Source organism: Euleptes europaea, chromosome 10, assembly GCF_029931775.1.
Source record: "Euleptes europaea isolate rEulEur1 chromosome 10, rEulEur1.hap1, whole genome shotgun sequence".
Taxonomy (NCBI): Eukaryota; Metazoa; Chordata; class Lepidosauria; order Squamata; family Sphaerodactylidae; genus Euleptes; species Euleptes europaea.
In genome coordinates, this window is record NC_079321.1 from 54243755 (window position 1) to 54532112 (window position 288358).

At 41.9% G+C, this 288358-nt stretch overlaps 3 protein-coding genes and 1 non-coding gene across 4 annotated transcripts in view; 3 read left to right on the plus strand and 1 right to left on the minus strand.

Moving 5' to 3' along the window:
• The window catches only part of CASP8AP2 (caspase 8 associated protein 2), a 14173-nt gene extending 6812 nt beyond the window's left edge, over positions 1-7361 (plus strand). The window contains exons 6-9 of the mRNA XM_056856692.1: positions 1-1166; positions 2097-5328; positions 6124-6223; positions 7299-7361. The exon at positions 1-1166 is cut by the window's left edge and continues 975 nt beyond it. Of these exons, the coding sequence (XP_056712670.1) occupies positions 1-1166; positions 2097-5328; positions 6124-6223; positions 7299-7355 (4555 nt within the window). The 3' untranslated portion in view covers positions 7356-7361. The remainder of the gene's footprint in view (positions 1167-2096; positions 5329-6123; positions 6224-7298) is intronic.
• A 9100-nt stretch (positions 7362-16461) lies between these two features.
• On the plus strand, positions 16462-22561 carry GJA10 (gap junction protein alpha 10). Its single transcript, XM_056856144.1, has 2 exons — positions 16462-18038; positions 22436-22561. The coding sequence occupies exons 1-2, from the start codon at positions 16462-16464 to the stop codon at positions 22446-22448; spliced, it is 1590 nt and encodes a 529-aa protein (XP_056712122.1). The 3' UTR covers positions 22449-22561.
• Positions 22562-32483: 9922 nt separating this feature from the next.
• On the minus strand, positions 32484-160568 carry BACH2 (BTB domain and CNC homolog 2). The gene is made up of 6 exons (XM_056856143.1): positions 160508-160568; positions 116409-116563; positions 80960-81214; positions 47303-48850; positions 36173-36379; positions 32484-33481 (listed from the first exon to the last, which is right to left on the minus strand). Exons 3-6 carry the CDS (start codon positions 81200-81202, stop codon positions 32999-33001), a joined length of 2481 nt encoding a protein of 826 aa, XP_056712121.1. The 5' UTR covers positions 81203-81214; positions 116409-116563; positions 160508-160568; the 3' UTR covers positions 32484-32998.
• On the plus strand, positions 45250-45321 carry TRNAV-GAC (transfer RNA valine (anticodon GAC)). Its single transcript has one exon. It is a non-coding gene; the product is annotated as a tRNA-Val (tRNA).
• Positions 160569-288358: the final 127790 nt, after the last annotated feature.

Consider the following 288358-nt stretch of genomic DNA (forward strand, 5'->3'; position numbering starts at 1 on the left):
AGAAAAAAGGAAAAACAAGAGAGTGACCATTGGAGACAGCAAGAATTCTCAGGCTGAAAGAACAGATTCAAAGGAAGTGTCGCAAAGAACAGCAAAAGTTGTAAATATCATAGAGGACTGCACTGCAAGGGAACAAAGCAAACCCTTTCCATCATGTGAGACTACCAAGATAGCAGATGGCCTGGAGGATCAAAAGCCCATAAAAGCTAGAAGAGATGAAGACCAGAAAAAAAGCAAACACCTAAAACTGAGTTTTATGCAGAAATTAAATTTAACACTTTCTCCTGCAAAAAAACAAACAGGTGAACTCAAACAAGTAGTACAGCCTACCAGTGGATGTGACGGAGAGATTCCTGGTAAACTTCTTAGTACTAGTGCTGCTAAGCAAAAGAACCTACCATCAGTACCAATCCCTGACAATCCTGTTCCAGCCAATTCAGAACGAGTAGTTTTTATTTCAGAGGCCAAAGTGGATGTGGTAACTGAGAGCCTGCCAAAAATACAGAGCACAGAGTCATCTAAGAAAATATCAGAACCACAAAATACAGTGAAGGGTGAGCTGGTTGATAACCTGCCTGAAGCCAGCGTAGAGACTGGAGAAGCTGAGGAAACACTTAGGCTTCCTAGCCTGGGAATCCCCTTGAATGAAGACACTCTGCCAGACAATAGTTTCAATGACTTCGAGACTATAAGTTCTGTGGATTTCGATTCCTATAGTGTGATAGATGAAATCAGTGGAACAGATTCAGACTCACTGGTGGAGGTGGAAGACGCTGGTAATTGTGAAGGTGAAAGAGTTGTGGAGCATCCTGGTAAAGAAAACAACCTTCCCAAAATTGTGCCACAGGATGCCAAAGAAGAAAGTAAAGTATTGAGTAGGGATGTGTCAGTAACTGACCAAAAGTCACATAACTCAAAACTGAGCTGTCTTGACCAAGGAAGCCATTTAGAAAAGCTATGTAAGAAAGGGGTAAACTCTGCCCCTCTAGCGAGAGATGCCAACCCCGTTTCTGTTGATGATGATAATTCTGTACTGAGCATTGATCTCAATCACATGAGATGTATTCCAAAAGCAATCAGTCCACTTAATAGTCCAATGCGACCCTTGGCTAAAGCACTCAGAGAGGAAATCACTTACACAGGACCTGTGAACAGTTATAATATAGGTATGTTTATTATCTTACTTTGGTTTATAGGTTTGTGTTTGCTAAAGGGGAGAAACACTGCAAATAGAAGCCTTTTCAATCATCATTTTACCACACATATGGGGAGAATGCAATCCTCCAATACATGTAGTGATGTAAAGTTTCTATAAATTTAAAGGTACAGGGAAAATGGGTTTTCATCTCTTTTTTGAGGGACAGAGAATTTTGGGGAAATTGAAATATATGCAATATTTTCCTATCAAATCTAAACTACTTTTACTTATTTAAAAACATCAAATGGTATAACATAGTTAATAGGTTAATTAATGGAAATTAAAAGTATAAATGTCTTTGTTTTATATTGGAGAAATTGTAACTATACCCAGTACTTGAGAAAGGTACTTTCCAAGTGCCCAAATTTCATATTCATTAAGGCACAGAATGTAGCCCAAACTGGTTAAAATCCTTGGCCACTAACTACATCAGAGTGACCTCATTGAATATAGTGGGACTGTTTCGAAAGGACATTGCTTGAGGATTACTATTACGTTCTTTGCATGAACATTGTTATTATGCTGAATGCTTGTTTTATTTCATTTTATCCTTTATGCAAGCATCTCAGGCTACATACATTGCTACCATTTCAGCTGTATCCTTGCGACAACCTCTGAGGTAGTTTAGGCTGGGGAGTGGGGGAATGAGCTTCATGACTGACTAAGGATTCAAATCTGGATATTCTAGTCCAGTTCTCTTATATGCTATACAATATTAGTTTTTAATGCTTCTTGTACTCTACTAAGTAAAGTTCACAGGCCTCAATGGTTCTGAACAGTTAAGTGCACTGTTTTAAACCAAATCCACTATTTGACTGATATTGTCAGTGAAATTTGTTCTGAGTCTTGTTGCTGTTGGATGCTGTGAATACTTAACAAACTATCCTGTTTCTTCTAGATTTAATGCCTGAAAGCACAGCTGTCTGTCCTGCAAGAAACCTGTCTAGTGAACCCAACAAAGAAAATCAAAAGCCAGTTTGCACAGATCCCCAAGTATTAGAGATAGAATCCCAGCTGAGCATGTCGTCAGATGAACTAGAAGAAGGTGAAATTGTTAGTGATGATGATAATCTTAACAGTGAAAGAAAATCTGAATACAGTAAAAAATCAAGAGGAAAAGCATCTTCTGAAAGATCTACTTTGATGAATAGTCCACAAAGCCAGAAGTCAAAGACTATACCTTACAATGAAGACAAAGAACAATTGGCTTCTGGAAAAAACAGTAAAGGAAAACCCAGAATTGGAACCATGAGGTCTTCTAAAGAAACAAAGAAAAACAAATCTGTGAAAACTGTCTGTCTTGAAAAAATAGTTCAGATTACTGCTGAGCCTTCTACTTTGCATGAGTTTATGCAAATGCTAAAGGCTATAAGAAAGCAAGTACGTAAAAACTACATGAAGTTTAAAGTACAGTTTCCAATACAGAATTTTCATAGGATTATAGATTCGGCAATTTCGAATTTTACATCTCTGGTAAAATATCTTAACTTCTCGAAAATGTCTAAATCAAGTGAGACTTTAAAGTTGAATCTCTGTGAAGTTATAGAATCCAGGCTTAAGCGAATTAAAAGGAATGGTACAATAGATCATCTCTTTGAACAACAACAATCAGATATGAAGAAAAAGTTGTGGAAACTTGTGGATGAGCATCTTGATAACCTATTTGACAAAATAAAGAAAATTCTCCTGAAACTGTGCAACTTAATAAATACTGTAAATGAGAATGGTGATGGTAAACCTAATAAAAGAATTAAAGAGAGCCCTAAATGCCTTATAAGCCATAAAACTGATGGAAAAAAACCAAAGAAGCCATCTTTAAATGTTAGAACTCGAAAGGCTGAAGAATGTATCCTTCCAAAGCCTGTAGTGGGCAACCAGCTATCCAAGAGAGGTCACCATGGCACAAGTAAAACGGACGCACACAAAAAATTGGTTACAAAATGTACAAGTTCCTATACAGATAATGCAAAACGATGTCAGGCTAGTATTGAGCTTGTCAAACAGAAGTCTATACAGGATACTGAATCGGCTTTGAAAACTGGAAAATATGAAAAAGTAGAGCCACAACTGGTTGAAAATTCTCACAAGTCTGATATTAGCTGTGGACCTCTCACAGAACAGCAGATGTCTGGCCTAACATTTAACCTGGTGAATGATGCTCAAATGGGTGAGATGTTCAAAAGTTTGTTACAAGGTGCTGGTTTTTCAGAAAAAAACAATGAGTTCATGGATGAAAATCAGTGGGAATTCAGGACACCAGAAAAACACCTACTCAGTGGACAGAACTGTGGAAATGATACTGTGTATGAGGCAGAAGAATCATTTCCAAAAGAGACCCAAATAGAGTCAAGGATACTAGATGGCATTAAATGGCCTGTAGTTTCACCTGAAAGAGACTCAACTTTTTTAACTAGACTTCCAATGCCTGTCGATCCAGATATTCTAGATGAAAACTGTATGTTTGACATTCCTTCTAGTCCAGCTTTGAAGAAAAGCGAGGCATGCATTTTGGAAAAACCAAAATCACTTGTGTCTTCTATTCTTCTGGAAGACCTAGCAGTATCCTTGACTATTCCCTCTCCTTTGAAGTCGGATGCTCATCTTAGTTTCTTGAAGCCTGACATGTTTGGATTGGTTCCTGAAGATGTTGTGAGTGCACACTTCAGTGAAGATGCCCATCTTGAAGAGGAGGATGCCTCTGAACAAGATATCCATTTGGCTTTGGAATCTGATAACTCAAGCAGTAAATCCAGCTGCTCTTCCTCATGGCCAACCATGCCAACTGCTCCAGGATTTCAGTATTGCACAAGCCTGCCAATGCAGGCAGTAATAATGGAGAAATCAAATGATCACTTCATTGTTAAGATAAGGCGTGCCGTACCATGTACCTCACCACGCCTTGATCAGGCATCTCTAGCAAATGACTCACTGACCTCTTTTATTGAGAGAGGGAATGATGAAAGTGTGTCTGAAGAAAAATTAGCTACTCCAAATTCCAAAGCCCTATCACTGGAAGAAATGGCAGTATCTAAGGAACAGAACAATATTACTGACTCTGAGGATAAGATGCATGACGATGTTGAAAAAGAGCATCTTCCTGGTCCATTTGAGACTGTGAAGGAACCATCTGTCTGTTATGAAAACAATCAGGTTCTTGATCTGTCTGAATCCCAGCCAGAATCTAATCCTACCGCTCCTGACAACATGCTTGAATCTGTAGAGGATCTGCTTAGTAATGCCAGACAAGAGCAAGATTGTGACATGCCTGACCCCCTTCATGAGCTATCTAGCAATACAAGTCAGCACCAAGGCTTGATTGAAGTCCATCAAGTATTCCATAAGAGTGTTGGCCCAGAAGAAGCCTCTGATTTACCTGTTCCACCTGAAGAAATGGAGAAATCCTCTGGCTCTTTAGTGGAACCATCAAAGAAAACTTGCCACAGTGAAGACATACCAGATGTCTTTAAGCTACCTCAGACACATTCGTTGAAGGTGCTCCAACAAAAGGATGTACCCTATGCTATAGCAAAGCAACTTCCAATTAGCTCTGCAGTAGTTCCACTTGTAGATGTATTTTCCTCTGAGAGCCGCTGTGATATAGGTATAGACTTGACAAGTGAGCCTCCCATGGAAAATGAAGTGGATTCATGGAACCTTACAGCAGAATCTGTTTTAAACTCTGGAATTGGACGTGTATGTAAAGAGGAACATGAGCCAGCAGGCCACTGTGTAGCAGATGATCTGTTGAGGTGTGATGCTGATGCAGTTACAGACGTGACAGTAGAGTTACCTGACAAGCCTACTGCAGATGAGAATTTTGCAAGAAAAGCTGCTTTAAAGATTGGTGGTCCAATCCCTGGCAAAGAAAGCAAAAAAAGAAAAAGAGACCTTGAAGAAACATCCAGCATAAAAAGGCAAAGAAAGGAGAGCAGTGAACTGTCTTGTAAAAAGGACAGCAAAAATAGCAAAAAATCTGAAGAGAGTATGCCAGTAGCGAAGAGTTCATCCAGTAAAAAGGCTGCATCAATTAGGGACAAAGGTCCTTTACCACAGCCATCTTCTGTTTCAACATGTGTATATGCCAAAAATATCATTAAAAAGAAAGGAGAAGTCGTAATTTCCTGGACAAGGTAAGAGTATCAGAAGTGAACTGGGGTTAGAAGTATGGATGAGGTGGACATTCACTTATGTATTCTTGCTCCCTGTGGCATTTAACACATTAAATCTTTTCACTGTGCTCAGCCCCTCAAGCTTTGATCCAATGAACTAGAGCAGATATGTAGTTTGTACTTACCTCAAAAACTGAGTTTTGTGATTGCAGACTTTTCAGTTTATTGTTTGAGAGGGGTGATTACAGAAATGGAAGAGAAGGAAAGGCTCATGATGAGGCTGGGGTGGGTCAGAAAATATGTTTGTGTGATAAGGAGGTGGTGGTTTTGATGGGAAGGGTAAAATGTAAGTATGGGGTTGGCCAGGCTGGGTATTGTGGGTGGGGGGAGCTTTGTAGTTTTGCTAGGGTATGCTTGGATGTGATAAGTTTGGCATTTTATATGTTACAATAGGTACGTTGTCTAATAGTGGACCCAGCATTTCATTTAGGTGCACTCACAGGGGGCCATCTTACATTTTTCCTTGACAAGCCAGTCAAACCAGTAATCTGATCTCTGTAATGGCTATAACTGTGACATATAACAATGAGCCCTTTTTGCCCCATGAAGGATATCTGCTTCCTAGTCCTGACGATGGTTCATTGGTTTTGTGTGGTTTGTGACTGGGGCATCACAGGCCACAATGGGGTACCTAAAATTTCTGATACGGCCTCAAGGTGTAGGTGTGAGCCTGATCTTTTAGTTCTTTTCACTTACTGGGCATCATTTCAAAATAACTAGGAAGTATAAGTTGATTCTGTAAGTTTTCTTTTATAGAAATGATGACAGGGAGATACTATTGGAATGTCAGAAAAAGGGACCTTCAGAAAAAACTTTTTCTTCTGTTGCTGCCAGGCTAAATAAAAGCTCAAATCAGGTATGTATTTGGGAAAACAACTGCATCAGCCTGCCTCACAACATACATATGCATGTGGTCGAGCAGTATATATCCACAGTAGAACAACCATATGATTATACATTGCGCTGTGAGCGGGCCTAGACTTCAGTTTAGCTTTCCTTCCTGCTGCAGTCAAACTTCAGCTGCAGCAGGGATGCTAAACTAAATTCTGGGTTGGAAAGGAAGCTAAAGTCTGGGCTCACTCGCAGCATGCCCAGACTTCAGTTTGGCTTCCCTCTCCGCCACCGTCAAACCGGCTGCGGCAGGGCCGCTGAACTGAAGTCTGGGTGCATTGACTTCAGTTTAGCGACCCTGCTGCAGCCGGAGTTCAACCGCGGCAGGGAGAGAAGCTAAATTGAAGTCTATGCTCGTTCACGGCACACCCAGGCTTCAGTTTAGCTTCCCTCCCCGCTGCAGTCGAACTCCACGTGGAGTTTGACTGCGGCGGGGAAGCTGAAGTGAGATCCCCGCCCAGGGAGCTGCCTGTATGTCAGCTCCAAAGGTCCGGATTTTGGATGTCCGGATAGGGGATACTCAACCTGTATATCAACATTTCTATTAGAGCGTTATTTCTTTGCGATGTTTCTGAACTTTTCACGTGTGCTTTTATACTATAGGTGAGAGTGTGTGGCCAGTGGCCATCAGCAACATTTTTCCCAGCTGGTTACAAAATGGGAGTTGCTATATTTGTTGTTATTCTGTTCCCATGGGTGTTTGTCCCCATTTGTATGCATTTGCATTTATTGATTTTTGTCCCAAGCTGGGACTCAAAGTGGCTTAGAACATTATTCTCCCTTCCTCCGTTTTCTCACCGTGACACCCCTCTGAGATAGGGCAGGCTGATAGTTTGTGATGGGCCCAAGGTTACCCAGCAAGTTTCCATGGTAGAAGTAGGGATTCAAACCTGGGATCCTGATCCAACACTCTGTCCACTGTGCCACACTGGCATAGAACATGTTGTGTGACATGGCCTTTAACTGTCAGAAAAGACTGAAATGTGTTTAGTGGGGAATTTTGTTTTCCAAGCATTAAAATGCTCTGTTTCTCTCCACAGGTTGAAGAAAGATTCAAACAGTTAGTAAAGCTGTTCAATATGTCAAATTGCAGTTAGCGACTGTGTTGTTAACGATGATGGACTTCCGTGAGTGTTTATGCACTCTGTGTGTATGAGAGAGAGAGATTCAGGTCAGAATAGCTGTCTGTTGCTTATCTTGTCACATGTTCAATGCTGAGTTTTATATCATACATCACCTTAGAAGATGTCGGGAATATCTGAGAACTCATAATGTTTAGCTACCCTTCCGGGAATAGTCCTATAAGAATATATAAGAGACAGTTAAGCAACAGACTCAGTCTGTTCAGAATGTATGAACACAGACTGAAGTTTTGCAGTATATTCTGTATTGTTCAGTATGGTATAGATATATTGGAAGTTTTGAAGAGTATATTTTGGTCGCATATCAGCCTTTCCAAGATGTTGCTGCCGAAGACAACAAATGCGTTTTATACTCTGCATGCAGAGATGGTTTTCAAAGGCTGACTTTGCTACTCAATGCTAACTTAAAATAGTGTCTTTTTAAAGTGCACCTACAATGTGCTTCAACATATTATGCTGTCAATGTGCAGTGTGAATATGTGCCTTAGGTAAATGAACCAAGAGTTTCACAATCCAGTACTCATGAGTATAATCCAGAGAATATGAAGTGAGTTTATCCAAAACAAGACTCAATCTGCAGTCTCTTCTGGGCAGAAATATCCAATGTGTGAGATTTCTCTTTCTGATCCAGCTGCCTGGAATTCTTGCACGGAGCCATCTGCATGAGCAGTAATTGGTCCTTTCAGCTGCAGTTGGTGGATAAGGATGAATTTTATTCCCCTTCCAAATACTTCCTTGGTATGGCTACTGTTTTTGACACGGTTCTAGCTACTCACACACTTATGTGTTCAGGGCCTCTATATATTCATTGTCTCAAGCATAATAATTTGAAAGCAACAGCAGCAAAAAATTCTAATTTCATCTATAGTCTTACTTCAGAATGGACTGGGTCCTATATGAATATAAAGGGCTCAACATCTTTCTTAAAGTGACTCACTGCTATTCTGATCTGGATTTTTTTGGGAGGGGGCAGGGGTTGTAAATTGTAAAGTTTTAAATGTTTACAGTTTTGTAAATATGTGTACAGATGCTACAGTGTGTAAAATACGTTGTTTATATAGTTTGTTTACCTGCAAATTTTGACTACATGAACGAAGTTTTATTTTGTATAAACCAAATTCTGCATACTGAAATACAAGTCTGAAACTTTGTATAATGAATGGACTTAATGTTAATTAAAAGTTGACTTGGAGTGTTTTTATACCATTTTTCTAAGTAATTTTTCAGTAAGCACAATTTAATTTGCGTAATAGGCTGTGTGTAAATCTATAGTCTTGTCCTCTGGTGCTCGAACCAGCACTTGAAGTATGTTCATTAAAATCACAGAGACCTGTCAGCTGAAAGCACTGAGCATCTGTTCGGTCACTGTACATGCGGTCGAGGTATAAAAAGGGATTCTGTGCGCACAGCCCCGTGTGCTGGTCACGGGTTCTTTCCTGTCTCTTACGAAGATACTTGTATGTGAAGTCCAACAGATGGGGTTGTATGTGCAGATGATTCTTACTATATTATCAGAGCTGGAAACACTGACCAGCAAAACCATGTTGATGGATGGGCAACTGGACCTTAGGTGGACCCCACCTGGTGCCTTCGCCACCTGTGGCTTTTCTGACACAACCCTCTTCCCTTTTTGTCACCTGTGGAACCTTGAGATTGATTCAGCAGCTGCAATTGCTGCTGCTCTTTTACCTGCCTATTAGCAATTTCAACTCTGCTTGCTGGCAAGGAGCATTGTGCAGGCAATTGGACTAGATGACCGTGGTGGTACCTTCCAATTCTATGAGTCTATGGCAATGGATGACCTGTTCTAAGACGGATAGGGGCTAAGGTAGGAAAATGATTCCTGCCTTACAGAAGAAGCTGCCCATAGGATCCTCCCTAAAAACACTAGCTAGTCATATATTTACTTACTTCGTTAATACCCCGCCTTTCTTCACAATAGAGATCCAAAGTAGCTAGCATCATTAATCTATCCTTACAACAACCGTATAAGGTAGGCTGGGCTAAGTGTGTGACTGGCCCAAGATCACTCGCCACAGTGGGAACTTGAACCTTGGCTTCCCAGATTGTAGTCTGACACTAGCCACTACACCAGTGAAAGGTTTTCTGATGCCCATTTTAGGATTCACTTCCTCTCATTTTTCCTCATCTGCCCATCCTTGCTGGTATGGCTACAAATTGTTTTCTATGGTGGTCAGTGTCAAGTTCATTTCTGATGAATGCAAAATTCCCATTTTCCTGGCGCAGAAAGCAAATTGGAGGGGGGAGTTATAGTGGAATCCAATGTTTTAAAAAACTCAACCTCATGTGCCTTGGGAATCCATAGTCAAGGGCCTCTGGTAGAGGAGTGAGGTAGGAGCTGAAGAGTGCTGTCTCATTTCAGTGAAAATCCTCAGCCTGCACTGGCATTTGCCATGCAAGTGAAATGTAGACACTGGGACACAGAGAAAAGACATCCATGTAGCACGTGGGCCCTGGGTTCAAAGTGCTCTTTCTCTGCAGTTCTCATTACCAAAGGACCCCCACCTCATGTGTTCTGAAGTGTGCATGAGACAAGGCCAGAGAGATACAGCACCATGCTTTGTGATCTGAGTGCGAGTCATGGCTGAGTTTCACATAGTGCTTTGGGGAACTGATTTGTTGTAGATGTAGTAGTCTAGGTTGCACAGGGAGGGGCTGTGGCTCAGTAGTAGAGCATCTGCTTAGCATGCAGAAGGTCCCAGGTTTAATCCCCGGCATCTCCAGTTAAAGGGACTAGGCAAGTAGGTGAAAGACCTCTGCCTGAGACCCTGGAGAGCTGAGTAGACAATACTGACTTTGATGGACCAAGGGTCTGGTTCAGTATAAGGCCGTGTTGGCGAACCTATGGCACGGGTGCCACTTCCGGCACGCGTAGCCCTTTCTGCCGGCACGCACGGTTCCTCCAAGCCGCTGGCCTTTCCGGCTCTGCCCCGCCCCAGATGGGGGAGGCTGTAGCCCAGGGGTGGGGAACCTCCGACATCATTGGCGGTGGCCCCCGGACTCTCCCACAGAAGCTGCCGCCATTGCCGCCGCTGGAGCGTGCGCGGCCGGCCAGGCGGGTGGGAGAGCGGGGAACAGAAGCCGAGCGCTCACACTCGGCATGGCCGGCGGCTTCTCCGGCGCCCTCTGGGCCTGTGCGGGCGGAGGGGCATGGCTGGTCGGTGGGTGCGAAGGAGGCGCCCTCTGCCCCACCCTGCTCGCCTCTCACAAGCCTGCCACCGCGCCTCACCGAGTGGCAAATCCAAGGCAAAACCTCCCATGCATAAATGGCCTCTTTCTTTTTCTGTCTCCCTCTGTCCTTTTCTTTCTCTCCCTTGCTCCATTTCTTTCTCCCTTTCTCTCTCTTTTTCTTTCTTTCTTTCTCTCCCTCCCTTCCTTCCCTTTCCCCCTCCCTTCCCTTCTTTCCTTCCTTCCTTCCTTCCTTCCTTCTTTCCCTCCAGCGGCTTCTCCGGCACCCTCTGGGTCTGTGCGGGCAGAGGGGAGTGCAGTCCTATTCCACCTTTGAAGTGCCCACAAGCTATCCTCCAAACACCTTTCCATTTGTCTTGATATGTAGAGAGAAAACACTAAGGAACTAGTTGCCAATCTCCAGGTACTAGCTGGAGATCTGCTATTACAGGTGATCTCCAACCAATAGAGATCAGTTCCCCTGGAAAAAATTGCCACTTTGGCAATTGGACTCTATGGCACTGAAGTCCTTCCCCAAACCCCGCCCTCCTCAGGCGCCACCCCAAAACCTCCCACTCATGGTGAAGAGGAACTTGGCAACCCTAGCCTCTCCCTCTGGGCCCCCTCTGGGGGTGGCATTCAGGTTAAATTGCCGCATTGGCACTCGGCGATAAATAAGTGGGTTTTTGGTTGCAGTTTGGGCACTCGGTCTCTAAAAGGTTCGCCATCACTGGTATAAGGCATCTTCATGTGTTCAAGACTTGGGGAAGTGGTGGGAGACTGGGAGTAGAGAACTTGCATTTCTACTCTGTGTAGTGTTTGGGACTTTTAAAAATAAATGCCAGAGCTGTTACCAGTGAATCTGAATTGAATTTACTGTCGTAACAAGCATAAACTATAAATTCCATCCAGTCACTATTTAGAATATGCCCAATACTCAACATAGCTTAAAACTTAGGCTACAGTTTAAATTAAAAAAACCTTAAGTAGAGGATATGAACTTCTTCCTAATTTTAATTGACAAAAACATAAAAGTAGCCATTTGAAAAGTAAAATAAGGGAGTGCATCCGCCAGTAAAAATGTAATGGACTCTTCATCAGAACCTGAAAAATTAATAAATAATTGGTGCAGCAGTTTATTTCTAATAATTCCATAAGGAGGGTAATAGAAAACATAATGCTTAATATCGTCAACTTGAGCATAACCTCAAGTCTGCTGCAAAGATAGGCAGAGGGTGATACCAGTGTAATGTTGCCTGGCTGCTGGAGATGAGATACGTGCTGGGGAGGTATAGGATGCTAACTTAGCCCCAGTCTTCCCATGATAAACCCCTGATACTCTTCATTTCTAGGGTGGTTCTAAGGTAATAGGGGCTCGGTGACAGCATATCCCCAGAGATACACCAGTTTGCCATCCACTTCTACCCGCACAGGCTGAGTCACCATTCACAGATAAGGCTGATAATGGGGTCTCCAGTGCGGGAACAGCACATTTAATTCTCTTCATTTCTTTCCGAATGGGTACTGTGGGTGATTTCCCCACTGTAGTTAAAATAGCTAAGATGTTAGTATTGCTTCTGTTGTAAATTTAAGCACTGCATAGAATTTTTTTTCTTAGGCATTTCATGGCTTCTTTGCTTTTGTATGTACCGTATATACTCGGGTATAAGCCGACCTGAGTATAAGCCGACCCCCCCCAAATTTGAGGCCAGAAAAGGGAATTCTTATTGACCCGCGTATAAGCCGAGGGTCAATAAGAAATTCCCTTTACTGGTAATGCTGCGTTCTAAAATGGCGGCTGCCATTTTAGAGCACAGGGATGATCTCGCCCCTGCCCCAGGTCGCCCTCCCGCCGGCCTCCCGGGCCCTCCCGACCCACCCCGACCCCAGTGCCATCCAAGGGGGGAAGGGGGAAGAGCCCCTGAACCCCCTATTCACCGGGAGAGGCGGCGAATTGGTGGCGGCAGCGGCAGCATGGCCTTCCTGCGCCTGCAGGAGGCCCCCCCAGGCCGCTGCCAGCCGGGGAAAGGTGCGTGGGCCCGGCAGCGGCGGCGGCACGGCCTTCCTGCGCCTGCAGGAGGCCCCCCCAGGCTGCTGCCGGCGGGGGAAAGGTGTGCGGGCAGCAGTGACAGCAGTAAGTTCCCCCCTCCCTCCTCCCTCCCTCCTCTACCGTATTGACCCACGTATAAGCCGAGTTTGGCGTTTTCAGCCCTTTTTTTGGGCTGAAAAGCTCGGCTTATACGCGAGTATATACGGTAATTTTTCTTTGTCAGCTGCGGGAAAGCTGGCCTATATGTTTTCTAAATAAATCACTTTCACTCCACCTTTTTTCCATTTGTATCCATGGGTTTGAGTATGTGTGTATATGACATAATAGTTCATGAAACGGAAGTCCTCAAAAATCTGTTGGTCGATAAGATTATGCAAGGTACTCTTATTGATGTTTTCAAAGTTGATTTTGCTGACAATTGTAGTTCTGCTTACTCTCTAGAGTAAACCTACAGAAGTCAATTGACTACTACTTCAAAGACCAATAAATGCACACTATATGTAACAATCTTACAGCATTTCAAATAAAATAGGATATAAAAACTGATCAAAATTAAAATCAGATTACCGCATAGTAATTTGACAATTATCTCTTTCCTATAACCAAAACAGCCATCAGGTTTCTTCACTTTTGAAATCCAGTAGTTTAAACACAACTTTATCTGCATCCTTGCTTTTTAATTATTTACTACGTACTTTAATCTCTGCAACGCAAAATTTGGCAACCTGTCTTGTGGTCGAAATAAAATAAAAATTCAATCACTCAATCAACTGCTACTTCATATGCAAGCATTCATATAATTATGGCTCTGTAACCTTTCAGTGTTCTCTCTTTCCTAATGCCCATTGACTTTCAATCAACTGTGGAGCAGATCTTCAAAGTATTGCACTGCTGCAAGCCCTACTGAAGTGAACAACGGATTAACTGGAATCCTATGACCGTCACAGCCTGAGGTTACCACGTACTTAAGGCTGCACTTATACAAATAACATGCATTCTCTCTCTGTGCCAAACAGCAGCAATAAATTAGTACAGTTGACTTCATAACGCTATTTTCTCCCCTGTTAGCATCTGTGCAAATAGAACAGAAAAGGGTGGTCTTGATTCAGGCCCAGGGAGGGGAGCCTCAAATAAATCTTTATTACTGTTTTCCTTTGTTTATGTGGCCTCTGTATACCACATTGTGGGATAGGAAGAAGTTCTGTTTAAATAATAGAGCAATACTGACCAAACTGAAAAGCAAATCTAAGGAAGTGGATTTCTTATTTTGAATCCAGTTTCATCCTGATCACTCGCCTCCTCCCCTGAGCATCTAACCAGTCTGTCCATCCCACTAAGCAATAGACTATGAAATCGGACATGACCGATTGATCACTAAGCATTGATTCACGTGAAAACTAATGGAACGTAAAAAAAAAGAAGAATCCTGAGCTCTAGGAAAAGGCTGTTTACTCATTTTGCAAAAATAAAACTCATTTACCAATTGGTTCAGCAAGAAAGTCTAACACATTTGGATCCAAATGAAATTAGTGCTGGCATTACAAAGCAATGAATTATGCGAGGAGCCTTAGGGAATGGCTTGGTAGGAAACCACTGATGGAAATTATTGCCCGATAATTCTGGCTAGAGGCTCTGTCCTGTTACCAGCCAGTCAATCAACCTCAGCCTGCGTACTTTGGACTCGTTGATTCTCGCACTCACAGAACTATGAAGTATATTCACCATGTCGATGGAATAATATCTTGGAGTTGGCTGTACAAAAATTAAAAGAGAAGCTAACAGTTAAGGATGGGCTACATATTATTAATTTGCCAAGCTTGATCTGTTTATAATGTTCCAGCGAGAGAATTACCATTAAGGTAAGCAGCAGAACTACATCTGACTTCATTTCTAAGTGAAATCTATGCTAGTGATAATGTTTTATTACAAATCTAGTTTAAAAAAAATAGCTGCTGCAATGTTGGTATAACTTCCCCTTGTTTGAAAACATTTGCAATCTTATTTTCTTAATCTTCCCTTTTCTTGATGTTTTATTTGGGATATAATACTTATTTTAGGTCTTACAATCTACCGTAAAGATGTTTTGTTGAGTCCCATTTATTTCAATTAATCTTATTTCCACATAATTTTGTCCCAGTTAGCTGCCTTATCTAGAAACAAGCGATGTAGAAATGCATGCATTGCTTGGCAGTTGTGTGATTGAAAAATGCTGGCCTGCTTGATAGGTATACAGAACCTCCATGAACATGAGCAGTATACCTTTGAGTATCCAAGGCTGGAAACAGATAGCAGGTGATGGCTGTCATTTTATTCTTGTGGTGTTGAACTTTGGTTTAGTTAACTACTTTATTGTGGTGTTGAACTTTGGTTTAGTTCACCTATATTTCACTTTTGCTTTTATATATAAGCTGTGTAATTTCCCCCACTAAACTCATATAAATTTCCTTGAAATTATATACTAAGATAGCTAAAGGTAAAAACTTGCCGTACATTGTTGTAAATCCTGTGATGACAGAACTACAGGAAATCCATTACTATTCTATTTCTGAAAATTTCCAGAAATTATGAATGCTGAGATTTCCCACCTCTATATTATTTTCCCATGTTGGGATTCTGCACAGCTCAAACATAGGAAGTGTCTCAACATCAGCAGCAGAAACACTTTCAGCTGCAGGGTTGTTTAAAATCCTGGTAGTCTACCCAGCATGAATGGCAGAATGGCTCCGTAATCTTAATTCTGCGGGGTGCTTCAAAGGAAATAGGGAGCACGATTTTGTGCTTATCTTTGCATTTGCCAGAGGATAAGAAGTGTTTGAGTCCCTAGAACCCAAGTTAGTCTGAATACGGCCCCAATATCCATTGATCCACATTTCAGATTTTGTTGTTTTACATTGCAATGGAGGTTTAAAAGCAGTGTGAGAGCACACCCTCGGGGCTTTCTTCTGTGAATCTCAACATGATATTCAATACTCTGGTATTGAATACCAGTACACAGCCTGAAACAAAAAAACAATTAAAAACCTAGTAAAATTTCCAAACAAATCATACTGCTGCAGGATCATCAATCACCCGAAAATGTAACAGTTTCAGTGAACAGAGGCCTCATTTGCAAGACCTGGCAGAATAAAAATTATTTTTTTCTCTGATAGGTAGGGTTGCCAACCGCCAGGTACTAGCTGGAGATCTCCTGCTATTACCACTGATCTCCAGCCAACAGAAATCAGTTCCCCTGGAGAAAATGTTCACTTTGGCAATTGGACTCCATGGCATTGAAGTCCCTCTCCTCCCCAAACCCTGCCCTCCTTAGGCTCCACCCCAAAAACCTCCCACCGGTGGTGAAGAGGGACCTGGCAACCCTACTGATAGGTCACGTGTCATGACCTATGGAAAAAGGCATTCCACAATAGTGGGATAACCACTGAGATGGCAGGGCATTCTAACCTCTGGTTACTGGTTACTACATGAAGCTTCCTCTTTGGTATATCTTTAGAACAGCACAGAGACCTGGATTTGGGGGAACCTCTTTAAACAGGCTTAACACACTTTTGAATTCCCAGGCACAGCTGGATTGTTTCTTCCAGCTACATTTAGGAAAAAAATGTCTGGAAGATTCCTTCAGATTATGCTGCCCCTGTTGTAAACTCCTGTAATGATGGGCTTTCTTTCTTTTAATCAGTAGAAGATATGCCACAGAGAAATGTAAATATTTTTTTGTACACAAAGCAGCTGTCACACTTGAATTCCCATAAAACTGTGTCACACAGTGATCATTCATCCCTTAACATTATGTTGCAATTTTATTTCAGAGATGAACCCATGACTATGGGGGACTGGAATTTGCTGGGCAGCATCCTAGAAGAAGTACACATCCATTCCACCATAGTGGGCAAAATTTGGCTCACGATCCTTTTCATATTCCGGATGTTGGTCCTGGGTGTAGCAGCTGAAGATGTCTGGGACGATGAGCAGGCAGAGTTTATTTGCAACACGGAGCAACCTGGCTGCAGCAACATCTGTTACGACAAAGCTTTCCCCATCTCTCTTATCCGATATTGGGTGCTACAGGTCATCTTTGTCTCTTCCCCTTCTCTAGTTTACATGGGTCATGCACTTTACAGACTCCGGGCTCTGGAGAAAGAGCGGCAACGGAAGAAAGTCCAGCTCAGAGCCCAGTTAGAGGAACTGGAGCCTATTTTAGAAGAACACAGGAGAATAGAGAAAGAGCTGAGGAAGTTAGAAGAACAAAAGAAAGTGAACAAGGCACCCCTGCAAGGGGCTTTGCTACGGACCTATATCCTGCATATCCTGACCCGGTCAGTATTAGAAGTAGGCTTTATAATAGGTCAATATGTTTTATATGGGTTTAAAATGTATCCACTTTATAAATGCACTCGCCCACCCTGCCCCAACACTGTGGATTGTTTTGTATCCAGACCAACGGAGAAGACAGTCTTCATGGTTTTCATGAACAGTATTGCGGCAGTTTCTTTGTTCCTGAATGTCCTGGAGATTGTCCATTTGGGGGTTAAGAAGATAAAAAATACTCTTTGTGGGAAACCTAAGAAGGAGCTTGTTGCTGCTGACGAGGAGGCCAACCTTTCCAATTCCAAGAAAAATTCAGTGGCGCAGCAGGTTTGCATTATGGCTAATTCATCCCCCCATGGCAGCTTTAAATTTATGCCCGAGCAGCAGGTTGGTCTGCCACTGTACATGCCTATGGAAGAAGGATACACGCTCACTGAACAGAACCAGAACCCAGTGAATATGGACATGGAGGAACACTGGTGCAGCAACCAGAGGAGCAGGTCAAATCAGAACCAGGGCCAGCTGCATCACCTCTATAGACATCTGGAACACCCGAACGAGTGGGATCAGCACCAGAGACAGTCCCACAGGCACCTCCCAAACGTCATGGGCCCGCGACATGATGATTATCAGCATCAGAATGCTTCTTCCAGCAGCGAGGACGCTCAGAAGCCATCACTACAGGGCACTAACAGCTACCGAAAGAATGAACAATATGCTCTGGAGCAGTCCAAGAACCCTCAGCAGTCTACCAAGGTTTCCATTAGCTCCAGTCATGTGGAGAGCCCTCAAGCTATTCTTCGGAAACCCAGTCGAGTGGTCAGCTGTAAGGACTTGGGAGAGGATCGTTGCGACTCTCCGGACAGTGGGCTTTATCAGAACAACCGCAAATCTAGCTTTCTGTCCAGGGTGTTATCAGAGAGCCAGCTGGACACCGACTCAGAGACGTCGGACTCGAAGAACGGCTCTGGCTCAGAAGCGAAACGAAGAGATGACAGCAGCCCTTCCATCACCCCACCGCCTCCTTCTGTAATGGGACGCAGAATGTCAATGGCAAGTAGAGCAAAGCGGCATTCCTTCTATAACCTGCTAGTGTGAGTTATTGCTCCTTAGCATAAACCTTAGCTCAGACCACTATTGGGTTTTACAGCGTAGCCTGGAATTATACTGAGATCTAGTAGATATAGTCTTTGCAGGTTTTGCTGCTATGTTGGCAGCCATAAGTCTGAAGAGATAAGACCGAGAAAAATATTTTAGATTTAAACAAAGACCATTTAGGATACTTTCATGGCAGGAGGAATCTTTGAGAAATATAATTGTTTCAGCTAAAGGAGTCATTTTTAAACAAAGCCAAACACATTTAGGCACCATGGATTTCATGGATATGTTATTTTACAGGGAAAAATAGGAAGAGGGGAAAAAGCTGATCTCCTCTCTTCCAATTCTCACCTTTTATCACTGCAATTGCATTTTCTGGGCTCACATGAATGGCAGAGATGAGCTGGTCACAGAGACAAGATGGAGGGGAAAGAGAAAAGCCAGCTATATGTACAGAATTTGAAGAAAAGGTGTGCGACTATAATGTTGGTCTTATAAGGAGGAAAAGGGTTACTATAATTAGCTCTATATGTGGTTAGAGCTACATAAGTATGTAGGGTTGCCAGATGGTGGGAGGACTGGGAGAGGGGCACAACATCTCAGGAAAATTAATAAAATAAACACAGCTTCATGTACTCACCAGAAGTTGATACAGGAATTGACAAAGATGTATACTTGTCACTTCCAATTTCAATTTCCAGTGAGTATATGAGGCTGTGTCCTTTCCCCACCATTACTGCTTGGAGCGGCAGTGGGCAACAGGACCTGGGGTGGGGTGCTTGGCAGCCCTAGAAGTATGGGAAGTTTAAAGTAGTGAGCATGTGGTAAATTATGTGATTTCATCCGCAGCAAGTATTTTTACCAGAAGGCTACTCTGAGGAGAGGTTTGTGATTGGTGGGCTGTCCCTAGGGTTGCCAGGTCCCTCTTTGCAACTGACGGGATTTTTTTTGGGCAGAGCCTAAGGAGGGAGGGCTTTGGAGAGGCAGACTTCAATGCAATTGAGTCCAATTGCTAAAGCAGCCATTTTCTCCAGGTGAACTGATCGCCATTGGCTGGAGATCAGTTGTAATAGCAGGAGATCTCCAGCTAATACCTGGTGGTTGGAAACCTTAGCTGTCCCATGCCAACTGGACTGCTTGCTAGTCCCATCCAAATTCTTTCTGAGGTGTTTGATCAGTACTGCCAGTTGTACGTCCCAACCCTAAGTGAAGAAATAATTTTAAAACTCTAGATATCTAGACAGAGTTGGCTGCATTTAAAAAATGCCATTAAGGTCATTTTGGATAATGACAACCACACATACACACTTTCTCCAAAACCAGCAAAAATGACATTGCTGAACCAATGAAGAAAAGTTTGATTTCTAATTATAATGTTGGTTAATCAAACTAGCACTATCAATGTAAATAATGCTTACAAAGTGCAAGAGGACAGGAGCTTGCCCCAAGAAGCTTATAAACCAAAATCTGACATAAGGAAAACAACTTGGAAAGGAAGGGAGGTGCAGATCGGGGACGAACAGGGGAAAATATTATGTTTCCGCTTCGTTTTAGTAGGTTATGGTATATGGCCAAAAGCCTCAAGGGAAAAGGGATTTAAAGGTAATGAGTGAGGTATCTTCTGTCTTGCTGTTTGCTTGACATCTTCCTTTTGTAAAACTGTATGTTATGAATACGGACCTTGGGGTCACAGTTGTGGTGTGTGATGGAAACAAGTAGGTTCCACTTTGGCCCACTGAAATCATATACACATTCAACAACCTTGCAAGTACATATGGGTATAGATAATAACACTCCTGACTTAAGCAACTTCTTATAAATTATTTATAACTTGTAATTCATTATGCCATGCTTGAGCTGTGGTGGACCTACATTTTTGGGGCCCTGAAGCTTGAACTGTTATGGGGCCCTCTTTGAAACCAGCAACAATAGGACAACATCCAGCAAGGTCCAAAGGGCCTTGCTGCCCAAATGAGGCCCAAATGGAGGAGAACAGGGTGGTGGGGTGGAGTCCTTGAAAATGGGCCATACACTGATGAAATAAAACTAGAGAACTATTAAGCCGTGCACCAACAAAGGATTCGAGGATCCAGCTGCCAAAATGCAGGCTGTGAATAGAGCCTGGTGAGCTCAGTGAACTCTTACAGCTGGGGGTTCGAGCGCTGCAAGCCCTCGAGAAATTTTTTGAAATTTGACCAGTTACAAGGACATTTTCAGGCCATATGAAATGGGTATTAGAGCATATTCTAAAGTCAACATTAAGTACTTCAACCCATTGACTTATGATTCTATCGCTAAAATACTCCATTGATTTTGTTGAGAAATTCACTTATTAAAAAACGTTGCTTCAGGGGGCCCCTCCGGGATTAGGGGCCCTGAAGCTTAAGTTTCATTAGCTTCACAGTAGATCCACCTCTGTGCTTGAGTTAACCATTAGAAGCTGTGCAAACTGTAAGTCTAAATGATGCGTTTAAATTCAGAAATAGGTTGGAAATGGTACACATAGTTTGGTTGTCTACCCTTTCAAATAGTAGTGTTTCTAGAAGACTTCCAATAAGATTAATATGCAGCAGCTTTAAAACAATAACACTTGACTAAAGCTAAACAATTTTATGTCCTATTGATTTTTCTGTGACAGACTTTAATGAACTCTTCCATTGACATAAATGGGGTTTAACTGTGGCTATATCGGGTCTATATAGTCACAAGATGCACAGCTCTCTGAATAATATTTACCAACAAATAAGCAAATATGATTAAGGAGTTCACAAAAGAGCTGACACCATCTTGGAAAACAGGGAAGCCCTATGGTTTAGGTTAACCATAGTACAGTTAGTGCCAAGGAGTAGAATAATCTGTTCTCATAAACCGCATACAGGGATGGATGTACTGTGGGTCTCATATAATATTGGCCCTTATTAGACTCTTAAATCTGTGGGAAACAATGGTTTGATTCATTTTCAGGCAAGAAGGAAATACATATTTGTACCACTTACAGTTTTGTTTTTAGCTGCACTGAAGAGCATTGCTTTTCATGTAAGAAATATCCAAGAATGGCTATGCAACAGGTCTCCCCTTTTATTTGAATTGCAGAGACTTGCAATTTAGCAGCCTAGTTTGCTGTATTTCCTTACACAGCAGCACTAGCGCTGCTGCAACGGAAGAAGGACTGTTGCATGGAGAAAGTGGCAGAGCTAGGCTGGCTCGGCCCTGCTACTTAGGAATTCCTTCATTCTCTTCATAACTACCGTATTTTTTGCTCTATAAGACACACCTGACCATAAGACGCACCTAGTTTTTAAAGGAGGAAAAAGAAGAAAAAATTTTTTTTTAAAGACCCGCTGGGTCTTTAAGAAAATATATTTCTCTTCTTTTTCCTCCTTTTTCCTTCTCTTTTCCCACCACCCCCCTTCCCGGGACTCCTGGGAAGGGGGGCGGTGGTGGTTTAAACTGCTCGGCAGCGCAGAGCAGTTTAACCTCTGCACACACACACCCCGTGCTTCCCGACCAACAGCTGAGAGGTTATTATGGCCAGGGCTGGGTGGAGGGATTACTGCTCTCCACTTCCAGTTTCCTAGTCCTGCTCTGTGGAGCGTGCGCACAGCAGGGCTAGGAGGAAGGCTCCAGCCTCCCTTTCCAAGCTGCAAGCCCGATTGGGACCAGTCAGGCTTGCAGCCTGGAAAGGGAGGCTGAAGCCTTCAAAGCCCCACTGTGTGCACGCGCTGAGAGATCAGAGTGTGTGCACAGCGGGGCTTGGGGGAAGGCTCCAGCCTCCCTTTCCAGGCTGCAAGCCCGATTGGGACCAGTCAGGCAAGCCCGATCAGGAGGGGCGGTGGGTCTTTAAACTGCTCCTCCGCACCCCCCCTTCCCGGTCCCGAGGCTCAGCTGAGCCTTGGACCAGGAAGCAGGGGGAGGTTAAACTGCTCTGCACTGCCTGGGCAGGCAGCACAGAGCAGTTTAAAGACCCACCGCCCGCCCCCGCCCCGCGCTTCCTGTTCCGTGGACCCGCCCAACAGCTGAGCCTCGGGACCGGGAAGCGGGGGGCGGGAGAGGTTAAACTGCTCTGCCCTGCACTGGGTGGCTGGGAGGGACCTCCCGGCCCCAGCTGGCGGCATCCCAGCTGGCACCCGGGGCGGCCGGCGCTGCATTCGCTCCATAAGACGCACTGACATTTCCCCTCACTTTTGAGGAGGAAAAAAGTGTGTCTTATAGAGCGAAAAATACGGTACCTCTCATGGCTAACAAATGGACCTACACATTATAAAGGAAGTACTGACTTTAGAGTACAAACAGAATAACTAGAAACATAGTCTCCGATTCCACTGAGACTGAAAATACATTATTAGTTTCTTCTCTAAGCCAACTTAGCTTCGCTCTCTCCCTTCTCTCTTAGAATGTGCTACTAGAACTATCATCTATCATGAAAAAATAACGCCGGTTTGGCAGCAATGTCAAAACAAAGCAAAGATCCCTCCTTCACCACTACCACAGTACAATCTTCAACACGAAGAGCACTTCTCTCCCCTTCCTGCTAAACCTTAACAGGTATACAACTCAAGGTGGACCATTATGTATCCAGGATTTGCAGCAATGTCTCTTGATTCAAAAAGTCTGGCTTCCGAGTGCAACATGTGTTAACTAGGGGGAGCTAGTGTGCATGCGCAGCCGCCACAAAAACACTTCCTGTAACCGAGAGATGACTGTGGGGAGTTTATTTTGATTTGTAGGTCTGCCATGTTGCTATCCTGTAAAGGGCTGATACACCCTTTCGAGAATATGTTACGATACATCTGTAATGATGGGTTTGTCAAACAAGACTGCTTTCTGAAAGGCTCTCTTCCTGGCCCACCTCCGCACATCCTGGGAGTCAATGAATAAAAGATGCAAAATGCATGCAGGGGCTTTATGATTCAATTATGTATGTTTGACAAATAATAATAATAATAAAAATTCACCTCCGGAATATGCAGCTGCCCTACCCAATCCTTGTCACACTGAATCCTGGGTTGTTTCCAAATCGGTGATTTTCTGAGCTAGTCTGGTTGCTGATGTGATTCGGTGTGAAATTGCCCTTGCAGAGGAGATTCCATACAGCCCAGCTCTCCATTTTTAGAGGTGGTTTTCCTTTTACATAACCATAAAAAACCCTCCATGTTATAGCAGACACTTCCAATTATCCCATCCATACAAGGCAGGCTGAGCTGTGTGTGATTCTCTTTGGGGTTTTTTTTTATGAGAGTAATGTTGGGTAGGAATAACACAGTACCTTTTAAAAAATCCTTGTATTTGCAAAGCCTCTAATGATTCATAGAATAATAGAGTTGGAAGGGACCATCAGGATCACCTAGTCCAACCCCCTGCAAAATGCAGGAAATTCACAACTACCCCCACACACACATCCAGTGACCTCCTACTACTCCATACCCAGAAGATGGCCAAGATGCCCTCCCTCCCATGAACTGCCCAAGGTCATAGAATCAGCATTGCTGACAGATGGCCATCTAGCCTCTGCTTAAAAGCCTCCAGGGAAGGAGCACTTACCACCTCTTGAGGAAGTCTGCTCCACTGAAGAACCGCTCTCACTGTTAGAAAGTTCTTCCTAATGTCTAGATGGAAACTCTTTTGATTTAATTTCAACCCATTGGTTCTGGTCTGACTTTCTGGGGCAACAGAAAACAACTCGGCCCCATCCTCCATATGACAGCCCTTCAAGTACTTGAAGATGGTTATACGGCCTTGAGTTCTACCACGTTGGTCTGCCCGAGAAGCACCACATCACATCATGTCCTACCGATTCACACTTGGCTGATGTGGGTGCCCCAGCGTGACAAGGAGGCATCTGTAGTGAATTTAACTTCTAGAAGAGGGGGATGCAACTGAATCCCAACTAGGCAGTTTGCACCTACAGTCCACTAGTGGCGTGAATGTACCACCTGTCTTGTGATGCTTAACCCCTTTGTCTGATGGTGACAAAGGGGCTGAAATTTCTGACAAACCATAATTGCAGGAGACAATTTTTACATTAGTATGTTGGACTGAAAGTGTAATTTGCATGGAAATATGCCTATAGCAGATCTAGCTTTACAAACCTTACGCCTGAATGTAACAGAGAAAGAACGTCGGGGACCAATAACACGCTGCACTTTTTTTTATTAATGGAAACTTGTTCAGGCCTCTCAGGTCAAGGATAGGCCTCACTCTCCCCACTTCTTTTTGATCATAAAGTATCTGGAGTGTTTCCCGTTGCATCATGATATTATTGTGGGATGCGGTCTGTGGTTTTGAACTTCTCGGCCACTGCTCTCCACTTGTTTTATTTATTGTAATTATTAATTTTAGAATGGCTATTTATTGACGTTTTGTTAGCTCCGTATGTATGGTTTTATTACCTGATAAAATTATTATATTTTATTGTTATTAGCCGCCCTGAGCCCGGCTTTAACCGGGGATTGAGAACGGGGTAGAAAGTAGTTAAGTAATTAAATAAACACAGGATTCGGAAAGCCCCCGGGCCGGATGCTATCCCCCCTGAAGTAACACAGAATTCTGATCTTTGGCCGACCCTGCCACAATTGCTTTTCTTCCCCTGAAGAGCTTGGTGACCTATTCAAGGAGTTCCAGGGGAGGGAAAGGTTGGAAGACAGGGGTGAGTAGGTTGGAAGAGAGGCAAACCCTATGGCATATCCATTTGTCATGATGCTGAGCACCCGCTGATCTTGGGAGACGTCCTGCTAAGTGAGTTGGCGGTGGCTCTGTTCCTCTGTTGTTTGATGAACTGCAGCTGTCAAAAAGCCTGCCTTGCAGATTGGAGTCATTTGAGTGGCTGGGGTCTAGCTTTGCCTCTCAGAGTAGGGAACCATCTCCTCCGTTGGAAAGTGAGTTTGACTGGCAGGGAAGCCTGTTGGAATAGGAGGGGTGAGGCAACCGGTGACCTCTTCCTCTGAATGCAGAGTTGTATGGTCTGTAATAGGGGCTATGCTTAGGAGCAGAAGAGGATCCCGCCTCAAGTCTTAGCAGTGAACTTGCCCTTTCTTATTTTGTTGAGCACCTCATTGGTGTTGGCACTGAAGAGCTTCATGCCTTCAAAGGATAGGCCTTTGTTCTTCACTGAGGCATAAAAAGAATTTATTGTGGTTGTGTGTGTGTGTCATTTTTGACCCACAGGATCCACATTTTTTGAAGAGCACTTGTTTGCATAATTTTTCTAGGCGCTATGCTTTCTGGAGATAGAGGGCTGAGGCAATTTTTGGGGGGCAGTTTGTGCTGGTCGAAGAAGAGATGGAACTTCTAACAAGAAACCTCTCTCAGCAGCGGCTAGGAAAGAATGGGGTGCCCTCAGGTGATTTTTAGCTTAAAAAATCTGTCCGCAGCAGGCCTACGTGTGTGCAGTTCCCTTGTGTGACTGCGGAGGTACCACAACAATGAATCGACGGGAATCTAGCAGGATCCACAATGGATTCAATGCAGCAAAGCATTTCACTTGGATTTCAGCTTCCACTTAAAGGTGCTGTTAGACCACAGCCAAATGGGGATGGGGCCGTTTAGGGCTAAAAGCTTACTTGGCATGTTATCCAGGCACTCCTTCCTAGTAGGCTTAATTACTCTCCTCTTTCATTATCACAAACTGCCCAGTCCTTAGGAGAAATGTTTCTTTATGTGCAGCTACCCAGGAAGAGGCCATTTATGTCTAAGGAAGCCACTTGCTGCCTAAAGACTCTGTGCCTGAATAGCTACCACAACAGGAGTTGCTTTTCCCAGCCACAGAAATAGTTTCACCCACTGAATTTGAAAGTCATGCGGCTAAGAAAAGGCAGAAGCGGTAAATACCTTCCACAAATGGTCAAGATTTGAAAACTGGCTATATCTTTCGTATTCCTAGTAGACAAACAAAAAGCAGCTGTGGAAATACACAAACGGTATCAATTAATGACTGCACTTCTTCCAGCTTTACAAAAAAAAAAAAAGGGAAAAAATCAAGCACAACTAACAAGGGAAAAACTAAATCACCACGTATTTCAACTCGGTGAATGTTAAGAAGTGGTGAACTGCATGTGCGAATACACACACCACAGGCCAAAGAACAAAACCGTCATACGTTTCCCAGGTTACCTCAGTTGCAGGGCCTTGCAACCGAAGCAGCCCCACTTATTTGACTACAGTGAGTGATGGATATGAACGTGTCAGCCCATAAAAATGTAGCGAAGCAATTCAGGTGGTACTGCGCCTTGTTCTGCGCATTTTTCATCTCTTGTGCAAGTGAAAGTGTGGATAAGGACAACACATGCATTGGGGCACTGACATTAAAATTTCCAGACTATTCACAGTGTTGTAGTTAGGTACAGCGCAACTACATCTAATACAAGATCTGTTACCTCAGCCAGATTTCAAGGTATTATACAGCAACATTAACTTCAGAAGCAGAAGATCTACAATACATAATGATATGTCTTTATTTCATCAACAGAAATGGTGTCTAGACAAAATTCAGTTAACACTATCAATTCAAATGAATGGAAAGGGTTTTTTTTTTTGCACGATACTGTATTTACAATGAGTAAATGAAGTCTTAAATTTATTAGTTCATAGCAATGCTGTTTTTCCAAAAAGGTAAAAATTCTTAGTAACAAGGAATAAGCATCAACAGCCATTTCATTTGTACAATAAAAATCACAAGAAACCACAGTCACCTAGAAAAAAAATAGACAAGCTGAATAACTAGTACAATAAAATGATGCATTGAATTAAGTTACATTAATCGCATAGAATCTGTGTAAAAAGTATATAGAAAAACACCTGATGCAACTTGTTACAGTCATTGACCAGTTATGAGAGGTACAGAGGATTATACAGGTAGATATGTGTGAAAACTGTCCATACTGTTTGACCTGTGGAGGAAGAGAAGAGGGGCTGAATCCCCTTGCATACACTGATAAAAACCCTGTTTTGAATATGGCCTCTGAAGTTTGTAAGGCATATAGTAGAGGTGCTCTTGTATCCCACTGGTTCTGGAACAAACTCTTGGGGTGTGTGTGGTCTCCACCCTTGAAATCAAAAGTTGACCCTCAAATTGAATAGCAAAAGTCAAGCATCCAACAGTCTTCAAAATGTTTAGTATAGTTTCTACTGATTGATGGGATCCAGATACTCCAGTCCTATTGCAAGTAGTAAATACCAGTTTCTGAATCATGCACAATTATTTTTGGACACTGTAAATACAGAAGCACTCATTTTCAATGCAACAGAATGGGTGGAAGAAACCCAGATTTTCAGGTTGACACCCACATCATGTGAACTAACCTGTTAAGACAAAAGCACTCTGAGAAATCTTAGGCTGAGTTTCTGATTCCCAAGGCTTTCAAGACATAAAAGGGATCACTAACTATAGAAGCATTTTCAAATTCTGAGCAGTGACAGCAGTCAATTTCTGACCTAAACAATTTACAGTTTCTTCAGTTTCTAAGGCTGCAGTCCCATCCACACTTAAATAAACCCCAAATTCAGTGGGATTTACTTTTGAGTAAACTCCAATAGGATTAGATTGTATATATTTCTTATCAATTGCTACACTGCATAGGTGACTAAACTTGTATGTAAACTGGACCTCTGCAAAAGGGTTGATGTTGCAGTAAAGTTAATAAGGCATGGGATAATAATGGTATTTGTCTACTTTTAAATTTGAGAGGAAATGTGAACAATTAATCCCCACCAGAAAAGTGGTTTTCATCACAAAGATGTAGAACCATATGAGCGCTATAATTTAAAACAAACACATATCACTAGTTTGAATTTGATAAACATAATATTGGTGGAGTGTAGGAAACTACTGTAGTTCTTTTACACTGCAAGTAATGATACTTTAACTTACAGAGAAAATTATAATAATTTATTAGTAGCAGTCTACAATCCACCAGCCTACAGATTTTTAATATACATAAAGTTGTTTGAATGGACTGAATATATGGACATGTACAACTCTATTCTGCAGCATCACTTGATGCCTGAGTCATAGAATAATTCAAATATTATAAATATACACAGTATAAACAAGCAAAATTATGCACACTGATTTTTGTTCTGTAGATAGAAATTAGCTTCCACATTTTAGCAAGGTTTCCCTTAGGCTATATCTAGAACCCCACCCATCTCTTCTAAATGTAACTTTAAAAGGTGCACTTTTTAAAGATGTCATTTAAATAAAGGACAAAAACATCAAATATGATTAGTTTGGTAAAAACTGACTGTTGGGACTCATTCGTTTGAGCTGAATTGACTGGAACTTAAAGTTTCATAGGCTTATGGGGTCTGTCTGAGCTTAAGGTATGCTCTACCTTCTAAACGTACATGTATGACTTTTAAAAAGCACACATACATTTGGGTTAGAGGGTATCAGTGAAAAAATGCTTCTGGAATGAGATTACCGTACATGTCTCTTAACGCCTCAACAATTCTCCTATTCTGATTCTAGCATATTCATTTTTTTAAATTCCAACACGGAAGTTGTCAGAATGGTTCTCTATATTCCATCTAGCACAAAACTTCTTTTTTCTTTATGAAATTTTAGAAAAACAGGTTTCACGAGGGCAGCTTTTTTCATCAAAGCGATGAACTGATGGAGTGACTACACTCGTCAGTCACCACACTGTTCTGAAAGTAATGGATGCCCTATTAGGGGATGTGATGCAATGCAGTGTGGCCACAGCTGCCAATCAGGGAACAGAATTTTCCTCCTCCCACTTCTTGCTCCCAGAGGTAAGTGGACCCTTGGGAACAGCATCTCACATGACCAGAATACCAGTTGTGCAAGCAGATCAAGGCATAGGATCCAACTTTGCAACTATAAAAGGTTCAGATTTTTAAAACTAACTGCCTATGTAAATAGGCTTCCCAAGTTTCAGCGGAAGCTTTTGAAATTACAAAACTGGCAATGAGTTAAATGTAATTTGTTAGCCCCTGACATTCTAAGCAGAATGGGTTTCTCTAAGTTTGTCTAGCTCCCATTCTCCCTTTTAAAAAGATAGCAGATGGAATACTAATCACAGTGGTTTGTTTTTCCAATTATATCTTTTTTTTAAGCTTCCTTGGGAACAAAAATACATGGATTAGATTTAAAAAATTAGTGCATTTTTAAAAGCAGCATATATCCTTAGAAAGACATTGAATAATTTAATTGTACAATATATAAAATAATAATTTTATCCTGCAGCATCAAATGCTGACGCCTGAGTCATCATACGTTAGGTCTGGGATATAAATATTGACTTGGTAACTTCATTGATTCTTTAATTTTTTAACTAGCTATTTGTTCCAGAATCAGGTTGCAATGAACTTCGGTTGTATTCAAGGCACCCCCAAGATAACACAGAGAAACAAATATATTACATAGTGTAGTATTCACCTGACAAGAGCAGAAGAAGCCTAAATGAAATGAGGTTTCTTGGTAATACAAAATATAGCAAAGGCAAATAATAAAAAAGGAGTAGTAGTTGCAGATGGGACAGGGCTAAATGCAAACTTATCCTATATTCTGTCTGTGTCAGTGCAAAAGCAGCTCCTGTCCAGCAAAAATTCCAAAACAAGTCAAAACCATCAATTCCTTCATGAATTATGACCCACAATCCATGAAAGAAAGTAATATCTTCCCCTCTTGCATTGCTAAACAATGCAGACGTCGTTTTTAGTTGAGAATAGAGTTTTGGTCAGTTATTTTATTCCCTCTCTAGCCCAATGTAATTCAAATATACCAGTTTTATGTCCAGATCTGAAACTAATTCTCCTAAATGTCTCCCTGGAAGTTAACTCAAGAGCCACATGTGGTTTCAAAGAACCATACACAGTCCGAGGAAGAAGATATACAAGTCAGCCACTTCTAAATGGTGAACAACCAAACTCAAAACATCCTAAACGGTTTCAAACAATAGACTTATTTGAGCAGTGGTTTTAAAAAAATTAAAATAGTTTCCATTAAAACAAAACAAAACACAAACAGAAAGAAACAGTAGAGAGAGGCCCAGCACCATTGATAGAGCCAGGTCAGTACAATAGCTGTAGAACAATATGTTCTGTTGATTACATTTGAACCATTGTAATGAGGTCAAAAGTACCAGTTGCACATGAGTTGGTTATGATGGTAAATCTTCATGTCAGAAAGCTAGTTCAGACTTGGTTGAATACCCATAAAAACCACAACTAGCTATCAGAGGTCACTTAAAATAAAAAAGGCAACAGAAAAAATACATCTGAAAAAAATACTGTCAGCTGAATAACAACAAAAAAATCCAAAATGACAAATCCTGGCTATGAATCTATAATGCAATTCACGTGTAGCTTTAAAATTCTAGCTTCCATCACTGTCTCTCACAGAAGTAGGATCTCTTTGCAAATCACAGAAGTGCTCTGCAACGTCAACTGATTACAAAACAACCCTCCCCCCATATCCTCACCCCTGTCCCCACAAAAGAGCTTCTGTTTCCTGCATGAAATGGTTGCAGGCTTCCAATATAATTAAATAGCTATGCTTTCAAAGGAAGTCAAGGACTTCTTATCCTGGTGCCAAACATTATCCTATAACTTGTACTAGCATCCATATGACATATATAAATATACAAATAGTTAAGAGATAGGTTTTTGTTTTTATTTTTTACAGAAATGGTTAATACTTAAATAATATATATATAATATATATTTTTAAATATAGCATCTTCAACCTACAGACAACCCCCCTCCCACCTAGTAAGTAAACGTGGCACATGCACTGTATACACCCCTCCTGGTCTGCAGGAAGGCGGCCGGACTAGCAAACTGTCTCCATAAACTGAAAGTTAAAGAAAACACAACAAAGAGAAGGAGCTCGATTCCTTCGCTAGAAAAACATGATGCAGGCTGACTGAGCGCCACATCGTTTAGTGTAAACATTAGCACGAAGGTACACATTACCTTAGTTAAGAGGAACAGCTTGGTTTGAGCTACCATTAGATCTGCAGTGAAGGTGAATAGTACCAATTTGTAAACCATGGGTGACATCAAAAAATATTCCTCAAAGTACCCAGGCACGATTAAGACAGGGAAGTCAAAAATCACTTAAAAATTTACAATCCACCAGGATGTCCACCTGCACAAGTCTTTTCCGAAATAAATAGGAGTTGCGCAAAAGCATTTCTCTTGTGCAATTCTTATTCATTTCAGTACGTGCAGGGAAAAGTCCTGATGCATTGTGCCTGCCCCTAGAAGATTTTTTTGCTCACGTTATGTCTGAATAAAGGATGTCTTCCGCAGTCATTAAGAGAGTCAGTTTTGTGAACTTTCTTAAATAAAAATTCAATATGCTTGAAATTACTTCTCCAATGATCTATGAGACAGAAGCTGGTCTGTACCAAAGACAATAACTGTGAACTGAGGCAACCTTGCAGCATGACTCATGGAATTCTCTCTCCCTGTTGAAATACATTGTTTAAACGCTTACAAATCTTTATGATCGTCCTAATCCTGGAAGGTACACCATTTCTTATACTTAAAGGGCCTGAATAAGATGGAGTTGATGCCAGTCTAAATGGGAAGCAAAGTGAGTAAAATGCTGCAAGGAATACCTATGTAAAATAGTATTAACTGGATTTATAGACTGAGGCCAGTGGAGCTGTTCACATGGATTTACAGTGCTAGTACTACCTGAATAAGTAAGAACTGCATAAGGAAGCCTAACTGAAACTTTCACTAGGGACTATGGAATTGCATTCATCGATGTAAATGCACTTAGCCTTGAGCTATAGTTCTCAACATCAATGACATACACTGGCCACCCAATAATTTTTATGGTATCTTATTGAATATTGAAACGTGCTCAACAAATATCAATCCCTCTTTTTTATTTTTTTTTATTTTTTAAAAAGCAGCTATTTTTAATTTGGTTTGGGAAACTAAAAAACAAAATTAAAAAAAGAATACAGAAAATACCCAATCAACACTATTGGGTGAATTCCATATTTGGCAAGATTTTCCCTACATAGCCGTCTCCTGAGTGTTGTTTTTCTCCTTATTTTACATAAGAGGATAGTATATGAGTTATACTGAAGTCACAACTTCATTTATGAAAAGAGGTTCGATCCAAAACTCAGTGCAAGTGGCAGAGTTGACCATCGTTGTACAGTATCTGTGAGAAAATTTGAATTAAATCCATGTTGCTCAACTGGCACACACACACAAAAAGACAGCTGAGCCCCAAATGCCATCTATATTAAAAAATCTCGAATAAGCTTCCAACATTAAAACTATATAAATAAGTACAAACTGAATGATATTGCTGAACTGGGAACTGACAGCAGTGAGGGGGAAATATTTAAAACCATTACAAACCATTTCGATCATCAAGAACCAAAAAAAAAAAAAGAAAAGAAAAGAAAAAGAAGAAGGAATGTTGGAACTTGTTTGTACAATAAAAAAAAAAGGTTCCAGTTGTTTTTTTAATGAGAAAAACTGAGGCATGCAGGGATTTTTTTTTGCATATGGATATATATATTTTAATATACTATATATAGTATGTACAGTTTAGCTATAAAACTTTGATGTGTAAAGAAGCTGTCTTCAATGAAAAATTGAACATTCAGAGGAAATTCCTGAGTTAGGGTTTTGTGACATGGGCCACTGAGAAAAAAAGCTGCGTTTGGGTCCTCAGAGGTGTTCTGTCCATCCCTGTTGAATATTGAAATTAAAATACAATAACAACAACAACTATAGTAATAAAAAAGGACAGTGTTTCCACTGCTTTTGTTCCCCTGACTGAACAAGGGATAGCACCATAGTGAAGAAGATAATCAATCTCCTGCTTGTAGAGAGGAGGGAATACTTAAAAACAGTATTGCTGCTAAGACCACTGTAGTGTGCACCAAATATGTTCTTCCATCTAGACAACAAACCAATGTGGCCACTGGCTGACTGAAGAGGTGATGTAAAGGGTTATCAGCCACTAGGTGTACTCCTTCCTAGGCTGCTCATCTGTTGTACATTTATCAGTCATTTCCTGACAGAAGTCCACCGTCACCGTTTGGTTATTCTGCTCTAGAGGGAGCTCCTGCTCAGAGTAAGTACCTTGGTCAGCTCCGTCCAGTGCTCTTGTCGCAACGCACTTGTCAGAAATGTTGTTAGGTAGCCAGTGGGCTCCTAACTGCTGCGGGGGGCTTTGCTCTGAACAGCACTGCAAGCCTTCCCCGACACACTGGGATGTTACTACGTTTTGCTCCACTCTGGCTGGTGAAGAGTTGATACTGACTGCTGTTGGTAGATCCATAGGCCTGAGAATAGGGCAGTATCGGTGCAGATCTTGGATCTGTTCGGAGCTCTGCATATCCCTACACACTTCTTGGGAAAGACAGGAGAAATTATCTAACAGCTCTCCCATGCATGCCTTCAGCTGGTTCCTTTCTGACAGGAGTTTTTCCTTCTCACAAACCTGAAAGAAGGTAGGGAAAGGAGGCATTAACATCAGAGAAGTATGCTTCACACCTGTCTTCTAGAGCTCTATAACCAGAGAGAACCAAGCCAAACATGCCACAGAACGGGGTGGTAAAGTTCTGTAATGTTTCAGAGTACAGATAGAAGGAGTGACGGTTTCGAAAGCTCCCTCACATCAGAGAGGAAGGTTTAGTGTAGCTCTCTTCCCAATTCACGGCAATGCAGAGAGTGCATCATCGGTGGTAGAGGGAGGGACAACATTTCAAAACACGACCTGCACTTTAGACTGGGGCAGTCCAGTCCAGAATTCCACCGTGTGGCATTCTGTGAAACACGCAGAAGAGTGAGCTCTAAGAACTGGTTCTGAACTAAGCAGCAGGTGGGACAACTAAAATACAGGCACCCCAATTTCTTACTAATTCAAACACTCACGATGTGACTGGTTAACTGACCTGTTGGTGAGGCCCACAAGTTCTTAAAAACTCACTGATCTTGCACCGCCCATTGCTTCAAAGTTGTACTATGTACCATAGAGCAGAAGCAGGGAATCAAATGGCCGAGTCACCCGTGCTCTATTTACTCAGCTTATGCACATCTGCATCAGCTGTCAGAACTATTAAAGATCGTGACAAACGTTGGTGCAATATCATTAGCACTCCAGTTCCAGACTCCTCATCCGACTAATAAAATGCCACCCATCTACTGCACGCACAAGTTCAATAAACCCATTAAATTGCTTTTAGCTTGTATTTTATCACGTGTCAGAAAAAAGACAGAAAAATGCTGGAGCATATACAAGTATGGCTAGAACTGAAACATCAATGAATGTGGCATGGTTGCGGCTGAAGAAGCATTTCTCCATGGCTCCAAACTACAGATATATAATTTGCAATAAGCTCCCATGGAGCATCCCACTTCCTCCTCTCCCATTGGTGTGGGTTCCTGACATGCAATCTGGTCAGCCCATCCGTGAGCTAATTAGATCTTTTATGGCTGAAGCGTGGGAACCAGGTTAGCTGCAACTACAGAACCAGGTTAGCTGCAACTATGCCACATTTAGCCCATTCCTGAGCTGTCGGCGGCTGGGGACAGTGGGGAGAAGGGGCCGCCACGGCACCTCCAAAGCCGTTTCATGGCTGCTGAAAGACAAAAAAAAGGCCTTTTAGAGGCTTTTTTTGGGGTAAAATGGGGCTTTTCGCCCTATAGAGATCAGCGATGCTGCACCTGCTAAAAAGCAGTCGCAGCAACGCCGTTCTCCTCACCGGCATTCTGTGCTGAACGGGGGTAGGGAGCGGACTACAGGCAGCTCCGCCCCCGGCCCGGCCCACTGGCATGCCCCTTGGAACGCCAGTGTAGCCCTTTGCGCCGGTGGGATGTCGGCGGAAGGCCCAGGTGGCATTCCGGGGTGGCACTGCCACGGCAGTGCCGGGAGACCAGTGTCTGTAAGTAGCCCGGGCGCCAGTGTGTGGAGGGCCCAATGCCGGCGCAGCCCCTTCCTGTCCTGAGGACTTTCGTCCTCAGAAGTCAGGAATGCACTGTAAATGGCTGAATAATTATCTAGTAATGAATTGCGAGCAGTAACATATACAAATAGTCAAGTGGAATCACTGTGATCCTGATTGTTGCGAATGGTCATGTGACTGTAGAATTTTCTTTAGAAGTTTAAGAAGAATTTAGGCAGGCACTCGACTTCAGTTACAGGCTTTCGTTCTCCAAAACAGAGACACTAGCTTATAAGTTCTGTTGGATCCTCTCTACTCATGCAGTTCTGTGTCACCCAGAAAATGACAGGTAATTAATTAAATGTAAATTTCAATTCAATTCAATATTTGGGAGGGGGTGGAAGATTTCAGAATCTGAAAGAGGTCAGTAAGACTTTCAGATAATAGTGTTAACAACCTTATTAATATGACCTAATACATGACCTTACTAACGTTTATTCAAGAGAAATAAGTTGTGGCGGGTGGCTTTAGTTACCATCTGCAACTGTTTGCAAGATCAAGCATTCTGACAGTCAACCAGTATTGGGGAGTTCACAAAGCTGTGTACAATGGATTTTAATTTGTGTGAGTAGGTATTTGGATGAGGCAGGAGCTAGGCTGGTGGGCTTGATATCCTTATCTGAGACTGGGTGACTGTAAATCCTTCAGTTTCTTCCTCCTCTTCTATCTATCTAGTATATTTTTACCACAGAATTTCTCCAGGGAGGAATACATGGTTTCTCCTTCCCCATCTTACCTCCACAACCTTGAAAGGTAGGTTAGGCTTAAAGTGAGTGGCTCAAGATCACCTAGCGATCACCCAGCGATATCTCAGATCCTAGTCAAACACTCTGGTCACTACACTGCACTTCCTCTCTTTCTTCATTTTTTCCAGATCTTCTCTTATTTATTCTCACTTTTTGTACTGAGGATATATTCCCCCCCCCCTTCCTTGCTGCTAGGAGTGAAGCCAGAGAAATGGGAAGGAGAAATGTGAAAAGCGACAAAGGGATGGGTAGAAAAAGTCAAAGTCGAGAACTAGAAACTGGATAAGGAAGAAGTGCAGAAGGGGTCAGAAGTGAAGCAGAGGGGAAGCAAGTACATGCCAGGAAACACATTGTGGATTGCTGCTTCATTGCATTTGGTGGTTAGCTGACAAAGAACAGTCATTTCTTTGTGCATGCATGCCAGTGTTTCACTACACTCACCAACTTGCGGATTTCACATTCTAAATTCTGAATACAGTCCAGTTTTCTTTTGCGGCAGCGCTGAGCTGCAATCCGATTTTTACTGCGCCGCCGAACATCATGGATAAATTCCAATTGTTCTGAGGTTAATTTGTGCATCTTTATCATCATCTGGAAATCGTTCCTTGGAAGATCTGTGATTTGATCGACAGGAAATGGAAGTTTCACCTGAAAAACCCAACAGAAATCAAAAGGTAACTTGCTTTATTATCTAACAGGCTGCTGAGGACAGAACACTCTTAATCTGAACAACAGAAGATCAATAATTTCATTAGAATGCTGCAGTGATGAAAAAGACAAATTCAATGGTAGGATTGATAAAAAGGGGAATGCAAATAAATTTCCCAGTGGCATGATACCACATAGTCATGGAGCTTAATCACATTTAAACACCATGCATAATTCTATTTGTTTCATTTTTTTAAAGGATCACAATATAACTGGAAAAGGTACAGAAAAGAACAACTGAAATAATTAGCACACTACAGCTCCTAATCTAAAGAGGATCTACATGGATTTTTTTGTTCTGGATTTTCTGTAGGCCCACATTTCGGCTACAACTTTTTTTCTCCTCACCATGCTCTCCTTTACAGTTTTCAGAGGTATTCTGGTACGCTATTGCTAGAAACAGTATGCTCCGGTAAATGGATCTTGAGTTAAACCAGCAATGAAGTTTGCATGGTCTGATGTCATGCCAAGATCACCCTATTAGGATGTATGCTGCCCCAGCATCTTCTGTCTTTTTGGTTAGTGCACCCATGATGCCGATCTCTTATATCATGAAAGGGCTTCTTTGATTGTGTAAGTATACATGTTGACCAAAAGATGGCAGCAGATACTAATAGGCTAACCTATGCTTAACTGTGGCCAAAATAAAATAAAATATCTCCTCCTGCCAGGTTTTTGAGGAAAGACTCCTTTAATATTTGAATGTGGGGATATTTGAATGTGGGTTTTAATAACTTGGACATGTACCAATCACATATGTAACAAGACAGGACACTGATGTAAGGAGAGCTCTAGTAGCTGATACAAATCTTTTTGCTTGTCTTTAACGCAGAAAATTCAAGAGCACACGTATTTTGGCATTCACCACCATGCATTTTCTCTACACAAGACAGCATATGAGTAATTATTTTGTTATACTCCTTCTGCACTCTGACATCATGTTGATATATCTCACCAAACCGCAGACATGTGAACCGTGGAAAAGAAATTAATGGTATCTTTTCACACGTTCTGTGAGGCGGACTTCATCCTCATGTCTCGCCCGTGAAGCTATGGCCCAAAGATGGCAGCACATCAAAATTCATCAACCCCACAGGTCAGCTTGCTGTGGCATGTGCGAATAAGCTGCTAGAGACAACAGTGTTTGGCTTACATACACAGAGGCAGACCTTTGACATGATGATGTGGACTATTATGTTTACAGTCTAGTGAGTGATGATACGAAAATGTTTGATTTCCTTGACATACCCTTTGGACTACAAGCATAACACCCAGGTGGTGATTCTCTGAAGGCCTCCATGGGATTGCCATGGACCATACATGTAGCTGCCTTACACCTATTCACATCTTGGTCCACCCAGCTTAGCACTGGCTACTCTGACTGGGAGCAGAGCTCTGGAGTCTCAGGGAGAGATGGATCTTGACATCCTTTTAACTGGAAATGTCAGGGATTGACCATGAGCAAACCAGGGTCCTCTACTGAACCTGTATAAACTGCCCATGATGTCACTTGGTTTCACTCATAAGCATAAACTGAGGAAAGAGCTTTTGCACCTTATGTAGAAGAATGGTACCCTTCTTCCTGGCAGGGCTTTCACAGCTCCATGACAGGCATAAATTTAGGTCTCCCATCACTTAAATTTGTATGTGTGTGTAGGGTTGCCCGTCTTTATGGGACATTATTTACCAGGGAATGTTTTTTAAAAAAAATCTCCGTTCCATTAAAAGTTTCAGCAGCCCATTTCCACACATTAAGCCTCTACTAAAGCAACAGGACATTTTTCTCCAGGTCTGTTGGCTGTCCTGTTTTTGTCTATCATAAACCTGCTCACTGCACAGAAGCCATTTAAAAGTCATACCTTTGAGAAACACCATTGTTTCACAGGACCGTACAAGCTGGGTTCGTTTTCCCCTTTACTGCCTTGTCATACTGAATGTGGGTATGTTTTAACTTCTGCCATAAAAATACAAACCTATAATAAGAACTGATCTCGCTACTACTCATAAGATGGGCCCAATCATTCTGGGATAGGTTGTCTGTGAGCCGCTTCACAAATTGTCTTTTAAATCTGTACCCATATGCGGAATTGAAAGGACAGAAAGAGTGAAGGAACGATTTCCTTTCTTTTTTCTACCCTGTACTTTGGAAGATTTAGGAATAGGGAGGGAATAAGCTTTCACAGGCCTGTGTTCAATGCTGCTGGGAAGAAGGTTTTTTTTTCCCCTTCTTCCCCAACAGCATTGGGGTACATTTGTGCACCTTCTGGGGTTTCTGTAGCTTTCCTCTGACCTTTCTCAAACCTGCTTGGTTCTGAAGTTTGGGAAAGACTGCAGTAAAGCCAGGATGGCTGTTGCGTGGGGTGGGAAAGTTCATTTCCCAGATCCTATTATCAGACCCAACAAGAGATGGACTGACTCAATAAAGGAAGCCACAGCCCTCAATTTGCAAGATCTGAGCAAGGCTGTCAAAGAAAGGACATTTTGGAGGACACACACACACACACACACACACACACACACACACACACACACACACACACAATCAGCAAGTGCCATTTCCTTCCCTTACCACCAGGGGGCTTTAAAAAATCAGAACTTGCATATCTTTATATTGATATTATGGATGCCAGGCTCCAGTTGGGACCTGGGGATCCCCTGGAATTACAGCTCATTTCCAGACTATAGAGATCAGTTCCCCTGGAGAAAATGGATGCTTTGGAGGGTGGACTCTATGGCATTGTACCCCACTGTGGTCCCAGCATCCATCCCCAAATCTTCAGAAGTTTCCCAACCTGGATCTGGCAACCCTACCCCCATCCCTTGCCAGTGGCCCGGGGGGGACCTGGCAACCCTAATTGAATATACCATTATAATAATAGGTGTAACAGGTTCTGTGAATTAGCTTCCATTTTTAAAAGTCTCTAGCCCCTTTCATTGTAGAGATTCAAGAGGAAAGGCATATCTTTGCAACAAAAGGGGCTAGAAGCTTACTTTTTAAAAAAAATGAATGCTAGGAGTCCACAGAAAGAGTTACACCTATTGTTATAACAGTATATTGCTATAACAATATAAAATTGCTAATTAACCCCCCCCCTGAAAAAAGCCCCAGTGGCCCAGGGGAGGGGGAATGGCTGCTTCTGAGAACAGGGAAACTACCAGGAAACCTGCCATGGAGAAGTCCCATTGCCTCTGCACTGTATTAGCAGCCACACCGGCAACGGAGATAGCACACAACCCTGTTCCCTAAGATAATTCACAGTGGGTAGCCGTGTTAGTCTGTTTGCAGTAGTCAAAAAGGGCAAGAGTCCAGTAGCACCTTAAAGACTTAACAAAAATATTTTCTGGTAGGGTATGAGCTTTCGTGAGCCAGATCTTCAGATCTGAAGAAGTGAGCTGTGGCTCACGAAAGCTCATACCCTACCAGAAAATATTTTTGTTAGTCTTTAAGGTGCTACTGGACTCTTGCCCTTTTTGACTACTGTTCCCTAAGAGAAACCTTAAGATTTCAACCCAGAATACACAGCAATAACTGATGTAACTGAGTGGCGATCAAGGATGTAGATTGTTGGTACGAACCATTTATAGCATTCCAAAGCATTACAGTTTTAGTACCATCTTCCTTTCCCTCTCAACAAAAGCAGATAGTCCCAACAGAGCTGTTGCAATTACATTATTGACTTTAGATTGGCTACAGATCAGATCCTTGGCCGAGTGACTATTTTAGTGGAGCTATGTCCGTTTTTAGCATTAGGGAAAGTTAATTTTGTGTTTTGGAGAATCTGTCAAACATTAAAAGACCTTGAGATAAGGTGAGTGCACTCTACAGAGCATGTTTGAAAAAAAGTACACACACACAACTTTGATGAAATTGAATCTTGCAATCCATAAACAACTCGAAGTGAGATTTTCAAATCGAAAACAGCCTAGGCTTTGTGATTTCAGAGTGTGTTACAAGTAGCAAGCAACTGCCTCGAGAAAGCAGCTTTCATATTTAAACTGCACAATTAACAGCTGTGCATTTATTAGCTTCTAGGTGTTTGTATTTTTTATCTCAACTAACCTATGGCTATATTTTTTTTAAAAAAAATCACAACAAGAGTATCCTACTAGGAAAAACGCACTTCATAAATCCTCAAGTCTAGACAAGTACAACTGCCTCTCCACTTCTAATGTCATTGCTATTCACAGTAAACTGCGTTGTAGGTGACACATCCTAATGATAGATTGGTTAAGCTACCTCTGCGACAAATGAAAAAGTGTGAAATAAAACTCATTCGAAAACCAGGGATCCATCATTTTGGGCAGGAGCACGTATATGTGGCACAAAATGTGGTCACAGTTTTCTGACAGGCACAGCTTTCCTTTTAAAAAGAGGATGGACAGGATTCCTCCACCTTTGTGGAGCCAGTGTGGTGTAGTGGTTAAGAGCGGTGGTTTGGAGCAATGGACTCTGAACTGGAGGACCGGGTTTGATTCCCCACTCCTCCACATGAGTGGCGGAGGCTAATCTGGTGAACTGGATTTGTTTCCCCACTCCTACACACGAAGCTAGCTTGGTGACCTTGGGCAAGTCACAGCTCTGTTAGAGTTATCTCAGCCTCACCTACCTCACAGGGTGTCTGTTGTGGGGAGGGGAAGGGAAGGTGATTGTAAGCCGGTTTGAGTCTCCCTTAAGTGGTAGAGAAAGTCGGCATATAAAAACCAACTCTTCTTCTTGGGTAGACAGGAAGCCTCTGTATGTGCACACACGTGCCCAGGGTGCCCACCTCCAGCGCACAGGAGTTATACATTCATGGCACCTCCATTATACTATGCCAGACATGTCACCATTTACCAGACAGTGGCATGGTAAAGGCGGCCTTCTGTCCAATCAAGTGATTTTTGGTTGAGCCAAAAAAGCAGTCACACATTTAGCTTTCTTCTGGCCTTGCAATGCTATACACGCTTGCTGGAGAAATGTTTCCCAAGTGACATTAATTTACCACCTGCTTGTATGAAATAAGGATCAATTCATGCTTGCAGCCATCCATGTGGCTAATTACTTACAATACATCTGTGTGGTGCCATTTATGGCGGCAAGCTGAATCTCTGTGAATAACTTCAATCGCACCAATACACATTAGACTGTCCAAAGAGGGTCTGTGACAGTGTGGCTGAAATCACCACAAGCATGAAGGAAGCCCCCTCAACCATGTTGCTTGCCATGTGAATGTGTGTCCATAGTTGGGTTATAAACAGTACCACGTGGGTGTCAGCACATGTAAGTCACTTGCACATTCTTAGTAAGGAAGGTATTGGCAAGTCACATAAATTGTCTTAATCCCAAACACCAACCGGCAATCCTAAGAGCTAGAGAAGGTAGTCATAATAAAAATGACTGTGGCAAAGAAGCACCAGCTACAATCATGGGAAGCTAAAGAAGATTAAGCAGTATTTCTACCTTACTGTTCTGTTAAATGGCATGGACTGGCTAAGTTCGTGTAGCTCCACCAGTATTCTTGAACTGTACTGGAAATTGGGCCCTCTGTATACAGTGTGTGCATGACTATGCGCCCATACAGCACATACACAGACCATCTGAAATGTTACTCTACTGCTTTCAGCCAGTCATTCAAGAACACGTGGCTGGTTTTCAACTTTCTGAGTGCACAAAGTGAACTGTTACACAATAGTGCTTCTGAGCAAGTTCTCATTTGGGCAAACCTAGTTAGGGGGATGCTGTTCAATACAAAATGAAAGGCAAGATGCATACTTTCCCCCTAGATATTAATAAATCCGAGGAAAAAGACTGCTAGTACCTTCTGCCCTTCTTTAATCTTCTCCAAGAAGACTGCTTTCAAAGCATATTTTAAGCTTATGTACATTTACACTTTACTTGTAACAATCTAAGGGGAATATGACAAAAAGACAAATACCAACTCAGTTGTTTTAAAGTTACAAAAAGCAGATTACCATTGAACAAAGATGAATTTGTATACTATAAATATTTATAAACTATTCCCCAAATGATGTGATAGTTCTTCTATTTTTAATGTTTTGTTTTGCTGCTAGACTATATAGCAAGGTTCCCCGACCTTTTTGAGCCTGTGGGCACTTTTGCAATTCTGACAAAGGGTGCTGCCACCGGAGGTGCTGGGTAACCTCAGGCCAGTCACATACTCTCAGTCTGACCTCACAGGGTAGTTCTGAGAATCAAATGGACAAAAGAACAATGTAAGATGTTAGGTGTGGGGTACAGTGTGTGTTCACATGTGATGCCTTGTTGTTGTTGGTACATAGCTTGTGGAACACCCCCCATGGGACGTCCGTTTGGTCTGAATGCATGCACAATCCATTGTATGTGTAACATTCAACCCATGTACAGCTGAACATGTGCTTGAAACCCCACATTTATCCTGGTATGGCCCCGTTTAATTTATAAAGTAAACACACATTGGCTCTTTCTGCACGTACATGCAGTTCATACAAACATTCACTGTAATATGTCAACAGGGCTTCTATAACTTAATACATACCATGTGTCAGTTACTGATGTAACTGGTCTTAGGAAAAACTTAGTGGAACAAGGTACCCTATTTCACGTACTGTAATATAATATCTGGGATTTTCTCCCTTCTCCATGCCAGTAAGCTACTAATCAGATAGCTGAAGGCTGGAGCTTCGCAGGCTTTAAAGGACCAAGTTGTGTTAGAGTAGGGTTACCCAACCTTTTTGAGCCCGAGGGCATATTTGGAATTCTGACACAGCATGGCGGGTGCAGCAACAAAATGGCCCCACCCACTTCATAAAAACACTTGGCGGGCACCAGAACAGTTGTTGGTGGGCCCCATGGCGCTCACAGGCACCATGTAGGAGGCCCCTGTGTTAGAGAAACAAAATAGATCACAAGCTTTCAGGTTTCATGAAATGTAGAGCATGCATTACAGGTAATTATTACTACTGCTACGTAGGGTTGCCAACTGCCAGATAGTAGCAGGAGATCTCCTGCTAATTCAACTGATCTCCAGCCGATAGAGAGCAGAGCACCTGGAGAAAAATGGCTGCTTTGGCAATTGAACTCTATGGCATTGAAGTCCCTCCCCTCCCCAAACCCCGCCCTCCTCAGGCTCCGCCCCAAAAATCTCCCGCCGGTTGAGAAGAGGGACCTGGCAACCCTACTGCTACGCCAATGTTAACTAACCAAGTTAACATTGTTAACTAACCAAGACCACGGTTACACAGCCCGGATAACCTACGAGAACCAATGAACTCTGACAATGAAAGCCTTCGACAATATTTTTAACTAAAATAGGTGCTTACTGGTGATGTATTCCATAAAGTAGAAACACCTTGTTATAGAGAGCAAAATGGCAACAGCAGCGCACATGCTACAAATGAGGTGAAAAACCACCAATCTAGTTGATCAGATAAACTTGCCAAACAAATTATTAATGGTCCCCAAGTATGATGCAGAGGAACTGAAAGAAATTAGACACAATACAGAAAAGGGATGAAAGAAGACCCCCCCCCACCAATAATATTTTAGTTTAATGTGCTGTTTAGAAGTAACTGAAACAGAACAATATTGCCTACATCATGCTGTACTCCTGCTTTCTAAATGGTACCACATGAAAATGGTACCACATGAAGCATCCACAGAAAGAAACTTTCAATGCCTCTTGTTAAATATAGAGAAGAATCAAATGTCTTTGTGAGATATGAAAAAGTAGGATATAAATATTAAATATAAGTCAACAGAGATGCAACCACTACTGCAAAAATTATCCATTTAGGATAATTCCTTCTATTACCTGTGGTTTAAAGCACATTTATGACTTCATCAAAGGCAGTGCCTAGAACTGTGCAAAAAAAAAAAAAAAAAATTCAGTAAATTTCGGCTTCAGGTTTATTGGACCAGATTTTTTTCAGGATACCCGAAATAAGCCGAATACCCATACTGGTAAATACCCATACCTGAAAAAATTGGAGTCCATTTTAGCCTTTGGGATATTTTTTGAAGCTCCTGTGGGGGGATTTTTAGAGGTAGAGTTTCTCCAAAGGGCTAGCTCCTTTCTCCATAGAAAAGTGTGGAGTTCTATGGAAAAGGGGGTGATCCCTTTGGGAGCCCATAAAATTGGACTCCCTGACCCAAACTCTACCAAACTTCGGGGTTCATGCAAGGAGAGTCCTTTGCAGCTACCCTGAAAATTTGGTAACTCTACTTTAAAAATGCCCCCCAGAGCTCCTAAAAAAAATTCTCGTATAGAAAAACCTTGGGAAAACCGAAGGCCAAATGAGCCAAATACCTATTCAGCTGATTCAGCGATCGGCTATCTGGCTTAGGCTTTATTCTCTATTTCAACATTCGGCTCCAAATAAACCCGGAAAAAGATTAAGTGCCTTTTTTGGGGATTGTTTTTGGATCAGTAAACCCGATATGAACAGCTCTAGTAGTGCCTGAACACAAGCAAACCCTCTGATAATATACCTGACAGACTTGCAGTTTTCAGAACATTACATGTGGACCTCCCTAGATCATTACTTTTGACCTCTTCTTTAATGCTAAATAGCAACAGCATGGTATTCTTGAGCCACCACCTGAGCAGAGGAAAGGTGGAGTATAAATATTTAATGCATAAGTACGTCCCTGTGCACCAACTATTTCTCCACTTAAAGTAGCTTGCTTGGCAACAACCAGAGCCCGTGCCTTCTCCACTGTAGCTTTAAATCTGTAGAACAGACTCTCTGAGCTCTTTAAAGAGAGTGCTTAGCCTCTACAATGAGTTAGATGACAAAAAAGGAGTTTGTACGTTGCATCCATAAGTGAGGTAGGGGGTGTGGCTCAGTGGTAGAGCCTCTGCTTGACATGCAGAAGGTCCCAGGTTCAATCCCTGGCATCTCCAGTTAAAGGGACTAGGCAAGCAGGTGATGTGAAAGACCTCAGCCTGAGACCCCGGAGAGCCGCTGCCAGTCTGAGTAGACACTACTGACTTTGATGGACCAAGGGTCTGATTCAGTATAAGGCAGCTTTATGTGTTCATGTGAGATGTCATTTGATGCCACCCATGTCATGGGCACTAGCTACGATCGAACAGATTACTTATGGAGATGGACATGCCTCGGGTTTTTGATTTGTGTGTGTGTGTGTGTGTGTGGGGGAAGCAGACCTAGAAGCCACTTCTCAAAATACCCCGGTCTCCATGCAGCACCTGGGGTGGCTGTCTGAGAAGCACAAACCCCGAGCCTCCTTGGGCATGTGGAAATAACTGCAGCTGGGTGGATCTCAAGTGCTAATAGGTACATATTTGACATTCACACAACTACTTCCCACCCAGCAAGTTGCAAAGACCTAATCAGCTGGGAAAATAATCATATTTAACCAGGGAGACTATATTGCTGCTTGAAAGAACAGAAAATGTAATATTTCTAGAACACAGAGAACTTCCTCTCAGGTAAATATCTAGATTCCTCTGAAGAAAGGAACAACAACTGCACATTTCTGTCAGGAAATTCCCTGTATTTACCACTGATGGGATTAATCGTTCCATGGCTGAAAATCTGTCCACATTTATCAGCACTGTATAAAAAATATGGCTTTTCAGACCCAAACTTATTTTTCCCCTTTGAGTAAAATAGTTGCTTTTTAGTGCCTGTAAGAGGTTTTTAAAAATGAAAACAAAATAGAATAAGCTATTTTTACTGTATGCAGTGATGAGAAGCATAATCTTAATTGCTGAAAGGTCAAATAGCTTTGGGCTAGGAAAGTGCTGAGATTCAAGATGGCAGGGCATGATAAGGCAGAGGCCGATTCTCCAGGGATCTGATTTCTAGCCCTAGCGATGCTGTGCGAATACAGTATATATCCCATGGCTTAGCCCTAGCCTTTCTCCATCCATCTAATTGGTCTGTTTCTATAGCAAAAACTCCCTGGTTTTATGTTTATTAAATAATGGCTATAAGCCAACACATTAATGTTGTGTTGTAATGAAGATCCAAAGTATGTGATGTGTCTGTGTGCTTCTCATCTCCTCTCTTTCAGGCATCCCTCCCTCCTTTAAAGTTTCAGAGAGATTTACAGTTGGTGTCAAACCACAGACTAATACAGACACACAGGCCATTTATGCAGGGCCAATTTTGATGCTTGCTCAAAGCCCTTTTTTTAAATGCTACCTTTAAAATGCCTATTCACGGTCCCGACCCAAAAGGAGAAATTCCACTCCCCCCCCCCACTGGCCCGCTCCTTCATTTCTTCCATTAGCAACTGCCATTTGCATAGCGAATGGCATGGCTGTGATTTTGCATTCTTCCTTGAGGGGATTCTTCGAGGCGGGGGCGGAGCAAACACAAAAGGTCACATTAAAGGGGCTTTTAAGAAATGTGAAGCAGGTATGCGCTGGCTTCGCAGTCACTTCCTGAATGATGGTTCAGCGTGAAAAACTAAAAATATATATACATATATATATATGCGGGGCACTTCAGCCTGGAACGCGCTACTAATTACCAAGCATAAATGGCCACAGACTAACCATACCTAGAGAAAACACTGGTACAAGCCATATTGCTAACTATAGTAACTAAAAGGCCATGCATGACAAAAAGAGGAGGAAGAGTGTGCAAGTAGGTGGGATGTTCATGATCTCCTAAACAGTTAGGAGACTGAGCAGTTTTATGTCTACCCTGAGCCTTATAGTATGAAGACTCCTCACCGTACACACCTCTTTTAATTGTTACCCTACTGAATCAAAAGCAGATGGAATAAAACAGGCTATTCTCTGTCTTCGTATATTAAAAAAAAGATAAGAAGTGTGAAGGCCATTTCAGACAACAGGCTCCATGAATGGGTCACAATAAGTGTTAATACGTGTACTTATCACAAATCCCTACCTCATGTCCTCTGTCTTGCACAGGACATGACTCACTGTCTGCTTCAGAGAACGATCCAGACTCATCGCTGGAGTTTGTTCCATAGGATGGCTCACATTTTATCTGGGGTCTGACTTGGTTGTACATTCCATCTCCCATCACGCCCGGCTCCTGGTGCTCAGGGGCCAGGAATCGAGCTCCTTGGGAACAGGGGGAAGATGAAAACTCACACAGAGGGAGGCTACAAGGGGAGCCACCACTGCCATCCTCTGCATAAGAGTAGGAGGAACATGAGCTAGAGGTCCTTGTTCTGGTTTCCAGAGGAGGAGAACGAGGGCAAACTTTAATTGGCACTGGGCAGCTGGTGTTAGGCCGCATCCGTCCTGGCAAGTGATCAGCTGCCTGCCCAATGTGAGAATAGGTCTGGCAACTGGGAAGAGATTGGCTACTTCCTGCCCATAGACCCTTTGGCACAGTCTCGGTGAGATCTTTGTCCAAGCTGCTCACGCCAGAATATGAATGCACTGAAGTGTTTACTTGGTCACAAATGTTTGAAGAAAATATAACGCTCCTTCTGTCCACCTCACCTTCCTGCTTACAGAGACCTTCGACAAAGCCAGGACCCCTGAGAGGCGATCCCACTGTAAAATTGGAAGCATCCTTCTGAACAGCTTGCGACAGTCCATAGGTCCCTGTGAAAGGGACATAATCAGCTTTGTGGTCACCCTGAGTTGTCCCCTTGTCAAAAGGGCAGGCTGGACTCCTGGCAAAGTGCTGTTGGGAAGTACTGGGGAAGCCAACTAAGTCTATGTTTTTTGTTCGATTGAAGAAGGACCTTAGGCAGGAAGGAGAGGAACCACTTTTGGACCTGTCAGCTTCGGCAGGACTTGGCTGCTTTCGGTCCATTTCAACGTCCCCCTCTTTATCCCTGATGTCAGGCTCATCTCCAGAGAGGCAAAGTGTGATGTTTTCCTCATCGTTCTCTTCATTCCTAGGCTCACTTTTAATTTGCCCTACAGCCAGCTCCGGCTTGAGGCCATCGCCGGAATTTTCTTCACTGAATGTGCTTGCGAAACCTGAGGTACTAATGTGTGTTGTATTGTAGACATTCTTGGTACAAGCCAGCTGGTATTTCTTGTATCTGGGATACCGCGTTACTGCTTCTTTGTCCAAACTGTCCTTGTCGTCTCTTAGCAGGTCAGCGTCGGGCAGCATCCCTTCCTCTTTGTCTGCTTCCGAACTGGCGGTTTCAAAGTTAAAGGGCTCTGGGTGTGTTCTCTCCCTCGGACAAGATATCTTGGAAGTCTCCGATTCCATAGTCTCTACCTCTTCTTCCTCAGAATTCTCATCTTCGTGCATCCGCTGGTAGGTGGGATCCTTTTTGCACAGGAACAGGCCATCCTCGTTGTTCAGCAGCTGGGTCTGAAGGAAGCTGAAGCAGGAATCCTCCAGGTTGTGCATGCGCAGGAACTCCGCACAGTGGATGACCTCCTGTATGTTTTCTCTGCTGAGTAACAGCTTCGCAGTGTAGGCAAACTGTAACAATGGACCAAATCCCCTGGCAGTGACCTGCAAAAAAACAGGGAAATTGCCAGCATTACCATCAGCACTGCTATTGTCCCAAGCCCCTCAAGTGTTGTTAAATAACTTGACAGCTCTAATGTCCATAAATACCACAGTGCTAGCTAATCTTTCATCAAGTCAGCAGCGAACGTACTTCCAGCAATTAATGCTGCCCGCTGAATTGCTGCCTGCATACTTCATATTATAGGATTATTTAAACATTACTTCCAACATGATTGACAGTATGACGAGCTCTTTGGCACTTGTCAGACAGCCTTCGCCCTATTAGCAGATGCTCATGGGTGCTGCTGAGGTCTCAATGGGAGCATAATCCCATCAGTTCTATCGTACTTCTATAAAGTAGGCAGAATGAACCCTGTACTACTAGAATCATGTCAATTATGCACATTTAATAAACACTTTATTTTGTTACCAAAAGGCTTACAGGTTTTCAAATAAACTGGATATATTTTTATAAGCACTTGAGGACAGGACATCATAAATATTCAATAGTAACAGTGAGAAGCAGGGATGTTGGGGGAAAGGGCACATAATTTAACTTGGATAAGGAACACAGGTAATAACATGGGAAGCAGTAACCATGGGAGAGTCGCATGAAACGCTTACCCACCATCCCATGACTGTGAGAATCTCTGGATGGATTTAGATAGTGGTGAGCTGTGCAGTAGCTAGTTAGAAGGCCTTACTACCACACAGTTCTGTAACAGCATGAAAAGCTGATTATGGCTTCCAACCACACAGTCCAATACAATACCAATATACGAACCTTCTAGTCTGAAGAAATAAGAATACTTGTTTAACGATGTTGTTAAGAGATTATAGAAGACTTTTTTTTAAAATATGGCACAATTGAAGTGGCTCCCATGATTGGAATTCACCCTCAAAACAGCTCCCTCTAGAATCTCAGCCATTACTGGATACAATCCATATGCTTTCAAGCAGTTTCTTTAATAATGAATGATAGGAGTGTGAAATTTGTTAATATGAAAAACGAAAGCAAGCATCCTTAGGATGAGGGCACCCCAAAAACCTGTCAGATATTGCTTAAATTTAAATAGGACATCCATTCATATACTGTTGCAATTCCCTGGGAGAGGCAAATAATAATCTATTTGATAATGTTGTAATGTGGAAGTATAGATTATCAGAATTCAGATAGCTTGGGGGGGGGTGTCCTTGCTGCACTGTTGTGCTTAATATTACCATCTTTCATTGTTTGTCCAGTACCTCACCATTAAAAGTTTTGCAGTTTACATACTATTTTGTTCAACATGCAGTAATACAATTTGGATGTTAAATAATTGGAAAATACAGAATTCACGGGGGGTGGGTATTCCTCGTATATTGTCACCACTAATATAATCTTTATGCACTTTATGCACAACAAATGCATCTTTATTCTGTGAAGAGTTCTGCATCAGTCACGTTGCTCTGATGTTTTAACTATATGATCCAAATACCAATCTCCGCCAGGCATAATCATCAGTGTAATGAGTAACGCCAGAAGCAGAAAAGGTACTTACTATCCTATTGGTTTCTGATTTCAGCTGGTCCAAATGAAAGTATGAAGTTAGCGTGCCTGTCTGGATTTTCCCTGACTATAGATTCCACAGAAAGAAAAATGGTTGTGGAAGTTATGATCAAGCACAACCGCTAGGTGGGAGAACTGCAAAGCTAGCTGATGGCAACGCTATACTTTTCAACCAGAACATCTTTCAGTGTAGTCTAGGCAAAACAAAAACAAAACTGCTGACTCATAACATTCCAAAGGACATTTCCCCCCCCTCTCGAGCTGAGTCAAGGTTTTCGTCCCCTCAAAACAGTACTACTCTGGACATCTGCTATGCAAGTCTTCCTCCTCCAGAGGCTATCACTGGCAGGACTCTTAATGTTGTTGACATAGCACCCACAAACAGCTGCCCGCTTTAAAAAACACACCACACAAATCCAGGGGAAAAATGCTAGGTGGGAAGAGGACTAAATCAGTACGGATCATTTGTCACGCCGGATACCCTATCCTGGTAATAACACAGCAGTAATTTACAACAGGCACTGATGAGAAATGCTACATTTTGAAGTACTCTAACAGCTGTTACTTGCAAATTTAAAAAGATGCCCTCAGGGAGGAGTCTTAGAAGCATTTCAGATCAGCACTAATGTTTCAAATATATAAACAGCAACTTTCGTGATGAATGCAAGCCGGGCTTGCTGGCAAGTGGGGAAGCCGGCAGAATCTCAGTAGCCCGAAGCTGTCTAAATATTGATTTGGCCTTTATTGTAGGTCTACCATCATGCTGCCTTTGGAACGGCTTGTATTTAATTCGCCATGACAAGAAAGCAGATATTCAGGGGACTGTAAAGTGGTTATAAATATTGCACGTTTTTGAGATGAAGGTTTAAAAGCTGCATACATTACAACCCGCGCACTTCTCTGGAAGTTGGGTCTTTTTCTTTCTTTCCAGGAGAAACTTTAAGTAGGCTACTAAATAGCACAGCAACAGCATAACCAAGAGGATGTATAATGAACACAACAATATTCTGCAGCACTTACGACGGACGTAAAATAGCAGTCTTAAAATTTATATTCAGAAGAATGCCAATTTGTCAACATGCACCGTAAAACAGCTTTCTAGCCCTTCTCATTGTATTTCTAGATCTATATGATACACGCACACACTTTAATACAGCATTTTAGCGTGGAAAGCATCCAATTTGAAACCAGAGCCAAAAGCATACATATAGGGATAAACCCTCCCAACCCAGCCAAAAAACAAGCTACCAAGACCCATTCCAAGTAGTCTAGGCTTTGAGGCAACCTTGAAAGCTGGGTGATTGTTAACCAGTGGTAACTGTATGAATGTTTGCACCTTCAGAAAGAAACCAATTCTTTCCCTTTCCCTTGATGTGGAGAGTTCTGGCCCACACTGCTAGAAAACTGAGAGATATCTGTTTTCGTGTTAGCTAGATAGGTGTGAGAAGGGTTTCTCATCTGACTTTACAAAGCAGTTGCTGACCCCTTGAGCACCTTCATGGAATCTCAGTGGTCCTCAGGCCCCAGTTTGAGAAATAGGTTGACAATTTTTTATAAAAGCAGTGAAGCAGGAGAGCACCCCCCCCCCCCCGCAAGCAATAACCTCCCTTGGTTCACTAAACTTCTCTGTTCCACTTGGTGCCTTTCCTGTTGGTGCAAGGGCCACACAGGTAAACCAATATAGCTACTTAGGAATTCACTAGTCAATATATAAAAGGGATGGATATTTATTTAACAACGGTACAAACTGCAGCAAATACTTTAGTGAGATCTCCGGGCTGTAAGTTTTACAGCCCATTCCTGAAAGGGGGAGGGAGGTCCTCAGGAGCTGGTGTGACCCCACACCGGCATAGGTGCCACCTTATCATGGAATAAGGTGGCAGCTAGACTGGCGTGGGGGCAAACACGCTGCTGGAAGGGAAAGCTTGTGACGGCGTGGGGGGGAAAGTGTTCCTGGGGGCTGAGCTGCCTTTGGGCAGCTTCCTAACCCCATTCGCCCCTCAGGTCGCAGCGTGGCTGTGCCATCTTTGTGGGTGGCGCAGCCTCGTTTTGTGCAATGGGACATCCCCCCTTTTGTTTTTTTATTTTTTAACATTATTTTTTTGTCTCTGCATCGGCCAGGAAGCCTCTGAGGAGGTGGCACGGCTGCACTGCTTCCGGCCACCGCGGATCTACCCCCCCCCTTCAGGAACGGGCTCTTAGAAATCCCCAAAAGAACGTATTTGTGCATTTTCCGCACAAATTGGATACAGCCTCTTTGTTTCACTCATAGATTGGATGTGTATTTTTGTAAGCCTCACCACAGTCCATTAAAACAATACTTTAGAAAACCATTTCCACCATTTCATCACTCAAATTAAGGTTCTTTGAATCACAGTAGTGCTGTGATCATTAGGAAAGACTTTATAAAAATGAAGACTCTTGGGTTACTTTGTCAGCAGGATGGGTGGGGGTGGGGAGAGACAATTTACTAGAAAATGCCACCCTGGGCTGCTTTTACCTCCACTGGGAGAAGTGTACAGTATCACATTAGTTCTCTATAGAAGATAAAAGCTGTTATGGGGCGATGGCATTCTGTGGGGGAAAGGCAGAAGACGTGCTAGAGCTCCTCTCCCCCACCATGTTCTCCCCCTTAAAAAGCACCCACAAAATCTTCATTTTAAAATTATCATGACATAGGCGGTCTGAGCTGTGGGGCAGCTACCTCAGGCCCCAAATGGGGGGGGTGCTGGGGGCCCCGACAGCCAAGTAACCTAACTGCCAGACACCCCCACTCTCTCCACTGCCATCATGACTACAGAGGCAATGGAAGTGAATGGTGTCATTTGGGGCAATCAACAGTACAGCAGGCGGCCGGGGGGGGCAGAGTTGCCTGAGACGGTTACCGCACTTGTATTCCCAGCGATGTATTAAGAGTTTGAAAACGTTATAAAAAATACTGTTCGCACTTTCTATGTATTCCCAGCAATGTATTAAAGAGTTTGAAAACGTTATAAAAAATACTGTTCGCCCTTTGTTTGGCCCCTTTAGCTGTGAAGACGTCTTCCAACCATTTATAAGCCGTGGTATCCAAAAACCCTTTTAAAGCGATGTTTTTAATAACATTTTCAAACTCTTACTACATCGCTGGGAATACAAAGTGTGGCAATCCCGAGTCTCAGGTAGCCCCACAGTCAATCAGCCATAGGATGGGGGCCCACTATACCCAATGATTCTTGGGTCCCATCCTTGACTTTTGCTCTTGGCCCTCGTTTCTTCGGGACCACCTCTCCTGGCACACTCCACAAAGGACACTGCTTTCTACAGACAACAACATGCTGGTGGTCCCTGGCCCTAGGAGTGTGCGGCTGTCCTCAATGGAGAGCCAGGACTTTTTCGGCCCTGGCTCTGGCTTAGTGGAATGCTCTTCCTAGCAACATCAGGGCCCTGCGGGACCTTAAAGAGCTCTGCATGGCCTGTAAGACAGAGCTATTCCACCATCCCTACAACTGATGACAGCCATTGGTATTATTATTATTTTTTGAATATTTTTTTATTTTCTTGATTTAAAATATCAACATATAAAACATTATCCAATATTAAAAAATGATAATAATACTAAAGAGTCAAATAATATTACTAAATTAACCACAAATTGACTTCCCCCTCTCCTTCTTCCATCTAAAAATAAATTGTATAAACTTTTGCTAACGGAACTAATCCCAATACTATTTTAATTAATATATTCTTGTCCTAACTAACATTATTAGATCAATACCTAATATAAAATTGATAAAAAGTGTAGATAAGGGATTAGATCAAAGAGTATCCTTTAAATGGTCCCATTTAGAATTAATTTTTTTCAAAAATATTAAACACATAGTTTAACAATTGACATAAACAGTAAAAATAAAAACAGATAGGAACCATTATTAAAGATATTTGTATGTAATCAAAGATATATTAACTTCCCCTACACCTCCCTCCATTTCCATTAAAAATTAATTATTCTGTAAGTCCTCCATTTCTCCCTAAACTCATTTAAGACATATTACAGTTGTAGTAAATTAATATCATATATGGTTCTATTTCCATTAAAGCCAATCCTTTTAACCAATTCCTTTTAATCCTTTCCACATTGGTATTATTAATGCTGGCCTCCCTACCCCCCTTCTCTTATAATTGATGTATTTATGTATTAGGGGGGTTTGTCTGCTTGCTTGTTATGACACAGAGGGTACTATATTAATTTGTGCACCATCTGTGGGTTTAATAGTTTATGAGACTGTATTTTTATTGTTTTAAATGTTTTATTGGTGTGTGTGTGTGTGTGTAATGTGATTTTACTGTTGTTACCCACCCTGAGCCTGGTCCTGGCTGGGGAGGGCAGGCTAGAAATTTAATTAATAATTTTAACTAATAAAAATCAGTTTGTTTGCCCTTGAACAGTGCATAGAATTCCACCCATTCAGAACTCCAGCCCCATTCACTTCCATAAGAGCACAATATATTGGGATGCTTTTCTTCCAGCGTGGTATAGTGGTTAAGAGCGTCAAAATCCAGGAATCAAACCTGGAGAACCAGGTTTGATTCCCCACTCTTCCACATGAGCAGCGGACTCTAACCTGGTGAACCGAGTTTGTTTCCCCACTCCTCCACATGAAGCCTGCTGGGTGACCTTGGGCTAGTCACAGTTCTCTCGGAACTTTCTCAGCCCCACCTACCTCACAAGGTGTTTACTGTGAGGAGGGGAAGGCAAGGCAATTGTAAGCCACTTTGAGACTTCTTTCGGTAGAGAAAAGCGGGTTATAAAAACTCCTCCCCTCCCCTCAAAACTTTCATGATGCTACTCCTGTTGCAACAGTGTATACCCTAATTCCAACAGCAAACATAGGCATTTATCCAGAGTACTAGTAGTCTAGTCCTAAACACAGTTACAACCTTATAAGCCCCGACTACAACTAATTTAAAGGCATGTAAATCTCTTTAGGGGTGCACTGTAAACCATCTCAAGTCCAGTGCAGATGTAGAAATTAACTAGGGTTCAGGACCAGGCCTAGGGGTCATATGCACAACTCTTCTTTGCTCATCAGCACTCACACATAATTCCTCCTGATGACTCATGCTCAACATGACCACCATTTGGATTCCTAAAATAAGTTAAAGGGCATCGCCACATTGGCAACAGTCATTTTTTTTTTTTTGCCATCAAGTCACACCTGACTTACAGCGACCCCTGGTGGGTATCCAAGGCAAGAGACTTCAGAGGTAGTTTGCCATTGCCTACCTCCGTGTCACGACCCTGGTATTCCTTGGAGGTCTCCCATCCGAACACTTGCAAGGGTCGACCCTGCTTAGCTTCTGAGATCAGACGAGATCAGGTTCCTAAATCCAGGTTGAGAATGTGAGGATCTTGTCATGATTGTGCTTGTGACCGCTGTACCCTAGTTGATTAGTACATTTGTACCAGGCTCATATTTTTACTTGTTTCAAAGATTACTTGCTTTTTCCATAGCCATATTAACCTAATAACCTCACTATGCCTTTTTGTAAAGGTAAAATTTATATAATAAAGCACTCTCAAGAAACAGAAGCTTAGGGACACTGCTTCTATTTTTTCTTCACACACTCAAAGACCTCAGAGATCAAACACGATTTGTAATCTCATTTGCCACAATTAACAAACCTGTCCTTACAAAGGGGGGGGGCAAGATGCTGGTAGAGAGATTATTATTTTCAAAGTTCATTTTGGCACACAGTATCAAATACATTTTTAAAAATACAATTTAATTACAAGTTAAATGGACTGCCTGCCTAGATATTTTTTAGTCATTTTGTTAAAGGGGGGAATAATTATAAAAGGGGGAATAATAATAACAAAATTAATTATTTCAGGACTCTCTCTATTTTTTTAATTCTTAATAGTGATTTTAAAAGCTGTAATGTAGATAATCAGTGCCCTCAGCAAATGAGGAAGCAGACAAAGTTAGCTGGGTAAAGTGGCTAAAATGTCCAACTAGGATTTGAGAGATAAAAGTTCAAATCCCCACTGTATCATAAGGCTTGCTGGGTGATTTCGGACTAGTCATGTTCTCACAGCCTAACCTACTTAGTACACATGAAGTTGCCTTATACTGAATCAGACCATTTGTCCATCTCACCTAGTGAACTTAATTTTGGTGACAGTGATGAGAACCTGCAGAGACAAAGAGGCCAGGAGATTCAAGTTTATTCAGAACAAGCCTGAAAAGTACTTCCTATCTGGCTAAAGCTTTCTCAAGCGGCCTCTTAATTTTCATCCCCCTTTGTTTATATTACACATGTTCATTTGGGTGTACCTGTGTTAGCATAAAGTTTAGCTAAATAGTTCTTGTAGGTTATCCGGGCTGTGTGACCGTGGTCTTGGTATTTTCTTTCCTGACGTTTCGCCAGCAGCTGTGGCAGGCATCTTCAGAGGAGTAACACTGAAGGACAGTGTCTCTCAGTGTTACTCCTCTGAAGATGCCTGCCACAGCTGCTGGCGAAACATCAGGAAAGAAAATACCAAGACCACGGTCACACAGCCCGGATAACCTACAAGAACTGATGAACTCTGACCGTGAAAGCCTTCGACAATATTTTAGCTAAATAAATAAGAAGTTCACAAAATTGTGTGGCCAGGGTGGGAATTGTGGTGGTAATGAGAATATTCATTAGAAAACCCTGATTCAGATCTTCCTGTAACATTTCCACATAGTAAATTCAAGCGCTATGAATGTACAATCATAGGGGGGTTATCACTATATTTGTCGATGGGTTTAAAAGCAACAACATTTGACAGCTTGGAAAAATCAATATCCCTGGCAACAGATGTGGGGAAGTGGTGGACAAATATGAATTTGTTGTGCAATTAGGTAAAGGTAGTCCCCTTTGCAAGTACCGGGTCATTCCTGACCCATGGGGTGACGTCACATCCCGACGTTTACTAGGCAGACTGACTATGTTTACGGGGTGGTTTGCCATTGCCTTCCCCAGTCGTCTACACCTTACCACCTTGAAAGGATGGAAGGCTGAGTCAATCTTGAGCCGGCTAACTGACCCCAACTTCCATTGGGAATGGGATCAAACTCAGGTTGTGAGCAGAGTTTGGATTACAGCACTACAGTTTACCACTCTGCGCCACAGAGCTCTTTGTTGGATAGATAGACAGACAGTACCAGTACCAACTGACTGTGTAGACAGGCCATTTGTCATGTTTTTTGGTAAGTAGACTTGGATTTAGTGATTTTTGCAAATAATTTGACAGCAGACTAGAAATGCACTCTGGTATATTTTTCTTTGAAATTAAGCCTTCATAGCAAGAGGCCTCCAGTCAGCATCTGCTACTAAATGTTGCTGAGTAGGCTGGGGAATGTAGGCTGTGTGTAAGTTTTAGCAAAAATGACACTTAGCAAGCCTGGATCATAGCAAGCAAGCTGAATGGGGAATCTGAAAGGAGAATAATACAAAAACGCTAGCAAAGGATTTTTAAAATAGCTCCTTGACTTTGTGTGCTCAAGACAGTTATCAACAAGGAGGTTAACAATTCAGAGGTGACAAGGTATGCCATTGATCCTGTTGCAACAAGGGGGGAAAGTATTTATTAAAAGGCATTTTAAACCTGACTTTTCCCAATAAAGACTTAAGGGGGTGGGGAATACCACTTGATTCAGGAATAATGTAACATTTCAAATGCTGAGAATTTCTGGCGTATAGAAGAAATATACTCTCTAAAGAGGCTTTGCTATTCCACTTGACTAGCTAACAAGGCAATTAAAATCATTAACTGGTAGACTGCAGCCATGGATAAATGTGCTGTCTTTCTGCAGGCTATTATATGATTTAAAACTGAAACTGTTAAGTGCTGCATCTCTCTCTCTCATCTTCTGTTTAACTGTTGTACTTTTGGGAGAACAGGAACGACAAAGTTTTCCCTTATAGCCCCCTCCACCTATACCCCCTTATCATGAACTTAACCTTTTTTGCTATTATGTTTTTAGTATATCTCGGGTCCTGTGTGGCTTGCACTTTAATTCGTTCAATGTATACATATAGATAAGAAAAAAAACCTTCAGTTGTGTGACATAGCACTATTGAAAAAAAGAGGCATACTCTTCAGATAGCACTCACAATTTATACAATGGGCCACATCCTTTGATAACAGATTAAAGACAAGGCTACGCTTAGGCTACCATATAATGCTATCGACCTCTCTTCTACCCTAGCGTGTGCTTCGGAGACAGAAGCAAATTTAGATGCATCTTAAATGCTTGACAGGTTAATATCGCAACTTTATTATCCAATACACAACGCCTCTTATGGACCTCTCATCAGCATAAAGACTACTTAATAATAGCTCAGAGCCATTCTACATCCACAAAGCATGCATCCAAACAAAATGGAGTATGCCTGGTTCAGACCAGATCATATTGAGCTTACTGGATATATTTGTGGAAAATCCTTTGCTGCCTGAGCCCCATCCCAATGTGTGTGAACTGAATAATTACTACATAAACATGGAGCAAAAATCTATACAACATTAGGTTAGCTTAAGCCTAATGACTGTGAGCATGGCATAAAATCAAACCAGTGTGTTATGAAAGTATTCTACTCAGGTCTGATAACCATTTTAGGGGTTGGAAGACGACCCTTTCCTCTCAGACTGATTGGCAACTAACTTTTTTGCTTCTCCTGTCAACATGGCTTAGATAATGTTGTTGTTATGCGCCTTTCTGCGCTTGCAGAAGAAAAAGGGCCATCTTTTCTAGCTGCAGCACAAGTTTTGAATTGCCTAGACTTATCTCTTAGCTAGGAGAGGGCCAGTAGGTAGCTGGCTGTACCTTTGGCCAGGATTGTGGTCACCTGGTTCCATGTAGTTGTATGATGAGCATGCAGCATGGTCCATAAAGGTCAGCACCATTTTCATCATTTTCTGCCTTGATTGTGGATTCAGCTGGGAATAACCATGCTGATTTAAAAGGGTTTATGCATGCGTGTATATGAATGATTGAGGGAGTATGGATACATCTGGGAGCAAGAGCAGGTTACATCTGTTAAGACAGGAGCATTCTCGTTTTGAACTTCTATTCATATAATATTATTGCCACGCTGGAGTGTGTCTCAAAAAAGGCTACAGTTCTGGCAGCCGATATCACTACAGCTGCTCATCTTATTAACAGCATAAATAAACTTTTTCAGACACTTGAAGAAAATAACTGCAATTAGTGCTGTCTGAATAAAATGAAGAACAGCAAAACGTTATTCTGTTGGCTCATTCATTTATTTCCATTTGATGAAACACACAGCCCCCTACATGCTGAATCATCTTATACTTACTAATTATAACATTAATATCGTCGCATACTGCTTCTTAACTAAGATGAGGTCCTCGTTTGGCAAATTGAGTGGCTTTACAATGTCTGTTCCCATTATATGTTATGCCCTTACTTTCAAACATGAGCAGACAACCACACACCAACCAATGTACTTTGATGGCATGAAATATGCTCAGTAGGAGATAAACTTTAAGGCCAGTGGGAAAACGTTCAAAAAGTTTGACTTAATACTGGTGTAGACTGGGAAGCACTGATGGCCTTAGGAAAAAAAGCTTCAGAGAGGCCCCCTGAATACAGTACTTCTAACCATAGCAGTGCCACTTAGGACAGCCCCCCTGAATAAAGAAACCTTAGTTGATTACAGTAAATGGACATGTTTCAGTTTATTGAATTGATTAAAGCTGCATACATTCACATATGAGTATAATATTGAGTACAATGGGGCTTACTCTTGAGTACAAGTGTACAGCATTGCAGCCGTGCATATTTGTACGAGTGAATTAGAAGGCTGTCATCCTTTTCACATTACAGTGAATTCATAAGAACATAAGAAAGGCCCTGCTGGATCAGACCAAGGCCCATGAAGTCCAGCAGTCTGTTCACACCGTGGCCAACCAGGTGCCTCTAGGAAGCCCCCAAACAAGACGACTGCAGCAGCACCATCCTGCCTGTGTTCCATCGCACCCAATATAATAGGCATGCTCCTCTGATACTAGAGAGAATAGGTATGCAGCATGACTAGTATCTATTTTAACTAATAGCCATGAATACTCCTTTCCTCCATGAATATGTCCACTCCCCTCTTAAAGCCTTCCAAGTTGGCAGCCATCACCACATCCTGGGGCAGAGAGTTCCACAATTTAACTATGCGTTGTGTGAAAAAATACTTCCTTTTATCTGTTTTGAATCTGTCACTCTCCAGCTTCAACAGATGACCCCACGATCTAGTATTATAAATTTTTCTCCCTGCCCACTCTCTCAGTTAATCAGATAGCTGAAGTTTCCTTTGTAGTCCTCCCTCTCTCCCTCAAAAATGTTTAAATAAGTAAATGACGGGGAGGAGGATGGATTTAGCAAGCAGTACATTTGAAGAAGAGGCACTCTAAGGGTGATGCTATAAGGGATGGAAGAGTTAATGCGGTGCTGGAATAGGAAGGTTCTATAGCACTTTGTGTGCTGACCACTTCTTTTTCCAAGGGCTTGAACAATAAAAGGACACCACATTTCAGTGTATAGAAATAGTCAATCCTCTTACTTGCAAACAGGGCTTGTGTGATCTCTCCCCCCCCATTCACCTCCAAAGAATCCTGCACTCACCATAGTCCCTCATCTCCCCTTCCCCTACTTGCTAGCAAAGGTCTGGTATAAGCTATTAAAGCAGCATACCCTACCACCACCTGCAAAGGTTGGCAGAGCAACTGTGTACATTGAACAATCCAGAACTGCCTATAGTGTTCATTGTACTCCACCTTTACACCCTGGGTGATACTAAAAGGAATGACAGAGAATGACGATTGGGAAGCGGCAGTTCCTACAGCCACTCGGAAGAAACTAATGCTTCCCAAAAGCCATTCTCTGTCATTCCTTATACCATCACCCTTAGAGAGCATCTTCTTCAAATTTACTGCTTGCTAAATCCATCCTCCCCCGTCATTTATTTATTTAAACAATTTTGAGGGAGAGAGGACTGCATAGGAAACTTCAGCTAGCTGATTAATTTTTTTAAAAAATACACGACACTTGCTTAATATTTATGCAGTTCTACCTTGTACATGCTTACTTAGGAGCAAATCTTAGTGAATGCAATGGAGATTGCACACAAAGAATTGTAGGTGGACAGCGTGCTCAATCACTCAGTAGTTAATCGCCTTGGCTTGTTCCCAAACCAAAACGCCCCCTTACGGCGGGGGCGGGGAGCTCATTAGGTATGCCATTGTATTGTAATGGAGATGGCGCTCGTGTGGCTCCCCCGAGGCTCCGAGAGCCTGGGGAAGCAGGCACTGGCTGTCCCCAGCATAGGGAGGGAAATAGGCACCCAGAGACCTACGGGCCTGGGAGGTGCTTTGGGAGCACCTCTTGGTGGTCCCAGATAGAGGGAAATTGGGGAGGGGGTCTTTGCTTCCACTCCTCCCCCCCTGGTTTGGTTGGTTTTTACATTTTTTGGAGCCAGTGTGGTGACTGTGGCTCAGTGGCAGAGCATCTGCTTGGCATGCAGAATGTCCCAGGTTCAATTGCCTAGCATCTCCAGTTAAAGGGACTAGGCAAGTAGGTGACATGAAAGCCCTCTGCCTGAGACTTTGGAGAGCCGCTGCCATGTGTGTTCATGTGTTCATGAGGGAGGGGCCGTGGCTCAGTTTGCAGAGCATCTGCTTGGCATGAAGATGGTCCCAGGTTCAATCCCTGGCATCTCCAGTTAAAGGGACTAGGCAAGTAGGTGATGTGAAAGACCTCTGCCTGAGATCCTGGAGAGCTGCCAATCAGAGTAGACAATACTGACTTGGATGGACCAAGGGTCTGATTCAGTATAAGGCAGCTTCATGTGTTCATGTGCTCATGATGCCCCTCCAGCTCACCACCTGCCTAGATGCTTCCCTTCAGGCTCATCAACACCTGGCCCAACAGCAGTAGCGGCTGTGGCCTCCCACAGCCAGGCAATTTCCACCCTCCCCAAAAACCTGGCTGATCCTGGCCAATAGCACGTACGCCCAATGGCCCCTGTGACCCCATTGCCCCACCTCACCATCAGCTGCCCTGGTGGCCCCTGCATGCTTCCCACACCACCATGGGGGCTGCAGCCTCTCATGGCCATGGCTTCGCTGACAGGGGCTAACTGAGGAAGCTGAGCACTGCGGGTGTCATCTCAACAGTGACAACGGCTGCAATCCCAAGAACAATTTCTTGGGAGGGGTGACTAAATGGGACTTACTTCGGAATGGGCCTGGTTTGGATTGCTGTGGCCCAGGTCTGAGGCAAAAGGTTACTGTGGCACAGGGTTCATTTGATCCCGCTTGCCCATGGTCCCCTTGAATAGCAGCCCACTGAGGAACTTCTCAGTAGTTTCAGTTGCCTCTGACCTATGCAGCAGAAGAGATGTGGTGACAGCAGTGATGAGATTATGTTCAACAGTACACTACAAATCAAAACGGGGAACAGGCAACAAATGCCTTTCTCCTCTTGCAACCAAAGACCGGTTGGCTACTCCCCTCCCCCTTTCTGCTTCCTTGGTGGATTGCTGGCCCCAGTTTCTTAACGGATATACTCAGGGAGTCTCCCCCTCCTCCTAGATGGCTCCCAGAAAATAAGTTTTTGTTTTTATAAACAAAATTTGTCATCTTGCTACTGGTGCCAAGTAAAACATTAAAAATAATAATTCTGCCCGATGTATACATGAAAGAAATGAGAAAGAATGGAGAACACAAGAGAGTTACCAAACAACCAGGCAACTGTGGTGACACACAGACTCTACAGAACCCAAGTGGATCTACTAAAACATCCTGCACATTCTTGGGTACAGGAGGAATGCTTAAGAATCACTTCCAGTAAGCCCCACAAAGCTGACCTATGATACTGACCACTTGTCCAACTCTACTGGGGGAAGTGCAAAGGGCTTGCTTTGACAGAACTCCTGGATCGATGTTTACCAACCAAGATTGTAATTGTCAAATTTAGCCGTTTTATAGGTAGGTTGCACTTAGATACAGTGTAATGCACCTGGATTAACACTAAAAAGAATCATTTCAGTTGTCGCTGATCACTACTGTTCTTACTCTGAAAAGCCTCCCCAACACTCCAGATCTCAAGTTTTGTAGCCCCCACAGAACCTCAGACCCTTCTGCAGCCCAAGGTGACAAGGAATCCATCTTTTGATATAGAACCAGAGAATCAAGATCAGGCTACATGCAATTAAGAGGTGACGGCATGATGCAGGAGCCTGATTCCCATGGGAACTTTGATGCACTCTAATCAAGGCTGTTTTTCATGAATCTCCAAAGCTCAACACATTCTGGCCAGGATTAACAAACAGTGTTTAAGGGACAATAACTAGTCACCCTGGACCATCTCAGTTACAAAGGAGACTTCTCTGGAAAACTAATCAAACACTTAATTAGGCAGGTAACCTGTCTTTCACATTCATTCTCCTCTGGAAATTTACTGAGCTAGGGTCTGGAAATGAGTATGCAACAGACTAAAAGATCCTTGGGTGCCAGTGTTCAAGTCCTACACATGTAGGGATGCTTATATGTGTATACCCTAACATGGATGTCCCTTTTGGTTAACACTGCTGTTGTGTCGAACATCCACTTTCCACGAAAGGCAAAATGAAACATTCCTGCCATAAAATGAGATCAAAAAAGCCTACATTATTTTAAAATAGGATAATGTGAGTTACTCTGAACACAAACCTGGCTATTTTAATGAGCAGGACACTTGGCTCCTACCAAGTACTTCTGCCGGGAAATACACAAAGGTGGTTTAGAAATCTGAGCAAGAATTTAAACGAGAGAAGCTTGAGAAGGCCAAAAGACAACACGAAACAAGAAGCCTCCATAAAAACCACCACAATGGTGGAAAATAATTAAAAGGTGCAGGGGGTACTCGAGTATACAATTCCAATGACTTCAGAGCACTTAAGTTTTAGAAAGAGGGAGTGGCCATTTATTTATTCCTCCCTCCGACTCCAACTAGACCCCATTTTGCCTCTGGGCTATTCCTCAGGTTCTGCTGATCCTTCAAGGAACAAAACTTCAGGGGGTTTAGTTGGTTACTGCAGGAGAGAGAAGTGAGGAAGTCCCATCCTGCAAGTTTACTGGATATGCACCAATGCAAACCTAGCTTAACATTTTGCTCTCTACTCCACGGGGTATTTTTATGCTTTCTGTCTTGTTTATAATTTTTCAGCTTCCTTTTTTAAAAACTGAACTCAAGAAGCCACTTCACATCTTTGATTCTTATTCAAAACCGCAAATAATCAAAAAGTTACCCTCCTCTGAGCCCTGGCTTTCAATAGGCAATGACAGGCAGGATGAAAATGAAGAAATAAAACACTGCCGAATGCTCTTGGCCTGATTGATTCTACAGAGCGTGTGTGAACACTGAAAAGCACCGTCTCCCTCCAAAACCTCATCTCCAAAGTGCAGCATTTTCTGCAGTAGAAGCCATAAATTTTTCCACATTCCATTTGACTTTCACTTTTCCTATTCCCCTCATTTCCTAATGGCAGTTCTATTTGGCAGCATAAGTAGGTCATATGTGGCTCATTCTGAATCACTCTGTTCCATCACAGAACTAATTGTTTCTCAGGCAAACATAAAGTGGGTTCCAACTCCATGTATTGTGGTATCACTCTGCATGAGCAGCGATAGAGAGCATGACCAGTGCAGAGAGCATTGAAGTGTCCTCTATGCATCTTAGACTGCATCTCCTACAACAATGAACACCCTTAAGCATCCACCTCCAGAGGGTTCCCACGAAACTTGGTAAGCTAAACACGCCACAAGTAGATTCATACTAATGGGATCGCCAAAACATACTGCCCAATTATGCCTACAGTATATTACGGCACCTCCACATTACACCACATACTTGTGGTGGTGCTGTAACATACTGGTGGTGCTGTAATATACTGTAGACATAATTGGGCAATGTGTTTTGTTGAGCCCATTAATTCTGTGGGAAATAACCACAATTATATTGTGCTAATGTGATTCTGAATTATACCAACAGCAGATAAGCATACAAAATCACATTCAGCACAAATTGCTTTTCATTTATTGGGCTCCAATTAGTAACATGAGTTGATACTATGCTGCAAAAGCAGACTGTCTCCAAAAGTTTGAGCTTGGTACAATATACAATTATTTTTTCTGCTAAGAGAATAATATTCCAAAGATATAGAAACACAAAAATGCAGCATATGCAAAGCCAGTGGAACTCTTAAGAATTAGAGGTCATTGGTTTCCAGATGACTAATCCTTTCCTGTCAAGGATGTGTGTGAGTATGTGTGAGACAGAAGGGATGGGACAGTCAGATTTGGTTGTTAAATCGAGGACTAGCCATTTGCAGGGACAGCTTCCTAGCATGAACTGATGACAAGAGCCCAGGCACATGACCTCCACAGAAAAGGCAGTGGAAATGAAAGACAGGGACATTTTCAAATGGCAGGACTTTCAAAATGATATGAGTTGGTATAGGAGGAGTACCATGTCTTTGGGTTGATATCATACGCACTATCTGGCAGGCTCCCTTGATGTTTTTATTTAGACTGTGAAACACAGGATTCAGGGTAGCTAGCATGGCCGTAAAAACAGTATAAAACAGCAAAAAAACAACAACAATTTGAACACAAGAATACACACAGCAACTTAAAAAAACAAAACACCTAAATGAAATAATTGTTATCAGAAGCTACCTGCCTAATTTCCAAAGCATGTGCCACTTTGTGTGGGGTGGGAAAGAGAAGAATCACTCTTCGCCATGGACCATGTTGGTACAGCACAGGTTTTGCAAGCAGAAGACACAGATTCAGTCTCTGGAACCTCTAGCTAGTAGGACCTCAGAATACAGGGCTGAGCCAGGGCCCCGCTAGCGATCTTGGGAAGCCATCGCCAGGCAGACAGTACTAGCCCTAGGTGATTCAGTAAAAGGCAGCTTCACATATTCAACCATGTTTAGAGGTGCAAATGCTACAATAAACCGATGTTTCCTCAACTAGACACAGGGTTGATTGGTAGGCCCAGTGTCAGCAAGTCCAGGCCTAGGAGTCGTCTCAGGAAAACCACAGTAAATGGAAGGATTCAGAGTAACATTACGAACTTTATGCACTCAGGAAGTCTGACTCTCAGTCTTATCTCCATTCCCATCTGAAAGGGATTGGATATACCATGGATTATTTCTTAAATTATTATTTATGTTATAAATATAGTATATATTTGATGTAAGCAATAGAAAGAAAGTGGTAGCAGCAGCAGAACAGGATGAGAGAATCAAATGTACCAGGAAATTTTAGTACTTCAGCAGAATTCACAGACACAGCCAGTCTATATCCTCCCCCACCAATATAGTACATACATTTACATATGAATTTACCGTATAGTGAATCAGACCGTTGGTCTATCAATGTCAGTACTGTGTCTGGAAGTGGTGCTCCAAGCAGAGGCCTTTTCCATCACTTACTACCTGTTCCTTTTAACTGGAGATACTGCTGGGGATTGTACCTGGGATCTTCTACATGCCAAGCAGATGCCGTACCACTGAGCCATGGTCTCTCTCTACATATTGCACACAGAACATTACTATTTTAATTGTTTAAGAATGCTTTTATCATACAAAGAAGTGTCCAGATAAAACCACTACAGGAAATGGTAAATCACTTTTGCTAATCACTATCAAATCAAGGTTTCAGGAGACAGGTCAGCCTACTAGAAAATATGAGCAAACAAAAATAAATGAAACCTATGAAAACAATCAGGGTTTTACAAGTGTCGAGCTTGGGAAAAATCCATAGAACTGAGGAAAAATTAAACTGTGTGTTTAGGATTGGGCTTGTTCCTCAGACACTAAAGCAGATAAAATCTCTTTGATTGAATTTCCTATAGACAAAATATGCCTCTTGTGGAAGGTAGAATAGGGGAGGCAGTAGTGAATACAGCAAATCATTGGAGAAAAACTAGAGAGTTCATTTTAAATCAGTGTGCCATGTACAAATGCTGCCATCAAATAGGATTATTTAATTTGAAAACCTTAGATCTGCCTGGTTGCTCTATTTGAAATGGAGCCTGTCATTCCTGCCTTCTTTACAAAACAATCAGGGTTATATTGCAGTCAGTGTTAGGTAAAGTCATAGATTAGACACAAAGAGCAGCCGCAGAAACAATAATACACAGTAGTCAGTAAATACAGCAAAGTCACTGCATTGCTCTGAAAGGCAAAAAGTCATCTTGCTAAATGAGGATCCAAGCTGTCCTGCACCAAGACTGTTACTAATAAATAAAAGACCTCTGGGAAAAGTGCTGAGCGTACGCAGGATCTATTTTCAGCTTGCATCAGCAGCTGCTACCCCCGGGATCACATCTTTACGCATACCCCAACACCATATGTAATCACTTGAGTGCTGCAACCAGTAAGATAATGAAAGAGCGCAGCATAAATCTATACTTGAGTGGAATGCTAAATGAGAAAAATAATACAAAAAGGAGGGAAATAAACCACATTTTCAAGTCATTAGGAAGAAAGACTGTGACATATGAAGTGTTGCAGCCATTAATAGCACTTATCATATAGAGTGGAGACAAAGAGACAAATTAATCAAACTGACAGAACTGGGACATTTTATGCTAATACAGGCTCCTGGGTTTTCGTTTGTATGCCACAGTGCCTGGAAAACCGATACCATTACAGGGCAGGAAATTGCACGAACAACATGCAACAGATCATAAAAATTCACGCAGCACAGAAACACCGCCCAAAGCACTTTAAAAACAAGACTAGGGACCCCTACAGAGGAACTACCTACAGCTAATGAATGCAAATAAGTGCAGGAATACTTTCTATTCATGCATAACAATTAGACAGTGGCTTTGAGTCCATAGTCACAACCATTAGAAGGGAAAAAAATGAAGACTAGGGACCTGCTGGCCCAGATTCTGACAAGATTTACTTGAAAGAAGGAAGAGAGTAGAAGAAAATAGGCTTGCTGGATTAGACTAGTTTTTGCCTACATCAGCTGTCACATTGTTGGTTTTTCAAAAAATGTATAAAAATGTAGAAGAATAGCATGCTCCAAATGAACACACACACACACACACACACACACACACACACACACACACATGCACACAGAAAAACAGAAACCCAAAACACATTTAGCTTTTTCAAAAGGAAGTCAACAACCAGAGAAAAAATACTCCGGTATTAAATGACAGTGATGACTTTAAAAAGTGGGCAATGGAATGAACTAAAGGAATATCAAACTGCCAAAGTCAAGGAAGGTTGCCATAAAAGCTTCTGAAGAAATCCATAGTCTATACAAATTGTAAAACCTGTTTGCCACAGTAGATTTTAACATGGCCTATTTTTTAAAGCCATGCAGAGGCGAAATGTTTACGTAGTCTCTAATATATTTTGAATACAATGAGGTCTTGGCCAAACATAAACACATAAAATGAAATGGCTGACTCAGATTATAGTTTTCCCTCACTATACAATGGAAACTCATTAGAATTGTGTTCTTTGAAGGGTGCCATAACCAGAATGGTCACAGGTCCTATTCAAAACATTCAGTTTGTGGCATGGATATGCATGGAAACTGCATCCACTTGGTAGGAGTTCTATGTGGTTCCCATAAAGATCTGATGGATCATGTCAAAAGTAACCATTTCCATGGACCTGTTTTCCAAAGTGTAAGGAAATGTGGAAAAGAGTTTATCATGCAATATCTGATGTGAAGCCTCTTGAATGCAATGCTTAAATAGGTTAATAACCTATTTCAAAGTGTTAGTTTCTCCTTTCTGAAAGTTAAAGAAGATTTCCACAGTTTGGTAAAAGACAGCTCTTCTTCTCACACATTTTACATGAGTTCTGTCCATTTACGCAGAAAGCAAATAAATTTCTCCAAAGTCTTAGATGGTAATCAGGAAAATAAAATTGTAAAGTTATGATGAATTCAAAGGTGAATCTTCCACTCACACCAAATCAAAAGATTTACTTTTGTACAAGTGCTTGATTTCACGCAGAAGCATATACATTGCTGTAGCACTTATCTATAACAGCACCATGAGAATTGTTCATCAGCTTGCTGAACAGTTTGTTTAATAGTGCTAGTAGCCCTTCTACTCCAAGTTTTTTGACTCCACCATCCAGGCTTGGATACTACCACCGAAAGGTATCCAGTAGAGTGGAGGCCAGGCCAGCCACTAGCTTCTTGCACCCTATGTGAAGTCCTACAGGATGGCATCTCAGTTTCCAGCTCATGGACAATCGCTAGGGGTTTCAGAAAGGGGATTTCTCCTTGTTTTGGGGGAACTGTCCAGCTCTAGCCTCCTACTCTCATGCCAAACACTGGAATAGCTGCTTTAGCTAGAGATTCTGTTTACATTCCAACACTTACAGTACAGGATTGGATCAGGGAGCAGAACTTCTAAACTGCATTCCTAAACCTGAGTGTTTAATGAATTCAATATAATTTTGGTTTCAAAAGGAAGGACAAATGCTTGGAAAGAGGCAGCATTTCTAATGCGCGCGCGCACACACACACACACTATGGGCTGAATTCCCAGCTGGCATATATGGCACAACAGATGAATGAAGGTCAACCCAACCACAAATTGCATGCAAAGACATATAATGGTAGTCCTTGTGCAAGAAAAGCTACACGTTTTATACACGTATAAAAGAAGGAGAACCAGGAGCAGAGAAACAGCAGAGAGGCTGGTGCTTAAATGTTTCTAAGCAGAGCCTCTTCCACCCTGGGCAGTTTCAAATGCATCCTTGCAAGCATGCATTTGACACCCAGTGAAGGTGAAGCTACGTGAGGTGGGAATGGGATGTGAAAAAAGTTACACAAGACTCCCTTCCTCTCGCTTCTCTGCTTTCTCTCGAAGTGGCTTTTCCTGCTCCAAAAGGGCCAGCAGACTAATCTTACATCATTATACAGGTAAGCTTAAGTATATAATGTCTTTTTTGACAGTATATGGATACATTTGCTTTTTAAAAAATTAAGATCAGGAGCTACCACCAGAGGGAGGGAAAGGAATAGTTTCTGAGCTTGCGATGCACTCTTTAGGATCTTTTCTATCAAACAATTCCTTTTATTAGTAGACGAGAGGGAAAGAACTATCTTGCATGCCTGTACTTTAAAGATCAAAAAGCTATCTACACTAAAGAAGCCGCATGTAAAAAAACAGAACCCTTAGTTCGGCGCATTCATACTTAACCTCCTCACAACAGCCATTTTCTCCAGCATTAAAGGATTTCACCTAAGCTGTTGCCAACACAATCATGAGTAGTTTACTCTCCAATGAACCATCATTAAGGCTAGATACCACAAAAAAGAAATTACTGCTGTTTGAAAGGGTAACAGTCCACATACCCTTAAAAATTAATGTTGGTCACCAAAAGATATTTGGCTATTCTCTTTTAGAATAAAAAGGTGTTCCATTCATCCTTCACATTCTTTGAAAAAGGAGTATTTTAACTTCACCTTTCTCAACATAAATAAATAAGTATAAACAATTTAACAGCTCAAATATTTCATTACTTGTGAAAATACTCCATGAGTTAGAATGAAATTTCTCTCTTGATGAACTTTATATTGCGTGTAGAACGGTGAGATCACAGGCAAATTAGGAATTTGAAATGCTGGAGTGGTCTGAAAAAGCCAATCCTAAATTGTAAGGAATGAAAGGAATTTAACATCAACAGATAAAATCTGCGTCATTTGGAAAAGTCAAGGGCTTATTTATGTCTGTCCTGGACTAATGAAATCTTACATACACACATAAGCTGTTATAGAAATATGATACAATATACACAATCTTATATACACAACAATATCTACACAAATATGTGGACTCCTGATGCACAATCATGTTGCTGTGTTACTCAAAGTACAATGACAACATATAATATATATAGAATCATAGAGCTGGAAGGGACCACCAGGGTCATCTAGTCCAACCCCCTGCCCAGTGCAGGAAATTAACAACTACCTCCAGTTAGAAGAAGAAGAGTTGGTTTTTATATGCCAACTTTCTCTACCACTTAAGGAAGAATCAAACCAGCTTACAATCACCTTCCCCACTACAGACACCCTGTGAGGTAGGTTGGGCTGAGAGAGTGTGACTAGCCCAAGGTCACCCAGCTGGCTTCATGTGTAGGAGTGGAGAAACAAATCCAGTTCACCAGGTTGCTAATGTGGAGGAGTGGGGAATCAAACCCATTTCTCCAGATCAGAGTCCGCTGCTCCAAACCACTGCTCTTAACCACTACACTATGCTGGCATGCAGGCTTATAGCTGAATGTGGACAACAGCATACATTCCCTACAATCAGACAATAGAGATCCTTTGTGAGGTGCTTTGAATGTCAAGTGATCATAGTGGTTGTGGTGGTCTAAGCATAATGAAACATAACTGTTCACGGAACTTGGCTTTATTAATTAGTTTGAGGAACTGATAGATGCAAACTGCCATTCTGCAGAAAGCTCTCAACGTAAGTTGGGGGGGGGGTGAAGATAGGAGAGCAGGTCATATTAGAGCTGTCTGCCCAATCAGTGACAGAAATAATCTTCCTCAGTTGTTGCCATGTATAAGGAACTTATGTTTGCAGCAACTGTTAAACTTACGAACAGACTGTTCTTTAAATGGCATGCTTGTATCTGAAAGAACAAGAGCCATTTCTCGAATTATCAAGTGGAAAACTCAGATTTTTTTTCCCATCTAGACACCCTGTTGGGAGTTGCAGCCAATCACAGCTCCTTCATACATCTATGTCTTACCAGCCAAAATGTGTTTGTAGCATTCATTCTTCATATTAAAAAAAAACAAAAAACAGGTAAAAGTGGACCTTAGTTTCTTAGTCATGGATTGCTAGGAAAGAGGATCTTCCTCTTTTTCTCTATTGCTGCCACAATGATTGCTAACTCAAAAGGATGTTATGAAATTTTTGCCATTATACCTCATCTTCTTTTCTCTCCTGCCCTCCCACTATCCCTTTCCACAAGTTACAGTGAATTCGCATACAATCCGTGTATGGAGTACATTTTATTTTTCTTTATATAGGTGTTGAGCAAATCTCATGCTACATTCCATATATGTACATTCTAAACGCGCAATTTAAAACCCACATTTATCCTGGTGCTGGCCTCAGTTTCATCTGTCAAGTGAATGCACATTGGCTTTTTTTCATAAACAGGTATATGCATGCATATGCTGGTTACATGTGCTTTCCCTGTAACATGTGAGCAGAGTTATTGTTACCCCATTAACAAAAGGGTTTGTATCCTTCTGAGGCTTTATGTTTAACCATACCGGAAAAATATAGTAGGTGTAGCTTTCCCTATCACTAATGCCCATGCGGGAAGAAACTTTATGTGCTGAATTCTTCCTGTTCCTTGAATTTTTTAGTGAAGACTGACTAAAATTGGATTTTTAGTCATCCTGCCAAGTTCTCACTCCCTTCTCCACACATGTTTTCTTCCCTTCTTTTTAATGTTTGATTTCTCTTGGCTACCATTGCACAGTACTTTATAACTTGAATTATTTTGTTTCTAGAATTTAGGCCTATTCACACGTGTGGTTTTTGTCGGTTTTGTCTGCGAACTTCTTCACTTTTTTTTTTCTTTTCTGCATGTGTTTTGCCCCTAAAGAAGTAGCTTTAATTTTCCCTCAGCATTTTTCCAGCTTTTTTATGAGCACTTTTACTGCGAGGTTTTTCCTCAAGGAGATTCTGAGTCGGCTTCACTCAACATGTGGAAAAGATTTGTTTGGGGTTTTTTATGCCGAACATTGAGGCCCACCCACGCCCACATCCAACCTCCCCAATCAATTTCAAACCCCCTCCTGCCTCCCCCTTCCCTCCAACCTGTGGCTTCTTCACTTCTTTTTTTTTAAAAAAAGTTTAAATGTGCAAGATTAGCAATCGAAGCTGAGGAATCTACCTGCACGCAGCGAGGCTTTTCTGGCAAGCCCGGCTGCTGTGAAACTGACCAGAAAGTGATGAGACCAGGAAACTGACCAGAAGTAGACAGCACAGGCATTTTTCCCACTATCTCCCCTACAATCTGGTCAGTGTCATGGCTGCATTGCTTTCTGGCCGGGTTTTTTTTTTTTTAAGCAATAAAATATTGCTAGATGGCTGGAGAATTGAAGCAATAGTCTTGGCAAGTTCACTGAACCCCCAGCTTTCATTTAAAAATTAAGTCTCTAGCCCTTTCCCTCCCAGAAATACAAGGGAAAAGGCACATCTCCGTGAGGGAAGAGGAGAGTTACTTAAAAAGAAAGAAAGAAAGAAAGAAAGCAGGGAATTGAGAGAATCTGATAAGACTATTGCTTCAATGCTCCAGCAATCTAGTTATATTTTATTGCCTTAAAAAAAGGAAAATAACAGCCCATTCCTGAGCTGAGGTGTATGGGGACGGCGGGGAAGAGGCGCAGCGGCTTTTTTGTTTGTTTAACTGGGGCTTTTCGCCCCACTGAAAATAGCAGGCGCAGCAACGCTGTTCCGGCCGCTGGCCGAAAGGGGTTAGGAAGCCGATCAAGCGGTGGCTCCTCCCCCGCCCCCGGAAAGCCCCCCTGTGTGTGGCCCCTCCACGCCATTGCCGGTGCCACGGAGAGCGGGGAGGCGCACTCTTGCGGCGAGGCCGGGACTGGCCTCGCCGCCAGCATAAATGCATTTAAACACGCGATTACACGCACTTACGCTGGCGGCGAGGTCACGCCTCCTCCTAAGAAGTTTCGGCCCAATTCTCAGGAGTGGGCTATCAATCACTCATCTTTGGTGGGGGGGGGGAGAGGCTGATCCTTCACATATGGTACCAGTTAATGTCAGCCCAGGAGCCCTTTTCTTTAGCATTTTGTTCCACAACTCTTTCGCATGTGTGTTTGCCTTCCCCTCAGCGTTCTACTGCTAAACTTGTCCTTTAAAAACAAAACAAAAAATGCCGTGGGGGGAAGCCGCTTGTGCCAGCTGCTCTGTAAGGCGACTGCTTCTGTCGATTGCTACTAGTTGTTAAAATAATTTTGCTTCACATATTATTTAAAATGGCTCCGGTTAATGCAGGGTCAGGAGTCATTTTGTTGAGCAGTCTATTCTCCAACCCTTCCACATATGTGCCGATTGTCCAATCAGTAAACAGAGAATCAACAGTGACCACAACTTTGGTGGAGGAGGAAATGCGTCTAATGTTTCTCTGCAGCAGTGCTAGACTCCATAGGAAAAAAATAAAAGGGGAGGGGTTGGTGCAGTGACACCAGTGATGCTATCGGTGATGCCCAGCATTCCTGTTTATGTGGCCATGTGCAGAAGAAAGATGGATAGACTAGCAGGCTAATATGATGTGCGCATGCTATGACAGTACATCTACTAAGATTAAACTGCCCATATCTTGCCCATGACAGTACATCTACCAAGATTATATTGCCCATATCTTGTTTGTAGACTGGATACTTTTCTAAATTATTGAGTACTATACTATGTACAGATTATTAAAATTCCAGCTTGTCATGTAGCTCTTAAAGTTGCCCTGACTTTGCCCGCAAAACAGTAGCAACCCTACTTTAAACATTCTTTGATCTTCCAAACACTGTGATTACTGTGGCAATCTGACAGGCTGCATTCAAGAAGTATTTTCAAAATGTGTATAGTATACAGAACATACACTGAGTAGAGCAATGCACATAGCTGAATACTGCTGATTTTCCAAAAGCACAAAGACTGAAACGGAAAATTCACAATCTCTCTGTGCCCGCACAGCACTGTAGCAGTAACTGACCTCATTCGTGCTGCCTTTGATTTTTCTCCTGAACTCAATCATATTCTGTTGGCTAAATCCCAACATCCCCCCCCCCCGGCTAGTAGGCTGGCGTGGACAGCTAACAGCTGCAAGGATTTCTTGCTGTGCTTAAGAAACACAGTCACACTGGATGTCTGACTTCATCCCACCCATGGTGCTGAATGCATGAGCTTTCTAAACACACTCATCCTTTGCCAGCCTAGAAGCAGGAATTTCTATTTCAGCATGCATTTCTTCATGCAAAAAATTTAGTAACCTAAGGGATGGATCTATGCAAATGTGGAAGAAAAAGGATGACGTACTGTGTGTGTTTGGGGGGAGGGGGCTTATTGTGGAAAATCAGTACATGTCTTGCAGTGGTTCCCAGACGAATATGTAAAAGACAGAGAAGTACAAAAATGACACACAGGGCTTGCATTAAACTTTTCTACGTTTCTTTAAATGTAAACAAAATACTAGAATAATTAGGATGATGGGGGAATACCATTCCTAATATTGGTCATGTAGACCAATAATAAGCCAATAATTTTCTTGCCTAATATGGTACCCATAAATTTACAACAGCTGGATACGTCGACAGCAATGCTATGAACGCCAGCCCGCATTTTACATCAGGGAAAGCTTTGAAATATTTTTCAGATGAGCCATTGTTTCTTAGTTTGCTCTTTTATGACCAAAATTTAATCTGTAGTGGGTTTAATTCCTCTTGTTAAAATCTCAAGTTGTCATGAGCAAGAGGAGGGAGGAAGAGATAAAAATCAGTGCTTTCCTTCCACTCATCTTTCACCCTCAGATATGACTAATGTTGCTTTGCTTTAATTGGCAAAGAAGAGCAGGCATCTCTAGCAAATCAGACACTATTTTAAACAGTACTGGATATTTCTCAAGTAAAGTACCACTACACCATGAATGACTCAATCATTTTCCTAAGAGTTATTACTTGCAGCGATGAAGCAATGTTAATTGGATAATGGCCTGCTGCCAGCTAATATTGGCATGACCTACAATACCGTTGGCTGACAGCCACGTATGGTTTTCTATCTCACCTTTTTCTCCCCCTTTTTGGTAATGTAGATGGGAAGTGGAACCCATTAAAAAATTCCCAAGTGCTACTTAAATCCTTATCATGAATTAAAAGCTTAATTAAATGCCTTGTTAAAGGAAGGAAGGTTGGTTTCTGTGATTAAATAAAGCAAAAAACAACAGGAATAGGGAACAAACCCACACAACAGTAATAACCCATTTCAGGGGAAATAATTGAGTTGGATTGAATTTAAATAGGAACTATTATTAAAATAATATAAAAGGATTTTTTTCCAGCTACCCCACAGATGGAGAGATATACCCTGAAGCTCAAAGTGCTTTTTCAGGTGAACAGAACTAAGCAACAGCCAAAAATATAAGTCAAACGGCCAAATACAGGTGTGATGAATCAATCTGGGTTTTTACAGCAGCTTTCGTATTTATATGAGCAAGCTGCAGCAATGCTAACACTGGGTTATTAGAACTAGCACAAGAATCCCGTGTCTCCAGCCATTTGTGTGTGTGTGGGTGTATGGATCAAGGCAGATAAAGTTTCCTTATCACAATTAGGCTTGTCAATTTTATTTACATTTAACAAATGAAGAACTGGTGCCGGAGAAAGCTCTCTACTCAAGAAAACACCAAGGACTTGAGTTCAGTGTCCCAGAACAGCAATATCATTGTGAACACACCACTGTATTACTACCACCACTTCGGACATCAGCTGAACTTTTCCTAAGGGCTCCCAGCACTCCCAGAAGTCCTCAAAGGAACCTTCCGAAGCCAGTCCTATATTCGTTATTATCCTTATATCGTTGATTGAGAGATAAGCAAAAGCTTGCCTAAGGCCATCCATGCAGTTCATCACTGACCTAGGATTTGAACTGGGAACTTGCAGTTCACAGTTGGTGCTCTTAACCACTATGCTAGATAAGCACAACTTCTAAAGCCCTCACAAAAAAAGCTTTCATGGATTTTACTTACAGTGTTCATGAACAGAGGGGCTTAAAATAAACCAGAAGAAGCCACTCTTAAACCAAAACCAGATTTCTTTTGTATACAAGAACGCAAGAGAAACCAGATTTCCAGGCTCAGTGGAAGAAAGCTGCACGCATCATTTGTGTAAGTCTGCCACCTTACTTCTATATGACTATAGCACCTATACAGTTAATCTTACATGAGCATGCAAAAGATTTCTAAGGTCGTTTATTCATGGCGGTTTGCTGCAGTTTCAATGCTGTGTTGCTACGTGGCTAATTTTTGATTATTCATGGCTGTTTCGGATCTGAGCACAAAATTCGCTTCATCCCAGCATCATCTGAAACCTGTTTTGCTGCGATCTTGGATTATGCTCCGCCCTTTCTGTTGCAGAGTTCCATGAAAAACTCCCTGGATTTGGATCAATTCTCCCCGCCCATGCCGGCAAATGTCTCCTCCCTCTCCCACGACTCCACCCCCCAGGCGAATGGCGATTGGACAAGGGGATTTTTGTGCTCCGACAAGAAGCTCACACCCTTTCCTGCACTTTCCTGCACTTAATCCATAGTCTTCATCTAAAAGACAGAGCCAGCGCAAAGCTGTCTCACTTGCAGTACAACCCTAGCCACAGATATGCCTTCCTAAGCCCATAGATTTAGAAGGGTATAACTTGTTTTAGGATTGCTAAAACCAAGAGTGTATTATTTCAAGAAAGAATGAACCGGGAAGGAAGTGGCCGGTTTGATCCTGTGTGTGTATCGGGGGGGGGAGAGCCTGGAAGGAAGTGGCTGGTGCAATCCCGAATTGCTAAACAGACTAGTAGCAGGGCAAACTGGTGGGGTATGTTTTACCAAGAACCCACTAAACTAGTCAGAAATCCATAGTTGGGGGGAGGAGGGAATGGGGGGGGGACACAGGAAAGCAATGGGAGGGAGAGGGTCCAGGTCCAATGGAGTGGCTGACAAATAATTCCATGGCATTGCCCCATAGCAGGACGCTCCCAGCGAAAAGGGTTGGAATGGCGGGTCCGTGTTTTTAAAAGGGCAACCTGGGCGCCAGAAGAAGGGCACCACAAGAGAGAAGCAAACTCGTGCGTGAATAATTGACCTAAGAGATCTGAACTACTATTGTTTACTACATATAACACTTTTATAAAAAGAAAATACTTTTCACAATCTTCCTGAAATTAATCCAGCAATTGCATTACTTGTTTCTAGGAGCAATCAACAAAGCACACCATGCTGTGCGCTCCAGAACCATGCTTAGCAAGACAGTTTTGGGTACTGGAATGGGGCATGGCTCAAGTGATGTGGGCAGTTTTATAACTTCCTCAGAACACAAAGGCAATTAAAGCCACAGACACATAACCTTAAGCCCTGACCTACACAGCCCAGGCTAGCTTGATCTCGGAAGTTACAGGGTCAGCCCGTTTAGTACTTGGATGGGGGACCACCAAGGAAGTCCAGAGTTGCTACACACAGGCAGGCAATGGCAAAACACCTCTGTTGAAAACCCTATGGAGTCTTGAAAACCCTATGGAGTCGCCATCACTCAGTTGAGACTTGATGGGCATTTTCTACTCCCACACACATACCCTAAACCAACCTTTAACACAAGAAAGTATAATGGAAACGTGGAAAGGGTTTTGAAAAGGAACAACAACAGAAAGCTGGGATACAGAGTGGCTCAAAAAGCCAGCAGAAGACTCTATGTAACTGATTCCTTTCCTTTATCCCTTAGAAGCTCCTTGATCCATTGATCTTGAGCAGCATAAATCTAATGTTTGAGGGATATAAGGACTGAAATAAATCTTGCCACTGACAATGTAGCCTTGGGATCCCTGTCACTTAATAAAAAAGGCATTATGTCAGAGATAGAGGCATTAGATTTATATGCTAATGTAACTGATTCATGCACATGGGTTCTGCAAATGTTGGAGGACTGTTAATCCCCCTTCTCCCCGCTTCTCACACTACTCAGCAAACCATTTAAAGGATGAAGGAACCTGCTTTGCATATGGAGCTTCCCCTGGACTGTGACTGATCCGTGTCGTGTTCTCCACAAAGATGCAGAGCAGATTCCAGCCAGAAAGTCAACTTCCTTGCCTTGTCTGTGCAGCTGCTGAGCTCGAATGTTCAGAATTATTCCGAATTGGCATAATCTATTCCGATTACATTAGTGAGAACAGAACTAGAATAGTTTCCTACGGGCACTGTTCAAACGGGGCAAAGCTGTAGTGGAACATTAGCTAAAGGGAAAAGGAGCGTCCGCTTCCTTCTGGCAGGAAGTATGAGGGAGGGAAGAAGCCAAACAAGACAAACTTGCCCCGCAAATCCAAACCTCTTTTGGTTCACCCAACCACTAAAAACCAAAGGCAATTTCTCACACTACAGTTTCACATATACTGGTAAGTACTTGAGCATGGATATGTGCAATTTTAATGAGAGATGCTGTTCCACAGGTAACTTTTTTTGGGCTGATGCACAAGCCTACCAGAAGAATGGATTGTCTTGCACCTATGTTTTTCAGACAGATAAAGGTGACTGAATAAGTATTCTCATGTTAAAAAATATACATGTCTTCATACATGTGCCTCAGCTTGTGCACAATTTTAAAGTTAAACATGAATATAAGCCATGAGAGTTTTAATTTTTTTAAAATTAAAAATGCCTCTAGAAATCCCTTGATTGCCTCAGTTATTGATAGTCTGTTGAATGAAACTACCTTCTAATGAGCTGTCTTTTGTACTATGCCTATTAAAGGTTATTGAATTGAATTGAAGCTACCTTCTGTTTGGGCAGAGTGCTGGAGTGCTGGAGAATACCATGTTTCTCAAGCAGAGAAGACTTATGAGCATGCTTTTTCGGTTATTTGGAAGAATCATCGACCAACTTGTAACCGAGACGCCCCCCCCCCCCAAATCACACCAACCGCTTCTTGACCCAACATATCTGAGCTTGAGGGATCATTTTCCTTGGCAAAACACTACACCCTCTTCTAAGAAAAAGCTCATTTCTCTTGACTGCACAGTACTATGTGCATTCTCCCTCCCTAAAATTCATTGGCTCCTTCCAACTACAAATATTTCCAGCTCTTGTTTCAGCAGCAGATTAACTCTATAGTCAGTTTCTATGGCTTCTAGCCTTCCTTTTCTGCTTGCTCTTACAGGGGGGTTCCTTTGGTCCCTTTCTGCAAACCATTAAGACTTTTCTCTTCCACCAAAGATGGAGCGGGATTCTGCATCGTTTCCTGCCCTCCCTCTTATTAGAAGAAGAAGAGTTGATTTTAATATGCCGACTTTCTCTACCACTGGGAGAACCAAACTGGCTTACAATCACCTTCCCTTCCCCTCCCCACAACAGACACCCTGTGAGGTAGGTGAGGCTGAGAATGACTTGCCCAAGGTCACCCAGCTGGCCTAGTGTGTAGGAGTGGGGAAACAAATCCAGTTCACCAGATCAGCCTCCGCCACTCATGTGGAGGAGTGGGGAATCAAACCCGGTTCTCCAGATCAGACTCCAGTGCTCCAAACTAGTAACAGGTAGACATGGAAAATGAGAACACGCATGCCTAAAAGGTGACCTCTAAGACCTTCAGGGTTAGCTGACTTGCTATTAACTGACCATTTGGGAGAAAGGCATTATTAACTTCTCCCCCCTCCCACCTTTCCATTCAGAAAGTTTTATATTTCAATGACAGGGGAACGAGTGCATATACTGTACCTCCTCCGGCAGGCTGACCACCAGGTCATTTTCTGTCTGCCCGACTAACACCTGCAAGAAGTATTCGCTGCACGCTGCCAGCACAGCCCGGTGGGCTCGGAACTCTTTCCCCTCCACAATCAAAGTCACATCACAGAGAATATCCTGCTTCCGTTGGTCATTGAGGCACAGGAGGATATTGGTACAATGGACTGTTGACTCATACACATACATGGGGGATTCAGTCTTCTCATCCACAGACATTCCGTTCACACCCTAAAATAGAAACAACAAACAATAAGGGAGAGAGATAGGCCCCGAAGAGTTATCACAGTGCTGGCAAAGAAAGGAAGATTACATCATGATTTCTGTGTCCTGAGTGATTTAGCCAGCTCTCTGCAGAACTGCTGATCAGCAGTTCAATTCTTAGCCAGAACAAAGAGCTCGAGAAATAATATATATACATATACATATAATATATATACATATACATATACACACACACATACACAGAAAAGGCAAGTGCACTACATGCACTTAATCTACCCGCAATACTGAATCAAGAACAGTTTTCAAAACACATGGAAGGTTATCGCTCAACTCAGCTTTTAATAGATACGAGCTGGGGGTGGGGAAGGGAAGAAAAAGAAACAAATAATTTATGACAGTCTTTTGGCACTGACAGACTTTTAACCCATGGATATTTCATTTTAATACTGTGGTACAAAGTTGGAGTTTATTAGCACTATTTACAATGAGTCGCCATGACCCAAAATTGTGTGGGAGAGTGTGTGTTCCATCCAAAGGACTACAAGAACTGCTGAATACCAAATTGTCTACTGCTCAATCCTATTTAAGGAAGTTAAAATGAGCCTCATAAAATTAAAAAATAAAATAAAAAGGGAAGCATAAAATAGTTAAAAATATCAAACCTCACAGCATAGAAGTGATAGAAGAAGAAACTTTAGGAAAATAAATAATTAAACATAATGGATGGATGTACTCCAAAGCACAAGCATCAGAAAACATAAAAAGATGAACGAGAATTTATTAAAATGGAGACCACAAGAGAATACCACTGAAAATACTGTTTCACTGCACAAGATCAATATTAAGATATATGATGGTATGAAAATTAAACCAGTCCTCTCTTGCTCAAAGATCTTACCATAGTCTACATCAGTGCTACTCAGTGGCTTTGGAGCCACATGTCGCTCCCTGACATAACATCTATGGTTCTTTGGAGCGCTGTTCCCCCATGTGCCCCCCCATGTTCCAAGAAAACGAGCAAGGTCATTGTGGTTGGAAAGTGGTTCCCACCTTGAAACAGCTGCTGCTATAGGGATGGCCCTGAGCTGTAGGGCTCATGCCAGGGACAGAGGTAAGGGCTCATCCTCTTCTCCACCCACCCACCCACCCACCCACCCACTTCGCAGCCTCGCTTCCCAGCATCAAAGGCAGCTGCCAGGAAAAGACCAAGCTGGCCACCGGGTGTGTGGAGGTGGTTTTACTCACCTTTCTCCATGACCAGCCCCTCTTTTCTGGGAGCCCTGTCCCTTATATGGAGGAGATAGCAAGAAGGCAAGATAGGGAAGCCCTTCCCCTTACTCCAATTACACAAGGGGTATGGTTCAGTAGTAATTGGGGAGAGTCAACCCTACATGCTCAGAAGGAATCTGGTAATTTAAGGGGTTACAGTTATACAATTAATATAAACAGTTATATCCTATATCATTGTCTGTGTGTGTTTGGTAGGGTGGTGTACAGGCATACAGTAGTCATGCGGCTCATCTGGTTGATAGTAATTGCAAAATTGGCTCTCTGTGAACCACAGAGTGAGTACCCCTAGCCTACATGGTACAGAGAGGAAATGGTACTGGTATATAATTTTACTGATTGCTCTATTTGTCTTGTGGTACTGGTACACATATACCCTTTTTTGAAAACCAAAGTGCAGACAGGCAACTATTCTCTTCTTTCCTGTTTTGATTCCTCAAGTTTCTACTTTCAGAATTACCTTTGAAAACAGCAAGCAACCCAGACGTAATGTGACAGATAAAAAGTAGAAAGTCACTGCAAATGCATTGTTCAAATTTCTTCACATTTTCATGCCATGTAAAAAGCAAATACAGAATTCAAAGACGACGTTCAGTGAGGGTGGTGCAGAGGATTAGCAAATAGCCAAGATGAGGAGGGACTGCCAAAAAGGAGGATGCTCTAAGAAGGGTATAAATAAGAGATGACATCAGACATATAAAAGTAATGAAAGGCAAAGGGATCAGCAAACGTCCTTATTTGAAGAATGAAAATGTGCATTTTCTCCTGCACTTGTAAAAAATATGTTGCTGGGAAAGAGGGTGTAGGCTGAGCATGAGAGTCACAGCCAAGGGTCCCCAAATTCAGCCATCACTGCAACTGACCCTTCCCCATTATCACTGTTGATGAGAGGCATACAGAATGCAAAATCAAACAAAACTTCCATGAGATTAAGAACTCGAAGTCTCGAGCTTGACATTGGGCTGCATATCTGAAGCATTCCAAATTACTCTGAAGTCAGAGTTCTCCGGGCACACTCATTGGCCCAGGGGTGAGGCAAAATCTGATGACGATCACGAATAATGCTTGGCTACCAAGCCTGGCTTCGTGGGCTTCCCGTTATCGCAGAAGTCGCATCATGGTAACCTTCTTTGCAATCCCCATCATAAAGCAAAACATCACAGCACACTATAAGGGCAGGACGTCACAGCAGTTATGCAGCCCAATAGATATTTTGTATGCACTACTGGTATAATGGTTCAGCTATGCTACTTTTCATGGGAAAATTACATAAAGATACATCTATTTAAACATCTCTTTTTGGTGTTTAAATCAGCATGGCTAAGAGATACTGCTGTCACCAGCCTACCAAAAATGGCATCCTTACAGCTATTTCTCTACACTCACTTGTAACATTTACACTGTATGTGCAGCCATTATATAGTGCTTATCCTACATCTGTTTCACATCTTCAGCTGGCTTGTGGTGGTGACTTAGGGAGGATTGGCAAGAAACTCCGATTAGCAGAAAGGAGAAAGTGGGAGAGTGTAAGCTCGAAATTCATTCACATATATTACTTGAACCAACTCTAAGCCACAAGTTGTCAATCACAGAAAGAGTAACACTCCTACAAGTAACAGCAAATCCCAGTTACACAAAAAAGCACGTAGACCAAAACACACATAAACTCATAACAAGCATGTCTTTTGTTGAGGAAGGAAGGTATTTTCAAGCCAAGGTTTAAATTGGACCATAAAAATACATGTATGCGTTGTCGTCAAGTCGCTTCCAACTAGTGGTGATCCTATGAATCAACGTCCTCTCAAACGTTATCATTAACAGCCTTGCTCAGGTCTTGCAAGCTGAGGGCCATGGCTTCCTTTATAGAGTCAATCCATCTCATATTGGGTCTTCCTCTTTTCCTGCTGCCTTAGACTTTTCCTACCATTATGGTCTTACAGCCATGTTAACAAAAATGAATTATGACCGTAATCATTCCCCATGTATCAGGACATACTGTTTCTAATACCCTACGCAGAATTTGAAGGGCACAATCTGACTTGAAGTTCTTCTGTGCAGGTGACATCCTGTGCATTAGCCTATCTAGCTGGATCAAGCCCAAAGTCATTAAGACCTCGTGAGATTAAGGGTTGTAGAGAATGTATTTGTTAGTAAATGCTGAAACGTGGAACAATTTACAACCATATAAGGTTACCAGCTCTTTGGGAGTATATTAAAAAAAAAACCAATTAATTACTAATTACAACATCCAAAAACATGAACATAAAGACAGAAATAATGAAATGTAATTGTATGTTATTATTATGATTCTTTAGCTGTTGCAAATACGATACAAGACTGATTTAGATTAATAATTCATTCAGCAATAACGTATCAGGAAAAGATAATTATACAGTGCCACAATTCTCACGCTGATTTCAGTAATTACAGATTACAACAGTGTTAGCAATTTTAAAAAGGTTAGGGAGCGGCAGTAATTTGCTATGTCATCCTCAGCTACATTAATATCTCTTTCTTGGAGCACCAAGGATAATTGGAAATACAATAATGGGTCAAGAAGGGCTACGTGGCCTTACCCATCATGTCTACTGGCAGACACGCTTCACACAGTGCATTATCAACCACCGATAATCATCTGTTCAAACTGTTTACATAACCTGTACGTGCAGGATAAAGATGTGTTGTCAAGCAGTAAAGAACAACTAAAATAATAAAAGGATACAGCGTCATCCAAACAAACAAAACAAAACAAGTGTGCACTTGTAAATCCATGCAGATTTCAATGGGACACTGAAATAAAGGCCGCTTTCACAGGGATCAATGTGCAGACCAGAATTAAAAGGGTCTAATAGTAGATACATAACAGAGTAGGAAAAGGGATGGAAAGAAATAGAGGGAATATAGTGTAGGCTGGAGAGTTTCATAAGAAGGGCCAGGAAATTTGAGTTTGCTACAGAAAGCATGGCTGCTTCCATACACAACTGGACAATGTGGCATTGTTGTGTTATAGCAATATTTTAAATGTGATAAAGTTGCTTGAGCAGATATTCATTGTATTGTTTTAAAGACAGTAAATGTGTGTTCAAACAACTTCCATCACACAAACAGTCCAGTTCTAAACAGAGTTAAACCCTTCTAAGCCCATTGACTTTGATGGGCTTAGAGTGTAGCTCTGTTTAGGCTGCCCTGTAGGGTCAAGCTCAGGACTCCATGGCCATCATGACAACCATGGGTCTGTCCCAGACTGAAATGGGCCTAACATATGAAAAACGACACACACCAGACCTTCTTTTCTACACACGCACACACGCACACAGACCCAACTCTATTTTTCGTTATGCATGCCTCCTCATGCATCAGCCTTGGTTCTGAACTAGTGCTTTGAGGCTGTGGTCAGGTGGCTAAGACAGAACAAACTGAAGCTAAATCCAGACAAGACAGAGGTAATGCTGGTTGGGAAGGCTGATATTACAGGTGGACTGAATCCACTGGTCCTAGATGCAGCGATGTTGGCTTTTTCAAAGCAGGTTAAGAGCTTGGGGGTGCTCATGGTCCCTGCCTTGCTGTTTGAAAAGCAGGCTGGCATGGTTGCCAGAAGTGCCTTCGATCAGCTGCATCTGATTTGCCAACTCTCTCATTACCTAGACTCAGCCGACCTGGCCATGCTGATCCATGCTTCTGTAACCTCACAGTTGGATTACTGAAATATGAGCTGTGTGGGGAACCAAAACTGTTTCACAATGCGGCAGCCCCATTCAGGGTATTGGTTATGACCTTTAAAGCCCTTCATGACCTGGAACCCAAATATCTGAAGGATCATCTCCTTCCATATGTTTCTGTGAGCCAACTACGGCATCAAGCAGCCATCTGTTGGCTATTCTACAACTTAGGGTGACCCATCTGGCACTGATCAGAGCCTGGGCCTTTTCCATCATGGCTCTGTGGAATGGGCTTCCTGAAGAGGTGAGGGGGGCCACCTCCTTGGAGATTTTCAGGAAGAACTGCAAGGACTGCCTGTTTGCCAGGGCTTTTGAGGGAGTCTGAATTGGCAGGCCTCTTCTAAGGGGGGATTTGGGGTTTGTTATTTTATTTTTGCTTTAAAATGAAAATGTTTTCATTATTATTGTAAGCTGCCCTGAACTACAAGGAAAGGTGGGAGATGTTTTAATAAATAAATAAAAATAAATAATAAAAGTGCCACCTGATTCTGAGACAGCCAGGTTTCCCATGAGAAACTATCACACTTCATCAAAGGCTCGACTTACGGCATCGCCCCAAACCGAAATGAATGACAAGTGCTTGGGGGGGGGGTCAATAACCTGACATTCCACTCTACTTAGGAAATGTCCAGAATAATACGTACAGTGCCAGATAAAACAACCAATCAGTGAAGATAAAGTTATCTCTTACCCCTTTAACATTTCCCTTAGAGCAACTCAAGAAAGAAACCTTGTTCCTATCACAGGCAGAAAAGGTGTTAATTGCAAGTACAAAAGGACCCCTGTATTAACTCATCATTTTAAGTTTAGTTTAACCCCAGGACTGTCCCTCCATACCTGCAACTTTCTACAGTACTCATGCTTCAGGATGGAACATGTGCATCCCTCTCTCTCTCTACCTTGCTCTCACCATTCTCTCTCGTTCAACCAGGTTACCCCATATTTTTGCTCCTGGCTCTCACTCTCTCCCCTCCTCTCTTGGAGCTCCCCCTCTCGGACCTCTCTCCCCACCAAAAACACACCTCCCTTCTTTCTCCCAATCCCTGAGCATCATGCACCCCTCTCCCTTACTTCTTCCTTCTAGCCTTGTCCAGTTATTCAATTTGTTCTTTTTGAACAAAGTCTCAGTCTACATTCTCCTTTCACTCCTGCTCCAAGCCTGCTCCTAGCTAAATCTGAAGCTCTCTCATACGTATATGGTGGGAATGCAATAGAGCGGTAGAATGCTGGAATATGATTGCTACAGTGATCTCTCAAGGAATAAGGAAAGAGTTATCATTATCCCTTAAGGTTTTTCTGTTGAACTGCATGATTTTCTTCCAAAAGAAGTCCATAAATTTGCGCTCAATGATGTAACATCCGCAAAGTTAATACTTGCTCCAAACTGGAAGAAGAATATAATCCTGAAGAAGGAGGAGTGGTTGGACAAATCAGCAGAGTGCATTCGTCTGTGTAAACTAACCTGTCTATTACGTGGCCAAATGTCTGGAAAGTTCAAAAATTGGAATGTTTTTCTGTCCAGAATGAGAAGTTAAGTTTGAGCTTGTATAATTTGATGTTGATAGCAGTTCTGTATTCAGTAATTTTCATTTTAGATCCTTGTTTATATTTGGTTTGTTTTTTTAACTTAATAATAGTTTCAAAAATCTGAAGCTTCCTCTTTCATATTTCCCCAGGTATCATCCCATGTACATAGACAAACGTAGGATCCCAAACCAAGGATAGGGGGTTATGCAAGTGATAGCCACACATGTGCTTCTGTTGTGGGAACAACTTATTTTCTATTCATAAAAGTTATACCCTCAACTCCCAGTGTATGTGAATGTTCCAAAGTCACCCTGGGAAATCGCCGTACAATGGTATATACTTATATGGGCATGGCTTCTGAAACAGACTTTATGCCAGGGAACTGTCTCAGACATGTCAAGCTATAACCAATACAGAAAATTGTGCTTGTTCCCTTAACATCAGATATGGCCTAGATTCTTAACTACTAGAGGATAGTTGATTTTTTTTTTTAATTGTGTAGTATAGAAGATTTACTTTGCTAGTACCAAGAAGGTTATACAGGTAAGACCATAAAATGTTTGTGCAAGTGTCTTCAGCATGAAATCTATCCGTATGACAAGGAGATTGTTTGGAGCTGAAGGTCAAGAGGAAAAGTAAGAGAAGAAAAGGATCATGCAGCCCAGTGAAAGCAACACAGCTGTAGGGGACAGTGAGAGTATGGAGGTCAGCCAAGATGAATGAGGGAAGAGAAAGGGGACCAAAATAACAGGCAGGAGGACAAAGTTCAAAGTCAGAGAAAGGCAAATGTGGATCAGAGGTTGTAATAAGAAAAGTATTACATAGAAGAAAAGTGAACAGGGCAAAACCTTATCTGTAGTGCAGAAACCTGACTGTCGATAGAGATACAATGAAACCAATGAAGTCTAGCTACATGAAAGAACAATTAAGTGAAAACACATAGACAAAGAATAGCTAGTTTTCAGAAAGCACAAGACATAGGCCGTTAACGCATGGCCGTTTTGTCCGGCGATTGTCTCTAAAGTTAAAATGCACCTCCTTCTCCCGCGTGAGTGATCAACCCACCTCATACTGATACATTTCTGGGTTTTCCTATTGCTGCTTTGTCGCAATTTAAATGGAAGGTTTGTGGCAGTTCCCATCGTTCGTCGGTGTGTTTTCAAGCACCCGGGTCGACTCCCCGCTGGGAGACTGCCCAGTCTCGACAGCAGCAGCAGCACCTTTCTGCCCCTGGACCCCACGCCTTCTCCTCCCTCTCCGCTCCGTCAGAGGCAGAGCGGCGGCGCACCTTGTCGGCCAATGGGTTAAACTTTTTGAACACGTGACTGAAAGGCGCATGACAGAGGAGGGACAAAAAATTTCAAACCTAGCCATGCATTAACAGCCATTGATGCATTAGATCATACAGAATACAACACTAGCAATTTTAAGGACAGGAAGAAGCAGAGAAAAATAAGTTGTGGAAGACAGCAGAGTGGGAAGCTGACAGAGGAGAATGTAAACGGGACTGATGTTGGCAGAAAATGCAGCCAAAGGTAAGCCAGCAATGACAATGAAGAGAAGCAGATGGCTCAATGTCATTTCCATGGTTCAACTGGGCAAGAAAAGAGCAAAAAATTAAGTCAGTGTGGGGAAGAGCTACTGGTAGGAAGAAAAATGTGTAAACCAACTACAATTCTGTGGCAGCACAGTATAAAGAAGGCAAGGGGGTGATAGCAACTGATGTTTCTGATAAGCAGAAAACACAAAAGGATGTTGGAAAGGATGTGAGAAAAGTAGATAGTGATGAAGAAACAGAGCCAACAATAGAGTGCATTTTTAAAGGTCAACTGGCCCAAGTAAGCTACCAGCCACAGTTAGATATTTACCCTTCGGAGTCCCCATTGTTCCTTGGTTCTAGGCATCATTTCCAATTTGAGTTCCTAATCAACTTCTCAGATTGTCTGGGGCAAGGATGCCTAATGCTAATTTAATCAGAGATCTCATTGTAAATCAGAACAAAAGAATCACCACCAGCTAAAATCATCAACCAACACGAAAATAAGGTAAATATTGCTTTCTCCCAAAGAATTGCTCCATGGACTTGGGAGATTTCAGGATATTATAGAGAGATCAAGAAAATGCAAATGTTTTTATATTAGATGGAAGAGCAATAACAGCATCATCTGAACATCAGCACTAAAAGTTGTGCAGTGATTATTTTCTTAAAAGGCATCTTACAAACAACAATGAAAGGGATGGATACGAAAACGTGAGAGGGATATTAGCATTCTTATTACCATATTATTACCGTATTAATCTGACATCCCCAACACTAAAACTGTCTGCCTTGTGAAAATTGCTAATTATTTAATACTTTATAAACTCCGGTTGTTTGACAGAGAAATTGATATCAATGTTAAACATAACTCTTGCACGGTACATATTTTTATTAATGTTCCTTCATAGTGAAATGTTCAATTAATCACTTGCCTTTTCCTTTCCAAACTCTGTGACAGAAAAAGCCTATTCAGCTTCTGTGAAACTATTTCAAATTGCTTTCATAAACCCAAGGAAGCCAACACAGAACACTTTATGTGCTACTACATCACATTGTTAGGAGGACAGAATGCAGCTGAAGTCAATGTGATACAATGCTGTCTATCAGAAAAGAGATAAAAACTAAGATTTTTTTTTTTAAATTGAATTGACTGGTGCTGCTTCATAAGTGTCGTTTTCAGTATTTTTAAAGGTGTTTTGAAAAGTGAATGCAGAGCTCCCAAACTTTATATATACTGTGGTTACTTATAAAGAATAAGCAATTTTTGTCTCCCATGAAATTAGATTATTTTGCAAAACAGCTGGAAAACATATTAATTTAAAACAGATGTATCGTTTATTTAAATCAATCTAATTATAAATTGTAAGGAAATGGACTGCCTATTAATGTACATTATTGATGTGTAAACTACACACCGCTCAGCAGATAGTTGATACTGCTTGAAAAGTGAAAGATGTTTTAGCTTTTAATACAGACTGATTTATTTTGACCATTTTAAGGACAAACCTATAAAGCCAAATGCTTTTTTCTATGTTTAAAAAAGGTAAAGGTCCCCTGTGCAAACACCAGGTCATTTTTGACCCATGGGGTGACGTCACATCCAGACGTTTACTAGGCAGACTTTGTTTATGGGGTGGTTTGCCAGTGCCTTCCCCAGTTATCTTCCCTTTACCCCCAGCAAGCTGGGTACTCATTTTACTGACCTTGGACGGATGGAAGGCTGAGTCAACCTTGAGCCGGCTACCTGAAACCAGCTTCCGTTGGGATTGAACTCAGGTCATGAGCAGAGCTTTTGACTGCAGTACTGCAGTTTACCACTCTGCGCCATGGGGCTCTTGTCATGTTTACTATGTTTAGTAATAGTTTAAATAATTTTATAGGAACAAAAAAAATAATGCACCAAGATTCCTACTCACATTGCTAGACAGTGCCCTTGCCACACTGTTGTAGTGTCATAATTCTGTGGAGAACAGCTCACACAAGACTTATGGCTTGCCTGTTACAGAACAACGTTCATATTTTCAGTTTATTTACCCTCAAAAAGGTACAGCAAATGCTGTTTTTGACACAAAATATAGGAAAGCAGCCAGGACATGGCTAAATGATCTCTGGAGAGTACAAACTAAGAGAATATTAGAAATGGCCATGGGAGCTTTATCTGCTGAGAGCTGCATACACTGATGTGACCATTCAGTTATTGAAGATATATATCCAGCCATCTCTGGCATGTTTTCATTACATATTCAGGGAAGCAACCTGAGAAATCTGTCAGTGTACTGGTAGCCTACTTGGTGTAATCCTGCCATGAGAACACACAATGCAAGCAAGAACAGCAACTTGTACCAAGTCAACAAGAGTTTTTGAAATACATAGCCCTCAGAGCAAACATAGGTTAAAAAAAACTAGTTATATATCAAAGGAAGTATGTTAATTACAGATGTAGGTATGTTGATTGCAGATAGGTAAGCTCAGAGAAAGCTGTTAAGAATTCCTCTTCAGAACACAAAACAGTGAGGATATTGTTGCATATCTACTGGAAAAGTGTTCAATACAGTCTTCCAAATAAGTCTGGTAAACTTACTAGCTCACCGGATATTTAATGATCTCCACTCCCCACCCTGTCCATGAAAACTGGGACTCTTGTAATATTTCCATTCTCAAAATAAAGATCACTTCCCAAAGTTTTTCCCCATCACCTCAACCATTACAAAATGTTGAATGTGCTTCTGCACCCTGTGTATGGTATTTATTCAGGTAGCCTGCATGCAAAAGCTTGCCCTCCACTAATTAAAATCCAGAATGGTTTTGTTCTTTTGCTTAAAGATATATTGTCCTATTCCCTGAGAATGTGCTTCCACAAGCATTGTGGATCTTCATGCAACAACCAGCGTGGTGTACTGGTTAAGAGTGGTGGTTTGGAGCGGTGGATTCTTATCTGAAGAACCAGGTTTGATTCCCCACTCCTCCACATCAGCGGCGGAGGCTAATCTGGGGAAATGGATTTGTTTCCCCACTCCTACACATGAAGCCAGCTGGGTGACCTTGGGCCAATCGCTCTCTCTCAGCCTCACCCACCTCACAGGGTGTCTGTTGTGGGGAGGGGAAGGGAAGGTGATTGCAAGCTGGTTTGAGTCTCCCTTAAGTGGTAGAGAAAGTTAGCGTATAAAAACCAACTCTTCTTCTTTTCCCTCCCCACTGGTTTCTTCCAACCCTGGCAAAGTAGATTCCTGGATCATGGGAACCGCATGCAGTAATACACTCATGGATTGATGATCTGAAGGGGGAAGGAGACCAATCTGAGAGAAAGTCAATAGAAGAGGTATAAGAGGCAATTTCACCTCCTTCTCAGTGCCGCCAACTGACGTGCATGACTCTATGTGGGTCCTGCAAACCAAGGAATCACTGCTAGATCTAGGGCTTTTCCCAGTGGCTGCCACAATTTTATGGAATAGCCTTCCTTGCTAGGTAGGTTCCTGCATTGTTGGGATTTTGCATGTTGTGCAAGGTGACAGTCTGCTGGAGGGCTTTTAACACCGTTACCTAAGTTTCAATTGCACATGCTAGTTAGTTTTTATGGATCTGTAATTGTAAATTATTTTTATTATCACGGTAACCGGCCTTGAGTCTGGTTTCACAGAAAGTGGGGTTAAAAACACTCAGAATAAAGGAACAGACAAACCTTCCCTGGAGATCAACTCAAGCAATCTATACTTTTTGTATCTTTTTTACTGGTCATTGACTGTGTTAATAAATTTGATTTGATTTGAACTCCAGCAATCCACATGAACAACAGTTTAATAGGATGTCACAAAAAACAAAAAATGGACACCCACACACAAAAAGAATATTGATTTATGATTTGCAAGGAGGGGAAAGAAAATAAGAACTGTTCCTGGTAAATAGAAACAGCTAGACCCAATGAATTTAATTAAGACCGCATATATGTTGCACTAGAAGACATACAGATTAAGACTTGGTGCCCAGGCAACCCAAACTCTCTCTCTGTGTGTGCACGCACACTGCTGCACTGTGAAACTTGTATGCACTTTTATATTTTCCAGCTCTTTCAGCTGGGACAGCCCCCTTTAACAGAGTCCTACCCAGGGAAACCCCCATTCTAAAGCAACAGCTCAATATGTGTACTTTTCTTTTGCATTACATGTGCCTGACAGCTACAGCTGAAGCCCAGGTTGGGTATCACTAGAAATGTAAACTTTCTGGAAATTCTGTAGTGAAGTAAAAACACTGTTTCCCCGCCCCTCCATAAAAAACCCCATAAATGTGGGGAAGATTGAAATATATGCCATACTTATTTATTTTATCAGATTAAAAAAGGTAAAGGTACCCTGTGCAAGCACCGTGTCATTCCTGACCCATGGGGTGACGTCACATCCCGAGATTTACTAGACAGACTTTGTTTACAGGGTGGTTTGCCAGTACCTTCCCCAGTCATCTTCCCTTTACCCCCAGCAAGCTGGGTCCTCATTTTACTGATCTCGGAAGGACGGAAGTTTGTTATATTATATAATTTGTTAATGGATATTTGTACTTGAATATGAACTAATTTGGAAAAAATAAAAATTTTATTTAAAAAAAAGAAGGAAGGATGGAAGGCTGAGTCAACCTTGAGCCGGCTACCTGAAACCGACTTCCGTCGGGATCGAACTCAGGTCATGAGCAGAGCTTTTGACTGCAGTACTGCAGCTTACCATTCTGTGCCATGGGGCTCACGTTTATCAGATTTACTATTTTTATAACAAATTGTGCTATCAATAACTTAATATTCCTAACTGTAAAATCAAGAATTTTAAATTATTGTGTTGGAAAATGTAGTTAACCACTACACCATGCTGGCTCTCATTTACAGCAAATCCTTTGACTACGTGGATCATGAAAAGCTATGGCTGGTTTTAAAGGAAATGGGTTTGCCACAGCATGTAATTGTTTTGATGTGCAACCTGTACTCTGGACAAGAGGCTACTGTTAGGTTAGAATATGAAGAAACAGAATGGTTTCCAATTGGCAAAGGTGTCAGACAAGGATTTATTTTATCTTCCTATCTCTTCAATCTGTATGCAGAACATATCATAAGGAAAGCTGGATTAGATTTAAATGAAGGTGGAGTGAAAATTGGAGGAGGGACATTAACAATTTGAGATAAGCCAATGATACCACATTACTGACAGAAAATTGCGAAGATTTAAATTAACTACTGGTGAAAGTTTAAGCAGAAAGTGCCAACGCAGGACTTTAGCTGAACATCAAGATGACAAAGATAATTACAACTCAGCTTTCAGGTTGACAGTGAGGACACTGAAGTTGTTCAAGACTTTCTATTACTTGGATCCATCATCAACCAAAAGGAAAACTGCAACCAAGAAATCGGAAGAAGATGGAGACTGGGAAGGACAGCCATGAAGGAGCTAGAAATGATTCTTAAGGATAAGGGTGTTTCACAGGCAACCTAGATCAAGTTAATTCTTGCCATAGTATTCTCTATGACTATGTATAGGTATTAAAGTTGGGCAAAGAAGAAAGCTGACAGATTCCTTTGAAATGTGGTGTTGGAGGAGAGTTTTATGGATACTGTGGACCTCCAAAAAAAACAAATAAGTGGGTTTTAGATCAAACCAAACTGAACTGTTCCTAGAAGCTAAAATTACCAAACTGAGGCTACCGCACTTTGATCACATTACGAGAAGACAAGACTCACTGGAAAAGACAATAATGCCAGGAAAAGTGGAAGGCAGAAGGAAAAGAGGAAGACACAACATGATTGACTCAACCAAGGAAGCCATGGCCCTCAGTTTGCAAGACCACAACTTGATTGACTCAACCAATCCACAACATGGATCGACTCAACCAAGGAAGCCATGGCTCTCAGTTTGCAAGACCTGAGCAACGCTATTCATGTCAGGACGTTTGGGAGGACACTGAGTCATAGGGTCACCATAAGTCGGAAGCAACTTGACAGTGCTTCACACACACTATACTGTTTTGAGGCTGTAAGAGAAAACATTTCCTTCAAAAGCAGTATTTGATTTGGTATATTTAGAAAAGAGTATATCTGGTGCATCAATAGATGGGTAAGTGAAAAAATGAGGTAATTTTTCTGAATTTAGGGAGAATGAGGGCTGCCCACTCAAAAAAAAAAAAAAGGTTATGAACCTCAAAAACATATGTACAGTGAGGGAAAAAAGTATTTGATCCCCTGCTAAATTTGTCCGTTTGCCCTCTGACGAAGAAATGACCAGTCCATAATTTTAATGGTAGGTTTATTGTAGCTGTGAGAGACAGAATGACAGGAAAACCCCCAGAAACCCAGAAGAGAAAAGTCAGAGATTGATGTACATTATAATGAGTGAAATAAGTATTTGATCCCCTATCAACCAGCCAGATTAGGGTTAGGATTAGGGTTAGGTTTAGGCTTCTGCTGTTGACAGAAGCAATCAATCCATCCAAACAGATTCCAAACTAGCCACCATGACCAAGACCAAAGAGCTGTCCAAGGATATCAGGGACAAGATTGTAGACCTCCACAAGGCTGGACTGGGCTACAAGACTATTGCCAAGCAGCTTGGTGAGAAGGTGACAACCCTAACCCTAACCCTAACTGTCAACCTCCCTCAGTCTGGGGCTCCATGCAAGATCTCATCTAGTGGAGTTGCAATGATCATGAGAACGGTGATGAAGCAGCCCAGAACTACATGGGGGGAACTTGTCATTGATCTCAGGGCAGCTGGGACCATAGTCACCATGAAAACAGTTGGTAACACACTACACCGTGAAGGACTGAGGTCTTTCAGAGCCCACAAGGTCCCCTTGCTCAAGACAGCACATGTACAGGCCCATCTGCAGTTTGCCAATGCCCATCTGAATGACCCAGAGGAAAACTGGGTGAAAGTGTTGTCGCGGTTCGGGCCGTTAAGTGCCTACACTCTTAGAATGTACCATTTACTGAGAAATGGAGTTATCTTATTCAGTGAGACACCACTAGACCGGAATCAACGGTTCCTAGAAACTTGTTATTGCTTCTAGGACATCTCTTGAACACGCCAATAAATTTATAATAATGGACAAGAGTAGAAGTATATAAAAAACACATTTATTTACATTATACAATATATGCTTTTTGGTTGCAAAGCCTTAAAATATCATATAAGGATAGACATCATTAGTCTTAAACATGTTTATGTAGCAAGTAATCATTCACATTCTCTATGCCTCCATAAAGGAGTATTTTAGTCAGAATATACTCATAAAGTATCCTTAGTGCAATGCACCTTCATTCAGAATATAAGGTTACAGAAATCCTGTCAAAATATGGTTAATTCTTTGGAGAAAGATTTAGTTAGAAACATCCTAACTTAAATCATTCAAAACATCATAACATTTCTGTACAGAAGACACACTATACCTTGCTGTGTCATCTGTGTATGTGCATTGTGCATATCTCACAGAGTACAGAGAGTCTCCTTTCCCTTCTCTGGTCTCTTGCTCTGAGGAGGTTCAGAAGTCCCTCTGTTAAGTAGAGGACGTTCTGACACAATCTCAGAGGTCTAGCTATTAGCCCTGTATTCAGGATGCTTCTTAGCATTGGTTAGCCAAATAGGCTTAGTCTGTAAGAATCCATAAATCTGATGGACTCTCAGTATTCCATTACATGGAAAGATCACTGCACTTAGATTCCCATTCAAAGAATAGGAATTCTAAGGGTCTCTATCCTCTTCTAGGAATAGAGCAGTCTCACAAGAAGACTGTAAGTAAGATATGTTGAAATATCCAGATCTTGATATTTCAAGATATCTGAGAACTTCTGTCCACGCAAGGATCAGAGTTTCAATGTTTTACATCTCAAGCCTTTTGAGATGGAGGTGCTATGCCAGACAGCTGCAGTCTGCCAGCCATAGAACTCTAAAATGCAAGCTGGACTGTGGCTGGTATTTATACTATTTCTAGACCCATTAAGAGTGAAGAATGTTCCTTTTCCTTCAGGAACGTCTCTTCCTTAGCCCTTGAAAGGATAATTTTATTTCCCTTTCGTATCCAGAATCAGGAGCTTTGGTGGTTTCTTTTCCTGTCTTCTGATATCTTATTGTCCAAATATGGACATCCTTCCCTTTCAGTCCTCTGTGCCTAAAGTATAAATCCTTATTTCTGAGTTACATGATCAAGTTACATATTTAATTTCTATACCATCCTCTTCGTTAGGACTATACGCATTAAATGAAACTACTTAGAAATCTGTAGCACAACGTTTAACCATATAACTCATGAAACACAATTATAGCTGACATTGTCACTTTACAAAGTGTTGTTTACATTAGTTTAGCAGGTTTGCATTCTGCTGCATTCTCTGCTGCATTCTCTGCTGCAAGATTACAGTAGAGCAAGGAAGCATATTATTCTTATGTTGAGAGAACTACTTTTTAAGCACACTTCCAACTATTAATGCACTCTTAGTAGATTAAGATTCTGACATCTGGCAGCTAAGGCAGAAAGATGATTTTTACGCTGCCCCTTCAAGGGCAAGCCAGATTAACTGTAGTAGTTAGCTTTGATTAGAGCTAACCTTGAGTTGACTGTCAGCATGACACAGAGTTTCATTATACATTACACAAACCTCTGTATGTGTATGATGTGTTTAAGCTCTATAGGGAATTAATTCTGCACATGTTCATAAGATACCATGATCATGTCAGAGACTGCTACAGTGTTGTGGTCAGATGAGACCAAAATCGAGCTCTTTGGCATCAACTCAATTTGCCGTGTTTGGAGGAGGAGGGATGCTGCCTACGACCCCAAGAACACCATCCCCACCGTCAAACATGGAGGGGGACATATTATGCTTTGGGGGTGTTTTTCTACTAAGGGGACAGGACACCTTCACCGCATCGAAGGGACGATGGACGGGACCATGTATTGTCAAATCTTGGGTGAGCACCTCCTTCCCTCAGCCAGGGCATTGAAAATGGGTCGAGGATGGGTATTCCAGCATGACAATGTCCCAAAACACACGGCCAACACAACAAAGGAGTGGCTCAAGTGGCCTAGCCAGTCTCCAGACCTTAATCCCATCGAAAATCTGTGGAGGGAGCTGAAGGTTCGAGTAGCTACACATCAGCCTCAAAATCTTACTGACTTGGAGAGGATCTGCAAAGAGGAGTGGGACAAAATACCTCCTGAGATGTGTGCAAACCTGGTGGCCACCTACAAGAAATGTCTGACTTCTGTAATTGCCAACAAGGGTTTTGCCACCAAGTACTAAGTCATCTTTTGCAAAGGGATCAAATACTTATTTCACTCATTATAATGCACATCAATCTCTGACTTTTCTCTTCTGGGTTTCTGGGGGTTTTCCTGTTGTTATTCTGTCTCTCACAGCTGAAATAAACCTACCATTAAAATTATGGACTGGTCATTTCTTCGTCAGAGGGCAAACGGGCAAATTCAGCAGGGGATCAAATACTTTTTTCCCCTCACTGTACAATCACATTTCACCCAACAAATACAATCTCTTGGGGCAAGAAATTATGTTAATATTGCAGTGACAAGTGCTTTAAGCAAGAGTCGTTTACACTAATGGGTTTTCGAAGGAAGAATAAAACTGCTCTTCTCAAGACAGGGTTTCAAACCAGGGAACTTCACACAAGGACAGTGGTGTGTCTTTTACTCTGCTTCACAAATTTCTCATAATTCAAATTCCTCTTTGCATATATCACATGCGAACAAATAATTTCATTGTTCAGAATACATCTAGGACGAACAGTGCTGTCATTGGGAAATAGTATCATTCTGCATTTCCCTCCCCCCCCTTACCAAGTGGGAACAAAAGTTTTTTTTTAAGTGCAGTTTTGGCAACTTCAATACAAATGGTCGTTTTTAGACATCAATCACTAGTTTAACAATACTATGTTAGTTTATTATTTAGTGTCTTTGAGATACAAAGTGACACTATAGTGGAATGTATAAAAGCAGCACTAAAGACGAAGAAAACTTATCTCAAGAAAATGTTATCATAGCATTCTTTAAAAGTCTGGCAGCATAACAAAAAAGAGAATCTGCATAGTCTACATTTAGAACTTTTACTTTTTTCCTATTTTAAACTTTACTGGGGCAAAATTATCTTTGTTTCCGGGTAACCTTCCATTTGTGCCAAACACAGGCTGTAGTTACTTCCTGTACACACTGCAGTTTAATAAATTGACTGAAACTACTTGTGGTTTGGTTAGAGTGAATAAAACAGTTATTTCTTGATATAACCATCAAGTTATGTGCCCGAATCTTTGGAAGGAGGGAAAGGCTGACATAGTCAACCAACGTATTTAAATTCTACACATTACCTGCCAAATGGTCGTTTAAGAATTTGGAGCCAGCAATCACACTAAATGTGATTCTGTAAAATAGTGGTTAATTAAAATATTTATATTCTTCTACAAGAACCAATTTATATTCTTCCTTTCCCTTGTAGCTCAGGGTGGCTTAGACCTCTAAGGTAAAACTGTAATATAATAAATTCCCATCCCCCCCACCTACAATAAAACGGCTTCAGCTCAGAACTTACTAAAAGCCCTAACAAGTAGTACAGCCTTAACAGTGTCTTTAAGGATGGCTTCTTCCTCCCCTCCCAAAGAAGCCCATTCCACACAGACAGAGCCATGGCAGGCAAGGAATGATGCCTGTAGATGCCAGGTAGGCAACCTTATGCAAGGGGAAAGGCAGAAGGTGGCAGCTAGATGGCTACAATTGATGCTGGGGGACAAGATGGTTCTTCAGATATGTGGGCCTATTCCATGTAGGGCAGAAACAGCATCTTGAATTGAACTGAAACAAACCGGCAGCCCATGTAGCTGTTTTACAACAGGCAAGACCTCTGGAGGGCCCTCAGAATCTACCTCTCATGTACAGAATCCTTCAGAAAGACTCTTTTCATTCCATTAACAGCCCTGAATATGGGGAAGAAGATGTCCAGATTGGCCATCAGCTACGCTATTTGACAGCGCATCTCCCATGCCTACAAGACAAGCAACATTCCAGCTCCAGCAGGGATCACAGCACACTGAGAAATGCAGCCACAACCACAGCCTTCGATCATCAAGCCTCAGTGGAGGAAATATGCAAGGCAGCCATATGGTCTTCAATTTCGACATTCGTTAGCAAACTTAACTCTTTCTCCTCGGCCAATGCCACCTTCGGATGTAGAGTGCTGCAGCATGTGGTGGATGACAGTTAATTCCCACTTGTCTCTTGGGACACTGCTATTGGAAATCCCATATCAAGATGCCCTCCTCCTCAGAGCAAGAATAAAACCTTGGATACTCACCGTGAGGTTCTGCTCTGAGGTGAGGTGAAGTGAGGTGAGTGTGTGTGTGTGTGTGTGTATGTGTGTGTGTGTGTGCGTGTGTGTGTGTGTGTGTGTGTGAGAGAGAGAGAGAGAGAGAGAGAGAGAGAGAGAGAGAGAGAGAGAGAGAGAGAGAAAGAATGTATGAAAAGCGGAGACCTGAGTCTGATCAACCCTGCGTTCTCAAGTGACAGTGGAAAGAAGCTTATTTGCTCTAACCCTTCTTTAACCCCGCTCATATTGTTCCTCTGGTTATCAATTGAGCAATTGGTAGGAATCACCCATATCAAGATGCCCTCCTAACCGCAGAGCAGAAGGAACCCTCACGGTGAGTATCCAAAGTTCAGTTCTCTCCCCTCCTGACACAGGGTGTAGGAAGGTGTGATGGTCATGTAGGTCATCTCTCTTCACCCCATGCAGATAATGAAGGTAACTAAATGCGGAGCTGCCAAGGCAGGAGAGAGCTTCTTCTGAGTCCCTGATTGACAGGTCCTCATCTTAACTTGATTTCAAGAGTTGAAGGAGAAAAAACTGCTTACCTTGAGAACAATACCAGCTGTGTTTCTTGTGTCTGTACCTCCAGGAAACTTACTGCCATTCAGATGGCAGTTGCAAACCCCCCCCCCCCCCGAGAGCTGCTGGAGACTTCTGGGAATGGTACAGCTGGGAGGGTAGGAGGTGGACAGGAACAAAAGAAGGGAAGGACAGGGCAGACTGAACCATCTACCCGGCACCATTCAACTTTCCCATTCCAATTTCAGAGCTGTATTTCAACATTTTGGTACCTAAAGTTTTTATTTAGGTCTTTTATACCCTGCCTGTCTCCCCATTGGGGACCCAATGCAGCTTGTATCTTTCTCCTCTCCTTTATCCTCACAACAACTCTAAGGTAGGTCAGGCTGAGAGTGTATGACTGGCCCAACGTCGCCCATCATGCTTCCATGGCAGATTGGGGATTCAAATCTGGGTCTCCCAGATGCTAACCCAACACTCAAACCATTACACCATGCTGCCTGATAAAAGCACACACACACACAAAAATCAAAACACAGACACCAAAATAAAGTATAGCACAAATCTCTTTTAGTCTTAAACTAGATTTCCCTAAATAGCAAGTATCTACAATTTCATGAGGTTAACTGGTGGTAACACGTGATGTGGTAACACGTGAGTCTACAAAATTTACAAGTATTGGGGGGAAGGGAGAACCACGCTATGTCTATCTGTCTGTCTGTCTCACATACACCCACATAGTTTACAAGGAAGAGTAAAACATAAAGGCTCCTAAAAAGCACAGTAAACTTCAGAAATGCTCATTTTCAACCCTGCAGCCAGTTGTTTTGTACAGTCTTCTGCTTTATGCTGACAACCTTTCTTTCCCCCTCCGCTCATTCAGGCACAATGCCTTCAGTTCTGTCTAAGAAATGTAATTCACTGGAGTGAAATTCTCTTGATACCTGCTGCAGCATGCAGTGACAATATCATTTATACTCTACGGCGTCATGCCACGACACTGATACATTGGCTTTCATCCCTCATTCACTGCAGAGTGTGCAATTTCACCTTCCACGGTGCCCTTTTGCAGTGCTTGTGTACAAATTTACTCCATTCATTCCCAATTACAGACCTCTGTTGAAATGCCCTTATTGCATTTATGTTCCACACTCTAAATGTCAAGCTTGTTTGAGAATTCCAATTATACACAAGATTCTTCCATCGGTAATAACTGCTATACAGCATTCCTCAGATGAACGTCCTAAGAGAATAACCAGCAATGAAGAGATGCACATTGAAAGGCATCATTACCGCAAATGGCTGCCACTAAATGGTGCATATTATTCACGTTAAATCACAATGACTGGCCTGAGTTGCAACAATCAACTGTTATGCTAGGATGAGATCATCTTCTGTGAATGGACTGCATTTCTAAACCTATGTAATTCCATGTATTGATGCAGGAAAAATTTGCTGATGGAGTATGATCTTTGTTTCTGTGATGAGAACTGAATATCTGACTAGGACTATGTATTACATGTGAAATACAAGAGTGGATCATTTTAATGTTTTCTTTAACATTAAATAGCTGTGAAGGGGGTGTGTGACGGAGGGAGGACAAGGTGGATTGTGCTGTGAACACTAACCCATGTCATTTACCCAGTAGACTTTGAACATTACAAAGGCTCTATGTGGGGGGTGGGGAGAAGTGAATCACCGGTTCATATGTACCCTTGACTCTGTACCAGAAGAAATTAACATCTGACTTAGCAGGATGTTGACTTGAGCCGAGACCCCCTTGATCTCTCGCTCTGTCTTGTCCTGAGATTGGAGAGGGAAGGAAACAGCAGTTCAGGGAAATATTAGACGAATGCAGTTCTGACCTAGATGAGACCATACTTTCTACCTAACAAAAAACGGGCAGAGGCAGATTACAAGGCTTATTCAACAGGCCATAATCACAAAGTAATTTTCATTATAAGCCAAAACACCAAGTGTCTTAAACGCAAGCTTCTTCAAACATTATTTAATTACTATATTTGTGACTGTTTGATTTGGACATTTATATTTCATAATGTGAACAGAATTGGACAATGTGCATAATAAAGAGAACTAAGATGAATACCACCATAGAGAGAGCTGATGATCAACTGAATACTTTTCTATATCTTTAAACAGTTTGTGCTGTATTCAAAACTTCCACTGCACATTCACACTAGGAAAAAGTCAATTTTCCCATTCAGTGCCTGCTAGGAAACATTAAAAGATCGAACATTTCCTACAACTGCACATTGCCCAACTTTTCAGTGGTAACAAACCTATAGGAAATCAAGATCCAACCGCGAAGCCTTCAAAACCCTCTACTGCTAAGGTTTTTTTAAGCTGCTTCTGCAAGTTTATCAGGATCCACATGGCAAGGTGGAATTTGCTTACTCTCTGGATGTGCCATCAGTAAGTAAAATGGGGACAGCACTTAAAGCAGGACATAAAATTAGAAATGTCATTGTAAAATTGGACCATACAGTCACAAGAACAAATTAAAGTGAAGCAGGCTGCCCTGTTTTCAATTAGATGGCTTGCCAAAGATTTAATAGCGCTATTAAAAAGGAAGATGCACTCTAATTAATGCAGCTGCTCCTTAAGCAGACCTGGCTATCTAGAGAGTTGTTGAGCTAGCAAAGGGTGATCCTGCTACACTGTGCCTCGCTATATAAAACACTTGCTGTTCAGCCCAAGTATAGATTGCGAAATGCGATGAGTTTACCGTAATAAATTTGCTGCTGCATGTATGGAATGCCTATCAACAAGTAGATAGATAGCTCTCTTTCTCTGATAGAGATCAAGAATGCCGTCAGGTAAGTAAGTGCAACCTTCCCATGGTCACATTAACTCTCCTCCCTCTCTTCTGATATCAACTCTTTTCCCACCTTCCTGGTGAACAAATCAGATCTATGTAGGTTTATAGGAGGTACAGCAAAAAGGTATTAACCAAGCTAGGCAAATGAAACCTCCATGAACAGAAGTAGTATATCTGCAATTATTAAACATCAGAGACAAACAGAAGGGCTACCTCCTTCAAACCTAGCTTAGGAGTGCCAAGAAACAACTACTAGAAGCCTGAAGGTTCTGCTAACAGGACTTGTTTAATTTGATCAAGAAAGGCAGTTCCTATGACCAGATCTATGTTACAGTACAGCTGTATCACAAAATATCAGGAAGCAAGGCCTTGCAGCAGCTTGTAACAAAATGCTTTTTTAAAATCATGGCAATTTATTCACCTATGGACATTATTTTTAAATTCAGTTCAAATGCTATACAACACACAGAGCTACTGCTGCTAACCTGACACCTGCTTTCTCACATTAACAAACCCAGCCCTCCCACCCCCCCGCCACAGGATCCAACTCTGAAATGTTGACCTTACCAGACAGAGGCAACAGCATGCAAGGCAATTGTGAGCATTTGACTGACTGACGGTGCTTTGTCTACAGTTCCAGATTACGAGTCTTCCTTTTCGGTGGTAGACAAAAGGGCAATAGATGGAAAATCTCATTTTAAACCACTAATTCTTCTTGTACGCCCACACTCCCAACACCTACACGGCAAGTACATAAACGTATATGCAACGAAGTAAAAAAAAAAAAAATCCCAGAACGATGGCTCATTTAAGCACAAGTCTGTTCCTCTCAATCTGCCCTCCTCGCCCCTATGAGCTTGGATTTAAGAAACAAAGCAGGAGTGATAACATGTATAGAGCAATTTATGGTCCAACTAGATAGGGCATGGCAGATTCACAGATTTAAAACAGGATGTGCTGTCACTATGTGGGGAGAAAGGGCTGGCCGGGGACTTATGAAGAAAAAAGGGATGTGTGTAGAACCCTCCCTGGGCATAGCTTATCTTTTGGGGAAATCCCATCACGGGCATTTTCTTGCGGCTGGGACACTGGCATGGGAAGTGAGCCAGGCGGAGAAACCAGCTTGAGAATACTCCATTAATCCTTAAACTGCCCCCCCTAAATCTCTCTAGCACTGTTCACGTTATGGTGAACGCACGTACATCCTGAATGTATGTGCGTACACCTGTTTGTAAGAAACAGCCAACGTGCACTCACTTCACGAATAAAACCGGGGACCTGTAACTGGATGAATGTGGGGTTTACATCACGTGTTCAGCTGTACAAGTGGTGAATGTAACATGAGAATTAATGCACATATAAAGAAAAAAACAAGCATACATGATACATGGATTGTATTCGCGTTCACTGTTACTTTGTGAATAGGGCTTTAATTTTTCTTTATACATGCACTGAGTAATTCTCAAGTTGCATTCAATGGATGTGCAACCCAACATGTGATTTATAACCCACATTTTTCCTGGTTCAGGTCACGTTTCATCTGTAAAATGAACATGTCTTTCTTCTAGACATACGCAAATACACTCAGGATATACACGTGTTCTCTGTAACATGTGAACAGGGCTTCTCTTTCTATATTTCTGTTTGAAATACACCAACTGTTGCCATCCTTAAGGACACAAGAGAAGGAATTCAACAACCGGGGATTCTCTAGTATCATCTCAGTACTTCACCAAGCCTTAAATTGGCTGTGGATTCACAGGTATTAATCTGATGCTACCAATGTAATAGCAGTCTATAAAAGCAGCAAAAAATGTGTCAAGATGGTGATGAGGCGTGTGTGCTGGTTAAGTTTTCCTGAAGGAAAAAGATCCAGGCTAAATGTTACTTCTCTTGTTTGCCATTCATCATCATTTATGCGTGGAGGGGATATTATTCAGCACTTTCCTTACATATTCAAAGCACTTGTTGAGCCACTGCCTGACTGCTGTGGTTAAATGGTTAAGAGTGAACCTGGACAAGACAGAGGTAATGCTGGTTGGGAAAACTGAGGCCTTGAAGGACACGGTGCTCCCCACCATTGATGAGTTTCAGCTGATCCTTGCTGATTCTGTTATGAGCCTAGGGAGTCACACTGGATCCAGCATTACTGTTGGAAAAGCAAGTCAGTGCAGCTGTAAAAAGTGCTGTCTTCCAAGTTCATTTAGCCCAGAAGATGGCCATCTACCTTGAACTGGCTGATCTGGTCACTGGATCCATGCTATGGTAACATTGAGACTAGACTAGTGTAATGTAAATTCTATATGCATCTGCCCTTGAAGGCAATTTGGTGACTTCAGCTGGTACAGGATGCTTTTCGCTTGCTTAACTCTTCCTTCGAAACAAACGGGAGCAGAGTGCTCAACTTTGGATGGATGGTGTCCCTGGTGCACCGTGAACAGGGAAATCCTTGGCTTAATGTTGCAGAGTTGTATGAATGTTCTACCCAGAAAGTTTACAAAGGGTTAATAAAAATTCCACCACAGTCATAAGAATATCTGAAGACATCGAAGCATGTTACCAGTTGAGTATGAAATTGGGACTAAACACTGCGCCTCAGAACTTGCTTTGCAAATTACTCTAATTTTATATATGCATGACACAAGAGCTTGCAATACTGTCCCCATTTATTGTCGTCATGCATATCTAATTTTTTTCCATCTGCAAGCTACACATATGTTTGAAGGCATTCTGTTTCAACATGTGCATGACTAACTTCATTTACAGCATTTGCCTGTTAAGTGGAAAGCCACCTGAGACTAGACTAATAACAGCACTGATGGGGTTAGAGGAGAAAGCCAGTTTTCTTCTTCTAATAAAACTTTTTTTCTTCTAAAAATGCAGCTCCTCATGACCACTACAGCTTTTATTGCAACACTATTTCTCAGGAAATCTCTGCAAGTTATTACCACTTCGATAATGATTTCCCCACTGAAACCTGTTGAAAACATTACAGAAACATGTATTTCCCTACCTCAAGAAAGCACCCCCAATACACAGCTAATACTTATAACCCATTCTGAAATCAGATGTGAAAATACCCAGAACACTGCAGCGCATGATTCTTGAACACATGAACACATGACGCTGCCTCATACTGAATCGGACCCTTGCTCCATCAATGTCAGTATTGTCTACTCAGACCGGAAGCGGCTCCCCAGGGTCTCATGCAGGGGTCTTTCACATCACCAACTTGCCTAGTCCCTTTAACTGGAGAACCTGGGACCTTCTGCAAGCCAAGCAGATGCTCTACCACTGAGCCACAGCCCTCCTCTTGTGGCAACTGGGAAAAGTAACATGATGTGGAAGATCTGATTGGTTCTTACAATGTTTTGAGGTTGTTTTTTATTTGAAAGCAGCAGTTGTGGGCTACAGATGAGACTGGAGCAGCATGTACGGGTGTGCGTGTTGGAGAAAGGGGTTTAACCCTTCCCACCCTGTTCTCTGTATCTTCATCTCTGTATCATCTCTAAAACACACAGGTATTTTTTTCACCAGTGGTCCTAATAGCAGCTTTAATTTACAGCCAAACTAGATGTCATGTTGGGAGATTATCACAGATAATCTGTACGCGTGTTATGGGAAGAGGAGCTTTAACCCATCCCTCACTCCATGTGCCAATAGAAACTGACCAACCATGTCATTTGTAGCCCTTGAAAGGGAGGGTCAAATAATACCTGCACTTTCTTCCCCTCCAGAGGTAACAGTTTGGGGGGGCAGGGATTTTTGAAGTGAGGCCTCCAGAACTGCACACAATACTCCAGGTGTGGCCTGACCAATGCAGTGCACAGCGGAACGATGACATCTTGCGATTTGATGTTATGCCTCTGTTGATACACCCCAAGATCACATTAGCTTTTTTTGTCACTGCATCACACTGGCCGCTTGTATTTAACTTATGGTCCACCCATACCACAAGATCTTCTTCACACGCACTGCTGCCCAGACGTGTATCTCCCATCCAGTATGCATGTCCCTCATTTTCGTTATGTTCCTTTCAGGCTAGGAAAGCGACAAAGAAACAGTTCTTCCGATAGTGCCACTATTCTTCAACAGCTGCTTTTAACTAAACATCGGGAGGTCCAATTAAGGATCTCTTGTATTCTGTTTGATTTGGCCCTGCAATGTGGGAATGACGGGAGAGAGTCCTGGAATTTTGCCAGACATGTGTCTCACATGCATGCCTGGCCATTCCTACAGCATGACAATGTGCATCTGCAGCTATTTCCTAGCGGTTTCCCTACACATATTTTCAGAACACAATGAGAGCTAAGAATATTGTATGAAGAGCACTGATTATCTCTTGCCGCTTCCACAGCCTGCAGTCTATCAGCATGGCTGCTTTTGTGGGATGGGGTACTCAGCAGTACGAAAGCTACTGAAGTTCCACTTTATCTTTCACCGCTGGGATAACAGGAAGAAATCTGGACTACACTGGAACTGATCAAGTATTCCAAGGGCCACAGTATGGGTTCCTCTCAAAGAGTTACCCAGCCTGTCTCCCTGCACCACTGGATGTGATGGCACTTCACATGAACACATGAAGCTGCCTTACACTGAACCAGACCCTTGGTCCATCAAAGTCAATATTGTCTACTCAGACCAGCAGTGGCTCTCCAGGGTCTCAGGCAGAGCGGTCTTTCACATCACCAACTTGCCTAGTCCCTTTAACTGGAGATGCCGGGGATTGAACCTAGGACCTTCTGCATGCCAAGCAGATGCTCTACCAGAATCAGAATCAGATAACCTTTACTGGCATAATATTGATGGTCACAAGGTCAGAGATAACCAGGTAGTACATATCTAGATTAAAATTAAGTTTGAATCTTAACCGTAACACCTTCTGCAAAAAAGTAAGCCACCTTCACCGTAACATCAGTTGTAATGTCGTTCAGCAAGAATTGGCAAGTGGATGTTCTATAAGGGGCGATCCGTTTGCTGATTAAGGGTAATATAATTTTTTTTACGGGGTTCTTCATGTAAATGACAATCTAAGATAATGTGATGTAGGGCGTCTGGCTAGCCCGTTCCACATGGACATACCCTCTTGTTAAAGGGAGTCTTAGTAAATCTCCCGTATAAAACCTTAGATGGAAAGGAATTGAGTCGAGCTAGCATAAATGCTCTCCCTTGAAGAGGTTCCTCAAGTGTACTAAAGTATTGCTGCATCTTTCCGGGTAATATTGACAAACCCTTTTAAGTGGGGAACATACTGGAGGAGTGAGCGGGCATATTTTCTGATATTCGTGATCTAAGAGTCGTTGTTTAGATGCTCTACCACTGAACCACGACTCCTCCCCTTCAGTGGCTTCCACGCCACTGGGATAATACAAGTTCACCCCGAGATGTGAAATGTCCCATTATCTTTTCTATCATTTCTGCCTACCACTCTGCAGGTTTTACTTTCAACTAGACCCTATCACCAACTCTTTGTACAGTTGCCCCATTTAAATGAACAGAAGTTGAAAGGTGGCCTCTTTCCGTAGCGTTAGACCCTTAGCTATAAAACAGAACTAAAACGGTCACTTCAGCGCTCACAGAGTAAAATGAGAGGATGAATCAGATGTTTAACAGCAAAACAAAAACAACCCGCATTTCTGTAAATTATTTCATCTTGCAGATGTTCTAAGTTACTTCTGCTTTTGCAGCATTCAAAAGTGTTATGAAAAAATGGGTCACACACCACTCAGTTGCAACCACAATACCCTCAAGACGAGACACTAAATGACTGTACAACATGGGGGCAAGTACAGAGGGAAGTACTGAAACTGCTATAAAAATATAACTTATGTGGCTAAGGTTAGTGAAAGTGGATTCCACCAGCACTCCTTTAAAATAATCTTTCACTGACATTGCCTTGAAATAAATGACTGTCACTTGGCACATGTCAAAGACAGTCCATGAAAGTTGCTGAATTGCTTAAAGGGAAGTGCTTGTTATTAGAGCATCGTATTTATTTTTGTGCCAGGCTAGCCTGATCTCGTCAGATCTCAGAAGCTAAGCAGTGTCAGCCCTGGTTAGTATTTGGATGGGAGACCACCAAGGAATACTAGGGTTACTGTGCAGAGGAAGGCACTGGCAAACCACCTCTGTTAGTCTCTTGCCATGAAAACCCCAAAAAAGGGGTCACCATAAGTCGGCTGTGACTTGACGGCACTTTACACACACACACACATTTATTTTTGTAATGCCTGGGCTTATTCCTCTGGAGCATCTACGTTACTGACCATTATGAGGTCTCACTCCTTAAAACTGTCAAGTACACAATCAGTCTTAACAAGAGGGGACCTGTGTATCGGCTCAGCCAAGGATGGCTGCAAAAGTGGGTCTATTCCTGCCTGTGTAGACATCCCCAGTGGGTAAAACCTGCTGGCTGGGACAGTTCCAGCAGTTGTTACTCTCTAACTTCATAGGCTGGCTGCAAAAGCTAGATCTGCAGGCAGTTGTAGGAGAAGGAAAACCCTAGTCCCACACCTGGCCTCTGCTTCTTCCCTCTCCACCAACCCTCCGGTCAGATGGGAACCGAGTGAGGCATCCAGCTCTCCTTACCACCCAGCTGGTTGGTCAGGAATTGAACTTGGTGCTGAAAGGCAAGAAGGTGTGCTTTCAACATCAAGGTTCCCCTGATCAGCTGGTAAGCCAGAGGGACGGGCTTGAACAGAACATGTGCAGAACTGTGCTTTCTGCTTCAAGTGTCTCCCTGCCCATTGCCGGCCAAGTAATCATGAGGGCCTGAGCTTAGAAAAGAAAGTGTGTCTGGCATGCTTTGCCTCCTAGAACCCCAATCAGCAGGCTGAATGCAACTGGGGGAGGGAGGCTCTGAGTAGGAAAACCCAGCCTGGTTTCTGCCCCAAGTTTCCTCTGCCCTCATCAGCAAGCTGATGGGGGGGGGGGGAGCTTGAAGAAGCAAGCATGCGCAAGATGTTGATCCCTGCTTCCTCTCAATGCCATCTCCTCCCTCCACCCCTCCTGCTGCTTCCTCTTGCTGCCATCTCCGTCTCCTGTCATTGCTGCCCCTTTTTCTTTCGCTGCTCCTCCCCCCCACCCCTGCCATCTTCCCTCCCATTGCCGCTGCCACTGCTGACTCCTCGCCTTCCCATCACCTTGCCTTGCTCCCCACACCACTGTTGCCCCCCTTCTTACCTCTGCCGTTCCTTCCTTTTTTCTAAGCTCGTGCTTTGCCTGTACGGAGTTGCTGGCAACCCCACAATGCCGAATGTGATCTCCTGAGATATCAGTCAGCATCTCTTCTTGAAGTTATGATATACACACTGCTTCAGTTTTTTTAAACCCTCAATTATCTCCCCCTCTTTTTGCATTTTTCTGCAAATGTGGGGGCTTCCCCTAGGTTTGTAGAAACATCCCCTCTGTCTGTAATTGACTATATTGCATGGATCATTTGGTCTGCATTATTCGCCGTGTTCAGAATTAGATATATCCATTGTGTGTGTGAGTTTAATCATGAATCTGTCCAAGGGCAGGCATTTGAACTTTCTTGTAACTCCTATCTTTTCCAGTCTCTTTAGATGACCACTAATGCTGAAGACTGATAACAGTGCTGCTGCTGCCAACCTATAATGCAGACATATCGTAGTTATATAACTATTGTATCTAATAAAGCTTTACCAGTCTGGGCTGAGAATAGGAACACCCAGTCTGTGACCTGCAAAAGCTACAGCCATATTGGGGGGAAAGAAAATAATTCAAAATTAAAATCACTTAAACTGACATTTCAACAGATCTATTAGACGAGGAAACTAATGGTGATGTGAAAGGAAAGCCAAAAAACATTTCAAAGCATGTTATACAGAAAACTGACTTCTAAGCTTTAATTCTATATTCACTGAGGTTACAAGTGGCATTTATCTTAATTTAATATGTCTGCATATTGCTGTTTCCAGCAAAGACATAAAAAAGGCAAATAGTTTCTCACTGCAACGCCGTCCTATTTAAAGTGTCAGCAGTTCCATTAGTTTTATTATCCTCTACGACAGTGATAGATGCTTGACCGCTCAACATTGTCTGATAACATTAAATATAAGAGGTACAAAGCCCCTATCTTCCTCTTCCAAAATGATGTGAAGAACAGGTGCATGCGATTGAGATTCAGGTCTAGTTGCATATAAACAAGATGTTAAAGCACACCCAGTTGTGCATGAGTTGTGCATGATCAGTTGTACTATGGGTCTAGTGATGCATACTTACAGGTCAGCAAGAGCATTTGGGAAAAGGAGGCATGGGAAGGTGCGGATATTTAGGGAAAGTTTCAGTTTACACACAGAAACCAAAAGTCTAACTAAAGACACTTCTCAAAACTTAGCAAGTGTCTGCATAGCTTTGTGACAATCACGAAATAAGAATAAACCCTCATGATTGGTCCTTCAAAGAAGATGGAGAATTATATCTTTTTGCAGTCACAGTGAAGTCTTAAAGAACATGAAAATACCCTTTTCAAGTAGTATCTGTAGGGCCTATGAACTTTCTCCGTCTTAATTAAAATATTTTTGAATAAAATTTTACAATAATAAGCATTGTTCTAATGTAAACATAAATATATTTGAGACACAAAATTAAGACATAAAAATTCTTTAATCTACAGATCAGAATGCAGACTTCTTGCATCTATGTCAAGGGGACTGCTTTTAAATATTCATAGGTTTGATTTGAATGCCCAAAACTCATCCATTTAGTGGTATCTAATAGCTTATCCTTTGTTCCACCAGCACAGATACACGCATGATATCAATGTTACCAAGCACAGACATGGCCATCTTCTGGGCATGGAGTAGGGGTCACTGGGTGTGTGTGGGGGAGGTAGTTGTGAATGTCCTGCACTGTGGACTAGATGACCCTGGTGGTCCCTTCCAACTTTATGTAAAATTCTATGTAAAATTCTATGATTCTATGTAAAATTTCCAGATTTTGTAAAGCCACTGATTTTAAAAAAATATTAAAAAATGGGGAAGTTACTGAAATATATGCAATATTTTTTCTTATCAGACCTAGGCTTCTGCAGCAGCATAAAATGCATCATTTATTGCTTAGCATGCACAATTGTACTATGTAGCATGTTTGTGGAATTTAGAAGTATAAATGCCTCAATTTTCTACATGTAGAATAATTAATATACTCAGTCTTTGAGAAAACTGTAAACTGCTTCATTATATTCTACTTTAGCATACCTATCTTTTTCATGCAAACAATACATTTTCCTTTGCTTACCATACATTTGTTTCTACTTTCAATTCCCCCCCACTCTAAGATGGCAGAAACTGTCTCATACAAACACAACAGGACTAGCAGCATATGCGGTTAAATGACACAGAACTCTTCATTAATGTATCATCGTCATACACATTAGAGCAAATTAACAGTGGACAAATACAGTCACTATTAAACAACAAAGCGATATACCTGAAAATTAGGCAGACCAGGTCTCCCACTGTAGTGGAAGGCTCCTGCTGTGGGCCCAATACAGCGGCAGGAGAAAAAAGGGGGGGAAGGGCTGTCGCAGTGTAACCAGAAGTGATGTCATGTGTTGCCGCAACTGTCTAGCAATCCTCTAGCCATGTGCGACATCACTTCTAGTTATGCGATCAAAAGTGATGATGTGCCATGCCTAGCTCTTCCACCCAAAGCTGAAAATATGTTGTATACATCTACACTATACACAGAAATTATCATCACCTACATATCTATTCTCAAGTGTGGGCAGATCTGCAGACACCTAAATCCGTGGATCAGGCCCACGCTGAGAGAAAGGAGACTCTTCTCCAAACTTGGGGAAATCCCCAGGTTTGCAGAAAAATTTTAAATTAAAAAAAAATACACTGGGAGGTTTAAACCCCCCCAGTGTAAGAGATTGCTCTCTGTGAAGTGCAGAGAACACGCTTACTTGCAGCATGGCCATTGCTTGGTTCCAGTCCAGGAGACGTGCTGGGCACAGTAGGGGTGGCAGAGCCGGCGAGCCGAGGCAGGCCCAGTAATGGCTACTGTGCTGGAGCCCAGGAGCAGCAGCAGGCCCAGCAATAAAGTGGGGGCAAGGTGGAACCCCTCTGTGATGCGGGTTGTCTGAGGGAGGAGGGAGAGATAAGAAGGGGGGATTATCTGTGGGAGGGGAAAGAGAAGGAGAAAGGAGAGTCTGGGGGAGAAATAGAGGGGAGGAGGGGACAGAAAGAGGGGGGTTGATTGAGAAGGGCACGGGAAAGAGGGGGGCATAGAGAAGGGCTGGGGGAGAGATGGGGAGAGGATTGCTAGAGAAGGGGTGGGGGAGAGGGAAGATTGATAGATAAGGGGCAGGGGCAGAAAGAGAGAGGGGGAAACTTTGACCTAGAAGGGGGGGTGAGGGAAGGAAGGGAAAGAGCCCCTCCTTTCAAGTTTCTTGTGGGCCCCCACTTGTATATTCTAATAGTCAAGTTGGGGAAATCTCAGGATACTTAAATCTGGTAACTGTAGCAGCGAATGGACAAGGCAGATCTTTCTACAAATCATACAGCTGTGTGCACACATGACAGTTTTCTGGGGACGCACAAACTATTTTACAGGCACATGTAAAAAGTGTTATGATTTAAAGGGTTATGATTTAAAGTCCTCCTTAGGACATCACAATTGTGAATGACAGATGTCGTTATACAGAGTACTGCAAATACCAAGCTTTGATCTAGCACAATTTTCATTCCATGAATTCCCTCTGGGTAATCTTGGTAGAATTATTTGAGCAGCTGCAAGTCGTCACATGACCCCACAAAAATGCAACGATGGATATTGGACAACACATTACTCAGCCTTGCCTAAAGTAGCAGCAGACCAAGACACAAACACAGCATAAAGAATAACTTTTCATACGTGATGACGGGAAGAGCACTGTTCTATGTACAAGGACCTCACAGTTCTTGGGTCACTCGTGCTTATAAGAAATGTGTCTGGGGAACAGATTTAGGCCACTGAGCAAATTTTATAGCTGGATGAGGATTCATACCTGGGTATCCCATAGCCAAGCAATGCTATCAACTGTGGTCTCCAAGCAATAGTATCCTTGCCTTTGCTTAGTACCATGCTTGCCTTGCCTTTCTCTCTGTTGTACAATGATATCCAGCCACTACAAACCAAGCCTCAAAGTATCAGTCACATGTGAGACATACACAAATAAACACAAATTGACCTTCATTCAATGCTAATGTACAGTTTGTTGCCTCCGATAACAGAACAGCTTGGTTGAAGAGAAAAGCTGCAGGATGTAACCCATGGGTGGAGGAAAGATTCTGCACTAATCTGCAAATCTCTTCTGTTTTAAAAATTGGACCCCACCCATTTATTTCTACATGATGGGGGCAGTTTCATCTTTAAACACATGAAAATGTTTGTCCTGTCTACGAGGGCCACAGCCTTCAAGTTAAGTGGTACCCCTCCAAAAGAAAACTGAATAACATACTGATATAGGAGAAAATATTAAGATAGAGAAGCACTTTGCCATCCCCTAGCCTAACACACAGCCAGTTTCTTGCTATCTTGGACCCGTCCAAGGTCTTACACATTCCAGACACAACACACATACTGAAATCTCCCTTAGTACTCACTATGATGCTTCTCAGGATTCTGGGAGGTGTACTGTCAATGACAAAGCTACAACTAAAAAAAAAAACTCATGCTTCACTCTGGCATGATAGGAGCCATATTAAATGTGCTGTCCTAGGTTATTTGGATGGGAACCCCATATATCATAGATCTGAGTCAAGAGCCTGTTTCTCTAGGAGACGATAGATCTACCAGATCGTTCTGCCACACAATAGAATCCAGGCCAGAAATCTGCTGCTTCTCTAGCTTGGTAGATGCCATGCACATGCAAGGGTGTTTTTGTTTAAAAGACTCCAACTCTGATTTTGCTGGAAAGCCAATGGCCATGGACCCCAGTGTTAACAATCACAAAATTCACCAGGCGGTAGGAAAGTGGGTCTGTCAGAATTCACCCATGCTGTAATGCACAGCTGAAAAAGTTTTTAAGATGATCAAATAACTTAAGCTCTCCACGCCTAACTGTAGAATATTATTCTGAACACACACACACATACACACACACACACCCCTAGCATTCTTTTGAGACAAATACCTAAGCTATTTATAAAGTACTTTGTGCCAAGGTTTGCTGTGGCAGAAAAGGTACTTATGAAGCCCACAAAATGACAAAATTACATTCTCCATTTAGTTTTTAAAGAGACAATAATAGTACTTCAGGATCAATTTATTCACAGCCTCACGTTATCTACTGAATTACAGCTTTTAGGAAGTTTTAACAAGCACTATATAGATTGACTGTTTTTTTCTCCTAACCAGACAGAAATACTTTGTTTCTACAGTCTTTTGTTTTTAATGAAATAGGCATCAGAAGCAGGACTTACATGTAACTTTCCCAGGATCTGTGCTGGCTAATATTCTCACGAAACTAGGAAGTGGACGAACGGAGAAATTAGTTGGTTACAGCAATCCATTAAGATATGAATGCCCAAAGATTTTCAGGGCAAGCTTCCAGATGCTCAGCTTAGGTGGTGGCAACCTAAAATATAATGAAACAAACACCATTTAGAAAGCAAGCTTCCACCAGCACTTCATCTTCCCCATCCCATCCAAATGGAAAATCCCATTACAAATTAAAAACTACATATTGTTCTCTTGTTGTTCAGCAACATTAGGGAAAGCAACACCCATCCTCAGAATGCTTTGATGAAAGTTTAAAGACAGGCTTGCAGTAAGTCAACAAGAATTTTCAATTTACGAACGCTCACACTGGTTCTTCTGGTTGACTTTTGTTAGCAATTTGTAACCTAAAAGAACATAACAAATTTTTGTTATACTGATCCCACAGAGTAGGAGTGTAGTTATTTATGAGTGTAAATATGATAACTAACATACTGTAGATCTTATGGATTCATACCACTTTCTCCCATCTCTCACGGCAGAAAGGCCAATTTAAGCTATGCTCACAGGTGGAATTTTGCATAGCTTCTCATTTGAAACTGCCCAGTTAGCCCAGGCAGATGTTGGGCTGGTGTGCAAATTAAACATGAACTGCTTTGCACATGTAGCTGCCCAGTTCAAATGAAAAGCCATGCGTCAGCAAGGTCCCCTGGGGGAGGTGCTTTGCCTCACCAGCACAGTGTTTAAACTTGCCCTCACCTAGGGTAATAATGGAACCAGCAAGTGCTGAAACACTTTCGGCTTTCTAGTGGAAATGAGATGCATTGAACTAGTGACATCTGATCACCACAATTACAGTATGCCGCCAGACTCACGTCTCTTTCCCATATGCACGTTCATCCTCTTTGCTTCTTACCGCTCAATGTCTGGAAGCTGAATTTGTGAACTGAGTTCACTGAAAATTACTGCTTTAAAGGTAAAGGTAGAGGTCCCCTGTGCAAGCACCGGGTCATTACCGACCCATGGAATGATGTCACATCCTGACGTTTACTAGGCAGGCTTTGTTTGCGGGGTGGTTTGCCAGTGCCTTCCCCAGTCATCTTCCCTTTACCCCCAGCAAGCTGGGTACTCATTTTACCAACCTTGGAAGGATGGAAGGCTGAGTCAACCTTGAGCCGGCTACTTGAAACCAACTTCCGTTGGGATCGAACTCAGATCATGAGCAGAGCAGAGCTTGGACTGCAGTACTGCAGTTTACCACTCTGCGTCATGGGGCTCTGTTTTAGAGGTTCTATAAAAGGCTGTCTGCGACGGCTCATTCATACCTACAAGACACCACTTGAAGGTGCAGCAATCAAATGATAGACAACAGTGTGCGCACCAGCCATCAGCTACGCATCTATAAAAGGAAGAGAATACTGGCTCAACCCAAAGCCTTGCTCTGAAGATACTTTTAGAAGGTAGTTGTGTTGGTCTGCAACAGAACAGCTTGATTCAAGTCTAGTAGCACCTTAGAGACCAACGAGATTTTGGGGGTATGAGCTTTTGAGTCAAAGCTCCATTTGTCAGATACCAATGCTTATGAAGGTTGATGAGAAACAATATTAAAAAACTAATTGAACAAAATAAATCAATGTATTGCGCAGTGCACTTAAAATACAGATTAAAAACACAGGTTTTTAATTTAGCCTCTAGACTGAAACCACCGGACTAAGTCGTCCTCAATGTACATTAAATAATGCAAAGAAATATCCACAAGTTGATGACATACAAATAAGACCACAATCAGAGTAAACAAGACCAAACACATTTCAGCCCAATGGGCTTTCTTTAGTGGTCACTAATACATAGACACATACACACCAAGAACAACTATTGGTCTACTAAACCAAAACAGGTGTTGATTGGTTCCTGAGAAAAGAAAATGATTTTTTTAAAACCAGAAAATACCAAAAAGGTTAAAAAATGCTTGGCAGGAAAAAACCTAAATAATCATTCACACATTTTATACTGTGTGGCCAAATGGTGACATTTTTAGGATCATGGGTCCTGTTCCATGATTTTCAAGCTCACACATGAAAATTATATCTAAAACAGCAAAACAAAAATATATAATAGTAATAATATGTCAAGTATTAGGGCTGTACTAACAAAATAATCTGAATGAAAAAATATAATAAATGAAATGCCTTACTAATCTAATTTTGGCAGTTCATTCCCTCGCTGTGGATATACATACATCTATCAGCAATCTGACAAAATGCCAAAAGTGATGAACCCAGGCATAATATATTGGTGAAGGGGGACGAGGATGCAATATTATATATTCTTTTCTTTACAAACGTTGTGTTTGGTGAACAATTTAGTCAAATTAGTATCCAGAACTGGGTCTGAAGTGGTACGGCCCAAACACGAGAACACCACACAGTAAGCATTTGTCCTTTGCTGTTCTTGGAAGGTGTGATTGATGTCCACTGCTGTAAAGCATGGAACTGCATCCCAAACACTGCATTCCCCTTTTGCTAATGTCTTGCTCTCTATTTCTCTCTCTGTGTTCCCTAGATATCCTTATACTACATGGAGTGAGCCAAAGCATATCACATTTAACACATGATCTATAAAATGAAAGCAGGAATTTCTCTGCTCAGGGGGTCAGGCTAGGGTAAGTGGTAACCTAAGCTTGTTCTAATGCGCCGCTAAACATCTGTGTCTGGTCTACTCCATTCCATGTTTCTATCTTATATTGCCATTCTCATTCTGAAATGAGCGAATGACTAACAGAAAATACCTACCTACTTAGATACACACAACTACACACACACACACAAATCTTCAAGTTGAACACATTTAGCATCACTCAATAAATCATTCCTTAAATAAAGACTTTCTTCCTTCCCTCTCCAAGCCCATCTAATCAGATGGGGACAATGGTGTGGGCAACTGAATTAGTAAACTCAATCCACCTTGACAGAACACTAAAAAAAACCCTTTCAGAACTGCTTGGATTATTTATGAAAGACATATTTATTTTCCTATATAGATTATAAGCATTTCTCCAAGGCAGTAGACTCAAAGGGCGTAACTTTATTTAGGACAGCACTAAGTCCATTGGCTGCAATGTACTTAGAAAGGTGTACACTCTGCTTAGGACTGCGCTGTCACCATTATAACTATGTGCCCCATTCCCCCAACACAGACAGAGAACAGTGTTGATTAGTGGAAGCATCAGTAAGATGTACATCTTGCCTTGATAAATGAAGGTTGCAGTGGGAGACTGTGGCTCCGGGGGGGTCAAAGAAATCTATGGGAGAACAAGACTGATCACCTAAGCAACTGTAGGATGATATTACCTGGAGTCAGACCAATGTTCTGCACAGTAGAACCTTTAATGCTCAGGTCAGGATGCAAGATTTACAGCCAGCCTGTCTAATACTGAAGTGGCATGGCCCAGAAAAGTATTTTAAGGCTTTAAGTTCCAGCGTAAAAGTCTCTCCAACTATCTATAAGCTGAAAACACACACCAAAGCCCTAAATGCAATTTTGCCCAGGTGCCAAATATTAGGAACTTTCCCCCTAGCCCCGCACATCAAGGAAAGACATGTTGCTATTTTAGCCCTAAGGCTTATAAACGTATGCCAGTGTTTTGGAAGGGATGTGTATACATACGTGAAATCTAAAAAGCCAAGAACACAATCCACGCAGTACCTTTATTAGGACCAACCTAATGACACAGTGCGCAAACTCTCAAGTTCCCTAGAACTCTTAATCAGGCCAGATGTTACAAACTTAAGAGGGGGAAAGGAGATTTTAAGCAGATTTTTTTTAGATCATGGTGTTAAAGACAACCTCCTCATGCCAGCCTCATACGTGACAGCAACGTGGACCACCACAATATTAATATATGCAACAAAGTTGAATTACATGCAAAACACAATCAAGATTTAGTTTTCATTGATTTTTGAAGCTATTTTATAATCCATTAACTCTTAGCAACCATAGAAATAACAAATCAGTGTTAGTCAGAACAAGTGCATTAAGATGTACAACAAATTAACCTATACACTTTCCATAAACAGGAACAAGATGGTTACAATATACAAATGATTTTTCTGTCACTGTGATATACACAACATGTGGGTACAAGCTAACATTTTTCCTCCTAAGGAAACTGAAGCAGAGTGTACTAGTTAGGAGAGACAATACTCATCCCCCCCCCAAATAAATATCAATGAGTGCCTCTGTGAGATCGAAGTAAAGTGGAGGCGCTGGAATATTTGCATATAGTTTGTTGCATATAGTAATATTGTGGGGGTCCACGTTGATGCCTTCTATTTTTGCTTAGTTTCTGTATAGCACGGTTTTGCTTTTTTTGCTAGCCTCATATGTGAGACAGGGTGACTTACGTCTGATGAAATTAAGGTCTCTTGAATTTGGACCTCCTGCTTCAGAAAGAAGTTGAGACTATGGTCAAGAGACCCCTTTTCCATCCACATCTCATTAAAAGGGTTTCCTTCCATTCTGATTTGATTTCGCTATGCTGATCCATTCATTGGTAACTTCCAGGTTTGGTCAAAGTAATATGTTCTATTACACAAAGTTGTCCCTGAAGATAATTTGCAAGCTGTATGCCTATTGTCTGGGTACTGATAATGTAACCGTATTCAACAGATCTCGTGTCCCTAAACGGTTGCCAGTTTGCTTCCAAGATCAATTCAATCAGCAGGTATTAAACTTTAAAACAGGGGCGTTGAACTCAATCGTTACGAGGGCTGGATATGACATAAATGCCACTTGGTAGGGCCAGGCCATGCCTCGCCAGCCCATATTGAGAGTGGGAGGGGGTGGCTGCCTTGGCTGGCTCGCAGGCCGGATAAGAGCTCTCAAGGGGTCGGATTCGGCCTGCTTTATGTCTGACAACCTCTGCTTTAAAGTATCTCACAACCTGAGGCCACATTTCTGAAGGTACTACCAGGTAAAATCAAATATCACCAGATATCTAAAATCAGTTTCTGGAAGAGTTGAGAAAGGCTTATCCTTTATTAAGCTTTTATTATTAAACTATTCTTTCCCAGATACCTATTAGTGAAATTTTTGATAGAGCTAGGATGATTTTGCAGTTTTATTTGCAGTGTTTTTAATGGAGAATGATAGTTTTGCAGCTCTCAATATTTCATAAAGTGTCTTGCCCTTTGAAAATGAGATATAAAAATTTCTTAAACAACATGAACTCCCCAGTTTGCATAAAAGCTGGTATGTGTACAGGAGGAAGGAGAGGGACATTACATTTTACCTGAACAAGTTTCCAGCTCTGCCAAGCCCACCATACACAACCAATGCACCACTTGTGAACCCGATCTGTTCTGAAGATCATAGCTGGTACTGGGTTGAGCACATTCTTTATCAGCCAGTGACCAGCAACGCCAATTAGTCAAACAATGCAACAAGGTCATTACATGGTCTGTGCAACAACTGATGTTTCTGCCCACTGAACTGAGCCAAGCCAAGGCAATTAGAGTGGAAATGAGACTCTTAAGAAGAAAAGATTCAAACATCTACACAAATGTCCTTTCATGCAGCAAAAAGAGACATCTATATAGTGCAAATGTTCAAAGCACTTCAAATACATTAGCTCATTAATCCTTCCAACAGTTTCTAAGACATGCCACTATTATTAGCCCAATATTGTAGATAACACCGTCCTACAATAATATTGATGATTTAAGCACTGTATGTGGGACTAACCTTGAAAACAACTCAGAAATTTCAAAGAGCATGGCAGTTTCTGCCTGCAGCCAACACAAATTCTTTGTGATCTTCACTAGGCCAAGTACAATCTGCCGCTTTTGACATCAAAAGCCCTAATCAGCCTATGTCTTACATACCCTAGGTAGAACCTTCTCCTATATGCACCACCTGTGAATTTATATAAACTAGCAGAACACCACTAAGTATCACCAACGAAGTTACAATTTTCCAAAAAAATTATCTTTTCCAATAGCTGCACCTGCATTGTGGAATTTTCTCCAGGGGAAGGTTCACTAGACACGCTTCAGAAAACCTTCTGAAAGTCAATGAAACCCTTCTTATTTTGCTACCCTCTCCCTAATCTAAGCTTTCCTAAAATAGTATTTTTGTTCAACTGCTGCTCAGGTTTGTTTTTACAATACATGTGATGACAGTCTCTAACGCTGTCTGATAACATAACAACAACAACAACAATAATACGTTTTTTGTTTTAAGGATTAGGATGGTATGCTGCTTTGAAGACTCTTCTGGTAAAAATGGCATAGACATTTAAATATACCACCTTTATTCTTGGTGCACTGGGGAGGAGGTGAGAGGTAGTTTGCCTAAGACCTTCTCATGAATTCATGCCTGAGAAAACTTTCCAGCTCACAGCACTATATACATCAGTTCTCATAGTATCATAAACATACTCAACATTGATCGTATTGTTTTCACTCCTCTACATTCCCAAGACACTTTAGGGCGAAAGCACACGGTCGCTTTGGCATCCTTTATTCCCTGTTTCAGCCAGGATTCAGCCAGGATCGAACGCATGCGTTTTCGCTGAATGTGTGTCCGATCCTGGCTGAAACAAGGAATAAAGGAGGCTAAAGCGACCATGCGTTTTCGCCCTTAGTTTACCTTGTTTATATTTTGCATTAAAAGACTGAATTCAAAGCAACTGAATTCAGCCCACATATATATTAAAAAGGAATTTAAAAAGATAGTGCATGCGTTTTATAAACGTTTTTATTACTGAAAGAAAACCTCCCTGACCACCTTTATTGATTACTTTTTGAAGACGGCTATCAAAGAGAACAAAATACTTTACTTATTCTGGACACATTCTCCTGAATAGAATTTGTTCGCTTTAAATGACATCATCAGTACACTGCATAGAACTATGGGGTCATCACATTTACCAAGTGGCTGAGATTACTTTTAAAAGTAGGAAAAAAGCCCTATCAAGAATAAACGGCACCAAAAAGCAGCAAAAGATGGGAGAAGCTCTAGCAGTGTACAGCTACAAAACAGCTGAATATTTATACATTTAAGGGATTTCTCAGGAACTGTTTTACCTTTCCATAAAAGCAGTATTGTCATTCCCCTCCCCCGTCAAAATGGCATTCAGCAGAGCCCTACTTTTATACCCTACCCTCTTTAAAATATAAATGCTAACAAAAATGTGGATTTTATAGTAGTTTTGCTGACTAGCAGTTGATAGAGAGAAATGCTACAGAAAAACCTTTCTTGCAGGATTTTCAGAATTTTTTTAAAGAAAACCTAATATGATTTTACTTACAAATTTTGGCAAAAAAAGAAAAGAAAAGAAAAGAAATGGTACTCCATTCCAGCCATTCTAATAAATTTTCCAGTAAGCCTTGCATATATTGGCAAAATGACAAGCTGGGGGACTTTTACAAGCAGATAATAAGCTGTGAGAATATATCGGGTTAACTCTACTATATATTTTTTTATGTCAACACCAGGTTGTTTTCTACATTCTTGTCCCTCACATGAATTTTTAAAAACTGTATGGCTGCCACTGATTTTTACTGAAAGATGCATGGCTATGAGTTCCAAGATCCACTATAAAAATTCAAGTGTAGATGGGTGTTTTTTTAAATATATAAAGCCACCAACACAATTATTTCAGGAAGGAGTCAGAATGATTTCTAATTAGAAAGTACCCGGGAACATATTTTAATTTATAGTTCTAAAGCTTTAGCTGGATGAAGAGGGGGGGGAAAACAAATGTGGAAGACCGATCTTGATTCTGGCCACATGAGAAGTCATGCTAAAGAAGAAACAGCTTTACAGTTACTATCCATCAAGATCAGGAATGGGCCAAATTGGAAAAATGTGAGAGTTACATGAATGCCTCAACATTTGGAAAGCTTCACCCCATTAGAAGCCAGAACCAAACCTCTTGAATTTACACTTGCTGTCTTCACGTTCATCTTCCCTGCCACCTAGTTCCAAAGTGAGAAAAGCCCTTACCCCTTAGTGGTAATGAGCAGCAGGGAACACTTTAAAGGTAATTTTTTTGCTCTGAAGGAGGGGCGGCTTCCTTATTTTTTGTCAGGCTCTCTAGGAAAACCCAAGATTATCTGGGAAGCCTGACAAGAAAAGACTGAATTTCAACTTTAAGGGTGAAGGAAACGAGGCCCTCACCAAACACTAGTCTGGATCACTTCCGTGAGAAATGGCTATAATAAAGACTTCCTCGCCATTCAGCTTCCATAGAAAAAAATCAAATTTATTTTCATGTTTGCGTGAAAAAGAGAATGTTATTTCTAACTTTGGGAACAAGTATCCGCAGCTACCACATATGTCCATTGCATAGTTGGCATATGAAAAGCGCACCTTTGGAACTAGCTTTTAGAGCTGAGCCAAACAATCTTCTTAGTTCCATTACTGACAAAGGAGACCTTTCAAGCTTTGATGAGTTTTGACTTCCTCCCTCAGTTTCCCCCCCTCCCATTTTAAATCCAAGCCCTCGAGGTTAAACCGACAAACACAAGGATATCCACAGCTCTCTTGATCCCAAGGCTTGAAAATGCACAGCTCTCTGGAGCCCTAAAAAGGAGCATTTAGAGGCATTGCCTGAGCATGATTAGCTCCTGAAACCTGGATGAAAAGCAGACGAAAAACATTTCTGATTCTCGTGTGATTTCTGATGAAAAATTCCCTTTAAACAAACATGCACATTTTGACATGAAAAGTGAAACTTGCAAAACGTTTACTCAATTCTACTCCTTTCATTATTAGTAGTTTCTGAAGAAAACTTTTGGTAGTTTGGATTATTAAATTTAACCACTTTGAGAGAGAGAGCAGGCTTAAAAAGTCAACACGGCCTTTTTTCCAGGACTGAATGCATTTTAAAAAGTGGCTTTTATATGGCAACCTGATTCTTAGCCTAGCAGGAAAGGACCCCCACACACATAAACCACCACTTCTCCTTCCAAATTGCCTTTTCCCCATGCTGTTTTGCAAGAGAGGAGGAGAAACAGAGCTTTTTATTACACAAGTGTAATACTGGGATCCAGGGAGTGGAGAAAACATGTTTTGTGGGGCAATGTATAACCTTCCCTTGAAATTTATTACTGTTAATTGAATACCAGGAACTCTCACACAGCCTCTATAAAAATAAAAATTTAAAAACAGAATTTGTTTTAGTGGGGGCTCAGCTAAGGATGTGATAATTTTGCTGTAAATCAGTTTTATTATAACAGCCTCTCCTCTAGATTAAAGCTGCTTTGTACAAAATTTATATGCTAAGCGACACTTAACCAGGGAGCAACAAAATCTGTACTAAAGAAACTGTTCTTAACAGTGCTTATCAGCCATAGATGTCAAAGTGCTTCAAAATGCAGATGTTAGCACAAGGATGCTTTTGTCCATGTAAATGAGACGGAGCTGTTTTCAGAGAACCACTGTGACTTTTAAAGCTATTATTCATTTACATTTAACTCTGATGTAAACATCTAGAAGGTTAGGTTTAATAGAATAAAAACACACTTTTAATGGTTCATATTCCATGCCAAGTGAATGCAGTTCAGCATCTAACACTTTGTGAGTGGAAACTCCCCTCTTTAAGGCACCGTAAGATAAATGGCTTGCTTCGTTAATAATAGGAGTAGAAAGAAAAAAAGTGGGGTTGGCTGCTAAACAGTTTCACAGCATAAATACAATTTTCTATCATGTAACAATGGATTTCCATGTACATATGAACATGTGTAAAGCTGCTCATTTGCAGAAGCAGCAGAGAATTTTACTGCTCTCTTGCTTCTCCAGAATTCTGATTAAGCACAAATATGTGCAAAATTCTCCTCACCACTTGATGCAACACAAATGCCTTATCGTGCAGTTACATGCACACTCAGGTAAATTACCATGTTGGTAAAGAGTTATGGCTGAACATTACATATAGTTGTTGTAATGGCTTCATGGATAACAGAGAGAATTGTGAAGGTAACTGACTCTTATTTTTCTAATCAACTATTACATATGGCCAACAGTTCAGGTATTTCACTGGCTTTTAGTGTGTGAATGTATTCTGTATTTGATATTTTGAATGTAAACATAAGCTGTGAACAAGAGGCAACATATTTTTTCCCTTCTGGCAACTCATGAGCCAATACATGGAAATCTACCCTTGGTATTATGTGAATCATTCAATACTGTCATTTATGATGTTAGCAAGGATGGCCTTACTTCTGAGGCTAGTTACCTTGTATAGAAAGTACTGTTGACATTAGCAAAATGTTAACAGTTCCTGCTATGAATAGGGTGAAGGGCTATACCAGTATAGCCCAGTCCATTTTCTGCTGAAAGCCTTGGCAAAACTGTAAGACTTGACAACGTCACAAATTGTCATTGCCATTCCCTGATATGCCAGGAACCACTGCTCAGTGGAAGAGCGCCTCCTAAGCACATGGAAGGTTTCAGCTTCAATATGTTGCCTTTCTACTTAAAAACTTTCCCAACGTAGGCTTTGGGAAAGAACGTGGAACATCACAGCTACTAAGCTAGCTGGACTTCAGCTTCACATGGTCATGTGACTGCAGGGTTTGGGGACGGGGTTGCAATCTTCCTGTTCCTTCATGTAGTGCTTCCTGCCTCATAATTTCCAAAAAGCAAATCCTTCCCTGCTTGAGAGCAACAAAGGTGCTTTTCTGCTTCTGTTAATGACATAGCTTGATTTACTTTTGATAACATATACAAGGAAGGAGAATCTATTACTATGGTATTGAATCAGGGGGAAGGACATACATACCTAGACGTTGGAATACTTTTATTTAGAAAAAGACAGTGTTAGGTTTATTGGCCTTTCACGCCCATTGCATAAATGAATGCCTGAACCTTTCTCTGGTGGCAAACACCCTTTTCAGCAGAAATGTTGTAAGCTGCCTGCAAGTTAAAGCCCAAAGCAAATTCAATAAAGCACTGTAAAGTCACAAGAATACAGATGAGCCCTTATGCTCTTGTCTTCAAGGCATGCTGTTGGATCAGGCTTACACTGATGGGAGTACATTAAGGACTGGGCTGCACTTCAACCCTATGAATGTGAAGCATGCATTAAACAACAACAAAAAAATTTATGGCCTCAAATGTAGTAACATCCTGTCTTTGCTAATACTTCCAACAAGTTCTATCAAAGGCTGTAACTGAATCAGACAGGCATTACAGGCAGTGAAATCACTCATTAGGAATTCGTTCTTTAATCCAAAAATTAGATGTGCCAGACAGTTCTGACTTAGTAGTTTCTGTATAGCGAGAGGACTGAGCGAGCTCCATGAACAGCAATCTATAAGATTACCGAAGTCCAATGCATCTGAGATCACCGAGATCTAGAGCTGTGAATTTGCAATCCATTTTCCTTTTTATGATTTGAAGTATTGTTTTGTTTCTCTACGTCATGCCATTCACAAAGTATTTCTGTATCTCAGTTTGAGTCACCAATTTAACATGCGTCCTGAGCCGAATGACTAAGAATGGGAATAGATCATGCTTTTCACTTTGACTCAGATGTTTCTTTTAAATGATAACAGAAATTCATATCTGAATTTTTTGTGTTCTTAATGTGAAGAGATGCATCCTTCATATACTTAATGCTGACATCGAATGAGGCAGATTCATTTTATCACGTGCATCCAAGGCAGGACAGTATCCCCGCTATCGCCACTTTTCTGACAGAGCAGCAACATATAATATAAGTAACTTCTATTAAGCGAAAAGTATTCCTAAAAAGAGCGTAATACGAAACTGAAATTCGGAAACTGCCGTCGCACTTTAGTATCTGAGTCATCAATTACTTTTACTCACTAATAAATCGACACTGCATCAGTCAGGATGGCTGATTTGGATTCAATTTTGGTTTTTGTCTTTTTTTTGCGGTTTTGTTGCTGTTTTAAAAAGTATCTGTATAAACAAAGTTGATGATTCTTCACAGTCAGACTGTGAAGTATATCTAAGGCAGATCTTTTTCTTCTAGCACAAAACATTCTGAATCATGATTTAAAATGAATCCGAAAGAGGCAGCAAGGGTAGATATTATGGTTAATGACTAGCTTTTGAAAAAAAAAATGCCATGACTAAGTCTGACTTTCCAGGGAAAGTTAGCTAAAAGGAAGTTTCATCTTACCATCTTCCTTCACAAGTTTCCCTCAGAGACCTCATAGTGACAAGCTAAACATTTGTCCAAAACCCTACAATGAAAACTTCTTCTGCTAGTAACAGCTGGGGATTCAAAGAGATTTTTTAGAGGAAATAGTGACATATTTTTATCCCCATTACTGTAAGTAGCACATGTACTATACTTTAGTCAAAAGCATCACTCATCTTAAAATGTAATTTATGAACAATAGGATGATTCATACATAATGCCAAATCATAGTTCAAGAGCTATATGAACTACCTCTGTTTGCACACTCACTTCTCTACCCTCAAATGGTCAGATTAAATTAGTGATTTTCACTTTGTGTGTGTTATGTGCCTCCAAGTCTCTTCTGACTTATGGCGAGCCTATGAATCAGTGACCTCCAGAATGTTCTATCATTTTAACAGCCTTGCTCAGGTCATGCAAACTGAGAGATGTGGCTTCCTCGATTGAGTAAATCCACCTAATGTTGGTCTTCCTCTTTTCCCGCTGCCTTCTTTTCATCTTTTCCAGTGACTCTAGTCTTCTCATAATGTGACCAAAATATGATAGCCTCAGTTTAGTCATTTTAGCTTTGAGGGAGAGATCTAGAACCCATTTATTGGTCTTTTTGGCAGTCCATGATATCTGTAAAACCCTCCTCCAATACCACTAAGAATGACTTCCTGTCAACTTTCTTTGTTGTCCAACTTTCATACCCATACATGGTAACAGGAAATACTATAGCATGAATTATCTTGTTCCTAGTAGGTAGAGTCACATCCTTATACTTAAGGATCTTTTCTAACTCCTTCATGGCTGCCCTTCCCAGCCTCAATCTCCTTCTGATTTCTTGATTGCAGTCTGCCTTTTGGTTGTTGATAAAGCCAAGGAACAGAAAGTCTTTCAATTTCCTCATTATCAACATGAAAGTTGAGTAATTCCCCAGTAGGCATTACTTTTGTCATATCAATATTCAGCTGTAGTCCTGCTTTGGCACTTTCTGCTTTAACTTTCACCAGTACAGGTTGAATATCCCGTATCTGGAAATCCCTTATCCAGAATGCTCCTCTCCTGTCTCTCTGAACTGCTCAAATGTCTGATGTTCTGGGCCCAGAGCCAGAAGCCTGTTTGCTTGCACCAGTCCTGGCTTCCTGCGGCTGTGGGCGCCAAGCTTGTTGTGGCCAAGGAAGGATGGGTGGCACTTCCCTCTTCCCTCCGTCAGCCTCTCCTTTCTCGTCCCTTTGTTGCTGCAGGTAGGTTGGGGAGGCTGTGCCTCGTAGTGTCCAGGATTTTGTGGGGTGGGCCAGGCTCCTCCTCCTCTGTTGGCCCCAGTGCTGGGGGTTGTTTGGCGACTGCGGGTGGTCTCGCGACCACATGTGGTCCCTCAGCCTGTGTCCTGCCCGGGCTGTGACACTCCCGCATAAGTCTTTCCTAGCTGCCTGGGTCTCGGGATGCATCCTGGATGGGTGGCAGGCCATCTCAAACATTTCTGAAGTCTTAGACCGTGGCCTCTGCTCTGGCCGGGTCCGGACATATGGAATTGCAGCAAACGCAGGGTGAGTGGCTGGAGGGAGGAAATCTTTTACCTGGAGGCAGCTGTTGAGTATCTCTTATTAAAAAAAACCCAAAATCTGAAATACTTCTGGTCCCAAGCATTTCAGATAAGGGATACTCAACCTGTAGTTGTTTCACGTCTTTGCTATCTGCATATCTCAAATTGTTAATGTCCCCCCCCCCCAATTTTCACTCCACCTTCATCTAAATCTAATCCCGCTTTCCTTAAGATATGTTCTGCATATTGACTGAAGAGATAGGGATACAAAATACATCCTTGTCTGATACCTTTTCCAGTTGGAAACCATTTGGTTTCTCCATATTGTGTCCTAACAGTAGCCTCTTGTCCAGAGTACAGGTTGAGCATCAAAACAAACAGATATTGTGGCACACCCATTTCTTTTAAAACCAGCCATAGCTTTTCATGATCCACACAGTCAAAAGCTTTGCTGTAATCTATGAAACACAAGTTGATTTTCTTCTGAAATTCTCTCATATGCTCCAGTAACCAATGTAAATTTGCAATATGATCTCTAGTGCCTCTTCCTTGTCTGGCTCCAGCTTGGACATTTGGCATTTCTTATTCCATAAACGGTAACCACCTTTGTTGTAAGATTTTTGAGCACCACTTTGCTTGCATCAAATGGTCTCACAGTTGCTGCTTTTCACTGTAACAAAACCATAATTTGCTGATACATGAGGGTCAGTTTGGTGTAGTGGTTAGAGGTGTGAATCTCCAATCTGCCACAGAAGCTGGCTGAGTGACTTTGGGCCGGTCACACAAAGGCTAACCTACCTCACATAGTTGTGAGGATCAAATGGAAGACAGGAGAACAATGTAAGTCACTTTGGGTCCCTACTAGGGAGAAGGGTGGGATATAAATGAATGAATATGTGATCTATCAAAATATGGTTCTTGTGGGTTATCCGGGCTGTGTAACCGTGGTCTTGGTATTTTCTTTCCTTGACGTTTCACCAGCAGCTGTGGCAGGCATCTTCAGAGGAGTAACACTGAAGGACAGTGTCTCTCAGTGTCAAGTGTGTAGGAAGAGTAATATATAGTCAGAAAGGGGTTGGGTTGAGCTGAATCATTGTCCTGCAAAAAGTATCAAAGGTAATGTGCTAACCATTGTCCTGTAAGTATCAAGATAATGTGCTAATGATACTTACAGGACAATGATTAGCACATTACCTTTGATACTTTTTGCAGGACAATGATTCAGCTCAACCCAACCCCTTTCTGTCTATATATTACTCTTCCTACACACTTGACACTGAGAGACTTCAGTGTTACTCCTCTGAAGATGCCTGCCACAACTGCTGGCGAAATGTCAGGAAAGAAAATACCAAGACCATGGTTACACAGCCCGGATAACCCACAAGAACCAATGAACTCTGACCGTGAAAGCCTTCGACAATATATCAAAATATGGCTTTGGCTCCACACTCTAAACTACGATTGTAAACCCTGAACAAACTATGCCTGGTTTTTTTACTTTGAACCATGCAAACATTTTTAGACAGCTAGGCACGTGGTGCTTTAATACAATCACCATAGCCCTGATCCACCTAAGGATCTGTCTACTTTAAAAAAATACTTTTATTAAGACCAGCCAAATCGACACAAAACATTGCACAAGCTTTCAAGCTCAGCAGAACTCTAACAAAACTTTCAGTTTTGACTTATGTACACCAATGGGTAGTGTTCAAAACATATGTTAACGTTCTAGCACTATCAGAGACTAAATATGCAAAATGTGAACTGAAATTTGGCTGCTGATACAGCGCTCTTGAAGGATGAAAGCAGGCTGGGGCAGAAGAGGGAGGGGATGTGGCTCGGTGGTAGAGCGTCTGCTTGGCATGCAGACTATCCCAGGTTCAATCTCTAGCATCTCCAATTAAAAGGATCAGGCAGTTGGTGATGCAAAAGACCTCTACCTGAGACCCTGGAGAGCCACTGCCAGTCTGAGTAGACAACACTGACCTTGATGGACCAAAGGTTTGATTCAGGTTAAGGGAGCTTCATGAGTTCAAGAGCAATTGAAAGGGGGGAAAAGATTTTTTAAAAAATTACAGTGATTTAACTTTTTAAAATAACACTACAGATCCTGATTCACACTGTAAAAATAAACATAAGCACAGACTCCTTTCCCTGATTCCCTAGTACATATCCTTCTAGTATTTCAAAGGCTTCTTCTTTCCTAAAGTTGACGCTTTAAGCATTCAGAGGACCCCTTTCTCTTTGCTAAGTGCTCTGGTATGACTTATCCCTCTTCTCTCTCATTATTTATTTTTCATTATCATAGGAAGAACTTCCTGAAAACCTTGCAGCTAATTTCTGTTCTCCCCCACCCCCCAGCATTGCATGACCCAAAAGGAGCATTTCATTTCTGTGAATTTGGGGTTTCAGAGTTCTTTCCCATATTTCTCTCCTAGATCAAAGCTTCTTAAACTGTGGGTCGCAACACCATATGGGGTTGTGTAACGGAATGTGGGGGTTGCAAAAAATTTGGCAACAGTAAATGGTTAAATTATATGTATACCAAAGAATTGTTTTAAAATAAATTTCTTTATGATTTATTATCAACAAATGTTTGATTTGTATACCTTTTTATATACCCATATACCCAGGGTCGGCCCTGACCTGGATAGCCCAGGCTAGCCTGATCTCGTCAGATCTCAGAAGCTAAGCAGGGTCAGCCCTGGTTAGTATTTGGATGGGAGACCACCAAGGAATACCAGGGTTGCTGTGCAGAAGAAGGCACTGGCAAACCATTTCTGTTAATCTCTTGCCATGAAAACCCCAAAAAGGGGTCGCCATAAGTTGGCTGCCCTGACCTGGATGGCCCAGGCTAGCCTGATCTCTTCAGCTCTCAGAAGCTAAGCAGGGTCAGCCCTGGTTAGTATTTGGATGGGGGACCACCAAGGAAGTCCAGGGTTGCTGTGCAGAGGAAGGCACTGGCAAACCACCTCTGTTAGTCTCTTGCCGTGAAAACCCCCAAAAGGGGTCGACATAAGTTGGCTGTGACTTGACGGCACTTTACACATACACACATAAGTTGGCTGCGACTTGACGGCACTTTACACACACATACCCAGGGTCAGGTAAATATTGCTTGGGAGAAAAGGGGTCACAAATGGAAATTTTTAAGAATCCTTGTCCTAGATGACTGGCAGAGGAGAGGGTGAAATATGTTATAGCAACTGCAACGCAGCAGAAATTCTACTATTAAGCTATTAGGGCAACAGATGGTGACTCTACGCTTCTTCCCTGTGAAAACAGTAGCAGGATAGAATTTTCAAGGCATAGAGAAGACAAGCAGCAGACAAAATGGGTTTTGTTACCTACATCTGGTAGGACCATCCTAAATGTATTGCACAAACCACAATAGAAACAAAGCATGGTTTATCATGATATCCACATGTAGCCCTGGCCTTCAGTGCCACAATTTGACTAGAAGCTTCACCTCAGACCTTCTCATGGAATAAAACTAGTGCAACAACTACAAGAAAAATACTCGATCCAGAGACATAGGAGCACGCAGTGTTTCCATGCACACCACAGGCATAAATTGGATATGTGTCTGAATACAGAGGTCTGCCTAACCGGAATGCATTCTTTTCGATGCAGGATATGCACCTGGATGTGCATCCCCATTCGTATTCGGACAGAACTAGTTCATGTCAACAACATTTTTATATGCGACTAGAACTGTATCAGAGTGATACAGTTCCAAACCAACATATTTTCTCTAAGAATGGAAAACAAAGACTAGTCTATCTGCAAGTAGCAGAGCCCAAGGCTGTTGGAAAGGAAATCTGTAATTCTTCATTTTGGCACAGAACACCTCTTTGCTGCACATTAAGTGAACAACAAAATGGGACCTGTTAAGGAATGTAACAAAAATCATATCCAAGAAAAAGAAATTATATTAATTCATTGTTGATCTAACCATATGTATTTTTCTGGCAAGGCCGTAATAAAGTTGTTTGTTTGTTTATTAATTCATTGGTGCCCCTGTGTCTCACAATTGGTATTGAGTAAGGCATAACAAGGGCACATGCAGTTAAATTTTATTTTTTTAATTGTTACACACAGATGTCTATGTGTGTATCAAGACAGTGGGCGAAAACGCATGGTCGCTTTATCCTCCTTTAATCCCTGTTTCAGCCAGGATTCAGCCAGGATCAAACGCATGCGTTTCGCCTAATGTGCGTTCGATCCTGGCTAAAACAGGGATTTTAAATAAAGCGACCATGTGTTTTCACCCAGGGTAAAGCGACCATGTGTTTTCACCCAGTATGTACACTCCAGCTTTTTTTCTTGAAATATCAGTACTTTTTTTAAATGCCAAAAATGCCAAGTTTAATGCAATCTACTTTGTAAAAAAAAAAGAACAGTCAAGAAAATCTTTAAACAGACAAGAAGAAAAAATGTTAAAATTCTTTGTGTCTAACTAAACTACACTAAATGCTGCTTACTGGATCAGAACAAGATAAAGCATATAGTACTGAAATAAAACAAGGACATAATACACATTTCTGTTTCAACATTTCTCATAGGAGCTCTTCCTTTTCCCAATTTTATCCCTACATCAACCTGTGAGGTAGTTTTGCACCTAATAAATGTGATTGAGGAGCAGGGATCTGAAGACAGGCCTTCCTGGTCTAAATCAAACACTATATGCTACCTTAAAACCTTTTTGTTGTTGTTCAGTCATGAAGGCGATATACGCACACTCATTTTAAAATAAGTTTAATTAAACAATTGGGAAAGCTAATATAATAATAGTACATGAGGTTTCTTTTTAGGGTACATAAAGGGGGATGTCTGCTTGAAATCACCTGCATTCAGTGACTTATTTTATTGCTGTCAATGCGGAGTATTACTTCTGAGTGATTTGTTCTAACCTATTTGTAGAGTTTCCACGTCAACCTCAGCACCCAAAAGTAATGGACTATCCATACTAGATAGAAAAATCTGGGTAAATAACTGCTGTGCGTTATGGTGATGGTGAAATTGTGTCACCAAAAGAAGCCTGCTTCAAGTTGTTCCAGTTAATGTTAATTATTAGGCAGACCACAATTACTGTTACTCTCCCACACCTCAGAGCAGAAGTTTATACCATAAGAGGAAGAACAGTAATTCTGGGGATCATAGACAGCCTAGTCTTCAGTATGTGCTGATCCTACAGCTATCCACACTGCAGACAGGGATGACTGTAGGACTTGTTTGGGTTCTAGTTTGTCAGCTTCGGGGTATCGGCCAAGGAAGACTGTGTTTTGCCCCAAAGACACTGCCATTTTTGTTGTAAGATCTCTTCCGTAATACACTTGTCAGATTCAGTTACACAGTATGATTCACATGTATGTTACTCTTTTAAAGGACACATGTAGAACTTCTTAAGTGTACCGATAAAATTTAACACCTACAGGTAATAAATGTATGCTTATGATTTCAAATATGGTAAGTGCCCAGCCACTGTGATTAATCATAGCCGTGAATCCGTGCCGTATGCGTACACGGTGGCATTTATGTTTGCAACCAATACGTAATACCTCTTTGAAAGATAACTTGTTGGATGAAACAACAAGGAATGGAAAACCAAGACATCTTCGTTGTCCTGTCTTGTGCAAGGATTCCTCCACCATTACTGCAACTTCATTTCAAAATTCAGCTATCTCATGGTCTTCTCCACAACATATTAAATACCTTACAAAATATTTCCTGCTGGTGACAAGAAGGAGTGAAGGGAAGGGGGCTCAGAGTGACAGTTTGTGGGCTCCCACTGTGGCAACTGGGAAAATAATTAAATAAGTGAGTGAAATACAGGACATAATGTGTTTACATTTGTCAAGACAAGTTTCCTGGAGACAGTAAGGCTTAGTGCTGCTGAGCTGTCAGCTGCACGATTAAACTGCTGCCTCATTCTACTGGAAGGTCACTGAGTGACCTACATTTCTAAGAGTAGGATTCATTTGTGCATTCTGTCAACATGCTCTCCTTTTAAAGGGCTGCTCGGTAACCCAGAGAGTCTGAAATGAAGATCTTACAGATTCTTGCACTGTGCTGCGGTTTAACCCTCCAATTTTAGATAATTTTTAAACAATTCATGGGTTTGAGTAATTACACTTCTTTCTAGAGGCTGTCTTTCAAAAACAAAAAGCCCAGTATCATCGCTATTATATGTACACAATACTTTAATTTTCTTGATCGCTCCTCACTGACCAAAAAAGGAATCATGCTTCCCCTCTTCCCTCTAAAGAAAATTCTGCAAATAGAAAGTAGTGAGAGCCACATGGTTTGGATGCACACATAATTGACAGAAGTGTGTTGATGAGATACCTGCCTCCTCATGATATTCTAAACATTGGACCGCAATCAAAGTGATTCTTAGGTGGCACAGTGGTGCTATCTCTATTCTTTCCTCCAATGTCTTGGCAGATTGGAGGTTGTGCCCATATTTCTCCTGAGTTGTACAACAGATCTTTGAGTGGCAAAAGACCTGATGTTGCCATTGGAGTCCTGCTGCACTCATCAAAATTCCCCATACCATTTATTTTGGAATGGCCTGGAGAGCAAAATGCTTGTCCAACAGCCTTAATGTTCATGGGAGCACATGAATGTACTTCCACAAAGCCTTCCCACACATGGAAAGCTGCAAAGTTGTCACTGATGTCTAAGGTTTACACATGTGGAGACAGACTGTGACATGAGATGACTTTCAAAGACGGACTTCCCCAAAAGTGACCTCATCTCTTAGAACCTCCATCCAATGGAATATAAGGCATGTCTTTTCCTTTCACACTTGCAATGAGCAGACAACTCTTTTTTGCCAGGTGGCACCAGATTCAAATGTGAAATTTTAAACTGGCAATTCTACTGCTCATCTTTTCATGTACGAACAAGCATCTGTGGATGGGTAAGCATTTAAAAAAATATTTCAAGATTTTATTTGCAAAATTTTAGATTTTGTTTTCATGACTGTAGCAGGATTTCTGTGGTAACTTTAGTTCTATACAAATACTTACATATGCGGTAAACTATAATTATTAAAGCACTCAGGCTTCTGGAACAGATACCTTTACAGTGCGAGTCTACCAGGACAAATTGGAGACTGAAGACATGACTTTCTTTGTGAAGCGAACAGCTGATAGGACAGGATAGTAAGTTCAGTTGCTTCAAAGCAACGTCAACAGCCTTGGTATTGTGTAAGTGCAGTAGGACATGGCCATTAATCAGCTAAAATGACTAGTATATGGCAAGGCTATACCACAGATGGATTATGAAAGGTTGTGACAGAGATTTAACAGACCATAAAAGGATTATATACATAAAGATTTAAAGACTGCCTCTCAACAGAAGTTCCGTAGGTAGTTCAGAATAAGACTGATAATACAAATGCAACTGTAAGTACTAAAATACTAAAGGCAGAAAAAGCCAGAAAGACATGTCAACATGGCTCAACCATAAAGCACAATTTATTGCCAAATACTTGGAAGACCAGCAGTGCTGTGCTAAGCAGAGTTATGCACTTCTAAATCCAATGAAGTCAAGGGGCTTAGAAGATTTAACTTTGCTTAGGAAAGCTGCATTCACCTAAATTTTTGTAGTAGGTGAATCACTGCCGGGAGCATCTTGAATAGGTGAAGCCCAACTACAGAAAAGTCCTTTTTCTTATGGCCACCCATGCTAGATGATAGAACAGGCAATGCAAGGCTTAAATAACAGGAAGCATAACAGACTGCTGGCTTGACTGGCTCAGTTTTTTTGTTTTGTTTTATACCTAGGACGACAACTAGGACATCACTGTTGATAAGAGGGGGTACCTGTCTTGGAGTATAAGACCGGCTTATACTAGACTTGCTTGCTTTAATTTTACATACACAAGACTGAAATGTTAGTACAGATTATGCTTCATATTATATATAAAAATACATCAGGAACATAGAATGACCCTATATCAGACTGATATTTGTTGGCAAAACCCTCATTTTTACCTTCATGTCTTCCACACACACCCAACAGATCAGATTTTGAATAATGATGCAACAAAAAATGTTTAATAAATACTACAATACTGATGAACACAGTTTTTTACAGAATGAAAACTAGAAAAAAATAGAAGGCAGACCGAGGATTAAAAATGCTAAAGCCAATATACTTAATCCTCTTCCTCTCATTTCAATGCAAGTCACCTCTGAGATTGTCTCACAGTCAAGACGGGATTCTCTGCTCATGTAAATCTTGGCAGTATCTTTTGGCTGACTAAGCATTCCAGAAAGAGTTAAGTTCTGGCACTCACAGGTATCTGTTTTGGGAATATATGAAAACTTGATGTAGTATATGGATTTCAGTTCAGGAACCATATTCCTGCTGTACTGCAAATAAACTATACAGGTTATAAATGAAACAGAATGCCACTACAACATTATGTTTCACTGCATTCAATATATGCCTATTTCTGACGCAAGCAGAAATAGAAAATCATAGTGTTAATTCTCTTAATTCACTATTTCCCACAAAACCTGATACATTCAGAATAATGCATATGCAGAGAAGCATATGCCTTGAAGGACACTAAAACGTATAATATGCCATCTGACTTGAATGGGATTTACTCCCAAATATGCATGTATAGCATTGTAGACTTAGAAAGATGTTTGAACCATTAAAGGAAGTCACCCATGACAACTTAGCAATGATGTCATATATCTTTTTAATGTTTACAATATTGAAAGACTATTCAAGTCCAAAATGAAGCATACTGCTTCCATAGTTTCCAAATAAGCTGTGTCACTACTTCATATTGCTTAGGGCTATTTCCACCACTTAAAATAGTCAAAGCTTCAACATTGCTTTGGGGCACAACACTGTTTTTCTTTCGCTGTGAAATGGTTGCAAATACTTATGTTCGGCCATTTATAAAATCTGAAGGCAGGTTCCAAACCTGGAACAGAAAAAACATATTGGAACACCAGAAGAATATTTTGAAATGAATCTAAATAGCATTAGTTTTGAAGAAAGTTTTAGCAAAATGTTGACTACGCAAATAAACCTTATACATATTTGTTCTAACATGCAAATGCAAGGTATCAATGTCACATTTCCTGCCATCATCCAAGACAACAAAGCATATCTAAGCTGAAGAAAGCTAATGGATAAGCTTCATTTTTACTATCATTTGACAACACTGGATTGATCCCACCCAAACGGTCCATTAACTTGTCTTTCCTTCTCTGTCACAAGGAGCTTTCCACTGCAGCAATCCATGCCAATAGAGAGATGTTCTGATAAGACCCCGCACCTCATTTGTGCATGTTCTTAATAGTCTCATTAATTTAAACATACCATCCCAGACCTCTTTTGAACCTCTGTTACTTGGGGGATGGGATTGCAACATCCTGAGCGTATCCAGTACCAAGGACAGAGGCTTGTCTTCACTGACTCACAACATTCGCAGCAATGTAAATACTCCATAGGTAATGTTTTTACATAAACATTTCTAATCACCAGGGGGAGGAAACCTGGAAATAATAATCCTAGAATATGGTTCAATGTGATGGAAAGGGGGGGGGAACTGCCCACTGCCATCTCAGAGGATGGGACCTACGGTTCCAGTCCTGGAAGTGCAGACTGTGGATACAGCCATACTTATTTATTTAGATTTTTGCCCCGCCCTCCATCTCCATTAACAGATAAAAACAATTTGGCTATCCCCATAAAATCTGGGTAAAACAACAGATGACACTCCTTTATGCACACAGGGTCCGCTATAGGGCCGAGAAAGCAGCAGGGGCCCCCATATCAGATGGTACATAAATCAAAGGCACAGAAAAGGATGAGGGGGGTAGGGAGGCCAGCACTGATGGAAAACTGTAGCTGCCCTCAACTATAGGCCTAGTGAAATAACTCCATTTTGCCGGCCCTGAAGAACTCTCCCCTCCACCAAAACCAATCTGCAATCTGTGCCAATCATCCAAAATGAGCATACATTTGCTAAACTGGCATAATTATTTAAGACAAGATGGCTCTCTTGAATATCTGTAAGCCCCTTTTTAATACTGGAACTTCAAATGATTGTTCATTACAATATAAGCAGTGTCCTTCAGATAAATTCCAACCATCTTTTTCACTGGATTATAAATAAAACGCATAATAAAAAGGAAAATGGCAATCTGTAAAGAGACAGATGTGATACAGCAAAACTGCAAACCTTTCATTTTTTAGCAAAGATGATTGAAAGTCCACAGAGAACCAAACTGGGAACTCAGCCAAACAGTGTTGCAATATCCATGGAGCCATGAACATTCAGGAAATTACTGTCTCGCTACAAGGCTTGCTAGTATTACATGGTTAATAAGGACAACAATGAAGTAAACAAGACAAAATATACTATTCTTTTCTTATTAATTTAATTTTCTTGTTAATTTAAATTATTTTTGCAAGTTCCTTCTTCAAGCTTTTGTATTTCATGTCTTGCTTTCATCAATAGCATTTTTAATTGAAGTATTCACTACTATTTCAACCTCACAGACTCTTTGCTCGAATGTTGGTTCTTACATACATGTAACAGAAACTCATACTTGGCAAAGAATGTATTGAACAACAAACTTTCCCTCAAAAACAGCAAGCTGTTACAAGGTTGCCAGCAAGACAGCACTCTTATTTGTAATAACTATTATCATTGGACATTTTATTAAATAATCTAAGAATCAGGTGGGACTAAAAGCATGTTTACTACTCAGATGGGTTTAAGTTGATAATACCAAGAACCTCTTCACATATACACACCAAGAAAGGCTCATAGTGTTGGGGAGCATGTACAAGTTAAGGAGCAAAACAAAGAGGATCAACTGCATGGGTCTGGGCAAAAGTATTTGATTTAGTAGGTTTTACAGAAACCTACTGCAAATTCGGGGGATAGACAAAAAGCTGAAATATCAGCAATTTGCTTAGCAGGTTCATCATCTATTTCTAACGCAAGAATGCTTTCATAGTGAATTACTTAAATGAAACCATATAAAAGCCGAACAAATTGCTGAGTACAACTTCTGCCTCAAATAATTAAGCAATTAATGACATTCCATCAAGAACACTTTCTCGCTGGAAATAAATCATTATTTGAATCTCTTATAAGCTGCTTGGTCAGCTTGAGATGAATACACAATAAATCTTTCCTCCATACTGCTTCTGTACTCTATGATAAAAAGACATAAGGTAATCCTGTGTTCATTGGCACATCTTTTTTTATGCTGCACAGCACAGTACTTTATTTCTGAGGGGATAAAGCTGCAAAATCCTGCACATGGATTGGATGCTTTAAAAACCCATTCAATTCAGTGTGATTTAAGCTGCCTAACTGTGCATATTAATTGCAGCCTAAGTCTCTTGCTGTCTTATGTGATTCTCCTCAGCGCTAAAATTGTGAGAATTCAGCAGCAAAGGAAGGGGCTGTGTGGTGCGGGTTCTGAAACCTATTTCGGAAGCTAATGAAATTAAAACATAACTCCCACTGAGCGCCTTTTTGTTACCATGTTAAAAAAGGAATAACTATGCAACACCAATGTAATGACAATTCTTTACTATTTAGCACAGTTACCTTGAATCCAATCAATAAAATGTACTTTCTGATGTACTGTCTACTTGGATTGGAACCAGCTGTAAGCAGAGGCCTTTCCTAGATCTGGTATCCAAAATATATTTAAAGTGGACATTCCAGGACATTCTATACTTTTGTATAGAGAAAAAAAGGAAATACATAGTCTGTTACACATTCCCAATGCTGTTCAACATAATGAACAGGAATAACTCATGTAACTTCCTGCAGCTTCTAAATCCCTCCTACCTACAAACTAGTGAGTTACTGATGCTTCCTTTAGTCATTTTCGCTTGGTTGGATCCAGACTAAATTGACAATTTCCATCCCTTCTCGCTACAGACATCCCTCTTTCTATTCTTAAGGGTCTCTATTCTAATCCAATCCTCTGCCTTCTTAGGAAGCGTCAACTCCCACACTGAGCTATTGCCCTAGATCCTGTGAATTTTTGCCTGTAATTTATGTGTGTTTCAGTTTTATTTCCAGAGGGGTTCTTTTCTAATTTAGATTGATTAGTTGTTAGAAGTCATTTTGAATTTTCAACCCTGTTCTAACGTTTTGCTACTCCTTCCAACTATTTTTTTTAATTACCAGTGTCTGAATAGCACACTCCTTGCTCCATCTCTAGGTCATTAAAGTAATCAATAACACTGGTTTGGTTTTCAGCACTTTCATAAGTGCATTTCTTTTCACAATCATTGCTTCTTCATTCTCCTAAGTTGCCTTTCCCCTCATATAAACATCAATAATTGTCCATTTAGCTACAGCGTTGCAAGGTTTCATTAAATATTTGTGATTGGCAAGAATGATAAGCAGTCATTAAGAACTGGAAATCAATTGTGGGCCCTTCTAGCTGCCAGGCCAGCTCCCATTATCTGAGGGGAAGAGAGCTTTCGGGGGGGGACATTAAGAAGAGGGTGATTCTTCTTTACTATAGTGGTTTTAGAGCCTCGTTAATGATGCTAATATTTCTATTGCATGCATACAGTTTACCTGGAAGTGAGCCCAATTTGACTTTACATCAGTGTGACTTCCAAATTAAGATGGTCAGATCAGGCGGTAAGAATATTCAGCACATATCCAGATTGTGGAATCTTTTCAAAATGCTCAAGTTCTACTTAATGTCTGCACACTGTGCTAGGTTGGCCCTGTGCGTTATCTCCACTTTACAATGGAGGGCTGAGGATGAGTGATAGGAAGTAGACCAAGGCCATCTAGCGAGATTATGGAGATTTAAACTATAAATTCAAGGTCATGCCCATATATTTCAGAGCAGGAGCACAGCTATCTCTGTATACTACCATAAACATCACTGCTTTCACAGTACAGGAAAAATATTAGAAAAACTAGAACCCCATCCAAAACACACCCCTGAACTTGACAAGATCTCTCACTCTATGGAGAATGTACTCTAGATTATGCATAATCCGCAATACAGAAGTAAGGCATGCCCTCCTGAACAACCAGCCATTGCTTGCCTATGCTTATGTTAACACAGTCCCACACCAACAACACTGGCAAATCTGCATGTTGTTCTACCAAGTCTGAACCTGGCTCTAGAGATACTGGCACCTCACATTGGATTTTTAATAGCCTATATGAGTACCCAGTTTGCTGGGGTTAAAGTGTAGATGACTGGGGAAGGCCATGGCAAACCATAAACATAGTCTGCCTAGTAAACATTGCAATGTGACATCACCCTATGGGTCAATAATAACCTGGTGCTTGCACAGGGGACTACCTTTACCTTTCCTTTCCACTCAACCTTCCAAGTTCTCAGAACATGATTTATGAAATCTGGAAAGATGGTATATGTAAAAAAGAGTTAGGGATAAATCTTTCTTAATTGCGACAAACAACCTACAGCATAAGACAGTAGTCTGAATGTAATATATTTATTATTAGCTTCAAAGCAAGAAGACTGAAAAAAGAGTAAACATGGAGTTCCAAAACCTAAACCATTTATTCCCTTCCTGTAGAGTAAAGGATTACTGTGAAAGCTAACCCTAAGATATTTGCTGAGTCATCTATAATTAAGTTGTTTCCAATACATGTCTTCACCAAATGGAAGATTTGCAAGCCAGATGGCACACCTATACTCATGCTGCACTGGTCTCTCTTGTTTCCCCCATCAGTCTATCTAGGAGACTGGGGGACCCAGTGAAAATAACCTGTATCTACATATCATGGGTTCCAATTGTGATTTGGAGAGCAAGCACAAACCCTAGTTTGTCACCCGGGACGTCAAAGGGAGACAATGACAGTGTCTGAGGCAAAAAGAGCAATTCATATTCAAACCGAACATATATGGCTGGAGAAAGCTCAGGAGCAGGAGCCACCACCTTTCATGAAGAACATGCCTCCACTGACTAACAGGAAGATAAGGAATTAGTGAGGCCACTATTGCAGTTGTAGGTTACTGCTCTTTTCTGCTCCCAAGATAACTTCCTCCTTCCCCTGCCTGCAGCCCAGATCTGTGCAACAAACCACATCCTGCGTACTATTCATAGAATCATAGAGTTGGAAGGGACCACCAGGGCCATCAAGTCCAACCCCCTGCACAATGCAGGAAATTCACAACTACCTCCCCCCTCCACACCCCTAGTGACCAGAAGATGGCCAAGATGCCTTCCCTCTCATCATCTGCCTAAGGTCACAGAATCAGCATTGCTGACAGATGGCCATCTCTTCTTAAAAACCTCCAGGGAAGGAGAGCTTACCACCTCCCGAGGAAGCCTGTTCCACTGAGGAACCGCTCTAACTGTTAGAAAATTCTTCCTAATGTCTAGACGGAAACTCTTTTGATTTAATTTCAACCCATTGGTTCTGGTCCGACCTCCTTGAGCAACAGAAAACAACTTGGCACCCTCCTCTATATGACAGCCCTTCAAGTACTTGAACATGGTTATTATATTCCCTCTCAGTCTTCTCCTCTTCAGGCTAAACATACCCAGCTCCTTCAACCTTTCCTCATAGGACTTGGTCTCCAGACCCCTCACCATCTTTATTGCCCTTCTCTGGACACGTTCCAGCTTGTCTACATCTTTCTTAAACTGTGGTGCCCAGGCACAATTTATTCCCAGACAAAGCTGCCTAGATTAGCCCTTACTCTTCACTTGTGCCCTAACTCCTCCACCACGGGCTTGTTCAGGCTGCTTACAAGGGACAGCACATCTGCATTGTCTCTGGCCAACATGCTGCACAGAGCACTGTTGCTGTGCCCTTTTGCATCTTTCCCAAGAAGCCAACCCCTTCAGCCGGGGGTGGGTGGGGTGCCAGACCTGCTCGAAGCAGGGGGGATTCGAGTCCCATTCCAGGAGTCACTGCTTTTGCCTCTGATTCAGTTCCTCTCAGCATTCTGCAGAAAATAAGTACCACCCAGAAATGCATGCAAGAGCAAGTACAGTGAGAAACCGATTCAAAGTAATTCTTAACTCATCAGCATAATTTCCCATTAATTCTCTTTCCTCATTATGGAAGGCGCAATGATATACTTTTGCAAATTACATTATCATAAATGGTAAGGAAAGTGATGAGTCAAAAAAAATTCTTGTTTCTATAAATAGATCTGTCGCTAAATCATTGTGGTTTCTAGGGTGGCTGGTGCCCTATTTACGGCCTTATTTATTCATCTGGGTAACAAGTATAATAGTTGCCTGCTTAATATTTAGCAAGAACTGAGGTAGTGTGGGATTTAATTTAATTAGTGTTTGTAAAGTACTTAATGGTGTAGACAATTATGCGAGACAATGAAACTTTGTTTTATCTGCTTGTATTGACAAGAACATTGAATTGTGAAGCATTTCTCCACAGAGAAAAGGGAAGGCCAGCAGAACAGATGTGGAAGTTTAGTAATCCTGCTCACTGCCTGCTCTACAAATCAGACTTTGGAGGAAGATTCTCTTCAAGCAAATTTCTGCAATAACAATGGGTCGCTATCATTCTGTCCTTGACCTGTACAGGTGTTTTCAGGCCTAAAAGATGATGCAGTATAATGAACAAGAGCTAGAAAGTCCCCAGTTCATATCTCATCCCAGCCTTGAACTCAACAGGCAAGTCACTGTTTTCTTGGCTTCAACATACGTGTGCAATATGTAACATCCTGAAGGGCTGCTATAAAGATTACTAACAGAAAGCAGTTTGTTGAAACTCACTGTGCCAATGCCAAGTATTTTCCTCCTCCTCCAAGCATCATCCATCCCTTTAGGGTAACAGAAGGGAAAAGAAACCGCATCAGCAGAAACCTTCACTGGTACTCATAGGTTAGCCAACATCACAGGCCCTGCTCTTTGCTTCCCAGCCATCTGAGATACGGTGCATAGCTATAAGAAACAGGGACTTTTAGCAGCAGCACTAAGATTATGGAATATTTCCCCACATGAGTCCTGATCAGCCTATGGCTAGTTATATAACCGAACGGCGAAGCCAAAACCGACATTCCCAGGTCTTCTACCTCTGTACAGAATGCTATGTTAGTTTTCACTACGATAAAATGGTGTACACACTCCCGTACAAGGCTACAGGTGGGCCACTCAGGACAATCTGTAGAAAGAGGACAATGATTTGGGGGTGGGGAGGCACTTCCATATAGACTCAAAGTACCCTACAATTACCTTGCAATATCTCACCTTGGGTCTTAAGCTGCCAGGAAGAAATTTGATTTATAAATATTTTAAGTAAATATCAAAACTGTAATTATAATGGTGCCCTTTGTTGAATAAGATTGGAAACTAACGCAGCTTAATTGTAACCTTACCCACAATACCTTAGATTTTTTGAAAGTAGGTCTCTAAGTGTACTGATGCACAAATAATTACTTACTACAAATATACTGCAATATACTTATTTACAACTGTTCGAAAGTCTTAGAAATTCACTTCAGGTAAAGAGTAAAAAAACGTCCTGAAGTAATTCTTTAACCCCATGAAAATATTCCCTTACTCTGTTTAGTCGATGTCTGAGTCATCGATGTCTGAGTCTATACAGAAAAAAATATATTTTGTATTTCCACATTATTGTAGAAGCGTTCTTTCCCCCAGTGTCACACTGAGGCTACGCATTGATCTAAAATGTATTAGTTTTATATAAACTTGTGTGTGCTTGCGTAAGTATTTTTTAAAAACACAGATGCTTTTAACAAGGGCTGTTGTTGGTTTCTGCTTAAGTGGATGCTGTAGGATATCATTTTTCCCCAGCCCAAGTATGATCCAAGTTCTCATACTAGTTAAACCAAGTTCTCTGTACTTCGTATCTGTATTTCATATCTTATGAGTCTAGATATAGATGTTTAGCTTGGCTCTTAAGCTTGTTCTGTGGCTTTGAAAACTAAATTTCTTCCTTTACCTGTAACTTCCCAAACTTGCAGCTCCGCTTTACCATGACACCGGCCTTGCAAATAAGCCCACAACAGTTACTCGCCCACAAACATTAGGACACCTGCCCACAACACCTATGATTAATTGTTTTCGTCCTAAACAAAAAATAGATTTCTGTAAAATTTTCCTGCTTGGTCATCAGAAGGCAACTTTTACTCACCGTAGCCACAAAAGATGACTAACTGTACACAAGCCTGAGTCACACTAATTAAAATAGACAAAATTATTCACTTTTATTAGGTTTGCAAGCTAGGGTATGGAAACAGGTAGAAAAATGGATGTAGACAACGGGGGGCACAAAGAGGTTTTCTTGTCCACATTGCTGCATTGTGTTGCCAATACAACACTCGGACCAAACCAAAGATTCCATATCTTACAGAAGCTTCAGCAGAGCTGCCATCATGCCTTACAAAAACTCTTAGGAGCAAAAAAAAGTTCATTATTATTCTGGAAACAAAGCAACAAATACAAACAGAGCACGGCATGCGAAGACGGGCCCAAGGCACAGCGCTGTACTGTACAAGTTAACAGTTATTATAAATGAAATAAATTCAAATGGGTTGAAAAGATAACAATCAGAATATCTGGAAATATGACAAAGAGATATAAAAGACGAAAATATAAGGCAAGCACTCCTTTTCACTGGTTGGCTAAGATGTTAGCCAGAAAGAATTCCTCACAACTATCTTGAGTTAAAGGTAAAGGTAGTCCCCTGTGCAAGCAACAGGTCATTCCTGACCCATGGGGTGATGTTACATCCCAACTTTACTAGGCAGACTATGTTTACGGGGTCGGTGCCAGTGCCTTCCCCAGTCATCTTCCCTTTACCTCCAGCAAGCTGGATACTCATTTTACTGATCTCGGAAGGATGAAAGGCTGAGTCAACCTTGATCCGTCTACCTGAAACTGACTCCCGTCAGGATCGAACTCAGGTAGTGAGCAGAGTTTGACTGCAGTACTGCAGCTTACCACTCTGCGCCATGGGGCTCTTATTGTGTGTAAAGTGCCATCAAGTCGCAGCTGACTTATGGCAACCCCTTATGGGGTTTTCAAGGCCCCACAGAGATGGTTTGCCTTATGGGGTTTTCAAGGCCCCACAGAGGTGGTTTGCCAGTGCCTTCCTCTGTATAGCAATCCTAGACTTCCACTGGTGGTCTCCCATCCAAATACTAACCAGGGCTGACCCTGCTTAGCTTCTGAGATCTGACGAGATCAGGCTAGCCTGGGCCATCCAGGTCAGGGAGGGGCTCTTATTAGGCCATTCCAAAATAGAGTCAAGCACAAGCAAAACACAAAGAAGTCTTGCTTAGCCAATACCTGTCTTACAAGTGAAGAACTTAGAAGAAAAGCTCCAGACAATTAGTTGGTTCCTGTGAATGACAAGCACGACACTGATCTTCCCTGCCTCACCCTTCCTCCAGCAGCCAAGATGATGATCCCAGGAGTTGGGGAGCCCTTGTAAATCAAAAGTCATGGTGCACTGAAGACTGTAATGAAGAAGGGCAACTGGGCAAAGTTACCCCACTTCTGCCAACGGTACATCTTCTGCCAATGGTAACCTTAAATCTCCTATGGCATCAAACCAGGATTGGAAGAGACAGCAATTTTTTTTAGACAATAAGAGAAAAGGTTAAAGAATGGTCATCTAGGTATCAGATTGTATTCAAACGAGGTTTTGAAACACAATATAAATTAAAACAACTTTAAATGGAGCACCTGTGTCGGATCTTTACAGGTTACAGGAAATTCCAACCTCACATAGCAGCAAAAAGGCGACATAGGAATGGGGCTTCTTTAAACTCAAATATGGAGCTGGCCTAATCAGTTGACCAAACTTTTAAAATGCAGCCACTCAAGGCCCTTTTAATAACAGTGGTTCCCTGCCAATTCCATTCCACAGTCACAACTTATGTTTATGTGCTTACTGAACTATGAAGTCCACTCCTGATTCATGCACGTTCAAGAAAAGGTTAATTTACCATGAAATACAGACCTACTGAAAACCATGGTTGCAAAACCAATCAAAAGGATCATGAGAACAGAATCTACAAGTGCTACATCAATAATATTTGAAACTTTTTGTTCTCATTAACGACACAATGACCTTCAGTAATGCAAAAATTCCAAAAAGTATATGTAATGAAGCAATTTTCAAGGAAGTCTTTCCACCAATGGAGGTATGAAAAGATTATGCATATGGTAATTTACTTAAGTTTTGAGACAGATGATTAGGAAAGTAACAATTTTTTAAGATCAAGGAAGGATAGTATCACTCCTTCCCAATCATATATGCAGACATCCATTTTTGAAGTTCCTTCTAATGATCTTTCTCCACAACACTGCAACACAAACCAACAGTTTGAGGGATACGTCAAGAAAACGAGAACGTTCTTTGGCACAACAGATAAGCAATATCAGCAGTCTGCTTTTTTCTTTGCCACATCAGAAGCCATTCACAAGCAGGAGGACTACAGTTATTTTGCATATTCTGTCAGAGCAGAAGTGGCAGGTAACGGGTCATTAAGACCATACAAATGCTTGCTGGTTGTAAATGAACACGGTGGAATTCCACAATATTACAAAGTCCAAACATTTCAATGCCTGGGTCAGACTCCAAGGAGTACTTCCATGACCGAAAGACTTCTTCTGCACACAGAAGGACACATCTGGATTCAATTCTCTGATTCAAGTCATAGGATTTGAAACCTAACTATAATATAATGCTCATTCTCAACGCAAGGGAACTAATGTCAGCATTTAATACAAGAGGGGGAGGTCTGGTGCTACAGGACTATAACTTGAACTTTGAAAAATTATAGTTTGGGAAACAACAGCAAAACAGTGTGGTTGCCCCAGAGTCTACAAATTTAGTAACTCCAGGGGAAACCCCTACATTTGAATGTACCCACATATACTTTTTTTAAATTCTGGAGAGGAAGAAGGAGGAAGAAAGGTGATGGACTGAGGTTTTGTTAACCTTTCAGATACATTACACTCTCACAGCTTCGTGCTATAGTTTTCCATTTCAAGTCGATATTTTCCCTTATTTCTTTTCACCCACCTCGTTTTCTTTCAAAAACTCTGCATATATTTAATCAAAAAGTATCTATAAAAAGAAGAAAAAAGTTGCTCTTCGGATTTCTGTTCTGCCCACTCCTTCCTGTACCATGCTTGCCAGTCACTTCTGCCCGTTTCTTCCCCTACCCGTTTTGGTCAAATGTCAGGGTCAGAGGTGTCACAGTCTGATATTAGTGCAGCTGCCTAAATCAGTGTTTTAAACAGAAGCAAAATAAGAACACAAGTAACTTAAATAGCCTGGGTTCCAGGATGGTAGTGGTGAAGAGAAGCAGAAAATAGTTTTTATTTTTGTTTTTGGTGTGTTGGACTAAAAGCATTTTTAAGGGGGCTGTCAGATCTCAGAAGCTAAGCAGGGTCAGCCCTGGTTAGTATTTGGATGGCAGACCACTAAGGAAGTCCAGGATTGCTATACAGAGGAAGGCACTGGCAAACCACCTCTGTTAGGCTCTTGCCTTGAAAACCCCATAAGGGGTTGCCATAAGTCGGCTGCGACTTGAGGGCACTTTACACGCACGCACAACCAAGAACAACAAACAAAGCTATTTTCTCTTTGCAACCATCTTCCCGGAATCCAAGCTATCTAAGTTACTTGTTTCACTTTTGGAACCAGAGACCCGATGCAAACCTACTTTCTCTCTTACCTAGCTGAGGTGGTAGCTCATGCTACGACAGTATAAGGCTAAAGACAGGGACGGCATACGAAACAAGAACCTGTGATTCAGCAGACTCTAATACTCTAAAGTACAACAATCCATGTACTACTGAAAGATAGCAGCAGTCCATTACATTTATTGATTTGCAGCACTTTGTCAGCCCTAATGATGTTATCGCATTAAGAGAGATAAATGCCTTTCAGTTCTAGTAAAAGCATCTGCTTCTTACTCTCTTCACATGTTCCCACCATTGGGGGGCCTTCAGCCCCTTTATGTGTAACTCCACAACTAAAATCCAACACAAGCCTTTAATTGGGTTATATTTTTTCATTTCATGTCATCTCTGGTAAAGTCATTTTTGTGTGGGCAGACCATGGAGGTTAGGAGACAGCACAGCATAAAAAAGCAGTGATCAGATAAGTCTCAACAACAAAATTTAAAAAAATGTCAGTTGGGATTTCAGAACGTTCCTATTAGCTAACCCTTTAATGTAAAACTAAACTACAGGGTAGCAAACTTTCATCTGAATAGGTGAAGTTTTAGAGTGGTTCCCACCCAGCAACACTGCCATATGCAATGCAATGTTTTCTACTTGTTAAATATAATAAAAGGTAGTAATTTACCATAATGAATGTTTTATACATAATTCCTTTGTGTATGGGGTCTTTAAAGTACACATTATTAAAGACCATTAAAGTCTCTATTTACTAGCATTACTAAATGTTCCTCTGGGGAAATCACAACAATGGGAGAATATCAGTCTTAAATTCCAGATGTTTCCCCACAATTTTCCCACCTTCCACTATTCACCTAGGTGTTTACTTTTTGATTCAATTGTCCTGATCCTGTGATGACAGTCAACATACAAGGCATGCAGATTTTCTTCTACCCATGCATTTTTGGCAGGGGTGGGGGAGGATGAAAAAGAACAGCACCCAACAATTTGATAATACACATGGAATCAATTTGGGTTCTCCTTCATACAATCAATCTGGGTTCTCCTTCAGGAGCCTTTCTTGAGGTAGCTAGAAATGGAGCATCAAAGACACTACAAAGCCTGTGATTCCCTATATAAAGGCTCACTGCCCTTTCCAAACATCTAAAGTATGGAATGGTCATCCTCGCATAAGCAAACTGAGTTAAAGGATATTATGACCATAACACAGCAAGTTTGTATAATGAATGCAACAGATTACCTTTGTCTTAATCAAGACACACTTTTCAACAAAAGCTTCATAACGCAGCACTGAAGTGTATCATTGGTTTGGCCTCTGATTAACTTAGTCATTCCTAAGTGCTTTGTCTAAAAGACTGTGGATCTTTCATCAATGGTTTTGTTCATATGTCCACTAGGGCAGTGGTTCTCAACCTTTTTCCGACCATGGCCCCCTTCCGACCTTGTTTCCTTCCTGTGGCCCCCTTGACCTACCAGAGAGGTAGCTATGTCAAAATGAGCTCCAGCCAGTCTCCACCAGCTGGGTCTGCTTTGTTTAGGTTTGGGTAATCTGCAAAACAAAACGTTCAACTCCAGGCTTCCGCCTTGAGCTGAACGGGTCGCTGCCACCAGCTCTGAGTCAAAAGGTTGAGCCTCCAGGCAAAGGGCTCAGAGCAACCCCTGCCAAGCTCCAAATACAGAGTGAGTTTCCCCTGCCAAGCTGAGACTTGGTCAGAGTGGTTCACACTGTCCAAAAAGTTTCTACAAAAGATAGCATGAGCAAAGCCAGTCTAGGCACTTAGGATTCAGGCTTGGGAAAACCACAGAACCCACTAGACACATCATATATAATAAACTAGAAGTTTATTCAAAAGTTTGTGCTCGTTACAGAAAGACAAACGTGAGGCAGGTTAGCATATAAAACAAGAAAGCTTCAATAATCTAACTACACATTTCATCAGAAAGGCAATTGGCTTAGGTTTAGGCAATCAGGCAAATTGGCAAAGCTTTTGGATATGCAAAAGAGTTACCACAGTCCAAGAGTTAGCATCTGGGTGTCAGCATGCTAGTCTCCTCAGTCAAGCATAGATTCGTTCTATGGGACAAAGCAAAAGATGATGAAAGACTCCAGGATGCGCCCGCGCATCCCAAAAGCCTCCATGATTCTCAGTCCAAAAAGGGCTCATTTTATTCCCTCCATCTTAGCGGCCTATGGCCATCTTAGCCAATAAAATGGCGAGAATATCAATTAACCCTGAATTAATTTGTCAGGTCATCTCTTAGTCACGAGTGTTACCGCTGACTCGCATTCTGCAGTTATGCGAGGCACCTGGGAAGACTCAAACTCAGAGATAACGTTTAATGGCCCATTTGTTGTCAAGGAGATAAATCGTTCGGTGCTGCCCCCAATGGCTGTAAAGTCAGGGCAGCTGTTTATCTCCAACCTTGAGACCTTTAAGGAGTACTTCCAAAACCGAAAGTACATTCCACTGTGATTTGTGAGAAGCCGGCTTGTTATTCCAGGCCCCCCAATGTTTAATACGCCAAAGGTTAATATCAGTGAATACTAGGCCTGAAGCCTGAACCAGTGTTTCATAGAAGGAAAGCAGGGTGCTTTTCCTTCACAAGCTATTTAAATGTTTTGTTTGTAAATAGCCAAGAAACAGAGAAGCATAAACAGCCACACCAAATGCACACATGCAGTTCTTATTGGGAAACTAAAATTTACAAAAAAAAAAAGCCCCACAAAAAGGGAATACAACGCACTAATAAACAACAATGTTCACATACAAGGGAGAACAAAGCCTCTACCACCGTTGCACAAGATTACAGCGATACAAAAATCCACAGTTGCAAACGATGCATAGAAGTGCAATGAAGAAAATCATGTGCTAGGTTTTCAGTCCACTGAAGGTACCAATTGTATTTCTTTTCTGTTTTCTTTTCTCAGCCACTTCTCTGTTTTCTTCACTTCTCACTTTCCTCTGTGGCCCCCTAGTCTCGTGCCGTGGCGCCCCATTTATGCAATTTTCACCTGTGCCCCCTTGGAATATCCTGGGGTCCCCGGGGGGGGGCATATGGCCCCAGGTTGAGAACCACTGCACTAGGGCTTTGAAGAGGAAAGTTCCTGCTGCCCATCTGTGTTTGTAAATAAAGCAAACTAGTGGGGGACCTGTGAGGACTTGCAGGGGGCAAAAGAAAGTGGGACTTAAGCTACTGGAAGGAGGCTGGGCACCAGTCACCTTTTTTGTGACGTGGGAGGAACAACCCTAATTCTTCTATCATAATGACATGCTGAACATTGACATTATGGTTCCTGTGCAACGTGATGGCCTTCTGCAGCTCGTTAATGCATTAAGCTTGTACTCAAGAATAACAGGCATATGACAGGATACTGTGTGGAGGTCAGAGGTGACTGCGGCCTGCCATGAGAAGCTCTCTTGTCCTTCGCACCCCTGTATGCTTCATTTGGGACTCGCAGGACCTCAGAAACGGGGATGGGGTTTTCAGGATTTGGTTCCTCCTCCTCTCAGCTGGATCTCTCCTGGTCAGCCTGGAAAGAGTGCCCCCATCCACCCCTTTCCTGGTCTGCTTCTAAGCACCTTATGAGGTCAGCGTGGCAAGCCACACACGCCCAGTCAACTTCCCAGAAGTCTCATGAGCCTTCAGGGGAATCTTAGGCTGGGCCTGCAGGCCTCGTTGCCCTGGCCAGACTAAACCACTGACAGCTGTTGGGAGTGGCTGCACTGGGGCCTTAAAGGGCTCAAACTGCATTGCTGCAATTGCAGCAAACCACTCTGTTGCTGCTGTCAGGTTTCTCTGTTGTCCTCACAGTGGGTTCCTGGGCAACTGTCCCAGGGTTCCTGGGTAAGTTGGGGGTGGCTCCAGCAATGGGCCTGCTCCCAGACACACTAACCAATACTAGAAATCCAGATACACAACAACATAGGGGAGGGGCTGTGGCTCAGTGGTAGAACATCTACTTGGCATGCAGAAGGTGCCAGGTTCAATCCCTGACATCTCCAGTTAAAGGGACAAGGCAGGTAGGTGATGTGAAAGACTCCTGCCTGAGACCCTGGAGAGCCGCTGCCGGTCTGAGTAGACAATACTGACTCTGATGGACCGAGGGTCTGATTCAGTAGAAGGCAGCTTCTTGTGTTCATAAATGAATAAATTCACATAGATTTTCTTTTTTTTAAAAAATAGAGCAAGTCTATATAGTGAAGCTGCAGAGTTTTAAACCAGGTATTAGGTCTGTACACATTTAGTTGCCAGGTTCTGGCTGTCTGGGCTCACTGCAAATATTTGCATAGTTGATTTCACTGGAACTCTGGACAGCTCTCCAGGTTTGCAAATAGATGTAGCATATGTAGAGCAATGGAGCGCATTTGGAAATATCCTCACTGCATTCCTCACAAACATACATTTTTCCTCCTCAGGGCAAACCTCAGGAACAATAATGGGTCTACAAGTTTGTGGCAAGTCAGCTGTGGGTAGCACCAATTGCCTATATGTCACCTAGACATGCCTCCCACTACAAATCCCTGGAGCAGTTTTCCAACAGTTTCTTTCTTTCTTTAAAATGTGAATGGTGAACATAGAAGTGGTTATATATTACACTTCATTTTTAAAAAAAAGGAATAGTAAGGGAACAGGCTGATGGGAAAGTATGACTTCACAGAATGTCTGTCATGCAGACTGTGAAACCCGGATGAATACAAGCTCAAAAAGGCCAATACAACTTCTGCTGAGATTTTACATTTGTCTTCGCCCCTTAGGAGGACAGCTTGGTTTTGTTTAACATACTTTAAAGCTAGATTTGAAGATTAAATGGGAAAGAATTCCATACTGCAAAGCAAAAACTAATGGAAACTGGACTGCTAAACTGGAATAAAGTAGGTAATTCTTCTCCACCCCCATCTTATGGGACAGGCAGAGTTCCATGGCATCATAATGACCTCCAATACAGTAAACGGAGCAGGAGTTATTCAGTTGCTCATGAGAACTGGTAGGTCAGCTTTGTTCTCCTTCATAGGGCCTGAACTGAATCCCTGGAGTTATGCAATAACAGAAAATAAATGGGAACTGCGAGATACCAAGTATTGCAGCAGGATCCAGTCTAACACTGTAGTATAATGTAGCAATAATACTAATATTAGAATTGTTTTTATATCAGTTTATAAGATGGAGAAACCCACAAACACCAGAAATTATATCAGACCGTACTTGGATGGTACAATCAAATTGGCCTTGCTCAGTTATGTTAAATGCTAAAAGGGCCAATACAAACTAAGGTACAATGGATCACTGATATTTTGAAGAACAATAATCAAACCCAGATGTTTGCTTGTGTAAGCCAAACACCAGAAAACACTTTCAGAATATGCAACCATTTAGAAAAGTCCGAGCAATACGCCATATGATTAGGTCAATATAGCAACCAGACTTTTTATCAAGTGTATATAAAGGGTGAATGACTGGGGAAGGCACTGGCAAACCACCCCGCAAACAAAGTCTGCCTTGGAAACGTCGGGATGTGACGTCACCCCATGGGTCAGGAATGACCCGGTGCTTGCACAGGGGACCTTTACCTTTATATAAAGGGTAATTTATGATTACTTCAACAATACTATGATTGATGTTTATGTTTCTGAATGTGTTTCTGAACTTTGCATTGTAAACTGAACTGCTTTTTGGCCAATGCATTTTTTTATATATATCAAAAGGTATTTCAGCCAAAGAACTGTTCTTTTTCTAAACACACACAAAGAGGAAAAATTCAAAGTTTCCATTCCACCATAGGTTTATATTAATGTGCTCAATACCTGTCTTGGTTATAAGACTGCAAATGGGGCAGACAATCTAATTGGAAACCGTGGCCCACAATGTACACAAGCATGAAGCCACTTCAAAAGAATCATAAATTAAGGTACTTAACCCATATTTAGTGGTAGAAAAAGAAAACTACATTTGCAGAAAGCAACTAGGAAATCTAGTTGCTTTCTTCTATCAGATTAAAAGTTATATGGAATTTATCCAAACACCAGCTTCTGAATTACTCTAGAAAGAGACATGCAATAGAGAAAAACAAAAAGCTATCTCAACATCAGTCTTACAGAATACTCTGAACACCCCATCTTATAGCTTTATGGAAGACTTAGTGGTTCAAAACACCAGTTTAATTTATTTTTATACCACCATACAGAGGGTCAAAGTTGTGCACAAAAAGTGAAATAAAATATGTAAATGAAACCAAAACTGGGGGGGAGGGGAGAGGGATAATGTCAAGACTCCTCCAGGACACTGTGTAAAAATAATCATACTTTCATCTATCAAAAGCTGATGGTTGTCCCTTTCTTGTAATACATTCTAAGAGATATAGAGGGCATGGGACTACAACGGCATTCACGCTTCTAAATAGTCTTTTGAGCAATGTCTGGATGAGGTGTATTTGGATGTCCGACACTCAGCTATCAATCCCCAACTTCGCAGGACTTAACAGGGCACAGCTCACACAGATGCTGTCCACAGTACAGATACAGTACAGATAATATTCCTCCTTTGAACGTACCCGCTTGGTCCAGTGGTTAAGGTGCTGGTCCCGGCTGAGGGAGGCGGGGGCTTGAGCCCAACCTCTGCCTTGTTTTTTTGCTGCTGATCATTGCTCGGCAAAAGGTGGGGTGGAGCTGTAGACTAAGCCTTCTGGCCACCACCTTTTCACCAGGCTCAAACCCAAGCCTCTTGTTTGACACAGGGGCACCCTTCCCTGGTATGCCATAGGATAGATGGAAATGTCTTTGTTGAAGGTGTGTTCCTCATCTTGCTCTCCCAATGCCTGCAGTCCCCCGTGCCTGGCAAAAGGCAGCAATCTGGTGGGACCTTATCACACATCTACGGGGTTCTCTGGCCTGCATTGGCTCCAGGTCTCTTGCTGTTCATGCCATGGGCCTCCACTGGGACTGTTGTGTCAACAGTCTTTCCTCCCAGTCTTTTGGTGCTCTGACAGTCGAAGGGGCCATGGCCACATTGGTAGGTGATGGCTGGCTGTACCCCTGTACCACTCGCAGTGATTTCAGTGGGACACTGCTCCCCGGTTGGTGGGAGTTGCTGGGGACTCTGGCACACTTGCTGTGTGATCTGAGCTTTGCAGATGGGTGCTCCCCTCCCTCCACAGAATGTCCAGTAACAACCAGCTGTGTCTGCTGGTGGGGGTCCATCACAATGCAGCTGTGCTCTCAGGATGGAGCTATTGATCTTCCCAGCTCCCTTCTCTCTTGGGGGTGGGAAATGTATGAATGAGCCCAATGACATTCCACAGCAGGAAGCAGAGCACATGTGTTTGCATGTAGAAAATCCCAACCCAATCACTGGCATTTCCAGTTAAATGGATTTCAAAACACCAAGTGCTGAGAAAGCCCTTTCTCTAACTGAGACCCTGCGAATCACAGCAGACAATAATGAAACAGATGGACAGCAGTTCTGTCTCAGTATAAGGCACCTTCATAAGTTCACATATTCCACACAAACCCATAACAAAACCCTGTCGCTTTCAGGAGGAGGGCTGCACAAACACATAGCTGGATGGGGGAAAGGGTGCTTGATCCTTTATGTATTACTATTTCTCTACTCCACCCCACTTCTAGGTCACTTTCACCCACATTTGGAACCCTGGGAGGGGGGCAGCTTGGGGATGAAAGGAATGGAGTCAACAACCAGGAGACAGGGAAAGTTACATACACTTTCCCTCTCCAAACCTAATTCTTGAAGCAGCTTTTCCCTAGGATTTCAGGCTCTTCTGGGGTATTTGGACTGCACTGTGTAGACAGGCTCTCAGAAGTACACAGACCCCAAGGAGTGGGCAAGCCTATGGCCTGGGTCTCACTGAGGTGACTAACCTGTACATGCTGGGATTTTTTTTCCCAATGGAGGGCCATTCCATCACAATAACTTCCAACTGTAATCTAAAGTGGTACAGCCTAACACAGGTTTACTACTTCAGTAGCATCTAGGCTTTTGCTTCAAACCTGAAACAAACGTGGAATAATCTGTGCTGGAAGACACCCTTGAAGGCAACAGTTAAACAATTAGACAAGACATTCCATCTCATCGTAAGATATGCAGTATAAAGGCCAGACCACAGAATTGCTGAGAAGTCTGACACATGTCAGTTTTTGTTTCCAGAGTTCTAGAAGAAACCTACCAGCACAAGTACAAAAGAAACTAACAAAGGAAATTTTTGATGTGCTGCTGATTGGGCCACCAGGCGTTATATTTAAAGTATATCCATGAAAATATAATATGTGAATGTAACAATCACGTGTATTATACATAAAGATTTGCTAGGGAATTGGGATGGGCTCACTGACGAAATACATGCGACAAATGTTTTGCAGTGGCTCTAGAACACTAAAAAAAAAATTCCACATACAAAAGGTAGAAGGTAAAGGTACATAATTTTCTTGTGTGTTTCTTGCAAATGGGGCTATCTTTACAAAAATCAGAGGAAGTCTAGAAACAAGCAAGTGAACAGCAGAAACAGGAGTTGAGTGCTTATTTCTCATAATCAATTTTTCTAAAGCTTGTCCTATACAAATTTGAGCCTCCGTTCTTCTCCAAACATGTCTCAAAAATGTATGTGTGTCAAAGTCAAAATGCATCAAGAATTCTGGTCTGAGACTGAATAAAATTTTAACTAGGCTAACTGTTCTATTTAAGCTATTTTAGGAAGGAGGAAAAGTTAGGAGGAAGAAATTAAAAAAGTAGGAAAATAAAAGTGGAATCCACCCAAACACCTACATTCAAAGTAAAATACTGATTTCAAAGACACACTTTAGTAATTACAGTGAAACACTTTTTGTATCAAATACTATTTTTTCCTATTAAAAAGGGGTACTGGAACAGAAACTTTAAAAAAATCCTCAAATTGATTTTTTAAAATTCAACACACATTTTTCTGCTGCATTACTGTTGCATGTCATCTGTTCAAATAGGTCTCCATCACATATTTTATTCCTCTTGCTAATACAGACTGTGTCAGGTCCCATTTTTTAAAGCAGCAAATACCCCCACAACTAATTCACATAGAGGCAATGTATCAGTTCACAGACTAAAAATATATATACTGTATTTCAAATTCTACTCCGGTTTTCCATTATTTGCCATTACAAAGCAATATGACGCAAATCACAAACTGCTTTTCCTCCCTGACTCCCAGGCATGCTGCTTGCACTAGTAAACTTCACATTTGGAACATAAATGCAATCTGCTCAGTCATGAAAACCACCACCCTGCATCTGGTTTTTAAGAACAAGATCAAGCCCGCTAGACATCACTCTGCCCTGTGTGGATTCAGAGCACTGAAATTCTGAATGTTTTCCACCCCATGCTGTCCTGTTAAATCACCTCTGGAAAGAATTGCCTGTGTAGCTCAGGTTACATTCCAACTCTTCCTGCTATCCCCCCCACCCCCATCCCCCAAGACTCAGTCATGCTGGCATAAAGACAAAGCAAACCCCTATTGCATCACACAGAGGGCTTTTTTTCCTGAACGCAAGAGGTATTTTCATTTTAAAAACACACTATTTCTGTCAAGTGGTTCGACTGCTACTGTAACCCATTTGTCAAGGGAGCACCCCTTCCCGATGTGCACACTCCAGCTTTAATTTTAAAGGGAACGGTCTGTTTTCAAGTGAATCTCTCTGCTGTGGCTACACCCTGCACTGCAAACGAGACATTACCTTGTACAAGAATGGATCTTCTGCATTCTTCTGTCTAGCTGCTTCACAGAAGGTTTCCTACACTCGCCAGCAGAACCAACAGCCCTTGCACTCTCTCCCACCCACCCACTTCTCCTCCTCATTTAACCCCCCCTTCCTGCTCCCCCACACTCCCCCCCTCCACTGCCTCACTGTGTTTTTGTGTAAATGATCTCACATGACTCAACAAATCCATCTGCCTCAAGCAGGCCAAGTTTGGAGTCTTCCCAGGAGGGAGGGAGGAATTGCTTTGTGGAAGAGACCTGGAGCTCTGCCCTCTCTCTGGCTCAAATTACCCGCCTGTCAGGCCTGACGGATTTGGCTAAAAATAAAAGGAAGCGGGCCATGAAAAGCAGATGAATGAGCTCAGCAGTTCCTTAGATAACATGGGGCCAGCGCTGCCCAAAGCTTCCAAAACAGGAACTTCAAATGGTGGGCATGTAAGTGCAATCCTGCAATCCAGGTAACCTTTTCGTTTATTGAAAGTCTTCCTGGAAATTAAGGGTTTCAGCAAACACAGGCATATGGCAGGAGACGGGGGGGGGGGGGGAACCCAGGAAAGCTGACTGTCGAGACTCAGCCTATAAAATATGTGAATGCTACAGTCTCACCATGGCAAAGGAGGGGGAGGAAAGTGGCATTTTTTAAAGCTGAATATGACATCAGTTTCTTGCTTTATGCCAGTATCGAGCTCACAGTTGTTCGTGCCAGTGTGTGCCCAGAGCCCGCAGTGGGTATTAAGCACTTAGCTTGGCAATGTAATGACACACTGTAACAATCTGTAATGTGAAGCAGTCAGCAAAGCCCTGGCTCTGAAAGCTATTTCTCCTAACTATTAACCATATGTTTGGCTCCTCAGCTATCTGAGCGGGTGTCCCAGCCTGCCATCTGGTTCCCATCCACACAAGCAACTGTAAAGCACAGAGTATTTCCCTCTGGAGCCGCATGGTTCTTTCTATGTCTGCTTTTTCTCTCTCTTAAGTTTTCCTTTTCCTTTTTCTTTCTTTTTCTTAAAAAGAAGTTCCCTCCCAGCAAGAGCTCCTTCTCATTCAGCAGTCTGAAAGCAAGTTTTAGCTCAGAGTACCCGCCAAGGTCTTTTACTATAATTATTCAAGAATGTACTGCTGTACTGTAAACAAGGCACACAGCGGCATTCCCGTTTGTACAACGGATCTGTGAGGGCGAACGCATGCACACACACACACACACACACACACACACACACCAACTTGCTCACAGACAAGGATTAAACCCGGCAATGCTGACACTCGATACAGCCTGTTAAAAATAGGGCACATTCTCAGCAGATCCAGGCGTTGCCGTGGTGCCCTTTGTACACACATTGCTTTCTTGGAAATGAGTTCAAAAACAAAAAACAAATAAACATGAACCTCACTGCATTCAAACTGGATTGTGGCATCCTAGTCGCTAGACTGGAAAAGTGCAATATTAAACAAATAACCTCATACTGACAACTATTTTTTTAAAAATACATAAAGTTTCTTTTAAATATAGTAAAAATAAAAATATATTATACGCAGAATTAAAAAAACTCATTTATTTTTGAACTCTTTTAAATATTGTTATTTATTTACTGAACATTATGCTGCTGCTTACATTTTTAAGCAGGCTGATTTTCCTACTTTATGAGGGCGAGTTTAAGACAAGTGATTATTGCCCCTCGCATAATCTCATTCCCGATTGATGTGAATATTCATTGAATGGAGTTCTGTATGTGCTGCCGAAAAATGGTTAGATGTAATCATCTACACATAGCGCATTCGCTTAAATCTACCTTCATTTTGGGAAAGAAATGGAAAAGGTACTATGTTTTATTATTATTATTTTTTAAAAAAAACAAGCTTAGGACCATTTGCCAATTCATTTTATGCCTGGAAAGGCTGCCACCCAGTCTGAAGCATTCAGTCAGCTGAGTAAACACTGTCTAGCTGTGCTTCCGAGCTAGGAGGGTAAAGGTGCTGCTTCCAGATGTACTTTCTTCATGTCCTTTAACCTGGAGGGGATGGCCTGATTCGTCACCTGAGCCTAGTCATACTATTTAAGCCTAATTTCAGCCACAGTTTTGCAAGCATACATTTCAAAAGAAACAGCTCTCGAAAAGACTGGCTGGAAAATATCATTTACCCCTCTGCCAATTCTGTTGACTTATCTTCATTTGGAAGCATATCCACTGCCCGAGTAGAGCTTTCACTCATCTGACCCGATGTTTTTGCCATGGATATGGCACGGAAGCAACCACACAACACCAGCAGATGAGTGGGGAGAGGAATGCTCCTTTCCCAAACTTAACTACCCTTCCAATCACTTCCATGGTGACCCAGCAACTAGTTTTATCACAATACTTGCTTGCATATTAAAGAATATTCATTTCAATCATGAAGTAGAACTCACAAAAATTGATCTCAGGTTCTTTTATGTTTAATATAAACTGCAAACTCCAAATGGTATTTCTTCAGACTAGAGACTATATCTTCTAAGGGCAACTTCACATGTTGTGGTTTTACAGGAACATGTTAAAGATTTAGTATGTACCAGATGTGAATCCCATAACGTACACACAAGTTCATCTCACTGTACTACAACCACACCAGGGGATTCTTACTTAAGATGTTTATTTTTTAATCTAGAATCTCAGTTTACCATTCTGTACCTTTTATTATTGTTTACACTATGGTATTCTCAAGGGCTACTGTATTTACTAATTTTCCATTCTGCTTTTCAATGTAATCTTCAATGTGGTTTGCAGCTTCATACACTAAAATCATCAGTAACCTTCAACTATATTCTCCTCATAATGGTCTAGAGATGATGATCCACCTTTATAATAACACAGCTGTTACCTTGCAGTAAAAAAAGAGCTGTGTGATGGAGCTATATGGTGGAGTATGAGGTTTTAACAGTTATGAGATCTGTGCAGGAACTCAGGGATTGGCAGAAAGATCAGATTCAGATTCAGACACCTTTATTGGCATAGCAAAATAGCAACAAGGGAGCATAAATACAGGCACCCGCAAGGATTCACAAACAACAACTGACCAAAACTCAGCCATCAAGTTAAAACACTTCAATCTAAATACCAAAACAGGCAGAAAATCACACACAGACCCTACAGAGATACAGCACTTTAATGTGAAGTAGTGCTGTTTTTCACAACTTTTTAAAACTATGGTTTTCTTGCTAATGAAAACTGTTACAGACATTTTAATAGCTCTTGAATGAGATGTCATGTATTTGTAAAGAGCCAAACAAATTTGCTTTGTGGGTTGCAATGGGTAATGGGGTATGGGTTGGCCATCTCTAAGTTAAACCAATAGACATTAAAAAAAAAACCAGAATGACAGAAGGAAAAATTGTAGCCTTTCTATGTATTTTTGGCTTCAACGTAAGCTTTAAAAACCCAGGAAAATAGAGGCTGGGTAGTAACTAATAGAAAATTTGCAAAACCTACAAGCCATTGCAAAAGCTACAAGCCATTGGGCTGGGAAGCTTCCCAGAACTTGGTCAAACAAGAGATATGACACAGCTCCCTCTATCCTGAAGTTTCAGAGCTTCCCAGTGATTGCCCACAATTTCCTAAAACCTTAAAAATGATCCCCTAGGATATTTACTTAACTTTGTCTGACTTGCAGTTGGTGTCCAGGAGTCAGCCAAAAATAAATTTAAACTAAAAGCACGTTCTGCACATGTACAGAATCACATTTTACATCATGCATCAATTTTGATGTGCCATGTAAACTAATTTGATTAGTATTCTAATTCATATTTTGAACCAAATAATTACTAGTGATGGTTGTCAAAGTATGAGCTTACTTGGTTTGAAATACAAACTGGCCTAATTCATAACACTTAAATGTACTGCAGGCTAAACATCGTTTCTCTGAAAAGTTCCCTGGAAAGTTGTAGATTGGCTTGTAGTTTAAAAAGAGAGTCTACATTTGTGCAGAATGTGCTTTTAGTTTAAAATCTATTTAGTTCAAGACACTAATCACAGCTCAGACACATTACGTGTCGATTTAGAACTGCTTCTCTCTCCAAAAGAGACCAAAACAAAAATAAACAGCATCTTGAGTGTGCTCCAGGGATGCTCACAACTGATGAGCCAATTTCTAGATGAAGGAACTCTGTCCATAACAAATATTAACGCTTCAAATGGAGTCTCAGGAAAGAGCATCCTTGGTAAAGGAGAAACCCACATCAATCTCTCTAGATATTGAAGTTTTCCACAAATGAAACTACTATTATAAGTTAGTTACCTGTCACATCAAGCCAATAAAAAATACTGCTACATGATGGTGGGTGACAATAACATAAGTACACTCCTAATGCAGATAGGAGGGTCACAGAGCCTCCCCAAGTGAATGGGCCAATCTATATGATAAACATCTATCTCTAGCCTGCCCATGTGCTGATGAACCACCAAAACCAGCAACCTATCTGAACATTTGTTGTGTACAGTTTGTATGACGTGCGTACAATGCACTTTTAAAGATCTTCACCACCAGCCTGTACGGTTGGTAAGGATGAGTAATGGTGATTTGCCAAAGGCAAACCAGTCTGTTAAAAGTCTGGACAGAGAGATTTTCACCTGGGTACCTTCATCTAACTAATTATCTTATGTGCCATAGTTTCATTTATTTATTGAAAGATTTATACTCCAGCCCTCCATAAAACTCTGAGCATTATACAAAAACAAATTAAAATCACAGCAAGCAACAACTATACAATACACATAATTAAACAGATTTATCTGAAAGAGATACAGCCCCTGATAAAGCAATTTCCATAATTTTCCTCTCTCAATAAAATATATACCAAGACCTCAACAAAAGGTCCTGTCAAACAAAACAGAGTTGGATGCCTTCTGAAAGGTTGAGAGGGATGGGGAGGGGCTGTGGCTCAGTGATAGAGCATCTGCTTCGCATACAGAAGGTCGCAGGTTCAATCCCCGGCATCTCCAGTTAAAGGGACTAGTTAAAGTAGGTGATGGGAAAGACCCCGGCCTGAGACCCTGGAGAGCCGCTGCCGGTCTGAGTAGACAATACTGACTTTGATGGACCAAGGGTCCGATTCAGTATAAGGCAGCTTCATGTGTGTTCATGTGTTCTTTCCTGAAAGCCCATTCCAAATGGTGGGAAGCAACAAAAGAAAAATCCCTGAGCAAGCCATAACAGTGCATACCACCTGCCACGAGGGCACCGACAGGAGGAATGGCCGGGATGGACCACGCTGGCATACAGGTCCAATTGAATAGAAGCCGTTTTTCAGGTATATGGGTCACCGGTCACAAAGGGTTTAAAAGGTAATTACCAGCTCCTAAAATTGCATACAGAAGCAAACAGATTGCACGTCAATCTGTCTCATTATTGGCATAACTGGCACCTAACAATTCTGATCAACAGATGGGCTGTCACATTTTGTACTAACTAAAGCTTCCAAGTTGTCTTTCATGATAGCCCCACGCAGAGTCCTGTACCCTTGCCTAGTCTACAGGTTACGGAAGTGTCATCAAGTCCTCTGAGTCAAGAAAGGAAAACAATCTATGGGTAAGGGAAGGACAGAAAAGAAAGCTCCTTGCAACCACTCCAACCTGCATCTACTCCAACCTGCATCTCTATCACATCAGCAAAGGTTGATCTCAGATAAATGGGGTTTGGCTAAAGACAGCTGAACACGAAAGTTCACCAAACAATGTCACCCAGAACACCAGCTTTTCCCACTAGAATTACTTCTGTTTTAGAAAAGAACAAGTATGACAGTTTTGTCACCAGCATATTGGTAACACCAAAGTCCAAACCTGTGGAAGATATCATTTACCATGTTGTCCGTGTTGAAGAGCCCTGGAGAGAACACAAAGCCCTGAGGGGCGTCAAAGGTTGAGCCCCAAATGGGTGACAGCCTCCCCCATAGAAACAGTATCTGACAAACAAGCAAACCAAAAACTCTGAAACCATCAGAGAATGTTCCGTTAACACCCACCACCTTTTTAATACATTCTAATTTCTTCATTCTTCATTTAAAATCCTTATGGATTGCCTCTCCAACGATGATAATATTTGTTGATCTATAGTATCGAACACACCTGACCAATTCAAGAGAATGTATCGTGAAACAGTGCTGCTGTAATAGTTCTTAGCCTATGTGATTATTTGGACCAGTAATCTGAAAACTATGAATACTATTAGCAGCAGCATTACTTGCCTGGAGAAATATGCACTAATATTATACAAAATCCCGATGCCCTGTGCCATAATCACCACTATTGTACAGTAGAATGTCATGTGACTGTCTAATAAATGTGCTGGGAAACTGTATCATACAGAATTTTTACTTTATCATTTGGGGATTGTTTAGCATTAGATTTTTTTTATATAATGTAGCTTACTGAAAGCTACAAAAAAGTCAATTTGCCTAGAATCACTGTAATGTTCCTGCAGAAGAGAAGTGCATGGTGTTAACATGAATCCACATATGTGCTTACTCATGACCAAACCTTGCTTTCCAGTCAAAAGCTACCCACTCTTGAAAGTCCGTACCAAGCAGATTAGCAAATGTGCACATATTTACAGGAAACAATAGCCTCTTTCACTCCATACAATTATCCAAAGAAATAGACTTAATCATCATGGGAAAAATTAGGAAATATCTGCTGAAAACATTTTACAAGATGAAGGGCGGAACTATTGATTTAAAATTGTAAAGAAGAATAGAAGACAGAAGAGCCTCAAACACTATTGTTATTAGCCCCTAACATTGCACTAACAAAAGGTTGTTGTTGAGTCTGCAAAAAGTGTCGGGGGAAGTCAAAAGGCTGATATTAATTATAGGAAATATGATTCACAAGATGCAATGCTACCCCTTAAAACCAAAAATTCAGCTCTTCAGAGTTGCACAGTGGATTCTGAAGCAAATCTACCCCTATTGTCAATTATTACATTTGTACACAAGGGAAGCAAATATAGTGTATTGCTTGACTTGCTATTCAAGCAAGCCAACTTTTACACTAAATCGAGATGGGAAGGTTACTGTTGGGAGGGAAGGTGACATGGCATAGCCTGATCTTGTCAGATCTTGGAAGTTAAGCAGATTTGGTACTTAGAAGGGAAACCACCAAGGAAGACTCTGCATACGAAGGTAATTGGCAGACCACCAATTACCTTCCTATGCAGAGTCTTCCTAGGTGGAAGACTCTGTTTCTCATTTGCCTGGAAAGCCCCTTGCTGGGGTCACTCTAAGTCAGCTGCTACTTGATGGCACTTTATACACACACAGACACAAGTCACAGTCCTGAAATTGTACCTGCCCTTATTCTTACCTCCAATTGTCTACCAGCTGGAGACAAGCAGTTCTTTAGTTTTTCTCCAAAAAGTATGAAAGAGAAACCACTACATGTGATGCATGTTTATCTCATTTTCACTCTAGTAAGCAGGTTCTGCTGGGGAAGGCACTGGCAAACCACCCTGCAAACAAAGTCTGCCTAGAAAATGTCGGGATGTGACGTCACCCCATGGGTCAGGAATGACCCGGTGCTTGCACAGGGGACCTTTACCTTTCAGCAGGTTCTGCAGGTTTTTGTCTTTGTTCAAAAGGCAGTCATACCAATTTGACTACAGGTGACAGTGGGGCAAACAAAATGTGTATATACACCATGGTAAACCATGTCTTCTGAAAATCAGTTTCAGCCATCTTAGAAACTACTGTCCACCCATACACTGTAGACACATCTTGTGTACAGATTAAGGCATATACAGGAATGGTAATTTAAACTGTATTAATTAGTGCTGATGCTGAATTTTTTAAACAAAAAGGACAAAGAATAACCTGGCCAAGTTAACCTATTCTTACAGTAAGTTGCACAGTTCCTATTTTTAGTTCTGTTTGGCTTTTTCTTCCTTCTCAGTTGCAGCTCTGCCTACTTACTTTGACCTAAGTGCCACAAGCCATGTTCTAGCAACAAGATTAAAATGAAATCTAAAAAGCATACAAATGTTATTCTATAAAGAACAGATTTTATAAGTTAACATGAAAGTAATGTAATGCAAGTCTTATTTGTAAGTAATGGGTTGTTGCACTGTTATTTTTAACCAAGCCTGTTAATTACTACTACGTTTAGAGGCAATAATAGGTCTCAAATACTGTGTGACTGAGATCATTCTGATTTTGCCTAGACATTATTCTTCTTTGCTTGATAATTCATGCTGTTAGTTTGAAGATCCTTGAAAGAAAACAAATCACAAGTTTAAATAATAATAGAGGATTCTCTCTTGCATGCCAAAAATTAGTTACATAAATATTAAAAGCCGGACAAATTCAGTTCATGCTTGGTCTTCCTCCGAAATGTGTTCTTCTGGAATATTTCTCTCCACGCTGCAGAATTTAGAGCACATAATTCTCACAACATGCTATTTTCAGGTCTTGGGCTTGTCTCCTGAGTTGGAGAGTTACTCAACTCACAGGTTTCTTCCCCCTCATTCCAATTATTCTGTTGAAGGGAGTTACGTTTGAGAAAGGTTCGACAAGCAATGCTTCGTGATGAGGAAAATTTGCCCCTTGGCTAGCACAATGGTTTTAATGACAAACATGGAGAGGAAGAGTGCTGTCTCACACCTACTTCAATGTGCCCAAGACATCGATGATGAGACACTGTTCTCTTTCCAGCCATTCCTTTGCTCCCATCTTAGCAATTACAGTCTTCCACCTTATCAGTTTTCGTAAGAGCAATCATACAGCCTTCTAAACAAATTTTAAATCAGCGTTGCCAGCATGCTATATCCTTCTGTGGCAATAATTGCATTGACTTTTTCCTTTTCCATAATTGAACACAACACATTCCTTCTTTCCAGTGCTGGAGGCATGTTCTCTTGCTTTGAGAAGATGAACATTATGATAGCCATGGCCAGCAGTAATCATAATCCTCAGCCATTCTTCCCAAACCATTACATGGGGCATTACTGGGTTGAAGCATGAAAGGGGCTAACATAGCCACTGTACTAAAAAGAAATGATTACACCCTTGTATTTTGATGGCGTGGAAACCTGCAGAGAATGCATGGCTAAATTCGATAGAATGACCTGTCTAGCTTTGCTTCCATAATGCAATTGCACATGTCAGTGGCCTAGTTCTGAATGACATTCAGTGATGAAAGTTGACCCTAATCAGCTGACAGATGAGACCACAGCCCAGAGGTAAGCCACAAGCTTCAACTCTCAGTTAAACACTTAAGACAAAGCCGTTCTCCTTTATGGTAAGAGGCAAGAATGTGCATTGTCCTTAACAGCCAGACAAGCCAATTTCCCTATCTTTCAACTAGTGATCAAAGGTGCCTCTTGAACAGCAATCAGCATGTTTAACATCATTTGGAGGATTTGGGGGAGGTGCCTCTTTTTCTTTAATTACAAGTAATTTCCTGTCTACCTTGGAATTCGTCAAAATGCAGAAACCCTTACCTTCAGGAGAATCTATCAAAACTGGTATGAGTAGGCAACATGGCAAATTAGGCTCAATGTAAGCAAATGTAAACTAATGCACAGAGGCGCAAAACATAATACTGTATAGGTGTTGTCACCACTGCTCAAAAATTATCTTGTATCGCTAGAAACCATATAGAAGGCAGCAACTAAATGGATTAAGGAGTCAGAACACAGGCTAAGGACCTTGGAACTTTTTTAGTTGCAGAAAAGATGAATAAGAAATGACGTGATCGAGGTCTGTAGACCTTCCGGAGTCATCCAACAGGGCTATTTTCATCTTGGCTTTGAGTGGTCCTTGTCTGCCATTGCACTAATAGGTAGGTGACAATGAAAACTGCTGTTAGAAGGAAGAACCATTAGAATTCAGCCCTTCCAATATCCAGCCAATTCCTAAATATAAAACATGTCAGCACTACTTTCCAAGGAATTTAATCCAGTCACCTAGTAAGCCTTTACTTTAAACAAAAAAAAAAGGTTAAATCTGTTAAAATATGTAATTGTGTTGAAAGGTAATCTGAAAGAATTTTAAACTGTACGTTTCTGTTTTATTAAAGGATTCAAGAGTTGTAATAAATGCCTAGAACCTTATCACAAAAAAATTAAGAGGGGGGAAAAACCAGTGTTGGCTAGACATGCTTCAATATTTGTTACCATAGAAACAAGACAGCAGGTTTAGGTTTTTAGTTATATACTGCTATAAAATATTAAAACTTCTTAATGTCTTTGCATATGCATATTATACCAAGACACTGTCAATCTCCACAATGGCTTGAATTTCTTCAATTTTTAATGGATTCTGATTAGAACAAGAAAAAGAAATTCAATTAAACTAATTAAATAGTCTTAAAAAAAGGCAGTGTGCATGTATTCATCTGTACAGAATTAAATCACTGGGGAAGGGGAAATAACACATACCATCCTTGCCCTCAACATTCATCCTGCTGTGTCAACACAGAGCACAGAGGCTCTGTGTGGCAGCTGAAAATGCAGGGTCCTCAAGTGAACTCATGCACATTCATGGTTTCAGATGAATAGTGGCTAACCGTAGGACTAGACAGGATTCCTCTTCCCATTCCAGTTCTTTATCCACCACAGATAAAAACATGAACACTAACAAAGACCAGGTATTTCGAAAGCTTCACAAGGCCCCTCTCAAACATCACAAGAACAATTAATCGGAATAAAACATAGTCCACTCCAGTCTTTGGGGTGGGTGGGATGGTATAGGAAATAGAGTTGGAATTAGAACAACTGCAAGGGGGGGGGAAGTATTTATTTACTTTACAGCCCACCTTAACTTGGAGCATACAATGCATTATTAAAAATAAATCCTGTAAAGGCCTCAGAGAGGCATCATTTGCTGTATAGGAATAGGATATACCAACCCCCATATTGCTGCTGTTCTTCTCCAACAGTGTCATCCTCTGACTATAGCCTCCACTTGTATATAAGAACATACAGCTTGCCTTTCTGGTTCAGACCAAAGACCAACCAGAATAGCTACAAACTTTTTATCGGGGCTCCATATAAACGTGGGCTTGTCACACATTATAATCTTGGGGGTGGTGGAAGTAATATAAATACATCATGGGCTCGCAACTTAGTCTCTCCCTGGGCTCCCGCCACAAACACTCCTTGAAATTGTCATGTACAACAGCCAAAATCAAATATTTAAAAGGAAGGAGTTTGAATAGATTAACAGCACTTCTGCCCCAGTCATTCAGAACATAAAAATGGACGGCATGATGTCATCATTAACACATATGTATGAAATTATATGTTAGAGATAAGGAAACCTCTGCTTTCTGTTGGCACTCTTACAGAATAGCCTTTTGCATGCTGTTGCCTGCACGGGATGAAAAGGAAGAAAGTATCTCATCATGTCAGTTAATTACATGAACAGGTTGTGGGAATTGCTTCCAAGTGCCCATGAGTGGAATATTCCTATGCTGTTGTGTCTGTTCTGATCTACAATGATCTAAAGTTCAAAAAACGAGCTGTTCCCTGATCACAAGGGGGGGCAGAAGTTTATGTTTTAGATGAGCCATATTTCACCAGAGGCAGCATTGCCAGTGCTTTTAATAGCTGTCGGCGTAAAAGGAACATTCAATAGTGCAAAATTTCTCTAAGTAGTGCAGTGCTCCATCCAGACCTTTTCTTTCCACACAACTCAAAAAGGTACAGGGTACATATGCCAACCCTATGCAACATCCCTTGGTCTGGAAAAACAAACTCAAATATACCAACGTACTGCCCACCTTGAAGAGCAGAACAAGTACATTTTTTGCTGTGGCAAGCTTGAGCTACAGGGCTGGGCAAAACTGGGAAACTGTAAGCCGAGAAAGTGGATCAGCTGCAGTTAGGGAACAGCTCCAGTAAAACCCTGCTCCCGACATGTTCTTTAAGCCAGCCCTTCTCATGAACGTGATTGATGTTGTCAGATTCCAGTGATGATCAATGACAAGTGCGCAACAGGAATGTGATGAGGTTTACAGGTGTTTATGTATTTACTGCTTTTGCAATTTTAACCCATGAGTATAATCCTCCGGGCATATAGGGAGAGTACACAATTTAGATGATTAATGGTGTTTTTCATGTCATATTTGGCAGTTTAAACCAGGTAAGCATTTTAAAAGCCAATCTCTGAAGAACTTCTGAGGAGCAATAAAAGGAGGTGGTTATTCTGGGAAGGAAGGAGACTGTTCTAATAACTCACCAGCCCATCACATAATTGGGTTACAATAGACACCACTCCCTGGATACCTTTCTGCCTTCTCCAATGCTGTGCAACTATTCATCCACTCTAATCCTGAAAAGATGACACGTGCAGGACTTCTTATCTCTTGTCTAGCCCTTCCCTCCTGTTGTAATAGAAGTGCTGCCCTAAGTATCCCCTGACGTTTTCAGGCAGGCTTGCCTTTTAGTTCTATCTGGATGACATTTTAAGTGCAGCGCGACAGAGGATAGGTCTGCATGGTTTAGGTCCACCAGAATATTTCTAGAGGCAGAAGGATTTCCGCCCATAGAGCACAACTTTCTCACCACCCCCTTCCCACTGTAGCCCTAAATGTTTCCGAATGGTCTTGGAAACAGGGAACACTCAGGAGAAACCTTTCAGGGTGCAGTAGAAGGCAGGGGAGGTGAGAAAATTGTGCTCCACAGGCAGAAACACTCTGCTGGATTCAAGCCTGGGCATCTACTATTGAAATAATGAAGCTTCTTCGAGTCTGATGTTTCAACATTAGTAAATTCATTTATTATGATTATCTATTGTTATTAATCATGCTACTGTGGGTTCCTGAATTCCCATGAATCTGTCTCCAGATGCATACAAATAATTGAGTGTATTAAGTCAAACGTGACTCCCTTTCCCAATGGGCATTAAAAAAATAGAGACAACACTGTTCTATGTTGACCTAAAGAATTGTTATGACCCATGCAAAACAGATTAACACACTAATTCTTTTGAATATTGATTGCTATATAACTCTTCCTTATCTGAGAAGGGAAAGAAATCAATGAACATGAGGGATTGAAGGCCAGAAAGAATAAAGTAGTACAACAAAAAATAGAGAATTACAGTTGCTTGACAGATTATCATGGCCTACATATTCAGCAGAACCAGTTTCTGAATGAAGTGTACCTCTGCAGATTAAAGATTATTCAAAAGTGTTTTAAAGAGTAGAAGGCCTTGGGCTGGAACCAGGGTAATGGTTCAACAGAGCCAAGTACTTCAGCCCATGAAGCATGATTGTCCTGACTCCCCTGTCTTTCAGCTGCACCAAGTAGCCTACAAAATCCCATTCTTGGGGCATTTTGTAAAACAAAAACAAACAAACAAACCATGTTTCTTGTGCCTGTGGCACTTCGTGGAGAAGGTTCTAGCTCCACTCAGTTCCCACAGTGTTATTTTCTACTTGAGGGGAAAGTTTACAAAACAAACAAACAGGACTTTCAGAAGCATCGTCCTCCCATCTATTTTGCCATTTCATGTGTTTGCCCCATCATTACCAACTCATGTTTTGCTATACGGGAGCAATAAAACAGCAGAGCAAGTTCCTCTGGCCTAAAGAGCCTTCCTCCAATTAAACTGGCTCTTCTGTTGGAGGAAAAGCCACTTAAGTTGAAGGAAGTCCCAAGGCTTCCACCTTTTCTTAATTGAACAGTAGGATACAGGACAATATATATACAACATGATGAACAACAACATGAATATATCTATTTGGCTGCACGTACATTTCTCTGGAACCTGTTGCCAACCACAAGCTCTACAACATGCATATGTGTGGTAAAACACAAGTGCACAATCATTACATGTGATCTGTTTCGTCTTCGTATGTGTACCCTTGCATACAAGAACTGTTGTGTCTGAAGCAGCCTCAGACAAGTGGTAAATTAAAAGGGGCTGGATTTGCTAAGTTTGACAGAAAACAAGATCTCCAATGAAGAGATCGACAGCATTTAACACTGTTCAAACATACATTTTAAGCTGAAGCAATAGTTCACTGTATTAAAACAGGAAATAATGGCTGTATCCTAGTCAGCCATTTCTATGCAGCAATACCATCTATAGAAAAAAGAAACCCAAACGTACATCAACATAAATATAACTTGGTATGAATTCATGTGCTCCAATAATTAACAGAACTGCTAACTAAAATTGTTCACCTGAATCACAGAAGTAAGATAAGCAAGTTTTGCTGCTTCCGTCATTTTATTCTTATTTGCTTCAGAAGCACTTATATTATCTACGCGACATACCTCAATCAAAATGTAACCCTACTCTGCCCTTAGGCTTACAAGAAAATATTCTGTCATCTCAATGGAAATTTGTTGTTTTGATCAGATAACAGAGAACTTGACCTCTGCGCATGACACATCATTCACCTCCAGTAATACTTAGTTTTTTAAGCACCCTAAAGCTTGAAGTACAAACCAACAACCCTCTTAAACACAGTTGAAGAAGTTAGCTTTTTTTGAGAGAGTAACTGCAATCTGAAAAAAATGGTAATACTCTCATATCACCTTAAGAACACATTATTATATTCATTATTTTTCTGAGAATGTTACAGTTTTGATCTGGGGGGAAAAGAGTAACGGACTGAAACAATTTTTGTGCACTCCTGTGTGATTGCAGGCTTCTTTGTTGAGGAGCAACCACCTGGATTAACTCAAGGGTATCCAGCATATGTGACAGCTTCCTCTGTAAAACATGGCCAACAGAAATATTTGCTAAAATTCCCTCAATTCTTAGTTGATTTTATCTGTTCAATGGAAAACTTGAACTGAAATATAACAAAATACTGCTGCCTAGCAGCCATTCTTAGTTAATTTTGTAGATAAAAATGCAGTTAATTCCGCTTGGTCAATGGTTTACATCATTTTTATTACCATACGCAATCTACACAAGGCCTTGACTATGGATTATAGCACAATCCTTTGTTTAGATCATCTAAACTTGTTTTAAACTATCTGATGAAACTTAGACATATAGGCTTAAAAATACAAGAAAAGTAGCACTTAACAACAAGGAAGTCTGTCATCCTAGCATGTCTTTCCATGTCTTTATCACATTTTTATGTTACTTTGCAGTTGAATATTAGCTACCAATGTGGCACAGGGGTTTTATGCTGTCGTAAACTCTTGGTCTGTAAACTTTAAAAATTAATCAAAAATAAAATACAAAACCAGTCATTCCCTAGTTTAATTTCAGCTGCTATGTCATTCTCCAGAGTATTTACCCGCACATTACATGGCCAGGTGATCAAGCAAAACTGCCTTTGTATTCTGTTTTTGCAACTTTGTCCTACCAGAGACATCCCCACCCCCAGCAAATACTAGAAGGAGTTTAATCATAGCTTTGGGGAACTTACTGATGTGCCATGATTAAAAAAAAATGCCAGGACTTCTGCATTTCTTGATATGGTCCCAGCCCCAGAGGACAATGCAGCTTAAGATGTAAGCAATGCCAAGAGAAACCTTTTTTCCTTCCACATAAAAGCTTAAAGAACCCCTATTTTTTGCTTAAAATGAACAGAGGCTTTGAAGTCCCTCAGCATTTACAAAATGGGCCAAGTAGAAACAGACTCAGATGAGAATGTCTAATGAGTTTTAGGGGTGGGAACGTTGTTCCTGTTTGATGTTTGTTCTGCGTGAAACTGAAAATGCTGGAATATGCTCATTATTCCAGCATGGTAAAGAAGGTTTCTGTCATAAGTCTAGTAGCTGACAGCAGTACAGAGCAAAAACTAGGCAAACTATGCAAGGCTTTGTTATTTCTACTGTATTTACTCAGCACATTATTCATATATGGTAATAAGATATTATTAAATTTGGAATACAGGAATCTTGTATGTTATCCCCTGTGCAAATATTGCTTTAAGACTGCTGTGTCGTTATTTTGTCATGGGTGGATTTTTAAAATTAAAACCCAAGGAAGTGAGAAGTGTTAAAAGTTTATTTTAATTCATATACTCACAGTGTACAGTTATCAGAATTTTTTTTCAAATAGGGTTGCCAATCTCCAGGTGGGACCTGAAGAGCTCCAGGCTAGGGCTGCGCTCCATTTTTTCCCGGTATTTTTTGGGTTTGGTTTAAACAGATCCCTAAATTTTCAAAAAATCCAGAAAAAGCCGAATGTCAGTTTCGGCTTGTCCCAAAAATTCAAAATTTTTCGGGTTTATTAAACCTGAACCCAAAAAATCAGCAGTGCGAACTGAACTCTGGGCTCAGTGAGCCCAGGGTTTACTTCATGCCACCTGGACTCAGAGGCGGCGGCGTAGAACTGAATGCTGGGCTCCCCAACGTTCAGTTATAAACTGCCTCCGTGGTCCCAGACTGTGGAGGCGGTGGCACAGAACTGATCTCAGCATTCAGTTATGCGCCACAGCCTCTGAAGTCCATGTGGACTTCAACGGTAGCAGAGGATCCAGCCAACAGGTAAGTTAAGGAGAGAAGGGGTTAAAATGGCAGTGGGGCCAAAGCAGTTCCAAATGATGCTGGAAAAAATTGGCATTATTCGGGGATCCGTTTTTTGGCTCCCTTTAATTGCCACCAGGTTTTCCTGGTTAAAAAAAAAACCCTGAAAAAATATAGAAAAGGTCGCCATGGAGAAAATGGCTATTTTGAAGGACGAACTCTATGGCACTGTACCCTGCTGAGGGGCTTCTCAAACCCCACTATCCCCAGACTCCACCCCCAAATCTCCAGGAATTTCTGGATCTGAAGTTGGCAACCCAATGGGCCTGGTGATCTCCTGATATAACTGATATTCAGACTACAGAATCAGTTCCTCTAGAGAAAATAGCAGCATTGGAGTTTATGGCTTCATATTCTGTTGAGATCCCTCCCCAGGCTCCACCCCCTCAAATCTCCAGGAATTTACCAACACAAAGTTGACCACCCCACTTTCAAATCATTAGCTTTTGTAAAGCTAAGAACCTCCACTGATAAAATTCTGCTTTTTAAAGAAAAAAAACTATCATTAAGCGATCCACTTACATAAAATAAAATCTACTTAGAAGTTAACACACTTACTCATTTCCATTGGTAATTTTTTTCTAATAAAATCAAAATAAAACGATCAGTTATTTTAGTAAAGATATAGTTTTATAAACAAAGTATTACAATGTTGACTCAGAGCAGTTTAAATTTCTACATACTTGGCACAGAGAAAGCATGTATACGCAGAGAAACAGGCCCATAAAACCCATTTGCAGAAAACCAGAATACAGATGTTAACCAACATATTGTAAACCATCTGATCATTTGAAATTGGAAATGAATGGTGGAGTATCATGGATTTACTGCACTGTGCTTTTTGGCATTGGCAATGACCACTGACAGAATGAGAATATTAAATGGGCTGACCTCGCATGGCCTCAGCAGAGACAAGGGCTGCCACATTGAACTCAAAAAGAATGAAGTAATGATGGCACAGGCAATTCCACTGTTTATCAGACCCATCTGGAAGGAGATGAATGTGCAGAACACAGCCATATTCCTGACTATAATCTAAGTAGTAGAAGCAAACAGACACAAGCAATAATACAATAATTAGAAAGGCGTTTATGGAGAGGCAGCAGGAAGAGAGGTATCTGAGAGAAAGCAATTTTGTCCCCTCTTAAACAAGGCTTGCCAAGTAGATGCCCATTCTTTACATATGTGGTTGTTCTCTGTCTCTCTGCCTTCGTTCACATTTCATCACAAAACAAAACTAAGCCCAGGTACCACTACAGGAACCAGACAGGAAGAAATGGGAAAGGTAGAGCAAGTCAAGGAGCTGCCTGCCTGCCCAAGTCACAACGTCTGAATCTCCCACTGGGCACGGCAGAAGAAATTACATGGTCAGCCAAGTAATAGGACACTTGCGTCGACTTGTAATAATTTGTCAGACACTGACTGGACAGGCATTTCTTTCATAGTCTACTGTGCTACTCCCTAGATGGAGGAGTAGCTATTCTGTCTTCCATGTTATGCTGCAATCAGAGACTTTAAAAACTAAACAAAGCTTCCTTTCCAGCAGTGGTGATAGGAGCTGGGGGCCCGAGTGTAAATCTGAGCACCTTTAAGCGCATATGTCAATCAACCAGCTATAATGGTCGTACCTGTATTTGCTCCCCACCCCCCAAGCATATCAAAGAACAATATTCTATCATGCTACTATCAAATTCTGTGCACATCGAATGCTGCACGGAACGGACTGACAGGGATTGCTCTAACAACTATTGCGTCAACTTATCGTTAATTCTGACCCAGTAAACAGCATTGAAACTTTTCATCTGAAATGTTACAACAAGCACTTTTCAAATGTAATCGATAAAGCCTCCATTTTCAAGTTAAGTCACACTTCTGACATACCTCCATTTTAGCTCGATTGCTGTATGTGCAAATATCTAGTTGGCACAGTGCCCTGTCCTGGATGTCCCAGACTAGCCAGACCTAGCAAGCTAAATGGGTTCAACCCTGTTTAGTACTTGGATGGGAGGCCACCCAAGTCGAGGGTTTCCAACGAAGTCCAGAGTTTCTATGCAGAGGCAGGCAATGGCAAACTATCTCTGAACATCTCTTGCCTTGAAAACAATGCTAAGGGGGTCACCATAAGTCAGCTGACACTTGACAGCAAAAAAACCCTACAACACAGCACATCTCAGATTGTTTAAAAATATATACAGTTTTCTCCTAAGAAAAGGAGGACAATTTCCTCAAAGGCAATGGCATACCTAAAACATGTTAGCAAGAACTACTAGTCTACTCTTCCTTTCTATATTACAAGGTTCATCTATAAATGTAAAAGCTGATTAAAAATATAGGAGGAAGGGGGAAAAAATCAAAGGTTCCAATTTAAACCATGAGGATTAAACAAAAATCAGTCTGATTTGTATAAATGGTTTAAACACTGAAAACTATATCAAAACTCTTAGGACCAAAACATGAGAGCTGGGATAACTGTGAATGTTTTTAATCAGGCTACTTTAAAAACGCAACTTTAGGCAACTCCCATGTGTCGGGGGAGGCAAGTATTGAGCTAAATATGACTTTTCCATTCCAAATAGATCCCCCGCTCCAGATTTCGAACCATCTTCTCCTCCAATCCAAAACTGGGACGCTGCATAGTAGCTGGTGGCCTTTTCAGAAAAGCTTGGGAATACCTGATAAGATATCTCAGCATCTCCCCTTTCTGGAACTCTTACTACATATATCCAGAAGCCAATTTCTTCATTTATCCAGAAGGGCCACCTACTTCCTTATGAGCCCTCCTGACCATTTCCGTCATCTCCAGAGGCCCTGTTTTATAAAAGCTGCATTGTAGCTTACAAAAGTTCTATAAAGTTTCCAATGTTAAATTCAGAACAGTAGAACATGCAATATACATCTATTCTGGGTACTACAAATTGGTTGGGGAACAGTTCTATTGTTATATACAGACACCTACAAACCCTGTAATATAAGTTCTGCATCCACATGTATAGCGCTGGAAGTGACCACTCACCCTGCTAGAGTTGCCAACTCCAGCTTGGGAAATTCCTGGAGATTTGGAGAAAGCAGGGAGCTCACTCGGCAGGCACGTGATGCCACAGAGTCCTCCCTACCAAGGAGCCATTTTCTCTAGGCAAACTGACCTCTGTAGTCTGGAAATCAGTTGTAATTCTGAGACAACTCCAGGTCTCATGGGGAGGGCGGGGGGAGAAGGCACCCTATACTCTGCCCCTCTGAAACTACCGTTCTAGTAGCGCTGTTTGGTTCAGTTGTGCAAAACTGTCAAACACTCCTTGCTATCTAGCATTCTGGAACCTTATAGTTCATGTTCCAAGTATAAATATTATGCTGAGATAGCTATATTCAGATTACTGTTGGTGTGACAAGGTCACATTTGATAATTTTTTAAAAACTCAAGTTTCTTTTATGTTAAAACATGAAATTGGTTAAGATCCCTGATGCCTCATGAATGAAATGTAACAAAAGTGGATATAAACTTTTAAAACGACATTTCTCTTGTATAAATCCAAAAATTAGAATGTGTTTAGACAACAGATACTCAGCAAGTTTATTCTTTTTCCATGCTCTGTGGCTTTAAAACATGTAGCACTTCCAATAATGCATTAAACCCTCCAAAACAGCTTAAGTCAAACCTCAGCATACAAGGCAGAGGCACTGTCAATAGGACTGTTCACTCAGCTCAGCTTTCCGGCAATATATCAAAAATGTATCTGCAGAATACATTTAGGTTAACCAGCCTCAATGTTGCAGGCTCCTTCAGGTTTTAGCCTCTGCATGCCAGTTCCTATTAGACTCTCAACACTACTTCTTAGTGTACAGGCTTTTAATATAGCTGCAAATACCTACTGTTTGGGAAGCCCAACCCTCAGCATATACAGATAACAAGGACCTCAGTAAATCTAAAACAATTATTTATAGAATAAAAATTAATTTTCAGCAGCAAACTCATAAAAAAATTACTGTCTCTGAGATGCTGTACAACTTCTGCACTCAAAGGTAAAGGTAGTCCCCTGTGCAAGCACCTGACCCATGGGGTGACGTCACATCCCGACGTTTCCTAGGAAGACTTTGTTTATGGGATGGTTTGCCAGTGCCTTCCCCAGTCATCTTCCCTTTACCCCCAGCAAGCTGGATACTCATTTTACCGACCTCGGAAGCATGGAAGGCTGAGTCAACCTTGATCCGGCTACCTGAAACCAGCTTCCGTTAGGATCGAACTCAGGTCGTGAGCAGAGCTTGGACTGCATTACTGCAGCTTACCACTCTGTGCCACGGGGCTCTTTGCATTCAATAACAGTCAGATGATTACGCTACCTTTCCCAGGCAGTGACACAATATATTTTGAATCAAGCAGTTCAGTGCTGCCATAATCCTCAAAAGAGTTACCTCGCTCAGACCTAGTCTCTCAGAGAGGGAAAAGGCAGAAAGGAGGAAAAGGACAGAGATTTCACACACCTTGGCTGCTGCATGGACGGGAAGAATCCTTCAGAATACAGCTCTACCTACCCACCGACCCCCTCCATTCACTTTTAGGTATAAAGACGATACCTATGTTATAGCATACCACTATCAGACCTCGTAACAATATACTTCTTACTGGCAAATAGGTGAGCCACGAAAATGCTCTACTGTTCTTAGGTTTTAAAAAAAGCCTTCTTATGATTGTAATTTGCATCTCTCTCATTCATTTTATTACAAGGAATTTTGAAAGGAGAATTTCAAATAAAAAAAATGCAGACCTTTGTGTTGTTTCATCTTGTGTCCTGTTCTGTGACCTGCTGATGCTCAAAATTTCAGTATGCTGTTTTTTGTCGTCTTAATCCTCTTTTCATAGATTAATAGCAAATGTACTTGATAATAGTAGAATGATAGCAAATTTTACATAATGGATAATATCCACTTCTCAAATGTAGTTCGCTTTCAAAAAGAACAAGACGTTGAGTCAAAATTTCTTTGCCAATCCCTTACAGGCATTTAATAATCTGCATTGAAACCGCAGAGAACAAAAATATAAATTGTCCTCACATCAGCAACCCACCCTGCCCCCAAGTACTGGTGGTGTGATCGCTATGCTTTCTGTGCCTTAGCAAAAGTTTCTCTATGTACACACACATGCCTTCAACTGGGTAAGCATCGGATACAGACTAATGGCACAATGGTGGAACCTCTGAATTGAGCTACAAACATGTTACCTAAGCACAGCTGCACACTGAAAGTATATTTCAATCTAAACTAACAGTTCACACTGTCAGTTATAAACTAAACATGCTGGCTCTCTGTAAATAACTATCCAGTGTTAGCCCCCTTTGGCTATCTGCAGCTATGAGTAAGTGATTTAATGCAATTATCCTCATAGTAATGGTAAGCGAGCAGTCACGTGAATTTGCAACTTATTGGTTTAAAGCACGGAGAGTTAAACAAGCAAGAAAAAATAAATAAAAATGATTCAGCATTAGACCATATTGGTTATAAAGTATAAGTACTGTAAATACAGCATAATCTCATTACAGGGGACTATGCAACACACAGGTTTTACAAATATTTACAGACATTAATCCTGTTAAGTTGACTTTCAGAGTTTTATTCTGCACAGGATGCATCATCCAGAAAGTAGAAGCTCAATAAAGTGTGTGAATAATGGCATTCAGTACATTTGCTTATATGCCAACAAGATGGGAAGGTGGCATCTCTTTGCTATAAGACTGCCAGGATAGACTGACATGGTTCAATAACATCTTTATATTTTTCTGGGGTGCAAGAGTCAAGCTAAAGGCAATATTTCATCCATTTTTCACATTATCCAAAATCAGTTTCTATTTCATGGTAACAAGTTGTTCTTGCCGGAGCAGAAAAAAACTAACCAGAGGGTAGATTTTGTTCAAAGTGATATATAGGAGGTATGCTATAGAAGTCTCTAGTTTTAATCTCATTTCAGCCATTTTGTAACTTGATGGGTTTATACCAGACTCTCTCAAACTTATTATATAAAGCTACTGTTAAGGGCAGTGCTTTGTGAACATATGGTATTTAAATTGTGTTATTTCCTTTTATTTGCTACATCTGTAACCATATAACTATTATATAACCAACCATATAGCCATGCTTTTTGGAACAAGAGATTAGATCCAAAGAACTCTAGGACTTCTTCTACAAATGCCTGAGCAAGGATTTAGCACAACCAGATTATAATTATTATGAACAGTCACATAAACTCCTTAGTAAACTTGAAGAACATCTACAGAGAAGTTCATTTCATTTCTAGATGGTGGTAACACTTAAAGTCCACATTTTAAAATGAAAGTATCTTTTGTAATAATCTATTGAACACATGAATCTGCCTTATACTGAATCAGACCCTTGGTCCATCAAAGTCAGTATTGTCTACTCAGACCAGCAGCAGCTCTCCAGGGTCTCAAGGCAGGGGTCTTTCACATCACCTACCTGTCTAGTCCCTTTAACTGTAGATGCCAGGAATTGGACCTGGGACCTTCTGAATGCCAAGCAGATGCTCTACCACTGAGCCATAGCCCCTCCTTTATAGCAGAACATGGCGAATTATACACTTACTGCCCAAGCATGTAAGACCTCAAAGGAACCTTGAATCAATCATATCAGATGAGTTTTTTTTTAAATCAAATTTGTAATATTTGGTCATCTGTTAAATTGATTTGCATACAGTTACTTCTTCAGATATGGATAGCTTGTGGCTTGGATCCACTGCAGCATTTCCATGGATGGAAGTTATCTTCTCCCGTCCTGTTGCAGCTAAAAATGTCCTCCAAAATGCCCCTAGGCTGCAGAAAGAGGAGGGAATTGACAAAGCCATGTTCCACGGGAAGAAATCCTTCTGTCCAGGGAAGGTGGATCCAAGCTTTTGTCTTCCATCTCTGAGCTTGTAAATGCTTTGTACCTACTGGCACTTACAAGTGTAAAATATCTTTTTCTGCTTGTATGTCACTCTCTTGAACAAATCCAGAAGTAAGCTAAGACAAGGAAGTATTCCAGCCTACACAGAAGCCACCTGAGCATCTCTGTATTAAGTACCAGCTGCTTGTACAACCCTTGCCCCTCCTGGCTCCTTAAATCTGCCAGGAGGGTTGGCAGCCTAGTCAGTAAATGCCTCCCTGAGAGTGCAGGTGGTCACCCCTGCTCTAACGTGGGCAGTGGTACATTCACTCCTACAGAAACCTACTCTGGACAAAGGACAGTTGCATAGCTACCATCCAGGCTCCAACATACCATTCTTGAGCAAGGGGACTGAATGAGTGGTGGCTGGGTATCTTCAGGGATTCCTGAACGAAGGGGTTTGGATTCATTGCAATCTAGTTTCAAGCCTGGTTAATGGAGTGAAATAGCCTCAGTAGCCCTAGCGACTGACATGTGCCAGAGGATGGACAGGAGGAGTACAACCCTGTTAGTTCTCCTGGACCTCTCAGTGGCTTTTGATACCACTGATCATGGTATCCTCCTGGACCACCTTCCAGGATTGGGACTGGGAGGCATGGCTCCATGGTAGCTTTCATCCTACCTTGAAGATAGGTTTCATAGTGTGGTACTGGGGACTGCTGCTTGGCTCTTTGGCCTCTGGGATCCCACAAGGTTGCATATTGTCCCTTATGCTTTTTAGCACTTACATGAAGTCACTGGGAGAGATCATCTGGAGATTTGAGATGAGTTGCCTCCAATAGGCCAATGACACTCACTTTTGTCTTGTGCTTCTAGCAGATCCCAGAGAGGCTGCAGAAACCGTGAAGAGGTTGCCTGGGGACAGTTTGGGATGGATGGATGAGGGATAACAAGCTGAAATTTAATCCTAATGTAATGAAGGTATGACAGGTGGGGGAAAGGTTTGTCCCAGGAATTGGGATGTCTTTTGTTCTAGATGGGTTGAACCTCCCCCACCCCCACCAAAGGAACAGGTTCACAGAATAGAGATGTTGATGGACCCAGGCCTCATGTTGGATTAAGCAGTGTCCAGGGGTACCTTTCACCAGCTTTGGTTGGCAAACTAGCTGCAGCCTTTTCTGGGTGGAAAAGATCTTGCTGCTAGGGTGCATACCCTGGTAACATCTAGATTAGATTACTGCAGTGTAGTCTATGTGGGCTACTCTTGAAGACTATCCAATAGCTACACTTAATACAGAATGCTGCGGCCAGGATGTTGACTGGAGGGGGTCGTAGGGACCATATCCAGTCCTTTTCCATCCACACTGCCTCCTATTCTGCTTCTGGGCCTAACTCAAGTATTGACCTTTAAAGCCCTACACATCTTGGGGCCAGCATACCTTAAAGACCACATGCTCCCATATCAACCCACCCGGCCACTCCCATCATCTTCAAAGGTTCTGCTTCTGGTGCCCCCTGCCATCTGAGGGATGACTAGTGGCAACCTAAGAAAGGATCTTCTCAGTTGTGGTACCAAAACTTTGTAACTTCCTCCCCAGAGAATTTCATCTGCCTTCCTTGCTTGTCTTCCACCAGCTGGTGAAGACTTCCTTTCTCTGGCGTTCCCCCACTAACCCTCATTAGCCCTCCTCGCTGGTCATGTGTTCATACACTTGATTGTTTAAATCTTTTATACATATTGGTATTTTAAACACTGTTCTTATATTGGAAAGGCTCTCTACTTTGAGGACCCTGAGTTGGGTGGAAAGGTGACACAGAACTCTTTTAAGCATTCATCAAATCACCATCATGTATGGCACCAGCTTAAAGTGGCAGAAACCTACTGACATGCGCTGACTCGAAACTCATCCCATTCCTCTCTTCTTATTACTTCTCCACTCTTCCCAATATAAAAGCTTGCCTTGCACCTGGCCACAGGTGATACTCCATACTCTGGCAAAAAGCTCCAAGCTTAAAGGAGGTGTGGGTAGGGAGCAGGAAGAAAAGAGAATCTATAAATCTTGGAAGGCTGGTAATGAGAAACCAAATGTGTTAGTTGCTAGGTCATACCTCCGAGCCTATTAAATACCGAGAGACACTTGGAGAGAATTTCACAGCCCTGTTAGTATAGTCTACTATCATGTTTTCAGTAGCTTGAATTTCTGAAAGGCACAACATGAAAATATACAGGTGACAGAGAGGTAGAAATAATAAATCCCAGTGTCACAGAGTGGACCCGCTGATTGATAACTTTACAAGTAAGTCCTTTCCAGAGAAAAACTTGGAATCTAGGGAAGAGAGAAGGCCTGAGAGCTGACTTGCAGAGCTATTTTGGGACAAGTAAACCAGAGAAATTCCCAATTTAGCTACACAGATTTCCTAGCCAACAACACTCTAGTGCCTGGCATGGAACGAAGTGCTGCCACCAGTTTTAGAATGAAAGTATGGCCTGACTGGTATCCGAGATGGATGTGTGGAGGTCAGAGACATGTGCATTACCAAATAAGTCTATTTATGCAAGGACAAGCTTCTTGGAAGCAGTGGTTTCATTTTTCTAGAGAAGGCAAAGAGGGGCCAGCTACTACTATTGTAAAGGAGAACAAGCTTTACTTGTCAAGAAAGGCCTTTTTTCTCATGGCAAAATAAGAATCAATCATCTTATTTTTTGCAAGAGAAGGTAGAGACATACATGTAGGTAATGGAAGGAGGAACACAGTCTGGAGGGACCTGGCAGGAAATTTCTCAAAAGAAACAGAGGAGGAAGAGATATAAGAAAACACAGTATGTTTGGTGGTGCTAACTGACTATTTAATGAACGACATGGGAAAGAACGAAGCTCTTCCATTCAGTTTTAAAAAGAGACCATGCAGGAATGCGAATTTTAAAAAATAATTTTAGAGCACTGTGACTACAAACAACATTTTATGGTCAAAATGCTTTAATTCATGAAACATCTATTTCCTTTGTACAAGCAGTTTGCACAAAACCATGGGTAGAAAAACCAAGCCATGACCAGAGATTTCAGTCTGCAGAGCGCAACTTCCTTGCTTCCACCTCCCACTGCAGCCCAAAATGCCTCTTGAAATGCAGCCCCCAGGAGACCGGGGAATGAAATTGAATTAAATAAACAAAAATAAACAAATTCAAAGACTAAAGGGAGAGTGGAGAATTGGCAAAAAGTACTCCCCTTCATCCTTGGAAATCCTCTGCTAAATCCAAGCCATGCATACAAAGCATGTGCTTACTGCTGTGCCACGACCCCTTTTCTGTTTCACACAGGTAATAATCTTCATATGACTTTTACACCAAAACAGGGAACTATGTAAGTGGTCTATTTACAGTCCTTTGTATTGTGGTCTTTGCATAGTCAGTTCTTTCAACAGCCAGTGAAATAGCCACAGGTCACTAATACTCACAATTTATACATGGGGAACTAAGCTGTGATATAATTACTTGCTCAAGGCCACTACATCCAAGTCAGTACTCTTGATTCTCCGATTAATCTGCCCAAAGGGATAAGCAAGTTCTGATTTAAAAGGTGGAAGATAGAAAGAAGTAACAGCACCACACTTTGACATAACAGCTGCTTCCAAAATGCCGCAAACACATCCTCCCAGGTATTCAAATAGTTATAGGTCTACCTTTCTTCTCACCAAGCCAAAACCAAGTCAGGCAACAGCAAAATAAACAGTACAGAATCACATAATTCAATTAATTAAAACAACATTAAAAGCCACCAGTTTAAACACACACTGCGCACATATTTTCTTTGGCACAGTTTCACTGCCCAGAAAACTCTAAAAAATAGTCCTGTTTCACAGCTTCATTGGAAAGCCGGATAGAAGCCTCCCAATCTGAGCACTTCCAGGAAGCTGTTCCACAGGCATGGGACAGCCACTCAAAAAGCCCGAGACTGGGCTGTTAAGACAGCAGGGCTAAACACAGGAGGCACAGCCAGGAGGCCATGCTAGCAGCACTGAAGCTGTGGCATGGGGACACGCGGGGAGCCAAAATCATTCAGGCTGGTGAGACCCAGATCATGAAGGTCTTTAAAGGTTAAAAACCAACACATTGGATTGGACCCAGAAACGAACAGGCAAACAGTGAAGAAACTTTGAAATAGGAGTAATATGGTCCCAATGGTTGGCCCAGTAACAGATGGCTGTCTCACTTTGAAATTTCTGGGTCATCTTCAAGGGCAGACACCACGTGGAGTATGTGTTATAGTAATCTAGCCGGGAGGTTACTAAAACATGGGTCAGTGTTGGCAAGCCAGCTATCCGCAAATAGTGGGCCAGCTTTCTAATAAAATTAAGCTGGAAGAAAGCATTTTTCACTGTCATAGTCACGTGTTCCTCCAGGAGGAGACCAGGCTCCGACAAGACTCTCGGGATGTTTTGGTAAATGTTGCACTTCATCAGTGATATGGAGAACAACCCTATTTGCATCTGGAGTGGAGACCAGCCAGGAGGAGAAGTAGAGAGAGACAGCACAGGTACACCAGGGTGGGAAAAAACCAGGACAGAACTTTATCAATTACAGTCTCCTCAGGTCTTGAAATATGGGTAAGAAACAATAGGCACCAAAGAGAGTCTATATGCTGCCAGTCAACCCCTAAATCTGCTTGTTGGAGAATAACCAGGGAAAGAGAACAAGTTATAAGGCAAGAAGCGGTGGCATTCGTACTACTGCTATTCATACCCATCACAAGTCTCTTGGGGGTGTGATTAGCATGCTGGCCCCCAGAAGTGGCCACCATGCCCCTCACTCCCTGAGCCTCTTAAGGAGACCCTGTTTTAGCATAATGTGGAAGCCCAGCCCTGTATAACCATGTTCCCCTGTCCAATGCCTACAGGAGCCAGACAGCACAGACTCCACTGCCAGACCAAAGGAAGTTGCAATATATATCCCAGTCCAGTTCTGAGATCATTATATTAAAAAAAAAAAAAGCAAGCAAAAATCAGAGTTTAGGGCGAGGTCCCAGAACTTATGGAAACTCCCCCAAACCTAGCGGTTCTTCACACTGCTCTCCCAAGTACCACCACATTCAAAACAGCAGCCATCATCAGTGATGTGCCAGCTGGGAAAACTGAATTTTGCTCGTGATACAACATTCTAACCCATTTTAAGAGCTTTAAAAACCAGATCTCTCTATAAGAGAAAGTCCTAGCTTGAACAAAGCTACCCTTACAACACCTCTGAAATCACTGTTCTAACAGACATAATCTAGCAGCCCCATGGTTATTGTGTTCATAGACATGTTAGAGAGGTGCAAAAATCAGTAGCTAGCCAGACTTTTTAGGAGCCAGACTGGAGAGAGGGACAGATGAGCACACTGGGGGTAGGGGGGGGGAAGGTCAATTCTGGTTGGGGCTGTTTAAGCTATTCCCCCTTTGTTTATAAACTATTGTAGCCAGATTGTTCAGGTTTATACAGCAAGCTCCCTGAAGGATGGCAAATTAAAGTGCCAATTCATAAAAAGGAGGAAAGATGCCAAAAAGTACTGGATCATCATTTTTTAGTTGCTGCCTCTTAATAAAACTGAAGGACCAATTTAAACTGTAATCTCACAACAGCAGGCAAAAGCAGTCTACAGCTGCCAGTGCATTGTTTGAGATCTTGTCATTTTAAAAGATAATACTCTTCTCTTGCAACTGTAGTCTATACAGGCTGAGATTGTTACAGCACCTCTTGTATGAACATTCGGGATAACAGGAGGAATTCCAGATTTGTACAGAAGCTCTTACCCCTGTGCGAATGGGTGTTTCGTCTTTCACCTTCACCTAGCAAGATGTACGTGCCCCACCCAGCAATATTCAACAGTGTTAAAAGATTGTTTCTGGTATGCAGCCTGTTTCCGGTATGCACCTTGGGGTTTTTTGGTAGGTAAAAACAAAACAAAAAATGCTATATGTGAACATTTATATGTCAGCTGTGGGGTTTACATTCCATATCAAACTTAAGGAAAGTAGATTACAGTGCCATCTACCTGCTAGGTACATATTTAGGTTTGTTTCTCTCTTGCTGGATTGGTGATAGTAGTGTGTAGGCAGGTGCATACCTAGGGAGACCAAAAGATCAACAATTTCAGTCCTACATAAAAAACAGTGTTTGCATTAGCCTTCCTCTAACAGTGCAAATATACAACTGCGGAGTACAGCCCCACAGTCCATTCAATCTCCTCACCACTGTAGTGTCCTATGATAAAAGTAGCAGCAACCTCTGAGATGAAAACTCTGTGTTGGTTTTCATCGTCACATTTGCTGTCTTCCTTCCTTCCCAGGAACTCAAGGTGGGCTATATGGAGAGATTCCCATGTAATTCTAACCATCTTGCAAGGTAGGGAAAGTTAATTATTTAGGCTCCAATGCATTGCGGATACAAACTGCACCACACTGGACCAAAACTCTTTAGAGATAGGGAAATGTGTTTATAAAGTTAAATCAAAAACAGGCTATTAAACAGCGGAACCTCAATCGCAACCTTACAAGTAGCCAAGCAGTGAAAGAAAAAGCACAAATTAAACCTGCTGTAGTGCAAAGCACATGCCAACAAACAGTAACAAAACTGTATATGCCAAAGGATGTGGGCGTAGTACCTCTCCCACAGCTTCTCCTCCTCCCTCTCACCCCACCCACATCTGGCCACCTGTAACTGTCTCAGAGGAAGCCAACCGTCTCCCACGTAATTTCCAGCTGCACAGCAACAACCACAAAATGTGCCAAAAGCCATGAGTGTCTGTACAAAGAGCTGTGTAAATGGCAACTCGGTGTCACAGTTGTGGTACTATGAACCTGCACTTCTTTTTTTTAAGCCAACACACTGGAAAAATTTTTTGTAACAGAACCTCCTGCTGAAAGGGATCCTGGATGTGTAGTTGTGACAATTACACAATTGTAGTTGTGATTCACCCAACCTGCCACTCAGCCAGCCGCAGGACAAAGATTTACTTCTCTAACCAGCCTTCTTCAGTAGTGAACAAACAGCAGCAGGGAGATTCCTCATCTTTTGACCTTATGGTACCATTGACCTGAGTTGTTCACAATGCTTTTTCCCTTTCTTTCACTAAGCTAAGGTATGTGCACAAACCTTATTTACTTCATTTATACACCACTGCTCTCCTCAATGGGGATCCGAACCAGCTTATGTAGTTTTCTCCATTTCAACAACCAATTATTCATCATCATCACCACCTTTATTAGGCATTTACATCAGCATACAATAAGCAAAACCAATTATTCTCATTCCTTTTGCCACAAAATAACGTCAATGATATCATGCTCTTTATATGCAAAGAGCATATAAAACAGGCTATTAAACAGCAGAACCTCAATCGCAACCTTACAAGTAGCCAAGCAGTGAAAGAAAAAGCACAAATTAAATCTGCTCACGTGTGGCTCACGAAAGCTCATACCCTGCCAGAAAATATTTTTGTTAGTCTTTAAGGTGCTACTGGACTCTTGCTCTATTATATGCAAAGTTACAATAAATAATAAAATTGTTAAATATGGAGCATTCATAGAAAATCATCCATAACAATTTTTAATTACAGCAAACCCTATACCTCCTGATTTCCTTATACTTCGGTCCATTTCCTCTATTATAACAGTTCTAGTCTTCAGTGATGTTTATTGTGGGAGGGGAGGGAAATACAATGTAGAAACACAAAATAATGAATTAAGAATATAAATAAAAGTGGAGATTTTTTTGTAATTGTAAACTGCCTTTGAGATCAATTAAGGTATAAATCTTAAAATAACTAAATAAAATCTAAGTTAGCAATTAACACACATGATCAATCTTCTGTTTACAACCAGAACAGCAGGGGAAAGATTCCCCCCTGCCATTTTTTTAAAAAATTGTAACAATCATGGAAGAGATGGAAGCCCATACTTAATTCAGGGATCTGGCTCTTTATTTTGCTTCTCCTTACTACTTCTGCCAAAATTCTGTCTTTTACGAAAATTGTAAGAGCCCTATTTTTGAAAGGGCATCTATCTAGAACGCGTCCTATTATTCGGTTTATTTTTTACATTAATATCCTTTCCTTCATAAAAAGAGTTCAAGCAGCATTTATACCTCATAACTAGTGAGTTAGGATTGATGAATGGCTGCAAGGACTTGTGGGAGAGGAAGGAAATATGGTGCAGAAGCACAAAGTAATTAACTGAGTTTCTCAGCTCTAAGCTCAAAGACTACTATACGCTGAAAAAAACATACAGGCAGCTGAAAAGAAGGAGGTTGTGACTTCTAGAAAAGAGACCATGTAACCAAGGTCTACAAAGACTTTCGAAGACTGAAAATTTCACATTTTTTTTCATACAACATTAAGAGTCTATATAGCTTTCAGTTCATATAACAGTTGTCTGGGGGTAGCCCCAGCACCCCTGTACTTACCAGAGGTGAAGGTGGCTACAGCCTGCATACAGCAGAATTCAGCCCCATCCTGGCAGGCTGTTCTAGCAGGGCAGTCTGCCCTTCATGTGCTAGGCCTGTTGAAGCACAGCCTGCCCAAATGTCCGGTAACACTCCTGAGCCAGCAGGGCCTGGCAAGGGAGGAACAGCTGCCACATGGTATGGCCCTGAACCTTAATGTGCCAGCACCAGATGGCTGAGGGAGGGCAGCTATTTCAGGAAGGTGGAGGGAAAGGCTGGAGGATGGCCTGGCCCTGTCACATCCAACTAGAAATAGCTCCTGCCATTCAACCCAGGAGGGTGGGGCAACTTCCTCAGGGATGTAGGAAGAAGAAGGGGCGGGCATATCCGAGGAAGTCTCCCTCATAAGGGCCAGGACTCAGGCCTGGGAGGACAATATTATCCCTCCCACCAGCTAACCAGCTACCAGGGAGGGTAGCAGAAAGAGAGAAAGAAGACCAAGGGGGCTGTTAACCTCTTCCCCTCTCTAGTCTGAGGCCTGTCGAAGCCCTACAAGTTGGACCTACCTCAGGAGGGTGTGTTGGCCCCGTGCAACCAAGACAGCATGGCAGATGCTCACACCAGTATAAACTGTTTAGACAGGCCTAAATAATATGAGATTGCTTTGTGTGTATAATTTTAAAAGAAAATGCTTTGCCTTTTAACAGATCAATGGAGACTTTCCCCCCCAGTGGGCATATACAGGCTTAAAATACTGAAAGAAAGAGAAAGACAAGGGAGTGGAAAAGGAAAGCAAAACATTTAAATGCCATTTTTAACCTCTGTGTTGCACTTGAGCGATTATTTAAAGTAGTGGTTTATTTAACTGAATTGAACTGCACCTGCAAAGAGAATTACCGATACGACTGTAAAATACCAAAAAGGATTTTTGTTTGAATGCCTATAAAGTATAGAATCAACCACACTTAAAAAAAAAAAAAAAGGCACCCTAGCATCATTGCCATCCAGTCTTTCAAATATACAAATTTAAGCTTGGTCAAGAAAAGGATATTTCAGTATAAACCTGCCTACGAATAGGGTGCAACACAATATAATTTCAACAATTTGCTGTTACTCTTTTGGTAATCACCAAAATCTGTTACAAGCATATCCAGAGAACAAGAGAAAATGTAAGATTCACCTTTGTCACCTTGATTTTCTTCTCCGTTTAGAGTTTGTCAGGATATAAAGAAATTTCTAAACTGCCAACTGTGTAAACCTACAGTAAATAAACAATCCTTGTTAAAACAAAAAACGAAGGTTCCTTTCTGTAAGCCTTCACCCTAACAGAAAAACCAAACAACAGAAACACACTTGCGTTTTTTGGAATATTTGTTTATAAATTAAGAAAAATCTCTCTGGTGCCATGAACATTGCTACACATTATCAATTTAACGAAACAAAAGGCCTGTATCCATCCCATGCTAACATAGGGAAAAGAAAATGCAAAATTCAAGAGAATTTCTCTTTGACTCAAAATCTCAACAAACAACCCTTATCATGCCTGTCGAGATAAACTATTTATAAAACATTTAGGATTTGCTATCAGAGTTGCATTTAAGAGGCTGAACTAACTAATCTATGTCCCTTTCATGAACAAACACACCCTCAAATAGAGCAATCTAAAGGGGGGACCGAAACACCTCTGGAGGTGGCGTGACCCCTGCACCGGCACAGATGCCACTTAACGCCATCTAAAGTGGCACCTACACTGGCACACAGCCACTTATGACGGGGGGAGAGGCGCAGCAGCGCCTCACTTATTCGCAGGTACAGCCACCCCAAGAGTGGGGCCTAAGCCCTTCTGCCCCGGGAACACCCCCTTTTGAAGGCGCCAATGTGCGTCTGCAAAATTTGTGGTGCGGTCCTATGAAACCCTATGGAGCAGTTTCATGGTGTGTTTTTTAATAGCATTTTCGGCTTGCTGCACTGAGCAGCAAGCTGCATCCGAGCTCGCCTTATCAACCCGCCCCCTTAGGACTGCTCTGCCAAGCTAATTCTCTAGCCCTTTAATTCGTGGATTCAAGCAATATTTGATCCTCAAGTGGCCTGTAAAAAATAAATCTGCCCTCGCCACTGTTCTAGTCAATGCGTGCAAAAGCATTGGAATAAATCAACAAGAACCTAGTTTTAAATTATATAGTGATGATGAATGGATACGTTTATTTGTACAGCCAGAGGCCATTACAAAGTGTCCTTATAGGTATACAGAATTCTGTGAAGTCAAAGTTAAAATTTAAATACAAGATACAAGTTAAAAAACAATTCAATTAAATGTTTACATTTATTTGTTCAATAATATAATTAGATACCTTTGAACAAATATAACTACATTTAGGTTCTGACTGTTCTGCATTGATTCTGTCATCCAACATACCTATAGGTACCCTTGCCACAAAATTCTTCACTATAGATCTGACTGCTGCATTACTTTGAAGGTTTTCAGGGCCAAAAAGGTTTATTGAAGAGAAAACTTCATGAAAAACAAATATAGTCTTCAGTAATGTCAACAAAAAAAATTGAGGCATCATAGATAACAAGTACAATACCAATAGTCTATTGTCTCATCAATGGTGGGTCATTCTCTCTTCATGTAACACCCAATTTCCATCCATAAACCTAGAAACTTGTTCTATAACCGTTAAACAAGATAATACAAATGAATAGATCAGGATAATTGCATACTCTTCTCTAGAGAATTAGAGCCTAGCTACACATTTCACACATCTTGTACATGGCTACGTTTGACAAGTCAGGCTCTAACTGTTGACAATTATGAATAGGGTTGCCAATTGCCCGGTGGTGGCGGGTAAACTACCACCCATCCACCGGGCTGCCCGCTGGCCAGCTGAGGGCCGGCGGGCACTGCGGGCACGCGCGCGCAGACACAGCGCACGCGTCACTTTTGGGTAAACCCGAAAGTGATGCGCTCTAGCACCCTTGGCTAAAACCATAGAGTTTTTGCCGGGATCGCTAGAGCGTCCTCGTCACTTCCGGGTTAAACTGGAAGTGACATAGGCGCATCGCGCAATAACGCCATGGCCCCGCGAAGCTTCCGCCGCTGGAGCTGTGGGGCCTGGCAAGCCTAATTATGAAGCTGTTCCAGAGACCGAGGAGGTACTAAGCAACCAGGGTAGATATGATTTAAATCACTAGAAAGTAAGACTAGATTTAAATCATGGTTTTCAGTCTTCTACAGACGGCTGCCATTATAGGTTTTCTCCTCCAGGGAGAGAATAATATGATAAACCTCAGGCTCTACACACAAAGATCCCAAGACTTGTGGAGTATTCTGCTCAAAAGGTTTTGCTTTCATTTTTTTTTCTGCTAGCCTCTCCCTCCTCACACTTAGCTTCTTGTGCAGATCTATCTTACTCCAATCAATCTTCTATTCATTGAACTTCTTGAAACTTAGCAATTAAGGGGTAAGGAGTTGATAACATGTACAGATTTGCAAAAGAAACAATGAGATTAAGGTCTTTTTCTCAACTCTGTATGTTTATTGTATAGCATTTTTACTGTGAAGAAGAGGCTCGTTATCTCTGCAGACACAAATTCACAGTTTTGAGAACTGCAAAACCAAGCATCTGTGATATCTTCTAGACAGAAAAATTGCCCAAAATACTCTTATGAAAACCTCTGGAAGAGCATGACATCCTGAATGGATTAATGGGATTCATTTACCAAAAAAATTAAACATTGAATCAATATACAGCCTTATGCTACATCATTAAAAACTAATTCTTATTTCATGATGAATAACCTTTTGACTATAATGTACCTTAAACAGAAAACTATCTTTAGATATATTCTTCCTATATTTTAAAAAATCCGATTTAAATTTTTAAAATCCAATTAAAAAAAATTAAAAATCATTGATTTTTAGCCACCCTGTAAGCAACAAATAATTATGGTTCAGGCATTTTAAATAAACTACAGCTTTTCCACTATAGAAATGATCCTAGGAAGTACTTGAGCTCACCCCCACTGCCTCTTCCCTTTGAGTGTAACCGTTAAATGAAAGACTGCCAGATTTGAGGCAAACCACAAACTATGCTTTGTGCTCTTCCCTACAAACCCTGGTTTGGAATCCTAGTTTGTAATTAACAGTGCAAAACCACATTTTGCAATGTGGTCATCAAAAGCAACAATGGTTTGCTGCAAATTTGGATGTCTCTTGAAATCACTGCAAGCCAAACAACACCCCTTAAGTCCTGTCCACACATTACAGTGGATGCACTGCCTGTACATGTGAATATCTGTTTGTAATGCACATTCATTTTACAAATGAAACAAGGGGCCGGTCCCTGGATAATATGGTGGTTCGCAGTGAATCCTGTATTCCTGTGCAGTTGCTCAGGTTTTCCTACAGCCTCTTCTGCACTTTTTTTGGGGAGGTTTCAGAATTCTCAATAATTGTAGCATGCCCGACACTGATACAATTAACGTAACATGTATTTAGCTCTGACTTAAAGCTATGCCATAGAAGTAAGTACAGGATAATAAGTTAGAGAGTATATTGATTGCCTAGGTCAGCAGGAAGGACAAATGCCACGGGTGCAGGGATCTTTCAACAAATTATTTTAAAGCTAATTAAATTCAAGTCTACAAATAGGTAAATGGTTTCATATCTCCTTCCACCTAAACCAGTCTGTCTGGAGCTCATTTACATTAGTTCTTTGCCCAAGACACTATGAATTTGTGGAGCATCATTATTACCTTAACCCACTCCTCTCAGAATGAGACAGGTAGGGTTGCCAGGTCCCTCTTCGTCACCAGCGGGGGATTTTTGGGGCGGAGTCTGAGGAGGGCGGGGTTTGGGGAGGGAGGGGCTTCAATGCCATACTGTCCAAGTGCCAAAGCGGCTATTTTCTTCAGGTGAACTGATCTCTATCGCCTGGAGATCAGTTGTAATAGCAGGAGATCTCCAGCTAATACCTGGAGGTTGGCAACCCTAGAGATAGGCCTCCCTACGGCTCCATGCGTTTATACAAGGTGCAAGTCATTTCATATATCCCTCCTCACTGGTTTGTGTGTGCGCTCCTCCCGGCCCATGGATGACAAATGCTAACGCCTTTCTACATGGGGGAAGAAGGAATCTCTTTTTGACCCACTAGTCCGAACTGCTAATTTTAAATTGGCTAGTTGTGTCTTACAATATATCTATATATATCTCCATACTCTCACACTCAGGCACTTTCAATATATACAGTTGGGGAGAGTTTTTAAAAAATGGTAGTAACTTGCTATATCAACGGTTCATTTTTCTTTTTCAGAAGCTGGCAAAAAGCCCACCGGTGGCAGGGAACGGGCACATGGCGGGGGGGGGGGAAGGAAAATGATGTTGGTCTTGGAGGCAAAGCACAAAAATCCTCACCTTCCCATCAACATGACGACCAACACACTTTAACTATGAACCTCCTGAAAGGATAGCACCAAAGCAGTTTTAAGGAAAACTGCACTGAGGCAGCAAAAAAATCCAGAAGATGGCTGGCTGTACAAGGATGTTGTACAAAGGAAAAAGAGGGCTGTGCTACAACTTTGCAGTGATGACACAAAGCTAAAAGTCAGTGTTGAAGCAACCTTAATACTTCCACTGTCTCTTACTAGGATCCAGAAATATACTGCTGATGACCAGTCTTTATCCCCCCCTTTACATTGGATACTCTTGCTTGTAACCACCAAGTCAGCAAATGGTCTTTATTCTGTATTTCGGTGATCCATACATAAAATTAGAAAAGGTCACCATGGCAAGTTTGAGGACTTTAGTTTTGTATGCAGCTAGCTAAAGTTGGTTTGTGGCTATTCTTACTTTTAAGGCTCTGTGGGTGTTGTTTCAAACCCTGCCCACTAGACACCTAGCCGTCTTCATCAAATGAAGTACCTTTAAAAGGTAAGGTAAAGGTCCCCTGTGCAAGCACCGGGTCATTCCTGACCCATGGGGTGTCGTCACATCCTGACTTTTACTAGGCAGACTTTGTTTACGGGGTGGTTTGCCAGTGCCTTCCCCAGTCATCTTCCCTTTACCCCCAGCAAGCTGGGTCCTCATTTTACTGACCTCGGGAGGATGGAAGGCTGAGTCAACCTTGAGCCGGCTACCTGAAACCGACTTCTGTCGGGATCGAACTCAGGTCGTGAGCAGAGCTTGGACTGCAACACTGCAGCTTACCACTCTGTGCCACGGGGCTCCTTCTCCTCCTAAAGTACCTTTAGCTCTCCTCATATGGAATATTCTTCCTGAGAGGGATGGGCACTGATGATGGGGGAAGTAAGTGACCTTCCCTCTAAGTAAAATAAATGTTTAATACACATCCCAGTTTATTAGGATTGCTAGCTTCCAGGTACTAGCTGGAGATCTCCTGCTATTATAACTGATCTCCAGCCAACAGAGGTCAGTTCACCTGGAGAAAATGGCTGCGTACGCCATTTTATGCCTCTGTGACATTGAAGTCCCTCCCCTCCCCAAACCCTGCCCTTCTCAGGCTCCACCCCAAAAACCTTCCAGCAGGGGCGAAGAGAGACCTGGCAACCCTGCAGTTTATGGAGGCTGGCCCTTGGCTTAGACTCCAAACATGTTTAGGGAAAAAGGAAAGAGAAAAATTAAACGAGGAGGGCAAGGACCTTAAAATGAGTTAAAAGGTTTTAGTGTTTCAAATAATGCTTATTGTGGTTACCTTGCCAGGAACAAAACACTGCTTTGAGCAACTAAGAAGCTGAATTACACAAAATATTAAGAAGCCTCCATCTTGAGTGCTCTTTCTCTCCTCTCCCCATTACGGATCAGGTTTACAGGGTTAAATCTGAAATGCTGAATTTGTAGCTTCATGTGAATAAGCTGATCTGACACTAACGTCGCTGCAGGATCCGCCAGAAGAGCTATTGAAATATAAAGGAGGTAAAAAAATCTGAAATATACAAAAGGGAACAAAAGAAACCAGTAGGCCAAGTGAACTACTTTTGATACCCTTCTCTCGATTTTTCTTTTTTGCCATTGCTCAGTTTGTATTTTACTTTCAGTTCTTTTGTGGCTTTCCACCAGACCTTTCATGTTATTTAAAACAGGTTGAGAAGCTGCGACACCCCTCCTTGACCTTTTCCCTGAACTCTACTTTCCATACGAATGTACAAGACTCTTTGAATCCTTGAAGTATTTTAACTATTTTCTCTCAGCCTTTTTTAAGCACTCCAGAAATACCTGCTGTGAAACCTCACCATCTTCAGAATCACACAATTAACACGCGGAGCAGCACTATTTATTGTTTGATTTCTAACACTCTACAATATCTGCAACAACAAAAACACAGAATTTAGGTTATAGGTTCAAATTTAAATGAGGGGAGGGGACTTGAGAAATTAAATGTCAGATAATGCCTACGTGTGCATATGAACTTGCACATTCCTTACTAAGAAAGAAATTTATCTTGGTACTTACATTAATAATCAAGACCAAGACAAAACAATTATGTTGTAACTCAGCAGGCAGGCATGCCAAATCCTACTGGCTACAAAACCATGACATGGTAAAACTAGATAGTCCTTTGTTTTCTTGATGCTTACAGTTCTTAGCTAGGAAGCTGGTGGTTACTCTTATTAAGCATTAGTCATTAGATTCCACCAAGAGGAAGGTAAACCTCAATTGGCAGATGAACAACTATCCGAGAAAGACAACTGAATGAGTCATAGATCCTGCTTTAGCACAGGATTAAGAATTGATGGGGGGAACAAAAGCAGGACACCAGAGTGCCTAGGCAAAGGAACGCTTTGTGCAAGTGACTACATTTGCACAGCATATGAAATTCCAAATCCAGTGTACAAATCAGAAGCAGCCAGAAATGATAACTTATACAATTTGCTAAATGCAGTGACATGGCTTCTTCTGGAGAAGGCTTCCTAAGTAAATAATTTGGACTTTGGTACATATGACATTGTCTTATCTAGAACAAAGCTTCTTAAACTGTTGGGCAAGTTGCATGGTCAATTTTGATGCTCGCTCAAAGCTCTTTTTTAAAATTCGACTTTAAAAATGCCTTTTCATGGTCCCGACGCAAAAGGAGGTTCCACTCTCCCCACTCGCCTGCTCCTTTGTTCTTGATTGCATAGCCATTAGTATATGCATAGCGAACGGGTCTCTCTTGTTTTGCATTGTTCCTTGAGGGTGATTCTTCGCAGCAAACACCAAAGGTCGGGTTAAATGGGCTCTCTGGTAATGTGAAGCAGGTAAGCACCGACTTCGCAGTCACTTCTGGAATGACGGTTCAGCGTGCAAAATTAAAAAAAATATGCGGGCAATTCAGCCTGGAACGCGCTGCTAATTACTGCATCGTTCCAATTTTAGTATATGTGCTGCCGAAGCGAGCACACGCTGCTAATTACCATGCAAAAATGGCCACAGGGTCGCAACCCCATATGGGGTCACGTAACTGAATGTGGGGGGGGGGTCGCAAAAAATCTGGCAGCAGTAAATGGTAAAATTATATGCATACCAAAGAACTTTTAAAATAAATTTCTTTATGATTTATTATCAGTAAATGTTTGATTTGTATGCCTATTTTATATACCCGGGATCATGTAAAAATTTCTTGAAGTCAGTGTATAAAATCATTGCACTATGACACAATGGCATGATTATGTCACACATTTCTTCCAAGGAAAGAATTTCCTTTCTTATTCTTGATTTTATTTTGTCAAGCATGTAAGTATTCCCAATAAAATAAACAGCACACTTCTAGCCACAATGATTTCTAGACTAAAGACTATGAATAAAGCGTTTAGCAACAGAGTTATTAAATAAACCTTTTAAAAAACAATTGTATAATTAGTTCTTGCTTATGGCATCACATCGTTCCATTTGTTTTTAAATCAACACTACCAGATGAACAGGGAAAGTCAAATCACATACATTAGGTTACTATAAATCCATGATATGCAAGTTACCATTGTAAGTCTAATGATCTTATTCGAAATCCAGGTGTGTGCAAATCAATAGGATTTGCTATGATCAGTTTGTCAATGGTTTGGAACAAGAGAATAAGAGTTTTTCCTCCTGGCCAAGAGCTGTAACTAGGTATGGAAACTGTATGGTGAGCCATACTATACAGTTTGCAAACTAGACTCCCTCTTTCCAGGGAAATTTAGGTGCACTTCAAAAATGCAAGATATATCTAGAATGGTTTATGAGAAATATAACAAACAGATATAGTAGCCAAAGTACTTCTGTTGTGCAAAACTTAACTGAAATGAATGAAAACGGAAATGCCCAGTTGCATGCCCCATTCATTTCAATGGGACGTACAAGAGAACTTCATCATAGATTGTACCCATCATAGATTCTCCCCAATGAAGACCCAAAGCAGTTTACTTTGTTCTTCTCCATTTCATCCTCACAACCACTATGTGAAATAATTTCGGCTAAGTGAGTATGATTGGCAAGGTCACTCAGCAACCTTCCGTGGCAAAGTGGGGATTCAACCCTGGGCAGGCCAGATCTTTGACAATCTAACCACTACACTATGCTGGCTCTTCTATGTGGGAGGAGTTTGCCATTTCCCCTCAAAAACTATGCAGGATCGCACTAATTTTCTAATGAATCTGCTTGACAGGCACATTTGAAACTAGGAAAGAGAGAATCACTGCTCCGTAGTATTCTTACTGTTGCTCCAGAGGAAGGAATCTTGCTTTGGATGAAAACTCTTCAGCGAGCAGAATGGAGTTATAGAAGCTAGCTCATGCACATGTGCATGAGAATCACCATAAAGATTTATGAGAACCAGGACTGTGCACTGGCAGGAAAAGGACTGGAAGAAGGAAGAGATTGGAAGGGCAATTGCATGGGGAGAGGTAGGAAGAGAAGCAGTAGAAGTCAGGCAGGGAAGGTGAGTATGTGTGTCTCTAGCTACCAGAGTATCAGGAGTATGTACCGTAATCACAATTGACTGCCAGCTTTTATTTCTCCAAAACAGGAGAATCTATATTTCTCTCCCCTCCCTGTGAGTACATCTGATAATTCAACTAAAGGTAAAGGTCCCCTGTGCAAGCACCAGGTCATTCTTGACCCATGGGGTGATGTCACATCCCGACGTTTCCTAGGCAGACTTTGTTTGCGGGGTGGTTTGCCAGTGCCTTCCCCAGTCATCTTCCCTTTACCCCCAGCAAGCTGGGTCCTCATTTTACCGACCTCGGGAGGATGGAAGGCTGAGTCAACCTTGAGCCGGCTACCAGAAACCAACTTCTGTTGGGATCGAACTCAGGTCGTGAGCAGAGCTTGGACTGCAGTACTGCAGCTTACCACTCTGCACCACGGGGCTCCTGAAAATTCAACTAGCATCTATTTTATTTTATTACATTTTTACCCTGCCCTCCCCAGCCCAACGGCTGGGCTCAGGGCGGCTTACAATATTCAGAATAATAATAATATTAATCAAATTGATAAAGCTTTAAAATATAATTTAAATATATTTAAAATTGCCAAATCAGTAAATAAAAGGAGGACTGAAATTCCCCTGGATGGCGATAAAATCATGTAATAGTTACCTGCAGATCGACAGATGGGACTAACCTCCCCCCAGTGAGAGAGAGAGGGCTCAGCAGCGGGGGGGGGGGGAGGGAGGAAAGGACTAGGGAGGCCAGTATTTATAGAGAGAAAATAAATAAATCTATAACAAACTGGGCGGGGAGTCCTTCGGTAGCAGAAAGAAAAGAAAAACTGCAACAGCAGCAACTTGAAGTGTAGTAATTAAAGATTCTTTGCAAGAGAACCATTTAGCTAACCAATGGAGAAATCAATGAATGCTCCATAAAGGAAAAGAGGAGAAGAGACAGAGCTGCTTCAAATAACGTTTCCAACCTTTCACTATGAATAGGAGCTTACATTGCAGATTTTGAAGGTCTTACATAGATTTATTATTAGAAGAAAGAAAGCAATGAGTCATATGTATTGGTGGAAACTGAGAATACCCATTTTCTTCACGTCTTCCACAGCACTCAGTGGTTTTTCTCGCCACCCCCGTTCATTAATGGCCATAAGAGTTGCAGGGAGCTTATCGGTGCTGACTAACAAGAGAATGCTCCTTGGTTCATAGTATCTGCTTGTTTAGACCAGCTGATTTTGCTTACTTATTTGAAGGACCAAAGAAATCCTATTCAGAGGTCATTTTTGAATTTTAGTAACTCACCCATGTAATTGCATAGGCTAAAGTTAGCCATCAGTGACCCCCTAGCCTGATGTGACCTGAAAAGCAGTTTTACCTGAGCAACAGCAATGCAACAGATTCACCCATAATGCTGCCCATGGCAAAACAATTGCTTAAGAGAGACTGGCATTCTATGCTTTACTGTTTTCGGTTTCTATTGGTTTTGGATATCATTTCCCAGTCAAAAACACTTGTTCCATAAGTGTAAAACCCTTATTGTTAGGCAACGCCAAACTCTGTAAAAGCCTTTCTACTCTGTGTAGTCAGTGGGCAAAATATCCTTTCAGCCTCTACATCACTGCTTGGAAAATAGGGGGAATGTCCCAAGAATGCAGATAATGGCTATCCCTGTCTTAAACAATGTACTTTTGTAGAAGCAGCAAGTTACAAGCCAAAAGAATTAGCAATCAGCCCATTCCTGAGGGGGAAGGATGAGCTGGTGCCTGGAGGCAACACAGCTGTGCCGCCTCCAAAGGAGGATCCTCCACAAAAAGCTGGTGCTTTGCCCTTACCTGTGAGCCCCGTGGAACCGCTCTGTAGCATTCCACGGGGCTACACCACCTAAAAAGATGGTATAACTCCAGGTAAGGGCAAAGGGGGGATTCCCAGCATGAAGGGAGGTTAAGAAGCCGCCTAAAGCCAGCTTTGCCCCCGGAACGCCCCTGGGACAACGGTGCACAGAGGTGCACTGTCAGGACGCCGGCAGGAGGCCGAGCCGGTGTCCCAGAGTTGTGCTGCTGCAGCAGTGCAGGAAGGCCGGCATGAATGCCCCAACCGTGCCACTCTTGGCGGCGCAAGTGGCATGGGCACCAGTGCAAGCAGCCTGGACACTGGTGCATGCCCTTGCGCACCTCCTGAGGACTTTTACCATCCCAGCTCAGGAATGGGCTGAATATCTCTTAAATGTTTCAATTAGACCCAAAGATTCATTTGCAATCTCCAGTGAGAGGCTACCAATGTGATAGAATTGTTACACTGCAAACGGGCGCCTCAATAATGAACGGTGTGGGTGACAGGACTCCAGACACAGTGCAAATTCTGGCCTGAATAGATCCCATGGATTCAGATACAAATCGGTGTGCACCTCACCCTACCAATTTCTGTAACACAGTGCCGACTATGCTGGTCAGCAGCACTTCAATTTATAGCCAACACAGAAAATGGCAACTGTTAAGTGAGATCCTAAAGTGGGAAGAATAAGATATACCAACTCTTCGTTCTCTTATAAATTAAGAAAGGTTCTTAGTCCTGACAGCTCCTACTTCTACAGCAACATGAAACAAGCAGAATCCACAGGGGTCTCAGTAAGACATTGGTATTTAATTTACTCCTGAACAGTTTTTACCAGCAGCTTGCTAGTTACACAGCCCAAATGTGGAACTGCACCTTCCTGAGAAGGAACCCCATGTGCTAAATTCAGTGCATCTGATTTTTGTAGGCCATAATATGCGTAACACTTCCAAACCAATAAGTGAGACAGAGGGACCACGGCAAACTGCGCTGAGCATTCTAACCATTCTTCACATACCTGCTCTCAGGATTGGCAGGAGAAAAAAGGCTGTCCAGCACTAAAGAGTATGGAAAACAGCTACATGGGTGTACACTCACATGCATAAAAATATCATCATTAACACTTTTAAGTAACAAGAAACTTAGTAAGAAAGGAAAAGGAGAAAAAAAGCAAATGACAATCCACAGTCACCTTGGTATAATGTCAGTCAGTTAGAGAATGTGTTTTCCCCTCCTTATAATCTCAAGCAAACCCAACATCTGCGATCAATATATGTTGTTCCACATGTTACACTGGTTTGGTGTACACCTTTAAAAATCCTAAACGCACACCTAAGAACAAGGCGAATCTGTTTGGAAACAAATATTACATAGGTGAATAAATGAATTTTATTTGTGGTCAAAGACCAATAAATACACACTATATGTAGCAATCATACAGCATTTCAGTATTACATAGGTGTAATCAGAGAGCCAGCAACAGTTACACATGCCTGTCAAATGTGTAATGAGTCAGACTTCCTCAAGTGTGCTGCCGCGCAATACGCAGAATGACCCCAAGACAAATATGACCAGGAGATGAGTTTGAACAGAGGTGTTGCAAATGTCAATACGTTTGCTCCAAAAACAGAGCCAAAGAACAAGCCGAAGGAAAATGCAGTAACTAAAAAAAAAAAGGTATGTTTTGATATTTAAGAAGGAAACCACATCAGCAGAGAACTTAAAATAGCCTTTGAGTAACAAAGCAATTCTCCCACATTCTTCAAGACTGTGTACTCCGACTGTGGATGGCTCAAATTAAAGAAGCTTGCGCTACAGCGGACACGTGAGTCAGCAAGAGCTGCTGTAGGAAAGTGCTGACATTCTTAAACGGCTCATACGCTACACACAGCCTTTCCTACTCATTAAGCGCAGAAGACACACACACACACACACACATGCGCGCGCGCATGCAGAACACCTGCCATTCTAATTCAGACTCCCACTGTATAGGATTTCATTTAAAGGTAAAGGTAGCCATAATTAGCTGCTGCAATTCAGTCTTATAGGGCCAATGGAATTTTTTTTTGCCGCTTTTTAATTTAAAAATAGATTTAAGCGACTCACTTTTCAAAAACTCGGTCACGTAACTCACAGCACAGGAACAGGCAAAAAACATTCACTTCCCTTTTTTAAAAGAATGAATTAGAAGACTCCTTTTTGAAGTAGGCGTTTTTAAAATATGAAACGGCAGTGTTAGGAAATTTATTTCATAACTGGACAGTTACAGGTTTGTTTCTAGAAAGGGTGCTGCTGGGACCCAAGCTTAACTTGGAAATAAAGCCTTGTGCCTTAGAAGACCCATTTCATAATCCTAGTTGTCGGGGGTGGAGGGAGGATTGCATTTCATCAGAGATATGGGAAATGAGATCAGCACGTCTACTGCTATGATTTCACATATTCCAAATCTAGGCTATGGCTCAAGTTTTAGACCTGCAAGATGGCAAATGATTACAACAGTCTACAAATACCTATTTAAATCAGATTCATAAATTATTGAAGTTGGCAGGTACATGCACCAGCAGCATATTGTGAAAATGAGAGTGCGTGAATGTGCTGCAGAGATCCAGGCAAATTGAGGCTCCCTTAGGATATGTATCCAATGCAAATAAGGGTCCTTTTATGTTCAGAGTAAGAAAAAGAGCATGGTAGGACCATTGCGGGGATAGGGAAGTGAAATTGTAACAGATGATGAAGAGAGGGCAGAACTCCTCAATTACTACTTCTCCTCAGTCTTCTCTCGCAAGGGAAACGGTGCTCAACATGGCAAAAACAGAACACATGATGAGGGAAGGGAGTTGCAGCCTAGGATCAACGTAGGGGTAGTACATAAACACTAAGTTTCGTTAAATGAAACTAAGTCCTCAGGGCCAGATGAATTGCATCCAAGGGTACTGAAAGAACTCACGGACGTAATTTCTGAGCCCCTGTCTATTATTTTTGAGAATTCTTGGAGAACAGGTGAGGTGCCAGAAGATTGGAGGTGGGCAAATGTTGTCCCCGTGTTCAAGAAGGGGAAAAAGGAGGATCCGGGTAACTACTGACCCATCAGCTTGACGTCTATACCTGGAAAAGTTTTAGAACAAATCATCAGTCAGTCCTTAAGCATTTAGAAAGGATGACTGTGATTACTAACAGCCAGCATGGGTTTCTCAAGAACAAGTCATGTCAGATTAACCTCATCTCCTTTTTCGAGAAAGTTACTACCTTGCTGGATCAGGGGAATGCCGTGGACGTAGTTCATTTTGATTTCAGGCTTTTGATAAGGTTCAACATAATATTCTTGTTGACAAGTTGGTACAATGTGGTTTAGATCCTATTTCTGTTAGATGGACCTGTCACTGGTTGACAGATCACACCCAAAGAGGGCTTGTTAATGGTTCCTCATCATCTTGGAGAGGAGTAACGTGGAGTTCCTCAGGAATCTGTCCTGGGCCTGGTTTGTTCAACATCTTGGTTGGCCACCTAGATTCAAGTCCAGTAGCACCTTAGAGGCCAACAAGATTTACAGTGTTTAAGCTTTCGAGAGTCAAAGCTCCCTTCATCAGACTGGAATGGCCATGGCTCTCTACACCAGCGGTCTCTTTCAGCCCTGGAAAAGTGGACTCCCAGGGTGACAGGACCTGTGTGGGCTAAATGAATAGCAGAAAGGACCAATTGGGGGAGGGGGAATGCAGGAAGGACCTGCGATTGTCAGCACATTACACTGTCATTTGTTTATTTTTTAAAATATGTCACTTTCCACCCACTTAGCAATTCCAAGGCAGTATACAGTCAAACAGGAAGAGACCCATGGCGCAGAGTGGTAAGCTGAAGTACTGCAGTCCCAAGCTCTGCTCACAACCTGAGTTCGATCCCAACAGAAGTTGGTTTCAGGTAGCCAGCTCAAGGTTGACTCAGCCTTCCATCCTTCCGAGGTTGGTAAAATGAGGACCCAGCTTCCTGGGGGTAAAGGGAAGATGACTGGGGAAGGCACTGGCAAACCACCCCGTAAACAAAGTCTGCCTAGGAAACGTTGGGATGTGACATCACCCCATGGGTCAGGAATGACCTGGTGCATGCACAGGGGACCCTTACCTTTATACAGTCAAACACACTAAAAAAACCCTTTAAAATACATAAAAATACATATACAGAGGCTTTTTTGGTGGCAGTACTCACCAGTAATGAGTCCTAGCACCTTTGGGGGGCTCTCCTAAATTCTGAGGGCAGAATTGGTGGGAATCAGTGCAACCTTATGAGTACTGGCACCTTTTTTGTTTGTTTTGCACAAAAAGTACTATATACAAAAAAAACAGAAAAATCTTGACCTGCTGGCACAAGAAAATGCTAGAAGACGACAGACTAATCTCCCTAGGGAGTGAATCCCATCGTTTTTGTGCCACAACTGAGAAAGCCCTTGCTCAAGTTGTCATCCGACTAGCCTCAGATGGCTGGGCATGTGAAGCAGGTCCCCTGAAGTTGACCATAGTGGTCAAGCAGGTCCATATTGGATTAGGCTGCTCTTAAATATGCTAGTCCCAAACCACATAGGACTTCAAAAGGAAACGCCAGCTCCATGAATTGGGCCTGAAAGCAAATTGGGAACCAGTGTAGCCGGAACAAGACTTGAGTGATTTAGTTCCTAGAACCGTGGGATCCAACTCAATTGATAATCTTGAGCCATTCATTGTCTAAATTTATCTTGCAGAGCAGTTTTAAAAATCAAATAAGGAGATATGAAAGCCATGCAGGAAGAACAGAACAGAACTGAAGTGTGAATAAATAATTGAGAAATCATTTAGGCAGAAAATATGCAAAATTCCTATATATCATGATGCCCCCATGGGATAGGCTGGAATTAAAATACAATTTTAAAAATAAGGACGGCTCTCATGCCTTACATGCAACACCAGAGATATGGATCTACAAATCTCTACAATGGGCAAAGTATCGCTTGGTCAAAATGGCTTGAACTTCACAGGCATCCTTATTTATCTGCTTCTCTCTATATTAGCATTGTATATATCTCAAATCAGACTGAATCATAAACATATGGTCATCATTGAAAGTATGCAATAGTCTGTGTGAAGGGATGAACATTTGAGGTGACTTGTCAACATAAATATCCCAGTGATTTCAGAGCATCCATAACTGAGGTCAAAGTAGATATGACAGGGTTGTTAATTTGAAATTGGTGGTGTTTTAGAGACAGCAACACTGTTCAACAATATCCCAGAGATTCTCATTTCAGTGCGAAGAAAGCAAGATAGTATGATATCAACAACAATCTTTTGGAATGTAGCAGCATGAAATGCCAGGTTACACTGACACTTTTTCACTACTGCTTGGAAAACAATTTAGTCGGGAGCTTAGTTTTCATGCTTAAGTCTCAACAGAGAGAAAAAGTCCACTTCTAATGTAATGAAATGTGTTGTTTCACTTGCATAAAAGCATGCATTTCGGTAGGGCTTCTTTTCATTCCCCTTTCCCTCTCTTTTGATTTACATGCATTGTTCATTCAATAGCTCTTCAGTCAATGCTGGTAATTGTTGTACTAAGCCAGTGGTTTCAATTTAAGCTCATTATTGATCACACAGAAATTTGTATGCATTCCTCTGCTTGCTTGCTTTAAAATTATAATTTCAACTCCAGCAGTGGCAGGCTAAGTATGATGCTTTTCAACACTACAAAGATTCTTCAGTCTGACTCGAAAGCAAAACGAGCATGTTGCAACTCAGCTGGCTATGCTCATACATTTTACATTTTCTTGAAGCAAGCTTCAAAATGAATACTTAATTCATGCAGCTGCCACAAGATTAATCCCACCCACCCCCTCAGAACAGAAGAAACGGTGACCAAGTTTTGCAAAGCTGAGTAGGCATTACAAACCCAGTTGTAGCAAATCATATGCAGTTTTCAGAATGGAAAGATAGGCAATTTGAACATTCCACCATAGCCCATTAGGTTTTTCCAAAATCCACAAACATTATCTACATTGCTTGCATTTGAAGTTCAATTACTAAAAAGACAACATATTTGAAAAAATAATAATCTGTGAGTGAAATGCACGATATTTACTCTCTAGAGCAGTGCATTCACCTAAGTTCTAGTGTTGTAGCTGAAATGAAGATGTATCATGTGCACATCACACAAAAGGCAAGCAGAGATAGAGATGCTGAATATTTCTGGAAACTTACCTTCCAGTATTATTAAGTATAAAAACATTCAGTATGATAACAGATTTATTTTTTGCATATGCTGCAAATGTTGTGCACAACAAAAATTAAAAGTGGAAAAAGAGACATCTTACTGTGATGAAAACCTTAACATAACAAGCAGCCAGACATTTGCTTTTGATCATTTGCATCAAACATCTCAGCTTCCTAAATATTTTCACTAGCATACCGTGGACTGAAATATGTACCTTTATGATATCCCTTGGAACTTGATTCCCCAAATTCCCCTCAGATTTCTAAATACAGTACTTGACAGAGAACTCATAAACAAAGGGTATAACTCTTCTTAGGATGGAAGTGTTAGCTGCTCAACATAATGCAGGCCTTAGGACACATACACATTTACTTTTCCGCTGTTACGTGTGCATGTGTAAAGTGTTACGTCACAACTGACTTATGGCAACCCAGTAGGGTTTTCAAGGCAAGAGACTAACAGAGGTGGTTTGCCATTGCCTTCCTCTGCAACCCCAGTATTCCTTGGTGGTCTCCCATTCAAGTACTAACCAGGACTGACCCTGCTTAGCTTCTGAGATGTGATGAGATCAGGTTAGCTTGGGCCATCCAGGTTAGGGCTTTCACGTGTGTGTGTGTGTGTGTGTAACATGCCGTCAAGTCGCTGGCGACCCCTTTTTGGGGTTTTCATGGCAAGAGACTAACAGAGGTGGTTTGCCGGTGCCTTCCTCTGCACAGCAAGTTAGGGGACTATAAAACATTTAAATGCTGTAAATATAATATTTGTGTTTTGTATTTATCCCCCAGAAGGCTGAGGTTGTAGAGTTCGTTTCCACTACACCTAAGAAAAGACACAGGGAAGTTAACCGATGTCATACAAACATAAGGAGAAATTTCTTGTTTTACAGAGGCAGACAAAGCATAGGATTATTTCAAGTGAAATACTGAAATCATTAGCTATATCTAAGTAGAAGGCATTTTTACAGCCTTACAGATAAAAGTAACTAAATGTGACAGTACTGCACTGTAACATTATAAAAATGCACACATCTGGTTTATTTATTTGCCCTTATATTCTGCCTTATCCCAGAGATTCAACCTTTATTACCAACTTTTAACAGGAGGGCATCATGGAAGATTTTGAAAAAAGAACAATTCACAAACCATTTAAACAACTGTAATTTATTTGCGATTACAAAACCAAGTAACAAATACTAACTGCATGGATGATTGCCAAAGCACAAGATATTTCCATAATGCCTACAAACCATAGAAAGATACAGAACGCTGAAATGTTATATTTACAGTATAAGCTGGAATTGAACATCAGGGATAGAAACACTCCCCCACCACAGTTTGCTAGCAAATTAAACCTATTATACTTAGCAAGTCTCCAAATATCTGAAGAACCTCATATTGCGCATCTGAATATAGCTTATTATAGCAAATGTTGTCCCCAGCTACCAATCTACATTATTTTTAACACATCACAGATTATTAATTCCTTAGCTCCTCCAAGTACCAAGATGTAACAACACACAAAGACACAAGAATACTCAGAAAGAAGCAGAGGCCATGCGAAAGCTTGCTCTGAAAATAAAGACCACTCCTGTGATCTGCCTCAGTTCAGAATACACCCACTTAGAGTGAGCTTACTCAGACTGAGCCCAAATTGGTTCATTATGAGCCCCAGATCACGTTAGACCTGAGTTAAGCATACCTGTAAATGGAACAATACTGCATCAGAAGAATCTTATTTTAACTTGAATCTTGTCCGATTTGGAGACCGAGCGATGAGGTACTCAGAACATCAAAAATGCTCACCAAGATTATTGGAAACATGAGGAGGAGGACTGGAGAATTTCCAACCCCTGGCATGTTTGCCCGCCGATGCCCTTGCCTTATACCTAAACTAAGCTGGTGGCAGGACCGGCAACAAAAAGGGCTATAAATGCAGTGTGGATTAGGCCACTGATGAAGAGACAATTCATTGTGCAATGGGATACCTGTAACCTTCCAGGTCTTCTATGTCCTTAGGGCTCAGAAAGTCTAGGATGCAACTGCTGCCTAACAAAGATTACCGCAACAGCTCTCCTCACTGCCATGGCTAGGTAAGTTTCAGAGGGAAAGGGATGGGAGTGAGGAAGCAGAAACACAAATCCAAAGGCCACTTTGGCATAATGGGCAGTTCTTACACTTCCAAGTTTTTACTCCATTTTGCCCATTTCTGAATGCACATGCTCCAATTCTATCCACACAAGCCCAACGGCAGGAATGTGTGTACGCGTGAAATACTACTATACTATGATATGACCTCTGGTGGAAAAACTGTATCTGTCCTAGTAATGCACATGCTTTCCCTTCAAGCAGAAGGCACACACATTTCAATGCCTACATAAACTCAACACCTTGAGGTCTCCCAACTACAGGTTCCCCATAAAGCTATCTAGTAACAAACTTAAGCAGCAGTATGTAGTCATCCTCTCCACACCTCAACCTGCCTCTCCCGCCTGCGACTTCAGGATGAATGCATACCTTCTAGAAGTTAATTAGGGCTGGATTTTACCTCAACGTTGCTTGAACTTCTGCAGTATTGCTCATCGCCAGATCTCTTAACTGCTTTGCAAACATCAATCATCTTCATAACATTGCTGAAGGCACTGCCTAGGCGGCTTGAGAAAACTAAACATGTCACAGAACGAGTTATCCTCAGAACCGGGAATACAAACATACAACTCCAGCTCTCATTCCCACGCTTGGAACACAGGAAAAAGTCTTCTCATTTTCACTACAGCCATTTTGATGCCACAAGTGCTCAACATTTTCAGTTGCACTGCTTGATATAGGTTCTACTTTGTAGCATTATTTTAAAATAGAATATAAATTAAAATATAAATATATACCCCCCTGCACACGCTATAGAGACCTTATAACAATGTTAACATGCGCATCCTCAGTTTATGACAAATTTAATCTAACCCTTGCCCCACAAAATGCCATCTGTTGAACTTAAATAAAATGATATGCCTCAACTCCCTCATAAGCAATATGGAAACCATACAGACCTACTTTACAAAGATACTGTAACAGGTTAACGTATGTGAAGGATTAGATAAACACTGAAAGAGTGGCTTACATATAGCCACTAAAATGTATTAATGGCAGAGGCAAAACTCAAAGCATGACTTTCTGATTTGCCGCTCATGCAGTTACACCCTTTTAAGCCTACTAAGGTCAGAGGGCTTAGAAGGGTATAAACTTTGTTTAAGATTGCACTATTGGGTCACTGAGTCATGGAGTGCTAGATTGGAAAAGACCTTGACGTTCATCTATGACATCCCCCTACTCCATTCAGGAAGACTCAGTTACACCATCCCAGACAGTTGGCTACCCAGACTCTTCTTCACAGGAGGCCTTTGAGCAGAGTCCCCCCACTTCCAAGTCAGCTTGTTCTACTGCAGAACAGGAAGCTTCTCCTAATAAGCCCAAATTTACTTCCTTGTAATTTCCACCCTTTTTCCCAGTCAACACGCTTTACAAGGGTGTATGTGTGTATTTTATATCTCTCAAACACACCAAATAACATTAATAAAATACATGTCTGCCAACTGAGTTCAACACTACATGCATCTGATGAAATGGGCTGCAGCTCATGAAAGTTCATGCACCAATAAGTATGGCAGCCATTCAGCTGCTACAAAACTCTCCAGTTGCATTCAGGTAAAGGTAGTCCCCTGTGCAAGCACCATGTCATTCCTGACCCATGGGGTGACGTCACATCCTGACATTTACTAGGCAGACTATGTTTACGGGGTGGTTTGCCAGTGCCTTTCCCAGTTATCTACACCTTACCCCCAGCAAGCTGGGTACTCATTTTACCGACCTCAGAAGGATGGAAGGCTGAGTCAACCTTGAGCCGGCAACCTGAAACTGACTTCCGTCGGGATCCAACTCAGGTGGTGAGCAGAGCTTGGACTGCAGTACTGCAGCTTACCACTGCGCCATGGGGCTCCTCTGTAAAAGGGCTACACCACTGGAATTTACATCTATTGTTCTATGCTATTAAGCATGTGTGTTACTAGGCCAGTTTTTCGGACCACCGTATAGGAGTATTTCGGGAATGCACACTTTGCTGCTGGAGGGCCTGTTTGGATAGAATTGGAGCAGGTGCACTAGAAGCGGCAAAATGGGAGTAAAACCTGGGAGGTTAAGAACTCCTGATTTGTTCCATACGCCAAAGCGGCCTTTGGATTTGTGCTTCTGCTTCCCTGCAGTCCATTTTGCATCTTTAGCCTGCAATCCTGTGCACTCTCAAGCGAGTATGTCCCACTGAACTTTCTTCTGAATAAACACGCCAAAGACTGGGCTACAAATGACTATGTGCAGTAAGGAGTATCATAAAACGCTAAGAAATGTTAACCTGTAACACTGAATTTGACAACACAATCACTTAACTATCTTCCTTTAACTGGAATGCCTAAAATGTTAAGAATATGTCACTTCTGCCTCACATTTATTGTCTTAAATTTAAAACAGGTTTACTCTGCATTGGCCTGGGTTTCAGTAATTAATATTCTAGTGATCTCATAATAACTGTAGAGTTTTTAAGACAGACGCCTGCTATATTACAAAAATAGCCTGCTCCACAAAAGGCAAGGCATGATTTCACACTTAGCTTACTTCATGACATCCATAGCCTTTGCAGTTAACTGCCTGGTCTATATGTTACATTTTAATGATCTGGGAATATCATTATCATAACATCTCTCACTAACTTTATACCAGGGAGAGAGGGGAAGAGAGAGAAAAAAGGCAGTCTTTCATTAAGAATTATCTTATTTTAGGATCCCACTAGGCAAGTAAGATATTTCAGTGGGAAGTAATTACCCTCTACTGTGCAACTCAACAGATTAAATTGATACAAAAAACATTCTACCACTGCAGCATAACCTGAAAGCCACCTATTGTAAAAACAACTACAAAAATTATCTGATGCTTGCTGAGGACAATTTGAAGGAGAGTCTTCCTTGCCACAAGGATACCTCTAGTAATTAAGTGATCTGGCAGCATGACAAACTCTGCAATAAATGTACTGCAAATGAAGCAACATTGATGTCCTAAGCACACATACCCATGCACACCCATCCAAGTATTTTTGCAAATGTCTGTGCCAAATATCTTAAGGAAAAAACACTGGTGTTGAATATCACTTCAAGACTATGGGGCCAAAAAAGAAAAGGAAAAATAGAGGTGAGCTGTCTCTTAATAGGCAGGACTTTATAATGCAACAGCTGACAACACCACAACTGTTTAGGAGGCGACAATACACCACAAGGTAACCACTGCCAGCCCAAAAAGGAAAGAGGGGGAGGGGGAAGAAAGGAGTCCAGGAGCTGACCAGATTGACATCACAATACACATCCAATTACAAATAGGAAACCCCAACGGGAGAATGAGGGGGGAAAGCAGCAGGGATAATGAGAGCAGCTTTATATGCCTAGTCCATGCTGGATGGTTTTAATGGGGATCTGGCAAGAAGCATTTCGCCACCCAGACTGAACAAAAACCCACATGCTCTTCTCAATAGTACACGCGAGACGCAAAAACGCAATCGCGGCGGCTCCCCCGCCCCACCTCCTTTCATTAGAACTTGTCTTGAGGCATCCTGAGGTTTTTTTGCACAAGCTTTTTTCCCACCCCCTTTGAGAACCATCCACTCGCTGTTGCAACACAAGAAAACTGGAACGCGTCGAAGACTCAGGAGGGAAACACAGGGGGGGGGGGAAGCATGGGTAACAAGATTAGGAAGATTTGTCTGCCAGTTTCCCCCCCCTTTTTTTCCAGCTCGTTAAAAGGGCCTTGCGATCTGACAGCTGCTTGCACAAAAAACAACCCACCCACCCCCTTTCCCAATGTCTGACTTACTACCCTGGGCTCCTCCTCCTCCTGCGGCTCTCTCAAGACACCCATCCCCGGACACGCACCAGTAGGCAATCGCCACTTTTCCCTGATGCCTCGGGAGGAAAGCACCCATGCAATTCTTTTTTTTAAAAAAAAATGCCCACCGACAGGCAGGCCTACACCCCCCCTCGGCTTCGCTCCTTCCCACCCACTCCTGCCACCTATAAAAGCCACCCTTGGGCAACGCGGGGGGGGGGAAGGCAAACCGGCGCCGATCACCAGCAAAGCACGACACGCTTCGGCTGGGTTCCTACAAGCTCCGAGCCGCCCAACCTCTAAGGAGCAGGTTGGGTCTCTTTGGAGGGATTCTCTGATAGCAGCTTCTGGGAGGAAAGCAGCCTCTCCCTACATGCAACGCCTCCCCCCCCCCCTACATGCAATGCCAAACTTCATCTCCATCCTCAGTTTGGGAGGACTTGGGTGTGAAACCCCTGCATTGTGCAGGGGGGTTGGACTAGATGATCTTAACGGCCCCTTCCGACTCTGTGATGCTGAGGAGGGTGGGAAGAAAGGGACTCACCTTCTGCCGGTGTAACTTTGGCGAGCTCCTCGCGCGGCCTGCGAACGTTTGAGGGGGGTGGGAGAAGACTGAATCTCGTGGTTGCTGCTGAGGTGGTCTGCAGGGGGGGGGAATCTCGCACCTAAAGAAGATACACGTCACATGCCGATTGCATTAAAAAAAAACCCAAAAAACAGCTGCCTCGCGAAGCAAAGTCTTGCAAAGGTGGGGGGGGGAGAAAGGCATGCAAAAATGGAGGGGGCGGGGAAGTGGAAAGGGGGGGAGAATCAGGAGGAGAAAGCTGCGGCAGCAGAAGGGACGTGGGGGGGGGGGAGAGCCGCGCAGGAATTGCACCCGGGGGCTGCGTGCAGAAGGCGGCGGCGTAGTGTTGCTGCTCCCGCTGACCCCGTCCTGCTGGCTGCGCCGACTCTGCCCGTGGCTCGCGCTCTTCCCGATGGAACGCCGCCTACTCCCCTCAATCGCTACATTGTTGACATTCGCAGGCTGACATCATCCTCCTCCCGCCGCCGCCGCCACTACCACACACACACACGCACGCACGCACACATACAGGCGCACGGCAAGCCCCGCCTCCCCCATTCACAATAACGTTGCGTCAACCGCGCGGCGCCCTCCGCTGTGGCCGCGGCGGCGCGTACGTTCCGGACCGGGCGTACACGCGCTCTGCGAATAGCGGCGCCTCCGTGGACGCTCGCGCCGAAAGCCTCCCTCCTCGCATGCGCACAACGCCGCCGCTTACCTCGGGCGCTGCGCTTCTCCTTCTCTCCCGACGGGTTCTCTCTCTCTTTCTTTCTCTCTCTCTCTCTCTCTCTCTCTCTCTCTCTCTCTCTCTCTCCTTCTGTTCACGTGGGGTTGAAGGGAGCGCTGGGAATTGTAGTCCTTTCGCCCAAGTCCGGAGCATGTCCAGAAGAATGGCATGGGAATTCAGCGAGGCGGCGGCGCAGCCTCGGAGGAAGGCGAGAGTAGCCGCCGCTTTACGAAGCCAAAGGGTGAATGAGGTCATTGGTGGTGAAGAGGGGACTTTTATATATATATATATATATATATATATATATATATATATATATAAATTTATAATATATGTATAATATAAAAATTATAATAAAATTTATTTATAATAATTTATATATAAATATATATAATTTATATATAAATAAATTATATATATATATATATATATAAATTTTATTATAATTTTTATATTATAAATATATTATATTATAATTTTTATAATAAAAAAACCAAAAAATTATAATAAACATACATCCAAATACAAAAAAATAACATAAAAATACAAAAAGAGCACTTGTACAAGTGAAGAATATAAAAATACAAAAAGAGCACTTGTACAAGTGAAGAATATAAAAATACAAAAAGAGCACTTGTACAAGTGAAGAGGGGACTTGGCGATGCAGGTCAGCCTTTAAAGATACACCCATGCTACGTTATTGATAGCAAAACAACAGCAAAACTTGAGTAAGCTGGAAGAAACATCATGAGATAGCAACCCCTAATAAATTATGAAACAAATGTTTGAATGGAATAACAAAACAGAGAAAGAAAATAAACTTCAGTGGATAAGATAATAAATATTTTATAAACAAGATTATACACACACACAATTCTCTCATTTATATTGCTAATAACTGGGTAACAATAACAAGACGTTCAAACGTCTTATGTTTCATCTTCTACCTTAGTGAGCCTGCTTATTTATCTGCTTTTAAAATTGATTCATATGCTTGCAGATCTATAATCTGTAAAGGGGAAAAAAATGCCGATACCATAATTGCAAGCTGTGGTTGCCAAACTCCCAGGTGGGGACGGGAGTTTTCCAAGATTGCAACTGATCTCCCGACTTTTGCAGGTCCGACTTGCCCTGGAGGAAAGGGCAGCTTCAGGGGGTGGAATCTATGACATCCCATACTCTAGGGTTGCCAACCTCCAGGTAGTATATACTATCAAAAATATGTAAGCACGTGGGCTCATTCAATAACATCAACAACTTCCAGTATATTCAGTTTTATATTTTTCTTAAACAGAATAAATCACAACAAATTCTATTGCCTGACTATCTGACTTAACTATGTGGTAACATCAACACTGATACAGCTCAAATTGATACACACGTTCCAAAGGATTGATACAAACATTATAAGATAATAGAAACGAGTTCTGCATGCAAGTGCAGCAAAATGAAAGTCCCGGGCTGGAGAAAACAATTCAATGCGAATCAGCAGTTGCCCATATGGTCAGGAAGGAAACCTTCTGGACTGGAGATGGCAAGGATATGTGGTCGATCCCAGTTTACATGTTTCAAACTTTCTTCAGCTTGCCAGTTTACATTAATTTTTCCTTAGGAGTAAGACTGCTCTTCCACGCTCTGAGTTAATTTAACTTAGCCGCTCTGTATAATCAGGCATTGTGGTGCTTGTCTGGATGCTGTTCTGGCGCTGTAGAATTAAACATCTTTCAATATTTACTCAAATAAAAATTATTTTTACATAATTACATACTGACTACGTAAGGCTCACTTACCACACTTTGCTGTGTCAATTGTTCTGGCGGGTGAAATCCTCCCGGCTTGTGGAGGACTACCCCGTAGATGTACTTTTTATCTTTTACAGCTATGGATTGCATGCTTCCTCGGCAAAGTACTCTTAAAGGTATATTGCACATTAAATATAACAAGATAGGTCGAATTCTGTGTTCAGGCCACTTGGAGTAAATGTTTTAAAAAGAAAGATAAATTTCATTTCTTGTCTAATTAATATTTTCCTGATGTCCTGAGATTGAAAAGGTTTAGGACGATATTGCCATAAATCTCCAGGTAGTAGCTGGAGATCTCCTGCTATTACAACTGATCTCCAGCCGATAGAGATCAGTTCAGCTGGAGAAAATGGCCACTTTGGGAATTGGACTCTATGGCATTGAAGTCCCTCCCCAAATCCCACCCTCCTCAGGCTCTGTCCCCAAAATCTCCAGGTATTTCTAACCTGGAGCTAGCAACCTTACCATACTCATTGAGCTTCATCCGCTTCCCAGTAATTGCTCAAGCCAGACCTGGCAAACCTAGGCTTGGTTTTAACTATGGAACTAAAGGGTACTACAAACTCTTTTACAACCATAGGCTCCACGCTATCTAGAATTGTTGAGCCTGGAAGCTACAAAAGGCCCGTGAACGCACCAGCAACTTACCTCGCTATTTAGACGTGTCCAGTACACAAGCATCCAACACGACTTCAAATTTCTGTTCCCACCGCGCCTCCTGTCTCCTCTGCATTAGATAAAATTCGTATGTTTTCCCTTCGCACTCACCGATGTAGAGCGTATTTTTTTGAAGAGAAGCGGGGGCAGTAATTCCCACGCATGCGCGGCAGCGTTAGCGCACCAGCTCGAAGGAGCATTGTGATTGGCTGAGGAATTGTAATGCGGGGCAGGAGTTCCACTTCGGGAAAGCGAAACTTGCTGCCATCCCACCCCTCGCATCTGCCCTTTTCTAAGCAGTCACAAATACAGAGGTGTTGCACACCGCCTCTAACAAACCTTCCCGATCAAACGACATGATGTGGGCATAAGCACACGCTGCAGACGTTACATTTATTTTGAGCACAGGAAAGATGACACAACTCAGGCGTTTCGTGCAAGCTATTGGAAAAAAAACACTTAACGATTGCGTTAGCAAACATGCAGCTGCTCGCGCAAACGGTTGCGCTTTCTGCAAAGCGGGAAACGAGTGTGGGCAGTTAGGGAGGCGGGGGGGAATGGGGGTGGCTTGGCAGCAGGAAGTGGATTGAAGACAGATTTTCTGTTCGCACTTTAATGCTCCGGGTGAGGAAAACGTTTCATTTCTATTAAATCGCCGTATAAGCGAATGCTCTTAACACAAAGAAATTGTGCTCTGGAGACATCTCCGGAATCCTTCAGAAGAGATGAAGTGCGAACATGCAAGGAGACCCCGCAGAAATCGGAGCTGCAAACGTGAAGTGCGGACATGGTCGAGGTCCGGGATTTGTGAGGGCTTGCAGCGAGGTCGTCTCTAATGGACGGAAAACTCATGAATAACTCCAAGGAACAACTGAGACAGACTGGGGGCCAACGTGAGTGAAAGTACCCATGCATAAATGACCAAAGAAGCAAAGGCTCCCCTGACTTTGAAAATATGTAAACCATGTGTAACTTCTCAGGCACTAATAAGAAGGCCTGGTAAGACAAAGAACAGAAGTAAAGAAAACAGGGCTACAGCCAAACTCCCATGAACAAGAAGTGTTGAATCTTCACTGGCTTCTCCTTCCCCCAGGAACCCACTGCAACCCTCACCCCAGAGCTACTGCTTCAGATCTGGGCATCCTCAACAATATATCATGTGGCCACATGGGCTACAGATAGGTTTGTCAGCTCCGAGTTGGGAAATACCTGGAGTTTTGGGGAGGGTGGAGCCTGAGGAGGGCAGGGTTTGGAGAGAGGATGTACTTCAATAGCCAAAGCGGCCATTTTCTCCAGGTGAACTGATCTTTATCAGCTGGAGATCAGTTGTAATATCAGGAGATCTCAAGCTAGTACCTGGAGGTTGGCAACTCTACATTAGGTAGTAGCAAATCATTGTCTTCCAGGTATAAAATCCCTCTGTCTGTGGAATCCTAGGAATGGGTTTAGAAGAGTATAACTCTGCTGTGGATTGCACTGTTAGAAGGTCAGTATTTTCCAAAACAGATAAACAATGTAAGCAGCTATACTGGTCCACAAATCTTAAAACATCAGTAATATAATATTAGGAAAAAACAGATTTTCACAAATTATTGTGCTGGTTGTTTTTGATTTCCAGTAGTCTTCATTAGAGTCCTGGATGAGTTTTCTGGAGCGCTTTAAAAAGCTTGTGCATTAGTTTTGGGACACTTGAATTGGTCCTCAATAAATAGTATTACATTACTGGTGTTTTTGGATTTGAACTGAATGGCATTTTTCATCTTGGGATTTCTCTGCATTTGTTAACTTTCAGAAGTTTGTAATACAAGTAATACACTGCAGTCAGATATTATAGGAAATCATGCATAGAACCTCAGTGTTTAGTAGATTGGTTGAGTGCATTAATTTATTTAAAATGTAAAAAAATTAGGTCAAAGTGCTATGGAGCAGTGGTTTGGAGTGGTGTACTCTGATCTGGAGAACCAGGTTTGATTCCCTACTCCTCCACATGAGTGGCGGAGGCTAATCTGGTGAACTGGATTTGTTTCCCCACTCCTACACATGAAGCTAGTTGGGTGATCTTGGGCCAGTCACACACTCTCAGCCCCACCCACCTCACAGGGTGTCTGTTGTGGGGAGGGGAAGGGAAGGTGATTGTAAGCCTGTTTGAGGGGGTTACCGCATTATATATTCCCAGCAATGTATTAAGAGTTTGAAAATGTTATCAGAAACATCGTTTTGAAAGGGTTTTTGGATACCATGGCTTATAAATGGCTGGAACAGTCTTCACAGCTAAAGGGGCCAAACAAAGTGTGAACAGTATTTTTTTATAACGTTTTCAAACTCTTAATACATCGGTGGGAATACATAGAAAGTGCGAACAGTATTTTTTATAACATTTTCAAACTCTTAATACATCGCTGGGAATACAAGTGTGGTAATCCCCATTGTCTCCCTTAAGTGGTAGAGAAAGTTGGCATATAAAAACCAACTCTTCTTCTTTGTACACCCAAAATTTAAATATGGGTTAGGAATTAGTAGCAATAGAATTTAAAAATAGCTTTGATAATTGCACCAATATAGGGTATGCTACAGATTCTTTCTTACAATACAATCATAAGCAAAGTTACATCCCTGTAAGCCCATTGACTTCAGTAGTTTTAGCCAGGAGTAAGTCTTTTTAGCATTCCACTGTTAATAGGGTTGCCAGCCTCCAGGTACTAGCTGGAGATCTCCTGCTATTACAACTGATCCCTGCCGATAGAAATCAGTTCACCTGGAGAAAATGGCCGCTTTGGCAATTGGACTCTAGGGCATTAAAGTCCCTCTCCTCCCCAAACCCTGCTCTCCTCAGGCTCCACCCCCCAAAAATCTCCAGGTATTTCCCAACCCAGACCTGGCAACCCTAACTGTTAATCCTCCATTGTGAGGGTAGCTAAATAAGCCTTCACCTGGTGCCAAAACCTTAACAAGCTTGTTGCCAGACAGATAGATGCAGGGAGGGCATTGCATCATCACTGTGCCACAACCGAAAATGCTGCTCTCACTTTTGTTGATAGAGAGAGATGGAGCAGGACCTCTGACAGAGATCTGAGTCGCCAGATCTCCCATGTAGGGAAGTAGGTTGTCTCTTCGATACCTTGGTCCCAAGCCAATTGAGCTTGGAAGTGATCAGGCAACCAACACAGTTGTCATAAAACTGGCATAATATGATCTCTATAATTAATGCCAGTCTGTGATCTGGCTGCTGCGTTTTGCACTAATTGAAGCTTCTGGACCATTTTCAAAGGCAGGCCCACATTTTCAAAGGCAACATTATAGTAATCTAACCTAGATATGATCACAGCATTGATGTCTATGGCCAAGTCTTACTTTTGAAAGGAGGGGGGTGGTGGTCAAAGTTGGTGTATCTGCTAAAGATGGTAAAAGGTACAATGTGCTACAGAGGAAATCTGTTCTTCCATCTGCAGATCTGGATCTAAAGCAGTTCCCAAATGTGAATTTGGCCCTTTGGGGCTTCAGAATATTAACTGTATGGTTGAAATGCATGAAACCTACAATTCTCGACTTGTTTGGGAGTAAACTTCTATGGCCAACTAATTCTGTGTAGCTCAGGCAGCAGTTCTTCATGTCAAATTAGGCAGGCATTTTGATCCTGAATGGCATTTTCAAAAGTAGTTTGTTACAGGGGAGGGGCTGTGGCTCAGTGGTGGAGCATCTGCTTGGCATGCAGAAGGTCCCAGGTGTTTCAGCAAAAATTTTGAAGGAGCTAACCAAATCTGAATGGGAATTAAGCTTCTGCAGGGCGTCTGTGTTAAACAAATGTCTCCATTCAGATTTTAATTCAACACCACCTTTATATCCGCTTTGTTCTTCCTACACTGTGACAGGAGAACAGACAATTTGCTGAGGACATTGTTGCATTAGTGAGGGGAGGGAATTTTTGTTGTTTCAGTGTTGAGTCATGCTCTAAGTAGCAGATGGTATCCAAAGAGAAGCTGTAAAAATATGAAAATACAAATAAGGTTGAGATAAAAGATTGGTGGTAATGAGACTGATGAAGCGAAAGCCAATAGAAATGGCATAGGTCAGATGAAGGAAAGAGCCCAGCCAGCAGAACACAGGGCTTGGCTGACAAGATCTGTGGAAGAAGAAATGTAGCGAATGTGGGTAGAAGGGAATCAGAGAATGACCATTAGAGCAGTTGTAGCCACAAATGCATAGAAGCTGTGGGGGAAGCAGTATACTAAAACCAAAATTCTAGAAATATTAATGTATTGTTTAGCTAAAATACCTTTGAGGGACAGGAGCTGCTTGCAAGTCAAGAAATGGCATAATAATTTCAAAAAAAGCAAGTGACAATCAGAGTAAAGGGATAACCAGCTAAATAATCATGGAAAAATAACTCAATGATTCATCTTGAGATGTAGTGTACAGCATGTGTTCAAGCGCCAATTAATCTTGGCTGCGATTGATTTCTTGTGCAGTGTCCTTGCGGTGGGGGTTATGCCATACCAGAGGTCAGGGGAACAAATAGGCTTCTGTCCACTTCGGGGGTCCATAAAGCAGTGCTTAGAGTTTAAAACCACCTCTGTTAGTCTCTTGCCATGAAAACCCCAAAAGGGATCGCCATAAATCGGCTGCGACTTGAAGGCACTTTACACACACACAAAGAGTTTAAAATGATCAAACTACGTGTCATTATGATGCGCTGTGTTTGCTTCCTCCCATAGAAACCGAGGTGCCATTCACTTCTATTAGAAAAGAAGTAGCGTAGTTGCAGTCAACTCCTTGGGTAGACAAGAGTAACAATGTGCCTTGTGACTAATATTGAGGCCACACTGGCATCAGGAGCATGGGCCAGGCTCCACTCCTACTTCCCATGCATTCCTACCTGTAGCTGTTTATGCTTTCATTCATAGAAATGAATGGCTCCTAGACTTTTATGTGAGAAAGTAAACCAGTCAGCCATAAAAGCTTTTCCAGGCACTCTAGTTTCCTGTGGCGACTGCACAGCCATGATTGAACCAGCCAAATGATATTGCCATGGAAACATTTCCATTGTGAGGGAATTTTTGTTTACTAGTGTTCAATCCACAAACATAAGTTGCAGAAGGACACATTGTGAAAAGCTCCACGAGGATCTTTTGAAACCGGACGAGCAAGCAGCAACATGGCAAATGAGGCTCAATGTTAAGTAAGTGTACAGTGCTGCACATTAGGACAAAACAACAACAATCAAGTTTTAATTTGATGCAATATCAGCTCTAAGTAAAAATCAAAGTTGTGTGCGTGTGTGTATGTTAAGTGCCGTCAAGTCGCTTCCGACTCATGGCGACCCTATGAATGAAAGTCCTCCAAAATGTCCTATCTTTGACAGCCTTGCTCAGATCTTGCAAATTGAAGATCTGATATAAAAATAAAATAATAAAAGTGGATGATTCTGGGAAGGATGATTTGAAGAAGAGGAGGAAAGATCTTCTATGGGGAAAGGTAACATCAACAACAAATTTCATATAGACAACTATGGGGCCTGAACTGGTAGTGACTGATAAGGGGAAAGAGCTCAGGGTTATGATGGAAATGATTGTTTGCTTTAGCACTGAGGGGTTCCTAGCTTCTCTGAAGCACGACCCTTTTAAATCCTCATGGCAAAAAATCTTAGATGAGAAACTGTCATTGGTGGGCTTCTCGCAGGATATGTTATTAGATCTTGGGAAAACTGAAGCTTTCACCAAAATTAAAAAGTGCATTAAAGAGCTCGATTATAACAGCACTACTTTTCGTGCTCGCTGCTTTTGTTCATCCCAGTTCTTCCGAATACCACCACCACGTGGTTTGCCTGCTTATTCATATTATTTGACAACTCCTCGTCTTTCTAGAGCCTTCTATTTAGCTAGACTGAATGCTAACCCCTCCATGGTTATGCAGGGCAGAATTCTGAATATACCATATCCAGACAGGACCTGCCCTTGCTCTTCTGGCACTATCGATTCACTAGCTCACGCCCTTTTGGAATGCCGCTTTTACGAGGAACTTTGATCACATTATATCTCCCCCCTTTTAACATACAAATCTAATGCCTCTGTGTCTGACATAATGCCTTTTCTACTAAGTGACAGGGATCCCAAGGCTACCTTGTCAGTGGCAAGATTTGTTTCAGTCCTTTTATTCCTCAAACACTAGATATATGGTGCTCAAGATCAATGGACCAAGGAGCTTCTAAGGGATAAAAGGTAAAAGGAAGGAAATGATTGTTTGAATGAAAACAATCAGTGTGCAGCAGTAAAAAAGCGAGATGTTATACTGGGTGTTATTAGGAAAGGGACTGAAAATAAATTGAACTGAATCATAATGCCTTTGTATCCGTCTACACAGCAGTATTTGCAATATTGGGTGCAGTACTGCTTATTTCATCTTTAAAAAAGGATACCAAAGAACTGCAAGAGGTGCAGAAAAAGGCAACCCAAAGTGATCACAGGGTTGAAATACCTTCTATAGAAACAGCAGCTAAAGACTGTTCAAGACTTTTCAGTTTAGAAAAAAGATAACTAACAGCCCATTCCTGAGAATTGGTCCGAAACTCTTTAGGAGGTGGTGTGACCTCGCTGCCAGCGTAAGTACATGTAATCACGCAATTACACGTACTTATGCTGGTGGCGAGCCAGTCCCGGTGGCGGCTGAGCACTGCGGGATCTTGCTTCCCCCCCTCCAGCATGGCCTCTCCGTGGCCCGGCAACGGCTTGGAGAGGCCACGCTGGCGCAGGGGGCCAGGCCGGGGGCAGGCCACAAGGAGGAGCCGCCGGTTAGGCGGCTCCCTATCCCCTTTTGGTCACTTCCGCGGTTCCTCAGTGGAACAGGCTTCCTCAGGAGGTGGTAAGCTCTCCTTCCATTGAGGTTTTTAAGAAGAGGTTAGATGGCCATCTGTCAGCAATGCTGATTCTATTACCTTAAGCAGATGATGAGAGGGAGGGCATCTCAGCCATCTTCTGGGCATGGAGAAGGGGTCACGGGGTGGGGGGGTGGGGTGGAGGTAGTTGTGAATTTCCTGCATTGTGCAGTGGGTTGGACTAGATCGGGGTCGGCAAACTCATTAGTCAAAAGAGCCAAATATCAACAGTACAACGATTGAGATTTCTTTTGAGAGCCAAATTTCTTAAACTTAAACTATATAGGTAGGTACACTGTTTATTAACTTAATAAACTTTAATTAAAGTTTTAAGTCTTAATTAAACTGTAGGTACACTGGGGGGAGATGCTAGGGTTGCCAGGTCTCCAGCCACCACCTGGAGGTTGGCAACCCTAGTAGAGGAAGGGAGGTGGGAGTGATGGAGAAAGTAAGGAACTGGGAAAGGAAAGAGAATGAAGGAACTGGGGAAGGAAGGAAGGAAGGAGGGGGAGGGACGGAGAGAGAAAGAAAGAAAAAGAAAGAAAGAAAGAAAGAAAGAAAGAACTGGGAAAGGAAAGAGAAGGAAGGAACTGGGGAAGAAAGGATGAAAAGGAAGAAGGAAGGAAGGAAGAGTGGGGGAGGGACAGAGAGAAAGAAAGAGGAAGGAAGGAACTGGGAAGGAAAGAGAAGGAAGCAACTGGGGAAGAAAGGATGAAAGGGAGGAAGGAAGAAAGAAGAGGGGGGGAGAAAGGAGAGGGGGAGGGGGAGGACGGCGGGGGATGGCAGGCCTTTCTCTGGTGGATGCGCTACTGTTGAGGGGCTGCCTGGCCCTCCACGAGCGCCCTGCATGCCAGGCAGAAGGCTCCGGTGCGGTTTGGCGGGGCGCATTCAAACCCGGGTCTGCAAGCTGAAAGAGGTGGCCGGTCTGGGACGAAATGCTTTTCCGCTGGGCCCCGGGCCTTCCCCCCATTCCCCTCCGTGGCTTGCCAGCAGCCTCACGCGGGACCAAGTCGGAGCCTGCTGGAGCTTCCCTCCTCACGGGCGAGAGGGCGAGCAGGCCAAGGGCTGCCTTCGGAGGGGGAGAGGGGCGCGTCGTCCTCGTCGCCGCTCCGGGAGGGAGCTTGCAAGGCGCGCCGGACCTCCCTCGCCTCTCCCCAGCCAGCCTACCTGCAAAAGCCACCGAAGGGCACGTGGAGAGAGCAGGCGGAGGAGGCCGCTGCCGGGCTGGGGGTTGTAACCTTGGCGTCTCGCCCGGCAACTGGCGATGCGGAACAATGTGCAACAGGAGGGAGGCCAGGCCTTCGTCCCCCTGCCGGCCTGCGTCAGCGTGCTGGACGGGCCAGTTCAGGAGGGTGGCGGCGGCTCCAGGGCAAGCATGCTCATCGCCGAGTAACCTTCAACTAAGGACAAGTTATGGGGCGGGGAGGGGGGGTTTGAGTGTTTTGGGGACGGTGGAAAGAGGAGATGCCTCCCTTGGGTCGCCCTGGCAACTGCGGCCCGCCTGCGCCACTTCTCCCGTCGACTGACCGACCCACCCCGCGCGTGCCTGCGTGCCCACACGTGGAAAGAGCCGCATTCAAGGGCTCAAAGAGCCGCATGCGGCTTGGGAGCCGCACTTTTGCGACCCATGGACTAGATGACCCTGGTGGTCACTTCCAATTCTATGAAATTCAGGGGGACAGACAAATTAAAGTACTTCTTCACACAACACATAATTAACTCGCTATTACAGGATGTAGTGATGGCTACTAGCTTAGATAAGTTTTAAAAAGGATTAGACAAATTCGTGGACAATATGGTCTTCAATGGCAATGAGCCATGGTAGCTAAGTGGGACCTCCATATTCAGAGGCAGAATGCCATCTCTTGAGGGGCCAGAACAGGGAGAGGTTTGTGTGTCCCTGCTGTGAGTCTTCTGGAGCACCTAGATGGTCACTGTACAGGAAAAAAAAGATGCTGGACTAGATGGATCATTGGTTTGATGCAGCAGGATTCTTCATAAGTTCTTATGCTATTGTGAAATTATACTAGCTGGAGATCTCCTGCTATTTCAACTGATCTCCAGCCGACAGAAATCTCTTCACCTGGAGAAAGTGGCTGCTTTGGCAATTGGACTCTATGGCATTGAAGTTCCTCCTCTCCCCAAACCCTGGTCTGTTCAGGCTCCGCCCCAAAAACCTCCTGCTGGTGGCGAAGAGGGACCTGGCAACCCCAGATACCTACAATGTTTTTCTCAAGCTGGTCATGGAAGAATGCCTTTGAACTGTGGAGATTTCAAAACTCATTTGGGACATGGTGGTGGGCACTAGGTTTTCAAAGGGGGGAAATGTAACTATTCTCCTGGGGAAGGAAAGTCAAGCTAAACAGTTCTGATCCTGAAAATATCTGTAGAAGTAGGGTTGCCAGGTCCCTCTTTGCCACCAGCGGGAGATTTTTTTTGGGTGGAGCCTAAGGAGGGTGGGATTTGGGGAGGGGAAGGACTTCAATGCCACAGAGTCCAGCTGCCAAGGCAGCCATTTTCTCCAGGTGAACTGGTCTCAGGAGATCTCCTGCTACTACCTGGAGGTTGGCAACCCTATGTAGAAGTGAAATGCCACAAGCTAAAAGGAATAGTTTGAGTCACCAGAGGAAAATATGGTGGGGGAAAAACATAGGAAAGCCACAATAGCTCTTGCTATTTTTGTTCGAATTTGCTTGCTACTTTGAACCAACATGGGTCAGGAGCGTTATTTTCTTTGAGTGATGGACTTGCTTGCTGCAAATGATTTTGAAACAGATTTTTCCCTCCCTCCCTCCCTCCCATTGCAAAATTTGGACAATGTCAGTGAGACAACCTCTTTTGTTTCAAATGTGAAATACACATTGGATATTTGCTCTCTGATAATTTTGATAAAAAGTGATGACGAAGAGCAATTAGTACTTCATTATTATGCAGCAAAATGCTCTTTCTTTTCAAAGTGACTGCAGAATACTGTTCCCCCCTCCTTGTGTGTGTTTAAATCTGATGCAGCATTGTTCTAAAAATAGTTCTGAGCAGTCCACCGCCCTCTTTGCAAAGCAAGGCTTCGACATTCTGTTCAGCTTGATACAAAAAAGATTTTCTCGTTAAATAAAAGGTCCTCTCCAAAATGTTTAACATAATGAGTCTCGAAATGTTTTTGAACAAGACAGAATATTTGATCATGTGACCTCAACATCTTTTTAGTCTTTCGATATCATTGTTTGGTGTGAGCACATGAAAAAAGAAACACGCTCTGACCGCACTCATCTGTGTCATCGCAGAACAAGCAAGTCATCTTTCTCTAAAAGGCTTGATTTTTTGAACATAGCTGGCTCACTATAGGAAGATAAAATTCCTTTAGGGCAAAGATGAACTACATCAAAGCAACAATATAGCCAGGCAGGCTTTGTTAGCGCATCTTTGGTTACCTTCATTACTAGACTCATTTTGCCTTGAATTTATCAAGCAATTCCCATAATTCTAAACCTTTTATTGGGTCTATGTAATCCATACAAAAATATCAAAATACAAAGCTCTTTGGACATCAGATGATTTCTCTGTAGCTGTGAATGGAATGGAATTTGCTTTGTGCGGACAGCAGCCCCTTACAAGGGTTTTCATGCATCTTTGCTTTTACGTGCTTCCTGTACCATATCATTTGGGCCTGAGTAAAAAGGACTGTTACATGATTTACAAAAGCAACAGGCTGACAGAACTGTGACTAATGAACCTGAAGAGTACTTAGAAGTAAGTGCTATTGATTTCATAACGTGGCATTTATTTTCAAGTAACGTATTTAAGAATTAATATAAGACTTGGAAGGTAATTTCCTATTGAAACTCTACTACTAAAGGGCAAAGAAGAATATCTTTTCAAATAACATAATGGGTCACCTAAGAAACATTAACAAGATCAGTTCTTTCCTTCCCAGTCCATCTGGTTGGCCTCACCTAGGGTTGCCAACCTCCAGGTACTAGCTGGAGATCTCCTGCTATTACAACTGATCTCTAGCCAACAGAGATCAGTTCACCTGGAGAAAATAGTTGGACTCTGTGGCATTGATGTTCCTCCCCTCCCCAAATCCAGCTCACCTCAGGCTCCGCCCCAAAAACCTCCAGGTATTTCCCAACCCGGAGCTGGCAACCTTATCCTGACCCCTTTAACAGCTTTTGCTACATCAGCTGTCCCCTGTGCTTCCTCTCCTTTCCCCTCTCACTAGGGTACATATATTCACGAATGGATTTCGCCCATGTGGGCACATCGTGCATCCCAGCTAATTAAAGTTCCTTTGCATTCCCAGATATGTGTTATTTTGATTTCATTGCATTTTTTGAAATCTTCCTTCCCTTTTTTTCCTATTTATCATTGTACTCAATAAAGACAGTGTGTGTAAACTGCCATCAAGTCGCAGCTGACTTATGCCAACTCCAGCAAGGGACTCTGAAGGCCGTAAGGAAGGTCAGATATCAGAAAACACAGCAGGTAAAATTATGAAAGGATTAGAGGAAACTAAAGTGATTAAATTTAATGAGTTGGAACATAAATTTTTTACAAAATGGTATAAAACACCAGCACAATTAGCAAATATGATTCCGGGACTAAGCCCCATGTGCTGGCATTGTAGACAATCTAAAGGATGGTTCTCCCACATGTGGTGGGAATGCCCAGAGGTTAGGGGCTTTTGGACACAAATACTAAAAATTATATGGAGAATATGTAAAGTACCCTTAACCATAGATTTTAAGCTAATGTTAATGAGTACAACAGGGAACTTGGCGGTAAATAAGAGGGATCAAGCCACATTCAAGGCTATATTATTAGCAAGCAAAGCAGTAATAGCTCTGGGTTGGAAGGATAAAAGCAAATGGACTATAGAAATCTGGCACAACTATCTGTTTGAATTTATACAGTCGGATAGCGTCGAGATGTTGCGTCAGAAGACTTCATGGGAAGATAAGAACAGGGAAATCAGGAGTAGATGGAAGACCTACTTAGAGTGGATATCAATGGAAGGAAGAAAATACATTCAGTGGAAGATCCAGACTTTGTGCCCGTGGCTGGGGTTAAGAGACTAAAAATTACAAGGAGAAGGAGCGGGGTTAGGGAGGGGGATGGGAGGGGTGGAAAGGGAATGAGAAAAGTACGATATACAAACAATGTATGTTGAATAAGAAATATATATTTGAAACTGGTATAAAAAGAAATAAAAGAGAAAAAAGGGGGGCTCTGAAGGTCAATAAAGATTAATTTAGTTAAATTAAAGTTTTTTCTCTCTCGTATTTCCTTAGCTATCACCACAAGAATATGCCTGTGTATGCATAGACTTAGGATCCCAAACCAGGGCTGGGAGGTGCACATGTAAAGTTCGCACACATCTATTCCCTTGGCTTCCTGGGTAACATGCTTTTATTAAACTTTTTTCCCTTTCATTGCTAGATCAGCCATATGAGTTACCTATGACTGAATAGAAGGGATGACACGAGATTTCCAGTAGTTTCATATCAGCCTTTTTGCTGCTGCCAATGCAGACCTGTTGGCCTTTAGAAAAAAAAATAGCAGACTACTGATGCGTTCAAATGTGAAATTACAAACTGAATCAAACACTAAATTGAAGTAACGTAATATCTCTTCTCTGAAAAGAGATATGATTTTGCATGACCAATCTTGCTAAAGAGGGTAATAAAAAGGCACATGTTGGGAAAAAAAATTCTAAGTAAACTCAAGAGATGATTGAATGAAACCTTTGAATCATCTTGTGAGGCATGTGTTAACAACTGCTCCTAAACTGATAAGAACTAAACTGGTTATAAAAGCGGCAGAGGAGCAAACCTATTAGTAAAGCAGTCGCATGATTGGTGCTGAATTTTAGAGAGAGTCAAAGGGTATGCCATTCTTTAAGAGGCTAAATAAAAAGTTAGTTCTTCTGTATATAAAGGAAGAAAAAAAATGATTGAAATAATCTCTTTTGTCCCATCCTGTGAAATCATTATGGGGACAGCATATAGAAAGGGATGAAGAACAGAGCCAGTTTATTCCTTGGCATTCATGTAAAGGAAAGTTTCCTGCCTTCATAACATAATGAGCAAGAGCAATCATCTGAGATATCAACACTTGCAACTTTCATAATTTCAAAGATTCCTTTGTTTTATAAACACGCAACATGCATAGCAATATGCATGTATGTATATATACACATATACATACCCCCCCCCCCATACATACAGAATGAGAGAAAGATAGGGATGGATAGTAGGTTCAGGATCCTGGAAGGATATAGTACATACTAAACTATAATGTACATACTAAACTATAATGCATTTAAAGAAGTAGATGACAAAATAGGTACAAAGTATTTTGCTTAACAATTTGATGGCTGCTGTCGTCAGTAACAGCTGGTTTTTAAATGAAGCACTGTGCACCTATGTTTGACTGAGGACAGAATTCTCAGGAGAGTGACATAAGGAAGAGAAGAAGAAAATACTGCGCAGACTTGTAGGGCAAGGGAAATCACATTCCTGACCATTCCAGCCCCTTTCCCCCCTAACTCTTGTTCTTGTTCCGCTTGCTGACTTACCTGGTTCCCTGTGCTTGGCCCCCGTCAGTCTTAGAATCATAGAGCTGGAAGGGACCACCAGGGTCTTTTGGTCTATCTGCCCCCTTTTCTACCTGGTGAGATGCCAGGAAAGTTCTTTTATCTACTTTCAGTCGGAAATCAGCTCCCCTTTTGTCCAAGGCAGAGGCCAAGTGTTACCAACAACATCCTAAGTCCTATATTTTGTTTATTGACATAGGAATGAAAGACAGTCACCCACTTACACAGGATGTCCCAGAGACAGTTTGGAATGGGAGTATTTTGTCCACTCATTTCTTTGAGAACCGCTCCTTTAGTCTATTTAGATAGTTCAGGAGGGCAGCCATGTTGATCTGCCGTAGAGGACCTAGATTTGAGTTCAGTAGCACCTGATGAAGAGGCTCTCAAAAGCTTATACCCTAAAAATCTGGTTGGCTACTGGACTCGAATCTAGCTCTGTTAGTCTATTTGATAAGCATAAATCACAGAAGTGAAAGATCTGAATAGTTACTTCTGTCTTTTCTTTATGACTTCCCTCCTTTTCACACAACAACCAGAATACCACACTGAACAACAGGCACTGCCTTTAATTTTCATCTAGAGTTCTCCCCGCTGGAAGCTGAATGGCAACACTGGGAAGTGTTAGTTAGTACAGTGTACTCTTTCTTTAAACAAAGCTTTTCTTATACGTTCCATGAGAGGAAGCAGATTGTTTGCAATGTTTATAGTATACTGTGCTCTGCCTATTGTTATGGTGACACATCATCACCTACGTTATTTCTTCCATCTGTTTCATCTCTCCCTTTCTCTCTCTCTCTCTCTCTTTCGTGAGTGTGTATGCCTGCTGTTCGCTTGAAACTACTGTTTGTTTTTTATAGCAGAAAAAGTGGGGAGAGAGGGGGAAAAAAAGAATGGAAGGAATACTGGAATTATTGTAAATATAGAAGAGATGCTAAATCCAAAGAACTGCTAAAGGATATTTAAATACCCAGAAAAAAAATGAATTGGAGGATATTAGCAGAAAAGGATAATGTTTCTTTGGCAAAATCACTTGTTCTGAATTTGTATTTCTGGCAACTGTGAAGCAATTGGCCTGGATCTAGAGAGGCTCATATGCAACAACATGTTAAATGTGTGGATAATACTGCATATGGAATAAGGATGCACAATCCCATGGTCATAAGATGTGCATGTGCCCTGAGGGCCTAACCAGGGACATTTCTGACAGTTCTGTGTATAGTACTCCCAAGCACTTTATTTTTAATAGCAGGAATGTGGGACCTAAGGTTATAAGCACTGCAGTGGCAAAATCCTGGGAGCTTTTGGGGGCCAGAGCCTGGGAAGGGGGAGTGTCGCTGATACTGTGACATATTCACCCAGAAGTGGCGTCACAACCCCCTCTCCACTGCGTTGGGAATTCTCCCATGGGTAAAGACTATAGAGATTGGGAAAATTCCTAGAGCACTGTAGACAGTCACCTGGAAATGATGCCACAGTGTCCATAATGTTATCCTCCCTCTCATTTTTTCTTGTGTTGCTTGGTCAAGTGACTGCAGGAAATGGAGTGAGGGGCAGGAGCTTGCTCACCATTGGCAGGCAACTGGCAACCATAACAGAATCTCATTTCAGATCAGGATCATGTTGTGTGGGCAGGTTTACACTTCCTCCCATGCTCTTTTCCTCACAGGGCCACCGGGGTCATTGCTGGTCATGAAAATGGTGCAGAGCAAGAGGTGTCATTGTCTTCACCCTATGATGCCACCATAATCTGCATGGCCTGTTTTGGGGGAGAAAAAAAATGCTTGGGGGGGGGTCTAAACATGGAATTTTCAGTGTTATATCTGATTTGGCCCCAAGAGATGGATAATGATACCCTTTCCTGAGCTATAGAGGCTGGGCTTGGCTCACATTACAAAGGGCACAGTGGCATGCATATGCCTCTTTATATAGTATGCTGTCCAGTTGATTAATTTCCTCTTCCTCCTCGTAGTTTCTCATATGGGGACTGCATCCAGTACCGAACTGTGCAAGAAGGGGAAAAATCTCAGGATCTACCCTTTCTTTTCCTCCCTCTCACCATGCACCAGGATCAAGTATGAGTTTATAATCACAGAACAGTGATTTGCCTGTGTTTGGGCTTTAGTTATGCACAGGACAATCGGAAGTTGTTTTTTCTGTAATGGTGAATGAATCACCTATAGTCCTATGGAGAATTACACCAGCCTAAGCCAGGTAGGCAGTGAGCTAAAAATATAAGTAATTTTAACAACGGATGAAAGCTGAATTTAATGGATTGAAAGTACACGTTATATACCTCGGCAGCTTTGGAAGGAGGTGATTTTCAGTGAAGAAGTAGAAAGCGAGGGTGCATAACTCTTTCTCTGCCTGGTGCATATCCAGCCCAAATCATTCCCTTGCAACTTGCATTTAGATGTCTGAAGGGGCTTGGAGGAGAGCAGCAGCAAGCAGGGGAAGGGTTAAGCACCTTCTTTTTCTCCTCCTTCTCCACCCAGCAACACCCGCTCCTGAAGCTGCTTTTCCTAAGGAGGTTTTTATTATAGGCACTTGAGCGTTACTCGCAGTTCAGCCCTATGTTATACCAACAGTACATAACTACATCATGAAAAAAGATAAGTAGGCGTGAACGAATCAAAACCTGTGTGCTTTGTGCATTGGGAAATGAGGTTTCATTGCTTCACACCTTGTATTTTTGCATGAGCTGACTGAGACAAGCTGGTAGGCTGTGTTCCACCTTGGGGTGTGTGTGTTTGTGTGTGTATCTCTCGACAAAAGTACAAGGAATCAAAGAGCTTGTATTGTGTAGGCATCCACGGTGCCACTCATAGTTGATGATGACTAATCATTTAATAGCTTATTTGCCAACAAAGCTGGAGACAGGATTTATTCCACATGACAAAGGCGGTTATAGATGCATTCACAGTACTGGGAATACAGAACCACTGTGTCAGGCAACAGTGAGTCCGCTAATTCTGAAGTACAAAGAGATTCAAACTCTGTGTGCATAGAGAGAGAGGTGATCATCATTTCATTCCTTACCGGCTTTCATTAGATCCAGAGTTGGCTTTTTGATTTGGTGCTAAGTACCAGAAGGGGAAAGCAGTATTGTAGTATTGGAAAACCTTTTCTAACAGAGATAAGCGGCAAGCATCAGATATGGTTACATATCTGTGTAAGGATAATGGTGTAATTGCAACTCTCACCTCAATGTGGAATACAATTTCCCTCAAAATATGCTGATGCATGAAGAATAATCAGATTATCTACATTATCAGATGTAGAGGGGGCAACAACACATACTGCAGATGTGTTGATAGAATAGATCTGAAGTCTATATAAGGCGGAACAGGATAGACAGTACTTCAGAATGTTGTTGCTGGGCAGACTGCAGCTGCACAGACACAGCATCTCTCCATCTCAGAGGCCTGAGATGTAAAACATAGAGACTCTGATCCTTGCGTGGACAGAAGTTCTCTGAGGTATCTTGAAGTATCAAGATCTGGATATTTCAACATATCTTATGATATTCACAGTCTTCTTGTGAGTCTGCTCTATTCCTAGAAGAGGATGGAGACTGTTAGAATTCGTATCCTTTGAATAGGAATCTAAGTGCAGTAATCTTTCCATATATTGGAACACCGAGAGTCCATTGGATTAATGGATTCTTACCAATTAAACCTATTTGGCTTACCAATACTAAAGAACATCCTGAACACAGGACTAATAGATAGACCTCTGAGATAGTGTCAGAAAGTCCTCTACTTTACAGAGGGACTTCTGAACCTCCTCAGAGTAGAGACCAGAGATGTTCCTGACGGAAAAGGAGACTCTCTGTACTCTGTGAGATATGCACAATGCTGATACATTGTACAGCGAATACACAGATTTGAGCCATAAGTTCACATACAAACCTCTCTACAATTGGCACAGCCAGAGAGACTTTAAACAGCTTTAAGCTAACACATAGTATTTATATATTCAGCATTGCTGTCTAATACTAAAGGAACATGCATAGCATGTACAAAGACAATGCCTGATCTTAATGATGATCAGAGGTCTTCTTTATAGCTAAGAATACTGATAGAAGTCTTTAGGGATTCAAGACTTAGAAAATACAGATACTTTAGGATGAATTATATGTTCTTATAGAACTTAGCTACTTAGAGGTTTGCAGATGACATAGCAAGGTATATTGTCTTCTGTATGATGTTTTGAATGATTTAAGTTAGGATGCTTCTAACCTAATCTTCTTCCAAAGAATTAACCATATTTTGACAGGATTTCTGTAACTTTATATCCTGAATGAAGGTGCATTGCACTAATGATACTTTATGAGGTATATTCTGACTTAGATACTCCTTTATGGAGGCATAGAGATTGTGAATGATTACTTGCTACTTCTTGTTACATACACATGTTTAAGACTAATGATGTCTAGCCTTATATAATATTTTAAGACTTCGCAACCAAAAGCATATATTATATAATGTAAATAAATATGTTTTTATTATTCTTATACTCTTGTCCAGTATTATAAATTTATTGGTGTGTTCAGGAGATTGGGGGGTAAACAAAAAGGTGCCAGTACTCATATATAAGGTTGCGCTGATTTCCACCAATTCCCTTCAGGACTTCTGAGAGCCTTGGAAAAATGTGCTGGTACTCAGTACCAGTGAGTACCATCACACATACACACAAAGCCCTGCAAAAACCAACTTCCAGGTTTAACTCCTTTATCTCAGTTGAATACTTGGTGCTCAAAGGATCCCGCCTACCAAATTTCAGAAAAATAGGAGGAAGTGTTGCCCTTCTATAGACAATGAACAATCTTGGAGCTGCAGGGATGTGTGAATTGACATGTTAGCGAATTTTCTCCTCCTTTACCAGGATCTTCAAAAACAGAATGGGAGAGCTTTCTTTTTAAAGACAAAATGGAACACGTGGACAAGGAAAGTAAGTACAGGATGGAGCAAGGCTTCATTCTCATCGCCTCACTGAGTTATGTTTCAGCATTTTTCTCCCAGCCCAGCTGACCTTCCATATCAGAGCCTGTCTGGAAGAAAATCTGTTTCAAATGCAGTGAGGCGAGAATAGCTTTACTTATCGTTGCCTTTGACTTCCAGTTTAAAAAGAACTCTTCTGCTTTACACATGAACACATGTCAAATACTCCCCATGACTTCACTTCCTTCACTGGGGTTGCCAACTTCCAGGTAGTAGCTGGAGATCTCCTGCTATTACAACTGATCTCCAGCCAACAGAAATCAGTTCGCCTGGAGAAAATGGCCACTTTGGTAATTGGACTCTATGGCATTGAAGTCCCTCCCATCCCCAAACCTTGCCCTCCTCAGGCTCTGCCCCAAAAACCTCCTGCTGGTGGCAGAGAGAGACCTGGCAACCCTATCCTTCACACATAAACATCTGGAAGAGTTCAGGTTTTGGATTGGTGGTTCTTTCTCTGACATAGAAAGGTGATCTGTTTCATAATCACCACTCACATGAGTCTCATCTTAGGTGTATGTGTGTCTGAGCATTTGTTTTTTAATATTGCAGAGGGACTGCAGGGCAGGCGGGCTGCCTATTTCTTGGTTGGAGGAACAAAGGTTGGGCCTAGTCTCTCCAGCCCTGCCTTCCTGCCAACCAGCATCTATCTGCCGAGTAATTCTCCCTCTTTCCTGCTCCTGCTGCTGCCTAGGAAAATAAAGCCCGGTAGCAAGAATAACGGTCACATCACAACGTCTCTGACAGCTCACAAATCTTTTGAAATCCTTCTGTTTTGATTCAGAGCACTTACTATATTTATGAATGGGTGTTTCTTGGGCCCAACCTCCGTTAGTAAACTTTTTGACTGCAGATTCCTGTGCACTGGTAGCATTCTCTCTCCCTCTCCCCCTTTCTTTCTTTCTTTCTTTCTTTCTTTCTTTCTTTCTTTCTTTCTTTCTTTCTTTCTTTCTTTCTTTCTTTCTTTCTTTCTTTCTTTCTTTCTTTCTTTCTTTCTTTCTTTCTTTATCAATTTCTATCCTGCCCTTCTATCAGTACATAAACACTTGGATAAAAAGTCACAGTCACAATACTTATTTAGCATTTGTTAATCTTCATCACAATCAAAGTTGCCCCTCAGTGGAAACCTAAAGAGCTACCTACAAAATTTAAAAAACACCTGTGCTAACATAGGCTTGGGACAAATTTGAAATGATCAAATTGACAGAAACTACAAGGACCTGACAAAAGAGATAAACCAGTAATTTCTTTCAGGAAATAGGATGCTTTTCCTACCTTGAATGTGTAAGAAATATAATAAAACCAGCACGTTTTCTCTTTGGACTTTCTTTCTCTTCTGTCTCCTTTTATTTTCTGTTCTCTTTTCACAAGTTATAATTTGAATATCTGCTGCATCTTCTGTAATGCTAATATAAAATGTTTAATATGACAACCACCCCCAAATTATACATATACATACTAGAGAATGTTTTTTTTTTCTGCTAGAAAGAAGACAGACTTTCTTCAAACAGTTATTGTTTTCTTTTTTAACTTCCCTTAGGTTTACATATGGCTGAATATTACTTCATGTTGAAAATTTCCCCAAGAAATTTCATGCTTCATTACCTCCTTTTATGAGAGGAGCAAAATAATTTGCTGTAATGTCAGCCTGGGTGGTTTTTAAAAGTTCACATTTTTAGTAAAGAACTATCTACCATGATTTGCTGAACTCTTTCAAAAATGTGTTCCATCGTCACCTGCCATTCTACATCCTACAGAGAACATTGAGAACATGAATATGCTGCAGAATTCAAAAGGCGTCTCTGGAAAGGAAAGTAAGTCTGTATGAAGAACGAGCAAGCTAACTTTAGCAGAGGGAAATGTTACAGAGACACAGCTTATAAGACACCGTATGTTATATTGGTTAGAGTTCAGAAATAGCATCTGGGAGACCTGGGTTCCAATCCCCATTCTGCAGTAAGGACATAAGAAGAACCCGGCTGGATCTGATCAGTGGTCCATCTTGTCCAGCATCCTCTTTCATATACTAGCCAACCAGCTGCCCTGGAGGGCCCTCAAACTGGAGTGTAAAGGATAAAGTTTCCCCTTGATTTTGGCTTTTAGGTCTGGTATGCTGTCAGATAGCACCAGGTAATCCTGGGCAAATCAGCCTCATCCGCTTCACCGGGTTGATGTGAGGTTAAAACAGGGAAGGGAGATCCATGTACTTGCTCTGAGCTCCACTAAGCAAGAGTGCAGTAGAAAGCACTAGACAGAATGTAGAAAAGCTCAGGGAGGGGCTGTGGCTCAGGGGTAGAGCATCTGCTTGCCATGCAGAAGGTCCCAGATTCAATCCCCGGCATCTCCAGTGAAAGGAACCAGGCAAATAGGTGATGGGAAAGACCTCTGCCCGAGACTCCAGAGAGATGCTGCCGGTCTTAGACAATACTGACTTTGATGGACCAAGGGTAGGATTCAGTATAAGGCAGCTTCATGTGTTCAAAAGTGACAGTTAAATGACTTCTTGGTCAGTAGACTTGTTGGTGGGACTGGGAAGGACAAACCGCCTAGGTTCAAATCAGCTATAGACTTGGGGCTTCTTCTCACACATCCCTTACAGAGTCCATTTTCCACCTGCACTGGATATCATGTTTGCATGATGGCTTATAAGTGTAGGGTTCAAAGTGCATACACCCCACCCTGTTTATTGAAATGTGATTTTAGGTAGAGCATATCTGAAAGCTGCCTCAGAGGCTCAGAAGCCCAAAATGTTTCAAAATAAATAGCTGTGCAATATGTACATTCAGTTTTATGATGATAGAGGTCTGGGTCCGTGAGTGTTGTGTTCTCCAACATGGCTATATAGAAATGACACAATTTGTTGTTATTTATAGCCCACCTTTCTCATGAGACTCAAGCAATAAAATCAGACATCATAAGATACCCAACAAACAATGCAATAGGACTAAGATTACAAACTTTGGGTGGGGGGGGGAAGAATTCAAAATAGAAAAGCTATCAGACATAAGTCATAAACAATGCAGAAAACAGAATTACAAGAGCAGAGGACAATATAGTAACAGCAGGATAATACCTACAATAAACACTGTATTAGACTACAGTCCTGTTCCTTTTCCAAAAAAAAGCATCCTCCTGAACAATTCCAATTTACTATAGCCTTATAGAAAAATGTCCTCCTGAACAATTCTGTTTTATGTATTCTGTGGAATGATAGACGTATGGGTCTGGGAGCCTTTTGGACCTCCTCAGGCAGGGCATTCTAGAAGATGTGGGATCCACAAAAGAGAATGCATGTTGTATGGGTAGTTATCATTTTTACCAGTTTGCAAAGGGGTGCCTTCAAGGTTGTGCTCAGAGGAGCGAAGGTGTTGCAGTGGAACATAGAAGGAGAGCTAATCCTAAAGACATCTGGGTCCAAGGCCATATAGGTGGTAACTAGTAATGACATAAAAAACACATGAATTCCAGGCGGCCAGGGCCAGTTGAGGTCATCACAATTTGTCACATGTCGAAAATGAATATCTGCACAGGGTGATTCTTCTGTTCTTACACAATTGGAAAAAGTAAAAAGTTGGCAAACCTGTGTGTAGATTTCTATATATGATGATTATGCACACATGTTTTTCTCTACAGCTACACGGGATGCATGAATGCTGACATGCCATGAAATAATTACCCGGGACCTTCAGAACCTTTCCAGGATGACAGATTTTAATCGTGTCCTGCATTTGGATTCTGGAACTGTGTTCAAAAACAGCAACAGCAATCAAAAAGCGGCATAGCAAAATAAGAGCGAAGAAAGACATATATTTCTAAGGCATAGTGGAAGTAGTTTTGACACACATCAGCTGTGTTCATTTGCAACACATTTAGAATGTCTGCTTCCATTCTATGATAACAAGACAATAGGAAACAGCATATTGTGAGTGTGTGTGTGTGTGTGTGTGAGAGAGAGAGAGAGAGAGACAGAGAGTGAGCTGGAATTAATAATTTCTGTTTTGATCACATACACGGCCTTGGAAATGCTTAAGACATTGGTGCCTGTTGAATACAATGGTGCCACCTCTCAGTGGGAGGAAAGTAAATACGCTCTGAAGATTGGCAGCGGGGCACTTGTCAGGGAATCAAGGGAATATTATTACAATAAACCTATTGACTGTGTATTTATCTGCGGCTGTGAGAGGATGACCTCGATAATGTGTGCTTACCTTGACAAAGTACACAGGTAACAAATCGTAATAGTGCATCATTGGAATCGTTTTAAATAGAGATTGACTTCCTGAAAGCGTGCCCTAAGCCAGAAGATACATCTCCCAAAGCCTGTATTTACCACATGGAACACATGTTTAACTCTGGGTGATGTGATTTAACTTGTTGTTAAAGCTAATACTGCAGCTTCAAGGCTCTGGAAAGATGGACAGTCTGGGTTGGGTGGTTTTATTTTACTTACAGAATAAACCACACTTTCTTCCACAACAGGAAACCCAAGGCAGCTAGTAACACACGCACACACAATATTTTAATTAATTTATTTAATTTTCACTAAAGGTAAAGGTCCCCTGTGCAAGCATTGGGTCATTCCTGACCCATGGGGTGATGTCACATCCCGACGTTTACTAGGCAGACTTTGTTTACGGGGTGGTTTGCCAGTGCCTTCCCCAGTCATCTTCCCTTTACCCCCAGCAAGCTGTCCCCTCATTTTACTGACCTCGGAAGGATGGAAAAGCTGAGTCAACCTTGAGCCAGCTACCTGAAACCAACTTCCGTCGGGATCGAACTCAGGTCGTGAGCAGAGCTTGGACTGCAGTACTGCAGTTTACCACTCTGCGCCACGGGGCTTCATAATTTTCACCAGTATGGGGTAATTCATTGGACCATGTGACTGAATTTGGGCATAGGGGCTTTTCTGTGTGTCAAACTCTACCCTTCACCACAGCTGTTTCTGTGCCCCAAAGGAGCCAGAATATTTAAAAACCTCCGCTGCCTAGCGTTTCATGAGGCAGCTAGCATATCTTGTTAATATCATCTTTTAAACAGAACCCCAATATTTGGGGATAAGTCAGGTATGCAAAGCCACAGCATGGCATGGATATGCAGTGGTTTAAAAATCCAAGATATCGGATATAACGAACAACAAAGCATCATGTTTATTATAAAGGAAAAATATGGGTTGGCTCAAAAGGGAGTGTTTTACCAATAAGGAATAATTACCTCCTGTCGTCAGCACTCACCAACCGGAAGGAACTGTTCACTTTTTAAGGTACTCTGCCCGTTCTCCAGGGTTGAAATATCCAGTCAGGATCCGAAATTACTCTTTACCAAGTAGGATCAAGTTATGGGAGAGAAGGCACACGGAGTCTCCAAAATGTAGGAAAAAGGCAACTATGATCTGAATAGTTTTATGGTGAGCAATTAGACTAAGGAAAGATATAGCAAAATCATCCCAAGAGTTGTCTGAGTAGAATGAGGAAATCCTTTTTCCTGGACTGGAGACCAGTCAGCAGGGAAGGAGAGAAGGATGATACAGAAACACCAAAGTGGGGGAAATCAGGCCACAACTTTATTGATGACAGATTTCTCAGGTCTTGGTGCAGGATGGGTCGGGAAACAACGAGTACTGCATGCCAGCCCAACTGTTAGCATTGAACTCCAACCCCCGGTTGAGGGTAACCAAGAAAACCAGTTATAAGCTGAGAAGAAGGACACCACTCAGGAGGGGGTCAGCATCATAGCCCTGTAGGTACTGTATCCTTCACCTTTCAGTTCCTTAAGGGGACCCCCTTTCTTAGATCAAGCAGGGAGCCCACCCCTGCATTGCTGGCACAAAGGCTGATCCCCTCTGCTCATCCTCCTTTAAAGGATCAGCATGGACCAGAAGGAAGCCGCCTGGTTCTATCTCTTCAACATCCCATAGTGACCAAAGGGTGAGGTGGAGCCATGGATGGCAGCGCCAGATCCCACTGCCCAGCTGCCTCCAGATCCTTCCCTTTCCCCTACCTGGGTGCAAGGTTCACTTTTGTCTAATGGCAGTTAGCTTTTTTTCTGACATAGTTACCAAACATTGAAAATGTTATTAGTATAACATTTCCAGCAGGATTGGGCGGGTGGGTGGAATGTCTGAAGTTTCAGAGTTTCGGCTGTCCAGACTTTTACAGAAAGCCACGGAGAAAATTAAGCTCACAAACAACAACAGGAGTGCCTTAGAAGAGATGGTAGTGATCAAGAAGTTGACCAAACTTTAGGAATCCATTCATCACTAAAGAGAAATGTCTTTAAGACTTCTGGGTGAAGTCTGGGTGTTCTATGTTCCATGATGATAAAAATGGGGTAACTCATATACACCTTAGTACTCAGCCATCCCTACAGTGGCTAATCATACAGCCACCACATCCTATTTTGTTCATGTTGAAATGTTTCATCGCGTCTTCTGGATTACTGTGATATTCAACTAAGTCGAGCTTGTTTCGAGTGGGCGTTCTAGTACTGAAGACTCACAATAGACAATGCCCAATTGAGAGTGTGCCCACATAGCAGTTTTCGGCAGTTGAAATCTGGTGCCTGTTCCATACATCTCAATATGTGGGGAAGATAGAGACATAAAGGAGGAGACTCTGCCTAAGATACACTGAAAATATCTAGCACCAAAAAGATAGAACATTTCTGCTGGAAAGACAGAACTTTTTTTAGATGGGAAAAAACATCCTGTTTCTTGTTTTCACATCAAAAATGGAATGACATTCAAATACAGACCTGATGATCCATTCGTTTAGGTGAAAGGAGAGTCTCACCAGGGAGGCAAAAGAAAGAAACAGAAAGCAAAGCAAAAGAGGACTGCACCAGCTGAAGAAGCTCAGGAATTGGAATAGCTAATTCCAGCTTCAGAGAGTTGCCCTGAGCACACATTAAACCAGGTTCAGCTGCTCCATGTACCATCAAATATTTCATTTTAATAATTAACAAGTCGGTGGCTGTCAGAGCAAGATGCAAATGGATGGAAGGGGAGTTTGGGTCACCTTCCTTAGCACGGAGAGACTTAATGAGGGGTGAGTTTTCCAGCACGGTTGAGAAATGATGATGTACCAGACTGAAAGATTAAGGGATATGCATCTTATAAGCAACCTACTTCCATTCCCACTCTTCCCGTGTTACTTTTTTCATTTTCTTTGGTTATTATTTTCTTTTTAAAAATACAAATAAAGTTTCCCATCCATAGTCTGTTCTGAGTGCACTTTATCAGATTCATCAGCAAAAATATGTTGTGTTCAAAGGAAGTTCCATAACAAGTCCCTCCTCCTCCTCCTCTAGGAAAAAATTATAATAGATGTTATGGGACAAATACAACACATTTACTTCTGGACATAACATCTTTCCCAGAGCTCCAAGGCTGGAATCTCCATCCCGCATGACAATACTATTGATTTATTCTATTCTTTATTTACTTTATTTAAACTATTTTTATGCCTCCTTTCCACCCAACCAGGGTCCCCAAGGTGGATCTCCCTTATGGATCTCCCTTGCTGGGTTGAACTAGTTGTATCTAGGAACCATGGGTTCCCTGTAGTTTTTGTTGTTGTTGCTGTTGTTGTTGCTGAGTGGGTGACACTAGTATTGTCTGGTTCCAAAACATCGACTTCAGCATGCTACGGAGGGAATAGGTGGACCATCTGCAGAGACTCCATTTGCATTCATCTGAAAATGTACGATACAGAACAGAGGAAGAAGTCCTTTGTGTATTTCTAGTAGGAATAGGAGTCCAATCTGTGGCAGAAAGAAGCCAAAGAGCCTTCTGTGCAGAGGAGCCCAAAGATAATGTTATGCCCTACTGTCTCCTTAACCATTTGCCCTCGAGGAGGGAATGAAGCAGGAAAGCTGTACAGCATTGTGTTTACTCTGAATGTCCCTAAACAGACAGACAGATTGACAGAGTAACTTGGGGAGTGCCGAAGAACAATCTGCAAAAAGTGCTAATTGCATTTACAAAAAAAAAAAAAAAAAAAAAAACTTGGAGAATTATTCATTGATTGCAATTAAGCTGACTCTATTTTTGCGATCTTGGCACGATCTAAGAAAAGAAAGAGAGAGCTCGCTAGTCAAGCAGATTTCCCCCCCTCAGCTCACTCAGCCCTAATTAAAAATGCCTTTGTGTGAAACCAGTGGGTAATCAGGTGGCCAGTAAGGAGCTGAATCAAACAACTTTGGGCACCTCTAAATACAGTTCTTGGGAAAAGAGAATAAAACAAAGATATAAATGAGCAGAGAAAACAGACTTGCAAGGTCTTCTTTCAGGGAAAGGCCCTCCCCCCTCCCCCGCTTTGGCCGTTTTGTTCAGCTTGGACATATACCAGACCAAAACGGCAAGCCAGTGAAGCAATTGCCAGACCCAGGCAGGCCATCAGGGAAAAGAAGCCAAAGAACCAATTATTTACTTCTTGCCTTTATAACTTGCCTTTCTTTCGTGATGGAGTCCAAGGTGGCGTGCATAGGGTTCCTCATCTGGGACCTGACCAGATCTATACCTGCCTAGATTCAGCAAGGTCTCCATATTATTTAATTAGTTGATTGATTTAAAACATTTGTATTCCGCCTTATCTCATTGTACTCAAGGTGGCATGTAATGTAGCAACCAAGTTGCAACTTCCAAAGAGATATGTTAACAAAATTAAAATGGTTTATAGTCCTTGGATGGCAATTTTATAGATGGTACATTTCACCGATGGACATAAAAAAAATGGATGAGTCATATGATAGTCGGTGTTGGAAATGTAAAGATACAGATGGAACATATTTTCATATGTGGTGGACATGCAAGGAAATTAAGACATTTTGGATACAAATACATCAAGAAATGCAGAAAGTTCTAAAAATCAAATTCCCGTTGAATCCAGAGACTATGCTATTAGGAATTGAACCTAATATAATGGACAAAAACTCTGGAAAATTATTTGGTTACATGACAACGGGGGCCAGACTGGTACTGGCAGCATGCTGGAAGCAGGAAGATATCCCAGATGTGGAAAGGTGGCAACAAAAAATGGAAGAATTTGCTGTGTTGGCTAAGTTGACCAGCTTGATAAAAGAAAAGACAACTGATGAATTTCTATGAAAGTGGGAAGATTATTTTGATTATGTTCAACAATTGGGATAGATTTGTAGGATAATATTTAGATTACATATAAAATGCAATAATTAGAATAGAAGAAAATTATTCTGTAAACTATAAGGATAATGTAAAAGATTCTTGAGATGTAAGATGAATAGACTCTCCGAAGGAGTATAAACTGTGTATGAATGTATAAGATTGTATGCAAAAACAACAACAACAACAACAAATTAAAATGGTGCTTGGTTTACTATTATGGATATTTTAGTTATAGTAGCAGCACAGTCTTAGTTTCTTTTGAGGAATTCTTTTGAGGAATTATGAGTATTTTAGTAATGTTATATTTCCATTTTCTGTTGTTGTATTTCCATTTTCCTTTGTTGTTGTATTCTCATTTTCTCTTAATTAAATAATTTAAAAACATTAAAATGGATTAAAATACATATTTTACCAATTTTAAAGCATCCGATCTTAACACATGCAAGAGTTAAAATGCACAGAATCAACAAACTCATTGCTGAATCAACTGGAGAAGTTCTCCCTCCACCAAATGCTCTCTGGAAGAGCACTATGTGCTCTCCAACAATATTAGGGATACTCCAATGATGCTAGGGAGGCCAGGTTTCTCTGCTGCATCGCTGGGGGGAAATCGGGAGGTCAGTCAATGTTGTGCTGATGCAGTGGTGTTATTTCTGGCATGACCTGGAAATCACATCAGGTTATGCTCTAGTATTCACCCCAAACTCTATGACTGAACCTGCTGATGGTTGTACCATCACTTTCGGGTAGGGTTGCCAGGTCTCTCTTCACCACTGGTGGGAGGTTTTTGGGGCGCAGCCTGAGGAGGCGGGGTTTAGGGAGGGGAGGGACTTCAATGCCATAGAGTCCAATTGCCAAAGCAGCCATTTCCTCCAGGTGAATGGATCTTTATCGGCTGGAGATCAGTTGTAATAGCAGGAGATCTCCAGCTAGTACCTGGAAGTTGGCAACCCTACTTTTGGGTCACACTGGAAGTGACATCCTGCATTAGGTAAGTCTTCCACCAGTTGTCAGCCTCTAACTAGCAACTCTAAATGATATCATGGCATGACATGGGCAAGGCACAGATATTTTCTCATTGGAATTGGAAGATTTGCTTCTTTACTTTCTTTACTGGGTATTCTGCCTGACTATCTCTCTGCCATTGCATAGTTCATCATCTTCACATCCATGTTTAAGTAAATTGTGAATGAAAGAATACATGACACTACAATGTGACAGACTCAAATGAGCAGGCTACTGGATGCTTAATTTGGAGACAAATGTGGAGTCTTATGCTTGGGACACAGATGCGGGGATTTTATTATAATTGATTATGTGTATCCTTAGTTATTGATATCATACATAGACTAATGATTTGCAATCCCTATTTTGTTCCTCCTAATCTTTGGAGGCCCCTATAATGTATTCCAGTTTTTATGTATGGTGAATTTAAGCTGAAAGATAGCTATTTGAATAAGGTTACTGAACAAAACCACTGTTGAGGAGCTGTTTGAAATCTGGCATCCCAGGTCCCAATCATGCATTCTGTCCACTGGACCAGACTACAAACAGTGCCATTTAGGAGAGGAGGCTTATGGCTCAGTGGTAGAGTACATGCATGAAGAAGAGCCCAGGTCCATCTCCAATCTCAGTTAGCAGATATTGGAAAAGAGACTTTTCTGCCTGAAACACCAGAGACTTGCTGCTAGTCACAGGAGACAGTACTAATCTGGGTGAACCAATTGTCTGGCTTGAGGTAGGGAAGCTTCATATGAACATTTATGAGTGTACAGAAGATTAGTTAGCTGGCTGAGCAGAGTGTGTGTCAAAATGTTTTTGCATGTATATTCTAACTAAAGGGTCAATACTTTTTGAGCTTTCCCTGGTTGCTCAACCCCCCACCAGTTCAGCTCACATCCTGCTCATGAATTGCAGTTAGGGAGCTGATTGTTCATTGAGCAGTTCTAATTTTCAGATAGGCTTTGCTCCTGTGCATCAGGAGCAATTGAGTCAATAGACCATCTTTTGTTATTCTGTGATCTGTGGGCTATATCCAGGGCCACCTGGATCGCACCAATCTTATTAAAATACCATCTCCCTGCTGAATCCTGGGTGGCCTCACATCTGATGAGTGATGTTGATCCAGGAATAACGAAATTTGTCACGAAATATTTGGTAACAGTAATTTCTCTAAAGGGACGACAAGATTAAAACCATTGTGACCAGCGTCATGTTTACCATTGTAGTTGCTGTTGTATCTGTTGCCTCTGTAGAGTGGCATGAGTATTATTGCAGTCCCTGCTGTGTCTGTAGAGTAATTGAACTTTGGTCAAATGATCTTGATTTTAATGTTTAAGCATCTTAAGAATCCCAAGTTACTCTTGTTGTTTATTTTAAATTTGTATACTATAGTATTTTAACTTATATTAATTCATGTATTTGTGCTTAAGACTTTTGGTCAAAAGAGCCTGAAATAAAAGGAAAGGAGCAGTTCTAATGTGTTTGAGTGGATTCAATTACACCGTTTCCTTTGCATGGCTTTCTCAAAACGTCCTCCCTGCTACTCATCTGTCACTTCTACCTCCCATTGTAAAAGGCACACTTTTTTAAAAATGGAGATTTTAGAGTCAATGCTACTTAGGTGTCTCTGTGTGCCTTTGGTAACTGCCCATGAACCAAGCCATTTCTTGCAATCAGTTCTTGAACGGAAGCTACTGATTGTACAGGCGCAAAAAGAAGGCAGTACAATCTGTTGCTTATTTAAAGAATGCATCTGACTGTGTGTGTACAAAGAAGAGATGATCTGGAAATTTAATGTTCTGACAATGATCCAGGGAAATACGTGCCTTTTCTCCCATTTCAGAAGTTATTTAGTTAAACTATGCAAAGGCAGCCAGAAGCTACAATGACCTGGCCCTGTCGTCCACATCCCTGAATCCACTGGTTTTAGTGATCCCAAACAGGTCACACACAACACTAGACTGTACACTTTGGTCTCAGAAATTTAAAACAAAAACAAAACAGTTCTATTAATCTACATCTGTAAATAATTATAATGTATGATATTTCCTAATCCAGTGGAGCACTATGATCCTGCTATCACATAAATTTAAAGGCAAAACAGGCATTAGATATATAGAGTAGACTTGTACTAGTCAACCTGAAGAACGATAGTAAGAGAACAATAATTTACAAGCCGTAAGACCATACAAAACGTTTCTAGTTATTCCCCAAGGAGTTTCAACATTTCTGAATTCTCTCTGTAGTGGACAATCATCTCTCAACATAAATGTACAATTTGGCACATACCATAACTGCCTCGCTGACTCCAGAGGACAAAAGCCAGTTCCCAGCTGCACAAAATCTATACATGTCAAGCAAGAAGGATTCGTGAGTGTATTTTTCACTACCATCCAACTTCTGTAGAGCCCTACTTAGTGTAATACGTATAAGATGAATTGTACAATCCACAGCACATATGTGATGGTTAGGTCCATATGCATGAGACACACAATAGATAAGATGACGCATCTGCCAGTGTAAGTATAATGTAGTCTTTTGTGTGATACACAGACTGAACTTTGTGTGTCTGCATGCTGATGTATGTGGATTTGGTGGCCAATAATGCTAATCTTTTTTATATGTTTGAAAGCATCATGCGAATCCCTTGTGATTTAAATAGCAAAAAAAAAGTATTTCTGCAGCTCACAACTTCAAAACAAAAAATGAAATGATACAGTCATGATATATACACTTGTAGGATTTTGTATTTTCCAGGAAAATACAAAATCTAGAAACATAGCCACTTATCACAGTAAATGACCGCTTCACACTAATCAGAGCTGAGTGTACATTTTGCATCAGAATCCTACAATGCTGTACAATTAAGAACTTCTCTTCTAAATTGTAAAGCATTATAGCAATCAACAGTGGGCTTCCTTTTTATCTGCTAGACCGTTTTTTGTTTTGTTTTGAAAACCAATCATCGTCATTAAATGAAAGATTAGTCGCTGAGATCATCTTTAGAGGTCCTTCTCTATGTGTAACCGACCATCAATGTTGGTGGGTGCGGCCACAAGAGAGCACTGACACTGTGGAATGCCAGCCCAAAGGAGGTCGTCCAGAGCCCCACTTGTCAGAGTTTCAGCAGCTCCTGCACAGCCCTTTTAAAGATGACTTTGGGGCTTAAATAGTAGCTTGTTGGCTGGTGGCTGTCTTACAGTTCTGACAGGTAAATTGTAATCTGATGATTTGTCATTTTTTTGTTACTATAATTTTTTTAATTAGTCATTGACCATGCTCATAGTTTGCAAAACAAACAAATAAAAAGAAACAACAACAAAATCAACAGTGTCATCCTAAGAAGAGTTACACCATTCAAAACCAATGGACTTCGAAGATTATAGCTCTGCATAAGATTGCACTGTAAAGCAGTTAAAAAGATCCATATTGAAATACAAATAACTAGGAAGAGCAACAGCAGTACAAGTACAGGGTCAACATCAGCAGTAGCAATTAATCATTTTTAAAGAATAAGTATTTGGCAATAAATAGAGGGTGACACATTAGAACAGTAGAATTTCATATATTATATGGGCTGCAGCAGGGTATAAAGGTTTTAAAAAGCAATTCAAATTATTTTGAAAGGGTGGACAGACAAAGGCCGAAATTATCGTCTTTGTTAAATTTAACGCATAGTTAAATTGTGGAACTCCCTGCCCCAAAATGTGGTGATGGCTGCCAACTTGGAATGCTTTAAGAGGGGAGTGGACATGTTCATGGCTACTAGTCAAAATGGATACTGGCCATGATGCATACCTATTCTCTCCAGGATCAGAGGAGCATGCTCATTATATTAGGGGCATTGGAACATAAGGCAAGACAATGCTGCTGCAGTCGTCTTGTTTGGGGGCTTCCTAGAGGCACCTGGTTGGCCACTGTGTGAACAGACTGCTGGACTTGATGGGCCTTGGTCTGATCCAGCAGGGCTTTTCTTATGTTCTTAATGCTTTCTGAAAGGTGTCTATTGCTTGACAATATTTTAGTTTGTTGTAGGCCGTACTGGGGATATTGTACAGCATGCAAGCGAAGGCTTGTAAATAATAATAAAAAATAATAATAAAAAGATCAGCATCACAGCCTTCTGGGTCTTCTCTGTAATGAACATCCAGGAAAATTTGCAAACCTCCAGGGTACTCTACAGTGAACCTCAAGCTTCCCTAAAGTACATTCAGCATGCCTACACACCTAACTCCTCATTCTGTCTTGTAGATGCCTTTGCAGTCGCACCTTTGTGCTTGCAATGCCTTTGTTGACAGCATTCCAAGAGTGAAGCGCTCTCAAGCTGTCAATTTCAGTGGGAGTTCGGTTTGCACAAGTGCTCTCTGGATAGTAGCCCATAATAAGACTGCTTTGGACTAAATCTCATTGAGCTCGCCGTGATCTGATTAAGGCTCAGTCTTACACACTTTTTCATGAGCGCACCCCATTGAACTTAATGGGATTTGTGTCTGCATAAATATTACCAAGTGGGTCTGCAGATAACATCACGCTGGCATTAAAGATAATTTGCCAAATTGCCAAGAAAAATTGATATCATAAAGAAAAATAGACACATCTGAGAACATAGCGTAAAGATTATTTATGTATACATTATACAGTTATCCCTCTGCAGCTTGTAAGCATACACTGCAGTGCAATATTATATATTCATTTCAGCTTTTATTAGCTTGGAGAATCAAAGTGTGCTCAATCCTCCTTACTCTCAATGCCTTGTTCTCATGCTTCCTTTCAGAGAGGAATCGCTGCATTTTCTAGCCTGGAGGGAACTAGAGGAAGGAAAGAAAAATGAAGACAGGAAGGGCTGGAGATATAAAGAGTCATCAATCTATTGCATTTGTATCTTACCTTTGTATATTATTTACTTATGGAGAAGATTTATATTCCATCTTTCAGCCCAGCCAGAACCATCAAGGTAGTTAACAACTAAAAACACAGTAGTATAAAAACACATCATACAGCAGTATGTAAAACCCCATCATAAAATAGGGTTGCCAGCTCTGGGTTGAGATATAGCTGGAGATTTTGGGAGTGGAGCCTGGGTAGGGAGGGGATTGGTGAGGGGAGGGATCTCAGTGGGGTATAATGCCATTGAGTCCACCTTCCAAAGCAGCCATTTTCTCCAGGAATACTGATCTCTGTTGCCTGGAGATCAGTGGTAATTCCGGGAGATCTCCAGACTGACAACACTAATCATAAAACAAGTAAATAACCAGAATACACAAACACACAAACAAACTTACAGCACATTCCTGAGCTCTAAGGGCGAAAGCCCTTAGGAGGCCAGGAAGGCACGGCGTCGGCATTCAGGCCCCCTGTGCCGGCACCCAAGCAACTAACACCAGTGTAAGTGGCCTGGTGGGAAGGCTTGGTCACTGGTTGCCGCTGCAGCAGCGTAGCCCCGGGATGCTGGCGGGGCTTTTGCAGGTGTCCCACCAGCATCAAAGCCCACGCCAGCATCCCAAGAGGCGTTCCTGGGGCGTTCCGGCGCCGGGCTCGGGGAGGAGCCACCTTTAGGCGGCCTCCAAAACCCTTTCGGGCCAGGGACGCCCCTTTTTTATTTTTGAGAGATACGCCACCTTTTCAGGGGCCGAAACCTCCTGTGGATGCAGTGCAGCCATGCTGCCTCCTATGACCGGTGCAGGCATTCCTTTCAGGAATGCACTGAAAGAGACTTAAGTTAAACATATAGGCCAGGGATGAGGGATTGTTGACAGAACACCAGACAAAACAAAGAAGTCTTTACCGACTGGTGGAAGACAGTGATAGAACAGGACAGACGAATATGTCTGCTGAGGGATTTCTACAATCTTGCTACCATGACTGAATAGGCCCTCTCTTGGGTTGCCCCCCAACTAATCCTAGAAGGCAGAAGGCAGAAGAAGGCAGTGGCACCTGAAGCAGGACCTCAGAAGATGATCATAGTGACCAGGTGGGTTGATATAGGAGTATGTGGTCCTTAAGGTATGCTGGCCCCAGACTGTATAGAGATTTATATAGAAACTTAGAGCACATGTAAGGCATGGTCTGGCAACTGGCAGGAGTTGGGGGAGGTGGGGACTACTGGGTTGGCATCCCTGGTGCAATGAGATCACATCTGGTGTGACCAAGTGATGTCATCTTGTCAGGGGTAATGCTCTAGCATTCAACTAAAACTCTGTGGTTTAAAACCAACCCCCCTTCCATTTCGTTGTGATTTCCTCCCACCATTCAGCTGAGTGGCAGCAGGCAATGGGGGATTGGAAGATGGCCGCCCTAAACACAGGGCATGCGTGCTATCCCATTATATACTCCCAAAAAACCTATAAGATAGGTTGAGCTGAGCAACAGCAACTCTGTTGAAATATCCAAACAGGGGATACTGAACATATGGAACACAGCACTACTTTTTGTGCTTGCCGCATTTGTTCATCTCAGTTTTTCAGAACACCACCACCATGCGGTTTGACCGCTTATACTTATTATTTGACAACTCCTCGTCTTTCTAGAGCCTTCTGTTTAGCTAGACTGAATGCTAACCCCTCTATGGTTATGCAGGGCAGAATTCTGAATATACCATACCCAGACAGGACCTGTCCTTGCTCTTCTGGCTCTATTGATTCATTAGCTCATGCCCTCTTGGAATGCCGCTTTTATGAGGAACTTTGATCATGTGATATCTCTCCCCTTTTAACATATAAATCTAATGCCTCTGTGTCTGACATAATGGCTTTTTTATTAAGTGACAGGGATCCCAAGGCTACATTGTCAGTGGCAAGATTTGTTCCAGTCCTAATATCCCTCAAACATTAGATTTACGCTGCTCAAGATCAATGGATCAAGGAGCTTCTAAGGGATAAAGGAAGGAGGAAGGAACATATGGAACAGGCGGGGAGGCATGGTCCATGACTGTACAGTTGATCAGCCCTTGGCATCTAATGGGAACCCAAACATCATTTTTCACTCCTCTATGTTATCCTCTCAACAACAACCTGTCAGATAGGTTAGGCCAAGAGTGTGACAGGCCCAAGGTTACTCAGGAAACGTCCATGGCCGACTGGGGATTCCAGCCTGGGTCTTCCAGAGCCTCGACCCACACTCTAACTCACACGGATGTATGCAACAACTGGATTACAAAATTAGAAAAACAATGCTATGAAGAAAAAAAGCATTAAGTCATACCATAAACAACGGAACAACCAGATTGCAATTTTTTTTTAAAAAAACAAGTGTATATAAAAGTATAGGCAATAAACAGTTTAGTAAATCACATTACTCTTCCTTTTACGAAAGCACATTCCTGACTAATTACATTTATACAACCCTATTCTTTTTATAAAAATGTCCTCATGTAACCAAGCCACCCTCAGGCAAGTTAGCACTTCCCAGGTATGAAGAACGGCTTTGCAAAATACACACTCCCACCCCAGTCAGCTGAGGACTGAGCATGCTTCAGGAAGTCTAGAATGTGGGAGTAGTTGACAGCTGGGGGGGGGCAGAGAGCTGGGGAAAATGACTTGCTTAATTCCCTGCATGCTTTTGAAATCTGAAAAGTTTTGGGGAGAAGCAGGGAGAAACTCCGTGTTATTTATTCCCCCTTATGCTATTCCTTGTACTTCCAAGTGTTCAAGTAAAGCTGTTATGCTTTCATCACCCTACTGGACATAAAAGACAGTTAACGTTTTTGGGGCCATTATTTAACATTTCCTTCCTGAACCGCAAAGCTTGTTAGGGCTTAGCATCAGTCCTTTGTTTTTCTAGCTTTTTGATCATTATTCGACAGAATGGTAGGGATTAGTAGTTTAAAAGTATACACAGTAGCCATGATCATAACTTATTGTGAAGGCATGTACAATACCTGCGCAGAGTCATTCTCATGTTATATTCAATACATGTAGAGCTGAATTTGTGAGTTAAACCCCACATTTATCCAAGTAGTTGTGGTGTATTTGTTGCATACCTTACAATGGATCTGTTCCCCCCTCTGATACTGTGTGTGTTGGTTTAGTCTCACGGGGTGGAATCCCTGTTCACCTTTTTTGTTTGTTAGTTACAGTTGTAGACTGCATGAGCATCCTTGTCCTGAAACCAGTTGCTCCCATTCCTGTATCTTCTTGCTAATAAATGCATGTTGTTTGGAACAAACCTAACTTTGCTGCGTGAACATAAGAGTAGGAACCTGACTGAGAACCCTATTCCTGATTTGTAAGCAATAGTTGAAATCATAGTAGTGGTTCCCCATTTCATTTGTAAAATGACCGTGCATTGGCTATTTCTCAGAAACAGGTGTATGCATGTACATGCAAGGTTGTACATGTGCTCACTGTAACATGTGAACAGAGCTTGTGTCAAATTTCCATTTCGTAAACAGCTATCTCCATTCACACATTGTCCTATGCACTCAGGGAACTGAAAATCCTACAGCAGTTGTTCCCAAACTATGCTCCACGGAGCACTTGCTGCTCTGCGAAACATCTCCTAGTGCTCCGTGAAGAGATTGGAAAGAAAAATACTACTGTCATTCAGTTTAGTATATAGGTAAAGGTAAAAGGTAAAGGTCCCCTGTGCATTCCTGACCCATGGGGTGATGTCACATCCCGATGTTTACTAGGCAGACTTTGTTTACGGGGTGATTTGCCAGTGCCTTCCCCAGACATCTTCCCTTTACCCCCAGCAAGCTAGGTACTCATTTTACCGACCTTGGAAGGATGGAAGGCTGAGTCAACCTCGAGCTGACTACCTGAAACCAACTTCCGTTGGGATCGAACTCAGGTTGTGAGCAGAGCTTGGACTAAAGTACTGCAGCTTACCACTCTGTGCCAGGGGGCTCCTAATTAGTATACAGGTGCTAGGTGAAAATCAGTGCTCTGTGACGAATTTCTGTCCTGAAAAGTGCTCAAAAAGTTTGGGAACCGCTGTTCTAGAGGATAAACTGGGACACTTTCCCAGACGTTGGAGAATCCCCACCCGTCAGCCCAGGGTCTTTTAGGAAGACTTAATGCACAGATCCAGCAGCTAACTACATACTGTATAAGACTCTGGATGGTATCTACAGTTTACCCACATGAATTGAAGAGGTGGTTTTGGTTTACTAATTTGTAGTAGGGAAATCTGATACTGACTCACTTCAGTTAGAAGTACTTTATTTGAACTGTTTATCACTGGATCCACACGGCCCTCTCTTAAATAATTCCTTAAGAATCTAATCAGATTCCAAGGACTTCGACATTCTTTAACTCTTACACCAATCCATCAATTCATTGAACGACTTGGGAAAAGCTATTCTGTTCAGGGCGGCTTTTGCTAACACCAATTACTAATTTCAATAATATTTGCACAACCTATTCATTCACCTTTGGGCATGAGCTGTGAAATCCCACTTTAATGAATCCACCTTTCTATTCTTGGTATTCAGATTCATTAGGGTTGCCAACCTCCAGGTACCAGCTGGAGATCTCCCGCTATTACAACTGATCTCCAGTTAGTTGTTTGGGTAAAGAATTCTGACAAAGCCTTTCAGACACATCCCGTAGAGCACTCTTAAGTCTCCAGATAGCAGCTCCGGCTAGCAGCAGCCCCTGTGATTTCCGAATGCTCCTGAACTCTAGGAAGCAAGCACACACTGGCCTCGGAATGAGATAACTCAAGGCAATGACTCATCCGACAACTATGTGAAAAGTGCGGTTAAAATGCCTTTGCCAAAAGATGACTAAAAACTTTTGGCAGCAACTTTAAAAGAATCATGACTGGGCCTAAACGAGCGTCTGTGTAAGGGAGTTCTTTTTTTTTGATGCCTGTTTTATTGAAGGCAGGTCAAGGATGGAAAAATGTCCCTGTTTACGTAGATCACTGTAGCACTGTTGCAGCCGCAGGGGCCTTTCCAACTACGGCTTTCAGTGGGGCCAAGTTCAGACTGAGATTCCCTTGTTCAGGCTTGGCCGTGTGATTCTCTTCTGTGTTTTGAAGTCCTTGGATGGCAGTGCCTGGATAGCTGCAGGGCGCTCGTTCTTGACTCAGTGCATAACGGACAGGAGGAGGAAGAACCAATTTCCAGCACCCAGCAGTTTCCCTGCTCTTGTTTCAAGCAAGAGGAACAAAACCAGAAAGCACACACTCTCTCTTTTTTTTCTTCTAAGTCTAGACGGAGAATTATTTGGAGCTAACATGGGGCTTATCTTTTGTTCTGGTTCCCTTCATCTCACACAAGTCTTTCACCATATTTATTGGACCATTCAGGTTCCTCAAAAAGCACAGTTCTGTACTGAGCTGTAGCCTGGTCCAGAATCATAAAGGATGTATTATAAGTATGTGATTAAGGACAGAAAAGCATAACTTTTTCACACAACACATAATTAGGGTTGCCAGGTCCCTTTTTGCCACCGACAGTTTTTGGGGCGAAGCCTGAGGAGGGTGGGGTTTGGGGAGGGGAGGGACTTCAATGCTATAGAGTCCAATTGCCAAAGCGGCCATTTTCTCCAGGTGAACTGATCTCTATCGGCTGGAGATCAGTTGTAATAGGAGATCTCCTGCTACTACCTGGAGGTGAGAATTCCAGCATAGCGGATGCATGGAAGGCTGCTAGGTAGCTTCTCCATTTAAATGATTTAGGCATTAAGTGCCAAAGAAACAATTGTACAGAATCGCAACGAAGGATTGTTAAGCACCAATTGGTCAATTTCACTCAAGCACGTATCTACATGCGACTGAAGAGAGCTTCTTGAAAAGGGTCAGAAACCGGACTTCCCTTTCCGCATCTTGGAAATGTGCTGAAATTGATCGCGACTGATTGTGTCTGGTAACAGTAGTGCTGGAATTGACTATTACTTATGCTTCTATGGACTTTTCTGTTGATGGTTCATGTTATTCGTCCACCACGTCTTGGTGATGTTTTGTATTTAAGCCTTTAAGAACTGGCTCCTTTTGGAACTGGCTTTTCTTGTAGTGGTTGGTTTCATTGTTTTTTTGCCATCAAGTACATTTTGGGTCCTTTGGATCTCTTACCAATACAGAGGATATATGTGAATATTGTCCTATAGTTTATTTTGGCCACTGTGCTGTTTGTGTTTTTGCAAGTACCTGGAGGTTGGCAACCCTACGTATAATGAATGTATGGAACTCACTGCTACAATTTAGTATTAGCTTACGCCCTATATAACTGTTATTCTAGGTACAAATTGATGCTTGTGGATGTTTTTGGGGTAGTATGAGGCTTGCTGGCCCCACTACCTCTTCCATGAGTTTAAAGGTTACAGGTGCATGAAGCATATTTATTTACTTACTTACTTACTTCATTTATATAACCCACCTTTCTCCCCAATGGAGGCCCAAAGTGGCTTACATCATTCGCCTTTCCTCCATTTTATCCTCACGGCAACCCTATGAGGTACGTTCAGCTGACAGGCTGGGACAAGGTGTTCCAGTCAGCTTCCATGGCAGAGTGGGGATTTAAACCCGGGTCTCCAGGATCCCAGCTCAAAACACTCGAACCACTGCGTCACATTGGCCCAGTGCACAGGATTCTGAATATGCAGCCCGAGGCCCTCCATTTCCTAAAATATCAAATTGCATGAGCCAGAGTCTGTGCATGACTGGCTGTGTGTGCTAGGGTTGCTGGTCAGTCTCTTTGTGCCAGGAGGAGCAAAAATGGAAGCCGGAGCAATTTTGCCTCCCACTTCCCATTTTTGTTCCCACTGAAGAAGAGGAAGAAGAGTTGGTTTTTACAAATCCAGTTCACCAGATTAGCCTCTGCCACTCATGTGGAGGAGTGGGGAATCAAGCCCGGTTCTCCAGATCAGAGTCCACTGCTCTTAACCACTACACCATATTGGAGTAAATAGTGACAGCTGGGGCTGAGAGATTGCCCACCACGGTGGGCAATCTGGTAAGTTCTGTGCCCATTAGATCCTGGAATTCATGACCCTGATCAGCTCCTTCGTTGAATGCATGAACGTGGCCTTAGGAAAAGATGGGAAGAAATCATGGAGGATAGGTTTAGGAACTGCTATTAGCCATGACGATGTAGAAAGGCAGTAGATCTATGAGAAATAAATGCTCGGGACATGCAACAGGGGATGGCTATAACCTTCTTGCCCTGATTGTGAGCTTTCTGCAGGTATCTGGCTGGCTGTGGTTGGAAACAGATGCTGGATTAGCTGGATCCCGCTCTAATACATTAAACAGAGCTACCCACTTTCCAACGGGCTGCTGTAGCTTTTTTCTTTAAAATCAGTGTAATGTGAAGACATTAGCAGGTGATATTTCTCTCTGCTCTAAACGTCTCCTGATGACTTCTGCACACATGAGCAGGGTTTTTTAATTTTTATCTTTTCAATATCTGGTTGGTGGCGAACCCTGCCAGAAAGTCAGTTCTTATGTTCTTAAGAAAAGATATTGTGAAATCAGTGAGAAAATGTGGAATTTATTTTGTGTTTCCATTCCTTACCAAAAATAGCTTTCCTATGACCTGCTTTCTCTGGCTCACTTTAAGAGTCTAAAAGCGGATGCCCTGAAACATTGAGGTGGTCCCACAAGCTGTCCTTCAATGATCTCTCCTCCCATTGAAACCAAGGAGGGATTACTTTAAATTAATTTGAGCCCTTTTTTGCTTGGTTAGCTGTCCTTGATATGGCAGCTCTATGGCAACTAATCATCTATGCAATAACACAATAATTTGATGTGTGCAAACACATATTTCCGTCCAGCCAAGGTTAGAGCTGAGCCATGGCATCATTCAGAAAAACCTTCCAACACCTGCTTTTCATTTCCTCTGTTTCTGGTAATGAACGTTGGATCCCGCACTATAGATTTTAAGCACAAATATCTTCTACTTTTCTTCTCCCCTAAAAAAGCATTGGTGTTTTTGCTCAGATTTGATTAATATAAAGCATTTGTACATAATGTAATTCCAACAGACATACCCAGTGCTCTGTGTGTCCTCTGACATGTGCCATGTTCATTTCAAAAACAAAAGCCAAGTAATACTTTTTATGAAGGCCTACCAAAATAGCACTGCACAGCATACAAGATTTCAAATTCGTTTTGTGTCCCTTAACGAAAACTGGGGTGACGAGGCATGGGTAAAAGGCTGGGAAGTAAAAAGTAATAGGAAACATACAATAAAGGTGAGCCTGCACAAAAACGTTTCGGCTTGGTCACACGATCAGCAGTTTTGATGCCCTTTTACTATGAATATGTGGCGACAGGACTTAGAATAGCTGTGTCTCCATCAAGGAGAAAGCAATTTAACGATGCTCCTAGTGACTATTTGCTGTTAGTAAGAGAGAAAAGAATACACACACACAACCACACACACACACACACATCGCGAAAGAAATGTATAGCAGAAAAGGGTCCATGCCAGATTCCCAAGAAGAAAAGCAAAGGCCCACCCCCACAATTATAATAGTTCTAGAGCTACAGCTTTTAAAAGGCAAGGAAAGACTGATAGCCCAGGAGAAGAGAGTGAAGGTTGCCTAGGTAACAAGTTTAGAAAGAAGTAAATTCAAAGAAGAACTGTAGCTGAAATATGTTACAAAACTCTCCTGGTTTTTCTTTTCTTTTTATAAGTCTGAAGGCATACTAGGTGCACAGTCTTAAAATAAGTGCCAGACACTGTCTAGGGATTTCAAACCATGTCCCAGGGAACCCTGAGTTAACGTATTAGGAATTCCTTACTGAGAAGCTCAGTAATGGTCAACGAGCATCCCTGAAATTGGTCATCATTACTGACCTTCTCTTCAGTAATCAGCCCCAAGAAAACTTTGGATGGACTCTCGGTTCTCATCAGGCAATGAAGAAGTGCAAAAGACTTGGCCGGTATGCCATATATACTGATTGTGCACTCATTGTGCACCTCAGATCGTGTCCCAGAACCTCCTAGAATGTACATGAATTTTTCGGCAAGGACTCAGGTTCCTCAGCAGTGAAGTCAGCATGGATTCCTTGAAGCTGTGCACCTGAAGACCACTAGTCTAGCAACTCCATAAAGTCACGGAAAACTACTTTAGCAAGATTTTGTCTGTTTTAATGTGACTGTGTTAATTTCAACTTTTCATGGCCTTTTTTCAGGTAAATTGGTTTGAAGCTATTTAGCTTATATTCCTTTTGAGCGACAACTCTAGTGTTACTTATGTAGACATATTTGCAGCAGAGGCACAACTTTCTACCTTTTCATCGTCTTAAAGGTGAGATCTGAATGCATGCTTAGATCTAGAGATTTTAGATGTGCATGGTTCCATGGTTTGCATGCAGAAACTCCTATGTTCAATCCCCAGCAAATTCAGTTTTAAACAAAAACCAGGTAGTAGGGGATGTGAAAGACCTCTCTGACTGAGAACTGCTGCCACTCAGAATAGACAGTACCGACCTTGACAGACCAACGGCTTCCTCAAGACTTCAGGAAGAGGGAGGTTTCCCCCAAGGGAGTTGTCCCCATTCTATCACTTTGCATTTTTTATTTATCTCCCATGTGAGTGGTTTATCATTATGAGCTGTGTAAGCCAATAACTTACAGACTTTGCTGTTACAACTTTTATGATCCACGAAAATCCAAAAGATCACGGGAGCTGCAGCAGCTAAATGTCTTGTGTGGCTGGCTGGCTGCTTTTGCGAGCGGAGAACCTCACGTGCATAAAAGACAAACGGAAGGATTAAGTGGTAGGAGTTAAACTGTGCGTTGGTCTCATCTCCTTGCAAATTTGGTGTGACGCCAATGTAGGGCAGTACAATTTGGAACTGAAAGAAGTGTTCGGTGCCCAAATTGCCTCTCAAAGCCTTCATTTCCCAAGCTGTGGCAATCATTAGTTGGTGTTTCAAGCATCCTGCCTTTGGCACTGCAGTGGAACCTTGGAGGATTTCTCTTGTCTTGCAAAACCAGCTCGTTGCCTCCTCTTAACTTATACAGATGGCGTCTGGGCGCATATTGATTTTTCTGCTTTTCTCAGACTGTACCCATCAGTCATTTTATATTACTGGAGAAACCATTAGCAATAAAAAAAAATAAAGAGATAGTGGGCCCATTAGTCTACGTTATATGAGGGGTGGGTGGGTGAACCAATCAAAAACACATCAGCTTATGAACCTGCTGGTACAATTATTAGTATACGGAATAAAATTCAGAACAAAATGCCAAAAGACACAAACTCCCCACTCCACTTTGCCCTTAAATAAAAGGTAGGGAATCCGATGTATGACAACATCACAGAATACAAGCAGCTTTCACTGTTGTAGCCAAGGAGGGGGGGAAGGAAACAACAATAAAAGAAGAGGTAATGGTAGAATACAAAAGCCTTACATGACAGCAATTCAGCTGCTGGCTCATGCGTGAATGAATTTCAGAGCCATGTTAAAGAGACTGAAGTGTGAGGCGTTCAGGATTCATAGAAAAGAAGTGACACTTTAGCCCCAAAACACATTTATAACATTAGATGAAGACACAACATCAGTTGTCCTGAGTTGGAATAATATCACATGGATATTTTATCTCATTTCCACCCCTGTGCTTTCATCACTCACTACTGCCTTAAAAAATTTTTTTTCTCCCACACCTTTCTCTTCCCTCCCACCCTAGCTGGAGATCTCCTGCTCTTACACCTGATCTCCAGTCGATAAAGATCAGTTCACCTGGAGAAAATGGCCACTTTGGCAATTGGCCTCTATGGCATTGAAGTCCCTCCCCTCCCCAAACCCCGCCCTCCTCAAGCTCCGCCCCAAAAATCTCCTGCCGGTGGCGAAGAGGGACCTGGCAACCCTACCCCCCCCCCCGCCGACCAAAGGGCAACACTACGGGTTGAGGAACCATGTGAACATATTTACAATGAGCATTTGTACCTCTGTTCCCCCACTAATGAAAGAATAAGGGGAGCAATTTTGCGTCCTTGCTGTAGCCTGCCTCAAGTGACGGTGTATTTTGTTAAAGAAAGTTCCCTTCCCAATGCAGTGACTGTTTGACGCAGAACTGCTGGGGGAAAGGGAATGTGTGGAAAATCCACCTCAGCACTCATGGCTTGTGCAATTTTGGTGTCATTTATTTGAAAAATAGCCACTCTAGCCTCCTAAAATGGTTCTACCTAGGGAATAATGGCAGAGCTGCCGTTCTGGCTGGCTCCTTCTTCTTCCCTCCCTCCTTTGTAGAGGCAGGGCCCAGCCTGCAGCTCTGTGAAAGTAGGATGGATGGGGGGACACTTCGTTCAGGGCCCTGTAGAATTGTACCCCTTTGGCCAACCTTTGGTTGATAAGCGGGATAGGGTTGCCAACCTCCAGGTACTAGCTGGAGATCTTCGGCTATTACAACTGGTCTCCAGCCTATAGAGATCAGTTCACCTGGAGAAAATGGCCTCTTTGGCCATTGGACTCTATGGCATTGAAGCCCCTCCCCTCCCCAAACCTTGCCCTCCTCAGGCTCTGCCCCCAAAATCTCCAGGTATTTCCCAACATGGATCTAGCAACCATGATCTCATGACTAGGGACAAAGGATGAGGCAGGCTCTCCTCAAGCATACATTTGTACTTGTCAAGAAAGAGACTGAACGGTTCATTAGACTGTTCAGGGGCTTGGAGGAGGCCTGATTCCTCTGCATCCCATATAAATAGGGATGCCAGCCTCCAGATGGGACCTGGGGATCCCCTGGAATTACAGCTCATCTGCAGACTACAGATCTCAGTTTCCCTGGAGAAAATGCATGCTTTGGAACATGGACTCTATTGCATTATACCTAGGGTTGCCAACCTCCAGGTGGTGGCTGGAGATCTCCCGCTATTACAACTGATCTCCAGGCAACAAGGATCAGTTCTCCTAGAGAAAATGAACACCTTGACAATTGGACTCTATGGCATTGAAGTCCCTCCCCTCTCCAAACCCCTCCTTCCTCAGGCTCCACCCCCCCAAATCTCCAGGTATTTCCCAACTGGAGCTGGCAACCCTAATTATACCCCACTGAGGTCCCTGTCCTCCCTAGGCTCCATCTCCAAATCTCTAGGAGATCCCCAATCTGTATTTGGCAACCCTACCCCCCATCCTCCTCCGGTGGGCCGGGGTGGGGTGGGCTGGCAACCCTACTTGAAGTAGCTATACTGTATTTGAATCGGGTTATTAGTTGTTGCCTGTTGCAGATCCTTTTCATATTTAATAAAGCTGTGTGGCCCCAAAAGCGTGTCACTGTTTGTTCTGCATTTGCCTGTAGCCTCGCATGCCTTCACACACACACATTTTTCTTGGCCGGGAAGCAGAGTACAGAAATGATTCCAGCAAGGAGGCCTAAGTGCATGGCTTTCTGCTTACTCTGCCTCTCTCAGACATCGGCACCAAATAGAATCTCTTACAAGGCAATCAAGAAGAAGTGCTGACTGGAAAGAACTGCTGCATTGTACTTTTGTCGCTACTGACAAAAAGGTGAGATTCCAATGACATTCATATGCATGTTTCAGATGACACGAAGGAAAGTGCTATACAGAAAATTCTCATTGTGGATTTTCACAGTGTTTGTTCAGTCTGGTTTGAAGCAGATCTATGGCTTCAGTCACCAGTCGCTGACAGGTTGATTATAAGATCAGGTAACGAAAAAACCTAAATTGTCTTGCAATATATGGGAAGTATCCACATCATAAATTGTCAAGACTAAAAATACACATTTCTGCTAGTCTCTTGCCTTGAAAACCCCATGAGGGGCTGCATCATTATCATAATCAGTGAAAACAACAGCAACAATGACAATAATACACATTTAGCTTAGAGTAAAGGTGTGACAATGGAAGATCTGTGAATTGATCCCCCATGCTTTTAAAAACTTTAAATAGCAGCTATGACCTCAATCACCACCCGCCATCTAGATGATATTTGCTGTTTGGATTTATGTTTTTATCACATTTATTTTCCACCACTCCCTTGACAAGTGAGTCTCAGTGTGGCTTATATCAAAATAAAATACAATTCCAATTGCCAACGTGGCCATATTCTCCAGGGGAACTGATCTCTGTTGCCTGGAGATCAGTTGTAATACCAGGAGATCTGCAGCCAGCACTTGGAGGTTTCAATACAAAGTTAGCCCGTTGTTACAAAGGTAATGAACAAGAAAACAACAGGAAGGCAAAGTCACAAGTATACCTGCTGTACTTTTTATATATTATTGCACTTTGTATTTGACATAGTTCTTGATACTCTTACAATAACGTTCACACTTTTGCATACTACTTGTGACTTTGCTTTCTTGTTCATAACCACTTGGAGGTTGGCAATCCTATTAATTGGTGTTGGCTTTACTGCTTTGTCACAGGATTGGTGTCACTGTCATACGCCTTCTCTGTACCTCCTCCTCTCTCTTCTACTTGAGTGGGCAACTTCCTCAAACTCTTGGCACTTGGAATCACTATTCCTCATCCAGACCTGCTGATTTCCCCCATGTTGATGCTTCATATGATTTCCCTTTAATACACCTCATTTCATATTTTAATTCCGTTTGGGCCTATACTTCTCTATGGCCATTTATGCAGGGTCGATTTTGATGCTCGCTCAAAGCTCCTTTTTTAAATCTGACCTTTAAAATGACTATTCACGGTCCGATGCAAGAGGAGTATGTCAATCAAATTCCACCCCTCCACTTGCCTGCTCCTTCGTTCCTTCGTTTGCATAGCTAAGCCAAGGCTGTGATTCTTCATGTGAATGCTTCGAGGCGGGGGCTGAGCAAATACAAAAGTTCTCGTTAAAGGGGCTCTTGAGAAATGCCAAGCAGGTATGCGCCGGCTTCGCAGTGACATCTGAAATAATGGTTCAGTGTGAAGAAATAAAAAAATATGCAGGGCACTTCAGCTAGGGTTGCCAGGTCCCTCTTCTCAACCGGCGGGAGATTTTTTGGAGGGGCGGAGCCTGAAGAGGGTGGGGTTTGGGGAGGGGAGGGAATTCAATGCCATAGAGTTCAATTGCCAAAGCAGCCATTTTTCTCCAGGTGATCTGATCTTTATTGGCTGGAGATCAGTTGAATTAGCAGGAGATCTCCTGCTACTACCTGGCAGTTGGCAACCCTAACTTCAGCCTGGAAAGGGTTGCTAATTACAAGCATAAATGGCCTATGACTTCCAAGCTTGTGATAGCGCTTTGGTGTTGTGTAGGTCACTGCTTTCAGTTGGGGCTTTTTAGGATTACTGAGTCTAGGGAAGCACATGAAGTTCTGTTCTCCTGGACATTTTGCTTCGGCCTGTGCTAAAATCCAGCCCACCAGCTCTACAGCAGAGAGAGTGAGAGGCTGCAGAGGAGGTTTCTCCACATTGGGTTTCTGAGGCCAGTGTTGTGATTGTGGGTTCAGTACAAAGAGTAGTCAACTATTCACAAGGACACATCTCTGGTGAATATGTGCGCTCACCTCTTCTGATGAGGAAGCTCAATGAGAAGAGAAAGTCTTCCTCCAAAGAGCTCAGAGGAAACTATTAAAAATACAGATGTTCTACCCTGCTTTGTATCTGATCACCGTCTTATACTGTCACACTTAATTTCCATGGGGAACATTTCCCAAATAAAATGAAAGAATACGAGGAAGTAAGGAAAATAACTGCCCTAGACCTCTGCTCTACCACGGTTACTTCACAACCTAGCTATTACAGTGCATGACTTTTGGTGGCATATGCTACCCTCTCTCTTGCCTAGAGAGTTCCTAGGTGCAGGTTGGTCCTGTTATTATGTCACGGCAAAAGGACAGCCGAGTAACAACAATACAGGGAGGAGAGGAAAAAAACACACCCCTCCATGACCAGTTCTTGGCATCGAAAGTGTTCTCAAGTAATAACCCAGTAATTAAATGTCCCCAGTGCTTTTTGACTCTGCCAATGACAGTCTGCGGTTTGCCTGCCCACCCAAAAAGTGTGGGCGGGAAAACCCAAGGCTTAGAATTCAAGCTTCGCTGAAGTGCCTCATCACTTTCTTTATCAAGATGTTCACAGTCACTGGGAAAAGGTTGCGCCCATCAGCGCAATACTTCTGAAGCTGGCAGTAAGAGAGCTTCTCTCTCTTTGCATTCAAGTTCTGCAAGATTCCTGTACAGCGATGTGCCATTAGCTCATCTCCCTGCATTGCGGCAACTCTTAGTGCTGTAATTCTTCTTTTATTTCCTTCTGTGTTATCAATACACAGGCATTCGAAAAGGGAAGATCTAACTATAGTAACACATCAGCCCTAAGTGTTCAGAAAAGTAATCAAATTAATGAACATCGCTGTCGATATCCTATTATGCTCTGGCTTATGTATAACTGTTCTAGCATCTTTAGTCACTTTCAACACTAACATAACTTTATTGAATGAACTGCACCATTGATAGGTCTCACAACATTTCTATCAATGGCTGTTTCACAGCTTAACAAGTAAGGCTCAGTTCCTTTCAGCTATGTAGAAGGTCGCAATACGACAGGTATTTTATCGATTTTTGAATTTGAATTTACTACATTAGAACCATAGAATCATAGAGTTGGAAGGGACCACCAAGATCATCTAGTCCAACCCCCTGCACAATGCAGGAAATTTACAACTACCTCCCCCCAACCGTCAGTGACCCCTACTCTGTACCCAGAAGATGGCCAAGATGCCCTCCCTCACATAATCTGCCTAAGGTAATAGAATCAGCATTGCTGACAGATGGCCCTCTAGCCTCTGCTTAAAAACCTCCAGGGAAGAAGAGCTCACCACTTTCTGAGGAAGCCTGTTCCACTGAGGAACTGCTCTAACTGTTAGAAAGTCTTCCTAATGTTTAGATGGAAACCCTTTTGATTTAATTTCAACCCATTGGTTCTGGTCTGACCTTCTTGGGCAACAGAAAACAACTTGATGCTATCCTCTATATGACAGCCCTTGAAGTATTTGAAGATGATTATTGTTTCACCTCTCACTCTTCTCCTCTCCAAGCTAAACATACCCAGCTCCTTTAATTAGTTAACTTGTCTTTAATGTGTACCTTTTCTGTGACCCTGTTTGCATATATTGCAGTTGGTATAAGCTCATGTGCTCAACACACGTAGGCTTCCATAAGTGAACATAAGAACATAAAAAGGCCCTCCTGGAGCAGAACAGTGGTCCATCTTCTCCAGCATCCTGTTTCACACAGCTGCTGAACAGTTGTCCTGGAAGGTCAAGAAAGAAGGCACAGAGGCCAAGGCCTTCTTCGGATGTTGCTTCCTAGCGCTGGCAGTCGAGGTTTACTGCATTTGGATGTGGAAGTTCCCTTTAGTCATTGGGTTGGATCCAATCAGATTTTCCACTGGTGGAAAAGGGAGGAAAGAGGTACACTTTGAAAACCCAAAGAGGCTATGTCGGGGGTCATGGGCCTGCAATGGACAAAGCCTAGCTGGGGCTGAGAATGTAGCAAGAAAGGGAATTGAGCAAGTCTGAGTGCAAAAGCTGGATTCTGTTAACAGACACTGATAGACCTATCGTCCAATGAATTAGTCTAATTCCCTTTTAAACCAATCTGTGTTAGTGGTCATCACTACATCCTCTAGCACTGATTGCCAAAATCTAATCACTTGTTGAGTAAAGCATGTTTTGTGGTCTATCTTGTTGACTTAATTGGGTGCCCCTGAATCCTAGCACTGTCCAATTTCTCCACCCCGTACATAATTTTATAAACTTCTGTCATTTCCCCACTCAGTCATATACTTTTTCTCAATTGAGAAGTCCAAGACTCTTTAACCTTTCCTTGGAGAAAAAGCTGCTCCAAACCCTTAATCCTCTTGGTTGCCCTTTTCTGCACTTTCCCAAGCTCTGCAATATCTTCTATTGAAATACTGTGACTAGAACAGTACTCCGTATTCCAAATGTGACCATACCATCAGTCTATACAAGGACATTACAGTATTGGCCATTTTATTTTCCATCCCTTTCCTAATCTCCAGCACGGATTTTGCCCTTTCTCACCACTGATGTGCACTGCACAGTGTACTGTGCTGTACACTGCGTTGACATTGTCAGGTGCTTGTACTAGAATGCTGATAGTTGCCCGTACATCTACAATCGACTGTATTTCAGATCTTCCCATGCAAACAATTGTTCAAGGTTGCTGTCTGCACATTTTCTGAGTATGCTGTGAAAGGCTCACTGAAAGACTGTAGCTAGAAAGGGTATTCTTCACTTCCTAGCTACTGAACAGGTCAGATCTACCTATTAATTTTTTTTACAATAAGCTTCTAATGTTATTTATTTATTTACAGATTTTTTTTACTCGCCTTTTTCCAAGGACAGGGCTTAAGGTAGATTAGAATGAGAGATGGCAATGAGAAATGACTGAAGAAAAAGAGCTTTCTTTGAAAAAAGGGAGCATTTCTATTTTTAAAAAAGTGTTTGTCACTTGTCAGCACCTTCCTCAAGCCAGTGCAGTGCTTCAAATACCACCAATGTGATCTGCCTGGGTCAGTTAATCCAAGACTCCCTCTGGTCCAATCCCTGCCCCCCAACATTATTATCACACTCATCATGCTTCAGTGATCCTGTACAAAGGAATCCTTTTGGGGTTCTGCAGGGTTCAGCCTTATCCCCCATGCTATTTAATATCTATATGAAGCCACTGGGAGAGATCATCAGTATTGGGGATATGGATTAGTTAGTATAGCAAAGTTGCGCAGTCATAGAAGTGTGGTATCACACGCAGTAAATAGACTCCAAGCAAGTATATTGCAAAAAGATAAAACTTTCATCTAATGAGGTACATTCAGTTCAGATCCTTGTTGCAGTAAAATACACACAGTCCTGCCTGAAACTTTGACTGGACCTGTTTTCTTTTTCATTTCTTAGGTGACTCACAAACTGATTGTACTCTCCAACCTTTATCTCACAATTTTTTTTAAAAAAGAGAAAAACAATTGCACCGTCTTTGCACAAAAGAAATTAGGTGAAAGGAGAAGAGCACGCCTTATCTCCATGCCCACTTGGCCTGCCTTCAGCACCCAACAGTGTGTACGAAGCGTATAAACTCTGGATTTGGACACGCTCGAGTGTTGCACTATTGTACGGACAGCAGCTGGCACCGGAGAAGTGCAATCACACCAGATGTGTGGTGTAAGGTGTGCTCTGTTTTCCCTTCGAACAGCCCACGTGCAGGGTTATAGATGGTCTAAACTGACCCTTTGTCAAGATGACAGATTTTGCACTCAACAAAAGATGTGGTGAATGAAGGGAATGGAAACGTTGCCAGTGAATGGTACCTACTCGCCTATAGTTTCACTTGTAAAAAACCCTGAAGAATATACTGGGTCGGTTGTCTAAATGCTGAGACAAACACTATGCTAGCTATTTAAAAAGCAAACAAAGGACGGAGGCAGCTTGCTCAGAGTTCAGAAACATCACATCTTGTTGCATTTGGGTTACCTAAATTAACATTGCCCCAAGGCAGTTTAGCTTGTGTCACGGGCTCTTACACAGCAAATCAGTCTAGGTTTAGCTGACCTTGCCAACTTCACAGAGGTCATGTTTTCTCAGAGCAAAGACAATTCCCTGATGCATTCAGAATAAAAAAGCACATTTCACCCACTATATACAGCATATGACATCAGCTTTATCTTTTCTTTTTTTTGCTTCGGAGGAGAAAATATGTCATCATTTGCCAGTAAAACAGTACGACAATTGAACAGCTACAATCTGGAGAAAGTATAACTACCGCCACAAATCCAGTAGGCTAGCCTGGTGTTTTTCAAATAGTAGCCCTATTTAGACTTTCTATTCCTTGGCTCCACCATCAACCAAAAGGGAGACTGCAGCCAAGAAATCAGAAGGAGATTGAGACTGGGAAGGGCAGCCATGAAGGAGCTAGAAAAGATTTTGAAGTGTAAGGATGTGTCACTGGCCACCAAGACTAGATTAATTCATGCCATCGTATTCCGTATTACTATGTATGGGTGTGAAAGCTGGACAGTGAAGAAATGGACTCAAATGGACAGATGGATGGACTCAATAAAGGAAGCCACAGCCTTCAGTTTGCAAGATCTGAGCAAGGCTGTCAAAGATAGGACATTTTGGGGGACTTTCATTCATAGGGTCGCCATGAGTCGTAAGCGACTTGATGGCACTTAACACACACACACACACAGCCCTATGCTCCTCTTGCTGCCTGACAAACAGCATGTGGAACTGAAGGGGTAGCAAAGCATGCACCCTATAGAAGGGACAGCCTGTTGTTCCAAGAAGGAAGGGCAGAAGTTCTCTGGGCAAGTGCAAGCCTTTAAATGTGCCTGAAATTACTCTCTATACCAAAGCTCAGCTATGATGCCAGCTGAATTATTGCTCTTAAGTCTCTCTTTCATTGAGCGTTCAGTTCCGTAGGCTGAGGGGAATAAAATGGGACTGAAGGTAACAGGATCAAATGGCACATGATACTGAAGATTTGTGGTTGGATAGTCTGTATTTTAAGCTTTAAAAGCAGCCAGCAAGGGGATTTGGTTGGGGGACATGGTGCTGTGGAAGTGGTGGAGGGCTAACTTTTGTTGGCCTGTGTCATTTCCTATAGAGAAATTCCTTCCCTCCAAAATGTAACTAGTGTGTGTGTGTGTGTGATTTATATAAACATCTGTGTTGTATGGTCTTTCCCTCCTTCCAGTAGACTGCTGGAATAGTATGGGGAATGGATTCAGTTAACAGTCCCAACTTCAGGATAAGGGTTGTGGCTAGGGTTGCCAGCCTCCAGGTACTTATTTATATCAATAACTCACTCTACTGTAAATAGTAATGATGCAAATGAAACAGTAGTAGGCAAAATTGAATAAGGCAATAGGCAATAGATAGCAGGCTGCAAAACAGCCGAGGCTGTAACTACATTACAAAGAAAATAAATGTACAAACGAAGCTAAACAACAAGGGTTACAAAGCAAGGAAATGACAAGGTCAAGAAAAAAATCAGCTAGGGTTGCTGATGATAGGTACAAAAAAGTTCATATAAGACATAGAGTCATATTTTAATCAATTTCAACGTTTTAATCAATTTCATCTTGACGCAAGATTTATCAAGATAGCAGCCTGTCAGGGAGCTCCACTTTAATCCTAGGAATAGTAACATTAAGCCCTTTTGGCTGATGAAGCTACTTTTGTAGTGAAAACGCTGGAATACGTCCGGAGCCGCGTTACCATCTGCATCTCCGTTGCCTGAAGACACGTTGAAATTGATTAAAATATGACTCTATGTCTTATATGAACTTTTTTGTACCTATCATCAGCAACCCTAGCTGATTTTTTTCTTGACCTTGTCATTTCCTTGCTTTGTAACCCTTGTTGCTTAGCTTCGTTTGTACATTTATTTTCTTTGTAATGTAGTTACAGCCTCGGCTGTTTTGCTGCCTGCTATCTATTGCCTATTGCCTTATTTAATTTTGCCTACTACTGTTTCATTTGCATCAGCCTCCAGGTACTAGCTAAAGATCTGCTATCAATATCGGCTGGAGATCAGTTGTAAGAGCAGGAGATCTCCAGCTAGTACCTGGAGGTTGGTAGCCCTATCTCCAGCTGCTAGAGATCCGTTCACCTGGAGAAAATGGCCACTTTGGCAATTGGACTCTATGACATTGAAGTCCCTCCCCAAACCCTGCCCTCCTCAGTCTCCACCCCAAAAACCTCCCGCCGGTGGTGAAGAAGGACCTGGCAACCCTAGTTGTGGCCCTGATCCAAATTGCTTCACCCCAGCAGCTTTTTGAGCTTAAATTACACATTGAGAGATCTGAACATGGAACCCCAAGGAACCCCATCAAATGTCCATGCAACCTAATGTTTATAGGTGTGACATCCAGGGCAGTGATTCAACACAAGGAACTCGGAACATGAAAGCTATATTCGACTGGGAAGACTCCACGCTCCTCTACTGAAACATCTCTTGGCCCTGAAGCATTCAGACAAATAATCAACATTCTGGGTAATAGAAAAAGCACTGCTCCTATACTCCAGCTACGAAAAAGGGAAACATTTTTGGATCTTTACCTTATGAACTATGGTGCCTCAAGGCTTGAATGAGGAAATTGATTGGCTGTCGACAGTTTGAAAGTTTGTTTTGCCTTTGTATACTTAAATTGGTTTTTTTGCTGTGGGGTTTTCTTTGAGAGTTTGTTAATGACTCATGGAGGGAGGATTTGTTTAATGGCTTCTCCAGGGTGTAGGGTGTATAGTTTTAGATTGAGGGAATGTATTTATCTTGTGGTGGATACAATGCATCTTGAGTTTTTTCATATTAGCATGATGAGATACTCACAATATAGGGCTGCCAGGTCCCTCTTCACCACTGGTGGGAGGTTTGGGGGGTGGAGTCCAAGGAGAAACGGGGTTTGGGGAGGGGAGGGACTTCCAATGCTATAGAGTCCAATTGCCAAAGTGGCCATTTTTTTCCAGGGGAACTGAGATCAGTTGTAAAAGCAGGAGATCTCCAGCTACTACTGGAGGTTGGGAATCCTACTCACATAGGATTGTCCCCTGTGGGTTGGGAAATTCCTGGAGATTTTTGTGGCGGAGCCTGGGTAGAACATGGTTCGGGGAGGGCCTCAGCAGGGTATAATGACATAGAGTCCACCTTCCAAAGCAGCCATTTGTTTCAGGGGGACAGATCTCTTTAGCCTGGAGATCAGTTGTAATTCTGGGAGATCTCCAGCTACCACCTGAAAGTTGGCAACCCTCACATGTATATTGATGGTGTTAATTGGACCAGGTGAGATAGGTATACATGTGTGTATGTATATTTGTGTAATTGTGTATATGATTATGTTTATTTGTAGTTTATTTGTATTTATTCATTTTTAGAGATACCCAGTTGTGGAAATATTTGAAGCCTGATTTTATAAAGGAAAATATCTAATACACTTCAAGTATGTCTATATTTTTTAACGAAAAGATGTGATGATTTTTAATTTATGTTTTATTATTTTTTCAGGTAATTAATTCTCTAATCTTGCTGGTTCTTGTGATTTGTTATGTTGTTTACGGTGTGAGTTAGATATGGTTGTGCTAATTATGGTTATATGCCACTAATGAAGGCATTGTCCTGAAATGTTTGGCATTCTGTTATATTTTATTTAGTATTGTGTGCTATTTTATTGAATGCACACATTTGTTTCCTGTTTTTGATTTGTTGATATATTAAATTACTAGTGTTATATTTTGTGCACATAATTGAATCTGTTCACTTATATCATACTGCTTTTTTCTGTTTTTTGGTGCTCTCAGCCTTTTTGGTATACCCTATCTTTTTTTGTTTTGGTATTTCCCCCCCCCCTTTTTGGGGCATGGGACCCTAAGGTCACATGCTGTTTGGCCTGTGGAGATATGTACTGGAGAAATGTAGTTGGGAGTTGTGTGCAATGTGCCTGGACAAGGATGAACGCATTGCAATTCATTTAAATTTCTACCTTGCCTTTTCCCATGATAAAATTAGAAATCCAATCCAAAACAAAACACTTCAGCTAAAATCAAGAGGTCTTAGTAGACCATGCACTGAACATGAGTCTGCAGTGTGATGCGGTAGCTAAAAAGGCAAATGTGATTTGCTGTATCAACCGAAGTATAGTGTCCAGATCATGTGAAGTGATGGTATCACTTTATTCTGCTCTAGTTAGACTTCACCTAGAGTATTGTGTTCAGTTTGGGGCACCACAATTTAAGAAGGATGTAGACAAGCTGGAACATGTCCAGAGGAGGGCAACGAAGATGGTGAGGGGTCTGGAGACTGTCCTATGAAGAAAGGTTGAAGGAGCTTGGTATGTTTAGCCTGGAGAGGAGACAACTGAGAGGTGATATGATAACCATCTTCAAATACTTGAAGGTCTGTTATATAGAGGATAGTGCAGAATTGTTTTCTGTTGCTCCAGAAGGTGGGACCAGAACCAATGGGTTGAAATAAAATCGAAAGACTTTCTGGCTAAACATTAGGAAGAACTTTCTGACATTTAGAGTGGTTCCTTGGTGGAACAGGCTTCCTTGGGAGGTGGTGGGCTCTCTTTCTTTGGAGGTTTTTAAGCAGAGGCTAGACGGCCGTCTGTCAGCAATGCTGATTCTGTGAACTTAGGCAGATCATGCGAGGGAGGGCAGGAAGGGTTGTGTCAGAGTTTGGCTCTTCTGGCCCTTTCTTACATGCCCAGGGTAATGCTGATCGCCACTTTGGGGTCAGGAATTGGTCAGGTATCCTGAAGGATTTTTGATTCATGGAGGAGGGGTCACTGGGGGTGTGGGGGAGGAGGTAGTTGTTAATTTCCTGCATTGTGCAGTCGGTTGGACTAGATGACCCTGGTGGTCCCTTCCAGCTCTAGGATTCTATGATTCTAAGGGCACTTTCACACAGCCCAAATAATGCACTTTCAATCCACTTTCAATGCACTTTGAAGGAGGATTTTACTGTGAACTGGCAAAATCCAGTTGCAAACGATCGTTAAGGTGCACTGAAAGTGGATTGAAACGGCATTATTTGGGCTGTGTGAAAGTGCCATAAGTTGCTGACTTAATCTTGGCCCTAAAATGCCAGACCACATCTAGAAGATTCTGGTTCTTTTCTAAAAGTTATGTTGTAGGTTTTCTGCCTGACTACCACTATGTTTGTTTTCTCATATGACTCCTGATGGTTGTAGAGATCTGATGTGAGGTAGCGGATCTGCTGTCCTGTAGCTGTGCTCCTGTTTCTACCGCTGCTCCGCTTGAATATTTGCAACTAAAACAAATGCTAAAATTATGCCTTAATTTTCCAGTATTCTTACTCTTACAAAGGAAACTAAACTGCCTGTGGAACTTATCTCTACTTGGGGAAGACAAGAGCATGAAACACTATTTGGGGGGTGGGGGGGTTATGGTTATTTTCCAGAGTGGTGGTGGTGGGTGTGAGGAAGCTTCAAAATTGAGAGGAAGACACTGAAAAAGATCAAAACTGTGTTTTGTCTGAGTGAGTTGCATGGAGAGTGTTCTCAGATGAGGTGGGCCAAACAAGATATATGGATAAAGGAACTGCAAATGGATCTCCCAACATTTTAAAAGTGCTAATAACAGCCATGGGGTGGAGATTTCCATCAGGGCCATTGCCAGAAGGGGGCTAATGGGTACACTGCCCCACTTAGGTCACTGATTTGCTGTGACCCCCACCCCACCCCAATAAACAGGAGAAAGAGCTCTGTTCTCTCGGGATCAGGGCATCACACACAGGAGCAAAGTCACAATGTGTTGCTTTTCATTGAAGTAAGATGCAATTTTTGACGCTGGCCATGGGAAACTGGAATAAATTGAAACCATTTTCAAGGTACAAGAATCACCTGATGATTTTTAGTCACATTTCAATGCAATTCATTGTTTTAACCTTGGCACCGATTTTATGTGATTTATCCTGGTTGATTTCACCTCATTTTTTGAAAAAACAACAACTGCTAGAGCAGATGATCAGCAAATAGACAGGCAGTTTTGACAGTCCTGTTTAGCTTATAACTTGTTCAGACAACATGTCTGAGAGAACATGGAAATTGGTGGCAGTGTGTGGGTGAGTGAGTGGGTGGATAAGTGCAAGAGTCGCTTTTATAGCAAAGCCGGCAAAATATAAAAAATAGAGTTTTATTTGGATTTTTGTTGGATCAGTGCCCAATTCCTTTCACGGATGCTTCACTGCAGATGCAGAATCTAATTTTTGTCCATGTTCTTGTTATTTTTATATCCTTACATAATTCTACATTAATTTGTAGAAATCTTGGTATATAATTAATGTTTTGAGCCAAATCCTGAAATCCCTGTTCTATAATAAAATAAATAACATCCAAGTTACACCTGCCATTTGGACTAAGAGACTACTCTATGGCAACGAATTTTCATTGCTGCCATACAAAATTTTGCTACCTAAGAGGTAGGAGCTTTTCGATCTTTTCTCTTTCCCTGTCGGGTCCCATTCTCAGTATGAGGGGCTCAATAAACTTAGAACGAGGTATTGTGTAAAAGTTACAGTTCAGGAGAACATGTTCAGTGGTTTCTAAATCCCCGGATTTACAGGGGCAGAGTCTCTCCGTCCTGTGTCAATCGCAATGGGCGTTTTAGATGAATCCAGAGCACGCGTGCTGCCTTTTATTTGTTTGTTTACTGCATTTTTATGTTGCCTGTCCAGGGACACTGCCCAAAGCAGCTTACAAAATATACCATAAAGTCATTAATAAAACCTCACCAGAACGTAAAAACATAAAACACTTAGAAGTTTAAAATTAATTTTAAGCATTTTCAGACTACATTATTTAAGCATTATTCAGACTAATAAATGGAACCAAATAGCATACTGATGAACATCAATAATGTTACCTTCCATCTCATATGAATCTGTGAACATTCTGTGAGCTATTTTTCCTTGCTTTCCCTTCAGTTCTAGACTGCTCATCCCTCCTGTGCAGATCCGTAACTAACATCTGTCCGTGCGAATTTTAATTTTGTTTTTGCTATCCCACCCATTTTGCCCCTAACATTAGTTCCTGAGCAATGCTACCTTAGCTCTAAGGGGAGTAAATTGAATTTTTGTCATCCATAGGGTTGTCAGGTTCCTCTTCACCACCGGTGGGAGGTTTTTGGGGCGGAGCCTGAGGAGGGCGGGGTTTGGGAAGGGACGGGACTTCAATGCCATAGAGTCCAATTGCCAAAGCTGCCATTTTCTCCAGGTGAACTGATCTCTATCAGCTGGAGATCAGCTGTAATAGCAGGAGATCTCCAGCTACTACCTGGAGGTTGGCAACCCTAGTCATCCGCAAAGGCACTAAGAGATCCTAGGAAGATTCCAGTATGAAATACAGTGTGAAAAAGGCAGGGGCCTTCTTCTTTGTACCTCGCTGGAACTATTATTGCAAGTAGTTTCTTTGTGAAATTGCTTTCTGACCTCGTATTTGATAATCATGAGAAGCTCAGAAAAAGACCTGAATGAATAATTTACTGTACACAAGATGACCTAAATGAATAATTGACAGCAAATAATTTGCCCATTGAAGGGAGTGCCTTTCTCTTGTAGAATGTGTCTAATCGTTTTGCTTTGATTCAGCCCTCCTCATCCAGCAGTTTAATGATCCTGCCGTACCATGAATTATCCTGCTAAAATGCTGGCGGCACCTCTTAGGGCAGTGTACTGAAGTCCCTCCCACTCTTTCACTCCCTCTCCCAAGGCAGTGTGATTTAGAGGGATCTTAGGAAGTATTATGTGAGTCAGCTTTGTCAGTGTAGCTAATCGTAGAATCATAGAGCTGGAAGATTCTGGAAGATAATTAGTTCCAGCCCCTTCTTCCTGGTAGGAACCACTCCCAGACTGATGGGACCTGAAGATCATTACCTCCCGTCCCTTACTCTTGGCATGGAATGCTGCACACATCAAGGCATCCAATCCTTGCCATATGAGCAGAGATCGGGAAAAATAAAGTGCACCATCCAGGCATAATTTTTGTCCTTTATGTGTCTCTTCTTTTTCTTACCTTTTGACTTATGGTAGAGTGAAAAGTTTTATGAGGTGCTTAATTTTGTTTTGTAAATGGCACAAAAGCCAATACTGTGAGTGAGAGAATTAGATAGCTAATCATAGTACCGTATATACCCGTGTATAAGCCGACCCGCGTATAAGCCGAGGCCGGCTTTTTCAGCCCTTTTTTTGGGCTGAAAAACTCGGCTTATACGCGAGTATATACGGTAATAGCACTAAAATAATTTATATTTTAAAAATAACAAGAACAACAGAAATATAAGATCTAGAAGAATTCTGAACAGAATCAACAGTTTCCATGAGAATATGATTTGATATTTTATGTTTATTGACTATTATCAGTGAGGAAAAGTGAAAACGGAAAGACTAATGATAGTGGACCAGATAAATTAGTCCACAACTATAAATATGAGATCTGTAAATGATTGCTGCTCTTCATTCATGTTTTTTTTTCTGGTGGAAGTCAGAGGCTGCATTGTTAGGGTTGCCAACTTCCAGGTACTAGCTGGAGATCTCCTGCTATTACAACAGATCTCCAGCCTATAGAGATCTGTTCCCCTGGAGAAAATGGCCGCTTTGGAAATTGGACTCTATGGCATTGAAGTCCATCCCCTCCCCAAACCCCACCCTCCTCAGGCTCCGCCCCCAAAACCTCCCGCCAGTAGCGAAGAGGGACCTGGCAACCCTATGCATTGTACATTGCCCTTTCCTCCAGGGGGACTGATCACTATAGTCTGGAGATCAATTGTAATTTCAGGAGAACTCTTAGCCCCACCTGGAGGTTGGTAACCCTGTGTGGCCCTAGTACCCCTTACTGAATACTGAGATGTTTTCCTGATAGCAGAGGCCATTTTGAACATGTTGTGATATGTTGAGCCTTGGATACTATTTCATGTAGCGTATGGCGGAAGGGAAGGATAAAAATGTTCCTTTCATCTTTAAATGTCCGTCTGACACACCTTATCAATGTTTTGTAAATGTCACAGATCTGTAGTTCAGCCTCATTTGTATTATAATTGTAATATTTCTTAAGCATGGGCTTCTCAAGGAAGGCAGGAAGAAAACAGGATGCTTTCCAGCCGAAAGCCATTTAGAGATTTTTGAATGGAAAATCTAAGCTGGCCGCAAAGCATTAAAAACTAGGTGTGTGTTCAGATCCTTCTGTCTTACTCTACTTTGGACCCATTCCTCCCCTGTCTATTCTGCAAGACTGAGCAGGGAGCAAAGAATCTGTCTTCCCGCCACAGCTTTTCTGGTGTAAATAGTACAGCATTTTACCTCCAGTTGTACCACTGTGAAGCAGGAATGTTGCAGGAAAGAACAGAGCAAGAAAGGACAGTTTATAAATGACTCCAGTGAGCCAGAGCGATGTATCATTCTGGCAGAGAGCCCACTAAAGAGAAAGTTGTGCTCTGAAATATGTTCAGCTTGGGATTTCTGAGAACTCTTTTATACCCAGTCATTATGCATTTTGCTCCCTGGAAGGGGGTGGTTATGCTTGCTTCTGTGACACAGGCCTTAATTGTCCCCAGTCCTACAGCCTTCAGCCTAATGCAAACTTCAGGCTAGTAATTAACATTAAGTGCTAGGAAATGGATCTGTGATGCAATAAACACTTGAGAATGTAACAGTTTCTCATGTAAGAAGTGTCCTAGGGAAATCTCAATGCCAGGGGCATGCGGGTGGGGCTCAGATCCACAACCAGTTCTAGGAATAAAATTCAAAGCAAATACACATGAACCAGCATCTCCAGACACATCCGAAAGTTGTTGTCCCAGGAAGTTCATGCAAAGCAAGCCAAGGAGACTGGACTCGGCAGGCAGACCACAGACTAGGGTTGCCAATCTCCATGTGGCAGCTGGGCTGGAGATCTCCTGGGATTACAACTGATCTCCAGGTGACAGAGATCAGTTCACCTGGAGAAAATGGCCACTTTGGAAGGTGGACTCTATGGAATTATTCCCCATAGTCCCTCCTTTCCCCAACCCTCCTCTCCTCAGGCTTCACCCCCAAAATCTTCAGATATTTCCCAACCGGGAGCTGGAAGCCCTCACAGACAAACAGGGCCGGATTTAGGTTTTATGAGGCCCTAAGCTATTGAAAGTATTGGGGCCCTTTATATGTCCAGCTGTCCTTTGTAAACAACAAATTGTCGCTGTTTTTTGTGTTGAATATATGCTATATGGTAATTTATGGACCTAATAGGTATCTAAAGCCATCTGCACATAACAAAATATGTATTTTATCAAAGTAATTACAGGGCCCATTACATCATAGGAGCCTACACAACACAAAACACTGTTGCTGTATATAGGTTTTATTTTATTTTTATCTTATATTTTGGAAATGTACATCCAGGTTTTTTTCCTTTAATTTTTTTGGGGGGCTCCTAGAGAGTGGGGCCCTAAGCTATAGCTTGTTTAGCTTATACATAAATCCTGCACTGCCGGATGAGACGCAGTTTGGATTCCTTTTGTTGCACTGACTTGTTTTTCATGGAGGCTTGCTAAATAATCCCAGCAGCCAACCAAATGGCTAACTAGCAGTTGTGACACTAAAACAACAGAGAAGAAGGGGTACACACTATTACTTATTGCAAATGCTTGTAAAATCTAGATGTTTTTTCTGTGTGTTTCAAGCTCAAGGCTCTTCTTTCACAAAGTGGCCATTTGTCTGCAGAAATACCTTAGCTAAGCATGATGAAGAAATTGAAATTGTTCAAGGTTTTCTATTCCTTGGCTCCATCATCAACCAAAAGGGAGACTGCAACCAAGAAATCAGAAGGAGACTGAGACCCCACAGTCTCAGTCTCCTTCAGGGCAGCCCTGAAGGAGCTAGAAAATATTCTTAAGTGTAAGGATGTGTCATTGGCAACCAAGATCAAGTTAATTCATGCCATAGTATTCCCCATTACTCTGTATGGATGTGAAAGTTGGACTCTGAAGAAAGCTGACAGGAAGAAAGTAGATCCCTTTGAAATATGGTGTTGGAGGGAGAATGTTACAGATACCGTGGACTGCCAAAAAGACAAATAAGTTGGTTCTAGATCAAATCAAGCCTGAACTATCCCTAGAAGCTAACATGACTAAACTGGAGTTACCATACTTTGATCACATTATTGGAAATGTAGGATCTGGGATTTTATTTTCAGGGTGATGTGAGCATATAGAAGACAAGCGTTACTGGAAAATGTATGGTATTGGGATTTTATCTTCAGGGTGGTGTGAGCATATAGAAGACAAGAGTTACTGGAAAAGACAATAGTGCTAAGAAAAGTTGAAGGCTGCAGGAAAAGAGGAAGACCTGACATGAGATGGATTGACTCACTCAATCACCTTCCCTTCCCCTCCCCACAGCAGACACCCTGTGAGGTAGGTGAGGCTGAGAGAGCTCTAAGAGAGCTGTGACTAGCCTAAGGTCACCCAGCTGGCTTCATGTGGAGGAGTGGAGAAACTAACCCGGTTCACCAGATTAACATTCGCTGCTCATGTGGAGGAGTAGGTAATCAAACCTGGTTCTCCAGATTAGAGTCCACCTCTCCAAACCACTGCTCTTAACCACTATACCATACTGGCTCTCAGTGATGGTAGTGGTATTTCATTGATGATTGACTGTACCAATAAATAAACATTATATAACAACATTGATGATAGTGGTATGCCTGCCTTATATCTCCAAATAGCAAGGCTTCCCCCTTCAATCTCCTAGTCCAGTCTATCTCTTATTGTTATTCTGCTCATTCTCCAAGGAGCACATGATGTCATACATGGCCCCTCCTCTCAATTTTATCCTCATAATAACCTTGTGAGATAGGTTAAGCTGCAAGAGAGTGCTGGTCCAAGATCACCCAGTTTGATTCTTGGCAGAGTGGGGATTTTATCCTGGGTGTCCTCAGAGCAGTCCAGCACTGATCACTATATCACAATCAACTTAAGCCTTATTTGAAGTTTGGGTCAATATTACATTTGTCATGTAATTTCTAAAAGCAGAAAAATTAAGTCAAGAGGAGGAGCGGAATTCCTAAATTTGTTTCCTTGCTTTATTTACTTACAGATTGGCAAGTATACATAAACTGACTCAAATCCTTGAAACCCCATATCTCTTTAGCACTTTAAATACACCCCCCCCAAATAATTCTAAGCAGAAATGATATTTAGGCTTAGCCAAAGCACATTTACAAGAGACTTCAGTACACAGAGCAATTTTGGGACTCACACCAAAATTATAGAGGAATCATTCCCATGTGAGCAAAATCACACACTGTGACGATGGGAACTATGTTAACAACCTAGATTGTTAGACTACCAGATGGCATTAGTTACAGATTGGAACAACATCTCTCCCTGAAAAGTTATTTCTGTTTCCCAGTCTGCTTTTGATTACACTTGCTGCAGAAGCTTCAAATACGGTTCTTTAGGATTTGTTTTTTATTTAGTAGCACTTTCGGAATAGTGATCACAGGTGGACTCCATTTAACAAACAAGGCAACTTGCCCGCATGGTTCCCCCTTCAAAGACTCAGAATCGCACCCATCAGAAGGCAAAGCTGTTTTGTCCTCGTTGAAAGGTGCCACAAATGGCTACATAAATGCATCCCTCTTGTGTACCAGACTTATTTTGATTTGCATGCATTCACTACAGCAGCTGTTTCTACTAGAATATGTCCTGGGGACCGTGGGCGTGCTCTATTCCTCCTGTCCCATCTCCAGGCTTTCCTAAGGAAAAACAAATACTTCAGAATGAGTTCCTTCAGGTGATGTGGCGTGCTTCTATGTCTATTGAAGTCAGTGCAGTTGGGGGTGGGGGTGGTGACACTGCTTCAGATGGCACCAAAGGAGTTCATCTGGTCCAACCTGTGTTTTCACAGAGGCTGCAGCCATACTGGAGATCTGCCATTGAAGTTGGGCTGGTTTGTCTTCTGAAGAAACAAGATGGAGCCCCTTTCTTACATTAGCTGCTTTCTTCTGAGTACGGTATGTTCTTTATACACATGGGTAATTCAGCTATCAAGGACAAGATTATCACAAAGTAACTCTTGAAGCATCCCATGCAGTCATAGACATTCAAGCATTCAGATCTAACCGATATAAAAGAATGAGTACTGGGCTGATCCAATAAGGCTGTTCTTAAATTACATATATTACAACATAGGACACATTTTGTGTAACTGTATTATCGGAATCTTAAATAATGATCTACTCCTGGAGCTTTAGAAATGATAAGTTTCCATGTTCATAAATTCTTGGAATGTCAGATCAGTTTCCAGAATGGGGAGAGCTGGTTGTGGTAGGGTTATGTGAAATAACTTGAAGTCTTAAGTAGTTTTTGATTTATCCTTTGCCTTTATCCTTTTATAAATTTTCTACAGTCAGTATTTTTCAAAAAATGTGGTTTGCAGTTTAACAGATTGGCAAATTGCTATGCTTGTAACTTGAGCCAACATGATGTTCTACTAACCATGCCACACTTCCATTCACCCATTCACTTTGGTGGATCTGGAGCAGGAGAGACTATAACATGGCAAAAGGGCGCATGGCCCTTGATTCTGGACCAGCTCTCCACTGACCACAAAAATTAATGATGTAATCTACTGTGGTATGTGCATATTATGGAATAGGCACTGTAATATGGTATAGGGTTGCCAACTTCCGGGTGGGGCCTGGAGATCTCCTGGAATTACAACCAACCTCCAGATGACAGAGATTAGTTCCTCTGGAGAAAATGGCTGCATTGGAGGGTGGACTCTATGGCATTTTATCTAGGGTTGCCAAGCCCCTCTTTGCCACTGGCGGGAGGTTTTGGGGGCAGAACCTGAGGAGGGCGGGGTTTTGGGAGGGGAGGGACTTCAATGCCATAGAGTCCAATTGCTAAAGCAGCCATTTTATCCAGGGGAACTGATCTCTATTGGCTGGAGATCAGTTGTAATAGCAGGAGATCTGCTAGTACCTGGAGGTTGTGTGTGTGTTAAGTGCTGTCAAGTCGCTTCCGACTCATGAATCAATGTCCTCCAAAATGTCGTCTCCTTAACAGCCTTGCTCAGATCTTGCAAATTGAGGGCCGTGGCTTCCTTTATTGAGTCAATCCATCTTTTGTTGGGTCTTCCTCTTTTCCTGCTGCCCTCAACTTTTCCTAGCATGATTGTCTTTTCCAGTGATTCTTGTCTTCTCATAACCTGGAGGTTGGCAACCCAGTGAGGTCACTCCCTAAATCCTGCCCTCCTCAGACTCTCCCCCTCCTAAATCTCCAGGTATTTCCCAACCCAGAGTTGGCAACCCTAATATGGGTTGGCTTTAAATCTGAGTAATATTGTGCAGGTGTACTCAGAAGTAAGTCCCATTTTATTCAATGGGGCTTATTCCCAGGAAGGCATTCTTAAGACTGCAGCTTTACTCATGTAACCGAACATCTAAAAGCACTCTGAACAATGGGAGATCTCAAGCACTTGTGCATAATCTCTGAAAATATTAGCTGTCATTCAGATTTTGCATAGTTATTCACTCATGTAATGTTATTCTACGGTATTTCTTAGTCTCTCCAGCATCTGTAGGCAGTTCCATAAACCGCACGTGTGATGCAGTGGCTGGAGAGTTGGATTGTGATGGGTTGTTTAACCTCTATCAGTTTAATCTACCTTGCAGCACAGTTATGACGATAAAATAGGGGAGTGGACCAGATATACCATCTGCCCAGAGCTGATTAACTTGGGTGCCTGTGTTTTCAACAGTACACATCAGATGCCTTGCATTTCCAAGTTTAGAGTGAGTACCACCAAAGACACTGGCCACATCCGACACATCTATAACACACACACACACACAACACACACACACACACACTGCTGCTAGAAGTAGGGTTGGCTCCACCCAGCTGGCAGATCAGAGAGAGATCAATGGGTGTTCCAAAATCAAACTAGAAACTAAGGGGTAGGCAGTATTTCTGCCTGTATGTTTATTCCCACATTCTGCATCCCAGGGCCACCCAAGTGGTCTCCCATTAGTGTTAGCTACATCAGCAGGCGTGCTTTGTGGTGCCTTCTCATAAGGAACTTTTTGGCCAGTTATGCTTGGTTATTAGCTGCACAATCCCCACGGAACTGCCCCGGATCTTCTTTTCAGTTCTTCATGGTTTTTCCATCTTTCAGGGGTCACCTCGTGGCCACCCCACACTTGTCCTGCAGTTCCAGGAACCTATTTTGGCACAAATTTAAAGTTTGCCTCAATCCCAAATTGAGACAAATCACCCTATTTTTATGCATAAGTACAACTGCAGGTTTCTTTCCCTTGCCCCCCATGCCCCCCATTTCTGCTTCCTCACCCACTTCCTCCTCCTTCCCAGCCCAAAGCATAAATGGCCTAGGAACGTTGAGGTCCGGCAGGGCAAGCATTAAAGGAGCTGGCCCCGAAGTTGCTTTTCGGCCCCACCTATTGGTAGAAGCTGAGGGGCAACTCTGGGACTTGAATGGCTGGGGGGGGGGGGCATGATTGTTATTCACGGAGCTTTCTGCAGTAAGCTCAGCCTGAGCCCACATTTACCAGCCACAGAGGAGAAAAAGGCTCCAGGGGAGTAAAGACTGCATCCCCTAACTCACGATCCTTGCAACAACAAAAGTCCATTGTCCCCCTGTCCACAGAAGTGTGTGGACTCTCCAACTGTTTCTACTCCCCTTTAAAAAACTATCCCCCCCCCAATCGCCCACTGTATTGCTGACTGTTTTACAAGCAGCCTAGGCAGGCTGAGAGAGAGAGAGCATGGAACGATGAGGTCCTTTGCTTGCAAAAGAGGAGATCCAAATGTGCTAGGGTGGGGAAGGGAAATTTCTGAAATCTCCCTGCTGGCCAGTTGGGGAGGGTGAGGAGGGATGGAGCAGAAGAGCAAATGGTCGGGGGGAAGTAGGGTTGCCAACCTCCAGGTACTAGCTGGAGATCTCCTGCTATTACAACTGGGGTTGTCAGGTGCCCTCTGGTGGCAGGCAACCCACCCGCAATTTACCTCTCTGCCCGCTGACCACCTGAGGGTCGGTGAGCAAACGTGCACGCGCATGTGCATACCGCATGTGTCACTTCCGGTTTAGAACTGCAAGTTCCACCTCGCGAGGGGCCTTATACCTCTTAGTTTGAGTGGTAAAGGGCCGGAAGTGACACGTGTGCGTCAGTGCGCGCGCACGCACACGCAATATCCAAGAACAGCCTCTTGCCGGAGGAAAGGAGGGACCTGGCAACCCTAATTGCAACTGATCTCCAGCTGATATAGATCAGTTCAGCTGGAGAAAATGGCCGCTTTGGCAATTGGACTCTATGGCATTGAAGTCCCTCCCCTCCCCAAACCCCGCCCTCCTCAGGCTCCACCCTAAAAACCTCCCATCTGACTGACAGCAAATAAACAGATAAGGAGGGGATGAGCAGAGAAGAGCTGCAAGCGGAGCATCTGCAACAGAGA

Excerpts from the sequence above, each read along its gene's own strand:
- GJA10 (XM_056856144.1), top strand. The coding sequence starts at position 16,462 with ATGGGGGACTGGAATTTGCTGGGCAGCATCCTAGAAGAAGTACACATC.
- BACH2 (XM_056856143.1), bottom strand. The coding sequence starts at position 81,202 with ATGTCTGTGGATGAGAAGACTGAATCCCCCATGTATGTGTATGAGTCA. Across the intron at positions 48,851-80,959 it reads TGGTCAGCCTGCCGGAGGAG|GTCACTGCCAGGGGATTTGG; the intron begins GTACAGTATATG and ends GTTTTTTTGCAG. Across the intron at positions 36,380-47,302 it reads TGCAAGACAGAGGACATGAG|GTGAAACTTCCATTTCCTGT; the intron begins GTAGGGATTTGT and ends TGGGTTTTTCAG.